The sequence below is a fragment of the Argiope bruennichi genome, chromosome 5, assembly GCF_947563725.1.
Source record: "Argiope bruennichi chromosome 5, qqArgBrue1.1, whole genome shotgun sequence".
NCBI classification, from domain to species: domain Eukaryota; kingdom Metazoa; phylum Arthropoda; class Arachnida; order Araneae; family Araneidae; genus Argiope; species Argiope bruennichi.
Window position 1 is genome coordinate 117,051,254 of NC_079155.1, and position 254,375 is coordinate 117,305,628.

A 254,375-nucleotide genomic window follows, 5' to 3' on the forward strand; every position below is an offset into this window, starting at 1 on the left:
GAAAGGTTGTACCGTGGCCGGTGATGGCCCTTAGGACTCAACCTTAGTTCCCGCCAGTGCTGTTGCGGCACTCAGATCAGTCAGATTAATCCGTGTGCCTTAGTGGCGGATCTGAGTGGCCAAGTTATGGTTACAGCCCGCAGGAGTGAGCGTTTTCCACTCGATTGAATTACTAACACAAATATAAAATAACATGGAGCATTTTAAGTTACTTAATTCATAGAAAAATCTGAGTATGAATTTTGAATGCCTACATTTCTACTAATTGTGTTCCACAGTTTAATACATTTTTATAATGTAGATAAGAAGACAAATACTAAATCTCATTTGTCTATATCGGGATTAGTACCCCTTCCTAATCCCCGATGGCAGCACATTCCGATTGTCTTGAAAATCATTCAGAAAAGATTTCTGGTTATCAAGAAGTCTAAGAAGTCTATCTAAGTTATCAAGAAGTCTATCTAAGTTATCAAGAAGATGAGACTCTCACGTGATGTGAGCGATGAGTAGCTCTCAAGGAAAAGTAGAGCAAATTTATTTTAACGATCACACGGAAACCCAGAGAGTTTCTCGTGAAATTACTAGTTTATGAATAAAATAAATTTTATTGTTCTTTAAGAATATTCGTAACCTTGATATGGAATGGCTTATCCGAAATTATGTAAAAATAAGGTGAGGCTCAAAGTGGAATAAATGGATGACTAGTCAAGAAAACTGTTTCCTGATTTTTCTCCCGTAGAATCTTCTAGTTTTTGCAAACAGGAGCACAGGGTATGTGCTCAAGAACAGTGCAGAAATACTTCGATAGGGAAATGTTCCTTATATTCGACAGTCTAAGACGTTACGTTTCCAAATTATCTTATTCATAAACTCTCAAATATATATATATATAATCTGACAGATAATAAAGCATTTTTTGAATTAGGTTCACATTTTGATAATCATCTGTAATACTTATGGTACATCTATCTACTCAATTTCTTTAATACTTAATTTCTTTACTTAATTTCTTTCATTTCTTAACTACTTGCGCTTTTGAACTATCTCAAACACATAGTAAAGAGCAGACAAGCGGACTTCCCATTAAAAAATTTTGTGCAAAATTTGATAGAAATATGCTTTAAATTTTGTGGAGAAGCCAGATCACAAATATCATGTTTGTAGTTCACTGTCTTTTTGAATTATCTGGGGGCACGGCAGTGCCCCTGCCAAGTCGAGCAAAAACAAGCGGCACGGCCGTACCATCCTTTTCTCGAAGCAGTTCAGGCCATTTTCGACTCCCCCCCATCGTTGTGGATAAAACTAGAAGCCTGAATTTTCAGTAACCAAGTAAGCATTATATAAACAAGGTATATTTCAAATTTCATTAAATTTGAACCAGTAGTTTAAGAATTGTAATTAGTCAAAGTTTGTGAATTTTGTCACTGACTGACTGACTGACCGATCATCAAAACTCTAAGGCACTTCTAGCAGACATAGAAGCTTCAAATTTAAAATACAATTAGTGTTTAGTATATAAATCAAGGAAAAACTAAAATATGCGTGTAATAATGGACGGATCGATAAATTTCTCGAAGTTTCGAGTATTATCCATTTTGTCGGCCAAGTCGTCGCCAAGTCGCCAAATGGTCGCCAAGTTTGTCACAAAGCTCTGGGATCACTGGCTAAGCATCCGACAGCATCCAATACAGATTACTGTTAAACGGTCTTTCTTATGATGACACTATTGGCGGTGGGAAGCAAAATTACAGGTTTGTAACAATATCTAATTTGAAATAGTTCAGTTTGAAGCTGTGGAAGCTGCAAACGCAATGGGTGACTTTCAGAGAATCAATCTGGTAGAAGAAGAACAAACTGATCTTCAAAGTATGATCGCAAAACTTAATGAGATCAAAAAAGAGTCTTCGATATGATCACAAATAAAATGGACACAACTGATAATAACGCTGACGTTTTACGCTGTTTTGTGAGTGAAACTGGTGGCACTGGAAAGAGCTTTTTAATAAAAACTCTGAAATTTTGATTAAAACGTATTTAAACAAAAAAGTGGCAGTTAGTGCTCCAACAGGAATAGATGCATTCAATGTGGACATAGACTATTGCATAGACTATTGCATTATGACTATACATAGACTATTGCAGTTGCCTATTCTATCGGTATAGTACAAGGAGTAAAGGTTGATCCGGAAAATACAAAAATAATTAAGAAAATATACATTACATTTAATAAAGAATATGTTTACGAGCTTAGTCCGGTCAAAACTAAATTTGAAATTATTAATAGAGCTTATGTTCATCGCGAATAGTTTCCTATATATATAGCCTATGCTATAACTACACACAAATGTCAGGGCCTAAGTCTAAATAATGCACTGATGGATATCGGTTCTGCAGTATTCACATCTGGTCAAGCTTACGTGGCACTTTCGAGAGCTACAAGTCTGGACGGCTTACATCTAATTAATGTCGACTTCGGAAGTATTAAAGCGCAGGAATCCTCAATTTGTGAATACAACAGACTAAGAAGCATTTACCGTCCAGACTTGTCAAAAATTGTCACATCAAAGCTTACGAGAAAAACCCATAGAGACAGGGAGTGAGCTTTGAGAAAAACTGTAGCTGAAGCACAAGAAGTAGTACCGGAAAAGAAAAAGAGGAAGACTACATACAAAAATAAGAAAAGGACTATCTACAAAAATAAATGAGATGCCATCAAAAACATAACTTGTAAAAAAAAACCAAATCTCGCAACTCAGTTCTTCTATCGTAAAAAGTCGTGAGATCCATCTAATACCGTCGGTCAATTTATTCAGTCCCTACTTAAGGGTCCTTCTGTCTTTAGTTATTACGTAATTAGCTAACCTAACAACATCTTATCGTGACCATATCAATATTAAAAATCTTTTATGGTTTAAATAAATAGATTGACTTGGCCATCGCATGAAAACACAATGTATCTTTACATTCAATTAGATTACATTAACATATTATATTAAATTAGATTGTTTAGTGCGATTGCCAAGTCAATCTATTTATTTAAACCATAAAAGATTTTTAATATTGATATGGTCACGATAAGATGTTGTTAGGTTAGCTAATTACGTAATAACTAAAGACAGAAGGACCCTTAAGTAGGGACTGATTAAATTGACCGACAGTATTAGATGGATCTCACGACTTTTTACGATAGAAGAACTGAGTTGCGAGATTTGGTTTTTTTTTTACAAGTTATGTTTTTGATGGCATCGTGTTTTCACAGACAGATTGATAAATAGATACAATTTCAAAAATGCGTTTTGCTGACAAAAGAGAATTTGAAACGTGCAGATACATCAACATCATCAACAAAAACAACAACAACGCACATTTTGATGATTGCAACTAGGGATTGCAATACCGGGATACCGAATATAGGTATTTTTAGCCATTTGTACAATTTTGTGATACCGGTATTTACAAGTTTAAATATCGTTTTTTCGGTATTTACTAGAAATTTTTAAAACTGTCTCCACGATATGTTCAGGGATCGCCAACATAACAGAATAGTATACATTTTTGTTTTTATGTCTCCCTAACGGGCGAAATTAATTAGACTGCGAATGCAAAGTTGCATCGTACAATTAAGAGAAGTGATAAAATATGTGAATCATCCAAGGAGGCTGGTCAAAACTATTCCATTACAGCTCCGAGTGATACTGCACATGCGCAGGATTTGTAGGCTGATATTCGTATCTGTGAAAACAAGGTTGTAGTTGTGAAGAAAGTGCGTAATATTTCGATATATCTTAAATTGGTGAGTTTGATATTCACATTGTATTTGCATATCATACTTTAGGGTTCAAAATATTTTTCAGATTTATTATATATATATATACTCATAAATAATAACCCATAATAATGAATAAGAATAACTTTAAAGAGCATAAAAAATCAGTTGATAATACTTCGGTATGGTTTCATTATTTATATGATGAAAAGAATATGGTGGCACAATGCAAAAAAATGTTCAAGAGTTATTAAAGTGAACGTAGGAAGTACAAGTGAACTTCATACACATTTAACATAGAAACATGATACAAATTTGTTAAAGAGGAAAGAATCTAATTTTTGATGAAGATACAAATTTAAGCACAGTTTCTAAGCCCAAGTCATCAGGGATTTTAGATTATTTTGAAAAAAAGAAAAAGATAATGTGGATGAAATTATAAGTAAAATGACAGCATTAGATGGTTTGCCATTTCGAGTGTTTTGCACTTATACTGAATTAAGAAAATCACTATCCGCCAGAGGTTTTAAAAATCTATCAACATCGACTAATACTATAAGGAGAACTATTATAAACTACAGTAACGGGTGTTCGCAATTATTTGAAACACGAGCTAATACAATTAAAAGTAAATGGTGAAAAATTTATCTTACATTTGATGAATGGACAAGTGTAAGAAATAGGCGCTATTTAATTATAAATATTCATTCAGAAAAAAAATTGGAATATAGGACTTACACATGTCTCGGGAAGTATGCCAGCCGAAAAATGTGTGGAAGTGCTTAAATCTAAATTAGTGTAAAAGGGATTATCCTTGAAAGAAGATGTTGTATCCATAACGACTGATGGAGCAACAGTTATGAAAAAAGTTGGAAAGTTGATTGGTGCAAATCAGCAATTGTGCTATGCTCATGGAATTCAGTTAGGAGTAATAGATGTATTATATCAAAAAAATGAAGAACAAAAGAATCCAAATACTATGGATATAGAAACTTCGGATTCTGACTTTGATGAGAGTGAGAGTGATAATGACAATGTAATTGTTGAAGAAGATATTGCTATTGAGGTTGAAACATTAACCCATCAAGAATTGCTTCCTATAATTTATAAAGTTGGAAAATTGTTAAGATATTTAAACTTTCCCCTACAAAAAATGCCATATTACAAAAATATATACTAACTGAAAATAAAACAGAATACATGTTAATATTAGATTCTAAAACACGTTGGAACAGTTTATTCCTAATGATGGAACGATTTTTGAAACTGAGAAATCCATTTCAAAAAGCAATAATCAACTTAATTAATCGACCTGCAAATTAATTTTTCAAATAATGAATTCGACTTAATATCCAGAACTGTATCAGCTCTACTTCCAATGAAACTGGCTGTTGAGGCATTATGTAGAGGATATTCTAATTTTTTAACAACTAATGCAACAATAAAAAAGAACAGCATACATCACTATCTGCAAATTTATATATTACATTGAAAAATCGCACAGAAGAAAGGCATACGGAAATAGAAAATGTCCTACGGTAATTACATAATTATAATGATCTTAAAAATGAAAAAGAAGAAAAGAGACTAACTAATTCAAATCTGATCAATTTTATAGTAAATTTTCTACCCACAAACCTATCCACATTCAGAAGAATTCGGTACAGCTATCGAAGATTATGATGACACTAACGTCGTTAGTGAAAAGGAATTGTCTCTTGAACAAAAATTAGAATTAGCGATAAATAAAAAAATTTCAATAATCCAAAATACAATACAGAATTCAATTATATCCAAAACCATCCGACAAGAAATCGATTTATTTGAAGATGAAGGATTTAGAGGTAAATACTAGGAAAAAGTATTTCGCATTGCTAACATTACCACCATCTAGTGTAGATGCCAAAAGAGCGTTTTCGACAGCCTGTAATTTTTGCACAAATTTACTTTCTAGGCGTAATGACAGTACAATTGATGCATTGTGTTTTTTAACATGACATTTCAAAAATTTACAATAGTACCACAGATTGAATAGTGCTATTTACACTTTTTTGTGATTTAAATAAATAAGATGTTCCTTTACTTTTTTGAGTTTTTTTATATACTGTTTAAGTTACTATTTATTTTTTGTGATATTTACACTCTCTAATAAAACTGATAAATAAAACAAAGAAACACCTGTGTTTTCTTTCTTTTTTTAAAATTTCTACTACCGGTATTAAAACAAGATCTAAAAAATACCGAATACCGGTATTGAACTTTTGATCCGATATTGCAATCCCTAATTGCAACACATCCTCTTTGTGCTCTTGGTAAGTGCGAAAAAAAAATTATGCCCTCGAAAACGAAATATCTAGTTGAATTTTTCCTGCATGTCAACGACATATCACCTTAAAAACAATCCGTTGCAAAAAATTATTATGAGTTTTTTAGAAAATAGTTTCTTACATTATAAAAGAATTTTGTCAATCAGCTGTTCGAAAAGAAAGATAAACAAAGATGTTTTTTTAATTTGGTTTTAAAGAGATTTAAATTCCCTGCATGTTTAAGAGCATTTATCATTGTTTATATTAACAGTAGTGACAAATATTTACAATTTATTTCTGAATTTGTGTATTCATTTACGTGTTATTTTTGATTATTTAATTAAAATAAACTTGATTTCATTAAATCGGAGGAACAGTTCTAACAAAATTTGTCTGCTACTAATTAATTTCTTTATTAGAATACTTTGTATTTTATCAATTTTATACATCAATAATGGATATATTGGAAATTAATTTTACACTACTACGGAAATGCATGTTTCATGACAGGCTTTCAGGATCAAGAAAAATTTAATAGCATTCTTTTCCAATAATATACTAATATATTGTTTTACTAAAATGTTTTTTAAAATTAAATTTGTATCAATGTTTGAGTGGCATGCATTTATGAAAAATAAATGGTGCGCACATATTTTATTTCAATTTCTTAACATTAATCATAAAATTATTTGAAATTTCGAATGTAAAAGTCACATTTAATGAATGTGAACAAATCAAATTAAAAGAGAGAGGAAGGGAAACAAATTTTTAATGCCTGGAAAAAAACATTAATATGAGGCATGTAATGATCATTGCTTAGTAAATTTTTTCCTTTATATAATACTTTTAATAAATTAATATAAAATTAATTTTAATAGCATTCTCGCCAAATAAAAAACGTTCAAGTGTTCGATATGTCCACCATCGCTCCGGCAATAATAGGATACTGCTTGTCCACTCTTTTGATTTGTTATCCAATTCGGTCTCAAATTTTTTAAGTCGTGCTACCGAAATCATGGATGGGCTTTTGATAGCCACAAGTGACTTGTTCTACGTGTGATTTTTGGCTTTGGATATAAATTGCAACTAGAGTAATAACAGATAGGCAAAATCATGAGTAAGTCATTGATTGATTACATCGACCAGCCCGCACATGGGAAAACTTGAATGACCGGATCGCCGCAACAGCAACACTGGCGGGAACTGTGGTTGAGCCCTAAAGACCATCACCGGCCATGGTACAACCCTTTCCTAAGTATTTCTGACTTCCAAAAGAAGGGAGACATTCCATGGAATAAAATCTGGGAGTGTCCTTTATAGTATAGTGAACTATGCCAGTTATTCAACTTAAAGAGCTGTTGGGCGTTTTCTTAAAAATGGAATGTTATGCGCCATAAAAACAACATTGGTAACTCTTATTCAGTGTGATTACTTGGTGAAAACTTGTTGATGACTGACTTTTAATTAAAAAATCTAACTAAACTTTTCAAAGCTATATTATATAAAATCTTTCATATTGAAACTCTTTCACTTAAGAAGTAACAGTGTCAAATTTGGTAACTCTAGATTCACCAGTTTGCCCTGTACAGAATTTTGAAGACTTTTGTACTATGCATGGCAAATGTCTCACCTAATAGATTATATACTAGCCTATAAACTTTATTATATTAAAGAAAAGCAGTAGAGGATATTTCTTTACTTAATAAATGTGTTATAAACGTGGACCACTCTAAACAGCAAAAAGACGTTTTCAAAAAGGCGTATTCGATTTCAAAGATTATAAATATCATTTACCTTTGAGGTAATCAGTTATTAACGATATTATTTAGTGATTAATGAGTTTATTTATCGATTAATAAGTTTATTTATCTTTGAGGATTTTAATCCTTAATTACGAATCTTTTCGGTTCCAGAATCGCTCACTTCTATACATTAACATTTCGAAGACATAGTTCTGATAGGTGTGTCTTCAAAGAAACATAATTATCCTTAGGATTTAATGGCACAGAATACTCAATTATGTTGTTTGATATCTTCATAATATTGCATGGCATTCAGAATATCGACAACATAGTAGAAATATCGTACAATGTCTTTATGTTGTGGTTTTCCCTCTCTGCTGTTTGCTCAAAAGAATTCAATTTACGCTTACGCTAACATCACATGACATGAGCATTATTTGAATCCATTGCTGTCGTTCAGTATAGAACGGTACACTTAAGTGAATGTATATTCGAACCATCTGTTTATATGTTACATCATTCATCATTACCCTTGGAATAGTTGTAAATATTTGTTTCGTTTTATTTATTTTACCGACACAATGCTTTGGAGAAGTTATAAAGCTATAGTTTATTTGAAAAGGAGCAAACCTTTAAACTATGTATGATACTTTTTTATATAATTTCTTGAATTTATTTTGCCGGCTTTGCTAAACACGTGCAATCCCTCTGATATTGATGCCCCAATTTTTTTTCTCAAGACAATTAAAAATTTTCTCTATACAATAGCATCTATTAATTAGTTCCATTAATATGTCACATATTTGTACTTACTAATTACTTAAATAATGCGATTTTATCTCTGTTGATGTTGGTTTTTAATGTTAATGAAATGTGAAGGTCAACATTCTCTGTGTTATTATTTAGAGGATTTATATAGAAATTTTCACTAAAAAAAATTCTGTCGTATTTAACTAGTAACTCTTTACAAGATTTTCTGGCTGCTCATTTTACATCCATAAATTTATTTTAATTTCGAGTATGAACAGATTTATTGAACTGTTTGATTAATTTGAGCATTTATTTAAAGTCTTGTGTTTTGCTTTCAACATCCTCCCAAAAAGATGTGACCTTATATCATTTGGCAATTAGTTGCTCAGTTTTATCATCCAGAGGTCTACAAATTGTCATAGTTTAGCCATTTAATAAGAAATTGAACTTTAGTTTGTAGATCAGAATGAAAGTCCCTCTTGCTGGAATTTAAATTTATTACATATTTTTTTTAATTACATTATTGATTTATTTTTACCTTCATGGAAAACATGAGTTTATTTCCTGTAATTTTTTTTATTTTCTTCAAATGTTGATCCAGTTTAGCATTACATTATCTTTAGCATTACTTATGTATTTAGTAAGAAAAAGTTTTACCTCCATAAAAACTATATTACATCAAAGGTATATTTTATAATAAGCAGAACATTATTAAAAAAGAAGAAAAAAAAAAAAACTAGATTTCTATAGCATCTTGAATCTAGATTTCTCACTCTACTTATCAAATTTCAATTCATATATGGGATGCTTTCAAATTAATTTATATGAAATAATAAATATCTATTTTAAAATATAGAACAGAACTTAATAAATCTAAACTGACCCTAATTAGAAAGTTAAGTAATTTCATTTGGGATCTTAATGCAACTTTATTCTACTGTGATAAATCTTGTCCTTTTATAAAATAATATCTATGAGTACATATGACCTACCATGTTATGTAATACTTAACTATAGGATCTATTATTACAGAGTCAATTGATTATTTTTATTTGAAAATTAACTCTTAAGATTTGAGGAAAATTTTTAATATTGATAAATTTTATTTTATCATGTTGATTGATAAATCCTATTTAAATTAAATATTTAAAATCTTAAAAACATTTCATTTATGGAATTTTAAGAAAATGTACAAATAAGTATGAATTATCTGCTTTAGAGCTGAGCAAGAAAAACAGAACAAATCAATATAGCCTATTTGGGGGATTAATTAAGAACATAATAATTGGTTGTTATTAAATATCTTATTTACCATTCTTTTCTTCAAGTCACAGTATTTTTATCATGTAAATATTGTATAAAGGAAGTAGAAAATAATTTTTTCTACTAAAAGTTTGCACAGGGATAGATATTGTTTCTTTAATGTGCAATTGCTTACAGATTTTTATATGTTCGTTTATAATTAGTGAAATGATATATTTATATGATTTTGCATTTCATGAAATTTTTCTACACGTTACATCAATCTTTGCTTAGTTATTAAATTTTCTGATCTGTGATTAATTCAAAATTATTTGCATTTTAATACATTGGTAAAATTATAGTTTTTCAATTATTAATTGCATTTATAATTTTAAATATGAAAATAAAAGTGTATTATTATTATTATACTAAAAAGTTTCACAACAAAATTTAGAAATCATTAATTCCATTACTCTGTTTTTAGACTGATTTTTTCTGAATACATTGTAGCAGTGTATCTGTTACTGTGACAGAATTTTTTATAATGTTTTCAAATATAGAATTATTAGTTCATATGATGGAAATTTAAATATCAAATATATTAAGAAATATAAATGTATGTTTTAAATTTCAGAAATTACATCTGCTAATATAATGATTTTATTTTAGAATTACTCCCTTCTAAATATTGTAACTTTAAAAAAGTAACTTAATATAGTCTTTAAAAGTTTGATTTTATTTTGGATGTTATAATCAAGTCCATGTATAATTTCTTATCTGATTACACCATTTATATTTTTAATTTATCTATAATTTTTTTTTATGATATGTATATGTATTTGTTATTTTAGGTTTCCTTATATCGTCATGTATCCAAAGTAACAGTAAGTAAATTTATTTAACTCCTTTTTGCTATGAATTGTTGAATGAATAAATCTGTTGACTTCTTGAAAAGTCAACTGTATCAATTCTGAAAACAATTATAAAGTTATTATATTTAAATGATTATTAGAATTATATTTAAATAATGAATATAATAATAAATTGATATATCATGCATTGTTTTTTAAGGTAAGGTAAGGTTTTTTAAGGTACATTATTTAGAAAGTAGTAGTAGTAATGTAGGTATCTATAAAATAATGTACATATCTACAAAAAATATCTACATTATTTTGAAAAATAATTCTGCATTGAATAAAAAATGCTCTTAAATTAATTGATTTAAAATATTGCTACTTACTGTCTCAGTGATTCAATTTTACTTAACATATTGTGATGTAGTGTATTTATCTAAGTGCACTGTTTGATTTCATTATTTTCAATCCTAATTTAAGTAGCTATGTTAAAAAAGAAGTACGAAATACTTATATATAATTTAAATATTTTTAACAGGTCCACAAACCAGTTGAAAAAATTCGAAATATTGGCATTTCAGCTCATATTGATTCTGGCAAGACAACACTGACAGAACGACTTTTATATTATACTGGACGCATTGATGAAATGCATGAGGTAAGTATATTTTTTTTTCTGTTATATGAATTATCTGTTTCAGTTATTAAGATTGTTCTTTTTATTAAAAAGCAGCCAAAATGTAAGTCAAATGTAGCAATTTTATACCAAAGAGTTAATGAAAAATTACATGCTTTTCTAAGTAAGGGTAGGAGAACTTAATGTAAATTTGATATCTCCAATGCTAAATGGTAATTGGCATTTGGTGCCAACTTTTATATTTAATAAATACTGCATTTGAATTTATAAAATTAAATATATATTCATGAAATAGGCAATATTTTTGAATAAACAATTTTTCATATTTTTCTGAGGTGAAAAAACTTTTTATACCAGAATTCAAAATAAATTTTACAAAGCTCTAAATCTATTATAGATCATAATCTAATTCTTCATTCTCGCATTAACAGGAACTGTCACGATCCTTGAAAACTCTTTGAATTTTATTTTTGTATATTTGAAACCACACAAAGTATTTGATTTTGTGTTGGATTCTTAAAAAAAACAAGTGGAATCATCATCCATTACTTTTTGGAGAGTGAAGAGAAATTGGTTTGGTTTTGTCTTGAGAATTTAATCATAGAAAAGGAGTAGTTATATGTTGATGCTGTCAGTCACCAGCAGGATCTCTTTGTGTACTTTAGACCGAAAGAGAAAGCAGGATTACCACCATAATTTCCTTGGAATTCTCAACTCACTCAGCAAGAGGTGGTGTTACTATTTTGGCATTCATTATGCCTTTGTAGATGAAAAATTGAAATGGTATTTGAAATGAGTGATGAGCTATTATTTGCATAATTCTTGCAATGGTTAATATTTCCAGACTGCATGGTTACCAGAAATTTCCTCTGTAGGTCAATGAAGTGCTCTTTCTTAATTTCATATAGCATTACTCAATGTATTCATGATGTTTTATTTAAATGTATGAATCTTGGTGTATGTTTTTAATGCTTGACATAACATTCAACAAATAAACTCATTCCTTCTATTGCAAGAATCATTTTGTTCTTTGGAATTGCAAGCAATTCATAGGTAGAAAAGATTCAGTTTGAATTGATAAGTTTTAACCAAAGTATTTTAAAGGTTAAAAAAAAGTTTAATCATTATTAATAATTAGTTTTTTTAGTGCCTCCTTTTAATATGCTGTTATTTCAAATAATGTTAGATTGTTGTTTCCTTTCCTTGCTTTTCCCACTCCTTAAAACCATATTCACAAGAGTGCTATTCGCACATTTCTTCATATTTTGAATATGTAAACAGAAAAAACATAGGGAATTTTTTTTCAGATTTGGGTGCAACCCTGTGATTTCAAAATCTAAGAATTATTGCACTGTATTGACTCATCAATTTCCAAAGGGAGAATATAATGTCTCCCCCCCCTTTTTTTTTGTATAATAAACCAGTTAAAGATGAGGCTTTCCACAGAAACAATTCTTTGCATTCACAATTTGGCAATAAACACTTATAGCAAAACTTATGTGATTTTTGAATTTCATTCTCATTAACAAGAAATTTTTAAAACAAGGCATGTACTCAAAGAATGGTTATCTTTTGTATCTTAACATAAAATGAATTGATCATCACACTTCACTTTCAACAAATAAATGTTTTGAAACATTTTAAAAATTGGAATTACTGTTATTCTAATAATTTCCTTAATATTTCTTTTTTTTTTTCCAAATGGTTTCATACAAGTTGCACCAGGTTTGGATTTACCCTTAGATGAGAGAATGTTTCATTCCCTCCTTAATTGCTGCGATCTGTCCCAAGTTTTCCCTTGTTTAACAGTAATATGCATTCGAATATATCGCAGATTTTATCCACCGCAATTAAATTTCACACCATTTTATAGCCCTTTACCTCCTGCAATTAGTAGTAATATTCAAAAGTTGTGCTTAATCTCAAAATGAACTGTATATAACTACATTTTGTGATTTATGACAATTGAAATTGGTTGATATAATCTTGAGGAGTTGGTTGGAAATTCCTTTAAAGTAATAGTTTTGATTTTCTCACAATTAGTCGATTCCTCTTCAGCAATTAAACCCATTACATTTATAGTCTTGTTTCCTAATAAATTTAGAAGAATTTTGGATTTTAATTTTTCGTGCATATTAAATTTTTTTTTAGTGACTTATCTGACAATTGAAAGAAGAAGTGAATGATTCTGTCTTAATTAACTTTCCATAACAATTTAGTTTCATATCTCCCATTTACTAATTTTAAATCCTTTTTAAATAAATCTATTAAATTCTAGTCAGTCGCACTCAATTCTCCCTTATCTGTGATTCCTAAAGAATCCATTTCTCACAAAATTTGAACATCTATAGCGAAAACGAACATTGTTCCTGAAGCATCTGGGACTGGGTATTAAGAATTGCAGTGTTGAAGGAGTAGATATTGCTGTGTATATTCACTTTCATTTTTATATATTGCATACTCTTCCTTGTATATTCTTTAAATACCTCATGCAATAAGCATTTATTTGAGAGCTCTAGAGTTTTCTCTTAACAAAGAATAATATGATATGCAGACCAGCTGCAAGAAGTTAGTCCCCTACAGATAAGTTTAGATTTTTTTAAAAATAAAATATGCAATTTTAGATGCATCATAACTGTCCTGTTGCATTATTATTTTTTTATAAAGGATATTTTCTATGCAGGTTAGAGGTAAAGATCGAGTTGGAGCAAAAATGGACTCAATGGAGTTAGAAAGACAACGAGGAATCACCATTCAATCTGCAGCCACATATGTACAGTGGAATGGTGTGAATATAAATATCATTGACACTCCAGGACATGTTGATTTTACTGTTGAAGTAGAACGAGCATTAAGAGTTTTAGATGGAGCAGTTTTAGTTTTGTGTAGTGTTGGTGGAGTTCAATCACAGACAATGACTGTAGTTCGTCAGATGTCTCGGTACAATGTTCCATGTTTAGCTTTTATCAATAAATTAGATAGAATGGGTGGTAATCCATATCGAGTGACAGAACAAGTTAGGTAATTTTGTTCTTTTATTTTATTTTATTTGTTAGTTATTTCTTTCGATGACATATTCTAAATTTTAAGAACAGTCAATTATATGTATTAATATTTAATGCTTTCAGTAATATTAATTATTTCAAGTCATTGTATTTGCAGTCTTTGTTAATCTTTCAAGAGAGTAATTATTTTTATTTGAGAACAAATATTTGATTAATGTTGAGGTCACAAAAGAAGATCTGATTGGAGGTTAGTCTGTTAAGTGTGGTAAATTTGTAGAGAAAGGTAGTGGGCTAAATTGTGTCAAGTAAATTTTTTAATTAGGGACAAGAATGACTAAAATGGAGTGATTACTCTTAAAAAATTTATGGTTATAAAGAATAAGATTTGTGGTATTAAGATACATAGTCCATTTTTTTACTGCAATGTTTCTCTAGTAGTGATTATTAATAATGAATAAATTCTTTTTTATGCTACTTTTAAGTATTAATATTCATATATATATTCTCTTTTATTGTAGATCCAAATTGAATATGCCTTGTGCATTAGTTCAATTACCAATAGGATTAGAAAGCAATTTTACAGCTGTTGTAGATATCATAAGAAAGAAAGCTATCTATTTTGAAGGAGAATGTGGGTAAAGGCATTTTTTACTTTAATTTTTTTTACTTCTTTCTTATATGTAATCTCTTAAATTTTAATTCTAACAATTATCATTCACTTTTCTTCTTAAAAAAATTACCAATATATATATATATATATAATCTACTGTTTTTAGAGTCTGAGTGTCACATAAAACAAATCACATAAATCCTAATACTAGGAACTCGTTTCAAATCAATCATCAAAACAGAAGGCTGAAAGAAAATATTGCAGAGCAGTAGTTGTTGATGGTCAAACTATGTTTTATGCACAGAAGCCAAATACTGATGGCCTTTTTAATTTCTTTATTAAGATATTAGTCGTGCTTTAATTTTTTTCCCATGATATACTCCATTTTGTATAGTTCATAGAATTTTTATTATTTATTGATTCATTGTATTATCATTTATGTATTGAATCATTGTATTATTGTTTATATAGTGAATCATTATTTATTGAATTATTGTACCATAATCATTTAATATTTATTAACCAAAATAAAAATCAAATGAATCTTCTTGTTATTCTAATCATATGTTCATATATCTATTAGCTTCAGTATGTAAAAAAGCAATTGAAGTTCCTATAATTTACTATTCTTGCATTTTAGAGAAATAATCAGAGAAGATGATCCACCTGCTGACATGGCAAATGACATTGAAAAACACAGGAAAAAATTAATTGGTAGGTTAAAAAACAAGAATTTGCCTAGAATATAAATATATTGTTGATGTTATTGTGTAAGAAAAATTACTGAAATGCAACAAATAAATCTATGATAATTTTGTGACATTTGATGCAGATCTATAGTAGGCTAAAGGTAAGTAACTAAAATGATATTTTGAATGAAAAAAGAAAAAAAAAATGCATTTGTTTAAATAGAAATGCTTAATAATAAAGTAACAATTATTAAAGATTTTTTAAAAAAATTATGTTTAATAAAACAAATATTACATTCATAAATTTCAGAACCTTTAATCTATGAATTAATTTATTTTCATAAAACTGAAAATCCATGAAATGAATTTCTAATCCCCCATTATCACATGTTTTTCTGATCTTGCAATTGCTACATAGAAAAGAATTTTGAAAACTATATAATGCTTTATAAAAAAAAAAAAAATTCATGTTTGCATATAAAATTTCAGTCACCTCAGACATTATTGAAGAGAAAGGAATGATCCTAGAGATGAGAATGTTTTATGAACAGAATAAATAGCTAATTAACATAATTAAATCAAACAATGAATCTCAAATTGTGAAGAATTCTGCGAACAAAACAAATCCATTAAATAATTAACATATTAAAAATTAATTTAAATAAACAATAAATGTTTCTTGAACTATATTCAAATGTGTGGCATTTATGAGTAAGCTAATTGTGGCATTTTATTTTAGTGACACTTTAAAGCATGAGCAAATCAAATAAATAAAATTTGCTTGTAGCAGTGGAATGAAATTAATAGTAATTTTTGAATTCCATTGAAATTTAACGTAAAAGTAGTATGTTTTAAAAATATTTTCTTTTCATATTTATTTCCATTGCATCTTTTTGTTTACTCGCTTCTTTTTGTCCTATTTTGTAAAACAGTTTATACTCCATTTGATTTATTTTCTAAAATACATTCTCACACATGTAATATGAAAAAATAGGAATAATGTTTCAAAGGTTCTCCACGAAAGAATGTTTTTCTAATGTAAAATATCCAATACTTTAGGCTAAAAGCTTAAACTCTTGCTTGTCAGGCATTAACTTTTCGGTAATGTTGGTGTTAACGAAAAAAAATTAAGCAATATTATGGATATAAATGAAGCTTTGATTTCAATTTTTGGTTCATTGATTAAAAGTTATTGCATAAAGAAACAATGTGACATTTTTTTAAAGCATGGGGCAATAATACTTGTCATTCTACAAAGATCTGTTGTGATTTTTTGTAAATTTGTTTTTCAAAAATTTTATCAATATTTATATTTCTTGATCCATTCAGATTCCTATCCAGTCTTAGTGAAAGAAAATAATAATAAATGAATTGAAGATATAAAGCAAAAATAAAATAAATTCTTCAGGTATATCTGTGTTAAGAGTTGATAAAGTCCACGGTATTAACTATTTTCATGGTAAAGTAATTAATGCCATTCAGAAAAAGAAACTAAATTCTTACTTTACTAGATTACTCTGTATTGTGTTTTCAGAAATCTCTACTAATAATAAAGGTGAATGAGCTTCTAAGCATTAATTCTCAACATACAGATTATTAAATATACAGCTATCAAATTTTGCAAATATTTGCTTTGGAATTTGAGAATTCGAGGAATTTTTCAGACTTTAAAAAAAAGCCGTGGACAATTTTGGTTCTTTTTTATTATGGCTTTCAAAGTATCATCACATAATTCTTGCTTCATCTGAAAATTAAAATGCACACACACACTTTTTAATGTTAGTTTTATTTGCACAATTTTGGATTTTGACTGGAGAGAGAATATCTTGGCATCAACAGAGTAGTTTGTATGCAGAATAGACATATCTTTAATATCTGTAAAAATCTGGTATCTCTAAAAATTTACTTTGGGAATTATGAATATCAAATTTTTTGATAAGAGATTTTATTGAAATTAAATATGACCGATATTCTTTGTGAATCAGTTAGTAATCAAGTGAGTTAATTATCCATAAAATATTTTTCATTGCTAAAACTGCTGACTTCATTTAATTTTTATTATTATTATTTTTTGTTATTAGAAACTCTAGTTGATGCAGATGAAACAATAGCAGATTTGTATCTTGCAGAAAAGTCAATCAGTGTTGAAGATATTCAGGTAATTTTCATAATTCAATATCATATAAAAAATTTGGAATAAATTTGTAGTAATATGAAATTATGCTGATGACCAAAAGTTATTTATTTTACATATTTTTTTATAGTTTAATTTTTTTTTTTCATATTTAAATTTGTGTGCTTGCAAAAAATTTCATATTTTAAATAATTTTTGCAGAAGTTTTCCCCACATTTAATTTGATTGCAATGCTTGCAATTGCCATTTTTGAGTTGTACATCAAAATAATATTTGAATTTATTTAAATTATAAGAAATATGTGAATTCTTGTATATTCTTTTAAATTCTAAGAAATTAGTAAAACAATAACTTTTGAGTTATTTCAGAATTATTGAAACTGCACTTACCAAAACTCTCATCAGAGTTCTTCTTTCACAAATTCTTCAAAATTAATAAGAAAAAGTCATTTAGAAAGTCATTTGAAATTTTTAATGAAATTTGTTGAATAATTGTTTCTGATTAGTTTTTTCTAAAGTTCCTCTCTCAGTAGTCTTTTGTTTCTCAACTTGGGATCACAGCGTAAATTTTTGTAATTGAAGTGGGTTTGCAACTATATATATATATATATATATATATATATATATATATATATATAGTGTACTAGTTTGATTTGGTAACTAGTTTTTATTTCTTTCTTATTTTATGAAGTTTTAAAAAGAGTTTATCCTCACTTTTCTTTTTGCAGTGTGTTTTAATTGCATAAAAAAAAATAAAAGGATCTAATGAATAATGCATACTTCTTAATCGGCTATTTATATTCTTAAATTGAAAATAAAAATAGAACATTTGTGAATTAAAAGACTGGAGAATCCATAAACAATCAAGTAATTATATTTCAGAGAGGGGAAAATAAAACACTATTTTTCCTATGGCAGATTTTTTTTTGAAAACTTAAGTGATTGTTAATTTTCTAAACCTTGAATAATTTTTCTTTTGTCATTTTTTAAAATTTGAAATATTTTATTTTACTAGAAACAAGACAGATGTATATTAATTTTTGTTTTACCTTTATTTCATAGGATGCTATTAGAAGAGCATGCTTGAAGCGAAAATTTACTCCTGTTTTTCTTGGCTCGGCATTAAAAAACAAAGGTGTTCAACCATTGTTGGATGCCATAAATGCTTATTTGCCTAATCCATCTGAAGTGGAAAATTATGCATTTGAAAATGAAGAGTAAGACATCAGTTGTTAAAACAATTACTTACTAATATAAAAGTATTATTGGGTACTTCATTAGATTTTTATTGTAATTAATTTCTTTTCATATTGATAAAAGGATAAAAATTATTGCTATACATTTTTATTGTCATATCTATTTCAATGAAAATTTAGAGTATTATTGATTCTAAAAATAAAGTAATTACTAAAATATAAAGTAATTACTTACAAATATGATTACTAGTTTGATTCAGTAATTATATTTGTTTTCTTCTTTCTGTCTGTGTCTTCATTTCACAAAAAATAAAATATTATTTAATGTATTAATAAAATATACTTCCAAATCATTTAATTTTATGTCAGTTTATTTATGTTAAATGAAAGAAAAACAATGAAAGTTATGCTTTCAATACTTAAATTTGTTCTCTAAAGTATTTAATGTTTAATACCTTTTAAAAATAAAGTGCAAAAATAATTTTAATTAATAGTACTGGTTAAATCTCAAAATTAAACTTATGTGCATTTAATTAACAGACTATAATATGTTTTCATATTATGGTATATTTTACGTTAGAATTATTGTTGAGTAATATTTGATTAAATTAGCATTTTTATATGAATAATATTTATTTGGTTTTAAGCTGATTTGGTCTTAAACAATTTTTTCTAAACATAATCAAAAGTTGTGAAGCATATATTTGTATATCTTATTTAGTGTATGTTTAATATGTATTGTGAAAAAGTCTTATGTTAATGTTTCATTATTGTTAATAATTTTGTTCAAATTTAATTATAGATAAATATAGTTAGACTTGTTATATTTATTGTACATATAACTGCTTTTTGATTGGCAAAACTGAAATTCTGTTTTTCTAGTGATAGATTGAAAAACTTAGATGAAATAATTAAATGATATATAACAAAAAACTAATATGAAAGGAATTCCTTTTCTCAGTATGCATTTTTATTTACAGAATATAATAAGTTTAATAAAAAGACAATCTTTTTACTGGTATTCATTATTATTATTATTTTTATTAACTTTTATTTTCACCCCATAAGTGATATCTTAAGGCATAATCTGGAGTATATAATGAATTAATTTTTAAATATTTGCAAATTATTTTTAAACAGATTAACAATATTATCAACAGCAGTTTCCCTATGTACTCTTAACCTTCCTTACAGACTCAGATATATGTTTTATTTTTTAAAATTGAAAAAAAAAAAAAAAAGTCCTTCTACTTCTTTATCCTAAAAGAAGTTTTTGTGTGAATTCAGATAGAACAAAACAAAAATCTAATGTTTCTCAACTTCAGAATTTACTTTTTATACTTACTGTATTGATATTAACTGATTTACTGTATAATTATAATTGAATGTTTTTTCGAATGTAATTATTCATCCTAATCATTTTGAAATTTGGAATTGTTTATTGTCTGCAAATAGGACTAGTGCCTATAATTTTGTGAGCATAATTGATTAGCAAGTTATCTGCAATTTTTTTTAAAAGTCTAATCTATTTTTCAAGCATATAATTTTTTTTCTTATACTTTCAAAAAAAGCCTTTCATCCTGTAAGTTAATGATAAAACATAGCATATAGGTTAACAAATGAGTCGGATGTGACGGAAATACGGATTTTAGCTTTTTGGCATAAAATGTTATCATTCTTTTGATGAAATAATTTCCTTTTGCATAATAATTCTGTAATATTGTTCCTATCTCCTGTATTTTTTGTATAAATTGATTCATTTTTTTGTTCAGTTATATTATTACTTTATCCCCTCATGATTATGTTTGGTTTAATTCATTATTTTATGAAATTCAACTTTTTTTTCAAAGTCTGTGTCATGTTTGTTTTTAAAAATTTTTCAAAATAATAATTACTTAAAAAGTTTTTATATTTTAGCAGCGACAATGCAAAGAAAATTCTTATGGATCCTGCAAGGAATGATTCAAAACCATTTGTTTGCTTAGCTTTCAAGCTTGAAGTGAGTTTCCTTTTTGTTACCATTATTTTTGTAAGGAATGTTTTTTTATAGTCTTCAAGGTTGATTTATATAAAAGATAATGAATTGACTCTATCATGTTGTATAATAGTTGTGAAAAAAAAAGCACTCTTAAAATTAGAAGAAAAACAGTTTTCAATATCTTTAATGAAACTGCAGCTGATCTTTATAAAATATTAAAATATTTCACAAATTGTGCTAAATATATAAGAATTCTTTTCAATATCCTTTTCAATTTTTGATGTATTGTAATGTGTAATTATTTTTATTCTAACTTTTTAATATTTTTACTGTAAAAAACCACATTTTAAACTTTCAAATTAATAATTCTAAAATTTGCTTTGCATTTTGACAATCATCAAAGTTTTAAATTAGTCTAATTATGTATATCACTATTCGATTTTCTTTTGTTTCTACATTAAAAAAAACCCTTCTAGATAATGAATATCTTAAATACAATTTTAGGCTGGAAGGTTTGGGCAAGTTACTTACTTAAGAATTTACCAAGGCAAAATTAAAAGAGGAGAGTATATTTATAATGCCAGAACTGGAAAACGACATAAGGCAACTCGTTTAGTTCGAATGCATTCTGATGAAATGGAAGATATTGAAGAAGCATATGCTGGGGATATAATTGCAGCTTTTGGCGTTGATTGTGCCAGTGGTGACTCTTTTGTGACTGACAAAAATTTAAAGATAACAATGGTTTGTATATTTTTAAAAATGCGTGTTTGAAATTATTTTTATTTCTTAGTAATAATCCTAATATTTTGTATGTGTTTTGAAACAAAAATGTTATTTATATTCTGAGATAGTTTAGGTATTTTAATAGTTTAGAGTGCATGAATCTTATATTTTAGCTTATTATCTTATATCTTATTTTTTCATATTTTAGTATACTTTTATTCATCTGATCTTATTTCTAGTTTTGTGTTTCAATTAATCATTCTTCTTATATCAGATGCATGCAAAAGGAAAGAAAATATTTTGATAGTATATATTTTTAACTTTATGTTACATATTTTGAAGATGTGTCCCAAATTAACTTTTAATTTACATCTGCATTCAACAATCAGCATGAATTTTATTTGATAATTGTCTATTTTATGCATGTTTAAGTTGTTAAAATTAAACTGGGAAATTTTATCGAAAATCCAAATTTCCTTTCCAGTTTCCAAAGGAATTAGTGGGAAGAAGAAATACCTTTAAAATATTTGCTTTTACTTCTATAGATAATTTTCTAATTTTGTTTTAGGAACCCATGTATGTTCCAGATCCTGTTGTCTCTATGTCCATTAAGCCAAAGGATAAAAAGAGCACTGACAATTTCTCCAAAGCCATTAATCGTTTTACTAAAGAGGATCCTACTTTTCGAGTGCATTTTGATACCGAAAGCAGAGAAGTAAGAAATGTTACGTAATAATGATGATGGTTTTATTTTTTATATTATATTAATCACACTGTTGATATTAAAATTTTTTAGCAAATTGTAGCTTAAAACTTATAATTCTTGTATGCCACCAAAAAAATCTGTTTTCCTTGTTGCAATAAATACCTGTATCATAATCATTGAGTTATCTTATTCTGGAAGTTCTTTGTCTGGTCTCAAATTTGTAATATGCCTTTTTTTTTTTTTTTAGTTCAGTACTTCTTGTTAATTTGAGCAATAGATTTAAAATTTTGGCACTAATTGTACTTATTTTGTTTCTTGCTAGACTATTGTATCAGGAATGGGTGAATTGCATCTAGAAATATATGCTCAGGTAAAAAATATATTTGTGGAATTTGAAAAAAATATATATAGTATTTTTGAATTTGGCTTGATTATCATTCATATTAATTTCCTCTTTATGTAGAGAATGGAGCGTGAATATAATACACCTGTAATATTAGGAAAGCCAAAAGTAGCCTTTAGGGAGAGTCTAATTGCTGAATGTGAATTTGATTACCTACATAAGAAACAGAGTGGAGGTGCTGGTCAGTATGGTGGTGTAATAGGAAAAATGAGGGTATGTATAGTTTAACTTTTTTTGTTTTTCCAAAATCTGATATTTTTTATTATTTATGAACCATAAATTTAATATTTAATTATTTTTTATAAATTTAATATTATGTATTGCATCTTATTAGTATAATTTATCTTTTTAATGCATTAAAATATAGTTTGGTTTTTATAATGTATATTGTGTGTTATTTATTTTCTGTTTTTTGGGGGGTTGGGAAGAATTCTGTTTTAAATGTAGTATTATTTCTTATCTCATGAATTTATGATGTGTGCCCCCCATCATATATATATATATATATATATATATATATATATTAATCATACTTATTTTTAACTTATATTTTAGCTAGTTTAAGTTTCTAAGTTCCAAACATAAATTGTATATTTATGTGTTTTTTCATACATTGCATGCTGGCTTCAATTTTTTTTAAGGTATAATAATAACAAATAAGAGCTATAGTTTTGAGAGGGAATTAAAATTTTATTTTAGTGAACACATTGATTATTATGCATTTTTTCTGTAGAGGAACTGTGCTTAAAGACTGAAATTTGGTCATATGAAAGAATAATCAATTTTGGCAAAAAGCAATACTGCTAATTCTACAATTTTAGAGAAGCTCAGCTTAAAGTTAATCAACTCAGTTGAATGCTCTTGATCTAAACAACATAAGATGAGCAAAAAGTGCTGATATTAATAATCACGCATATGATATTTATTTCTGTAATAATTCTTCCTGCCAAACTATACAGTGTTTTTGAAATTTACTTTGAGTTTCATATTTTTGAAAAAGCATCTCTATATAATGTACTAAGTTATTCAGATTGAAATTGCATTTGTTTTTTTAAATCTGTATTTATCTATAAAGCATAACATGTAGAGTCTTTCAATATTTTTGTATGTTATTGTGATTTATTTAATGTTAAATAAATTATTCCATTTTTTTTCTGTGCATTTAATTTTCTTCATATTCTTCTAGCCTTTACCTCCTGAGAAGAATACTAAAGTAATATTCACAGATGCAACTATGGGTACAAATATTCCAAGACAATTTATTCCAGCTATAGAAAAAGTAAGTTTTTTTCCCGAATATTTCTAATCTTATAGTTCTCATGTGTTCATTTAATTGGGGGTAGGATAGCAGTGTATCTTTGAAACTGAAATAATGATTGGATATTGAAAATGCTATGTAATTATATAATATAATTAAATATTTAGCAGTTTAATTCAATAATTTAATAAATTTTCAAATATTTTTTTTTTAAATTTTAATGCAAAATTAAATAATTTAAGTTGTACTATATAAATTAAGTAAATTAAATTAAAATATACTTCATTTAAATTCATTGATATTGCATAAAATCCAAAATTCTCGAACAAAAATCTTTTTCATGCTATTCTTTAAACAAGTTTTGTAAGAATAATAGGAAATATTTAATGCTAATATAGGCTAATAATGCTTTATAGGCTAAGTAGAAAGAAATATCAGTTGAATATTATGAATTTTTAAAAACTTTATTATGTTTGGATAATTTTAAAAGTGTTCTTTGATTTTTTTAGACAAGCTCAGTTCTTTACCAGAATATATATATTATATAATGATTCTATTCTATTTTTTTATGCACTTAGATCTTTTAAAAAATAAAGGAGAAAATAAATGAAATGAAACATTTTTCTTTAAAATTGTTTTCTTTTTTTATTGATAATGAAGGATGATTAAAAGATATTTTAAATGCAAATTTAAAAAACTTAATAATGTATTCATGAGAAAAGTTTAAAATTATTTACCTCCAATTTTGTTTCCCTGGTTGTAATTTTGTTAAACTTTTTAAATAATCTACAGGGTTTCCGAATGATGTGTGAAAAAGGTACATTAACTGGGCATAAAGTTTCTGGTGTTGAATTTATACTTATGGATGGTAAGTATATGTGTAGATGGTACAAATATTTCAATATTCCTTTCTTAATTCTTTATTCTTATTTTGTGTTAAGAAATCTTTATTTAAAAATTCATCTAAATCTTGTAAAATATCATCATTTTGATAAATTAAAATTACTTTTTTTTGCTGCGGAAATTGTATACTTAAAAATATAATTGAAATTTTTTTAATAATTATATTGGATTTTGGTATAGGATGATTTCCAAATGCATATTAAACATATGATTTCTTTTGATTGAATTAATATTTCTTCATAATTACTTCTGCATAATTTCTTCAATGCATTTATGTGAATAAATAGATCTAATCTTATAAATGAAACTGCCTTTATACATGAAAAAGATTATTTTAAAAAACATTTACTGTTTTACTAATAAACATCCAAAATTAGATGAAAAATATGTTGATAATCTTGCTTTAGTTTTGATATTCAGTAAATATTTTACAGGTTCTCATCATATTGTGGATTCAAATGAAATTGCATTTATGTCTGCTGCTTGGGGTGCTGTGAGGCAAGGTAAAGTTATATTTGAAATTTCTGAAAATTTTATATTTCCTTAATGGTTTTTGATAATTAAATGTTCATATCCTGGTGTAATTTTTTTTATCCATGTTCTTGAATCTACTGAATTTTACATAACCATTAACTTGATGCAGGATCTCACTTTCATGATTCAATTATTGCAAGCTGAATCCTTGTGTAACCAAATATGTAATAAAACTAAATATGCATGTAAAACCTGGGTACGTGTTGCCTAAAAGTTTCATATTAATCTAACATGGTGGATGATTGTTCATAACTATAAGACCAATCCCTAAAAATATATAAAGTGAAATATTAGATTTTGAAGAAGAAAATATAGTAAATATAAATAATAATCAAAAGTAATTTTTGAATATTATTGAATGAATGAATTTTGATTATTATATTTAGCATTCAACTCCTCAGCTCGTTTCTTCTATAGTTTTGGAATCTGTTAAACTAAGTAGATTTCATTTAAGTATTCATAGATTATATTGGTAATATTACAAATCAAGAATTATAGTTAATTAAAAAAATAAATCTAAACAGTACACAAATAATCATTTATATTGCTCTCTTTTCATATATCTTTAAATAATCAAAGCAAATAAATATTTGTCGATTGGTGCTTTAGTATACAGATCTTTTTATCTAGATTTACCAAATTTAAAAAATATATACTTTGTATAAAAATAATGGATACCTGAGGCTTGTAATTTTGAAATTTTTGTTAAAAATTAAGCAAAATTTTACTATTTCTTGTTTAAAGCTTGCAGGAATATTTTCAAACAAATAGAAATGTTACCCCATTGCAAAATCCAAAACAGTGTCTTTTAAATTTCAGTTTAGCTGTGCAGTATTTTTCATGAGTTTTGATAATTTTTAAAAATATTTTTCGTATAATTTGCAGCAGTATTTTTCATCACTGCAATAAAACAAATTTTTTCATTGTTTTTACAAACATTTCCTAATATTTCCATTGTTGTAATTTAAGGAATGAAATTTACATTTATTTATTTTGTATTATTTGGTAGAGCTTTAATGATTTTTTTTCTTATTTTATTTCATTTTATGTATGGATATGACGTCTGTTAATAAAGCCTTTTAAGATCTTAAATAGCACATTCCATATGAAGAAAGATTATGATTTAATATTTATTAACATGTTGAATATACTTTGAAGAAAATGTTCCCTGCCATTTTGATGTTGAAATCAGTTGAATCGTTTACATTAGGAATATCAAGAAATTTTATTACTATATAAAACATTGTTTTGAGTAATGTAAACTGTTATGCTTTTCATGTAAATGTGACATCATGTGAGTTGTTTCCATTGGGAAGATTTGTGCACTCAAAAAACAGACTTTTGAAGCATCACAATTTGATATTTAAAAATATTTTGTTGTAAGAATTGTGATTACCAAACTATGCATTTACTGAATGATTATGATTTCACTGAACTTAAACATAACCAATGTTTTCAGCAAACCACCAAAGAGGATTATTTCATTAATAATATATGATTCCTTTTTTTATGTTTGTTTACATTAATTTTTTTTTTTTTTTTTTTTTTGATACAGCCATATGTTGTCATACACTGGTAGAAGAAAGTTATGAAAAAAATTGTTTAGTTCTTTAAACATTTGCTTTTTCAATGAAGTTTTAAATTTTAAAAGTTTTAAAAAATGGAAAATTTTAAGTAAATGCCCTTTTTTAAAAATAATATTAGTTTCAAAAATATATTTCGCTCTTTCTAATTGCAAATAATAATATCTTACCCCCGATTGCATTTTACTAAACTAAATCAACAACCTATCATAAATTAATATTTCTTTTTTTTTCCCTATGTAAATATATTTTTATGAAGCTTTCAGTCTTTATTTCTAATCAAATGATATTTTGTTTTGGTAATTTTTTATTTTGATTTTATTAAAAGTATAAAAAAATGCTAGATATTTATGTTTGCTTGATAGTTTTTATACTTATTTAAAATTAATTATTTACGGAACATTATAATGTATATGTTTAAAATAATTTAATACAGGGTAAATACACAATCTGAAAGTATAATTTAAAGAAGAAGAAGAAGAAAAAAAAAAGATATTGGTGATGTTTGTATGAATAAAATACAGTTGGTATGAATTCAGTTCTATATAAAAAAAAAATTAACTGGGTCTCCAATTTTAGTATTTGAATATGGTCAGTGGCATATCTTGGAACCAATCATGTTGGTGGAAGTGACAGTCCCCAGTGAATATCAAGGTGCAGTCATTACACAACTCACTAAACGTAGTGGTGTTGTTATCTCTATGGGTTCTGATAGTCTTTGGGCTCAAGTAGTTGCTGAGGTAAGAGATATTTTTTGTCTTGTATGGAAAAAAATCAACAATTTACTATTTACAAATTCAAGATCATTGTAGACAGATGTTAATAAAGAGTATTTATTTTTAATTCTATAATGCATAATGCTACCATTTGGCAATTTACAATTTTCTTTATTATTGTAAAAAATAAAGAAAATAATATATTAAAATAAATATTGATTAATCTTTTGAATAGCTGGTTTAAATATTTAAAATTTGTTCAAATACTCTCAGTAGGACTTATATAATTTAAACATTTAATTTCTGAATTGTTTACAGTTTTTTAGTATCTTTTCAATGTTTATATGTGAATATTTTTTTTAATTTCCTTAATTCACATAAGGACTTTATTGTATGCTATTCATTCAATTAAAAATAATTTTTTAAAAAAAGTAATTTAAAATTTTATATATGAATTGTACTATTTGTTTTGAAATGTATTATACAATTATTGTATTGAAACACTTATGCATCATCTATTTATTATATTATTTATTTATAAAAATTATTATTTTCAATTTTTAAAAATTTTAATTGCTTTTATTTTTAAAATTACTAAATGAATTATTAAATTTCTTTATTATTATTATAAATATTAAAAATAAATTTTACTGTCAATCAAATTTTTTTTATTTTATTAACTTTTGTACTTTTGTTTTTCATGGAATAAATCAAATTTTGTTTTCCCCTATAAAATCCTTAAGTCTGTTTAATGGACATATTAGAATGATCTGTTAATTTAATTTTTAAGATCATGTTAAAAACATCTTCTTTCCATTGAAATTGCTAGAAAAAGATACATTAATAATAAAAATTCATCTATTTTGTTTTTTATCTTAATACTTTTGCTATGCCACATGCAAAGATTTCATGTTGAAAAATTAATACTCATTTATTCTAAAGTTAATATACATTATTTTTTAAGCTGTTAGCATATTTGATTTATCAGAACCAAAGATAGCTTTAACTGTGCTGTAGATTGGTTATTGTTTTAGATTTATGTATGATCATTTCTAAGTAAAGTCTAACTTTTATGCAAATTTTCAATGCATTAAATATCAGTGATTATTTCTCATCATTATTAATGGATTGTATTGATAAAAACAATTCTTTGCAATTTCATTGCACATTAAATTTTTTAATGTCTTTTGGAAAATAGTTTTATTACATTTGTTTAGTTTTCACTGTTTTATTAAAATATTTTAACATATTACTTTTTAACTATGCATCATTATTTTTGATAAATTGTGTATATACATATGCATACACAATTACATGCCACCTTAGTCATTGAGAAAAAAAATTTGTGTTAGGAAACTTGATTCATATGAAAACATTGATTTTATTTTCTTATAAGTACATTTTTATGGAATACATTATGAGTGAATAATATTGCATTTTTTAAAAATCCTATATCGCTTATTGTTTAAATTTAGATGTGCGATATGTACTGTTTTTAATATAATTTTTTCAATTTCCTTAGGTTCCATTAAATAATATGTTTGGATACACTTCCGAGTTGAGATCAAGCACTCAAGGTAGAGGAGAATTCACAATGGAATATGCAAGATATGCACCTGCTGCAACAGATGTGCAGAATGAACTCATAGAGCAATATCAACAATCTCAAGATCCACAGCAGAAAAAGAAGAAAAATTAAAATAATTTATGTATATTTTGTAAATATGTTCATAATTAAAATGAATTTTTCAGTGATAATTGTTTATTTATGCATATTGCCTTTTTTTTTTATCTTTATTCATATTGTTTCATTTTTATTTTAATAAACAATGTGTCATTTTCTGGAAATTTAATCTGAAACCAATATATAATTTTACAAACCAGTTATACAGTAATACAATTGAAATGCAAAAAAAAAAAAAAAAATTAAAGAAAAGAAAAAAATATTTGAATTATATTCTTTGAAATAATTTATTCATAGAAGCTTTCCTGTAAATTTTCCTGATTCCTTGTTTGTAAATCATTTTTAAATAAAATCAAATCAAGGTTAATATAAGCAGGATTTTAATATTTTATAACTTTATTAACATACGTTAACTGAAAGTGAAATACAGTACATTCTGAGTATCCAGTTCGAGACTATCTGGCCTAGTTTTCTTTTATCGTAATTAAATGAGGATGGCAAGGCGTAGGTAGCATATGTAACATTTCCAAGGCACTGGAAGCGGGTTTCTGCTACGACTCTCCTACGTGTCGTGTGCAAAATATAAGTTGTGACAGAAAAAGAGCAGCGCTCTGTTCGTTGCTCATTGCTTCGTCATTGTCGAAGATAAAACTACAGGTACATATAAACTACTTTACAAGAACTGCGCTAACCCAGACACAATGGTTAGAGGGAATTGCTCAGTTTCGAATATAAATGTTATTTTAAAAGAGGCCGAGAAACTAATCCAGATAATGACAAATTTGATGGCATCGATAAACGATAATTTTCCGAATATAGCGGCAAAGGACAAGATGCAATAAATTTTTGAGTCATACATGATCCTGAAATATACAAAACAGTTTTGATATCTATGCTCACTGATGTGAACTTCTATATGCATTTATTCCACGGACTCCATCTATTGAGAAAATATGGAACTAAAACAAAAGCTTTAAAGAAATTCATTCCTTTTTATTTTGAATTTCTTAGAAAACATTTTACATAAATAAATCAAGTAAAGTGTTTTGAATAAAATAAAATTTAAATAAATAAATTAAGTCAATCCCATTTTACTTAAATTAATAAATTAAATATAATTATTAATAACAGTTTTTATCAATAATAATAAAGATTTTTATATTAAAAGTGTGATTGAAATAACAATTATTTAGGACAAATAATTTTAAAATAACACAAGGGGACTGTGTAATGGAAGAAGCTGTCAATCTTGCCATGCAATTGCAGTAATAAATGAATAATAACGAAGTCTGTGAGATGCCGGATTTGCTTGACAAAGAACTGACAGTCGATGTATTGGAGATGTGCAATTTCATCGTTATTCTGGAAGCTGGTACATCAGTTACAGATCGACTGGTAATGTAAATGACGATTGAATCAATAGTTTAAAGCAGCGAAAAAGTGCAAAAAGTTAAAAGATGTGCAAAGGATTTAAAAAATGATCTATATATAAACACATTGTTAGCTATCACCAACGAGAATGATCTCTTTGCATACTTTCCAGTAAAAGTATTATCGCCTTCCATCTGCTTAAATTTGTGGATTTTGAGCAAGGCCATAAACGTCACATGTACTCAGATTTTTATTTTTGCTGATCTGCTCATAAGCGTATTGTACTTCATAATAGAATAGAGAAAGACGAGATTCCCTTTGGAAGACTTTTCTTTTAATGATTTAAACCAAAATCTGATGTACATCTATGCTTTTAGTATCAAGATCACATACCAAATTCCATGAATTTAAGTCGTTGCATTCATGTATTATCACGTTGGCATGTACTTGAATGCACATACTAAGAAAAAGTCAATTCCTTGATGGAACCTGTAATTAAAATATGATAAAAATCATTTATTACATCAAACTGGTTAACAATTGTTTTATTTATCTAGGCTGTTAAGCTTTGTAGCTATTGTTTATTTGTACCTGGCCAAACAGACAAAGAAACATCACATATGGCGATCAAAATCTGAAAGAAGTTTACAAATTTGAAGAAAATGACTAATTTTTTTAAAAAAATAATCAATTTTAGAGATAATATAAATTCACTAGGAATGTATTCCAGATATAAGACAAGGGGAAAAAAAATAGCATTTGCATCTTATGAAGAAATTTTAAGGGTTAAGACAGTTATTAATTTCTTTAGATTTTATGAAGCTATGAACATTCTAAAAATTCCATCTACTGTATGTAAGAGCAACACTTCTATTCATATAAAAGGCTAATGTTCATGACCCAGAAATTGTTCTTATTTCTGATCTTCGAATGGTAATAGTCAAATGCAAACAGTATAAAGATTTCAAACTGCTTCATTGAACATTTGCAACGCTGTATTTAATTCAACTCTTCGTTTAGTAGATTATTGTAATTGCAATATGTTATTAGAAATAAATTGGGAAAATTTCGCCATTTCATAAAAAAACTCCATTTAGTCAGACGGAGGAAGATGTAAAAGAAGTCAAGTTGCTAGAAACAAACATCATGTATAAAGTTTAATCGAGTTCGAAACTAGACTTCATCGATGTGAGATGGGAAATTGTGAAGAAGTAATTAATTTGAAGCAACTATAACAAAGTATTTTGCAAGAATTGTTAAGTAGAATATATCTTAATCAATAACATGAATAATTTATATTTAGGTGCCTTTCTACTAATAATATATTTTTAATGCATATATGAGGGGAAAAAAGTAATGGAATTTCTAGAAATTAAATTATTTTCTGGTTTGGAAATAAATGCAATTAGTTATTATGACAGAATATCAACTATTTTCAAACAAATATAGCATTGTTTTATAAGATTTGCTAAGACGAATGATAAGGTAATCAATAGCATGAGTAGTTCTTAATCCTTGATTCCAACAAAATCCTACCACTTCAGATATCCTTGAATTCAAAAACACATTTTTGGAATCTGCCTATTAGTATGATACGATAACTTGGTCAGCATTTCTTCATGACTTTAAATAGCGACAAAAAGAACACCTTTTGAATAGTAGATATTTTGCAGGTTCCTTCAATCTTTTCAATATTTGTATATAAATATTGTCCCCCACAAAATCCTTTTGAATATAGAATAATTCATTCATATTTATATACAATATCTTTAATACATCTAATCATATTTTTGAGCAATTATTTCTTCACTTTCTTTTAATATTTATTTTCAAACTTGTCTTATAAAAAAAAAATAAAGAACAATTTCTGACATCATTATATGATGCTTTGCGCACAGTATTTTTCTTAGCTGAAAATTCTACTATGAGAAAAAATTAATGCAAATACATATACTGAATAAAATGAAATTGAGATAAAGATAGAATTCAGTACTCAGAATCCTTTTTCAGTTGAGTGAATGGGAAGCCAGATTTTCCCTAACTTCCGACAAAAGAGTAAAAGGAAAAGTGCTTTTGATTGCTGATCGATTTTGATAATACATGCAAAACCCAATAAATAAGTAATTAAAGTTACTCCCCTTCCTTAAAAGATGGACATGCTGCATTTTAGCAACTTCTGTATATGTGATATTTTCGCTGACATGTTTTTTTATTGATGACTAAACTTCAATTATGCCAAAAAATAAAGTAAAGTTGTTTTTCTGATTGTGGAAGTAACATTTTTGCATCTTCAAGAGTCTGTCATTGATTGCTAAATGAAGCATATTTTCCGAATTGTTCTCATAAAAAAAAAGATGAAATATCCTTAGTTATATTAAAAAAAAAAAAAAAATACTAAGCAACAATAATAAATTTTATAGTTAGGAAAATAAAACATTTTCATAATGGTGAATTCATTTTAAAGAACAATGCAATATAATAGCTTTTATTTTTCTATCTACATTGTTAAAATATACAAATGATCCCCCCCCCAATCAAACAGATTTAAATTTTCATTTCAACCAAGAATTACATTGCTAACTAAAAAAAGTCAATTCCACTTGTTTTTCATAAGCTTTATTTTATAAACTTATTAACAATACATGTTGAGACAGAAACCAATGAAAATTTTTGATGTTGCATACATTTCTTTTTACATTATAGTCCATTACTTAAGAAAGAATTTGTTTCTAATAGGCACGTTGAGGATTTCTGCGATTCCAGTTTCTATCTTGCTGGTTGTAATTACTCTTCTGGAAATTAGAATCTCTGTTTCCAGATTGTTGACCTGTGATTCAGAATGGAAAGAAAACAATAAATATATTCAATAAATAATTTTTATAAATAAAAAAAAAACTTTACTTTAAACAAAACAAATTAGCCTAAAAAATAAACATACCAAGATTTCTACTGAAATAAGATCCTTGTTTCAAATCCAACAGACGTTCGTTTTGTTCAACCAGAGATGAAACTTTATCAGCTAACTGTAGAGACAAAGCTTGAATTCTAGAAGGTTCAGTACGATGCAGAATTACAGACTGAGTTGGCTCATCCAAAGATGCCTATGTAAATAGCAACAACAAATAAATGTATGTTCTAGAATCTTAACAAAATAAACATGAAAGATAGGAAACAAGTACAAGTATGAGCAAATAATTTCAAGGTTATTATCCAGTAACTTAAAAAAGCAGACAAAAATTGTAAAAAATGAGCATATTTCAAAATTCATTAAATAAAATTAAACAAATCCAAACACATACCAACAAAACAAAAATTAATTTCATTTCAAAGCTAAAAATTGACATTCAAGATCAATCAACACATTCATAATTTAAGATTAAATAAAGTTTTATTTATAAAGTATTTATTTTTATTGTAATCTCCACCAAATATCACTGTTAATGCTTCAATACAAACATTCAACAAAACAAATATTTGATTAAGGACTATCAGTCATAATATTTGAAATTTCCTTTTTCAGAACGATGAAAGACTGATCTTAATAAGATAAAATTAATGCACAAAGTTACAACAAATTTGAATATCAGTCAGCTCAGACATTGCACTCAAACAATCTTAATTAAATTAATCAAATTTTAAATCATTAAAAAACACTCATTTTGAAACTTAGTAATGTAATTAAATTGATAATTAAAAAAATTACCATTAATTCTTCATTAATAATCATTTTGCACAGAATACTGTGAACAACACTTTGTTCGAGTTCGAACATTTCGGAAAGTCTAGCAACGGAAAGAGAATCATAGTAGCTACTATAAGTGAAAAGGTAAGTGCGAAGAGCTTCTTCTTGGATCTTTTGAGATATCATCTCTCGTACTTTCTCAGCTTGATGGAATAGATCCCATACTTTAGCATTCATCTTTTCATTGATAATATAGTCCTTGCAAGCTTTCCAGTTACCCACACGCATAGCTTTGGAGGCAGCCACTACATGTTCCCTCATACTTTCAGGCGGTCCTACCAAAGCCTGTCTCTCACTATTCCTCAACTGATGATGGAAAGATTTGCTTATCATTCTTCTTCTTCCTTCTAGTTCATGAGCTGCAAAAATGATAAAAACTTCAATGATATATATATAAAAATAAAGGCAGACATACAAGCATTTAATTTGAAATTATTAAGTTTATCTATATATGATTAAAAAGCAATCACCTTTATCAGAATTCTTATCCTATACCATTAGAAAATGCATAATAAATCTTTTAAATATGAACAATAAATTGCTTTTCAAAAAATGTAAAGACCTGAACATACTGGTTACTTTTAATTCTTTTCATTCATTCTACCAATAAGCAAAAAAATTCATGCATGATAATTTTTTTTAATTATTAAAGCTCCAAAGATGTTATAAACTTGTTAAAAAGAATTCTTAGAGTAAAAATATTGTTTACCTGTTTAAAATAAAAAAGTAAACAATATTTTTATTCTTTAAGAACTCATTTTTTTTCTCAAAGTTTTAGAAAAAAACAATTATTAAATACGGATCTATCTTAAAAGGCCAAAAATATGAACAGAGTGAATTTTTGCAAAATATAAGGGATTTAGAAAATAATATAAATAATGTAGGGAGTAAGTTTTGGCCTGTACTTACATCCTATTAAATACAATTATTGAGATAATTTCAAAAAGAAAATTCATTGACAAACAATTAACTTACATAAAAAAAATCTTGGAAATCTAACAGAAGAACCATTTCATATTACATATTAACTTACTTCCTTTTAGGGGCAGTTTCAAAACTAGAAGGGATAAAAAGTATATTTTCCCAGAGATAATTTTTTTTTTTTTTTTTACACATATATAATTTAATACCCCCCCCCCCTTCCAAACATTGGAGATTGATCAAGTATACTAACAATAAAACTGCAATCTTTTTAACATTCAATACTCAGATAAGGCAATATTATATCATGAAGGTCTTACCTGCCATATATGGGATTTCAAGCAGCATAGCAGAAACTAAGTAAACACATTCTAACAATTCTAGATTTATGTGCTTATGAAAAGGAATTTGTCTTCTTTTTTCAATCTTCTCCTGATCTGGTGTTCTCTCATGCTGACGCTGGGGTAACAATCCCTGGGAAAATGAAATAAAGCTTTAATTAATTGGTAAGGGGAAGTTGACAACTGCATTTTGAAAAATAATTATAGAAACTACAGACTCTAGGATAAATGAAATTATATTTTGAATCAATAAATTACTAGCTATTGACATTGCTGGTTGGGATCATAAGTTTCATTATGAATTCAAGAGCACAGGAAGACTGAAATTAACTGAAGCAGCACCCTTCTTTTAGACACATTTAATATATTCATAAAATCTATTAGAGATTCTTTAATGCGTAGGACAACCACTTGCCTATTATTTCTATAGACTATTGCAATCAAATCATCCACTGTTTATTACCCATTAATTGACTTGTATTTAACTTTAACTGAATTAAACATATATTTCAAATTTATACACTCTAACTGCAATGTTTCTCCTTAAAATATTTCATGTTTTGCGTTATACTAATAGACTTGTTTCTTTATATTTGATTCATGGATATTCACATAAAAATGAAGTAATGATAAAAACTACTTTTCTGAAAATATCAACTTAATATAAGGGGCAAGTGGAACAGTAAATAAGCTCTGAATTTTATTTTTCTCATATAATTTCCAAGCACCATGAACATCAGAATGTATTATTAATAAAAAGAGCTTCACTTGAAAAAAAATTGTACTCTTAATTTTTCCTTATATAAAAAATGTATTTGCATACATTAACTTCTTTGATTTTAATGGCACACACACACGCACACTATATATATATATATACATACATACAGTGTCTCACAAAAGTGATGGGACGCTTGTGTTTTACAAAAGGAATCTGTAATAAAATAAATAAATAAACATGTAAAAAATTTTTTTGGGTGTGTTTCATATTTAAAGTTAGTAACAATTATTACATAATAGACATTTTGTCAAAATATTAAATTAATAAAAATACAATTGTTTAGAACGGAGCAAAAAATGGCTCACATAAGTGAAGGTTCAATTTTCGTGCTGAAGATTTCTAATTTTGCTTTAAAATGTCATTATACTTGTACTGATCCATTATACTGTCAATAAAAACAAGATTACCAACTCCAGCGGACGACATACACCCCCATACCATAACTCCTCCTCCACGATGTTTTACTGTTGGCATCAAGTTCTGTTTGCAAAATTCTTCCCTGGGTTTTCTCCAAGCCAAGATTCTACTGTCAGAACCAAATATATTAAACTATTTACTCTCATCAGCAAATATAATTTTATTCCAGTAATCAAAATTCTTAATTATGTCGGATTTTGCGAAAGCTAGTCTGAGTTTTCTATTCTTTTCACTTACGGAGAATTTTTTTCCTGGCAACTCTACCGTGATATCCAGCAGATCGAAATTACCCTTCTAATAGTCTCAGGATTAACAATTATTCCATATAATGTTTGTAAATCAGCAGCAACTTTAGGGGCACTCTTTCTTGGATTTTTTTTAATATTTCGAACGATAATTCGCTTTATTCCATTGGATAGCATTGATGGTCGGCCAGGTCTTCTTTTACCCTGAATAATATCATTTAATGACATTGAAAACTGTTGAATGACTCAAGTTAACCGTTTCAGCAATTTTTCTAATAGATTTTCCTCGTTCAATATGCAAATTAATAACTCATTTTCGAATTTCAGGCGAAGTTTCTTTTTGTTTAGCATTCATGGCTGCACAGAGCTGAAAAACATAAAAATTCCAAAACAAACTGGAGAGAAAAACTGCAGACGATTTAATAAATTGCCAATTGCTTTTGAGTAAAAATAAAACCACCAAAAATAATTTTATTGCTTATTTCAGATGATTTTTGTTACATATCTAATGGTGTCCCATCACTTATGTGAGCTATTTTTTGTTCTGTTCTAAACATTTGTGTTTTTATTAAATTAATATTTTAATATTTTGACAAAATGTATGTTATGTAATAATTGTTACTAAATTTAAGTATGAAACACACCCACAAAAAATTTGTACATGTTTTTTTAATTTATTGATTGCACTTTTGCAAGACACTGTAGAGAGTGAGAGAGTAATCAGTGAAATATATTTTCGACGAATGTTCCATTTTTCCTGTATTTGAAATAATCTTGCCAGAGAAATGCAAAATATAGATGAAATTCAGATTTCAAAACAACATGCTTATCTGCTCACAGAAATTGTCTAATCATATTTCTCATTTTACACATGAAAAGTTTTCTATCATACAGACTACGCATTTTCTATCATATCAAAATGATTTGTTTGTAAAAATGGTAAGAGAAAATCAATAACATCCAAAGCAATCAAAAGCATATAAAAATTCGACTAGAAATGTCATCAGGTGAACAATAAGAAAATGAAAAGATTTCACCCTTAAAATTTCTTTTAAGGGTAAGACGTATTCAAACGGCATTGCTCAAACATAAGCTCTTATGAATCTGAATATCCCATAGCATTTGTCTATAAATAAATGGTCAGATACCACGTATGAATGTTTAGTAAGCTTATACAGCATCCAGCAGGACATCACATTTTCTAGGATAGATCCTATTTGAATTATAATAAATAATTATTTCTTTCTTTATGCTCTCAATAGCATTTGTCTATAAATAAATGGTCAGATACCACGTATGAATGTTTAGTAAGCTTATACAGCATCCAGCAGGACATCAAATTTTCTAGGATAGATCCTATTTGAATTATAATAAATAATTATTTCTTTCTTTATGCTCCAATATATATGGTTCTATACACTGTGGGATATAATAATATCATTGAATACACAATCAGATTAACAGAAAGATCCTATACTACTAAACTTCCTAATTCAATAATACTTTTGGAAGAATTATTCATAAAAATTTCTTCATAATCAATTTGATTTTTTTTTTCTTTTTTTGCAGAATAAAATTCATCACACACTATCAATTAATAAAAAAGCAACATTATACAGATTTCTTTAGTTAACTTATTAAGGGAAAAAAGTTCATGTAAAATTATTACTCCAAAGAATGATACACATTTCATTTAAAGCTTATACGAATTATAAGCTGAAGATTTTATTTATATTTAGCTAATAAAAATAAATATAAAAACCACTTTGATTAAAAACATTTAATCAAATACCTAAACTATAAACATTACAGTATAGATAGATTCCTTTATAAAATGCTGTGTAATTTTAACATTTATCATAAAGGAGCCAGCAAGAGAGAAATTACATACCTGAGCAAGCAATTCCTTGGCTCTTCCACCACTCTGGATGTCCAAAAGTGCTGAATGAGAATCCTTAATGTAACCATGCCTGAAGGCACACAGTCCAAGCTGTACCAGAGCTCTGTTGTAAATAATCTAAGAGACAAATATTAATTTAAGGACACAAAAATAAATAAATAATCTTATGTGCTATTTTTAAGATTTTAATTTATTTGATATAATGCATTTATTTAAGTTGAAAACAACAGAATATTTTCACCGAAGTACAATGACAGTAGTGTAATAGTTCAAGATTTATATTCTAATCCTAGCTGTTTTATATTGATTAATATGCATACATAAAAAAAATTGCAACACCCAATTTGTTATTTGAGTTTTAGAAGTTGCAAATGACACATCAGCCCAGCCGTATCCAATTATACAAACTTGCAATCTAGATTAAAATGCCTGGTGGCAGCACTTCACGCTCCCAATACACAGGCCTGAGGTTCAATCCTCGGGCTGGGCAAGGTCAACTTAGCCTTTCATATTAGATTGCAGTTTAGTAAATTTCAATAAAATATTGCAAGCTAAGGTGATTTTTTTACTTAAATAATTTTCTTTCACAATGATAAATAGGGGAGGAGAAGAATCTAGATCACATTTTTTTTTTTTAAATTCTCGCTTTCTTTATTAGAAAAATAAATTAAATAAGTCAAAATAGATTAAGAATTTTTATACACTCAATAATTTGTCTATTCACGATATACAGAGGATATTCATAAATTTCAATTTTCTATATTCTTTCAGGTTTCTTAAAAATTATTTATCAAGAGAATTTGAGTACCTATTTCATGAAGGTAGCATGAATATTCAGTGTAAATTTCTTGCATCTTAACAGCATACCTGAAATTTTCTGCAAATCATTCACTGACAAGCATTTCATTCTTTAAAAATTATTATTTGAGCAGTCACTCAATATTTATTTTTTTTTGCCTCTTAAAGATGACCACGAGATATAACCAATATTGATGGTTATTTATTATGACAATTTGAATAAAATAAAACACATGATAGGACAAATGAGATTTTTCTTAGATTTGATAGAATAAAAAAGTAACAATATCAAAAAAACTCAAAATTGAAGTTGTACTTGCAATTCATCTTGTACCACTTTTTTTTAAGAAACATTCCTTATAACAGGAAAAAATAATGTTAAAAAAAGTTGACAGAAAAGTCTAAATAACTCAACAGGAACTTTGAACTTACCATAGTAGACACATCAGAATGTTCAATCGTCAGCTGAAGATGTGACATAAGCATAAGATCTCTGGCTTGAAACCATCGATCATGTAAGGCAAGATGATAAATGCGAAATAATGTAGCTTGTGTTCTAATTCTATCTGTTGTGTCTTTAGCACATATGAATTTGCAAAGTTTAGTTATGATATCTGCACTGGTTTCTTCTTCATCAGATTTCTTTTCAGCTGGCTCTTGCCCAGCAATAATTTTCATGCCATTTAAAATGGATGGTGTTGTTTCCTCAGGTTTCTTCACAAACATACGAGGGTCAAACTGATAATAATAATATTACATAATAAAAAACATGTATTAAATACATTAAGAAAAATTTCAGAAATATAAACAAAATTTGCTAATTTCAAATTTATTTCAAGCAACCGAGTAAATAATTTGAAACAATCTAATATGAATGATGTTTATGTAATTTACAAACTTTCCACAAGGCTTTGAAAGTTAAGGTTATATGAATTAACATAGCAACAATTCAAAGTAGGATCAAATAAACTCTTGCTTATCTGACGAAAAAAATGTTCTCCCATAGGAAAAGAGAAAGAATGTACTTAAATATGGTATAGCAGAGAGTAGCTGCTACAATTTACTTATATACTATGGATCGAGTCAAAGCTTTGCAAGACATGCAAAATTTAAGTCTTTCATTTTAGGCCATTTATTTTACATTAGTTTAATCATCTGTCAATGAACAGTAAAAAACATTTTTATTTAATTAATTAATTTTGAGAATTCAATGTTAAAGGTAATGTATTCTATGTAAAGGTAGGTATTCAATGTAAAGGTATGTTTGTGGCAAATGCCATTTTAAAACTACATATAATAGTCTATTCTTGGACTTAAGTTTCTTTTCTTTCTTTTAAAAAAATATTTTTAAAACATTAACAGTACAGCCAGTAAAGGCTTGAAATAATGGGGCAGAAAATATAGTAAGTTTTGGAATAAAATTTTTTTATTAATAATATGGGTAGTGTAAGAAGTGAGTTTCTATATAACCCTGGTATACTACTTTTTTGTACCAACCCATCTTTTTGTCACTTTAAGGTGAACAATTGCGAGTCTAGTACACTTACTGAAATCCTAAGTTATGGTTAATGGTATAAATCATCAAACATTAAAAAAACACCAAATAGATTGGTCATAAATAAGCTACCAGAGGCCGTATTATGAATAAATCAAAATGGGATAATAATTAATAATATCATATTAATAGATCTAACTGATAGATAAAATACTGAGATTTGACAGTAAACTGTCTAAAAATTAAACACTAACAAATACATGAATTAGGCACACCCAAATTATTTTTCTAGAGATCTAATAAAATTAGTAAATATTTTTCTAAATATGCTTAAATTTTTGAAAGAGCCTTTAAATCCACCAGAATGGAAATTAAAATTGAAAATAAAAAATGTATGATAATTACAAAATGCTGATAAATCTGATAATAATCAGAAATATTTCAAAAACTTCCATTCTCTTAATGACAATTATCTTGATTTTTAAGACTCTTATATTTATCTCAACGCCACTATGTAATACTAATTGTTACACACAAAATAATCCGAAATAAGTAATACCTTTGATTATTATAAAAATTTCTAGAAATACAGAATGTTTAATTTTCAAATTATTTAAAGTAAAAAAAAAAAAAAAAAAAATTAAAATTGTGAAAAGAAATTCAGACTCACCTTGTAATACAAATGCTCAATGCGTCTTAAGTATATGCGACACAATTCTGAAGGTGTACCTCTGTCTTCCAGATACGCTTGGAGTCTTTCAATGATTTCACAGACAACAGTTTCATCTTTTAACCTTTCAACATATTCAGGTGAATGTGCATCACAACCCTGCATAAAGAAAAGATTAGAAAAAAGCCTTTAAAAATTTATATATGTTAATATGACAATAAATAGATATAAATGATTTGAATACTAAAAAAACAAACTATGAATAGTATTCAAAAATACGTGATAAACCAAAGAATTTTCATTTTCTAAATTAATTTCAATAAAAAGCATTCAATGAGGTTGTACTTGACTTTTTAAAATGCTGAATCGGCTAATAATGCCTGTGATCAGTATAGATTTATATCTCAACAGGAAATTCTCTACTTTTTTTCCCAATATATTTTTACTATGATCTTACTTTTGTCCTCATGGACATTTCCTCTGCAGAGGAAGCATGGAGAAATTAATGAGTTGTTTTAATAAATTAATATTTCCACACTAATAAGCACATCAAACTTGATTTTGTTCTTCTCTCCTTTAAAAAGATATGCATTTAAGATTGCTTAATTTTGATGATATAAACATTAAAAAAAAAGTAGTAAAGATCTAAAGCTCAGACATATTAATTTCTAAAAAGACAACTTTTATACTTAATAGCTACAAAAAAAAAAAAAAAAAAAGACATATAGCAAAAAAGTTTAATGCAAATGACAATAAAAAAAAAGATATCACTTGTGTAATTTTTCTTGTAAGTTCAGATCAATTTACAGTTACAATAAAAGTCTGATAAAAATCAGAAATCAGATACCAATTTATACACTACAATTATTACATTACAAGTACATTAATAATTGCATATGATGTAAAATTTTGAGGGCTTTTCATTCTCAGTCTTTATATTTATAATTAAGAATGCAATTAATAAATTAATAGATGGAATGTTCGTTTTAGTTTCATGAGGAAAAAATTATCAGTTTTTATGCCATATTTTAAAAGCTATAATAGATATAACTACAGTAATGTCAATTCGAATTGATGGAATGAGAAAGCAGCAAATTTCATCATTATGTTAAATAATTTCATCAAATATTTTAAAACACAATTTTAAACACTCTTCCTTAATCTTCTGATTCAAAACAGTCTTAGAATATAAACTACTTTGCTATGCAATTCTACTCATGGTTTTTAAGATGCAAAAGCATAAAAAAAGTCACTGGCTATACAGATAAATTGTTTTCTCGCTTTGTATTCCCACCTGCAACATTTTGGTAAATTCTTCATCCATCCTCTCAACAACTGTCAGACAGCAACCTTTAACCTTGTATGGTGGAGTGACAAGCTGTTCCGATTCCTCAAGGATGTGCTCACCCACAACAATGTTGGGATTTTCAATTAAAATACTCAATAGCTGTTTGATGAAGTCCAAGCACCTAAAAGAGACCAATTTAAATGATATAAATGTTAAACCCATAAAAATGAAGATGAGTAGGTCTCACCCAATTGATTTATTTTGTCTTTAATATGGGTGTTGCCAACCTATGATTATTTTTAAGTTAGTAAATAATGAATATACAATAAAATACAATATTAATTTAAATAAAAGTAGTCTGAAAAATATTTGATGAAAACTGTATATTTTAAGGTAGTTTTGAAGCATGCATTTTATTAAAAAATAGCGATGAAATTAGTTGACAATGTGAGTTACTCATTCTGTAGTAAAAAAAAAAAAAATTGTAATCACAAAATTTGTCTAGAAAATCAGTAACAGAATTTCATTAGAAACATATTTCTCTTATTTTTATATGAAGTATATAATATAATTTCATTATTCATAAGATGTAATGTAGAAAGTGCCCTTAATTTCCTTATTATATATAACTATGCAAAAAATTCATAAGCAATGAAATTATATTACTTTTCTGCTTAAGATTTAAATCACCTCAAATACTAGGAAAAATTTAAAAACTTATATCCTCATACCAGAAATGCCATTTAAAAAGTTAGCTTTAAAACATGTTTAGAAAATAAGAATGTGTATGATTTCATTGTGATGAATTAATTGATTGATAACAAAGTTTGTTATGAATTTAACATAAAAATTACTTTCTGATATCAAAATAGTGAGCTAAATTGAAATAAGATTATAAAATTAAATCTAAAAAATGCCTAATATTATAAAACAATCAAGCTTTTCCCATAAGTTTAACTATATAATTTGAAATATTATTAAATTCTTATTTTGGTAAATAATGACCTTAATTCTTTATTTTGGCAAATAATGACCAAAAAAACAGGAGAGTAAAGAAACAAACTTAATTAGTATTATGCAAATTACCAATATTATTGCCATTTTCAAATTGTATAAAAAATATAAAATCCTAACTGTAGCCTAAAAATACTATATGTTTTTGCAGATGCTTAACTTCTAATTTCAAAAAGTTTTATTGAGAAGAAGCTGTAAAATTTTATTATCCATTACATGGAACTACATAATTTATATAGTAAAATAAGGCTTAAAATAGAAAAGTTTGTCACACCCAATTAATATTTGATTGAAATGCAATATTATATATATATATATATATAACAATAACAATGCTCATATGATTGTTTTTACTTACTTCTGCCACATATCAGCCTTCATACAAGTGGCTATGTTAGGATTGTAATCATAAATGGCAGCAATAATAGCAAACATTATCTTCAAGGAAACACCAGAGCCCAAGTTATGAGCTTCACAAACATTTAAAAGTTCAATAAGAAGATCAATCTGTTCACTTCGATCAGTTCCTTTTTTACCTCTGGCAGCTAATATTTCATTGAATTTCTTAAGCACTACTTGATGATTAATTTCAGCATCTTTAGCAAACATTTTGGGTTTCTCCTGGAAAATACCAAAATAGTAATGATAAAAACTTCAGATCACAACTAATTAGAAAAACTATGATATGATAACACAGCAATAAATTTAAAGAAAATATAATTTCAATTTTGCAATATTAGAATTGTAGAGTTATTCATACCATAATAATTGGAGCCCCGCCTTTAACTTCTTCCCATCCTTCATCATCTTCATCCTTCTTACGTTCTTTTCTTTCCTTGTCTCGCTTCTTTTCTCTTCGGGTTACTTCTTTAGTCTCATCTTTTTCACCAGGTCTGTGAAAATATCATACATAATATTTAAATTATAAAATGCTATTGAATAGGCAATGTAAATAGCAATCACTACATTTAGTTTTCTTTCCCTCAGACTATGCCATGAATAAATTATATTAGAAACGGCGCTTTATATTATTTCCAATTACTTTTTAATTAACTTCAAAGAAGTTGTTTATGACAATTTTTTAATTGTGAAGCAATATGAATGACATATGTCTTTTTATTTTAAAATTGTTTTTCTAAAAAAAAAAAAAAAATTATTATGTAACAAAAAGCATATATTTATTATTTTCTTGCTGATTATGCTATTTGCACTATTTCTATACAGAAAGAAGGTAATTTAAAATAAGCAAATACTTCTTTCTTATTAATACGACATCCTAAAAATTTCAAAATAGTCACATCCCTTTAACAAAGTTATAGCAATATCCTTATATAGTAGAGCTCAAAATTATTTTAGTAGAATGTATCATTTCTAAAATTTTAAAATAAAGCATAAAATTATAACACATAAAATTTACCTTGGCTACAAATAATAATAAAAAAAAAAGAATACTTACCATCACATTACAAAAAACATTTGTTCCCCCCTCTAAATAATTGAATGCATAATGCTGATAAAATTAAAATACAATTTGATTTAAATAATAAATGATATGACATATTTTAGAATTTAAAAATTTTATAGCATAGTACAACACTTTTTATTGACCCTTTCACGTTAAGTGATAATCAATGTAAATGTTTGCCCCCAATTCACACCATTTCTCTGGCCCTTTGAAATATACAAGAAAAATAAAAATCTTCTGAAACTAAAATATAAATAGCATAAAAAAAACCCCTAATAAATGAAAAGAACATATACCTACCTCTTCAAGAATTTTGTTGCAAGATTGCCACCATATTTTTCATCATCTGTAGACAAAGAACTCTCCTCATCAGACGATGATCCCCAATCGATAGAATCGTCATCAGATTCCTAAAGATAATCAGATTTCCATTGAAATTAACCCCACTAAAATAATGTTTATTTGTTATTAATGAAAATAAAAGCCAAATGGTTACTATACACAATTTTCAAGTAACTACTCTAAATTAATTAAAATTATGACCCAGATGATAATGGGAATTTAAGTATGATAAAATATTAAACCTTCTTTTCAAAGCTAACTTTCACTAAAATTTTTATTCACTAGAATTTGATAATTAGAGAGCTTACTTCCTCATCAGACCCTTTCATTGGTTTGGCTTTGTGTTCTTCTTTTTCAGCTTTTGCAGTTTTTTTCAAGAAATCACTTGGCTTTTCATCTTCAGATTCTTCATCGGATTCTTTTTCCAAATGAGAGAAAAAAAAAAAAAAAACATTCTTATAAATATTCACAATCTTCCAGTTGTAAATTAAAAAATAGATTGACACAATAAATTAGAATAAAATGAAAAAAAAAAAAAAAAAGTAGCAATTCTAAGTCAATTAGTTATAATAAACATATCTAATTTTCTTTTACAGAGTATTTAACCAAAAAAATTATACCTGGTTCCTCCTCATCTTCCCTGTCTTCATTTTCTGGTGTGGGATTAGCACGATAATTTGCAATATCATTCTCAAAATCCTTGTTATATTTACGAAGCTTTTGACGAAGAGTTGCCAATGACCTTGAATTGTTTTTAGACATATTTTTGCGCCCATCTTTATCTTCCCAGCACTAATGCAATTATAAAATACATTAGTAAAATTTACTTTCTGAATCAAGAAAAAAATAATTAATAAAAATCAAAAATAATTCAAACCTATTACAATGCTGATTGTTCCTTATACAAAACCATTTATACAATAAGTAATAAATACCCCTCTCTGTTCAAGCATTCAAGATAATGCACAGTAGGCAGATGACTTCCAATCTTTTTTCATTTCATGAAATACAATATACATTACTTCCAGCTATTTCAAAGACTTACATTTTTAGTTAAGTTTAAAAGAAAACTCATACTTCATATTTATACACAAGTGTAAAGAAAATACATGTATTTTCACAAAACATTGTTATTTACTGCATTTTAAAAATATAACAGAGTAATATTTCAAATTATAAAAGAAAATGAAAGAATAATAAAAAATATCTTTAATTAAAACAAATGGTTAAAAAAGTAATAGATGTAATTAAGAATTTTTTTTTTAAAGATTTAGCATCAAAAACATTCAAAAGCCGAGTTACTGATTTGTTCATTTTCATTTCTTGTGTGTGGTTTATTTAACAATAATGACATGGATATATATAGATAGAATGATATAGATAAATATTATATAATATTTATCTACATAATTCTTAAAATTGAGATTTTATTTTTTAAATTATACATGTTATTATATATATTTAAAAGTATATAAAAATAAAATATTTTTAATGTTTTTAAAATCATAACCAGCACCAAACTCACAATTTGGCGAGGGAAAAATTACATGAATGTTTATAAAACACTTATAATCACACATGAAAATTTTTTAACAGCATTTTGCTGATGAACCATATTTTGAAGCTTACTTCTGCAATAAAATCTTCTAATTCCACCAGGCAACGTATGTAGAATTTGGGGATGACACCTTTCTCTTCTTTTTCTATTACAGGACGAGCTTTCACAAAAGCACGAGTCAAATTTTCAAAACCTGGAAATCAATAGAATCAAAACATCTTATAGTTGCCATTACAACAAATTATCAAGGAAGTATGCAAAACTATATAATTCAACTTCCCCTTTTTAAGTGTTCACAAATCTTATCTCTATGATTTCTCTCTCTCTTCTTTTTAAATTCAAATAATACTGGGAACTGTTAAATATTCAGCCATTCTATGTGAATTCTAGGTTTTATTTAAAAATGGTTATCAAGGATTATAGCAAAGATAAATGAATAACTCTTACGTGATGGAATTCATATAAAGATTCAAAATGGATAAATCATATTTATCAAAATATATTTGAATTCTTTTAATTAAAAGATTATACATTTTCAAAGATATCTATAAATTGTTATTAGCACTATTAATTATAAAAAACAAATTTTTTTTTGGTCAGCTTTCACTCTTTTTAATGATTTGTTTATTCATTTTAAATCTCACTAAAGCTCCTAAGTTGAAATGAAAGAGAGCAATTACTCTAAGAAAAAACAACAGGATGAAATTACAAATTAACTTTTTAATAAATAATGTCTCAAATTCCATTTATTGCTCATAACATCCACTTTTAATTACTGAACGTTTCATGAGATATGCAACTACAAAATCTGATCTAATTTGAAAATTATATATAACAAATAATTCTGTCAACATATTTAATCTTATTTCTAGAAACTTAAAACAGGCAGGTAACAAAAGAAAATTTATGAGCCTACAATAAATAAACATAAATCCTTGCTAATTAAAATTAGACAAATATAATCTATACTATGTATATAATCCTATAGCAGATGGAACACTGATTCTAGAATTAAATTATAGAACTTATTTAGTAACATAAACATTTTAATCTGTTTTTTTTTTTTTTTTTACCATAGGTTAAAGAGCAATCTAAATTTTGAATTTTTTTAAAAATAATAATTACCAATAATTTTTAGTTTAACATTTTGATTATGACTAAGAGAAATAAATTCAAGACTTTTAAAATAGGATCTCGACAAGAAATAAGAAAAGCTGTATTTTCTTTCTGGTCATCAATAAAATTATTATGATTTAAAAACATAGCCTGGAAACAAAGGTAAAATAAATCCAAATAGGTAATCTGATCTACTTTTCAGGAAAATAATAGAGACAGACGTGTAAAATCAACTGTAGCTATATATATTAATGCATTAAAAAAAGCTCAATCATATTTTAATCAAAAGTGTTAACTAATGTATATTGCATAGTTTTTAATAAATTTTACACACATTTTTTGTTAAGTTGCAACTTAACAAGAAATTGTAAACATAATTTAAAATCTTGTATCTGTAAAATTGTTAAAGTACAAATGAACTTACTTGTCAGTAATTTACTCATATCTTTGATTTTTTTATGGTTTTTGATCAACTTGATAATTTCTGTAAGTTCTTCATACCTAAAAAAATGAAGGATAAATGACATTTTAATTCCATAATGTAAATACAAGTGTTTGCTACAGAATTTAGTAAATATCCTTCATTTTAAAATGTATTCTAATAAATGCTTCGAAATAAAATTTAGTTGTATTTCAAACACAAACATAACAAACCAAATAAACATATAAAATTTAAAAATATAAAAGATTGTAAATCCTTAAACAGAATATTTACAAAATAATTCCATTTTTTTAACCCTTTAAAGGGCCATTTTTTCCTAGTCATATTATGTTAAAATATTTTTAGGCTTGAAATTAGAATAAGAAAAAGGATTCATTAAGCTTATTAGATAAATTTAATTTGATTAATTAATTAATTTGGTTAATTAATAATTAAGTAACAAATCAAGACACATCATTTTGTCTGAGATAAAGAACTGAAGCCTCTAAGTTTCTGATTTACTAAAAAAATTTGTCAAAACTTATGCCAACCTACATAATTTCATACAAAGATTGATTAATTTGGTGGGAAGCATACTTCCCACAGCCCTAGAAAGGGTTAAAAGAGCATTAAGAAAATAGGGGAAAAAATCAATTTTACCAATTATTATTTTGTTCATACCAAAATCAATAGATAGAAATGTTCTTTTATTGATTTAGAAGCTAAAGTACCTGATATATAACTTTTAAACTGCAATTAAGAATGATTTCCTTACCTCTTCTCTCGTGCACTTCGAACAACTCTCTTAACATCTTCTTCCTCATCACTAAATGTAAAAGCACTAGAGGAGAAAAAAAAAAAAAATTAAACAAATAATATTTAAAACATCAAAATAAATGAAACATATTATTCAAATTTTGATTTTTCATACATTAAGTGTTAATGTCTGAATACAATGTTTATTCTTTTAAATTTCATTAACAAATTTTTTCTTTTAACAAACATAGCATTTAATAGCATAACAAACATAGTGTTTGTTATGCTATATAGTGTTAGCATAAAATTTTTTTACTACAATTCTCAAGCAATTAATATATTACAGCTACATATTAATATTAAATTCACTTTTAAGAATATCTAGCAAAGTTACCAATTTAATATTTTAAATAATTCAGATTACCAGCTATGTTATCATTTACATAAATAAAAGAAAAGTTTATTGCAGTATAAACTTACGAAGTGATTCCCTGTGCCTTCTGTGGCACCTGTTCCTCTTCAGAGGATGAAGATTCACTTTCTGTATCAGACCCCGCAAAAAATCTGCTCATCTTTACTTATCTAAAGAAAAAGTAAAAAATTTCCAAATGGTTTCACTTGAAGATTCAATTACAAATAAAATAAAAATGAAGACAATTTAAATATTGCAGCTTTAATTATTATGGTTTATGAAAAACAACAATTTAATATTAATGCAAATATAACATTGGCTTTTTACCACACCTACCAACTCTAATCGCATATAAGAATGTTTATTAAAATATTCCAGAATATAAATTTAGTTTTCAATTGTGAATTCTACATATGTCAGTGTTATCCATTTAAATGCTCATTTAGATAGACTAACATATAGATACTGTAAAACATGATTCAATTGTATCTCCAATCAAAATTGTTAATTATGAATGGGTAATTCAGAAGTAACCAAGACATTTTCCTGTAACTAAAAGTACAGAAAAATATAATAAATTTGAGACTACCGCAGAAAATGAAAATTAAATGCAAAAATTCTAGAAAAACCCAACAGTGATATGCTAGACAATAGGCAACTTTTGCTCACTAAAACTATTTGATCTGATAATTTTTATTATTTGATACACTATACACCCTAATATACAATAAACAAAAAGAAATTTCATATAAAAATAACAATAAATATAGCTTATAATTATTCTTTATTTTCAGCACATTTTTTAAAATAAAGTATATTAAATAATTTGCATCATTTCTATGACTGCAAAAGTTTCGTTACTAACTAATTTTATTATTTCTCTTTCCAAAAAAGCTGCACTGACCCACTTCATATATTTTATAAATTACAAGGAAACAGACATCAAATGTACTCTTCTGACAAAAGAGCTGCTATAGGCCCTAATGCCATTACCTAATGATTATGATGAATGATAATTATCACTGCATTAATTTATGTATTGATATGTTTTTTTTTTAAAAAGCAAACATGAAATAAGAGCTATTAAAAAATCTTTAATAGATTTATAAGATTGGAGATTAGAAAGCAGAATATGCTCCAAGACAAAACAGAGTAAGAGGAAGATAGACTTATTTCTTGGCAGTAAGTTTATTTTTACTATTTGGCTTTGAGATTTGATTTACTTTAAAGGGTGGATATGTGCACCTTGCAGCAATGTTTTTTTTTTTTAAGTTTTAGTTTTTAAATTTATTATTAACTAATTTTTAAGAATATTTTACAATAAAATATTAATTGTTATAAAGAATGTCAAATACTGTCAATGTTGCTATAGATATTTCATACTTTTTCTTCCATTGTTGATGATAAAAGTATAAAATTTTTTATGTCTATCTGTTTAAAATATGCTTTTAATAAAATTTATGTCTATCTGTGAAATAAGTTTAAATTCACAAGTAAGCAATGGTGAATGATATTACTGTCTATTAAATGTTTCCATTTAAAATATTGCTGCTCCTTTTTGTAATTAAAGTGGAATAATAAAAATATTTTTTTTTCTATAGCATGAAAATTGTCTTCTAATTGCAGTACACTAAATTATTATTATTCTTTTTGTTGAGTAATACTCTGAAAAATCACAGAAATGATATAACATATTCTTCTCCACATAATTCTGAATGATTCAACTTTCTTATCCTTCACTACAATTTTAGCAAGAAAATTACTATATTGGCTGACTTTAATCAGGCAGAAACTGATTATCTAATTTTGGATGAAATGGCTGAAAGTGAAATGCATAGCACATGAAATAGAATGGTATAATATTTCTCAAATAGTATAGATTACATATCTATTAAAATTTGAAGTATTATAGAGAGTGGATTATGTACATATGTTTAGTTGTAAACAGTAGTATCACATATTTATTACAATCTGAAATATCATAGAAAATGAATTATGCATATATGAACATATGCTAAGTTGTTAAAACATATTTTAGCTTCAGTAATGCGGCAAATCTTATTCCTTCAAAATTGTTTAAGAAAGGGGGGGGGAGTAATGAAGGAAAAAAATAATTAGAAAACATTATTGTCGGTGTAATCAGCTATGACCAGCAACTGTAACATTTTTGATTACATCACCAATGACACAGAAATAAGATTCTTAATTAAAATATAATAAAAAGAGATTTACACGAAAAACCCACTGAGACATTATTAATAAAAACAACTTACCAAATAATCTCATAAATTTATTTGAAATAATTTGAAATTGCTATAGCAATTGTCACGTTTTAAAACTTTTCTACCACAGAACAGCGACAGAGAATTGTCCGATAGTTACGGTTACGAAGAAAATATTTTCACTTGTATTTATAAAAATAAAAGGACTAAACTTTCAGATAGTCCTTTAATAGACTTTTAGATAGTCCTCTCGTTATAGTAGAAAGACTATAGTTACAAAATAAATATTATCTTTAGATTGAAACCTACATATGATTATACATTTATAAAATGTTAACTTATTTTAATCTCATCAGAAGTCTGTATCTGGCAACACTTTTTACATGTCATGTTGATGTTTGGTTTCGTATCTGAACGCCACGCCACTGGACTTAGTTACCCGTCGGCAGTTTTAGAAAAGTTGATTAGATTTTAATTGTATGGTTAAATTTTGATTTCCATTTTTTCCCCAATAGTCATGGCTGGTGGTCAGTGGGAAGTTGTTGGTGGAAAAGCAAAGAAAGGTAAATCTAAAGGTTCTGGATCAAAAACATCAAAGGAAAAGCCGAAGGAAAATGCAGCATTTGAAGCGTCAGGTATTTCACCATCTTTCCGAATATCTCATTGATATTTGATTATTAGTCAAACTTTTTTGTTCTATTATCTAAGAAATTTGTTCCATTATTTGTTTTTTTTTTCATTAGTGTATGTGAACAATTTTAGAATAAAATAATCTTGAAGATATAGTTTGACATATTTAATTTCTTATGTGGACTAAAAAAATTCCTTTAACATATTATCCTGTTTTAATTACAAAGTTAATTTTTTTTTCGTTTATAAGGAATCTTCATCAGAATTTTCTTTTTTCATCGTTTCAAAGATAATGAAAATTTCGCTTCTTGATACTTATTCTAAAATGTTTAATGCTTTATTTACTGAGTTATATATCTTGAAAAAGATTTATAATGTAATTACAGTTTTTCTCTACGTTTATTTAATGTGAATTTCCAGCTGCTTTTTCCATATATACTTTTAAAATCAATAAATGTTTCAAAACTTTGGGTTTTTTTTTTCGTAATCAGTAACAATCGAAACGAAACACATTTCTGGATTTGTGCATTTTAGAATCAAATTTTACCGTCCTTGATGTTAATTATTTTTTATGTAATAATTATAGAACATTTTTAATATTTCAAGCACCTTTTATATAAATTTGTTTATTTTATTTTTTATCCAATCTTTATTTTTTTATTTCTCAATGTTATATTTAGCACAATTCATAAGGCTCAGTTTTTTTTGTTCGAATCCTATATCATGTCTGACAATCAAAATAAATTTTGTTACTATTTATGAAATACTTATTTACTGCAGAAGACTGCATCTTTTTTATCTGATGACCATAAAATATTAAATATTATCATTAACTGAAAATGATGACGAATAAATCTGCAATAATTTTTTATGTTCATACCTATAAACAAATCTAGAAAGTTATCCATTTAAGGTAGGTGCATAGTAATATCCTGATTTATGTGAATTTAAATGACATTTTTTTCGTCTGGCTTTGATTTCCTTTATAGATCATTTTGTCTATGATTATCAATTATGCACTTGCAAAATGTGCATCATATATTTGTCGATAGTAATGTAAGACCTGTGGTTAAAAAAGAATTTGGTTTTTTAACCTGTGGTTAAAAAAGAATTTGTAATTTTATCTCGTAAGAAAAATGAATGTTAAGGTTGGAATCTGAAACTGTTTAGGTTTTTGTTGATAGAATAATTATTAATTATTAAATTAGTTATTAGAATTTGAAATAAAAAAGTATTTTAAAAATATAACCTAGAAATTTATGTGCCATTTATTTGGAAAACAAATTCTAAAACTTAGATGAAAATTTCTCATTTTTTGAGAACTGGTTTGATCATTACTTTACAGGTGAATTCAGATATTGATATTATTGTCTATATAAATTCAATAATGTTTCATCTCACTTGCATTTGACTACTTTATTATAATTTCAATTAATTTTGACTCAACTGTGAAAGTGCTTTTTTCTTTTAAAACATAACAATGTCCTCAAAATGAATTATAGAAAATGATCATTTATAAATCTTAATAAAATTATAAATGATAAAACAATGAGGTCTATTACAGAATTAAGAAATCATGCCATATTTTAGATAAGGGATGTTATTTGAATGTAATGTTGCAAAAACCCTGAATTAGTGTTAAAATGAAAATTTATTGATTTCTCTTTTCAAAAATATAAAAAAAAAAAAAAAAATGTCGGAACTGATTTGGCTATTCATATAACAGAAGAAGTTTCCAGTTTTGTCTGTTCAAGTTGATAATAATGTATTCAATGAGCTCTTAAACTGAATGTAGTAATGAGTTATGAATTGTGGAGCTTATAGAAATGCATTCAGAGGTGGAGCCTATAGAGATGCATTTGGAGCTGTAAAGAATGACATCCTCATGTATAATTTTATATTTAATTGAAGTCTTTGTTTTTTTCTTGCTTCTAGTTAATTTTGAATCCATTGTTTTAAATATATTTTTCCATATAAAATTAATATTTACTGGAATTTTTAAATTCAGTTTTTTTTAAAGATGAACACATATTGCTTTATAATGAAATAATTTGAAATTTAATTTTATTAAACACGATCATGAAATTATACATAAAAACTTTTAGCGTGTTATTTATTTGTTACAATAATATAATTTTTATCCTTCTAACAAATTTTCTGTGAATAAACAATCATGTTCATTTGTAGATTGTCCTATAGAAATGAAACTTTTATTTGTAAATGACAAACTTTATTATTAAGCTAAACAATTTTAAATTGGAACTTTTTAAAAAATGTTTGCTGAATTATACATATATTTATATAGATTTTGCTGTTTTTGGTAAGTCCCATTTGAAATATCATTTTAACAAATAAATTTGATACATAAAATTAAAATTGATTTATTAACAAATTTTTAAAAAATTGCTTTGTAGTTGCTGGTCCAATAAAAGAAAGTCCAACATCTTTTAGCATTCTTGCTGAAAAGGAAAAAAAAGAGCCTTCAAAGCCTAAGGTGAATGGGAGTGAAGCAACAAAAAATACAGAAAAAAATCAGCAGAAAAAGAAAAAAGGCGAGAAGAAACCTGCTTCTTCAAAAATTACTTTGGAAGATGTATTTGCTTCAGTGAGTCATTAAAATTTTCCTTATATGCTTTTCAAGCTGCACTTATCCTATGGTTACTATGACATTTTAGCAGATCGTTAGCTTTGCTATCAATGAGTTGCAACTTCTAGACTTAATTCCAAGGATGATATGTCATGTATCTTAGTTCTGTGCACATTAAATCTGCCACATTTAAAATTCATCTCATTGGTAAATGTTGAAGTGTGTACAGAATGTGCTGATTTGTTGTATTTGTCATCTGATCATATTTTAAAATTAATATGTCAATTCCAAAATGGTCCTCTAGCTATGAAAAGAGTGTTAATCTAAATAAACTATTTCTTTTTTATCTTGTAGATTTTTCTGTCAAGTTGTTCCAAGAATACAATGATCTTGCATTATTTAAAATATTGATTATTTAAAATATTGATTATTGATTTCGTCCTATATGATGCTGAATAACGTTACAACTTTTATGTATTGCATAAAGATTTTTTTTTCTTTTCTCATATGTTGCACATTAGAGTTTGAATAATATCTATCAAAAATTTATCTTTAGTATTAAGTATTAAAGTAACTGTATCTATATATATATTTATGTATTATATATATATTTATTTTTTATATCCTGCCATTAGTGTAAACTTTTATGTATTTCTATTCAAAGCTGAATTTTAAAGAATAGTTTACATTTTTCAAGGATTTCAGACTTGGTATCTTGCATTTTCTCTTTACTTTTGTAAATAAAATTATATGGATATTTTGTTAGTTTTGTCTAGATTTCCAGCTATTTTAATTCTTGAAATTATATATATTGATTTAATTTTTGAAATAGGAAGTAGATATGGAAATAAAATGAAGATATGTCTAAAGTACAAGTAGCTTATATAATATGAATATTAGCATTGATTATTTTCATTGCTGTTTATAAACTGAAAACTAATTTATAAATATTTTAAAGGCAAGATAATATATTCTAAGTACAAAAATTTGACTGTATGTGGCAAAGGATTATTTGGTTTCATTTCTTCAAGATTTCCTGAAAGGCTTCAGAATCATCTACATATGTTTTTCAGACTATACCTGTAATTGTTAGAATTATTTGTTATGAGAGAAGATAATTAAAATCTTTAATATATTTATTACTTTGACTGTTTGCAGAATGTTATTAAATTTTTATTATAGCTAAAAGTTTTGACATATATTGTTTGCCCTTAGCATAACAGCAAAACATTAAAGAGTATTATTTTATTATGTATTCATAAAAGATAGTAGAGGAGGTAGAACAAATGATTTTTTTTAATTGATATTATTTATTTTTAAGATTTACTTTCTTTTGATGAAACATTCGAGTCTATTCTGTTCAGTATATTATTAAAAAAAATTGAAAACTGGATAACTTCATAAGAGTTTTACCAGTTTGTTTGAATTTCAGATTACTGAAGAAGATGTGAAGAACCACCTTGCAACTTTAGAGGTTTTATGCCCAGATTCACCACTTTTGTGGCTAAAAGATTTGACTTCATACCTGAATGTAAAGTTAGATATTGCTGTTGAAGATCTAACATTTGCATCAAAACCACTTGGTAAGTTTTGAAATATTTAGAATTATATTTTAAAAAAAATAATATGCAGATAAAAAAAGATACATTAATATGCAAAATTATTTATATATATATATTAAAATCACGATCAAGCATATTTATCATTCAAAATCTCTTTCACTAAAAAATTGCTTTGCAATTATAAATTTTTTTTGCCTGTATGCATTCATCAATTAATAGAATGTATTATTTCCAATTTATTAATATTTATTTATTTTTCTTAAATAAATGCCACCTAAATTGAATGTTTAGTAATAGATGGCATAATATATGCCTAATTCCATAAAACTATTTGTTGAATAATAAATATTTTTGCTTTCATAGTATGATAATTAACAAAAAAAGATCTATTATCATTTAGATACTTTTTAATTGGCAAGTATACTCCATAATATTTGTATAATAGTAAAATCCTAAATTATGTCAGCATTGTTGCAATGTAGTTAAGATTTTAAAGTAGCATGAAAATTTAATTGTAAATTGATAAAACAAAATTAATTTCCCAATATCAAGATTGTGTAAATATAGTAAAAAAAGTCTGAGTACTGAGTTTTTAAAAAACAATTTTAAAATAATGGCTTAAGTGTGATTTAAACTATTGTTGAACAGTATCAGATTTAAGTAATGAAGCAATGTTAAGGAATGAGCAACTTGCCTGTTCCCATATTTTGATTTTTTATTAATGATTGAGCTGTGTAGTGATCTGATTTAAAGCAAGGTAACTAAAAATTAATATATTGATTTGAGTGCAACATCCTAAAAAACTGTTTATTTGTGATACGATTTTGTTTAATTAACTAGTAATTACGTAAATTTTTGATCTTTAAATGTTGGAATTGTTGCAAATTTTTGAAGAAAAAAAATTATATCATTTAGATATTCTTTTTTATAGTCTTTCGTGAAAGTGTTTAATTTAGTTTCATTTCATGTACCACATACACAACATATAAACAGATATGTACAGCAGCTTATAAATCTTTTTATTTGTATTGATAGGGAAATTTATTTAAACTAATTTAGTTTTTGTAATTTTATGTCAATAATTTTATCTGTTTCTTTTAGGTTATCCATCTATGCTGTTAAATAAAAAAGTTTATAAGCAAATTATGGGGATTCTAAATAAGTGCACTCCTCAAATGTTGCAACTGTTTTATGATTTTTGTTTACAAAATATGGTTCAAGATATTTTAAAAGGTAAAACAAACTATGCTTTATTTAATTTTTAAGCAATAACTATTACTGCTTTTTATATAATTTTTTAATCAATGTGCATTTATTCTTGTATTCAAGTTTTAATTGCTGGAAATATTTTCTAGTTTAAAAATCTTTGGTGTTAAAATTTTCAACAACTGAACAACTCTGACTAATTATTTCAGAAGTTTATATAAGCTTATATTACAAATTTACATTTTAAAAAATAATCATTTTTAATTCTTGCACATTAATTTTGGAAACACTGTATTTTTAAAAATACATATAAATTATTTTTGTGCCTGTTTGTAAGAAAACTTAATAGTACAACTAAAAATTAAAGTATGTTATTGGTTAGCATTACTTCATTTATTTCTAAATTATTTATTTTTTGAGCTAATTGCAGAACAACATTGCCTTTATTAATATTTGAGAAATAAAGAAAACATCTTTTGAAATAATTGCAAATGTTTTTTATACTTTTTTCAGTAATGATTTTATTCTTATTAAGAAACATTTAATCTTTGTTATAATTGTAGAATTTATCGAGAGAATTTTCAACCAAACAATATGTTCAATTTTTTTAAAACAATAAATCATTATGATAGAAGTTATTTTCTATTTCTCCTTTTGATGAGTCATTTAATTTATGATTTGCTTGTATATTGATTTAAGCAGTTTGAGAAAGTTTTATTTGGTTTCAAAATAAGTACTACATATCAAAGAAATTTATAATCACAAAAGTAATAGCTAGATAACTGTTTGTCTAACAATGCTGAGCTTCAGTGAGTGGACATGATCTTTACTTTGAGCATTTAGATGAAAGAAAGTATACATGCATATTATTAATGAATTAAATGGAAAAAATGGTATGTATGAATGCCTCCATAGTTCTTTGTTCTCATAAGTGTACCTCAAGACAAATGTTTTACTGTATGGTAACAAACACAGAAAAAGTTTTTTTATTTAAAATCAGAAAGCTTCATTAAGTTATTCATGATAAAATTAAATAAGATGACAAAAATAAAAAATAGAATGCACTGTAAAAATTTTAGGATTTTGTGATTCCACTATGCTTACATACTACCTGTTTTTGAATGTGCGAAAATTGTGTACACAAAAGTTACATTTATAAAATTTACTTAAAGCGTTACAAATCTGAAATGTATTTCTATAATGAGTGTAGATACTTTTTTTCTTTCTCATAGAATAATGTGGTTGCTTTTTCTGATCAAAATTGAATAGTTTTTTTTTTTTTAAATATTTTAATCAGAATTATGTGATTTAATACTTGTGTATATATATTGAATTAGCTACACTGAATTTACAATTTTCTATAAAATTACAATTGTATTTATAATTTACCAATACTCTTAGTTTTAGAGATTGCTCTGATTTCAATAAAGAATTTGTCTGAACTACATTTTATGTTTCTGTAATTTGTGTATTGGAATGAAACGCTTACCAGCAAGGCAAATTTTTTCTTTCAAACATTTTCAGGTTTCTACTATTTTGTTTGTTTTATGGAGCTGTTTTAGTCCATCAGTTAAGAATGCTTTTACTGTATAAAGCGAAATCTTAACCATGTCATATGCCCAGCATCAAATGTTATGGTTTAATAACTGAGTTTCTGAATTGAAATTTTAAAATATGTTTCTGAGTCTAAATTTGTTGAGCATAGCATATTTAAATATAAAATACATAATTGTAACATTAAACTTTATCAAACCAATAAACTAAATATCTTTTAATAAAATGCTAAATCTGAAAAATGTGTGCATCTAGACTGAATCTTCAGTTAAACTAGGGTAATCTATTTGATTATTCCAATTATTATTATTATATTTTTGCTGTTCTTTATTGTTTCTATATATAACTCAAAATAAGAATTAATTAAAAAAAACTGTATTATCATTTTCTTATGCACAGTCTGTAAACAGCCATTGCATTATAATTCCAAATTGAATCTTTTATGTTTCAGGTTTGCATACAATGGGCTACAGAATAATGCTTCAAATTATTGCAAATGAAATGCCTTCGGTTGCTTTGGGAAATATTTCTAAAGTGAGCATTCCTCTGCATGTCTTTTTCTTATTTACTTCTCAACTAAAAGAATTATAAATTCTTGTAAATGCATAATTCCAGTCTTATTTTACATGTGCAAAAATGGTATTAATACATTTATTAGGCAATAAGTTATTAAATGTAAGCAATATTTTTGTCTTTTAAAATTACAGAGTTGAACTATTATTAAAATTTTAATTTTTTTTTCATGGGAAATCTTTATTGTTTCATTGAACTGGTAATAGTTTAAAAAAATCTTTGATTAATGTTTAAAGGTTATAATTTTTTTATGACTTTGAAATGAGGTTATAAAATGCAAAATAAAGTATTCAAGAACAGAAATGTTTTTTTTGGTGGATGTTCTTCAGAAAAGTAGTTATTATTTTGGTTGCCTAATATAATATTATTATACTAATTTAACATAAGTAAAGGGTTATATAAGTCTATTGTTTTTGCTATAGTAATCTATACATAGTATAAAATGAAGTCTCCTGAAAGCGTCTATATGTTTGAACCACAAAAACTCGAGAAATAGTTAACTGATATTAGAGATATTTATAATACTTTGTAGAGCATTTATTGGGGAAGGTTTTAGTCCATTAAAGTCATATCAAAATAAAAAAAGGAGTTTATAATTGTGATTTTAATTATTCCGTGCATGTGCAAATAGCAAGAACTGTGGTATGCATATGCAATACATTTCTTTGTTTATGTCTGATTTTAAACAGCAATTCAAATCTCATTATGCCCAAAAAAAGGAAATACAACCTTGGCCGGAACACCTTAAATGCCAAAAAGCTTCGTGTGTTGCGCGATAGAGGAAAATGAAGAGGAAATAAAAGTTCGGTTAGCGAATATCTGAGAAATAATGAACTTAGGGAAGGAGCACTTCTGTTGAACGAAGTAAATGTCTCTCTTTAAAATCTCATGAAAAGTGCAAATTATCATTATATCAAATTATATATACAAAATATATTTTATTTGGAGTTTTATCTTACTTCTATAATAAAGTAGAGCTTTAATTTTTTGCATTTGCTACATTTTGGAGATAGACGATTTTTTATGAACATTTTCAAAGCCTTTTAATTTAAAAATAATTTGAAGAATTAATTATAAATAAAAGCAATATCAATTACAAATTTATTTTTTATTTAATTCTTAAACTTTTATATTTCAGTGTGTTGAATTGTGTACTTCTCATCAAAATCGCCAAAATATTTGTCTCTCTATTTTATGGGCAGCTGGTCAAGCTGGCAACAATAACCTGGAAGCAGGTTTCAGAGGTATGGAAATTTGATAGAAACTTATCTTCTAATTTTGTAAATATTATACAGAATATTTAATTGTATTTGAAAAAAAATATATGTGCATGTCTGTTAAAATAATTTATAATATAGTGTTTAAGTTTGTGATTTTGTTTATATTTATTCCATTTTAAATTCTTTAAATATAATATGTATATTTATTTTTTATTCATATAGTTTGTTTGTTTTTATAAATTTTTGATAATTAATAGAATAATTGAAAATCATACTAAAGTAAATGATCTGTTATCAAAAGTTAAGATCATAAACAAATTTGATAAACATTTTTATGAAAGAATTTTTATGTTTGTACAGTAAAAATCACACAAAACAAACACAAGAAAATGTTATATGTAAGATTTGTAAAATTGCAGTGTACTATTATTTATGGATGCAGTCACTAGAGATATAATTGATTGAAAGACTGTATAAATTGCACTGAATTCTGTGGATGAACTGTGAATAAAGTTGAAATGAGAATTACGTTTTTAAAAAATATTTCTAACTTATGATTCTAATATTTGTGTGCATAACTTTATTGTGTATTACAGAAAAACGTCGATTAGTTGACTTTTTTTTAAAAAAACTTTTTCACTGAAAAGGTATAGATTATACTTAAGGAATTGTATTTGTCATAAATTATAGACTATGTTGTTATTATATATAGATACATTTAATTAAAAGGTATTAAGTTTTCATTATTTTTGGGAGTCTTCAGGATGAATTTACCTAACAAAATCACAGCATTTGATGATTGGTTAACAGACAAATAAGATAATGAACTGATTTTTGAATTAAATACAATGTTAACTAGATGCTCCTAGTTGTAGATTCTGGCTTTGATAATGATTATTTTTTATTGAATTTCTATAAAATTTAGCATGTTGTACAAATGTTATTTGAATACTTTGAAAATTGTTTAAAATAAAAATTTAGAATCAACATACTTCCACTTAGTGACTTTTTAAAATATGTTTACTTTCTCAGATATGAAGTACGTACAACTGAGCCATGTCTGGCTCTTTGATCATTAAATCACAATAAACCAAACAACCAATGAAATTTCATATTGCAAGAAATATACTCAAACGCAAAAAGCTTTCAAAATGCAAGAATAAAAATATTCACATATTATGCCATTCAGTCCAAAAGTAATATTTTTGGAACTATATGAGCCTATGAACATGATAATTCAAAAAATACATTAAGCTGAAGGATGAAATCTGGTATGTGTTTAACCACAAAATTTAGAAAAACTCTTTTTAACTAAACTTAGTTTGATTGTAAATTTTCATTTTACTAAATTTGCATTGCTAATTGTATTATTAGTATTTCTACTTAAACATCAGCTTAATTGTGATTGTAATACAGAATTTTTTTTGCTTTTTACCGCCTTGCTTGCATTTTCTCACACTCGGTGTTTTTCGGCAATTAATTGAAATAAATATTTTGTTGTAGTTAAAATGATGGAAACACAATTTTCTGAAATAGGTTAATTCCTTATTATGAACTAGATTTTAAGAAACTAATGTCTACATTTAGCATCATAAATACTCTGTCTCCTTAGATTTCTATTAAATTTTGGACTAATCCATTGAAGGGAAAGTCTGTCCTTGTGTGTATGAACCCGATAACTCGAAAGTGCAATGACTAGATAGATGAAGTTTAATTCATAATGATGTCATCATACATGTAAATGTGTATTAAATTTTGGACAAAATCTTTCTGAATGGTGATCATTTGTCTGCCTGTTTATTTGCATGTATGTGAACAATGTGGATGTTTAATTGATGCAGCAATTTATTGTTATCATTTGCTAAATAATTTTTTCATAAATCGTTTTAAGCTCCATTTTAATGTCATTATAAATATTTCCTATCTGTAATTTTTTCTAATTGTGATTTATATTTCGTATGAAGAATTATCTGTCATTGCCATCAAATACTTAGTTATTTATATTAATCAAGAAGCATAATATCTGCCTTTAAAAATGTATTATTATTTTGCACTATTTTAGTATGGATTGATCTCATGTTTCCTCTTATTGGAGCAAAGAACTGCACCTCTTATGCTGTTGATTATTTAGAAAAATTGATTAGGTAAATATGTGAATGCAGATATTGATCAATAATTTAAATTGATTATGTAAATACATAGTATAAATCAACCTTCACTGTATATGAAACTTGTCTGTGTTTAGTGTAAACCATATTTACTAATTTCTATGTTGCGAATTCTATGTCTAATTTCAGAATTGAAATCATATTTTTATGATTTAAATTTTTGATATATTAACATTATCTGTCATTTTATAATATATGTTTAAAGCTAGTCTTTAAAAAATTTTTAATATTTTTTGACTATTTTTTATTTAATTTTTTTTCCCTTTCCTTCTAGTGGTGTTGATGTGACCAAGTGTGATAAAAGTCTTCTTGGTGTGAGAGATTTGTTTCCTATATTGGATTTTATTTATTCTAAAGAGTTAGTAAAGAGTGTACAAAAGAGATTAGTTGCAGTTTATCCAACTTTAAAGGTTAGTTAATATTTATTATAGAAGTTAATTTATTGTGCCCCTAAAAATGATCTCAAATTGAGGTTTTGATAAACACTATCTTTACATATTTTTTTAGTTATTCAAAAGTATTGCTTGCATTATTTTTTAGACTCTTAGCTATGGTCCTGATCCCGAAAATGTTTTAAGGAATTATTTTCCGTCTTATTTACGAAGGCTTGAACCACAGTGTCCACAACTATTAAAAGAGGAGGTAACTTTTTTTCCTCAAAAGTTTCTGCTTTGTTTTATAAATTCATAAAAGTACTGAAATGTGTATTAATTTTATATGGAAGTAAACATCACATATTTATTAATCAGCTGCAGCTTCATTTAGAAATGTCACCAATTTTTGAGTAAATCTTTATTCATTACTTTATCAGAAAAAAATCTTAACCAATACTTTTTTTCTCCAATAACTTTAAATTTCTAATAACTACATTCTTGATTTTACCAATTTTTTTTATTTATTCTGATAATGAAAGTATTTATTTGTAATGCTTGGTAAAAAATGAAAAAAAAAATGAAGTTAATTATTTTGAAATGAATATTTGATATGTTCTGATAGTTGCTCTTAAAAATGGATAAAATGCTTATTTATAAGGTCTTGTCTATATGAAAATGGAAAATTGTTCACTTGAAATGTTAGGTGATTTTTTTCTTTTGAAAGTTTTTCCTTTTAAAGCATTTCAGTGTTCATAATTTTATTTTAAAAGTTGATTATTATACATTAAATAGGAGAATCTTTAAAGGAAGTATTGAATTTTCTAAATCTCACTTTAATTTCTAATGTCTAAATCATTTTATCAATATTTATTGATATCATTTTGGCAATTTAGAGAACTGAACCTAAGTAAATTCAAATGAATGAATTTTATTTATCTGCTAAGCATATCAATACATTAAAAAATTTTAATGTATTGAAATTACTCAACAACTGTATTGAATTGCTCAACTGAAATAAAAATGGTCTTGTTAGTTTTATATGTTGTTGATATTGCAAGTGAGTCTATATGGTGAAAACAAATGCAAAATGAAATGCAGATTAAGCTTTTGTTTCTGACAAATGAATGCATATAAAAGAATTAAAATTTATATTTCCCCATGTTATATATTACAATTTTATGAAACTATATGTCAACAATTTTTTTGGAAAGTTTTTTTAATTAATTATGAATGCTTATTATAGAAGCTATTTTTGTAATTAAAGTTTTGAATTTTCAGATTTTGGGCAGCCTTGTTTATTGCTTGGAAAAAGATACTCGTTGCTACAGTATCTGGAGACAACTTTATACTAAACATTTTGTACAATCAAAGTAAGTATTAGAAGTTTTATTTCTTATTTTAAAAGTCTTTATTTCTTATTTTAAAATGTTTATTTGTGCTTTGTATGCTTTTGTATTGCTTATAATATTGAAATTCTTTTTTTTCCTCTTTAAATTTGCAAATTGTGGAAAATTACATATATGTTTAAGATCAATGCAACTTATCAAAAATTGACTTGCAATCCTCTGTTTAGAAACTGTTGAATATTAGGATCAGATTTAACTCACACTGACCAAGTGTTAAATTGTGCTTTCTTGCCCTAACATATCTAATTAGTAATGAAATCATTGTGTTTTCATTTTGCATCTTAGAGAACATTGTGTTCTTATTAATATTATTTCTTGGAGAACATTGTGTTATGGAAAAACCAAATCTGGTATGTGTGTGTGCGTGCGTGCGTACACACAGTGAAAAATTTAATTGGCCAATAAAGAATAATAATGGTTTATTTTATTTAAAAACATTGAAAAAGCATTTGCTAAACAGCATGTGCAATAAACAGCAGCACATAAGTACCAAATTAGTTATAAAACACAACAAAGAACTTGCATAGAATCAACATTACAAAGCGGGAATTAACTTCACTCTTTCTTGAGCTCACACAACTACTATTAACTGCTCTTTATGATTATAGATTTTAATGAATGCAGTAAAATAGTGACATGTCCTCTGATATTTCTAAAACTGCTGTTTACAATGTTCTACTCCTCAGATTGACATTTAAGAGACTATGTTTTAATAAAAAAACAATCATGGTAGAAAAAAAATAGAGCAACTAGAACATGTAAACTCCCTTCATGCCCTTCCAAAGGAAAATGCTGCAAAACAAGATATACTTGCAAAACTTGTTATGCACCATTACATGTTAGTAATTGTTGCACCATTTATCAAACTGAAAACTAACATCAAAAGTTAAATATTAAATGAAATTTAATTCTACTAAACCATAAAAAGGTTATTTTGTTTCACTTCCACATAGAATTACAAAATAATAGCTGATGTTATAAGATAAATTCTGAGTTTAATTGTTTACATTATTGTTTGACAATAATGTGTAAGATAAATTTAATTGGGTATGACAATGCATAATCTCATTGCTAACTTGAGTTATTATGAAATCTTCCGTAGCTTAAGATAGAGATCTTACTTTTTTATCTGTAGAAAGGAAATAAATTGCTAGATCTTTGATCCACATTTAATTTTTTTAATTCAATTTGGCATAAATTGCGGCTGCAATAACAGAAAAGTACCTGAAGACAATTTTCGCTATACTTGTTTAATGTCTGATTTGATATTTTCAGATTGCTCATTTCCCACCTAAATGGCAAGTGGGATAAAATGCCTGCCAAATTTCCAAAGAGGTGCTTGAGAGATACCTTGTCTGTCTTTCAAGTTACCAATGAAGAGCTCCTGAGTAGCAGTAAAAAGAATCTACAAGATATTGAAGAGTGTATTCTTATTAATAAAGTAAGTCAGTTAAAAATATACTTGCCTTTTTTAATTATATCATGGCATTATTTGATTAAATCCCACATTTCTCTAATTAAAATTATTTAAAATTCTCTTCTTGCAAGCATTTTTAATGTTAAAATAACTATAATTGCTTGTTAGACTTTTAAAATCAACATTTAAGTATATCTTTAATACATATTTATTAAGATATTTTTATAGTTAATATTAGATTTTAAAGTATGCTTTCATAATTAGTAAATAAAGATGTAATACATAAAATAAAAAAATGCTTTCCTAAAATGAAAAATTTTATAAAAATTGAAAATTAATTGAAATTTTACCTATTTTATTTGATGCTTTTCTCTTTTTGTATGTTTTCCAGTTTTTTGTAAATTTAGTGCATTAGCTAATTAAGAAGTAAATTAGATGGCATAAGCTAATATTCAATTTATTTATTTTTAATGTAATGTGTTTTTCTTTTAAAATTATAATATATTGTTAATTCCTTCAATATTATTTTACCTGTTTGATGAAATGTTAGAATTTATACCTTCCTTTATCAACTTAGTTACAACTTAAAACCTGTGTTACTATAATTATTTCCACACCTAAATTTTCACAAATGTGCTCATTTATTTTTAACTGAAAATTTTGCAGGAACTTCTTTCCAAGTTGAATGCTGGAGCATTTTCTTGGCCTCGTTTTATCCTGCTTTTAATACTTATGGTCAGTTCCGTATTGACATTTGATACTTTATATCACGGGTCTTTTGCAGGTAACCTGTTTGATTTTGAAATTCTTTAAATAAAACAGCAATTATATGTATCAATTACAATCTCTGAATGATGTTTTGTTACATTTTATACAAAATCTTTGAACGTTTCAGGGTTTTTTTTTCTTTTTTTTTTAAAGATTTTATAATTTTTTTATTTAAAAAATTTAAATTTTATTCTTTGTATGTTGTACATGGAATAGGCTAAAAAATATGAATTAATTTAATAACTAATGTTTCATAATTTAAAAAATATATATCATGGCTGTGCTAATATATATTATATTGCAACTCACTAATGTTCTGTTTTATTTTAATGTATTCTGTGATTGTGAAACTTTGTAATGCATGCATTATTGATTTTTCTTCTTTCCTCTTTTTTTTTTTTTTAGATTCCTTTACAGGGAAATTTATGAAAGATTCTGGCTTATTAGTCATTTGTATTCAAGCGGGTGAAAAGCTCAAATACTTTTATGAAAAAGTTCAGAAGTAAGTATTTCCCTTCTGGACAATCAAAACTGAGAAACCATCTGATTGTTGGATGTATTTTAAACTTAATAAACAACCCTAAATTATTGTTAAAAATAAAGAATTAAATTTAAAACACCGGTTAAAATAATTTTATATATAAAATGATCTCAAATGAGTGAAAATGATATTTAAATAACTGTTTCATTTTAATGCAGTGAGCTAAAATATTTTAAAACCTAAATCAAATAAAATTGATATAAAATCCTTTTATTTAAATACAAACTGATATTCTATTAAATTGATTAACAGATTATCTATTATAAATTTTTTAACATTAACATCTTATGTCCAGTAATATAAAAACAATGTCTCTTTCACGAATGTAAATTTTAATAAGAAATTTTGGTCTTTTATATTATTGATTGAATAAAGTTATCTATATACTTAATTATGAAGCATTTATTGGAATAATATGTGGTTAGAAAAAGTAAATAATTTAGCGAAAATCTATGAAAATTTTTGGCATGAAATTGATAAAATTTCTAATTTTTCCAGGGTCTAATAGACAGACATTATTCATTTTTATTAACAATTAATGTGACAATGATATCTTGTAAAGTTGCTATTTGAAGTTATTTCAAATCACCTCATACTTATTGAAACTTTTAGCTGCTACATTATGATTGCAAAGTTGGAAAACAATGTATTGCTGTCATTCTGTGTGTTCATCATGTATTGTAATAATATTTTATTGAAAAATGCACAAGGCAGTACTTATAATATACATTCATTTGCCTGGCTGAAACTTAGATTTTTGTTGTTATAATACTACTACTACAATTCTATGTTATATAAAGTTTTTAACATATATTACAGCATATTATATGGTATAAAAAAGTTTAAGCATATGCATAAGACTGAAATTATAACCTGATAATTTTTCTCTTCCTGATTCTTAAAATTTTTCATGCAGGTTGTCTGAAAAGTACATTCCAGTCTTTGCCAAATGGTCTCAAGACACATTATTGCCAACTCTCGATCTTGCTGTGAAAAAGCTCTCTACAATTCTTGTTCTTTTGTGGGACAGCACTCAGGGATTAAGATTATGGTGCAGCAAGAAATTGCCATCATTTTTGGAGCTGGTGAGTGCACATAAATAATTCCATTTTTAACTGAATTCAATTCATTAAACTTTTAACTATTTTGAACTCTAAGCATTGAGGTTTGAAAATGTATAATTCATATTTTATTACATTATAATCTTTAGAATTTGAGGAATTAACCTGAAAATTTTAATAGAAATAAATTAATAAATATAAATTAACCATTTTAGAATTTAAAATACAGAATGGAAAGTCATTGATTGGCTGCATAGAAGCTTATAATTATGAGTGAAAATAGCATTTTCCTTGCATGTCATAAGAAAAATGAATTATTTAGAATTATACAAGTTTTTATAAATCATATTGAAGAGAATTTCATTTTTTTGTAGTAAACATAAAAAGCATCTATATACATGTATATGTGAAATGATATGCATATCAAAGATTATGCTATTCAATTTTTCATTTTAATATTCAAAATATTTATATCAAAATTTTTTTCATTAATTTCTTAAATATTTTATTAATTTTGCAGTTTTTAAACACTGATTTAACTTAATAATTCTTGTAAAGATGAAATTTAAAAACCATTTTACTCGCTTTCTGTGCTCTTAATTTTAAAATTTTACATAGTTGTATGTTCTCAATAACAATACTCTATTTTGATATTTTTCATAAATAGTTATTATTTTGATTATTTATCAATCTATTAATTTAAATATGCAAGTAGTGCCACCTAGTAGTGAATTTTAGAAAAATCAGTTTTAAGAATAATTTATTTTGTGATGATAATTATAAATGAAAGACAACTGTAAAAAGTAGTCATATTAAAATGTATACTAATAAAAGCCTGTTTTTGAAAATTGTTTATATTGAATTTGTATTTATTCATTTCATCAACAAATTTATATAAAAAATTTTTGGTTAAATAATTTGTATAAAAATGTATTTAAATTAATTTTATGCTTTTTGAAAATTGTTTATATTGAATTGGTATTTATTCATTTCATCAACAAATTTATATAAAAAAATTTTGGTTAAATAATTTGTATAAAAATGTATTTAGATTAATTTTATGACATGTCAATATTTAAATTTATTGTTAGGGATGGAGGGAAGGAACTATTGCAACCAAAAGTTGCATTTTCGTGATATTGAAAGTTATGTATAACTTTTAATTAGTAACTGAAGTATTTTCTGGATATTTTTTAAAGATCACATTTATTTATCAATGTGTTTGATCTTATAAATTGACAAAAAATTTTTGCAGATGATAGTCTCAAATTTTTTAGGTATTTGTTGAGGAATATGAAAGCAATTATTTCTTATTATTTAGTAAAATAGCACATGTCTCATGAAAAAAAGAAAAACAAATTATATTTTTTTTTTTTTCAGGCTGAGAAGAACTTTATTGTGTATGGTAATGCCTTTTTGGATTTGGTGACAAAAGCATCTATCATCCTATCCAAAATGGCTGTCAATGCTTTTGCATTCTTCCTCAATACAATTGATTCTTTTGCAACATGGATGGAGTCCAGCCCTGAAATGTAAGATTTTTTTTGTTTATTTAATATGATAACTTAAGGGGGGGGGGAATTGTTTTCGAGAAGTTGCCTGAATTCCAGATTTTTAACCAAATTTGCTTTTTGCAGCTTTGTGAATTGTCAATTTGTTATCTCTCTCAGATTTTGTATCAGAATAAATAAATGAAATTGTAGATATTATGATAGAATGTAAAAAGTATTTAAACATTTGTATGCTTTATGACTTCGTATGACTAGATGCATATTGACTGCAAAATATTCATCATAATATACATGAGAATAAAAAATACATATATGTATGCATATACAAATAATAATAATAACACAAAAGAAAAAAAACAAAAACATGTGAAATTTTGGGATCAGAAAATCTTTCTCAAGACTCTGTTAATAAAGGTTTTAAGAATAATTTAATGAATATTTGGATAGTTTAACAAAATTCTCTGCATTCTATGAAACATTTTCTTCCAGTTACTAGTTCATCATCCAACATAATAAACTGTTAGTGGGAGGCACATGTTGTATTCAACTGTTCACACATTATATAACTGTTAATCACAAGAAATGTTAATTTTTTTTCCATTGCCAAAATGAAGCTGTAAATTGTGAATAATAAATATTTTGGTTCTGTTGGTAGGTGACAATTTCAGGCATTTTATAGTCCTAGACGGGGAATATTACCAGACTCCTCTTTTAGTAAACTGACCTGTTTATTTCACATTCAATACATTTTTAACTTAATTTCCATGCTAATGATTTATTTTACTTTTAAGTTTAATAATTTTGTAAAAATGTATGTTTTTTTTATTCATTATATACAATTCATGACTGCATGATGTCCACATTTGCATTCAATATTATTAAAGTTTATCTTGATTAATGCTGGAATAATTAAGTGATGAAAGAGGAGGTGGAAATATTGTCAATTATGGATTGAAAATGTGTTAAAATTTTAATATTTATACAATTTTTTTACAAATTTATTTATTTGGCAATTAGATTAATAATATATTTTTTTTAAAAATAAAACTTCTTATCACCCCCTCCCCCCCACACCTCCAATCCAACTGTCTAGTTTACTTAGTCAGAAATCTGCTACTGCTTGCAAATTAATTTTGAGATGCATTATACTCTGAGATCTGTCATAAGGTTGATAACAATTATTATTTATAATATGATTTAGTAAAGAATTTTTATTATTATTTTCTTTATTAAAGAAATTGTTTTCAGGCATATCATACTAAAAATATTACTAGAAAAGACTAGATTATTATTATTACTAATTATGAAATATAATACTTTTGAATTATTTTATCATAAAAATTTGTAATAACTTTTTACAATATATTGGGATAAAAATTTATGCTCCAGATTCTATTTTGATAATCTTTCCTTTGCATCATCCTTTTGAAAAAACTTGATAAACTTACTATTATTATTTTTGTAACATTAAAAAAACCATAAAGTAATTATAAAATAATATAAGGTATAAAATAATTTGGAATGCATTTTTTTAATTATATTTTTTGATTTGCTTAATATTGGAAAATAAATCTGTATCTACACATATATCAGATAAATATTCTAATTCATTTGAAATTACTTTGGAATTTTACTTTATATTGGCTTTCAAGATGGTGTTTTTTTTAATGGAGCTACAATTATCTCTAAATGTTCTAGTTTATTTTAAACTGATGATAGATAATTATTATTAGGCTTCCAGTCCATGAAAGGTTCATTATATGCTCAGAATTATTTTATGTTAGTTTATTAAGTAATTAATATCTGATTATAAACTATATAACTGACTTTGATTCTTTAAATTGTTATTGAACTATTTATATTTTAAAAAAGTTTTAGTAAAATTAAAATAATGATTATTAAAATCAGAAGGATAAAATTTGGATATTGGTATAAAAGAAATTTTTTTTTTGCATGTCAGTTAAAGTTTATTTTTATAATTTCTGGAGCTTTAAAAATAAATTATTAGTACTGATATGTTGGGAATATTTTTTTTCAATTTTGAGATCTGCCTGTTTCTATCTTTACGAAATTGTAACAGGGGTGTTTGTGCTCCGGGGAAACCCCGGAATTCCGGGGATTTTGAACTTCGATACCCGGAAATTCCGGGGATCGTCGTTCAAAAGGAAGTAGGAATAATAATGAATTATTTATTTTGATCTGGGTAATTTTGTTTGCTTTGAAAGCAGAAAACGCAAGGTCAGTGTGTGTGGTGAAAACTTTTCCTTTCTTTCTCCAAAGGCAGTGATAATGCGTGAAAAGGGGGAAAAACTTCTTTTTTGTTCTTTCCTTATTGAGAGTTATGACTCATTCCCCCGGTTCTCGGACATTCTCTTCTGGATTCTTTTCGGCAAGTAGGCGCGGCAGAAAAAAAAGGGAGAGACTTCGTTCGACCAGATGTGCGATCACGTGACCTGGGTTCAAAGGTCTTAATTTTGCAAAAAAAGTAATTCATTGAACTTTTATAATTAGGTCATTCAATACTTCATAATCGTAATTTTTCATTCCCCCCCCCTTCTCGAAACTCCAAAATGTCGGTAGTAAGTCCGTAAAAGTTTCCGGGGATTTTTTGGGGTCCCACAAACACCCCTGATTGTAATATATAAAATTCACTGAATGAATTTTATGAAGCATGAAGGGATTTCACTTCACTTTAAATTGCATAGTGTTATGAAAAATATAGTAAATGTGTGTAAATGATTTTTTTATGAAAAAAAATTTTTTTTTTTTTCATGCGAGATAGTTGACAAATACTGTGTAGAAATTCTATTAAAAATAAAATATTTTTTGAATATTATTTTATATTTGTGTTATTTTTATTTTGTTGATTTTTTTTGCCAATAATTTACCATGCAGAATAAAATAAAAAAATATTGGAATGAGGATTGTAGAAAGAATTTTAAAAAAATTACTTTATGCAACCAAGTAAACTGTCAATCAATAAAATATATTTTAGATATAAAAATTTTATTATATTTATTTTATAATATAATTTAAATAACATAGGACTCTTTTTCTCTCTTTCAGTATGCAAGCTCTGGGAACGATAAAATCCTTCTCCATGCAGCTTGTGGAAAATCTTCAACAGAATGCCATTTATTTATTTCAAATGCTGAAAAATTATATCCCACTCTCCACCACTTAGAAAAGAACTTTATTTAGAAAAACAGATTATATTTTTCTACTGAAGTTTTAATAAATGAAATATGTACATTGTAGTTTTGTGTGCATTTTCTTGATTTATTTCCACATTATAAACTTGTGACAGATAAAATGAATTTTGAAATCAGGCTTAAGAATTTTGTGATATTAATTTAAATGTTTGTAAAGCTTAAATTCACATTTGAATTTTTGAAATATTCTTTTCTATGTATATTTAAAATTCATTCAATTGATGCTGTGTTGGGTTCTTTCTTTTTATTTATTTATTTTAAAAAAATATTTCTGAAGTTTTTGAACTTTTGTTTGGGGCGGCAGGAATCATTGCATTATTCTTTGGTGAAAAATTTATATGATTTTGATTCTCCTTGTAATGTGGCATTCTTTACAAACAAATGAATACTCTCAAATATTTACAAATTCACTAAACTAATTTAAGACAAAGTTTATAAGTTAATTTTAGTTAATATAACTAAACATCTCGTTTTAAAGCAATACTAGGGCTATTTTTTAACGGTCCTCGTAATTTGAAACCGCAGTCAGATGACGAGGACGGCACCTGAGCTGGCACCCCCTCATCAAACTTCCACACCACACTACGCCAATGGGAGGACGCTTGGCTCCGACGGGTTTAACGTGCACCAGACCCGACGTCGCAATGTTTAAAAGTCTAGGAACTCCTGAAGTAGGAAAGTTTTAATCATTTAAATTGTATGTACCCGTTTAGAACAAAGCATCTTTTAAAAAGTAAATCTAGGCATATTTTTGAAATTATCCATTTAATATATTACATCTAAACATAACACATTGCGTACGAGACACGAGATTTCTCGTTTTTTGCCAGAGGCGGTGGTAGCAGGGGGGAGGGGCAATTGCCTCCCTGTCGGTAGCGTCTTGCCCCCCCCCCCCCCCCTCCATCGGTGAGAGATTCAGAACTTCATTGGTAAAAGTGTTTACCACTTCAGGATGGTTGTAGAGAGATGCGCATTATCGAATATGATTATTTAAAAAGTGCCTTGAAGTTAATATAAAGTAAACAGTCAAAATATCCAAGTAACGATTAAAGTGTTTTGTCTATATTTGGCAAAATAATCGGTAGAGTATTAAACCAGTAATATGACGTATTTTGCGGATAATTTTTGATAGACCAACTAAATGCAATGGATGTCGAAGATGTTAAGTTCGCAGATTTTCAGACATTTGATTGAAATGTCGTTCATTTAACTTATAATTTGCACTAGTTTTGGCAATATATCCGACTGAATAAAATATCGCATTCTGCCGACAATTTCAAGGCGGCCGACTGTGAACGGAATGTGGTGAATGTCGAAGACTATACCTGCAGATTTTCAGACATTTGATTCAAATGTCTGAAAATCAAGCTTTTTAATTTCACTACGTTTGGCAATATATAACCGACAAGGTGACATGTGAATAAGACATAAAATATGTCGCATTTTGCCAAAAAATTTTGATCGGTTGAATAAGACTTCAATGCGATGGATGTCGACGACGTTAAATCCAAATTTTCAGTCATCTGATTTAAATGTTATAATGTTAATAATATAAATATAAAATTAATTATTATGAGTTATTTTGAAGCCTAATTAAAGATATTGTGCTTGCCCCCCTGTCGGCGTTGTCTTGCCTCCCCGTTGGCAAATCTCTGCTGCCGCCTCTGTTTTTTGCAGGCCAAAAGTTGTGACTGGGCCCAAGAGATATTTCGTTTTCATGTTTCTACGGATAAATCGATGCATAACCAACAAGAGACGAATATTTAATACATTAAGGACCGCAAAGAAATCTGTAAGACATACGCCTGGGACAGCATGTTTTGGGGCAAACTTGTACGTTCTAAAATTAAAATCATCCCAACTTTGTTATTTATGAATAAATAACAAATAGAACACGTGAAGGAAAAAACTCGTTTGTGGTCCGTAACAGATGGTACACGACACACGAGAAAACACGTGTGCAGTCCGTAACAGACGGGACGTGAAACACGAGAAAATTCGTTAGCTGTCTTTTATGCCTTAAAACAAGATACTGATGCAAATCTTGTACACCATTGTACAAGGAAATATGCTGTGCCAATTATCACACTCTAAAGCATTATTCAAGCCTGTTTAATAAATAATAGTTAAAATGTAAAAAAATCTTGTATATAAATACATGTATAAAATATATGGTCATATTTAAGAATACTTTATGTAAATATAATACCAAAGGCAAATTAAAAATGCGCATATATGCATCCTATTGCTTGCCAAGCAAGCTTCTAGAGCGGCCCTGGGAGCGCAGAGCGCCGGTCTCAACGTGTTAACATTCGGTTATTGCAGTTCAATAAGGAATCTATAAACATTCCGAGTATTTTATGAACTTAAGCCTTTTGCTATTTGAACTAATTGTTCCAAAGAGAGCTTCAAATTAGAGTGCTTTAAAAAATTTGTTGTCGAAGTCATTTACATTAAAATCAAATATCATTTTAGTTCGAGAACATTATTCCTTTGTTACAATGTTATCCTTTATATATATTGTTACAAACTTGTAATTTGCTTCCCATCACGGCTAGTATCACCGTAAGAAAGACCCTTTGTAAGATCTGTCCTGTGCGTCAATGACCTGTGAGCTTGGTGACCATTTGGCGACTTGGCGACGAATTTGTCGAGTTTGGAGACTAAATGGATACTACTGGAAAGTTCGAGAACTTTCACGATCCATCCACTAAGACCCGAGATACAGCCAGGTACGCCCTGATTGGTCTGAAGACTCTATCCCCGCCTCCCGGAACTATAAAAGACGGGCACTCAGAAGCTACGAAGGGGTCATGTCGTGTGTATCAGAAGAAGTTGTGTGCATCGTCAGAAATAGTGTGTGCGAGTGGTTGGAGTCGCCGACGAGTAAACAGATTTGAGAAGATCAGACAGCAAGCAAGCTGCTGAACTATTAGAGGTTAAATGTGCTGCGTCATTACGATTTACTGGCGATATTTGCAGTAGAAAAATAATTTTGTAACAATATATATATATATATATATATATATATATATATATAGTTTTTTCTGTACTGAGTTTCAGAATTAAGCAACGTCGTACCTTTCTCTATTGTAATAAAATAAATAATGGCAGAGAAAACTACAACTAAACGGGATTAAGTTACTAAGGTTTGCCATTTTAACCTGTGAAGGAACAGATGTGTCATTACTTTAAACAATCAAACGTATATTAACCCTACAATGATGGATTGAGCGTTTTCGGGAGTCAATCACCCATCATTTAATGGCGAGTTTCGTTTAGTTTAATTATATTAACGTCCCGTCATAAAGCAACACTAGGCTATTTTGGGACGGATCTCGTCATTTTGAACCGCGGTCAGATGACGAGGACGACACCTGAGCTTGAAGCCCCCTTCCTCCGAGGACGCGTCGCATAAGCGAGTTTGGTGCACGTTAAATTCGTCGGAGCCAAACGTGATCCTGCTAGTGGAGTGTCAACGTTTGGAGAGGGATGCCAGCTCAGGTGCCGTCTTCATCATCTGACCGTTGTTGAAAATTACGAGGTCAGTCCCAAAATAGCCCTAGTGTTGCTTTAAAACGGGACGTTGATATAACTAAACTAAAGAGGCTGAAATGGAGGTTGAAAGATTTGATGCTTTTCTGCAATAATTTGTGAACAAATCATTTCTCGAAAATTATTTTGACACCATATTAAAAATCTTAAAATTCAGCTTTTCAGCAGTAAATTTTATTTTTCTAAATTTAATAAATTTCTTAAAATTGATTTAAAAAAATTTATAACAATACCTTTTTTCCTTTGAAATATTAACCTCATTTTACTTTTAGTATCTATCACTCGCGTGTTTTTTGCCAAAGTAGAAGTTAAGTTTAGTTTTTGGATTTTTAATGTTACTTTTTTTTTTCTATATTTTTTTATTTAGGTTTTTTGAATTTGAGTTGGATTTGTCATGCAGTTTCTAGTGGTATGTGGGTGCAGTAATGCGTTTTTTAACATTGTTGCAATTTTTTTAGATGCTTCATCTAATATTTAAAATTTTAATGCACCCAAATATAACTGTATAAAAGTTTTGAAATATAAATAATAAAATCTGGATCCAGATAAAAATATTTTCATAATAAATAAGTAAATAAATTCTACGAAAAATATTGTAAAATTATGCTCACATTGTATTCAATTCCCTGAAAATTATTTACTTGCGGGTTATCTAATTTTTTTTAATTGCTGGAATTGTGTTTTAATATCAGTTTAAAAGTCTTATTATTATAATCCTTCGCTTATGGAATCCATTTCATTATTCCAGCTTTAACGATCAATGTGTCAAGCTATTGATAATTTGATGCATAAAATATTTTCTTGATGAAGTCGTTATTATTATTCAAAATAGATTTAATTGAAAGTGAATATAACTAAAATTCCTGGAAATTCCGATTTGTTGCTATTAACAGCTAATAAACTAAGATTTCGCGTTAGGGTTCATTTGTGAGTTTTCTGCATTTAAACAAGACATATCCAATTTTAAACTATTTTTTTAGCCGAAATTTCTATAATTTTTTAACTTCTTCGTATACATGGTATAGCGAAATTATAATAAACGAAATAGCGAAATTATAATAAAATAAATAATTCGAACTCGAGAATTTGATGAATCTGCAAGTTTTAGAGCTCCCTGAGTTAAAAAAAATTTTTTTTTGGAAAATTGTTATTTGTTTTTGACAAAGATAATTAAAACAACCCTCCCAGTGAGCTAGGCAGATGAAATTTGGTATGTGGTCTTTATACCAGATTTGTGGATTTATACCAAAGTTTGAGCAAAATCAGTTAAGTGGAAATCTGATAGTCCGAATGTAAGTTAAAATGACAACGGTAAAACGAAGAGAGCTGAGTAGGTAAGATTTGATACACAGATTTAATATCTATATCGTGGATAGCTGTTAAAATTTAAACCAAATCCAACGACGGGTTGACTGTTTGTTGGTCTATACTTTCAAAAACAAGTAAACGCTATAATTCAAAAACACAATGACTTAATTATGTCAAATTTGGTTCATGATTTTGTGAGTACAAGTGCAGTTTTATGACAAATTTTGTTTCAATCAGTTGTGGAAAACGCGTCTAAAATACAGATTCGATTTTTGAATATTATTAACCACATGTTAGGGATTAAACGCCAAAAAACTTTTACGTAAGTTCTCAACTCGACGAAACTCTCGAAGTGCAGCTGCAGCATTTTCTTTGTTTGCATAAAACAACTTCACAAGTAAAGAGCGAATGTATCGCTGATTAGAGTGACATTTTCCCAATTTTATCTCCTTTTATGCCTAGAACAAGCAGCAAACTAAGAGTGTATGCAAATTTTTCTGCTTACAGTGCGTAGTTGCAATTACAATGACAGGTTCAGTTACTTCACTTTAAAAAAAAATATTTTTTTCATATAGCAATAGAAATTAGAAAAGAAAAATTCCATATCTCATTGTCTTTTTTTGTGATTATTTATGTCTTTTTAGCATGTACAGCGCCATCTATCGATGCTTCTGCTACTAATTTTTTTTCTTCGCATAATCTGTTTTCCCAGATCCAGTCTTGAATAGTTTGGAGCCTTTATCCTGAGTAGTTCGCTGTATAGAGAGCTCAAAATAGGGGTTGACCACCTTGTATCTTAATAGAACAAACAGACGTAGGTGAGATCGTACGGCCAGCAGCTAATACATCAATAAAACACCTTTTCACAATGCTATTAAAATAAACGAGTGCGATGGATCTCCCCGAAGCTATCTTTCATATTCCCTAACAAAGGCACTACCCTTTTCTCTCCCAGCTTAAAGAAGAATAAACCTTAAGAAAACTATGAATACTCAGATTTTTAGTTTTAGAATACCACTCTTAATTATGTCTGTGTATTAAAAAAAACAGGAACTTTAAATGCATTTTTTAAAGCGATTAAAAACAAAATTTGTCACAAAATTAAAATTTTAGTAAAAGATCACATATTAAATTCATATATTTTCAGTTATTGTGTTTTTGAGTTATCACACTTGTATGCTTACAAATGCATAGACTGACAGTGTATGAGCCCGTACAATAAAGTAGTTCAGAATCTGACGCAGATCTATGCTTTCGAAGTTAAAACGGTGAATCAAATTTTATCTCTCTAGCTTTTAAGTTTGTGATTATCATCTTTACGGACGGAGAGATCGACAAACTTCCTTTGAATGTTATTTGTTCAAAATTTGAGAAAAATCTATAAATTTGGTGTAAAAAATCACACTCCACATTTTATACGTCTGTTTCAAAACATTTTTGAATTATCATATTCACAGTCAAACAGATATAATTCTTAAAATATATTTCTCGGACTCAGGCAGATTCTAAAACAAAATAAATTGATCAATTTATTAAAAGATTGGGCTCAAAATGTAAAGTGATTAACTCTGTAGAATGTCTATATCTTTCTCTGCTGAATACTCTCGTTTTCTTCAACAGGATTCTTGGAATCACATATAAAGCAATTGCATGAAATCGATGCAGCTGTTGAATCTCGCAACATAAGAGCAATTTTTGACATAAGATATAAAACTGCTTCATTTTAGCCAGTTGATGAGCCAGTTTCTGACACTTGCATGACGTTTTGAGGCATGCAAATATAACTTTGTTTTTAAATAAAAAAAACATCAATATTATCATCTAACATAAGGTTTTTATATTTCAAAGAATTTAAAGACTAATCACTAATATTGCATTTTCTTTAAATATAAAAAAAACTTACAATTATTTAACAGAGGAATTAAAAATAAAAATGAAAAATGGACATACTACTTAAAATTTTGTTATTTACTGTTTGCTTATTTTGAAAATTGTTTTACTTTTTCAAATTTATGGAAGTTTTATGAATTATTCTAAAATCGTTTTCCCTACATAATATAGAATGCATATAACCATTTAAATTCTCTCAAAATAGAAAATCATCAAAATACTAATATTAGAAATTTGGAGCGATACGATTTAAAAAAACTTTTTTTTGTTGTTGTTTGGTCTATACATCACAATGTCTAAAACAATTTTTTTCCTAAAAATGTTATTTATTTGGTATAAAAATACTATAAGGACTTTTTTCATTATACACCAGAAGAACGAGTATTAACTGTTAAATTTTAATAGTGTTAGAGTTTTTAAATTTATCAAAATTGAACATTTATTTGATTGCGTTGTTAACATTTATTGAAACCAAATAACTAAATTTAAAAATTGTACGTTTTAACTTTTTATTTATTGTAATAATCCGAATCTGTCAATTTCTTTTCTCTCAAATTTTACTAGAAAAAAATTTTTACCAATTTTTTTTTCTTTTCAGAATCCACCTTTATTCCTGACGTTTTCATCTTTTAAAATATGCAAATTTATGACATTGTAGCAGTTGCATTAATTACTCTATCATCTCTTTTCGATAATAGAGGGCGATACCTGATTAGCATCCCAAAGTGCACTGTGATTGTTATTAAAATGAGATGAGACGCTGTTTTGTGAGGTGTCTTGTCTTGTCTTTCGTGTTTGTGTTTGTTTTGTGTGAAATGTGATCATTAAAAAAATGTTTTCGAAAGCATATGTCCTTTTGCTTCATAATCTTCATTCCACCTCAACATGTTAATAATTACATTATTCAAATCATAAATTATTTCAAGAATTTTTAAAACTGCGACAATCTTATGTCGCTGGCGCGAACAATAATCGTAATTATTCTTATTAAAAAAAATTTTTTTTTTCCAAGGAAAAGCTCAGGAACCTGTTATTTTTTTTCTCCACTAAGAATTAATATATCGCTTGGTTTTCAAAGGATTTTTAATTTGGAATATCGCTAATAAAATTCATAAAAAAGGCATCTTTTCTTTTTATAGCATTTTTAAATTCTTGTCTTGAGTATGTTTAAAACTATAAATCAGTTCTTAATTTTAGAAGTTTTTTTTTAATGAAAAATGTCAAAATTTTGATAACTTTGTTCAACAACCTAAAACCCTTTCCCTAACCTGGAAAATTCGCCATGTAAAATCGCTTTCTGATTGGATGGAAGTAAGTAGGCCGTAATAGATTTGGAACCAGAGGAATTAAGTTATTTTTATATCCCAGAAATCTGTAAATTTCAGTTGGATAAATATCTCAAACCGAAGATAAAGACAATAAGCGGATTAGGAAAAATACAGTATTCTTTTCAATCCGAAAAGTTATTTTTTTAGTTAGTTATTTTTTCTTTTATAGTTATTTTTTTCAACGTGATAAATATTTGAAATGCAGCTGTCGATTTAAAAAATTCGTATGGTGTTAAAAATGGTAGATGACACATTCGTTTCATTATTACCTAAGAGCTGAATTGTACAAATTCAAAGTATGAAATAAGAAATTGGAGAAATTCATCATATTCTTCAAGGCTTGTAACTGTTTTATGAATATTCAAAATCAAACGCTGTGAATAAGCATTTCCACACCCACACACATGGAATCTCTTATTTAGGTGGGTATGAAGGCAACGGAGAAAAACTGATGTGAGACAAACGCGCAGACACGCACATGGATTGTTGATGAAATTAACCGCGACGGTGAAAGATACGACTCTGTCCCTTGGTTTTGGCCATCTGAGAGAGTGGGGAGTCAAATCTCAAAGGACTTGACTCCCCACGAATGATAATGACGAGACTGTGCCGTCATTCGCCTAAACCAGCCTACACACAATGGAAAGGAAAAAAAGAGAACGGCTGCCTCTCTCGCTCTCAGCTTCTGTGTTTTCGGTTAGCTTTTTATCTATTGTTTCAGCCAGCTACCATATAATGCGCCCAAATTTTCCAATTCATAACTGAGAATCTGCGCCTCTATATGCGAAATGATATGTGTCTTGGCAAGGCAGCACACTCCTGTCTTAAAAAGGATTAGCGATGAAGATTAATTTGCTTTAGTTTAGTTTCATTAACGTCCCGTTTTAAGGCAACGCTACGGCTATTTTGAGACGGACCTCGTAGTTTTGAACCATGGTCAGATGACGAGGACGGCACTTGAGCTGGTACCCCCTCTTCAAACTTCTACACCACACCAGCGAGAGAATGTTTGGCGGATTTAACGTGCACCAGGTTCGCTTACACGACGGTTCTTCTGTGGAATCGGGTCTCGAACCAGAAGTCCTCCATAGGAAATTAATTAAGTTTAAATTTGATAGGGAAAATATTTTTTCACAATGCCAATATATTATTAAGATTCTGATAAGGCTTTCTGATGCATGTCAATCACAAGTAAGGGAAACACAGGGATCTTTTTAAAAAGTATTTGTTTAGATCATCAGCTTTTCTCTTTTCACTCACATCGTGGGAACTGCTGATTAAAGCATTTTTACAAAGCTCCTCTTGAATTAAGTAGAAAAGGTGGAATCGGATCAGAAAATAAGAGAATATTTTAGATTGAAATTACTATGGGCTAAATTAAGATAAAACTTTGGAAATTAATTAGAATTTAAATTAGAATTTAAAATATCATTATATATATATATATATATATATAATCTTAATTAAACTCATATTAACTTCATATTAAAATGGTCACTTATTTTCTAACCCAATTCCCACTTTTGTTTTTTAATTAATAGTATACGCGCTCTATAAAATTCTTCGCTTTGGAATTTTCTCATGCTCTGAGCGAAAGGATAAAAATTCTTAATATTTACAGTATTTTTAAAGATACCTAAATTACCCTTTCTTAAGACTACACGTTCCAAAGAAACAAATATCATAATCTCATAGTAAAACCATTGAAGGAAAAAATTTATGTCTTTTTAACACATGTGTCGCGATGTAAACGAACATCAGTTTTATCTTTGCTTCTTGTACATAAATGCTTCCTGTAGTGAAATAAATCGAAATTAATTTTTCAAAAGTTTCTTCTTCTCGGTCATGCATCTGCTAAAATCTGTTTACACACACACACACATATTTTAAGATGATATAAAAATCATTATTTGAGCCATAATATTTTTAGAAATTGAGGAATCATAATATGGAAGTAGAATTATTAAGTAAAATAAATAATTTAACTTTTTGCATAGTAAAATTTGAGAAAGAAATCTTATCATAAAACCTTTACATTTTTTAATGAACTATTTTTATAAAAGTTTAAAAAAATGGGACATTTGGGACATTTTATTCGAAATCGGGACAAATGATAAAAACAAGAGACTATCTTTCGGATCACTATAATTTGAAATGCTTCTTTCATTTAGAGTTTTTCTGATTAGTAAATGAGCTGAACCAATTGAGTTTACCACAATAACTATGCTGGGTATGATTTTTTAGCTGCATCAATGCAGGAAGACTCAATTCTCTTATTACAAAATATCATTATCAGCAATCGCGTGAACCAAAAGTACCATTTCCTTGATTTAAATATACATGTCCGGTATAGAAAATAATAAAATAAATAAATAAATAAAAAATACGAAAATAATACGGTGCCAAAGAAAAGTGTGCGAATCATGAAGTTATACATTTTCAGAACGTCAAACAAATCAAAAGACATCATTAAAGATTATACAAGCGTCCATCAATTTCTTTTGTTGATTTATTCACTGTTTCGTCTGAAAAGCAGATGGCAAAGTCGAACTTTAAACCGGTTCGCGCCAGATGGAGAGAAAATCGTCTGCCCGTTAATGTTATTGTGTCAACAAATCTTTATAGAATGTTTATGAAATTATAAAAACAAGAGATTATCTTTCGGAGCACTATAATTTGAAACGCTTCTTTCATTTAGAGTTTTTCTCATAAGTAAATGGGCTGTACCGTATAAGATATTGTTTTGCCCTAATCCTTCTGACTAACATTTGCTGAGGAGGAATCTCGTGAATTCTTTGCCAGAAGAATTTTGTAGTTGAGAGAGGAGTTCAGTTGTTTTGAATAATATCGTAGCACTTGATTACGCTAATTGTTTGAAGGTAAGATTCTTAAATAATTTCAAATTATCATTTTGTAATATTGTCTGGGTTGAGGGAGGGAAATTGTAAGCTTAAATCGATAATCCAAATATGGTATTGTTATCGATTACCAGTGCGGCTCTGGGCAGTCAGAATTCTGAGGCCTATTTTTTAGTAATCTGACCAATTTGGTTTCTCATTTCAGTGCATGCTTAAAAAGGCTAATGATTTGCTATTATATTTTTTTTTTATTTTATTGACATTTGATTCATTGATATAATTTATTTTAATTGACATAAACATGTATTTATGCATTTTTAATAACTCCAGACTACCCGACATCTACTTTGTACATAATATTATGGTAGCAGTTGTTTGTTATTAATATTCTAACTGTGAAGACATAATGAGAGATATATGAATTTGAACACCTATACTGATAATGATTTAATATTATTCTAATTTTTTATCATTCGTATAATTTGTGAGTTTTACAAATTTATTTAACTGGCAAATAAAAAAAATAATTCTTTTAATTAACCTACTTGTGCCCCTCTCTCACCTTAGAGTCCCTAGACCTGTCTAATTAGACATTCTCCATTATGAATTAGATGTTTTAGAATTCAAAAGAAACAGCGGTCATCGCTTCGAAGATGATATGCTTCCAAGTTTGCAGATTAGAGATTGCTGTCTCGTGGTACATCAACAAAACGTTTCAGTCTCGAGCATCAGATTAACAGATAAAATAAATGAGAATCAAACATTAAATTTCAATATAGTTTATGAAAATTATCTTAAAAAATTAAATGCTTTTAATTTATACAAAACCTATTTTATTATCTTTCCTGCACTTTTACTGTGGCGTATTTCGGACTAGGCTGAGACCACTGAGGTACGGGAGTGTCGCAAGCAAGTTCTGTTAAATAAATTTGTAAAAAAATACCAATACTATGAATTATAAAATATTAAGTATGTATTTACAGTGGATTATTACAACTGTTTCTATTTAAAATAAATTGGATTTGTGCATCTCCGTGTGTTTTCTTCAGGTCAGACGTTTGAATTGGAGCTACCAAATTTGGCACAAATTTACTTTGTGGAGGGTGGGAATGTGCACCTCAGAGCAATTTCCTTTTAAAATTTTAATTAATAACAAATTAAGCTGCATTTTATTGTTTTGGGATAATTTCGGAAAATATTCTCGAATAAAAATGAGTTTTACAACATTTTTCATATTCAAAGAATTATCTTTTCATCTATGCCAATTTAATTGATGCAAAATTCTTTTTCTATATTTATTTTCACATAATCTTAAGTACATTACACAGCAATATTTCCATTGGTGTGAATAAAACCGAAATCGTTTTCATTGTTTCATCCAATATTTGCCCGCGTGATTTTCTTTCATTCTTGCAAGCTAAGGAGAGTTTCGATTAATTTAGTTATATTAACAACCCCGGTTTTAAAGCAACACTAGGGCTATGTTAGGACTGATCACATAATTCTGAACTGTGATCAGATGAAGAGGACGACACCTGAGCTTACTACCCCATTTCCAAATTTCCACACCATCCCCGTGGTTGGACGTTTGGTCCCGAGGGATTTAACATGCACCAGCCCGCTTACACGATAGTTCTTCCTTGGAATCTGGTCTCGAACCTGAAACTTCCGGGTTCCAAACCCGAGACTTTACCACCAGGCCACCGCAACCGTGAGCTAAGGTGAGAGGTTTGTGTTTAAGATCTGTTTAGTTTACAAAATGAATAATTTAGTGAAGTTATAATGCAACAAAATTTTGAAGACAGATGAAACAGACATTTAAGTTTTTAAGAACGCTATGATATCATGGAACTGACAACCATTAGAAAAATTCATTTATGCAGTAAATAGATCATTTGGAAGGCAATTAAAATAATACGTCTCTCATGTTTACCAATTTGGCAAAATCATTTACATGAAATTACATCTAAGCAATATAACTGTGATGAAATATAATCAATATATCAAGTGAAATTTTTTAGTTCAATATAAATTATAAATATTGACATGTTTATAATTTATGTTGAACTAAATTTTTTAAAAAAATAAAACATTATTGCACTTGACTTTTTGGTAATTTTAATATTATTTCTGTTTCCAATTTATTATTTCATATAACTTATCATCATAATAAAATGCTTTTATTTGCATAAAAATTATGAAACCCTGTATAAACATAATGCCGCATTCTTCATAAGTAAAAATCCATCGCAGCGAGGTCTTTTGAGTTGCATGAATGTGTATGTTTGAAAGGGGTGGGGAGATACTGCTACTATGTTACCTTAACAATCTATTCTCAAAGTTCTAGTAAGACAGTTTTTAACTTTTTAACTTCAAGACAGTAATGGAAGGGTATCAACCTGTTGGAAATACCATTATTCGTATTCGAAATTTTTCGGAATACATAGAATAACCCATTCTTACCCCAAGTTCATGTAATTATAAACAAACAAGGAATTTTTAAAGAATAAATGTTTATCTAATGTACATCCTGACAAATTAGTTTGCTCAGCTAACATCTTATAAATTCACATACTGCTTGATTGTCAAACGTCGTTTAATCTTTTTGATCGGGTCGTTTTTGATCGCCATTATTTATGAAAAATATTTTCTTGATGATAAAAATTGCAATTTTTTTTAAAGCAATGTTTGGGAATTGGAATCATGAAATTCCAATAGCTAATAATAATAACCAGGGCCGCGGTGGCCTGGTGATAAGGTCTCGGTTTTGAAACTGGAGGGCTTTTTAGGTTCGAGATCCGATTCCACCGAAGAACCGTCGTGTACCCGATTCTGGTGCGCGTTAAATCCCTCGGGGTCAAATGTCCTCCCGTTGGTGTGATGCGGAAGTTTGGAAGGGGGTGCCAGCTCAGGTGTCGTCCTTGTCATCTGACTGCGGTTCAAAATGACGAGGTCCGTTGCAAAATAGCCTTTGTGATGTTTTAAAACGGGACGTTAATATAACTGAACCAAGAGCTGATTAGACCTTCGTCCTTCGCATTTATTAAGTTGAATTAGTTGTATTTTTAATGTATTCTATTAATTATTTACGCAATAATTATTCAATGATTATATAAATCGCTTGGGGTACTTGGTATATTCATACTTGTACCTTGATAGGATTCAATTACTCCGTGAGAAATTTCTCTTTTAAAATTTTAGTGACGCCAAATTACTTGCATGATCCTCGAATGAGGGTTAGTCTAATCTTACGACCAATCAACCTGTTGTTATGAGTCTTCACATCATCCTGGATGATCATTCTTTTCTTCATTTCCGAGAAGTGACTACCCGAAAGACTCTCTTGAAATATTAATAGATCGCAACACCTGCATATCCAGATATGTGCCCATGTTTCCGCGAGTGCAGAGGCGTTAGTTCTTAGAGGCCCGAGTTAATTGCTGAGAGTCCCACAGGGACCATAATTTATTATTAATCAAAGCGGTGGCATTTGACGCTGGGCGTGAAATTAACAATGGAGCTAAGTGACAGCTTTAGCAGCAAGCCTTTCATTTCAGTAGATTTCAGAAGACTATTAACTAATAGGTTGCTAAATATGCACGCAGTGAACATCGGCGATGCGTTTAGAATGAATAGACAGCGATTGATCCTATTATCAGCGATGATAATATTGCATCAAGAATGATGTATTGCCACAAATTAATATATCAAAGACTTTTTCCCTCATTTTTCTTGTTATCTTACTTCCCTAGTATGGTGTACTTCATAATAAGTTTCGTCTTGTAGTAATGGGAATTACATATGAATTTTAGATAATGCTTATTCTTTTGAATGATTTGGTCCAAAATCTGATAAAAATTTTCAACTTATGCTTAAATAACATGTAATGGTATGTCTTAATAGAATTTATACCCTATTCAATTTCTTAATTTTTATCTTAAATTAGTTCATGTTTCTTTATTCTAAAATGTTCTCTTATTTCCTGATCTTGATCCAAAATGAATATATAATAAAAGTATTTTATAGATTAAAAAATCAATTTATAGAATAAAAAAAGAGGAATTGTGATATATTTATTTCATGCAATATTTGAATGACAAAGTAATAAAAGATAGATAAAAAATAATTATTATCTAAACTTAATATTAAATACAAGAAGAATAATTAAAAAAAATTCAATTATTCTCTATTGTGATGCCTATTTGAAAATGAATATTTGAATAATAATTGTAATTAACAAAATAAAGTATTAGTAAACTGCAATTTGCTAGAGTTTCATAGTCAGGAAAATTCTGACCTAAATAAAACCACTTTTAACTGTATGTTTCTTTCCTGGTGAGATTTGTATTGTTTGACTTTGTAGACGCAAAACCATTATTTAAGATATTAAATAATTAAGTAAAATTAAGAAAGCACACATTAAAACTGTTAATATGATTCAAGAAAGAAAAAAAGAATAGATTTCATTTGTCATCTTAATTTTTTTCTTCTCGTGTATGAAGTATAGTAAAAGTACCGTTATCATCAAAAGATTCGAACTCGTCATTTTGATTATCTCCACATTTCAGATCTCCCAGAGTTCGAAAAATACATTTAAAAAATGCCTTCCAGTGTCCGTCTGACTGCGACAAAGATAACTCAAAATCTTTTTGAGCTATATGGATGAAATTATTTCTTAAATGGTGTTTACACAAAATTTGTAGATTTATATCAAATTCTGAGCAAAATTCATTCAGTGAAAACTTTTCTATTCGGCTGTTCGAATTTAAAACAACGCGATAACTACAAAATGATGAGAGGTAGATGGACAAAATTCGGTTTAGTTTTTTTTTTAGTTTAGTTATATTAACGTCCCGTTGTAAAGTAACACTAGGGCTATTTTGGGACGGACCTCGTCATTTTGAACCGCGGTCAGATGACGAAGACGACACCTGAGCTGGCACCCCCCTCTCCACACCCCACCACACTAGCGGGAGGACGTTTGGCATGACGGATTTAACGTGCAACAGACCTCCTTACACGACGGTTCTTCGCTGGAATCGGGTCTCGAACCTGAAACTCTACGGCATCAAAAGCCGAAACCTTGCCACCAGGCCACCGCGGCCTGACAAAATTCGGTGCATAGATGTAACATCTATATTGTAGACATCTAACAAATTTTGAGCGAAATCCGATAAAGGGTTGAACGTCTGTCGGTCTGTACTTTCAGAAATATATAAACGCCATCAATCAAAAACGCAGCGCCGTAAATATATCAGATTTGGTATATTATTTTGTGTCTTTAAATTGCAGTTCTGTATCCAATTTTTGTTTCAGTTGGTCAGGAAAAACGCTTCTAAAATGCTAATATGTTTTTTAGATACTGAATCGCATAACAAAGTCAAATTATCCAAACACACACACACTATGGATTCAGTATCGATTCACAAATAGATCACGTGATATATTCATACCAAATGTTAATATTTCGTAACTACTGTGCGCGAATGCCGGGCATGACGTTCTCTCCGTAACCACGATCTACAATTTTTTCTGGGAGGGTGAGGGGTAGCACTTTTATTAGAGAATATGCGAGAAAGTTTTGGAGAGACCACTTCCGCTGGCTTACTTTCTCATATATGAAGTGCACAAGCAGAAAGTATAAGATTAAAAAAAAAAAAATACATGCCGGGATTTTTAAAAAAATCTTCACATTTCAGACCTCTTTCCAAAAAAAAAAAAAAAAAAAAAAAAAAAAAAAAAATTTGGAATTATTTTCTATTGGTGAATATGCGATCTGTCACGAAATTTGAAAATATTACTTTGATTTCATTATACATAATTGCCCATTGGAAAAAAAAAACATTAAGTTTCTAGGTCCATACCAACCTTTTGAAGGTATGCAATTTTTTTCTAACAAATGAACCTTTTCATCGTCCGTAACGCGTCTAGCGCGTTCAAGTGAAACTTTTGCAGGGAGGCTGTAACGCGATTAAAGCGTACTTCGACATTTTAAAACTTTTTAACGTTTAAAACTCTCTGTCAGCTGTCAGAATTTAACAAACAAAAATGAAGAATACAATACTTTAAATATTATTTTAAGAATATTTCTTTATTTTTCTTGCATTATTCAAATTTAAAGCAGTTTCAGAGACATGGAATCAATGACTCCATATATAGCATCAAAACCTTTGAAAAAGAACAACTGGGTTATACGCACGTGTTCTTACTTTGCCAACATACTTCTGAAAGAACAACTTGAAGGTACTGATTGTATTCAAGAGCAAAATACCACGTGATAATCAGAGTTATGAACAAAGTTGAGTCATTTTGACTGCCGTCTCCAGTATGTAAAGGTCCCAAGGTAATACAAGATTAGGGAAATCCCTTTTCACATCCAAATTCCATATAATTTTCATTGTAATCCATGTATTTATCTAAGAAATGTTTAGATTATAAATACATTAACGAAAATCTGTAATAACCAAACATTTAATGGAGGATGCCTTTCAGTGAGTAAGTTTGAGTATCACGCATTTATAAAAAAAAATTACATTTTTTAAATTTTATTTTTTGAAACAAAAATTTTAAAATTATATTTCTTGGAAACGTAGTCTGAGATTAATGTTTTGAAATTCGAATATGAAAATATCGGAAATCTGTCTTGGGACTCTCTAAAGTAACGGGACTCCTAGACATTTGCCTATACTTCCTATTTAATAATCCGATTCTGTCAAAATACACAATATTATGCAGACCTTGAGGGGGGGGGGTAACATCTTTATTAGAGAGCATGCGTGGAAATTTCGAGGAGATTACTTTTGAGCAAGGGGTTGCTGAAATGTCTGTATTGTTACAAACATTTTTGATTCTGTATCTGTATAATACAATGGATTGGTCAGAAATCCAGAAAAAATATCCAAACAAAAAGGAATCTAAAATCAAAACAGGATTTAGGTAGTTGCTTGGAAAAAAATGAGAAAAAGGATGTGCAAATTTTTTAAAAAAAAACTTTTATTGAGACGAACAAAATACATACTTCATAAGTAACTTCGACCTGCAAAATATAAGGGGAGGGGAGTACGTTACAAATCACTAAATATTTTTATTCGTATTTTTAACTAGTAAATTTTTGCTATTACAAAAGTACAGCTTCAGTACAATGAAATTTATTTTTCACAATTTTAATTAATATTTTTATTTATTTTTTTCAAATGCAATAGCATAAGTACGATTTTTGAGCTCTGTCTCTTATTTCTCTTTACGTATCCTTTCTTTCTCTATTTGCCTTTGATCGGTTAGGAACTAAAAATAAAAAAAATGGCATAAAATTTAAATTAATCATCATTTTATGCGTTATTTATTTAATTTCAGCTATTTATTATTCCTTTTAACGTTCAAAAATAAAATTCCAATAAGCTAGATTCAAAAAATGTTCGAATTTTCGCTTTTTTTCAAAGTATTTTGTAAATAATATTCACAATTGTCGAGAAATAAGGGGGAAAAAAACCGAGACAAAAATCAAAAATTTGTTCAGATTTTTTTTTGCTATTAAAAAAAACTGATATAAGAGGTTGTCAGACAATTACTAATGCGACAAAACGCGGCAATGCCTTTTTCTAAGACCATTCTCGCTCAGAACATTGACTGGTTTCTAAAATGACGGTCCTGTGAAACGTGCTTTTTAGCAGACGCACTCACTCTGCAAGGAAGCATTGAAATCGCATTGCGCTGTCTCGAAGTTAGCTTAGATAATATTGCTTCGGATTTTGTTGTCTGCATTTTGCAGCAGTTAAAATAGTTTACTTATCCCTAAATCCCCAAGGAAAATACAATGTAATTTATATTACTGGAAATGCCGATGAAATTGCTACAAGGCCTGCAATAAATAACAAACTAAAAAGCTAGTATATTGGTGAGGATGACAAAATTTTCTTTTGAATGTAAATTATAGTGCTTGACCTCTCGGAGCAAAAGTATACTATGACTATTTTAAGGTAAAATAGGATAAATAAATAAACAAGTTTAGATTAGTTATATTAACGCCTAGTTTTTAGGGCTACTTTGGGACGGACCTCGTAATTTTGAATCGTGGTCAGATGACGAGGATGACACCTGAGCTGGCACTCTCATCTCCAAACTTCCACACCACACCAGCGTTTGATCGTTTGACCCCGACAAATTTAACGTGCACCAGACCCGCTTGTACAACGGTTCTTCGGTGGAATCGGGTCTCGAATCTGAAACCCTTCGGTTTCGAAGCCGAGACCTTACTACCAGGCCACCGCGGCCCTTAAATAAATAAACAAATAACCGATGTAAATAATAATGCATTTGAGAAAAGGAATCCACAATGTAGGTAAAATAAAGCAGTGAAATCAGCCTTATATATTTATTTATTCCCACACTCGATTATTTATCAGATAATGATTTTTTTTACCATAAATGAATATTATTTAATAATAATTGTTCTACTAATATATTTTAAAAAATTTGGGTAGCAAGTTGAACAATATATCTAAATGAGTGAACTTTGGTATCTAAATTAAAGTGACCGGCTTTTAGTTGTACAACAGACTATCGAAAATTAAATACAAATTTGTAAAAAATGCAGCACGAGATTTTTTCCCCTTCATATTACTTTGAGAATGTATCTAGAAATAACATTTTGGAATGGGTTTCTATATTGCATAACTGCGTTCAATTAAGAATCGGTTGAAGAAAATTATGCATTTATTATGTCCAAGTCTCATTTTTCAAAATTAATATTAAATTATTAAAATATGTCGTAATAAAACCTCAGGCCAAAAAGAAAAATAAATTTAAATTGGTTTACCCTCTTCTTTTTTACCATTCAAAATATTAAGGAAAAGTACCTTGGGACCTTAAAGCCGAACTAGAATTAATTTTGATTTGATTAGAGATGAAGTCAGAGTCGTTTATTGTGATATCTTAGTAACATAATTGGTAAAAACAAAAGAGAGTTTTTTTTTTTAATTCTGACTACTCGCCGCAGATTATCAGATTTATAAGAAAAATAATTATATGATTAATTTTAAAAATAAACCACATCTTGTTTCTTTAATATAATGGCTAAATTTAAAATCATTCGAATGTTTAGTTTTTGGAATGTTTTTTAGAAGTGGGAAAGACGAAAACATCAGATAGATTTGAAGAGAGGCTTTTCTAATCATTTTGAGATAATCCGTTTTCTTTTCTAATCCATTAATTTTTTTAAGTGCCAATAAAATGAATGAGGATCAAATGATAATAAATAATTAGATAAACATATTTAATAGAAAAGAGCAGCTTTTACAATTCGGAATCTGTTCGAATTAAATTTAAACAGATTTAAGAAAATAGTATCATTTTCAATAAAAAGTGGGGGAAAAATTGTAAAATTTTCTTTTTAATGCAATTTTTTTTATGAAAATATATCTTAAAATTAATGTGGTCTGAAATAAAATCGTAGTTTCAACGAATATTTTTTGAATGAGTTTATTACATATTATTTCCGATGTATGTTTTTTTTAATACATTGCATGATTTATGGAAATTAAGAGAAAAAAATGATTAACGCATGATTTCCTTAAATAAGAATAAGTTCACAGAAGTGAGAAAACAAGTACATTAATATGATTTTAATTAGATTATTATTCTTTATTTTATATATTTTAAGAAAATTAATTCAACAGAAATATCAACTTATAGCTTCTATTACAAATGTAAAAAAAAAAAAAAAAAAAAAAAAAAAAATGTTGCGAATTTTTTTTTTGTTTGAAAATCGTTTATATTTTAGCCGAAAAATAATTTAAAGTTCGAATACGAAAAATTCCAAGTATATAATAAAGCATTTTGAAGGCAGAAGCTGTAAGAGAATTCTTTAAAAAATTACAGAAATAACTCTTAATTAAAGGTCAACCAATGGAAAAAGTGGAAAAGTTAATTAGAGCGATGAAAACAATCGCTGTTGTATTGTTTTCGGTGAAAAGATTCGAAACCAAACAATTGTTGAAACAAATAATTGTTCTTTAAAATCTGATTGATTCCGATGTGAGGTATCTTTTTCTTTAAAATATTTAAGCTTCAGAGTTAATTTAGAAGAGACAATTAAGAAGACATTATCGTAATCCCAAGGCCATATGGGGGAGGTCTAATCCTACAATCATTTGCTTTTTCCGACATCCATTCTCAGAAAGTAAAGCGTGAATAATTCAGGAGTTAGCTACCAATCCTCCCCTTCTACGGCGAAATGGATTCGCCCGCGGAAGGGTGGGGAAGCACCCCTCCCCCATTCTCTCTCCGTGTGGCAGACGATCTTTTGCGGACGCATCTCCCATCCATCCAGAAGACCCCCCTCTTTTCTGGCGAGAGGTGTGTCACCGGAAGTCGTCTGTTATGTGTGTTCGATTATCGTGTTTGAAGCAGCCTGTCCAGCATTCCACTGAAGGTCGCCGCTGGACCGCTCATCAGCACGCCGCATCATTTCATCTTCCGATCCACCCCTCTAATATCGTCTGCTGATGGGGTAGGGATGTGAGTGGATTCCGATTTTCCTTTTTTCATGTTACTCACGCAGAAATGCAGCAGCACTCCACCAAATTCCCTGTAGGGGAGCAAGCGGTTCTTGGAATACATCCCGAAGTATTCGATTATTCGGTTCCGCAACGGAAAAAGAGTTGATTATATTTTGCATTTTTAGAGCTACAGGATGGACGCACGGAAGGGCCAGAACAACAGGTATTTTTATGTGATTGCAATCTGAACTCTCTCTCTCTCTTTCTCTATCTCTCAAATGAAGCTGTTCGAATCATGTTTCCTCTGATGTAGAATTAGGGTTAAAAGAAAATAATGAAGCAAACTTCGGACTCGTATAGAAGAAGCTGCTCTGAGCTTAGACAGTCTATTTTAATTTCTCACCGGTCTAAGGCAGTCATGACTTCTTAACGTAGATTATTTAATAAATAGACAATTTTTCCGTTTTTATATGACTGAATTTTTAAGATAAGAAAATTTTTTTGCATAGTAGTATTTTAGCTAATAAAAGAATAAATAAATGAATAAATAAGACACACTATTTGTAGTGGTACCCTGTCATATATTCCTCCACAACCAAAATAAGAAAATGTAAAAGTGCAACGAAGAAAACAAATATCTTCCATTATAGAATGTTATTATTATTATTACTATCTAGAGAACAATGCATTGTGAGCCGAGCAAAACAATGTAGAAAGAATACTATTACAAAGAAACTCCTGCGAAGAAATGAATAAATTTCACTGACGGCGCGAAAACTGCCTTCAGACTAGTGTGGTTTGTGCTTGATTTTGAAAAAGTCGCCACCAAAGTAATACAAACCAAATACACCACTGCCACTTCTTTTTCCATTTTCATTCACTTCCTCCACGTGGGAGACCATAACGCACACATATCCAACGGCATCAATAATTCGTGTGGCATTATCCAGCGGTGCGGATTGCTTATCTATGCTGGTGCGTGCCGTGACATTTCTTCTTGGAGACGTGCCCCAGCCCTCGGCCAATGCTGGTGAAGCCGAAGAAGGCCCCACGGGGCTGAGGAGGGCTGACTCGTGCAGGGGCGAACCATGATCAGGGCGTCTCTGAGCCTTCTGAGAGCTCTGACCCTGATAGCCGCGAGTGTGGCCCTGGCCGCCCAAGCCATAGCCATCTGCTCCAACGCCTGGCTCTACAGTATCGAACTGATGCCCAACCCCCGCTACAACGGCACGGGGGACAGAGAACACCTGTCCAAGCACACCGTCTCGGGACTCTGGAGACTCTGCTACAATGACCGTAAGTAACTCCCTCTTTCCTACTCCTGGCTTTTCCTAGTTCTATAATGTATCGAAATGATTTAATTATCGATAATATTTCGTTACAGAAATTAAATATGTTCTATAAAAATGAATGCTGACGGAAAAATGCATTTGATATAATAACTAGTTATGTAATTTCTTAATGAAATAGTTGATATAAATAATTTCAATAATTGTCTGGTATTTTGATAAACTATCATACCGTTGTATGGCAGTTATGTTCTATGATGGTGGTTCAATCAGAATTTAAATGCATCTTTCAACAATAATTGCGGACGGCAACGTATATTTGATACAACGACTCTTTATTCAACCCTTAATTGGACAATTAATATAAAATATTTCGATAATTACCTGTTATTTTGATAAACTGTCATACCGTTGTATGACAATTTATCAGTTATGTTCTATGATGGTGATTCAATCAGAATTTAAATGTATATTGCAACAATAATTGCGGACAGCAACATGTATTTGATGCGACGACTCTTTATTCAATCCCTTAATTGGACAATTAATATAAAGTATTTCGATAATTACCTGTTATTTTGATAAACTGTCATACCGTTGTATGACAGTTTATCAATTATGATCTATGATGTAGGTTCAACCAGAATGTAAATATATCTTACAACAATAATTGCGGGCGGCAATATGTATTTGATACAACGGCTCTTTATTTAATCCCTTAATTAGACAATTGATATAAAATATTTCGATAATTGCTTGTTATTTTGAGAAATTGTTATATCTTTATATGATCTATGTAGACGATTCAATAATTTGTTAATTTTGATCGAATTATTAAAAAATCGGAACGATCGTTAATTTATTCTTAAATTAGAAATAATTTTAAATTGGTATCGTAAAAAAAGTTTTTAACCACTTATCAGAGGAAAATAACTTTAGAAAAAGTTTTGTAGATATGTTACCAGAAATATAAAACTCGAATGGCTCGATACTATAGTTTTATTTTCTATCGATATATCTAAACAGTCAATTCTAAATCTAATATTCGTTGTACTGCGATCCTCCTTAAACTATTCCTTTTTTCTTGTCGTAAATACAATGACATTTCGAAACATTATATTACGTTTGTGCCGTTTGAGTAAATAATTGTTAGAGAAAATATAATTCCCATTATATTTATTATTTTATAAATATCCATGTTAAAAATCTTTGCTATTTCTGTTTTTAATAGGGGGCCAAGTTTTCACTATCTGATGATACTCCTTAAGAAATAAGAATACTTAATTTTTGTTGAATAAAATTTTCAAATCAAATTAATTTTTTATAAAAATTTAAAAAGAATTAATTCTCTTAAATCAAACCTCCTGGCGAAAATTCTTTAAGGAAGTAATACTAAAACATAATACCCGTGATATAATAGGAGTATTTGGAAGCTGATGTATAACTTTTTTTTGTTTCATCGTTTATCTTTTGGGTTCAAGAGATGAAATAAATGCTCTTGTTACTTTCTCGCATATGAAGTATAGAGAAAGTATTGCAATCGTCAAAAAAAATTCGATCTCGAGATATTAAAAAATCTTCACCTTTTAGCCCTCCCTGAGTTCGGCGCCAATTTTTGAAAAAAAAAAGTATATCTGTCTGTCCGTCTATTTGTCTTTGATTAAGATAACTCAAAAACGCTTTAAGCTAGATGGATGAAGTTTGGTATATGATCTTCCCATCAAATTAGTAGATTTCTATCAAATTTTGAACGAATCCATTCGGAAAAAGTCTATTTATCCAGCTATTTGAACGAAATGCATCCTGAAAAAGTCTATCTATCCAGCTATTTGAATGTAAGTTAACTGCGAAACGAAGGTAGTCAAATGGATCAAATTCAATACGCAGGTTTAACATTTATACTATCAAATTTCGAACCAAATCGAACAAGGGGTTGAGCTATTGTTTCATCTGCACTTTCAGAAGCACGTAAACGTGATAATTCAAAGATGCAATGAATTAAATATATTAAATGTGAATTTGTGACTGTAACTGTATTTCTGCATCATATTTCGGTTTCAATCGGCTGAAAAAAAAAACGCGTCTAAAATACAAATTCACCTTTAATTAGAAAATATACGAGAAAGTTTGGGGGAGACCAATTCTGTTGATTTTGTCTTTACACCCTAAGGCTGCCGCTCATGACTTTTATGCCCCTTCGATTCTTTTCTCCTAGCCGCTAAGAGTGCTCCTTAAAGAGAAAATAACGTGAATCGTTAAGTTCACTTTAACTTAGCTATCTCAGATATGAAAAACTCGTCGATCATAGATTAAGTTTTGGAGGTTTAATGAAACTGAAAAATTGGATTATTAGCCAATGCATTCTATATTACAATAAAAATAAAATCACCTATGCTATATTTTTGAAATTTCTTTTCTTAAAAAAAAAAGAAAAGAAAAGAAATTAGTATATCGCATACTCTCTAATGAAGACGAATTGTATTTTAGACTTTTATGCACCTTCGATTCTTTTTTCCAACCCGAAAATGTGGCACAGAACGACAAATACAGTCACAAAATAATGCAAGAAATTTGATCATGCCATCGGGTTTTTGAGTTATCGCGCTTGCGTTCTTCTGAAAGTACGGATTGACAAACAATCGACCCTTGTTGTATTCGGCTCAGATTTGAGAGGTGTTTACATTCTGAATACTTAACCTGTGTACCGAATTTTATCCATTTAGTTCTCATCGTTTTGAAGTTACCGTGTTAATTTATATTCGGATAGATAAATTTCCTCTGAATAGATTTTGCTCAAAATTTGATAAAAATATACAAATTCGGTGTAAGGACCATATACAAAATTACATCCATCTAGCGCAAAAATGGTTTTGAATTATCTTTGTCAAAGACAGACGAACTGATAGGCAGTTTTTGAACTGAAGAAGGTCTAAAGCGTGAAGATTTGACCGAGTTTCCGGCTCGAATTCTTTGACGATTACACTAATTTCTCTTTACTTCTTATACGGAAAGGTAATAATATAAACAAATTGATTCACCAGATACGAGCTAATGTGTGTCATGTAAAACGGAAGCTATAAAGAAATTTATCTGCGGAGGATGTTTGGCTTAGAGCATATACAAAATGACCATACTAATCGCAGTCTAATAGCTCATTTTTAAATCATTAGAAATAAACACACATTTCTAGTTGGAAAAATGATTTAAATAATTTTATTTTATTATAAATTTTCAAATTAATAAACGGAAATTATAAAAAATTATTATTTTGTAATTTTATAAAATTTTATGATACTTTCAATCATATTTAATAAAATATTCCTACCATTCTAAATTTAGAAATATAAAATCTATGAAACTAAAAAAAAATGTTTCTTTACGTTGTTTATTTATTTATTTAAATTATTATAACAAAATATGATTTTTAAAAAATCATTTAAAGTATTTTTCCTGTTGGAAATATGTGCTTAATTGTAATGGTTTGCAAATTAGAAACTGGGTTAATTTCAGAGTTTAAACGATGATTTAAAAATCTAAGATTATGAAAAGCTTTCGAGCATTTCATTTGAGAATCGTGAGCATTTTATAAAATGCTGAATTTCCTTAATAAATTAGAAACTCTCACGAAACAAAATTATTAAGTGATTATTTGATATTTTATGATTCAGTAGCTAGTCACATAATATTTTTAAGAATTTTTTGTTATTGGAAACTCATAATTATTTTAATTCCATCATTGGCTTGTGTCATTCGGTAATGTCATCTTATTTAAAGGGTAATATTTTCATAGTAATTATAAATAAAAACGAAAAATATTAGTTAAATTACAAAAGAGGCGCCATAACAAAAGAGCATTTTAATTTTAGTTTCACTCTTTCTAAAACAACAAAATATTAATATGATTTTGTATTTTCGAACATAATAACTGTTAAAAGCGAATGGCATAACGAACCTATAAACTTGAATTTAAAGAAAATGAAAGATTCTAATTGTAGCGTGATAACATTTTTAGATTAACTTATCTATTTCTCTATTTTCTTAAAAAGATCTCTCTTAATTATTGAACTTCACATTGGATTCACACACATACACGCACGCACACATACACACGTACATCATACACGCGCGCGAACGCACGCACAAGTTACGTTCATCTGAGTAAACCTAATGTTTAGTATAGTTGAAGTCCTCCGGATATTTATACCCGGATCGTATGAATAGTTCTATAAACTTCTTGCATTAAAGAAATTTATTTCATGTAGCAACTATCATTTATATATTTTATTTTGTAATTTATTCGCCTTTTGCGACATGCTAGTTGTATTTAATTTCAATTAAACATCATGATTCTATCATAAGACCAATTTAAGTTTCAGTCTTTCAGACATCAGAGCCGTATTGTTTCATAGAATTACACATGCTCTGGTTATTTAGTACATGAACCTTTCCAATATAAACCTGTCATATAGCTGTTTAAAACATCGGTTAATCTTTCTTCTATCTTTCGCGGTAATGTAAATTTTTTTATTTGTCTTGTAAACTACACAGATATTAAACAGACAACTTTTTTTTTTAGCTTTCAACAATTGAAAAAAATTATACGATTAAATATTTAATGGAGCAATTAAAAGCAGTTTGAATTTCAATGCATCAATGTAATTTATTTTTGAAAACTAGGCAAAACAAAATACTTTTTAAAAAAATTCCAAAATTCTAGAAAAAAAAATACAGTGACAATTAAATTATATCATTGAAAGGATGTTAAAAAACATTTTTAAATGATGACAAAATAATTTTGGGGCAATAATATTTTTGAAAATGTTTGTTAAAAATTGTGAATTTTGAACATTATTTTTTTTGTGTGTCTTTTATAATATAATTCCATTTTTTAAACCAAATTTTCTTTCATTTATCACAAAGATTTATTATTTACGACATATCTGAAATTTATCACAGTAATTTTTGACAAAAACTGAACCAAATGAATTTTAAACCAACAAAAGCTGAACTCTTTTTTAACTTCTGAGCATCGACTTTAGAAAGACTTACCTGCCATAATTTTTGTCACAGCATAATTTTAAATATTTTGCCTCATGTGATTTAAATATTTATTTTTTATTGATAAATGCGCATTAATAATGTACAGGGCAATTTCTGCATACAAAAATCAATATTTAAGATATATTACAAAAGAGTTTTTTTTCTTATTTTATTAAAAAAATCTACAAGAAAATCTTCTTGCGTCATTTCTTTGAATTCATTGAAATGCTGATTGAAACATCTTTACGAAATTTTAGCATGAAATGTATTATTTTTATGATCTAAAAATTACGACTTTTAGTAACTTTATTATTTAGTTTAGTTACAGAATATTTTAAAAGTATTTAATGGTACTTTTCAAGTTGCGTTTTTTTAATAGCGAGTAAAACATCTGAATTTCCATATAAGAATTCGCTAGCTGTGTAATCTCTCTAACATGCGACGTTTTTTCAAATGTATTCATTTGTTATTTCATTATTTTAATTAAAATAATGTAAGAGGGAAGTCCAATTATAAGATTGAAGTGAAGTTCATTTCTGTTATGTTACTACATAATATTTTTTTTCTGATATTCCATTTATTTGAAGAAGTGTTCTTTCTTAGCACCTATTCTGATTCAAAAGTTCATTTCTCTAACAACATGAGGTAACGTATATCAAAGTCGTAAAAATGCGTCTTGAATAAAAAAAATCATAAAACTAAGGGGAAAAAAATTAGGAATAAATTTAAAAGATCGTCACTATTTTATAAGACAGAAATATAATCTTAATTTATGCTTTAAGTCATTTTTAATACTTGTATAAGAATAATTTTTCAAGAATGCTGATATGCAAGCAAAGTCCATCGCGTATAAAATTAAAATTCTACGAATTCTTAATATAGATTATATAGAATTTGCATCTGTCGTCCTAGCATAGGGGTAGCGCATCTTCTCCGTGATCTGGGCGTCAAGCATACAGCAAGCCGTTTATTAGAAGATAAAAATAATGGTCAATTTCACTACTAGAACAGTTTCACAATTACAGGAGAAATAATTCACCGGGTTTGACGTCATAATGGAATTTTCCAGAAGAATCTCATAATCTTAGTTAACTATATAGGTCATAATTTTTGTATCTTTCCAGAATCATCATTTTTGCTGTTCATGGTTTTCCATTTAACGCATGATATCGTTCAGTAAATTTGTTATGTTAAGTAGCATTTAGGAAAGTTTTGCCAATATTTGCTCATTTTCGTTACTTAGTAAAATCACTCGGCCTTTCCTCTGCGGTTTCATCATATTTAAAAAGAGAGCATTAATTATTTCTCAATAATGAATGAATTTCTTAAAGAAGAATGGAATAAGAATAAGCACATGCAAGTTTACTCAACTATTCTTTCTCCATTAATTAATAAAAAGTGAATAAAAATGCAGTTTTTGCCCTTAAATCTGGAGCTACTCAGGATCAAAATGATTCCATGCCTAATATTTTTAATATAACAATTACATTTGTATAAAATATTATAAAGTAAGAATAATTTTATTGCCTAGAACTTAAAAAGTCATATAATAATGCCGATTGAAAAAGCCGATTAAAAAAAAACTGTTGACAATTGATTTTCTCTGTATCAATAAATCAAGTTAACAGTTCCTGATATAAATTGTAAATCATCGGCGTTTTAACTTTTTTTAGTGTTCTTTCAGAATTCTGCTAATGTGTTCTGCCAATAATGAATTCTTTGTTTATATTCTCGTTCTTGAACAACAACAAAAATATTGCACAAACTACTTTTTAAAGCCAATAAAATATATTTCCAAAATATTTAAAAAATAAAACAGAGATATCGAAAAATAAAAATAAAGTAATTCTAAGTTTCCTCCTTATCTAGGAATGGTACATTTACAAATGTTCTTATATCAAATATTAAAATTTCTTATATCGTTGGCCTTTATTCAATGCTGAATAATACTAGCGAAAATAAAAATTAAAAGAAAATTGTGCGGCATAAAATTTGATATTCGTAAGGTAAAATTTTAAATTTTAAGATATCATAAAATTATTTCTTCTAGAATAATTTCCGCCGAAGTTATCGGGGGTAAATGGCAAAAATTTGAATAATTTCTATTTAACTTAATATTTAATTAAATTTTACACTTCGAAAAATTGGAAATATTCTCTTATCTTACTTTTAAAAAAATTGTGCAAAATTTGATCGAATACATTCCAGTTGCTTAGGAGATGGGGAACATATACACCAGCATGGACACAACGATTTTTATTTATATTAAGATAAGTTTATTCATATGAACACTCATTAAATTAGTATTGAATGAATAATAAAATCCATAGAAAAAGAGCTGTTGTCTAAATATTCTTTAATATTCCCCACGTAACTGTAAATTAAAATGAGTTATTTAAAAGATACATTTTTTAAAATGGTTTGCTTGGTTTTTTTTAAAAACTATTCGAAAAAGGAATTTTAAAGCCTTCAGTTGTAAGTTAAATAAACATATTTAATTAGTTTTAATTTTTGTGAATTTTCTGAAATATATTTACACAACTAGAAAAGCGAATGAAATAAAAGATTAGTTTTTATATAATCAAAATTAAAATGTAGAGTACATGTAATTATTTAAAAAAATCTTTCAATTTTTTTTTTAAATACGTACAAGACAAACTTTTTTTTTTGACAAAAAAAAAGCAAGTTTTGGGCATTTATTTTCTCTTTAAAGGCCATTTGGTAATCGATTATATTATCGGTTGTTAAAATTCAAGTAATCGATTATATTATTTAATTATAAATTTTAATTATTAATCTCATTTTCATTTATTTTTTTAAATTCAAAAGTAGAAGTGTTGAAATCCATGGATTTAGGAAATTTTTGTAGATGATAGCCATTGTTTATCATTTTTAAATTAAATGAATGATGCGAAACATAGAAAATTAAGATACAGAATTCGTAAACATAAAAGAAACAGGAAAAAAAATGAATTTTGAACAATTATGACTTTATTTTTTTATTTAATACATATAAAATTTTTTTAGAAAAACTTTTGTTCTTTTTGTTTTTAATTTTTTTGAATAGCATTTTTAGAGCGGATGTTTCGAATAACGTTTTTTTAACCTGATTTTTTGAATTAAAAAAATCCATTTCAGTATTATGTATAACGTAAAAATGAAATTCGAATACTGATTACAGCGCAGACTAAATACATTTCAGAACTAAATTTTTTTTCCGTAATCACTTTAAATTTTCTTTTCAAAATATTTAAAATTTGGTTCTCTATGTTTGAGTTTAGGCGTTTTCTTATAATACATCGAAAATTAAACTCTGTTATTGATTTTTATGATCAAGTAATAACGCAGCCGCTCCAAATCAAAACCTAAAACATTTATCATTTTCAACTTCTTCTCATTTCATTTTACTTAATCAGCATTAAAGTCTCCGCAGATACCACTTTCGATTATCTAATCGCTCTTTGGTAACTTAACATTTAATCGAAACGATCAGAAGAAAATTATGACGAGAAAAGAAATATCGCCTTTTGTTTTTTTGTTTGCTAATCCAGTAACTTTAACGAGATTCATGTTACATTTAATTCCACTTAACACAGCATATCATTAATTTAAAATTATCTTTAAAGAGTGGGAGATTACTGAAGAGATAATAACCCGAGGCAGAGCAATTCTATTCTTCCGAATGAAAAGAGATAATTTGAGAAATTATTTATTCGCCATTATATTTAAAACGGAATCATTCGGTGCATTTGAGAAAATGCGGCACTTTATAAATGCGTTTGTTGTTTTTAATTGTTACTTAGAACATTTTTTTGTTCCAAAAAAAGTGATGACTTTATTTTAATGTATACAAATATTTGTACCTTGTCTGTAAATTACTTCCGTAGAAAAATAAAAGATAATATTATTTAAATGTAAGAACATAAGATTATTGGTTCACCCACCATATTTATTATTTTAATTTAGTTTAATCAACTCATTTTAAAATTCCTAATTTGAGAAAACTGAACTAAATTAGTAACAATTAAATTTGATCAACTAAATTAATATGATTGTGACAATAAATTTTTAAATTTTAAGATGTGATAAAATTTATTCCAGAGCAAAAACTTAGAAGCTATTTTAAAAAATTTAAAAATTTTGTTTAATTTTGAATGAGTGAAATTTTAAAATATAATAGCTCTAGGATGTTAGTTCTGAATTTCTTTGTAATTTTAAGTTCAATTTTTCGTTCTTTACTATTCCACAGGAAAATATTTGCTTTAAAAAAAATTCGCGATTATAAAAAGGCAGTGATACACAATCTTTTATTACGAAACTACAGTTATATTTTTGATATACACTTCAAGTAATTTGTATTCAACAATTAATGCCGAAATATTTATTGCATTTTTATATGTACTTTTCTTTTCTATCGTAAATGAATAAATGCCCTCAGGAAATGATCATCGTGTATATTTCTAAACATTCATTTATAACTAACTTTTTAACCTCATTATTGCATTGTTCCTGTTATTATGCGCATGAACTCATTTGAACTGTCACATATTATGGCATTATATTTGCTTAGAACTGTCCGCAACATCAAACATCTAAATGCATGTCATCTTACTCGTCAAACACTCGGCTTGGCCACAGTGGTCTGGTGGTAAAGTCTCGGAGTCGGATGGTTTCAGGTTCGAGACCCAATTCTACCGAAAAAACGTCGTGTAAGATGTTGCCGGTAAAATCCGCCGGGGCAAACGTCCTGCCACTGGTGTGGTGAGGAAGTTTGGAGAGAGGGTGCCAACTCAGATGTCGTCTGACCATGATTCAAAGTTACGAGGTCCCTTCCCAAAAAAATTGTAGTATTGCTTTAAAACGGGGCGTTAATATAACTAAACTAAATCTTTCTGCAACTTCAATATCTTAATTTTCTCTTACTATCTATTTTAATTATGTGTAATTGGCTCAATCCTATTTTTGTAAAGAATTTTATTTGCATTATATGAGTATGCGTGATTGCAAAAAACTAAACATGCCAATAAAAGATTAAGACATGGTAAGTGTAATCCTACAGAACTTCATATATATATATATATATATATATATATATATATATATATATATATATATATATATATATATATATATATATATATATATATATATATATATATATATATATATATATATATATATATTGAGACATTTGTCACATTTGGTGTGGATTTTCATTTCAGTTGCTAGACATTTATAGCAAATTTTATCTTGTCTTCTAGTTGCCGTGTTCTCTTTCATACTGCCCAACATACAGACCTTCTGTGATTAGTTTCCATTCAAAACTTTATAGGATTCTACAAAATCGGTATAAAGACCCTATACCAAATTTCATCCTCCTAGCGCTTTTAAACTATCATATTTACAAAAAGTTACAATAAAAAAAATGAGTTTTTCAAACTCAGGGATGTTTGAAATATGTAGAGTAGTCAAAATTTTCTTCCGATTTTTTGATTATTGTAACACTTTCTCATTGTATGGTTCGTTTACGAGAAAGTAAAACAATACGCGATTAAATAAATAAAGAATGAAACAATGAATGTTGCAATAAATTTCAATGTCATTGCAGCAATGGGTAGTATAGCTAGCTGCATTATACATAAATATATATTTATTTTTAAATTATCGAATTTAAGGAAAAGTATCACCACTACTAAGTTAATTTCATTGAAAGATAATTAAAAAAAATTTAAAAGATATTTATTTGTTCTAAGTAAAACCAAATGGGAAAAAAGCCGTACGTCTTAATAACGTCCATTCCCCCTAGAACACTTTATAATGGAATACCGCCATTATAAAGTATTCCTGATTACTATTAGTGTAACGTCCATTAATATTTGCTGTTCAAAAAATTCGAGAGGGTGTTAAAATTATAGTTAAGTTGGTTATATTTTCGGATGCTATCGAAGAAATCTGGTGAAATTTCACTTAATTTTTAAATAATTGAAATTGTTTTGTAATTTTTATAAAGTTGCTTCATAGCTCATACTCCCAGATGTCTGTCAGTATGATTATGAAAATTTGTTAACTTTAGGACCAATAGTTATATACATTAAAAGACGCAAACATTCTCTGTTATTGTTAGTAGAAAATAACAGGATTTTTTTTTTAAATTTTAATTTATCCGGATCTTTTTAAATACATATATTTTTATTTTACGCTCGAATCTGATTTCCATTATTTTAGTCCTTCTTTCTAGATCATTCATTTGACTGACTTTTTTTTTGTAATATTCGCTCGTAAATAATGGATAATTGTCTTCATCTTATGTATAATAAATGCGAATTAGAATAATGATATTTAGTTTAGTATCGGACAGTTATTTCATAGCAATCATATTCGATTGCTATGTTTACTTAGTTATTTAAATAAAGCTTTAAGGACTTGGAAGTTTCCACTTTATTAGAACCATCACAGACAACATAAAAATGATTCCTTTTCCATAGAAAGAAGTAGATTTTTCATTAAAATTTCATTTAATTCAATGATATTCGTGAATTATAAATAACTTTATAGCGCAGTATGACTTTTAAATATAAATTGAAACTTTTTATAGTGAGCTATTTGTTGTACTATTTTACATAGTTTCTATCAAACGATAAAAATGCCTTATTAAAGTTTTTATTTTACGCTCAATTCTTAACTAATTTTAAAGAGATGTTATATCTTAACCGAAATATATATAAAGTGGTTTTAATATATATTTTTAATAAATCATTAAAACATCGAAATGTTTTTAATATCTTTCTTACAAACAAATAATTGTAATCAATTAGTAAATGGTATTTTTCTTAATTTTGCGGTCTTTAGTTATTCGCCTGTTTTTGATTGAAGGCATTAACTCTTGTCTTTTGAAATTTTTTCATGCAATAACTTCTAAAGAAAAATAAGTTTTATTTGATGCTTTGAAACATGAAAAGAATGTAAAGGCACTGGTGAACCTTTTCGTATAACATTGTTCTTTAGAAATATATTTTTTTATTATGCGTTTTAAGAAATAATTAACAAGTAAATTCGTGTGGAAACTTCCGTATATCCAATTTCCTCTTTCCTTAAAATAATTTAGCTATTAATTATAAGGATTCGTACTAAGTGAATTACAAACAGATTAAACTAGCAAATGAAAGTAGAAAATTTGCGAAACTTTCAGAAACTTTAAAAGAAATTAATAAAAGCTAAACAAACATAGAATGCGAATTATATAAATAAAGAGCATAAAATAACACATCTTCCTAAACATAAAAATTGTGAAAATTTAGCATAGCATTTAACGTCACGGACATTCAGATTTTTATTTTCAGGATAAAGAGTATGAGCTTTTTGTGCTTTATAGTATAACAAAGAAAATCGAATATACATTTTACAACTAGTACAAACCAAAATTTCATGCGAAAGTAAATTTTATTTATAAGCTCACATACCAAATTTCATTTGTCTAAACCATTGAGTTTTTGAATGATCGCATTTGCATGTACATAAATGAAGACACCGACAAATCATCAACTCTTTGATGGATTTGGTTCAAAATTTGAAAAGGGGCTACACTATAGATGTAAAAACTTTGGTTCACCGAATTTCATACATAATTTCTCCAACAGGAATGGTCTTCTCAAAATGTTCTCGCATTTTCTCCAATAAAGGTGTTATACTCCACTATCTACAAAAAATTGTGGACCTTGGGTAAGAGAGAGAGAACGTCTTACACAGCATTGGCGTGCAATAGTTATGACATATTAATCACTGATGTGAATTTAGCATCGTATCGTTAGCATCTATCATGTCGTTCTTGGGAAGACTTTTGGCGATTAATCTTTGGCATAAGATTAATAATATACAAAAGCCGAATTCGGATTTTAGATGAGCCACTGAAGCCAAAATTTGGCGCAGAACTGCAATTGTAATTACAAAATCACATGACAAATTTTATATCTTTAAGCCACTGCGTTTTTGAGTGATCGTATTTATATGCTTCTGAAAGAACAAACCGACAGATATCAACTTCTTGTTGGATTTCACCCAAAAATTTGACATGTGTAGGTGTATAGCTATCTACTGTATAGGTGTTAAATATGCGTACCAAATTTTATCCATCTAGCTACCGTCGTTTTGTAATTATCGTGTTAAATTATATTCGAACAGCCGGACAGATAAAATTGAATAAATTTTGCTCCAAATATGACAGAAATCTGCGAATTCGGTATAAGACCGTATACCAAATTTCACCCATCTCATTGAAAGCATTTTTGAGTTACCTTTTTCACAGGCAGACAGACGGATAGAATGAATGCCAAAAATGTGTCTTTCGGACTTAGGGAGGTCGAAAACTTTTAGTTTCATCAAAATCTGGAGTTCGAAATTTTTGATAAATACAATTCTCTCTCTATACTTTGTATACGAAAAAGTAAAAATGTTTTCTCTTGTCAGGAAGATTTGAAATATCAAGATTCATCAAAATATCCCCGTATTAAATTTTCTGATGATGATGATACTTTCTTCGTATCTTATTAAGTAAAAAGAATAGTTGACCATTTAAATAACACATGGGATTATATGATCATGGGCTCTTTACAGTATACCGTCACCAATACAATAAGGGGGGTTATGTCATTTCCGAAATTCGATTCTTTGAAATTCCGTATTATAGAGGAACTCTAATCAATTCAGTTACCCGTATAATTCTTCACAAACCTGTCAGATATTCCTCAACCTAATTCAATTCATAGCTATAGTAATAGTTGATTATACAGACATATTATCGTCTGCCATGTGGTATGTGCTTGTGGGAACAGGCGAGGGTGGGAGGTGTTACCTCTGTGTTGATCCATTACGAATTTCCGGTCTGACAGCTTTACTAATTACGGTGTCTGTCTGTAATTCCAATCAAGTACTGACGTCTGCAGCGATAGAGTGCATTCAGTTTCAGACTGATTGAAAATAAACCAACGGATGTGGTCTCCTCTAAATTTCCTTGCATATCCTCTTATGAAAGTGAATTTGAGTTTTATGAGTTTTTTTCCAACCGATTAAAACCAAACTTTGTCACGAAACTATCATTGCAGAAACAACATCACATACCAAATTTGATATATGTAAGTCATTGCGTTTTTGAGTTATTGCGTTTAGATGCGTGCAAAAGTACAGACAGTAAACCCCTTGTTGGATTTGGTCCAAAATTTGATAGGTGTCTACTATATAGATGCTAAATTTGTGTACAGAATTTTATCCATCTAGCTCCTTTCATTTTGTTGTTATTGTGTTAATTTATATTCAAACTGTCGGACAGATAAAATTTATCTGATTAAATTTTGCTATATATATATATATATATATATATATATATATATATATATATATATATATATATATATATATATATATATATATATATATATATATATATATATATATATATATATATATATATATATTGGTCATCGTTTGTAGTCATTATGGGTTTAATGGTCAATGGATTATACTGATCAAGATAATGAGAAGATTGATCTCTTGTACCTAAATGGGTGGAAAATTCGTCGGTTATAATGATCGATAATTCGCTAAGGTGCACGCACACACAAGAAGATTTTTTTTAAAGTTTTAACTTTAAAAATCCAGTTTTCTCACAGTAGGTCATTAATATATGTTTAAACTCATTTCAGTGAGAAAAAACCCATATTGTACTAATTATTAATTAATTAAATAATATTTAATGAGCTAATTAGCCTATTTTTTGAAACATGATATCTTAAATTGTAATTTGTACAGACACACCATTCTAGTTGGAAATGATGCCTGATATGAGTCTTCATGTTGTCTGCCTCAATAAAGTTATAAAAATATATAGTTTTTTTTTAACAATTTTTTCATCAATGATGAATAGAAAAAGCGAGATTTTTTCTGTCATTTTAACTTTTAAATAGCCATTCAAAATTTATTTCTATAAATATAACTTTGATTGAAGCACAAAACATCCACTGTTTCATACAGATTATTTTGATATATAAATAACTGTATTTGATTCATTTCTTGTTGAGTTACGATTGTTTGAATGAAGCAACAGAGTGGAAAAATATCATTCTTCATAAAATGAGTTTTAAAAAAACTGTAACTAGAGATTTTAATGAAAGCCCCTCAAGAAAAATAACTATAACTCGAGAAATATTTCGAATATTGAAAAATCTTGGTATCGTTTGAAAGCTAAAGGATGAGAGAACATTATTAAGCAATAAAAAAAGTATTCGATATTTTGAACGATTTTCAAAGTTTAAAGTGTGTACATGCACCTTGATCAATTTTAAAGCACAGGTGTTCGGCATGGAAATTTTATTAGTTCCAATCTACATGATGACGCTGAATCATTGAAAAATCAGCATACAAATCACAAATCAGGAAACAACAATAACAAAAAAAAAGACTTACAGAAGAACAATTTATGGTTGGTTAAATCAAAGAGATGACAGCATTCAGCATGAACAAAATGACAATGAAGAGGCGCAAGAAGAGAAACTGCCATTCAGCACGCCTTTCCACCTTTAAGAAGATCAGTCCAGTACAGTGTTGAAACAGTTGCTGAATTCTATTCATATGATAGACGTATCCAGCGATGCTTGAAAATTCATGAGTCTTGCTAACCTTTTAAGAAAATATAAAAAACATTAAATATGTCTGACTATTTTTCCATCTTGCACATTGTATCGACTTTTCTGTTTTTAATTAAAACAAATGATGTGACGCCGTCCGCTTTTTACTTTATCTTATACAAAGTATAGAGGGAAATATCGTAATGGCCAAAAATTAAGATTTTGATGAATTTTCATGTATTAGAACCTCCTCGAGTTCGGAAAACAAATATTTGGAAAATGTCTGCCCGTCTGTGACAGAGATAACTAAAAAGCGTTTTGAGAGGCGTGAAATTTGTTATACGATATTTACATCAAATTTAAACAAAAATACGCTTTGAGGAAATCTGCCTGCATGATATTCCTGAAAATAAGTTATCACGATTATTATAAAACGAAGAGAACTAGATAGGAAAAATTCGGTGCATCTTTTTAACATTCACCTACCAAATTTTAAGCCAAATCCAACGCGGATTGACCATTTGTAAGTCGATCGCATCAATCTTTGGATTTTCTGAGCACTCGAGTACCGTTATCACTTTAGTTTGAAGTTTAGTTTTGTTTGATTTTTTTTACACTCTGTTTTAAAGCTATACTAAGGCTATTTTAGAACAGACCTCGTAATTTTGTTACGCGGTCAGATAACGAGGGCAATACTTGAGTTGTTAACCCTTTCTTCAAACTTTCACACCATGCCAGCATGAGAAAATTTGGTCCAGCAGATCCCCTTACACAACAGTTCTTTGGTGGTATCGGGTCGCGAACCTGAAACCCTCCAATTCTGACATTACCATAAGACAACCGCGGCTCTTACTTTAATCTGGATCCTATTGACTTCTACGTCTCTGTTATACTTACAAGTAAGAAACTGCCAAATAGATCCGAAAATATATTCACTGACATATTGTTTCATTTATTTTAAAACTTATTATTTTATTTTTAAAATATATATATAAATGGAAATATATTATATTTAAATTTATAAAGACTCTAAACGTTTTTAACACTCTGATTGTGGATTTTTAAGAAATCCCACTTTAAATTTGGCATTTGCAAATAATGTTCATCTTCATATTTTAAAATCATTAGCGGAAGCGTCCGGATTTGTTCATTTAATTTAGTTATGAGAACCAGGGCTACTTTGGGACCGACCTCGTCATTTCAAACCGGTGTCAGTTGACGAGGATGATACCTGAGCTGGCACCCCCTTTCCAAGCTTCCACAACACACCAGCGGGAGGAAACTTCACCCAGTGGATTTAACGTACTCCAAACCCGCTAACACGACGGTTCTTCGGTGGAATCGGACCTCTAACCTGCAACGCTCCAGTTTTGAAGTTTAGATCTTACCGCCATGCCACTGCGGCCTAGTTTTGCTAAAGTAAAGGTGAAAGGAAATATGAAAGGAAGAAATGTTTACATCTAATAATTAGAGGAACTCAAATTATTCGTGAACTTTGTTGACGTAAAAAATAGCGGATAGCTCTAATATCGCCGGAAAAAAATACTTATTTGTAATAAAATACTATACAGCGATTTTTGTTTACTGCAAAGGGTCTGAACATTAAATTAGGATGAATGAATAAAAAATTTCTGATTTTTTAATGTCTTTTTCTTTCTTTTTAATATCAATCTGGTAATTGCCTTTTTTTTACAAAAAAAAAAAAAAAAAAAAAAAATGTTAGAACACTTTTTTTTAATTTGTTATTGAATTTTTTATAACATTTTGAAATTAATAATATATATAATCTCAGTCATATTTAATGATATTATATAAAATATTCTTCCACTCCTAAAGGATTTTTTTTTGTCTCTTCTACTAGCTATATAAGCAATCATGGCTTAAATTTTGAATTAAAATAAACTAACACAGTCAGAAATGGCACAGTACTCACATATACGTAAAAAAAAAATTACCAAAAAAGTATCTAATAAGGCGGAAATCAATGCCAAAGAATGACGGAGAATTCTGGAAATGCGATCATCCTTCCGCGTCGCACCCCTTGGTGAGGTAGAACCGTCGAAAAGCGGTAATCTCGGGATATTGAAACGAAGAATAAGTTCAAATATTTTTTTAAGTAAAGCTGGGTGCTATAGTTTGCTGCCGACAATAATATGACATAATAAAAATCTTGAATAATAAAAGATAAACGCGCTAAACCGAGGAAAACGCCAGGTACAACAGAAAATAGACATGTCAAGCCACGGAAATCACGGAGAAAGCAGTTGGAGGGTTAAAAAAAGAGTAAGAAAAAAATGTTAAACTTTACTATATTCTTATAATATATTTGCAGCACATCTTGCTATATTTTTGTAAATTTTGTTACATTTTTACAAGCGCAATTTTTTTTTTTTACCAATTTTTGAATGAAATCCATCACAGGTAGCTGCTCTTTGGTCAGTACATTTCTCATGCATATAAACGTGATAGCTCAAAAGCGTAACGACTCTAAATGCATGAAATTTTTTATGTGATTTTGTTGCTATAATTGATGTAATTCAATGTAAAATATTGTTTTTAATAGTCGAAAAAAAAAGCGTTCAAAATGTGTATTTGGTTTTTATCACTATACTGCATAACACAAAATGCTCACTACTGGGGGGACTTTGAATATAAAAATCTGAGCATTCAGCTCACGGTCGCACAATTTTGAGTCGGCGAGCAATTTATTGGGTAGCATACGAGAAAGTGTCGGTAAGGCCATCGCCATTGGTTACTTTCTCTTATGTGAACGCATTGAAATCGACAGCAGAACATAAGTATTGACTACAGGACATCATAATCAACAACATAATGTTGTAAACGACAGAGAGAAAGCATTGGTAACTGACAGCAGAATATTATTATAGACAAAGAAGGCAATCGACAAAAAAATTTCGAACTCGACATATTGATGAATTATCACAATTCAGACATATGGAAGGCTAAATTTATTACTTTTTTGGAAATTATGTCTTTTCATCTGCGACCCTCATAGAGAGAAAAAACTAGGTAAATGAAATTTAGCTTGTGGATTTTATGTCAAAACTATCGATTTTTATTGAATATTTTTCAAAACTCATCTAAATGATCTCGCTAGAATTTGTATACGCTTACTCAAAACACAAGCATCTTTCATGAATGAAATGTGGCATGTTGCTAAATCCCTAATTCGGTTGTTTTTCTGTGCCAACGTATTTTCAATTACAGGTACTCAAAAAACGCAGTCAGCTAAATGGATGAATTTTAGTATGTACTATTTAAACTCAGTTCGTTTATAAATTGTTTCAATTGTTTGTTTTGAATGAAATGTGCAAGAAGCAATGCCTTGTCACCTTAATAGTTTCAATAGTCAATCCACATAAGGTTTGGTCTTCCTCCTTTTAGGACACCAAATGTTTTACTCAAAAAGATCTTTTTGGTGAATCGATTATCATCCAATCTTATTCATTGTCCTGTATTGTCCATAATTCTGGTATTTAGTCCTGTGAACTGCTATTGATTAATATCTGATTCTTCAAATAGTCTCAAAATTTCCGAATTGATTCTTTTTTCAAATAATTCACATTCAATGCCCCCAAATATACTTACTTTGGCAAGAAATACACAGGTGAGCGTGTCAAAACAATTCACTATAAAGCCCCATTCCGACGGCCCGATACCTTTATGGATATGGTCGCAAAATCTGCCACCTGATCCATTGTAAGACCACTCTCACCCGTGGACGTCGATCAGGAGCTTCCCACAAACTGTCGGTAAAATGAACTGGCATCAAAGAACATTGGAAAACCATAAGTGAGGGGAAAGAGGGAAAAATGCCCCTTACTCAAGGCAACGGGCAGTCGGAAAGGGGGTTTACTCGCAGCGGAGCCACACAGAATAGCCGATACCTTATAGGAAACGGAAAAAGATTTAGATTTTATAATGAGTTCATTTTCGATCTAATGCAGTGTTCCTGTATTAAGTGTTCCGGCAAAAAAGTCTCAGTTGACGGATCGCAAACAACGTCTTTACATCTATGACTATTGCCTGCTGTCGATAAATATGTTCGGAGGAAGTCCGTCTGTCTGGCTGTTCGAATATAAGTTAACACGATAACTACGAAACGAAGAGATCTAGAGACAGATAAGATTCAACTACGCAGATTTAATCTCTATAATGTAGACAGCTGCCAAATTTTGAGCCAAATCTTATTAGAGTTGACCGCTGTCTGTCTGTACTTTCAGAACATGCAAACACGATAATTCAAAAACGCCGTGACTTAAATATGCCAAACCTGGTATGAGAATTGTGTATATATGTACAGTTTTGTGTCAAATTTTTGTTTCTATTTATTGAGAAAGGTATGTCTAAAATGCAAATTCGATTTTCGGATACCATAAATGCCATGCCAAGGCTTAATCGCCAAAAAAACTCGCCAAGGATGACACGAAAGATTCAGTAAAAATGCATAATTCACTTCAAAAGTTAATATTTCGTAACTATTGCAAGCCAAAGCCATGGAAGGCGTTCTCTGGCATGGCAAATTTATTAGAGAGTATACGAGAAAGTTTTGGGAAGACCACTTCCACTAGTAACATAAGTTGATATCCTCTGCCAAATTAAACAAAAAATATATTGCATTGCGTTTTTCTTTTGTACTTATAATACCTGTTACAGAGCATTTTCAGTTTGTTTCGACACGACTCAAATTTATTTATTAACAACTCAAAAAAAATAATCTCTTAACAAAAATCGTAAAAGGAATTAAATAAAAGCCTCAAATAATCCGAATTTTAAGACACAAAACAATAAATAAATGAGAAAACGAAGGCTTCTAAAATGGTGCCTCGTAGCACCAAACAGAGTCACGTAGGGGAATTTTGCGTCCGGGAAAGTTTTTACGGAACGTGCTTCTGCAATAATAGTTTGCTTGGGAAAAATACTAAGGTAAGAGGCTAATTTGATTTAAAACGTTTTATTAAAATTCGTTTTATGTGTTGGATAGATAATGGAGACGATAATACTTCAATTTTAATGAGAGTTCTTCAATTTAAAAAATACAATTTGTTTTGAATGAGTATTTCTGTCTCTACTAATATTAAAGATGAACGTTTGTATGTTGGACAGACAAATTGGCTTTAACCTTCCAAATATACTTTAGAGTCCCAAAATGTGCTTTTCTGAGTAATTTTTTTGAAATTTACTTAGGATTGTAATTATCATATTCTTTTTGCATTCGGGCAGCTGCACTAACAGACTTCCTCTGAATGGATTTCGTTTAAAACTTAATAGAAATCCACAAATTGAGTTCAAGAAAGCATACGAAATTTCATTCGCCTAGCTGATGATTGTGATTTCGATATTATATAGGGTGTTCATTAATTATTGTCGGAGTGTCCGTACCTCATAACTTTCGAATAAAAAATATTACGCAAAAACCGATTACGTATTCGTAAATTCCAACTCAAAAAATTTTATTAATGATATTAAAGTGTAAAGCTTGCACAATTTGCACTTTGTAGGCATTCAGCTGAAAACGATTATGTATTCGTAAATTCGCTGAAAAAATTTTGACTCGAATTGAGGACGATGAAAATTACCTTCGGAAATGGTTCTTCAGTGACGAATCCACTTTTCATGTGTCAGAAAAAGTGAATAAACATAACTGTAGAATATGGGGCTCGGAGAACCCGCACGATTATCAAAAGTCAAAATTTGTTCAGCGAATTTACGAATACATAATCGCCTTCAGCTGAATGCCTACAAAGTGCAAATTGTGCAAGCTTTACACTTTAATATCATTAATAAAATTCTTTGAGTTGTAATTTACGAATACGTAATCGGTTTTTGCGTAATATTTTTTATTCGAAAGTTATGAGGTACGGAAACCCCGACAATAATTAATGAACACCCTATATAATTTTCAGACAAATATAATTCCAAAAATGTGTTTTTTCGAACTCAATGATGTCTGAAATATGGAATTCGATTTATTTTTATGAGTACAATATTTTTCTTTTCTACCTCAAAAAATAGAAACTTTCGTACTGTTCGTTTCAGTATCCTGAGACGGCCACTTTTCGACGATTTTATCTCGCTAATGGATGAGACGCAGTGAGAAGAAACAGCAAGAGGAGTTTTAAATTATGGAATGATACTCATCAAAAGAGCAGCATCGATTTTGGAATCCATTGCATAGATTACAAAGAAACAAAGTTATTACATTCTTGAGCAGGTTAAGACGTATTGTAAGATGGCGACTTTTTCCGAATGGTCTTTATGATACGTAGATTGACCGTAGTAATTATTGAGATATTTTTCAAAATATAACCCTTTATAAATAAACAACTAATCTCCGTGTAAAGAAACACATTTAAGAAATTCGAAACAGTAACACTATGTAATTAAACCCACGAATGATTAAAAATAATTCTTATTCCAAAAGTTAACATGTCGCGTGTTGCAGGTAAATTGAACCAACATTTCCCGCGAATTAACTTTTCAGTTCAGTAGAGCGAGTTAAGAAAATTTTGGTGTCTACCGAAATCCAACCACCGCTTCTAGAAGTCTCGAAATGGTTTGTCGCCAAATGCACGCCAACTTTCATTATCATCCGAGATCTTGGCTCATTAGACACTCTGCCAAGACTGTCTTTAAACGAATGTGATTAGCGGTAGATCATTAGAGCCAAAGATATAATCGTCCTCAAAATTATTTAGGTATTTTATAAATGTCTCGTAATTTTGTGATATTTCCATTTCATTACAAGTGTATAAAAATATCTTTCTCGGATAGAATATTAATTTTTCTATTTTCTTTTTAAATTGAATAAATTTTTAAAGAGAATTCTGGTGCAAAAATTTTGATCAATTGAAAAAAAAAATGCATTCATCATTCTTTTACATTATCAGATGAAATCATCAAAAACTCTTGTCTGAATAAGTGTAAATTTTACATTCATGTACAGTAATGCTGGGTTAACACTCGGCCAGTAGGCAACGCATGCGCAGAAAGGACTAATTTATGTTTGCCACAATTTCATAAGACAGATTCAGGCATTGCCGTTTTGGCGTCCCTGAATTTTTCTTTTTACTGCCTATCGTATTAAAATTATGGATATTTACACAAAGAAACATGGTAAAATAATAAAAAAAGGGGTCAACATAATTAAATTTTGAAAAATATTGAAAAAAATGGCAAATAAAATAATACAGCCTCGCATGAGAAAGAACAAAGAGCAAAAAATGTCGGAATTAATCTATCATAAGTGACAAATTGTTTCGCTCCAAAAAACCCCGCCAAATTCTACCAACGCATGCGCAGTAAGGAAAAAATACAATACAGCTGCATGTTATTTTCCCCTTCGGGACAATTACTTGCCATGCACCGAACAGCATTTACAGCCTTTCTACGCATGCGCTGCCTACTGACCGTCTTATAACTGGCCGAGTGTAAACCTGGCATAACTTATTAACTTAAAAGTTTTTTAAAAGAAGAACTATTAAGTTTTTTTTTTTTTTTTGTTGTTAATGCTTCTAGATTTTTCAATAGCTATCAATTCCAGAATTTGACGATTCATTTTTTAAAAGCGTAAGGGTCATAAATTACAAAAATGAAAATTTAAATTTTTTAAATCAAAAGTACACTTTTTAATACAATAAGACAAGAACATGCTTAATTTTCGAAATGAATAATGTTTATTTAAAATTAAGAATTTTTTTAATGTAGGGAAAAAGAGACAAAAAAAATATATGCTCTACTTTTGCCATTATTTATTTCCGTGTTTCTTTATTATTTAAAATTATTTTTCAGGAATAATCAAAAATTTATCACTTCAAAAATTTTTAAATCTTCAGTCTAAATTATATGTTGTCTAACTGGGAATTAACATTTTCTCAGTGGAAATAATTCATATTCATTCAATGTTGCCAATGTTAAATCCAATTCATTTTCAATAATGTTTCAGTTTATATCTATCTTCAAGCGACGACGATGGGTGTCAACGAACTAAATTAAACTAAAGACTTACTGGATTCTAGTTCATGGCGAAATTTCAATAAATCTTTAATTAATAATCGTCTGGAAATAGATTTTTTAAATAAATTTTTAAACAAACGATTTTCAAATATCGTATAATTAAGAATGATTTACTTAATCGGCTTTTTTAAAATCTGTAAATTTGTCAATTGCATCATGAAATTTCATGCAAAATGTTCTATAATGCACATAGCTTGACGTAGATTAACCAAATCTGACAGGTAGTCATTTCTGGGGTAGTTGATCTTCATTAAAAGAGAATTTTGGTGGTGTCATTAGATATCCATTTAAAAGTCAATAGAAATAATAATGTTTTATCTCATTTATTTCGGAACATATTGCGCAAATGCCACTTTTATATGACTTTAAAATTCCAAAATTTAGCTTTTGATAACAGTTTTATTTTTGTATAATTGTTTTTCTCTAACTTTAATAATTTTTTTTTCAATTTATTTTTAAGGGCGCTTTACAATAAAACTTTTCATTGTTTTAGTAATTGCGTCTATACGCATGCGCATTGCGACTAAATAAAATGCGTTTTTAATGTATCTTCGTTTCTGTAAATGAGAGTTTTCTTTAAAAAATAATAAAGGCGATTAGATAAAAGATATACAAAAGCATTGTTAGGCTGCGTCGTTTCTATCTTTTTTCCTTTGCCTTTTTCTTCTTTCTTTTTCTTTAACCATCTTTCGGATTTTTTTAACTGATTGAAGAATGGTTATAAATAAAATGATTGTCACATTGTAAAAACTAAATATTTCAATTCCTGTTGCTCTTTTTATCAGAAATTTTCAATATCACAAAATAGTAATTTATTACAAAATTAAAATATAAGTTTTATTTTATTCTACAGAAAAAAATGAAAATTAATTAGAACTGTTTTTTGTATTTCTTTCTATCTATATTTAGTCAAAAAAGTTAATGCGAATTTCAGTATGAAAATTATGGAAAAATAAAATAACATTCTAATCCATCTTTTTCATCTAACATTTTTAGATGGAAAAAGATACGAGTTACTTTAAATAATTTTATAAGCAATTTCTCTTCGTATTTAAGTGAGATAGTTTTAGATATTGACGGGGAAAATGATTTTTAAAAACAATTAAATTTACAAAAATAAAACAAAAAATATTTATGATAGAAATAACATATTAACAGTTATAATTAATATTTTGTCAATGAAAGAAGAAAACTTGGAAATATTTGTTACGATCAAAATAATTGAGAAATAACGCAACCCTTTCAAAATGTCAAAAAAAGCTTAGAAGTGACTATAATTTATAATTAATTAGAGACAGTTAAAAGCAAAGAAATAATATATAAATTTAAGCAAGTCAATATCTTTACAAAGTGAGAATGAAATCACAAATTTACATTGAAATATTCTTTAGAATATTTTGATGGCCGCTTCTCTGTTACCTATTTGATCATGTAATTTTAAAATATCTAGGCTCTGTTGATGATAATTGTAAAAACATTTTTCAAAGCCGGCGTCCTGGCATAGGGGTAGCGCGTCTTCCCCGTGATCTGGGCGTCCCGGGTTCGAGTCCCGGTTTGGGCATGGTTGTTCTTCTGTTGTTCTATCTGTGAGATGTGTGAATGTGCCCTCCTGTAAAAAGGGGTTGTGCAAGCGAATGAATGATGCGTGAGTGGCAAAGTCGTACTCTTGGCCCTAGTTGGCGCTGCTATAAAAAATAAGAGACGTTCCCCTCAGGCTTAAATCGCTGTCTTCGTAACAGCGGGCTTGTCAGTGGCAAGTGCCATAAGAAACAAACAACAAACAAAACATTTTTCAAAACATAATTTTGTAGAAAAATGCTTTATCTGATGGCATCAGTTAATAGAATTTTCATGCATTGCGTAAACACGAAAGCTGTATGAGGAAGACCTTACTGTGTATTTTGATGCATTGAGGCTGGATAGAAACAATGTTTACGATTTAAAATGAACTTCATGTTCTCATAAGTATACATATTTTACAAAATTGTAGCGATTTCAAAAGTGGTTATTGTGAAAATGTTTAGAAAGAAATACTTGTATTGGAATCTTTTACAACCTTTTAAACACACTGTTTTAAAAAACTTTTAAAACACACATGCGTACACATACTCACGCACACGCACATTTAAAGGTTTCAAGTGTATTAAGTTAACTATACTTATTAATCTCATAAGTTAATTTAAACTCTTAAATAGACTAAGCTAAGTAAATTTGTTTATTTTTTAACATCGGAATATATATACAGAATTCTTTTATGACATTTTTTAGTATTTTTTCAGCATTTAAGCAATTGTGGTCATACACATCGGATAATTATGATAATTATAATAATTATGATTACTCCATTCTGAGGAAGAGATGTAAATACTTTTTGAAAGATGAAATACGGTAATCGTCCAAAAAATTGTCACGTTTTAGAGTTCACTGTCTCCACAAACTGATTTAGGAATTAAAGTCTTTCTGTGCACATGAATATCGAAAAATGATTGGAATAGAAGCATTATCTCTGGTTTGTGATCTTTTAACAAATTTAAAATTAAATATTAGAAGAATTAAATTTAATTTAGAAGAATTAAATTTAAATATTAGAAGAAAATCTCCTGCGTCAAATCCATCTTTTAATCGATTGATGTCCATGCTATAATTGAAAATTTACTATAGACATGAAATGAAATAATTTATCATTCATGAAATTATTATTACTTGATTTATCATTTTAAATGTAGATCTCTGTGAACTTTTTGGCAAAGTCTGTCAAAAAGTGGAGCCATCTGTGGGATGTTTACGATTTTTCCTAGTATATTAATGCTTCGGTTTGAATAAATGAAATCTACGATGAGATTCTTGTCAAGAATTTTTGCATTCCTTTGAAAACTTTCTTTATTCAGAAACTTTTGTTATAATTTTGCATCCAATTTTGACCAGCGATTACAGATCAATTTTGTCTAGTAATACAGATAAAAAAAATTGTAAAATGAGAATATGGAATGGAGAAAATATCTCCATTCCATATTCAGTATTATTCTGTGTACTCTGAAGCACAAAATAAGTCTCACTGTGCTGATATATAGGAATGAAAAGAAGATAATACCAGGACCATTTTTTTCAGCTCTAATGGACCATTAAAAACGTAAAAGTAAAGAACAAAGTGAATTTATAGCAGTGTCTAGATCGTTACATCAGTGTCAAGGTTTCCAATCTTCTTTTCTAGAACATTCCCGCCAATGATGTGAGATAGACTTTAATATTCCTTTGGAGTCCCCACATTTATTTGTCAGTTTTAGCCTCCGTGCTTGTTATTCAAATCAAGGAAAATATAAAAGAATCAGTAGGCTCTAAGCCGCGTTCTCAATGAAGGAGCACAAATATGTCGTAAAAGAAGATCTAAAGGAGTTGATCAAGTCGTTCGGAAGAAACGAAGAATGCTAGAATCTCAGGCAACGGACTGGCAGTCCAGCGGTTTAAAATTGAGACTTTGGAGAGATTTTTAGACATTCAAGAGAGACAATGTATATACATTAATACATTGTATTATTTCCTTTAATCAGATTTTTTTAAACGAAGAGAAGCTACAAACGAAGGTCAATAGCCATTTCACATCACTGGTGGCAACGTTCTCAACGTTCTTTGAAGAGAACGTTGCCATAGAAAACTTGGTCTACCAATGTGAAAAATGAATTTCCTTATTGACTGTGTTGAAAAGTAACCATGTGTGTTCATAACTTTTGGTAATAAACTCATTTGATTCTCTACTTTAGTCTTTTTATATAGCCCATGGGAACTTGGAAAATAAACCCATCCTTCATAGATTCGTCGGTCTTTTTTTTTTTATGATTGAGGCTTACATTTTGCTTAATACATGTATAGAATTCACGCAGGTAGTGAATGATGGAGGTGGGTGACGGGACTTACGGAAGGTGAGGCAAGTCGTTGAAAATAAAGAAAAGCTAAGGAAATAATTGTGAACATTATTCCTCTAATTTGTGAATAAAGATGTCCATGCGCGCTTACTTCTTTTATAATGAACAATGTTATATGAGTGCTTGGGTTAGATTCTCTTCAGGCCTGAATGCCACGCCCTTACGTTATAACGAATCTTTATCAAAATAACGGTCAACGAATGAAATGGGTTTTTAAAACAAAATTTTTATGAGATATTCCAAATTGGAGAATCGAGTTTGGAAAAGGGTGGTGTGCCAGCTCAGATGTTGTCCGCATCATCTGACCGGGGCTCAAAATTCCATACCAAAATAATAGTGTTGCTTTAAAAACATTAGAATATCTAAACTAATTAATCCTCAACCTCATTCGTAATCCTAACTAATCCTAATTCCTCTGTTATATGACTAATCCTCAACCTTAATAGAATGACGATACTATAAAATTTGATACAAAGATAGATTGTAGACTAATTTGCCTTTCCGTTTAGAGATACTGTTAGCGTGAGCAATATATATATATATATATATATATATATATATATATATATATATATATATATATATATATATATATATATATATATATATATATATATATATATATATATATATATATATATATATATATATATATATATATATATATATATATATATATATATATATATATATATATATATATATATATATATATATATATATATATATATATATATACAGGGTGTTTATAAAGTCCCGGACCCATTTTGATGTTTAATAACTCATAAAATAATAAAGATAGATTTAAATTAATAACATAAATGGTTAAATAGACTCAAAAAGTTTCATGACCCTTGTCAATGAACTTACACGTGTGCCCCCTTCGTCGCACGGAGAATATCAAGTCGATAGTCAATTTTACGCCAGGTAGCGACAAGCATGTCGGCATCCACAGAGCCATTTGCGCACTTTATGGCGATTAACAATGCCAGAAACATGAAAGGATGCTTCATCGGAGAACATTATGCTCTTCAGAAAATCAGCAGCATCTTCTATCCTCCTTAGCATATCTGTTGCAAAGGCCATCCTCCTAGGTCTATCGTTCGGTTCCAAAACTTGAACAATTTGAACTTTGTATGCATGCAGTCTTAATTTTTTCTTAATAACCTTGTACACCGTCGAAATTGGCATATCCAATTCTGTTGCCGCTGATCTCACAGATATTCTAGGATTGTGTAAAAATGTCTCTCTGACACGCTCAACATCAAAATCACTTGTGCAAGGATGTCTGGAACGTTTCTTATCTTCGATACTTCCAATTTCTAGAAAATTCTTTTTCCACCGCAAGATGCTGTTTTTGGATGGAGGATCTTTTTGGTAAATTCTTCTGAAATTTCTCTGTGCTTGCACTATCGATTTCATTTCTATGAACCACCATAAAATCTGTGCTTTCTCTTGTGGTGTATGCATTCTCCTTAATATCCGCTCGAATAAAACATCACATACAAAAGTACTACATAGAACAAACACATCAAAAGTAAACATAACATTGCAATAGTTGACAAAAACAAAAGAGAGAAAAATGCAATTAATAAGCAGACTATATTTAGAAAAGTACAGATATTTAGACTGGAAAATGAAATTATCTGAAATTAACCACACGCGCAGACGATATTTACAAAAGTAAAAATATTCAAACCTGAAAAGGAAAATATATGAGTTATTCCATCAATAAATGTCATAAGTGTGTTTATATCTTTATTATTTTATGAGTTATTAAACATCAAAATGGGTCCGGGACTTTATAAACACCCTGTATATCACTCATGCCAATTGTGAGCTATATATATATATATATATATATATATATATATATATATATATATATATATATATATATATATATATATATATATATATATATATATATATATTCATTCTCAGTTCCATGCAAATGTACAAATACCACTGAAAAAATTTCGCTTAGTCATGTATTAATTATATCAACAAAACCCTTCCTTTCCTCTTCTCACTCACACGTCAATCTCTGTCAGATATAAGCCACGGACACATGCTCATTAATACTTCTTCCGCAGAAGCGAAATTCCAATTTAGAATTATTTTTATATCGACATTACGGCGGGAAAAAAAAGTCGATTATTAGCTATGTGAGGCACAAAAGTATCAAGTAGAAACGAGTATCAGTATCAATCTATTCCTGATACATCAGAAACGAGTATCAATCCCAATTTATTTGATCTAACATAACTCGTCTTGTTTAATAATTAATGACTCAAGAAGGAAAACTATGTACATTTGTGTTGCTGAAAACAACTTTTGGAGTACCTAGCTATCGCCACAAGTAGAAGTCTGTTCTGAAGTTTAGTTCCAACAATTGGGTACTGTTTACTTTGGGGAGGATTTTTAGAGAAAACAGGCCTATATTTATTTTTTAATTGGACAGGAACATCCAAGTTTCCGTACCATGAACTTCCAAACCTACGGCAAAGGACAGAGGCGGAGGGTTCATTGGTATGCAAATTTTTGAATAATGTTGGTAAAGAGAACATCCCAGAAATAGAACTGACACTCCTTGATGATTAAACCCAACACACCATAGATGAAAAAAATAAAGAATTTAGAAAATAAAAACAAAAGAATCTTTAGAATATTTAAAGTTTCTCATTAGAAAATCGAGCGATAGACTGTATTATATCAAATACTGTCGAGTTCCTCTTAATTGTTGGCTAACCAAGATATTTATTTCGCTAAAATAAAATCAGGGAATCATTTTTAGAATCAAACTTCAACATTTAAACAACTCTTGGGTCGCGTGGGGCAAATTAGCAAACGATTCCTTCCAAGCAGAGCGAAGCGACGGCACTGAGTGTCCCTGTCCCCCTCCCCTCGAGAAGCCTTAACCGCTAAGATCGATACTCCTCTTGGGGGAGGGGGAAACAGAAGATAAGATTCTTCCTTCGTTCGATTGGTGTCCACCCCTTGGGGCAGCATTCTGATGGAAAAAAGAAAAGAAAAGAAAAGAGTTTGCATCTGTGAATGTGTGTTCTTGAAGGGTGGAAAAGGCTGGTGCAATACTGGCATAGCGAAGGTAGATGGTGTCCAGAGCATAGCATTTATTTTTCATACACCGGCCCCGTGTCATTTGTCGAATCATGCCTTAAACGCAAAAATATTGCTTAGACAGCTCCCCCTTACCTCCAAAAACTGGAACATAATGTTCATATTCTTTTGCCCATTTCTTGTCATGACACTGATAATAAAGTGTAACGCCATCACCCTTTAGAGAGTTATTTTGACCAATAAGGCACAGAAGTCCCGCATAAGGATTTAATGATTTAACTGAATTATTTAACAAATTTCTCTTTATTATAAAGATCCGAGAAAGACTAAAATCTATTAATCTAGTGACCATCAAATGGATATTATATGGAAATGTGTCTCTTCAAACATCAACAGCCCCATATCAGAACGCCATAAATCTTAAGAGCAATGTTTAGTAGTGTTCCTCTGCTCTTTTTAGACATATCATAAAAAGTCACAATGAACACCATCAACAAACACATATCAGAACATCATGAATAATTGAGAAGAAAATTTAACAGTGTTTATTGCCTCTTTTCAGAAAAATCGTGGAAAAAAAACATGATGAGTAGCTGGCGTTTATCAGAAACTCTATTGTCTGATAAGTTATTGATAAATTGAACTAAACATAAACCGGAGGAAGTTGTCTTCACAAAACCTTTCTCACATACTCTCTAATAAATTTATCATGCCATAGAACGCCGCCATACGTGGCATTGGCGTACAATAGTTAGGAAATATTAACTTTTGGCTTGAATTTAGCATTTGTACTGAATCTGTCGTGCCATCCATTCTTGGCGATTTTTTTTGACGATTAATCCCTATAATAATATAATAATAAATTTAATTTTATAAAATTTCAAAAACATTCTTTCATTAGCATGTTAAACAGCAAAATTATTCTTATTTCTGCTATTTTCCACTTTTTAATCGTAAGACCGATTTGTTATTTCGTATGACGTTGTCCAGATGGCGCCACTAGAATACAATAAAAATTTAATTAATTATCAATTGATAATTGGGGGCTGCGATTATTAAAATTTTGTATTGCCGTTAGAAAGTACATCTATGAAATTTCGTCTCTCTAACCTATTAATAAATCAATAAAAATTCGATTAAAAAATTCTGTACTTAGAAATATGAAATTAGTCAACTAAAATTATTTAAGAATTAAAGTTAAATGAAAGTAATTGATTTTGCCTCAAATTATTTCCTTAGCAGTTTCTCCGATTAAAAATGTTGATATAATTTTTGAATTCCGTGTAACTATACCGAAATAACATCATCACTTACCTGAGCACTAAGTAAATAATGAAATTATTCAGGGAAGTAAATTAAAACCCTGGAAAGTATCAGAATCATTTCTGCTGGTGATGAAGAAAGTTAATTACTTAAATCACGAAGTGGGTAAGTAATTAACTTTCCAGCTTTTGGAGAAGAGTTGTTTAAAATTTTCTCTGCTTTCTAAACTTCTCATTTTGTGCTTTTGTTGGACTAAATAGCATGAATTATGTTTCATGTTTTAGATTGAATGAGAATATTTATTGATTGTAATAAAATAATAGAATTACATTTTTTTTGACGTAGATACATCGTACGTAAATAACAAAAATCTCATAAAGAAAGAAAATTTTGAGATGTTATTATAAAGAGATGCATAACAAAATTATTTCTGTGTCTTACTCTAGTATTCTTAAAAGTATTAAAATAACGTGCTTGAATGCAAGAAAAAAATTGAATAATAATAATTTTGAATAATAAGTTCATAATGCTTGCTTCTTTAGATCTCGAGCGATTGAGCAAAATTTCAGATTTTTTTAAAATATAAATTCACATAATTTCTGTTTCTTTGTTGTTGTTTCTTATGGCACTTACCACGGCCACGCCCGCTGTTACGAAGACAGCGATTTTAAGCCGGTGGGGGAGCGTCTCTTGTTTTTATAGTAGCGCCAACTAGGGCCAAGAGTACGACTTTGCTACTCACGCATCACTCATTCGCTTGCACAACCCCTTTTAACAGGAGGGCACGTTCACACATCTCACAGGTAGAACAACGGAAGAACAACCATACCCAAACCGGGACGCCCAGAACACGGGGAAGACGCGCTACCCCTATGCCAGGACGCTTGTTCTGTTTCTTTTATTGCAAAGATTGGGTTTTTGTACTCTAGTTTTCTTGGAAGCTTTATTATGACGTGCACGAAAACAGAAAGAATCTGAACAATCCTAATGGCTGTTTCTTTAGATTTTGTTCTGAAATAAATTTCAATATCATGCTTTTCAATTTGTTGTACTTTGTTTATCTTTTTTCCATTGCAAAGATTCTACTTTCAATGTCTTCAGATAATTATGATTTGAATTCAACATCATTGTAATTTTCTCTTAAGCAAAATATAAAGAGTGTTATTAAAGTTAATCCAGTGGGTGTGGCGTTCTCAAGACTTTTTCGCATAAAGGTGTTATCCCAGAGAATGCTTTGCATTGCGTTCGCATACAATAATTACGAAATACTAACCTTTGGCGTGAAATTAGCATTTTTACTGAATCCATCAGGTGATCCTTGGAGAGTTTATTGACGATTAAGTGGTTAATAGTATCCAAAGTCGAATTTGTGTCTTAAATGCGTGTTTCCCAACTGATCGAAACAAAAATTTGTCCGCAATCTGCACTTGTAGTCACAAAATGATATACCAAATTTAATATACATAAGCCACTGCATTTTTGAATTATATTCGAACAGTCGAACAGGCAGATTCTACTAAATGGAGTTTGCTCAAATTTTAATAGAAATTTGATATAAAGACTATATGCCAAATTGCAACCGCCTAACTCAACGCGTTTTTGAGCTATCTTTTTCGCAGACAGACAGATATTTTATATTAGAAAGTAAAAAATTATGAAATAAAAAGTGTTAAAAATTAACAGTCATCGCTATCAAAAGCATGGCTTTAGGATTTTTCAGAATCGGTAATTTCTCCGAAAATAAATATAATATATATGTTATAATGTAAATGGGAGATTTTCTTAAATTACCAATGATTATTCACATTCATTAAATTTAATGAATAATAATGAATAATCACTGGTAATCATACATAATACCAGTTCAATGCATTTACCTTAAAATATATATATACTTTTTATGTTAGGAATGATGTCTGTCTGTAAAGTCGATACTTCAAAAAAGGAATGAACAAGTTGACGGAAGTTTAAAAAGGGTTCCCAATGATTAATATCAAAGGTTTGTACGAAATCTCCAGAGGGAAGCTGTGTTAGACATATCATCGACAAATATGAGAAGAAGGTCATTCAAAAACACAATCTTCTGTATAGATAAATTTTGAAAATAATTTTGCCACCACAATTACATCTGTGGGATCTGCATCAAGTTTTAGATCAAAATTCCGCCAAAGGTTTGTCTATCTATCATTCCTGTTTAGTGTATAAAACAAGCAAAGCGGTTTAGTTTAGTTATATTAACGTCCCCTTTTTATAGCAACATTAGGGCTATTTTGGGACGGAGCTTGTAATTTTGATCCTCTGTCAGATAACGAGGACGACACCTGAGCTAGCACCCTCACACCACACCAGCGGCACAAACAAAACGGAAAAAGCTTCAAATAGGAAATTTCATAAATATCCATGACAACGATACTATTGTTCTGTATTAATATTTGGACCCAGACACTCAAAGGAAAAAGTTCCTAAATGTATAACTTTATTGTCTTCAATATATGGCGGAAACTAAATACAAATCTCTCTTTAGTCATAAATCATACAAATAAGTCTGAGAGAAATCACTCCTCTTTTTACTTTCTCATATAAAAGGTATAGAGAAAGTATAGTAAACATAAAAAAAATTCAAACTCGATATTTTAACGAATATCGAGACCTCTCCGAGTTCGAAAAACACAATTTTGCAAAATGTCTGTCGGCCTAGGACAAACCTTAAATAGGTACCCAAACACGCTCTTAGACACATGGAAAAATCTGAGTGATCGTACCGCACCCCAACAGCAACACTGACGAAAACTGTGGTTGAGTCCTAAGGGGCATCACCGACTACCGTATAACACTTCCCTTGGGAAATAAGTCCAGTCATTGATGACAGGAGTCGGCCCCTACCTTTATCTCTATCCAACAGGGTGGCGAGAACTGACCACCATGTCGAAAGTTTCTCATCCTCAATTACGAGGTGCCCCCAGGGGGACACTCTGTCTTTGACAAGTGATCTGGGCTGTTTAAGCTAGACGAGTGAAATTTGGTATAAGGCCTTTCTATCAAATCTGTAAATTTCTTTCGAATTTTGAACAAAATCTGTTTTCAGGAAATCTGTCTGTACGGCTTTACGAATACAAGTACGACAATTGCAAAACGAAAAGATCTAGTCGGATAAAATTCTGTACACAGAATTAACATGTAAGGGTAGATTTTGTAACTACTGTACGTCAAAACTATGCAAGGATTTTTCTCTGTTTTACTGAAAGGTTACACATCACTTACACAAAATTCATAATTGAGGATGATAGGCTTTCGGCATGAGGGTTGGTTCTCGCCACTTTGGTAGGTACAGAAAAAAGTGGGGATCGGCTTCTCTCATCAATGATGGGACGTACTTCCCAAGAAAAAGGTTGTACCGTGGCCGGTGATGGCCCTTAGAATTCAACCACTGTTCCTGCCAGTGTTGCTGTTGTGGAAGACCAGTCCTTCAGATTTTTCCTTGTGCCTCAGGGAAGGTCGGAGTAGTCAGTTTAAAGTTAGCGGGAGTTCATAATTTTTTGTAGGAGAGGGATAGATGAGAAAATGTTTGGGAGAGACCGCTCTCGTTTTATTCCATTTTAGATAATAAACACTTTGGATGCTAAAATTTTGTAAAATTTTATTTCTCCTAACCTCTCGCAGTTCACAGTTATCGTGTTCACTTGCAGATAAATACATTTACACCCAGATCTGTTCATAGATCTGCAGAAAATAAATACAACGTTTTCGTAAGTTAGTATGTTTAAAAGCAACGTATTCTAAATTATTTTTAATTTCTTGTATAAGAAATATAAAAAAAGTATTGTAATCGTCAAAAAATTCGAATTCCAGATTTTGACGTATCTTCACATTTCAGACCTCCCCATGTAAATTTTGGCATTGTATTTGACTAACTATGACAAAGATGACTGAGAAACGCTTTGAGCTACACTGGTGGACAAAATTAAGAGATGGAAAGCATTTTCGCACATTTCTCTAAAATTACCGCACAAAACCTGGACAGTGGATTGCCATATATAGTCACTGTTGCGCTATTGGCCCTGAGACAAGTTTACGTATTCTTGTGGGCGTTGCTAAGCCAGCAGGAGGTATAAAAGTCCGCATCGAGCTGTTCATCTCATTCCACTCTTCAACACAGTTGCAGATTTAAGTGCATTTTTTGAATAATCGTGTTGTTTCTTGCTGGTTTTTAGGTGAAATGAGTGAACATCATCGTTTAGACGATGGTATGAGATGGAGAATTGTGGGTATACTTGAGGCAGGCCAGTCCCAAGCTCAGGTTGCTAGGGAATTGGATGTAACACCAAGCGTTATTTCCAATTTGTGGAGTCAATTTAAAACTAGTGGGACAGTATGCAGACGACCAGGACAAGGTCGTCCGAGGGCTACAACGGCCAATGAAGACCGGTATTTGTTCGTTTCAGCTAAGCGCCAGAGGACGGCTACAGCCACTCAATTGTCTAGGGACTTCGCGGCTGCTACAGGAACATCAATTTCGAGTAAAACAGTTTCGAGAAGACTCCATGAAAGAGGGCTGTATGCCAGGAAGCCCGCTATTTGCATCCCACTCACACCTTCCCACAAAAGAGCGAGTGCAGAATGATGCAGACAACATCAGAATTGGACACAGCTTCAATGGGCTAATGTTCTCTTCACCGATGAGTCCAGAATCAGTCTACAACCTGATTCTGGACGGTTATTGATATGGAGGGAACCTGGAACCCGATACCATCCCAGCAACATTATCGAAGGGGACCATTATGCTGGTGGAGGACTCATGGTTTTGGCAGGGATCATACAAGATACCCGCACACCGCTCCATGTGTTTGACAATGGTTCCGTGAATGCTCAGAGGTACAGGCAGGAGGTCTTAGAGCCCTATGTGCGTCTTTTCAGGAGCGCTGTTGGCCCTGAGTTCATTTTTATGGACGACAATGCGCGACCACATAGGGCTCTCATGGTTGATGAGTATCTGGAAAGAGAGGACATTCAACGAATAGATTGGCCAGCCAAATTCCCTGACCTGAATCCTATTGAAAATGCTTGGGATGCTCTTGGGGGAGCTATTGTGATGCGCCAACCTCCCCCCAGAACCATTCTAGAGTTAAAAATTGCTCTGGTGGAAGAATGGAAGGGTCTTCCACAACCCTTCCTTAACTCCCTTATTAACAGCATGCATACTCGTTGTGCATGCTGTCTGTCTGTCAGGGGTGACCATACACCATACTAGAGGTAACACACACTGTACAAGCCTCACTTTTATTGTCATCTTTTATCCTTAAGTTCAGACTACATTGGATTTATTGGCAATAGGTCTTGCCAGTGAATGGCACTTTCATTTTTGTTTTGCATACTTTATTATCATGGTATAAGCTATATCCATACCAAATTTCATTTATTTATATTCAGTATTTTTTGAGATATTTGGGAAAATGTCTTCCATCTCTTAATTTTGTCCACCAGTGTAGATAGCTAATATTTTGTAAATGGTCTTTACACCATATTCTAGATTTCTATCAAATTTTGAGCAAACTCCAGGCAAATGAATGTCTGTTGGTCTGTTCGTATAAGTTAACATAACTATAGAATGAAGAGCGCTAAATGGATGAAGTTTGATACGTAGGTTTAACATCTATATTGTAGACATCTATCAGAGAGAGAGAGAGAGACAAATCACATTAGGTATTGAGTATTTGTCAATCTGTATTCTCAGGTGCATGTATGTAAGCATATTTTGGTTGAAGCAGACTGCAGGTTCGAAGACATAGAAGATTCATTCATTTTAATCCATCCCAGGAAGGCATAATTATTTACAAGCAGAGACGCGGACAAGGCACGTCGCCACAGCGCGGAACAAAAGCAGAAGTAAGGAAGGGGCGAAACAAATGATCACTAGTCTTATATAACATGGGATTTCCGGCCACGTGGTGATTGAATACTCGTGTTGACCTTGGATAAGGGAACCGAAAGGATCATTTTCACTTGACACATGGAACTGATGGCGCATCAGTTTTACAAAGCCCCAACAGTGGAATGGGATCAGAAAACAAGAGAACACTTTAGAATGACCCCGTCATGGGCCGAATTAGACAAAAATTTAGGAAACTAATTTGGATTAAATTAGATATTAAAACATCATTAAATGTATACGTTGCAACTCAAAAATACATTGACTTAAATATATTGGATTTGATACATGATTTGGTGACTATAATTGTAATTCTGTACCAAATTTTGCTTTCTGTCGGTTGGGAAACTAAAACACAAATTCGTTACTCGGATGCTATTAATCGTGTTGTAGCTAATTAATCACCAGAAAAACTCCTCAAAAATCACGCGATTTATTGAGTAAAAATGCAAATCCAAGATAAAGGTTAATATTTTATGACTATCTCACACCAATGCCACGCAAGCCATTCTTTAAGATAACACCTTTATGAGTTCTTTGAGAAAACACCTTTATGAGTTCTTTGAGATAACACCTTTATGAGTTCTTTGAGATAGCACCTTTTGAGAGTATGTGGGAAAGTTTTGAGGCGACCACTCCGCTACTTATACCTGTAAAATATTCTCCAGATATGAAGTATTATTTTGTATGTGCCAACAGTTTTAATGTTATTCCAATATCATAAGTGAAATATTTCGTGAAAATCTATTGTACCTTCTTGTTGTTTACGCTTGTTCTGCTGAGAATTTTCAACTTCAAACAGACAGGAATTGTCAAAACACTGATCTCGTATTGTCAAGGAGTTTTGGATTCCAGGTCTCGAGAAGGCCAGTGATCGATAGTCGATGCCTCTTCCACTTCGAGAAATGCAATCGATCTTTACTGACCGCCGGTCACAACTCTGGACGAAGTAAGCTATTATCAGATACGACTCTGGGTATTTGCTCCGGCGAGTGACAGGGAAACAACTCAACTCGTTTCGCCCTCCGAATTACATCTTGCATGGCAATTGGATTCTTGCTCATAATGCTAAATATTGGATTCGTTTTATAACATAATCTGAGATGTCAAAATTATTTTAACAAATCGCACGACTGTTAAATTTTGATGTCATATTTTATCGCATAGTTTGTTCTAAAATTCGATTTTGATATTATCATTTGAGGGATGAAAGACAACTGAATTAGGTTGTGATATAGATAAACCAGTATATTTTGTCTCCATTCATAAACACTTCAGGATATAGGAAGTAAATTTAGTAAACTAGCTTTTGAAAAGTTGGATGAATAGACACCGGGAGTGAAAATTTCTTGCACACTCTCTAATAAAGACGTTTTTCCTCTCTTTCTGTATGAAACTGTGCACCATAAACACTGTGAGGGCTCAGATTTTTATTTTCACTCCTGAGAATCATATGCTTCGTAATATAGTATGGAAATTCGGCACTGCGAAACTGCGAATCAAATTTTATTAATTTAATTTTCTTTTAAGTATATTGATCAGTAATGTCTTAACATTCATTTAGAAAGGAGTGATTGTTTCTTCATCTCTGAATGGAAGAATTAACTTAGAGGACAAAACTTTTAAACGAATGAAAAGCTTCAGGGAACGTTAAAGCTTACCTCACATAACTGGCGACAGCGTTCTTCATAGATTAAATCGGTACCGTCATCCACTGATTGGACAAATGCCTGACAATTCACTCGGATTATGACGAAAAATAACCAAGTTTGTTTATAACATTTTTGCATGAAATTCATTTTGTTCTTTACTCTTTTTCTTTTTTTTGAAAGATTGATTGAAGTTTGGGGGAAAAAATAATAGACCCTCAAATATTTTTCTTTTCTAAATAAACGAAAGATTTCTTTATCTTAGATTCAGCTAATTTTTGAATATATCATATTTCGATTCTAGGCATCAAAAACACGCAATTCCAAAGTGAAGCCTTCAACTCATACTGTACAGCTCTTTTTTTGGCATTTTTGAGAAAAATCTCTGACTAAACTAATCGTTATTCATCACAAAACCACCTCCGATGTTTCTCTTGAAAATATAACCGGGAAACGTTAAAGGATAATAAATTTTCGGTCTTTAAGGAAAGGCAAAGTAATTAGCGGAATAATCCCAACCCGATCCCGATTGGGAATGCTTCTCTCTATCAGCCCAAGAGGGAGGGGGTGCAATCGTCTAGGGGAAAGGAAGGAGGCGGGGCTTAAAAAAAGAGACGCGAAACAGAAAACTGGAAGGCATTAGCGAGCTTCGAACAAGAATAATGACCCAGAATGGTAATCCCTGCCCTACAGAAGGAAGCGTTGTGCTAAAGTTATTTTCCGCGTGGGTAACTGGGGTATCTCTTCGGAAGCTGCTGATTTGATGCTTTTGAGAATTTTTGGGGCTGTCAGCAGATTTGCAGGACGAACATCATTCTGAATGGTCAAGCATCATTTGATGCCGGATAAGTGTAATCTGAAGCTGATATCTTTCGCGTGACTTGTAATAAAGAACGGTCTTTTGGTCTGTTTGAAGAAATTCCTATTGAATTGGTTTAATTATGTTAATATCTAATACAAAGAATATTCGAAACAATATACGGAGAATACATAGGAAAATGTTAAAGGAAAAAAATTCTCCATTTTTTTAAAAATTAATTTAAAGGTGGATTTACACTGAACCAGCTACAAACCATCCAGTAAGACACGCATGCGCAGAAACTGTACAGTAGCATTTGTCCCTCGTGACAAGAACTTGCTATTGTCTACTGTCTCAGGGCATGCACAATCTTCCATCTGTGCATGCATGGCATGACTAACTGGACGCAGTATAAACCCCCCTTAAATCTTAATGTGTGTATAAAAATTTGCTAATAATAAGCAGAATAAAAATAAATAAAAGCAAGGCTGACAGAGAATTTCATTTCATTTGAGAAAAAAGGTTAAAAGCATAGCTATGATATAGTTTCCCAAAAACTTTTATTACACGTTCTGTAATAAAGGTGTTATCCACCCCCAACCCCTCACGTAAAATTCTGTACCTTGGATAAAGTCATGAATCCCTTGGATGGCACTGGTGTACCACAGTTACAACATATAGATCTTTGATGTGAATCTAGCGTTTTTATTGCCTCTTACGTGCGATCCTTGGCGATTTCTTTTGCCTATTAATCGTTGGCATATGGTTAATACACAAACACCTGAAAATCGAATGGATGTCTTTGTTTTCCGACCGAATTGTACTTCTATATCAAAATCTGACAAAGAACTACAAAATGTGATTGCAAGATCTCATATCAAATTTATCAAACAATATAATCATTTATTTAAGTCATTGCATTTTTGAGTTATCGCGTTTACATGCGTGCAAAAGTACAGACAGACAGCAACCGGTCAGTTCCGTGGACACCTGTGTCAAAAAGCATTCATTTCGTCAAAAGTGAGAGAAAGGATAGATGGAAGAAGAGGTGTTTACATTTAGCAATAGGGTGAATTAAGGCTACATGCGGAATTAGAAAGTGTAATAACTACTCTTCTTTCAACGTACCACCCCTTAGTGAAATGCAATCTCCCAAAAGTGCTAATATCATGGTCCTGAAACAAACAATATGTTGAAAGATTATTTAATGAGCTTTGTCTCTCGTCTGATGATGATGATGTCGTGTCCGCGTTACCATGGAAAGGGGGTGCAGTAGCTTCTGAGGGTAAAGACCCCTGAGCATCCGAGGGCAGAAGTCTGACTTCTAGCTCATATGAAGATAACACACACACATTCGCTTGCACAACGTCTGTTTACAAGGGGGGCACCTTCACACACCTCACAGATAGACGAAAAACAACCATGCCCGAACCGGGACTCGAACCCGGAACGCCCAGATCACAGGAACGATGCACTACTCCTATGCCAGGACGCAGGTGCTTCTCATCTGATAGAATGTATGATAAAATACGATTCTTCATTATTTTTAAATGCACAAACTTTCATTCGATACTTTCCACTTCCCTGCCTTATAATCACACAATTTTTTATTTATAATTACCAGCTCATTATAGATATGGATTAGCAAAGTAATCGGATATTCATCTTACTTTAAAATCTGCAAAGGTAACTAGAATCTGCGATTTGATGCTTTTGTGTCTCCTAGATTCTGATGGAAGCGAATTTATGAATAAGAACGGAGACATAAGCTTCTATTCTTGCTTATAAATCAGCGGTTACCAACCTATTTACCTGTGCAAACACCTGATGTGTAAAAAAAATTTTTGAAGTCAATTAATAAATATGCAAGTAAAAGAAATAATAATACAAAAACATGTAATAATACACACGCGTGCGAGCTTGTTGTTATAGAAGTTGAAAATATATTACTTATAAAGTCAAAAACTTTACTATTATCATTTAACTGTCAAAATGTCGGGAAATTCAAACACACGCGATAAAGATTCAAAATTCAAAAAATGAATGAATATTTTAGTAGTATATATTTCCCAGACAGAATCAATATATGAATTTTTAAAAATTAACAATTTCAACCTCAAATCACCTTTTATATTCAATTGGTTTAGGCACTTGCGTTTAAAAACAAAAAATGGAGAAAAGCACATTCACGCAGATATGTGGTAGTTAGTACATCTTTATCAAATGCGTCTGAAAAAATTTGGCTATTGCTAAATACTGCTCCGAATCTAGAATGACATCAAATATATTGTTTTAAAACAGCTCAATTAATGGGTCTTCATATGTATTGTTAATTTTACTCTCTTTCCGTTGTCTTTTTCTGGTCGGGTTTGATTTGTTGTGACTTCATTTAATATTCCCTTTTAATTTTTAGCTTGGTCGAGATTGTTTTAGCATAATTTTTTTCTAAAGGACTTATGATCCATTAGTTTACGTATTCAATAGTCGAAAAGCAGTGCCTAACAAGTATTCGCGGATCGTAAGTAGCTGAAAACTGCTTGTCTAGACTTTGGAAAGGTGAAATCTCAAGATATCGTTTTAAAACAGTGATTGTAATGGAGAAGCAAAAAAGTACCCCTTTTCCCCAGGCAATTGCATGGCAGTATCAATACCTTTTTGACTCCTGTGGAGTTATCCATTCTCTTTCTCATTAATAATAAAATTATCATACAAAAGATGAAACAATGTCATAAGTAAACAATACTGTCTACAGAGTGATTAAAGGAGAATTCATGGGAAAATCAAATTCAATTGGTTTCACAAAATAGGTATCTATATCAATCAATACTCAGAGAAACATTCTACTTTTACAAAATTTGTTTCAGCCCGAGTACACGGCAAATATTCTATTGGTACAACACTTGCAATACTCAGAATTAGTAGAGTTGTCAGTTAGTAGCCAGAGTTAGTTGAGTTGTCAGTTAGTACTCAGACTTAGTTAGTTGAGTTGTCAGTTAGTACTCAGACTTAGTTAGTTGAGTTGTCAGTTAGTACTTAGAATTGGTTAGTTTTGTTTTTTGGTACTCAGAGTTAGTTGAGTTATCAGTTAGTCCTCAGAGAAAGTCAGACGAATTGTTAGTTAGTGTTCAGAGTACGTTAGTTGAGTTGTCAGTTAGTGATCAGAGTAAATTAATTGAGTTGTCGGTTAGCGCTTAGAATTAGTTAATTGAGTTGTCTTTTGGTATTCAGAGTTAGTTGAGTTATCAGTTAGTGCTCAGAGTAAGTCAGTTGAGTTGTCAGTTAGTGCTCAGAATTAGTTAGTTGATCTGTCAGTTAGTGTTAATTGATCTGTCAATCAATAAATTTATTATTGCAAAGTATGAATTAATATCTATACCCTGAGAAAAAAATGTCATTGACACAGTACTTGCATCAAGCAATACGTAGTGGGGAGACTATAGGCATAATATCTTTATCAGTTAGTATTCAGAGGAAAAGAATTCTACTGGTATACATTCTCAATACTTCTCCAGAAGATAAAGAATGAATACTTTTTCCTTGAGAAAGATTTTAGCACATGTATCTACATATAGCAGAAAAGAATTCTGAGGAAATATTTCCAATCAAATTTATATGTAAAACATGATTTGAAAAAAAAATATTTGTTATGTTCATTAATTCTTTTTATTCTTCATATCTTATAATGAATTAATTCAATTTTCAGCTTTTGTTAAAAATTCTTGTTCAAGCCATGGCAAGATCACAATATAGCGGATCGGAAAGAATAGCAGAAAGCAGGAGAGATTTTGAGAAAGTTTTTGGATCTTCTCTCTTTTCAGAAAAGAATTTGTCAACTCAGCTTTTTTATTCCGTGGGAAAATTAACAGCCCGCGCAACTCAGAATTTGATTGGATTGAAGCTGGAGTCAGAGCTATTAGGGAATTATTTTTAGAGCAGATTAATTAGAAATTAATGTAATGATGTGCGTATAAAATGTTCTTTGCGTATAAGGAGAAGCAAGCGTGGAGCTCTTTAACAATATCTTTTATTCTTCTAGGTTTTATGGAAAGAGTTCAGTTTTTGTCCTTTAATAATTTTTTTCTAAAAATCCTGTCCACCTGGAAACGCATTACGAGGAGAAAGGCAGAAATAGCGACAGAAAAGATGCCGCTAGACAGTATTAGGAGCTCATGTAATTTTAATAGGGAATTTGAAGAAATGCTGATACAGCATTTTTGTTTTGGCATATAATATTGGGAAATTAAAGATCCAGACAACACAGTATTTAAAATAAAGCATGATTTCGAATCATTAGAAAATAATTACTTTTAGAACATAAATGAATTGAAATTTTTGCATATGTAACAAACTTTTACAAATGAGTAGCCGAGAAGACAAATTCGACATTAACTTCAATTTATTTTTCTACGGGAGTGTATGATTTGTAGACGTCCGTTCACAGCGGGATACAAGCGAAAAATGTGAAGATTCTCTTTAGTGCTTTTGCAAAGATATTCTTATAGGGAATTTTTTTTGACATTGACGATTTTAGGAAAGGTATCTTGGAAGAATGTTGTAAGCGTCAGGGATTTTTATCCGTTTGCTTGTAGAGTGAGAAATACAGTATCAGCTGTACAGACACCCGAGCGGGCATCCCCTCTCAAAACTTCCGCACCACACCTGCGGGAGACTGTTTAGCTCTGACGGATTTAAGGTGCATTAGACGGGCTTACACAATGGTTCTTCGGTGGAATGGGGTCCTAAACCTGAAACTCTCTGGTTCCAAAGCCTAGACCTTATCACTAGATTACCGCGAGTCTACGTGAGTTAGGAACAACTAGATAAAAAAAAAAGTGAGATTTGGATCCGGCAATAAGAGAAAATTTTAGAATAAAGCAATATGGGCTAATTTAATATATAAAATAGGAAATTAATTATGATTTAAATTAGACTAAGAGGTATCATTACATAAACTCATATTGATTTAATCTTAATATTTCTTTGTTGAAAAGTCTGGCCAACATTCATTTGTATCTGATATGATACGATATCTTCAGTAAAAGAAAAATGCTATTTCAGAATTCTGTCTCTCTTGCGTTGAAGCGGCTCTCTTTTAAGGGCCCTACTTTCGTCTGGTCTGTGTGTGAGTCAGGTACTGGAAGTTCGTCTTTTGATTAAGTCCTTCTCTCTGACGATTAGGGCCGGGGCCGTAAACGTCTATTGCACGTTTTCTCTCTGGTCGATAATCGAATTTCCATTCGTTTGAGGCACCGAGCCTCTTCAGAACGAATCGAACTCGCGATAAATAATTCATACACCGCGAAGACAATTGACGTTCCAAAATAGAGAAAGCGGGAGGGCGGACGATTTCTTCGCTTCAATTCAAGTATCTTGTACGAGGGTTTTAGTTCTTTAATTAAGTTAGACAACGTTCGCCTTGATTAACACTAATAATTAAAAACCTGATTAACCCAAGCCCACTTTTGGAGGAGCTTGTTTTAAAAAGAGAAGATTTAAACCAATTTTCTTAGGCAAATCAGTCAAAATGGTTGCCCCTAACGCTGATTTCTTTCATTTCAAAAGTCATGGTGGGGTTTTAATTTTTGTAATGGAGGATTCATGTATTTAGGCCTTATGCTTAGTATAACTGTTATCGACCTGACTCATATACTGATCAGTGGGGAAAGTTCGGAGAGTAGGATGACGGTTCAGAAGCCAATACCGTTATCTGATCTATGTTAAAAAAAACCCAGCGGGGGTGGTCTCTTCAAAACATTATCGCATAAACTCTAATAAGGGTAAATATCTAAAATGCAGCATCAGATTTTGTTTTCAATCCATGAACGGGTTATTCGTTTGTCAATCTACAAATTAACATGAGTGAAAGCAGGATAATTAAGAAACACAGTGGCCTAAATAAATGAAATATGGTACATAATCTTTTTCGAAAGCTGTAGCTCTGTGTAGGATTTTGGTATAAAATGGTCGAAAAATAATATTGGAGATGCATATTCGGTTTTCTTCGGTATATTGCAAAACACTAAACGCTCATTCACAGGGCACTCAAAGTAAAAATGTGAGCTCTTTCGGCTTATATATAAAAAATGGTTTGAAGAAGCTGTTTTTGAAGTAATGCAATTTTTTGTCTTTGTACAAACTATGGCGAAAACAGCATAGCCAGCTGAATAGGATCGCTGAAAGTAAAAGAAACTATCATGAGAAAATGATGTCGTGTCCCCGTTACCACGGAAAGAGGGTGCAGTAGCTTCTGAGGGTAAAGTCCCCTGAGCACCCGAGGGCAGAAGTCTGACTTCTAGTTCGTATGAAGATGAAACTCACACATTCGCTTGCACAACCCCTTTTTACAGGGGGGGGGGGGCTCATTCACACACCTCACAGACAGAACACAGATGAAGAACACCCATGTCCGAACCGGTACTCGAACCCATGACGCCCACGGGGAAGAAGCGCTATCCCTATGCCAGGACGCCGGCATCATGAGTAAATATTCTGAGCTTACACAGTTGCAGAAAGGAATCCATCGACTCAGCACTTGGATTCCGTAGGAAAATGAATGTAACTTATAAATAAAATTAAAATCACTTTTTATAATATTCAGCTACTAATGATGTTACAAATACGTATTTGGTGTATCAATGCTCGATTGGGTATAACTTTTCTTCATCCTTTCCATCGTCTTTCAAAGCTCCGGTATATTTGAAAATGAATTAGAATACTTAAGAGGGATATTTCAAGAATTTCAAATTCTATCCCCGGTAATAATTGCTCTGCTTTCGCTGCAATTATGGACGCAGCGTCTCTTGACCAGAGTCCACTCCCCGTGTGATTGATTCATGCGCCAATTAGACCTGGAAGAGCTTCCCCCGGACTAATTGGGTCAGCGGATACTTGCTCGAGGTGAACAATTAAATTTCATTTTACACGCGTAAGCATCACTTTCCTACGACCGGCGATAACTTATTTTAAAGGAGTCGAGAAATAAAGAGTAAGCATTACAGTTCCATCTCATCATCAGGTTAAAATCTTTTAAGGTATCCGACTTGGTTGTAAAAAAGTTTTTACCCGAAAAATGTGATTTTTTTTTTAATGATCTGAAAATGATTCGTTCAAACTTAATAGATTCTAAAACAGATTTTTTGTTTTTAATATATGTTAGATAGCACTATGGATGCAGTAATTTCAATAATGCACAACGAATAAAAATGAAATCGGAAACAGTGGTATATTTAACCGAAAATGAGAGATTTATTTTATTTTCACCATAAAATTCTCCAAAATAATATTTGATATGTTTATATTAACTCTCTACCTACTCAGCCTTAGTTTGCTTTATTTTGGCATTTCTTTTAAAAAAGCGTGAAAATTACATTTGTTTCCAAAGCATTTGGATGAACTAATTTAATCCTGAAAAATAAATATTTCACCGTGATTGATTCACGGTAAACATGATATCTCAAAATCAATTCAATAAAATTTGATGAAATTTTGTATGCATGTATCCAAAACCTTAGAAAGTGTGTTAGACTATGGAATTTAAGATAGCTTTATTTGGACATATTTTATAGACATTTTAAATTCAAAACATAGACAAATTTTTACAAAAAATCATTAATGCCGACTTCGAATGATCATAAAATTTATATTTATTAAAATAATTTTTATCTTGAGGTCTGTAACATTTTATGTAGTTTCAGCTATATATAGATGAAATAAAAATTAAATATTTCTATTATTTTTAACTTAATCTGTTTTTCCTAACATTGAAAATTTTGCTAAATTTTTATTAAATAAGCCCCTTTTTTCAAAAACTAAAGCAATGAGTGTATTTTTTTCTTCTAATAGTGACTTTTCCCCAAGTCTGTTTTAGTTATGTGGTATAATAAAAAATGTTTATGAATTATTTTTTTAAAAATCGTTTCTGAAAATAATCGGATTCCTTGAGATAAACGTTGACTCATAAAACAAATTATATAAGAAAGAAATATATGGAACGCTAATGGTTGAAAAAAATTTATTCTATTTTCAAGAAAGAATACTTTGTTATCGGATAATTTATTGGAATACCAATAACAGTGATTGTTTTATAAATGTGATCATGAAACGATTTTTCTTAGAAAAAAAAAGTAAAGTCCTTTAAGATATGCGACTAAGTTTGGGATGAATTTTTTGAAAAATTTCTCGAAAATTATTAGATTTTTGAATACTTGCATAAAAGAAAGATTAAAAAAACATCTTTGAAACCAAAATATAATTGTTAAGTGGGAAAGGTTATTTTTAAAATTGGAAAAAAAAAACTTTTTTTTGGCTAAAAACTGGTATGAAACAAAAATCTTATAGTTTAGAAGTGTATCAAAATGATTTGCTTGAAAGTTTGCAGATAAACTTATGAAATGTATCATCTAGTCCCCATATTAAAGATTAAGCTGTACCTCGATCCATTATTTAAATATTGGGGTTCGACTGATAAATGAAATGAAATTTTCAATTTTTTTTTTTCACATTGTGAAGCACTAAAACAACCATAATATATTTCTGATTAAATACATTTTTTCTCATTAATTGCAGAACATATTTAGAAATTATAGCAAATATGAACAAAAAGTATGCATTAGATTTTAATTTATGAGGTTTATGATAAGGAAATTCTCTCAAAGATTAGAATTTTAGAAAATAACATTGAAACGTATGTAATTGCAAAAATAAAAATCAGTGTAACTTCCTAAAAAATAGAAACGGTTTTATAAAGAGGCCTGTTCAAACATTAAGAATATTAAACCAAATAAAATTTCTCGATTTCTAAAAATAAATCGACTTTTAAGGTAGGTGACTACACCTACCTTAAACGGTATATTTTATTCTTTTAAAATGACGGAAAATGTCCAAATTTTAACAGTTTTTAAGATTTCTTTGTTTGAACCATATACACTCCAACAACATATATACTTTATTAACAATATATTTATACTTCATTCTTATACTTTTTTAACGATATACTTAATCGGAAAGTAGGTATAAAGAAGCATTATGAAAAATACTTTTAAAACGGAATTTAATTAAGACAGTATTTTAATTTCAAAATAATGAAATTCAGCATGGGAAAATAAAATTTGTTACGCAGAAATTAAAATTAAAAAGAAATTTGAAAAAAAAATTATTATTAAGAAATGAAATTATAACATACATATGTATAAATATACATTAATTATGCTTAAAATGAATAATTTGATAAGACCCATTCCCAAAACCAACTCAAAGCGAAATCAAAAATAAATTTCTTTGGAATTTTTTATATGCTTACACTCAAGGAAGAATTGAACAACCATTTCCAAGGATGAGATCTGCTAATGGAATCACGACTGAATTTGTAGATTTCTATTTTATTTTGAACGAAATCCATTCAGAGGAAGTCTATCTGCCTGATCTAGTAAGAGTGGACTCAATAGTGGAAAATGAAAAGAGCCAGATAGATAAAATCTGGTGCACACGTTTAGCATCTACTAAAATAGAGATAATTATTAATTTTTGACAAAATTCGTCAAATAATTGACCGTCTGTCTATCTGTGCTTTCGCATGCATTTATAAATTCAATGATTCAAATCAATAAAATTCATCAAGTATGTTATCTTATGACTACAGTTGTAGTTTTGTCACATTTTGGTATCCATTGGCTGACGGAAGGATGCCCAAAATACATATTGTTGAGATAGATTAAATAAAAATACCCAATTCACATCAGAAATATATATAAAGATTTTGTAACAATCGTTCATGAAACTCATGTAAGGTGTTTGCGTCCTTACCCGAGCTCCATAATTTTGTGTGGGGAAAGGAAGTTGAGACTCTCTTGGCTCCAGAAAAAAGTATTAAAAAAATGCTGAGGAAATCGGCGTTGTGCGAACTTCTTTGCTTGAAATAACGAAATGTAAAAATTCTCAGAAATCCGTTTTACCTTCAAGGCGTTTTAATTTTCGGAATCCATACTTAAGGAAGAATCTAATGTTTCGGTGAATTCGCCCATTCAATGGAAGCAACGATAATCGATGCGTTATCGATATTTTGTCTGATATTTCATGCAATCAAAATGGTTGACTTCTTAGTTTCTTTTGAAAAATTTATCAAAATATTTTTCCTGATAATTTAAATGATATCATTTATATTGTTTTTTTTTTGTATTGCAAAACCAGCGGGAGTGCTTTTCCAAAATCTTTCTCACATACTCTCTAATAAAGGTTTTTATTCCAAAGAACGCCTTACATGGCATTGGTGCACAATACTTACGAAATATTAACTTTTGGCGTATATTTAGCATTTTTACGGAATCTATCATGCCGTCTTTGGCGAGTTTTTTTGCCGATTGATCTCTGACATGCCGTTAATAGTATCTGAAAATAGAATTTGTATTTTAGGCGCGTTTTTCACAACGAATTGAAATAAAAAATTGACACAAGATTACACTTGAAGTCACAAAATTCCACACCATATTTAATCTACGCAATGTAGATACATGATCTATATTGCGTTTGTATGTTTCTAAAATTATAGATAGATAGACAGTCAGCGCATAGTTGGATTCAGTTCAAAATTTGACGAGTATTTATATTATAAATTTTAAATCTGCGTATCTAATTCTATTTAGTTCTCTTCGTTTTGTATTTATCGTGTTAATTTATACTCAAGCAGCCGGATAGACGAACTTCATCTGAACAGATTTTTCTCAAAATTTAATAGAAGTCGTCAAATTTGATATAAATATCGTTCAATGGTTTAACTTAATACTTTTTTGAGTTATCATTGACACAAACATAGACATTTTTTTTAAAAAAAAAATATGTATTTCGAACTCAGGAAGGTCTAAAACGTAAAGAATTCGTCAAAATCTCGAGTTCAGAGTTTTTGATGATTACTGTACTTCTCCAATTACACTACGTATACGAGAAAGTAAAAAGAAAATAGAGTATATATAAGCTTTTCCAAAAAAGTGGAACAAGTTTTTACTTCTCTAAATATTACACGCAGATGTAATTCCAATGACAAAGTTTCATTAAATAAAGAGGACAATTGTATGGAAGCATATATTATATTGTATATAAGCATATATTATATAAAAATTATATTTTCGTACTACTCGCTTAGCGAAAAAAATATCAAAGAATAAAATGTTTTCTTACATTCATCTACGCTATACGAAGTTTTACGTTTCTACCAACGAATTTTTTCGAAATATTTTTATTTTTAATTTCAGAGGGACCTCTCACAAATTTCGATGAAAACATTCAATTCAGAAATGCAAATTTATTCAACACTCTTTTGTAAATATTTGTCTAATAGTAAAAAAATCTAATCATCACGGCATAAAAGAAATTTGCTCTAATCAGGCATAATATTGATTAGTCGATAGCTGCAATTTTGATTTTATAAAATAAGGAAAAGAAACTGAAAGTGCGAGCGAGAAAATAAAATTATTTGCTCGCATTTATGTACATTTTAAAAGAATGGCATATTCAACAACAAGGAATATATGGATATTCTGGCAATTTTGTTGTAAGTAATAGGAATGCCAGCTTAGTTGGGGAATAATAATAATAATAAACATTCTCCAATTTCCCGAATCCTTCTACGAAGTGCGTATGGTTTAACAAACTACAGAATTCTGATTTTACCGGAAAGGGAACGGAGAGGATGCTGTGTTGTACATATGATGCAGAAATAGAAATTTTGGCATAATTATCAAATTGCTTTCATGCTTGTGTACAAACTTTCAGCTCAGAACTCAACATTGGACAATTATACGATTGATGTTGGTTATTTTACAATTACGCTTTATCATATGTAAGATCAAACACTTCTTTTCTGAAAATTGCAATTTCGACATATGAATGTAGTTTTAATCGTGACTGAAACTTTAGTCTTCAAAACTATCACTTTTGGAACGATAAAAATGCATTACTCGTGCAAAAAAATTCACAAAAAGAGACTGTTTTCTGTAAACGTATTGTATGACATTTTTAGAAACTCATTAGTTGGTCATTTTGTGCAACTTTAGCTTAGTTTGATTTAGTCTTAGCAACACTAGGGCTATTTTCGGACGGATTTCGTAATCTGGAACCGTGTCAGATGACGAAGACGACACCTAAGCTTGCACCCCCGTCTTTAAAATTCCACACCATTCCAGCTGGAGGACATTTGGCCCTGACGGATTAGCCGTGCATCAGACCTGCTTGCACGACGGTTCTTCGATGGAATCGGGTCTTGAATTAAGAATATATCTGAACTAAGAAATGAATTGTCTCTGACTGCACACTCTGTCGATTTTTACAGATTAATTCAATAAGCCAAGTGATTTCGATCATATAAGCTTAAGTATTGTTAAAATAAAACAACTTTGAGTAGTTACCAAAGGTGTTCACTTTGAACAAATTTTTAAATACTTTAATTAATTTTTTTGTCATATTTTAAAATTTAATGAAAGGTAATGATTGTATTTTTATTTTCTGATTCTACTTTTTGAATTATCTTTCCTGAAATATATATTATCGCTACAAATTTCCACGAAAGCCCCTCTCAAACACTGGTCAGAGGTATAGATAAAAGATCTAAGTAAACAAATTTGCCTTTACATATCTCAGCAAGTTTTATAAACAAAACTTTTTATTCTTATAAATGAGTGTTAAAAAAATTCTTTGATAACAATTTTTTTGCTAGGGGGCCGTATAAAATTTTAATTTTTTAAAAACTTTTTTACTTCTTCAGTAGCCAAAGTATTTTCATAAATTAGGGTACCTTATTTCATTAAACTTTGGAAGTATATGTCTAATTGCAATAATTAAGGAAATAAACGCTTGTTTCACTTTTTTAAAGACATCTTGTATATTAAAGCATTTGGAATATTTATATTATTATCTATCTATGAATTTTCTTGTTAGTAATAATTTTTAAAAAATCTTGAATTCGCAAATCTTATTGGCTACTTATTTGTGTTTCAGATTTAATTTAGTCAAGTTAAATTAAGTTTTGAAATTTGAAGATTGATCTTAAGATTGAATATTTTGACAATTAATATACTTTCTCTTTTGTTTATTTCATGGATTAGAAAGTAGAAGCTTTACAAATTCAGTATTTCAATCTATCTTTAAATAGAAAATCTCAAAACGGCATATGACTCAATTATTGAAAGTTAAACTCTTTTTTTCATAAATAATATTTTGTTTTAATCGATAATTTAATCTTTTCAAAACATACAATTTGAAATCAGCTAATTGATTGATCATCTTTGTTGTTGATAAAGTTTTACAACACCAAAAATCGACATCCTAAATAAAATGGAATAAAATCCGATACACATTACATTGAAATGAAGTGAAAATACTTTGCTTAAAATTATTTCCCGATAGAAATGAATTTTTCCTAGTAAATCTAGTAATACATGATAAAAATTCAGAACCTCGGGACTACCAGTAACTTGTCTTTATCTATATATTAATAGCTATTATACCAATTTTGCTTGTGTATTAAATTATTTACATATTTAATATTTTATTATAAAAACTACTTATGTATGAAATATTATAAAGAAACATTTTCTGTCATTTAAAATGAAAACATCAAATGAAGCAGATAATTTTTAAAATTCTTCGATGACTCATTTTTTTAGCATATTAATATTTACTATAAAAGTATTTGAAATTTAGTTCACAAATATCGAAGAACGATTTTAATTAATATTTGGAGGCAATTAATTCATTAGATAGTGTGTTTTTTATTAGTAAAAAAATATGAAAACAAACCAAATAAATGGTTTTTCTATGTATAAATTGTTAATCACCTGTTTTAAAATTTTTCTTATGGCGTTCCTCCAAAAGCCTGCTAATGTGGCCAAAAGGCTTCGTAAGCATTATTATTTTTTTGATTTCCAAATCTCGTTTATATTTGTTAAATAATTTATAAAATTTTCAAAGAAAAACAAATAATGATAAGAATAAAATTGATGTAATTGAAATTATAAAAACTGATATAATAAGATTAATAAGAATATTCTTGATGGAATAATTTTCTACGAAAATATTATGGAAAAAGGTGTAATTTTGGTTAATTTCTAATTATTAAATATTTAATTAGTTTCTGTACTTTTAAAAGTTGATCGTTTTTTTTAATAATAATATAAGAAGAATGCAAAAAAATTCAGACATTGTTTAGGAGGCAGAAGGCAACGTAGAACATGCATACATGGCCACAAAGGCTTTTATATATCTTAAGATCTGTGCAGGGTTTTCGTAATAGATATAATTTATTTACTTTTTGTTTACTCTATAAAATATTCATTGATTATTTTTTCTGATGTTTCTGTATCAAAATTTTTTCTCGACCATTTATAAACTGAATGTGGTGTACTTTCAGATTCAGATTATCTGTAAATAAATAAATATATATATATATATATATATCTAACGGTTGTCAGATTATAATGAAATAATGGTCTTAGTATTGTGCTGAATTGGTTGAAATTCTGAAATGAAAAATGGAGTAAAGGTTTACCAAAACTTGACCGAACATAAATTTTTATAAAATAAATTCGGCATTTCTTTTTTGGAATTGGAGGCATCGAATAGAGTCCGCTGTCTGCACCAGATCCCTTTCCTGGCCCGGGCCCAACTCTCCCTCTCGAAAAAGAGGACGGATCCAACTGCGGCGATCCTAAAGCCTTCCAACCCCCCGCACTGTGCAGTTGACGCCTCCCTCCTCGTTACCATGACAACCGCATCCATGGTTTTAGATTAACACCCGAGAGAGGGACACTTTCTGTTGTTGTCTTGTGCTGTGGAGGGTGCTGGGGGGTGCACGGAACGCGACGGGGGGGGGAAACACGCTCATCGCTCGTGGCCGGTGTCAATCAGCAGTTAATCCTGCGACCTTTTTGGGCGGGGGTGAAAAATCATTTTGGGAGTACGCGAGATGAGAGATGGGGGAAGGTGGGGAGGTAATTATCGTTTGCAAGGTATTAGGGGAAGAATCGGTCCTCGTCATTCGTCTGAAGACTAATTGGCAGGAATGCGAGGGGAACCGATCTGCTGTCCCGAGAGCTGTTTTGTTTATACCTTGACCGGATTAAAGGTACTTTTCACCATGCAAGGGGTTTTCACACAGGGCTTATTCATTGCTTATTTATCGAGGCTTCGGACGAACACCGAGTTCATGTATAGCAAAGCGATATGATAAATCTAATTTAGAGTAATGTTGAAGATGCTTTTTTTTAAAAAAAATTTAGAAGAAGTATGGTTTATGTTTCACAATACAATTTTTTACTTTCTGATAAACGAAGTATAGAGAAAGTAGATAATTATCTTTTACATTAAAGTAAACTATTATCACAAAATGAAAATCGAACTCTGTATCGAATCTCCACCTTTTAGATCTCTACGAGTTCGAAATACACATTTTTAGAATTATGTCTATCCGTCTGTCTTATCTAATAACTGAAAAACGCTGTGAGCTAGATGGATGAAATTTGACATATGGCCTTTACATCAAATTTTGTGCAAAATGCGTTCAGGAGTCTGTTTGTCTGGATATTTTCAAATATAAACTAACAAGATAACTACAAAACGAAGAGAACTAGATGGATAAAATACGATGCACAGATTTAAGTTTTATAATCAAGTTTTTTTATAATCAGTTAATCAAGTTTTGAGACAAATCCAACAAAGCGTTACCCATCTGTCGGTCTGCGTCAAGCGTTGCCCATATGTTTCAAAAGCATGCAAACGCTCAAAAATGCTATGACTTTAAAGAATCAAAATTGACATGCGATTGTGTAAGTAAAATTGTAGTTCTGTGTGATATTTTGCTTTCATTTCGTTAGGAAGAGACGTGTCTAAAATACATATTAAATTTTCGGACACTATTAACAGCAAACCACAGCTTAATCGTCAAAATACTGTGCAAGGATCACACGATACATTCAGTTAGAATGATAAAATCACGTGCATTCAACTAAAATTAACATTTCGCATTTAACACCAACATCATGCACGGCGTTCTCTGCCTTACCTAAAGTCCTACAATTAGATTTATTAGAAAGTTTTGGAAAAACCACTCTCGATGGTTTGATAAAAGCATTCAATATCTACACGAATAACATAATCCTTCGAATGAGAAATCTTTGATGAAAATTAGCAAAATATCTTTTGGATTATTTTCGTATACTTAACTATTTCTGAAGGTGATATTTTGCTTTAATAAAATTTACTTTTTTATAGTCTTTCAGTAACCAATTTTCTTTAAAATAAAACTTCATTCTATTGTTTCTTCCCAAAGTAGCGCTTTCAATCTAGTTAAGGAAAGCTAAGGGTCTTTACAAAAATAGTTAAATGCGTTAATCACGTTTCAAAAATTGAAATTGTTTTATCTTTATGCTTAAAATTGTTCTATCATCGGAATTCTTACTATAGTATATTGCAGTTGAGTATCCAAAACAAAGAGAATTTGAGAATCTAACTTCAATTCATTTTTCCATGGGAGGGCATGATTTGCTCACGAAGAGGACCGATGGAATGCGTCTGCTTGTATCGAGACAGAAGAGAAAATGAGTGAAAATTTTCCCCGTAATGCTTTTATTAAGAAATTCTCATGGGGCCTTATTTGACGCATGTCAATTTAGTAAATATAATTTTAGATATCTTTGGAAGCTATGTCATGGGCGTTAGGGATTTTTTTCCCCTTCGCTCGAAGCGTGGAAATTACAGAAACATATTTTTTTAGAAAGGGTCTTATAAATAAATATATAAATAAAAGTGGTACTTTAGAAGGAAGTAATATGAGCATCAGTATTTAAAAAATAAAAATTAGGAAATTAATTAGGATATAAATTAAATTAAAGGATATCATCACATATATACTGGGGAAATATTGATAACTATATAGATAACCATTCCATTTCCTTTCACACAGATAAATGGAAGGAAATGGAATTTCTGCGTTTATTGATCTTGCATTTATCTGGTTTACTCTAAAATTTTAAAACACAATGATAATGAATGAATGCTGCCATTTGTTGCTTGTCAGTAGATGCATAACATACTGATATCAATGCGAATGGTATAATGTCATAATAAATTTAATGTTATGAAATTTTCTTGAACTTCTCACATGGTTGTCGAAATTATTATAATTAATGTCGCAATAAGATTATATGAGCAACTACATTTATAATGACATAAAAGTTTGAAATTTTTGATGGCCTATTTCATGTTACTATGATTATAGCGGATCCTGGATTTATTCAGAAATAAACTGTATTAAAGTTCCCCTCGTCTAAATTAAATTATCATTAGTAAGAGAAAAACTAAAAATTGTAAACATTTCTCCTTTTCTTTTGTTTGTTTCAGAACAATAAAAACTGAATTCTATTTACAGAACAGAATTTCTAATGATAATATGACAATGGTTTAAAATTTCCATTAATAATTTATGAGAAGTAATTACGTTTTCTATAATTCAAAATATTCTCATGGCTTAGACAATTATTTTTTATTCATCTATTTGCTTACCTTTATTCGCGTTCGTATTAAATTGTTTCTTGTAGACAAAATCAAAGCTTTAAGAATTCAATAGAATTGATGACTCATTCACGAAATGCAGACGATTTCTTTCACTGGAACTAATGATTATAAAGTTTCATTCTTTTGAAATAATGTTACACGAAGTTGAACTGCGTAAATTTATTCACTCTCAATTTCCCCCAGACATTTGCATTTCCTATTCGTAATTTCAGTCGCCTTTTAATTAATTGAAGGAACAATTTCAATTTAAACCTCTTTTGTGTTTGACATCTCAAGATGTATAAAGTTCTAAAATATTAGGCAATTAAATTGGTCCGATATGTAATATTCTAAGATGTAACAATTAAAAAAAACTTTAAAATGTATTTTATTCAAAACTTTAAAATGAATTTTTATGAAACGATACAGAAATATATTTAATTCATGAATCATTTATACATTTTTTATTTTCACTTCGATATTTATTTATTTATCATTATGAATACAGATGAAAATTGTTTGTATTATTTAACTTACTTTAAACCGTACTTTTTAATTTAAACTTTTCTTTAAGAAAGCGTTTTACAATATTCTGGATATCAAGTCAATAAGTATACTTTTTTTAATGAAGAAAGAATTATGAAAAAATAAATTACCATATGTGTTTTGTGTTTAAAAATTTGATGTTACAATTATTTATTTTTTAAATGTTAAATGATTTCTCATTATCATAAACATTATTTTAAAAAAGAATAAGAAAAAAGAAACAAATTAAAATGAAATGCTGGTGATATTTTTCATAATTCAGAAACCAAACAAAGAAGGGGGAAATATTACGAATGCACTCTTCAAGTCTTGAAAAAAAAAATTCCAGCTATGAAATTTCTATGAAACCTTTGAATAAGCAGCTAACTAACGCATGGTGTAATTTAACGTAAATAACAAACAAATATATATATATATATATATATATATATATATATATATATATATATATATATATATATATATATATATATATATATATATATATAGCATGTAAAACAATGAAATCATTAAATTTCTTTCATTTACTGAAGTATGGATATATAAGTTTATAGCTTTTTTCTCCTATATTTTGCAATTTCATTTATTTTTCGTTTATTTTTTCCGTAATGAAAAATAGACAAAAAGTAATGTACATAGCTAAAATTTTCACTTTTTTAGTTTTTGCTTCAAGCTATTTGATCTGTTTTTAAGAGACACAAAGTAGTAACAGAAGAAACGTGGGCGTATTTTATAGGCAGATCCATAAAATACGCTTATGAGTTTCGTGAGAAAATTTAGACCTGTAAGAGAGCAGTCCGACCGTGTTTTCAAGATAAGAACACGAAATATTTATATTTCTAGCTACTCCAAACAAGAAATATTTTTCATTTTTATGGCGCAAATCCTTTTAACATCGCTTTTAATCACCATAAATAGAAAAAAAAAAAGTTTCAACATATTCACAAATTGTGAAATTGCAGAATTTTTCTGAAATTATCTCATGAAGAGTATTAAATTTGAGTATTTTAAAAATTTCTATCATGTTCCGTAAAATTCATTTTAGAAATGTTTTTGCAAAATTTATGCTAATAAGAAAGCACCGTGTATAGATCATAATCAAGACTTTTGGGATCGAAGGTGTTTTAAAATCGAATTCTCCTTGAAGCTTTCAGATTCGAAAGCCTATTCCACCTGGGATCCACCCTATATGTCATCTGATGGAAGGGATTGGAATGATATGTGTTCATTCTGATTTCAAAATTCAAGCATTCTTCCGTTAGCTTGACTAGTTTAGTTTAATTTAGTTATATTAACGTTCCGTTGTGAAGCAACACAGGGCTATTTTGGGACGGACCTCGTAATTTTGAACCGCGGTCAGATGACGAGGACGACACCTGAGCTGGCACCCCCCTCTCCACACGCATCACACCAGCGGGAGGACATTAGCTTGACTAGAAATCCTGGAGACGGAACGCTAGATCACGTGATGTATTCGTCATCAACCACATTCAAAACTGAGAGTTCTATTCCAAAAGGACTCTATGATGCTAGAAAACGGGATGTTAGTCTAATAAAATTATTCTAACTCCACTGAAAACTCATCTTTATTGACTTGCTAAAAGTTAGTTATGTCAAGTTAAACCCTTTTTACATTAGTAGAAAGCGAATTGTCATTTCATTTGCCTTCCTTGTCATCTGATCATGATTAAAAATTTCCTTTATTACTTGCGTAATTTTAAAATACGATTCTAATATATCAAATTAAATCAAATTATCATCAGTAAGCAAAGAGGAGTATAGAATTCTATTCTCAAATTTATGCCAAAGAAATGAATGCTTAATCTCTTAATCAACGAGAGCTTACGTTGCACAGTCATCAAGTTATCATTTCTCTATCTTATAAAATAAAATGAAATGATTCGAAGCCGATGTCATTTGACACAAATATTGTACATAATTCATATACAGCTCAAGTTATTCTATAGGCTTTTAAATGAATCATAAAAACGACAAATTCCTGACACGAAAGGTGTTATGTAGTTAGGTTATATCTAACGATCAGGTAAAGGGGTAAATTTATCAGGAAGGAATGACTACTTCAGATAAAATCGAATATTGTTATGTCTGAGTTTCCAATGAGGAGAAACTCATTACTTTAAATTACGCCAATTCCAATCAGAAACTCATTGCTTTAAATTTCTTCTTAATTTTACACGCATGCGTTGTTACTAATTCAAAATAATTTTCCCATTTCTTTTTTTTACAATATTTATTTCACTTATCACAAGTGAATTGATTATCAAATGAAACTATTGTGCATTCTGGAATGGGGGAGTGAAAATGATCTATTTTTGCATTGAAAATTGCTGTAACTTTTATTACGTTAATCTATTTCTCAGATATTTTTTTCATCAATTCCAACACCTATTTTTTTTTCAAAAAGCAAAAAGTCTTCGAATTTTGGTTCATGCTTCCGTGACCTTTCTGTTCTCCAAATCCATCAAAGAACTATTTCCTAATAATTTATTTGGGGGATGAAAATTATCTATTTTTACATTATAAACTGCCATAATTTTTATCACTAAGTCTATTCCTCCGATATTCTTTTCGTCTATTCCAGAAACTCATATTTTCCTCTCAAAAAACAAAAAGCCTTCGAATTTCGGTTCATTCTTCGGTGACCTTTTCATCGAAAAATATAACCATCATTTTCCAAGTTATGACTGCGAAATCTTGTCGGAGTCCCTTAAGAACGCTGTGAGTAATGGCAAAAGGCGCCGATGTGGGTCCTCTAATAGAAGATGTGCCGGTGAAACGATCCCCATTTTCACTCCTCTATGGAATCCGAGGATTGTTACACAGAAAATCCGACCCCTCCCTCAAGGAACACCCATTTCGCATCGGGATGGGATGACATTCATATGCGAATGCCTTGCGTCGGCATTCGGTTCTGAAATAGATGCCTGTGATATTTTTACAGCCGTCTGTCTCAACACCTGTTAGTGCCTCTTTTCGAATGCATTCCATTCGTTAAATCTGAGTGTTTGCTATTTTTTTGATACAGAGCATGTTTTTGTGACAGTTTTCAAATTTTGTCTGGAAATATCCTAAAGAAAAGTTAAGTTTTACTATAAAGTTTCAAAAAAAAAAAAAAAATGAAAAGAAAAGGCTAAGGTAGGGGGAATATTCGGGAGTATTGATTTATGTTATAGTGGTACAATCCGAATAGTGTCAGCTGCTGCGCGAGGAAAAAGGAAATTATGCTTACTATTTACTGCATGAAGAGTTTAGTTGTATAATTTTCTTCATTTCGACTGGTCATAGATCTGAAACAGTTTGAAGGCAATGTCGTATAGACTAGAAGTAAAAACAGGAACACTGGTATTTTTTTTTAAATTACACCCAGTCATCCCTTTACCACAGAACTAAGCCGTATAAAGAGGGATTATTGTGACTGACTGTTATGCTCATTAACTATCCAGATTTTGTCATAAAAACAACGGCCAACAGGAGTTCAAAGAATCTTCAAACTGCTGATAAAATGCCAGAAATCTTTCCCATCATTTCTTTTAATTTTTTAAAATTTCCAGAGTATTGTAAAATTGTGTTAAAATTACTCTCCATAATGAGTCTTCCTCTAATTTCTTTAAGTTCGACACATTCTGTTATGTAGTGCAAAACTGAGGTTATGTCCCCACATACACATGCGTTGTCTTGCATCCTTCCGAATCTGTAGAAGTATTCTGGAAATCTTCCATGTCCTGATATAATTTGTACCAAAGATATGTACACCAACTGCTAATTTTTATGGGTGGCTTGAAGGGTAGAAAAAATGAATGCTTTAAGCTGCTTTTTAAATTTAAATATGGTAATAGAGAAAAACACTATCCATATCTTCGAGGAACCCCTTACCAAGCCATCGACAACAATTAGAGATGAAAGTCAATTACACTCGTCAGTCAATCAGTTACACACCACGGCAACCATTTCACTGCCTGGTGGTCATTTCGGTATTGTAGTCATCATTATAAATTTACTCCTAGTATATGTTAACCCACAGAAATTAACGCATCGTGTTACAAGAGTAATCACATATACATGAATGACCAGCCGTTATATACAGTAAAAATAGACAGTGCCCCTGTTGCAGAGCTCCGACGGGATTAGGATAGGGTGATATTGTATTAACCTGTTACTTTGTATCAGGTATATAAAACTGATACAGAGTAAGAGTATCAGGAAGTCGATATCAAATTTTGGATTGATAATATCGACATCATTCTTTCCGATCGAAAGCTACTATACCGATTTGAAACAATTTGACAGATATAGCCTAGTTCACCATCCAGAACCGACAATGTTATTAGTATGCGTAATTTTTTAAATGTATATATTTCATTCTTAGCCATTGATGCCATTTATCCTTGTAGCGGTGCACATACTACTGAAAAATACCCACCTTCTTCTATATATCAACAAAACCCATCCTTTTCTCTTCTTATTCACTTGTCATTCTTTGTCAGAACTGCGACCATTGGCACATCGTCATCAATACTTTTTCCCAAAGAAATTAAGTTCCAATTTGTATCGGTATCAGTTTCAGTATTGTTTAGTATCAATACCAGTCCTAGTGCAAGGGCGAGTATCGATATCCACTGAGCACCGATTCCGTTCCGATGTTAAGAGAATCGGTTGCCTGTTGTGTCAGGTATAATCGGATATATTAACCTGAATTAACCTGCAATTAGCGGGAGAAATCTTCCTAAATCATTCTTACATGCCCTCTAATTCCAGAGAACGCCAGTTATGATATTGCCATACAATGTTAGGAAATATTAACCTTTGACGTTTTAGCATTTTTATTGAACTTATGATGCGATCCTCAGTGAATGTTTTGTAGACTTTGCGGTTTATAGTATCCAAAAATCGAATTTGTGTTTTAGACTAGTTTTTCCCCTACCTATTATAACAAAAAGATGACATAGAACTACACTTGTAATCATAAAATCACATACCAAATTCGATGTATTTGTCATTGCATTTTTGGAGCTATAGAATTTAAATGTTTTTAGAAATTACAGACTGATGGAGATAAATTTCTTGTTGGACTTTTCTCAAAACTTGGTAGGTGTTTGCTCTATAATTGTGTCTCTCTAATTACTCTATCTGTGTGCCCAATTTTATCTATTTTGCTCTTTTTATTTTGTAATTGTCGTGTTAACTTTTATTCGAACAGTCTGATAGACAGACTACTTTTTTTGCTCAAAATTTGATAGGAATCTAGAAATTTTGTGCAATATTTCATATATCAAATTTCATCCCTCTAGTTGCCGTCGTCCTGGCCCAGGGGTAGCGCGTCTTCCCCGTGATCTAGGCGTTCCGGGTTCGAGTCCTGGTTTGGGCATGGCTGTTCCCCTCTTTGTTTTCTCTCTGTGAGGTGCGTGAATAAGCTCTCCTGTAAAAAGGGGTTGTGCAAGCGAATGTGAGTGTGCTATCTTCATTTCAGATAGAAGTCAGACTTCTGCCTTCGGGTGCTCAGGGGTCTTTACCCACAGAAGCTGTTGCGCAGAAGTTGGATTAAAATAGTCCCACTAGTTAGTTTATAGAGTTTTTGACTTACCTTTGTCACAGACAAACATACAGATATAAAATCGTAAAAAGGTTTTTCGAATTCAGAGACTTCTAACATGCGTTGATTCGTCAAAATCTCGAATTCAAATTTTTTGACGATTACAATATTTTTTATGTGCCAGAGTCCTGGCATAGGGGTAGCGCGTCTTCCCCATGATCTGGGCGTCCTGGGTTCGAGTCCCGGTTTGGGCGTGGTTGTTCTTCCGTTGTTCTATATGTGAGATGTTTGAATGTGCCCTTCTGTGAAAAGGGGTTGTGCAAGTGAATAAGTGATGCGTGATTAGCAAAGTCATACTCTTGGCCCTAGTTGGTGCTACTTAAAAAAAAAAAAAAAAAAAAAAAACAAGACGCTCCCCCACCGGCTTAAGTCGCTGTCTTCGTAACAGCGGGATTGTCCATGGCAAGTGCCATAAGAAACAACAACATATTTTTTCTGTACTTCGTATACGAAAAAATAAATGTAAAAAAAGATTGTGGCTAAAATAAACGATGATTCTATTTAGTCGAATTTTGCAGCCACATTTATCCATTCTGTAACTCCTGAGCCTCTTATTTAGCCAGAAGTTTAAACTGAACTCCTAAGTAATATATTGAACAATTTTATCCATGTTAATCAGTGGTTCCCAACCTGTGAGCGCGGTGAGTTTCCGGAAAGGCCTGCCGGAGAATCCGGAAGCACATGTAACGATGTTGTCAAACAATGGGGTTGAACAAGAAAAGTGAGGCTAGATTTGATTTTAAAGATTAAAAACAAGGTTGAAACAAAACTGAGTGATTCTTTTTTTATCTTTTTAGTGAGAACTTATTGTCAGGACTGTCACTATTATTTTTTTGTCTATCTTTTATGAGGTTTAAGCGTTTTAACAGGTAAATGTACTATAAAAGCGTTTGACAGAGCACTTTTTAGCACCATAATTTTCATAAAATTTCGAAAAGGAGTCCCAGAATTCCCCTTTGTTTGGAGATATCCGTTATCTCTCGGAAGCTTCCCCCCCCCCAAGTCGAAGTGGGGTGATCCGAATAAGGTTCGAGATTTCTGATTTAGTGGTCCATAGACTTCTACGGGTTGAGAACCAGTGATGAAACTTACTTCTTCGGAAAGATGGACTTAATAAATATTTCCGACAAATCCAGACAAAATTTTAGTTCAAATATTCATATAATTTAGGGCGCTCACCTCATAAATATAATGTATCCAGTGTTATGCAGTGAGAGTTAAAAAAAGGAAGACAGTAAACACTAGGTTTCATATATAAAATGTTTTATTTCAAATTTTGTGAGTTCATGACAAATTTTTCACCAATATTCCAGAACAGTTTTCTTCAACTCTTCCTTATTTTAATGGTTCCTCAGTAAATAGAGTTATTTGGTTTAGTTATCAAGATATACACAAAAATTTGAAATGAAATTAAGGTTTGGAAATGGCGGAAGACAATCCAAAGTGATTGTTGGAAAGATTTAGTGACTTTCATCATAATTTTTTTATGTATGTTTTAAATCGTTATCATGTTGAAAGATTCAACTTCGCAAGAACACCAGTTTCTTAATATCAGGAACAGCAATTTCGTCCAAAATAGTTAAATAGCCAATTCTTTTCATTATTTAATATAATAATTCGTTTTCTGAAGAGTATTCGACCTTAATTATACTTATTCTGTGAATAAATAAGAATGAACACAAATATCATTGATCTCCAAAGTGTGTACTGTGGCTGCTTGTGAAGTCTCAACTTCCTGTGAATATCATCTACAAATATCTGTGAATCGGAAATATCATAGTGATTTGTGAATATCTTAAATCTCCAAATATCTGTGAATATGAAATATCATAGTAATTTGTGAATGTCACTGATCTCCAAATATTTGTTAATCTGAAATATCACAGTGATCTGTGAATATCACTGGCCTCCAGAGTGGCTGCTTGTGAAGTCTCTATTTCCTCACAGGAAAGCTGCGTGATACAATTTTTATAATTTTATTTACATTTTAATTCAATTTATTTCGTAAGCCTTGACATTTTTGCAAGAGCGTTCTACGTAGCTGGTCATGAGGATTGGGAAATATGCATTCATATCGCTAATGTATTCTAGATCCATTTAATGTTATTAATAATCTGATTATATTAATTTGTTACATCCATTAAAAGGCCTCTTAGAGTTAACTGACTTTTAGTTGTTAGAAAAAGAATGTCAACGTTTAAGTGCAAACTTTCAGATGATTTTAACCGTATTTGCTGTACCTTATTTATTAGAAGCCATGGTTTTTGGTAGTTGCTGTTGTAATGAATAGGTAATTGAAATGTAATTAAATTCCGTGATTAGAGGAAATGGACAGTGATCAACGTTCTTACTCATTCTAATACTTATAATATTTATTAAATATTTTCAGAGCTTTTTAATTTAACCTAAAACTTGTTTTATTTCTTTTAAGTGGACATTTAACATTTCCAAGATAAGTATATTTTAAGTTTTATTAAAGGAAGAGTTTTAAAATTTTTTATTGCATTGGAATTTAATATTAGAAATAATCTTGAAAATAAAAAGAATTATTTCAATTTAAATTTTTAATTGAAATTTAAATTTAAAAAATCACTTTTTTAAAATTCCCTTCCATTTTTTTGAATATGAATATTTTTACAAGAAATTTTATTTGTATATCTATTAAAATATGTTATACAATATCTTTATACATGCGTTCTTTATTTTACCTGAAAGTGAGGACACATCTTGCATTAAAATTAATATAAAAATGTTTGTTGTTATTATAGTGGAAAATGAGAAAATTTACACTCGCTCAATTTATATCTTGCATATAAGAAAATCGTTAAGCATCGGAATGTTTGTTACATGCACCGTTTTAAGATATACATAACGATACAAATAGTACAAACAAATTTGGAAACTTTACCATAAACCGGAAAAAAAAAGGCTTATAATTTTTAAAACATAATGGTGATGAAAAACCTAACAGGATGAAAATGTCGTTTGAAACTCTAATTTGCGTATGTATTTCATTCGTTAACGCAAATAAAAAATCTATATAGCTTCTAAAATTTTAAAGGCACAAACTTAAAATCGTGACCCAAAGACTAGGAAAAAAAAATCTAACAAAACAAAAACCAATATTTTGGTCAATCATTGAGTAATGTTTTACCTTAACCTAAGTTACTTAAAAATTATTGGTTATTTTGTAAAAAATATTTATCATGATTTTACTTAAGTTGTTTTAAAAATGAATTTGTTCACTAAAAGCGTCCATTGTCTAAAAAACTGAGGGCGAATTACATACAATTTAAATATCTTTCAAATCTTATTAAAACTCAAAATGAGTGTTTCGAATCTAAATATTTATTCATTCACATTTTACTTTTATTTCTTTCATGAAATGTTCATGAAACAAAAATTATTGTTGCTAATTATTTTTCGTTAATCTATGCCACTCCTTTGTAGAGAAACACTATCTTTTTTTAAAAAAATTCCTAATAATCTAAATAGTAATTTCCCTCAACTCTTTCTCTCTCTATTAACTATTAGGAAGAACGAGTTGTAAAAGCGGAGAGGAACTCGAGGGCAATTCAAAGCGCTGCTCATAACCGTAACCTGCCTGTGACACAAGTGCTGCCAAATGCAATTACTAAAGTATTCTTCAGCTGCGAATTCGATTTCGGATACTATGACAGGCAGCGCCATCTGCGGCGGAGAACCTATTGTTAATTCTGACGAAGAATTCCCTTTTCCTACAGCAGGTGGAATGGTTAGATAGAATATTCATAAGCACGAAGTCCCTCAAATTTTTGTTTGGTAAATTTTAAATTAAAATTTTCTTTCTTTCTCAGAGTGGAATATTATTTTTTAGCACATGATTTAACAAATTAAATATGGTTTAAATATATTTTATGATATAAATATAGGACATCGTAATTATCAGATGCTGCTTAAAATCAAGTAATGCTTCGGAACAATACAGTAACATGACTATATTTTATAGAATATGGGAAAATAAATAAAGGAAACGATTTTAAAAATTGAACTACAGAAGAAGTTATTCTAGCTGTTCCTTATTATAAACACAGTTCATATCAGTCATCGTCAAATAATAATTTATTCACAGTTTCCATATATAGTAGTCACGGTAGGTGACTATGTTAAATATTCGTTTTGCAGAAATATAAAAATTTTTGACTTTAATTTTTGTAATATTTAAACAGTTTTCTTTATAAAAATATTTGAATTTTTTTTCTTCTGTTTTTTGGGATGTTACACAGATATTTATATTCGCCTTTATGTATGCTTTAATATTATTTTACATTTTTAAATGCTATTTTTTTCAAATTCTGATCTTTGCTAAAATTTTCTTATAGAAACCTCATAAATTAAAATCTAATATATATTTTTTTGTTTACAGTTGATGTACTAATTTTTCAATATGTTTTGAATTCCTGAATTGGATGATGGAATTATTCAATTAGAATTATTCTATTGTTGTTTTTTGAGGGAAAAATTGAAAATTTTATGTCATTTATCTATTGAACATTAATATTTAAAGAATTGATTGAAATATAGCTTATTTTTCAATTCAGTTCTTCTAATTTTTTTTAACTTAGTAATATATTTCTGCTAATTTTTTCAAATCATTTGATAAATCTCTAAACTAAAAGATTTTTAATCGGACCCCCCCCCTCCTTTATTTTAATTTTTCAAAACTTCTGTCATTTAACTAATTAATTTTGGATTTATAGATGTTTTTTCAATAATTTTTAAGCAAAAATTTAAAAATATATTTATTTTAGAGCGTTTTCCAGAAAGAAAAAAGAAAAAAAAATTCATCCCGAACTTAATCGCATTCCTTAAGTGGTACAAAATCGTGTCACCATTTGTCACATATGGACGTCAATTAAATTAATATTTGTAAAATATTATAAAACAGACTTTCAGAATAAACTAATAGAAATGGTCTCTACGAAACTGTCTTGCATATTCTCTATAAAAGTTTATCTCTTCTATATAAAATTGTGGGCCTTAGGCAAGATCGTGATTACCAAGAGTGCTCCAATTTTTATTTTCGGCACATAGCACTTTGTGGTCCGGAGTGTAGTAAAGAAAACCGAATATGCATTTCGGAAACCTATTTTTCTATCGATTGAAACTAAATTGTAATATCGATTGAACTACAATTTTAGTAACAAGATCGGATAATTCATTTCAATAATTTAAATCATTTCATTTCTGTGTTATTGTGTTTACACGCGGACAGACAGACTGATATCCCCTTTACAGATTTGGTGCAAAATCTCTTACAGCCGCTAAAATTTTAACCATCTTGCTTTCTACATTTTGTAATTTCCGTGCTCCCTTAAACTCAAATCTGAATTTAACACTCTTAAAATTATGCATTATCCTATTGAGTACATAAATGAGACAATCACATTATTTATAATTAATCGCCTTTGGTGACCTATTGTTTGGTAGGGCTGAAGGTAGATTATGCTTGACTTCAGTTAATCATGTCCAAGATTCTGTCAAGTTGTAAGACATTAAACCCATGTTATTTTAATTGTCTTACAAATATTTATTCTGACCATTGTGTATATGAATTGTTTTGTGAACACTTGTCCATTAATACCATGGCGCCATTAGAAAAGTAAATAAACGATTCATAGACCAAATTTCATTCGTTCTATGATTTGATTCAAAATTTGAGCCCAGATTCTATTTTAAATGTTAATACTGAGTACCAAATTCTAGCCATCTAACTCTCTTCGTTTTGCACTTATTAGGTCAGCTTATGTTCGGGAACCGGAAAAATGTTGAATGGATTGCCTTCAAAATTTGATAGAAGTTCACAAATTTAATGTGACGACCAGATATCAAATTTGAGTTATACTGCTCACAAACACACAGACAAAATATCAAAGATTAGGTTTTTCTGATTCAGAGAGATCTAAAACGCGAAGTTTCACCAAAACCTTGACTTCAAATTTTTCATGGTTAGAATACTTACTCTTTGTATACTTCGTATTCGTTAAAGTAAAATGGATCAACAATTATTCTCAAGTTTGTATTTTAAGTAAGATGAACAAAAGAACCTTAGAAATAAGGTTAGTTTAGCCCAGAAAATATCAGTGAATCGGTTTTAACAATGACAATGTGTCTATAGTGTTGATCCTATGATTCCTAATCGAGAATAGAAACACAAATCGATTGGAAAATGCAAGCGAAAAAAAAGTGTTTATTGATCTGTTTCAAGGGAGAAAAAAAACCCATTTGAATGGTATTTCCTACCGTATTTATTTGTTTTTATCATGCAAACAGACTTTGGTTTTCAGCTCTCTTATAAGACAAATAACTGCGATGTATCGATCGGAATAAAAATATAGCTTGTTTTGTTTTGTTTCGCTGAAAAATGTCTCAGATTTATGTAATCCGTCGGAGAGATGCGTCTCCATTAGAATTTTCACTGGAGGAAAATGTACGATTTTCTAAAAGAAATGTTTCGCGATTCGATTTTCTAAAAGAAATGTTTTTGGATTCTCATTTTCAACTCTTTCAGAGGTTCTAATATCTTCATTCCAATTAATATCTATAAAATATTGCATGAAATATTTCAGATAAACAACTCTTTTAGTCTCGCCGTTTGAAGTTACCACTCTTGAATATGCAACATATAATTGGCAGCGGAAAAAAGGTCAAAGACTATGTTGATAACTGCAACTGTAACCAGTGGGAGTAGTCTTCCCAAGACTTTCTCAGATATTCTGCAATAAACTTGTCACCAGAGAATATCTTACATGGCATTGGCGTACAACATTTACGAAATATAAACTTTTGACGTGTATTTAGCATTTTTACAGAGTCTATCGTGTCATCCTCGGAGAATGTGTTTGGCGATTAATCCCCGGAATGCGTGAATAGTATCAAAAAACAGAATTTGTGTTTTAGACATGTTTTTCTCAATCGATTGAAACTAAAATTTGACACCAAAATACAATTTTAGTCACCAAATCCCATACCAAATTTGATGCGTTTAAATCATTGCGTTTTTGAATTAGAGCATTTACAAGTTTCTAAAATTACAGATCCACAGACAGCCAACCCATAATCAAATTGAGCACAAAATTTGACTGTTTCACAAATGTTAAATTTGTGTACCAAATTTCATCCATATAGCTCTCTTCGTTTTGTAATTATCATGTTAACTTATATTCGTACTGCCGGAAAGACAGATTTCCTCTGAACAGATTTTACTCAAAATTTGATTGAAATATTCAAATTTGATATAAAGACCGTATACCAAATTTCAATTGTCTAGCTCAAAGCGTTTTTGAGTTATCTTTGTCACTGACAGACAGACGGATATTTTCTAAAATGTGGTTTCGAAGTCAGGCAGGTATAAAACGTGGTGATTCGTCAAAATCTCAAACTCGAATTTTTTAACGACTGCTATATTTTTTGTATTTTACGCATGCGAGAAGGTAAAAAGTATCCTTTTAATTTTATTAATCGTTAGTGCGAAAACGAAACGAACTGGAAACAGAATCTATTGAAACCTAAATGGTATATCACTAGGAATGAAAAAAGTGAAAAAGAAGAGAAAAAAAAATTGGAAATGAAGTTGTAACTTTATTTGGTGATAAATCGCCAAATGTGACAACATTCTGCATCATTTTCTAATATTTTCTAATAACCCTAAAAGCGAAAAACGGATGCCTCAAAAGCGATAAATCGCCAATTTGTTGCCTACACATTTTGAGACTTCAAGAATTTGTTGCCTACGCATTTTGAGCCTTCAAAAACCTCAAACCAAAACAACATCATGTTCTCACATGATAAAAAGTAAAAACTTTACTTTTACTCCTAAGGATAGTGGAATGAATTACGAAGAAATAAATTTCCTGGCGTGTTTTTCCACTTAAAAATTTTGATTGGATCAAAATGACTGAATAACATAATGCATAAACCAACCTTTAGATTGAATGTATTTGTAAGAACTCCAGGTAGTTTAAAAATTTTGTTGGATTATAAACTGCTTTCTCTTCCTCAATCATAATAGCAACAGGCTTTACAAAATTAATTAATGTTTAATAGGATTTCTTGGTATCTCATTAAGGATAATTAATTAATTTTATCAAAACCGTTATTCTTGGATGCTGTAGTCGCGAATTTACAAAGCTGCTGATGTCCTTCTATTTCTTTGAAAATTGTGAGGAAGGCATTTCGTGTTTTATTCTTTCAAAAGAGGTACGGGCAGAACCCGCGGCAGTGGTCTAACATTTTTATTAAATCTATTGTGTCATTCTTGGTGAAATGTTTGATGCCTAATCCCTGACCAAATTTCGTCTGATTTCAACAGTGAGTGTGGATCTGTATTATGTTCAGACAGATAAACAAGCTGTTCATGATTTATACAGATTTATTGTTAATTGATATCAGTTTATGTTTGTTTCAGCGTAATAATCTGCATTTCGACACAACTTCTAATGATAGTTAAGACGAAATTACAAATTTCGTTACAATTTCTTTCCTTAAGTATGCTGAAACAAGCAGAAATTATTCTATACAGGAATATAGTTATTTTGAGTGGCAATAAATGTTGTGGAGAAAATTATATCACATGCTGATTCAAACGATTTCAATGAAAGTCATTAATTCCTTAGTTTTGCTTTTCATATTACATGCTACTTGCTTAATGACGCTTCTAATTATTTTTAATAACTCTATTGCTATTATATCAAGATATTCTTTTTAGGAATATTTACACTTTTGATTAACTTATGTTTTTTTAATGTACTTGTAACAAAACATACATTTTCATAATGTAAACCCCGATCTTGCTCGGCAATAAAATGTGTCTAATATTTTTAAAGTAAATATAATTATTATTTAAAATATTAGAATACGCGAAATTCTTTTATCGTCTGAAATCTTTTTTTAATCAAAATGAGAATATGAATTAACCAAGCGATTTTTAAAAATCGCCGTTAACAAATTTCTTTCATAAATTATTAAATTAATATTTACTATAGAAGTATTTCAAATTTTGTTCATTCTGAAATATAAGGAAAATTTTAATGAACGTTTTGAGGCAGTTATTATCAGAGTTGTGTTTTCATTAAAAAAGCGTGAAAATAAACCATATCAATAGTTGTTCCTGATATTAATCGTCTGCCTTTAAACTTCTTTTTTTAGTATTCTCCAAAAATTCTGCTAATATTTCCTAACAACTATTCTTGCGTATTCTTGTTCTTCAAAAATAAAAAATACTATTACATATTGTGCGTAAAATTTATTTTGAAAAATGGATTAAAATGAAAGAAACAAATTACATGGGAAAAGGAATTTCTGTCATTAAAAAGTTAAAATTTTGAATTCTAATATAAAGTAAAAATAATTTTTGTGTGGAATTTTTTGGAAGATATCCGCGGAAAAAACTGAAATCTTGCTTAATTTTTTAATTAATTGAAATTTTAGACGAAAGAGACTTTAATAACAATTATTTTTATTATAGTTACACAAATTATAGAATTCATTTAAAGTTAATAAAAATCGTTGCCGAAATATTTAAAAAAGATAAAAGGAAATATCAAAAATAAAGACAGAATCCTTTGCTCACCATTGGAGTACCCATAATTTTATTATTTAATGAAACAACTAATTGGTTTGACTTTAATTATTATAAATTACGTTTAAAATGAGTTTTAAAAAGAGAGAAATTATAGAAAATTGTACCTAAATTTAGAGAAAAATTGTATCTCACTGAAATTAATATCGTTAAAAAGATAGTTTATTGCTCTTTAAAATGGCGTAAAAATTTGGTTGCGTGTTATAAATATTTTCAAAGTTATAAGGCAAAAATGGTGAAAATTATCTTGAGTTTCCGTCATTTAATTAAATAAAAAGTAATTAATATTAAAATCAACACAGTCGAGATAGAAATGTATTTCAGAACGTCATCAATTTGTGACTAATCCTCAGATATATGTATTTCATGCTTTATATAATATAGATTTAAATAATTATATTCAATGCTTTAAAACCTTTTCCATCCAAAAAAAGAAGAAATTGTGACGTCTATCGCTATATAATTTCCGTCAAAAAAAAAATCAAATCATATATTTTCCGAACATGGAACTTTTTCTTTCTTTTGATTTCATCGCCATATTTCTGTTTGCAACACTTAAACTGGTTGCGTGAATATATTGAAAGTAATATTTTTTTTAAAAATAACACTTCCAATCAGTAAGTATCTATACTGTGAATTCTATGTAATAAATATACAATTTTAAAGCAACTTTGGTTTGGAGAAATGATTTTTCAAAATATTATAACTGTCAGAATGATTCCACTGTTTTACGGTTACCCAATTTCTATTTCCTATATTTCTACATACAACATATTCAATGTTATAAATGGGCAATTTTAAGACGACGTTGGGTCTTCAGAATTCTATAGTTTCCAGAAGACATCCACTATCCCATGTTTTGCCGATTTCTACCTACTTTATTTCCGCTTTATTTTCGCCTGTAGCTACTTTCCGAGGCTTGGACAAACAGTACGATATGTCATAAAGGTATTAACGTTTTCTAATCTTTGCTTGCAGGACATTACTGGGGGTGGGCTTTGCTGCAGTCGCAATTTCTCTGAACGTGTTGATGTCTTCAATGACGATCTCCCTCTATCAGAACTTCTTTTCCGAATGTTGCTGAAAAGGGGAAAGGGGGAGGGGGAGAGAAGACATCTTTCTGAAATCGTCTGAAGACGTGTGCCTGATTTTAATTCCGCGCCGGTCCGCAGGAAAGAGCACTTTGGCCATCCGATCCTCCCTAGTCTGTATCAAAAATGGATAGGAATGGGACGGATTCCTCGCTCGCTATTTTCTTATTCTTTTTTTCTTTCTTCGCGAATATAGCGTTCGGCGCGAATTTGATTGTAACATCGGAGAGCAGTTCCACTCTCTGGGGAAGCGTTCTTTTTTTCATCCTAGTGGACCTGCCTTTGCAGTGCCAAATTTTTATAAGAAGTGCACTGCAAAAGGAGGACATGTATCTTTTCTAGAAATAAGAGAGAAGTGACCATAAAAAAAATAGAAAGAAAAATGAACATTCGTCGTATGATGGAAAAAAAAACCAAAAAAAAAAAAAAAACCCGTAGGACTTGTTTTTATGATAGCTTGACTCGTAAAATCGACACCACACGAAAATATGCGCTCTTGTAATTGCTAAGGACATAGGCTGAAATGTGTTGTCGATAGGAATTCGCTCAAACTTTTAATATTTGGAGGCCTATCAGCTTCCATCGCAAACTTACATTTGTTTTTAATATTTCTTACATTTTTTATGTGTTTAATTTGATCCATAAAAAGAACTTTCTTAAATTCTTACATGCATACGAATGTTCAGACCAGCAGATAATCAATCCTCGACGGATTAAGGTCAAAATGTAATACCCATCTGTTTTTAAGATGTTTAACTTTGTAGGCCAAATTCCATTCGTCTAGCTCTTTATGCCTTCAACTGATCGTGTTCACTTGTGCTCTGGAAAGCGGTCTTTCCCTGAATGGATTACATTCAAAATTTGATAGAATTCTACGAATTTAGAGCAAAGACCACAAACTAGATTTCCTCCATCTAGCCCAAAGGATTTTTAACTTATCGTGTAGACAGGCAGGAAAATATGTATTTCGAACTTAGGGCAGAAAACGTGGAAATCCTTGAAAGTTCAGAGTTTAAATTTTTCGATGATTACTCTAAATTCTCTTCATATACTTTGTATACGAATAAGTAGTAAACAGTTTATGTATACCAAACGTTACATGAATATTTCGCATAGTTCTTCATAAAGCAGCGTGGGTAATAAGAACGATTCAAGATATGTGAAATATAAGAGAAACAATCGCGTGTGAGTTTGCAGAAAACTAGAAAATTTCTACTAATTGTTGCGAAATATTTTTATTTATTATTTGTAATAATAATTAGTTATGAAATGCGTTTCATTTAATATCATGCCATGAAATAGTTTTAAGTAAATTATAATTGCTGCCATTTGAAATCTAGTGGAAGTTCCATTTGATAAATATTGGGATTATGTTTAGTTAAATATCCCTGTGATAATAATTCCGAATCATAACTAGAATTATTAATAAAAGAATTATTACTAAACATTAAAGAAATTTTGTTGCCGAAATACTTCATGTTTGAAACATCCATACACACACGCATGTTCTTAAAATTCTTAAATTTGTAAATATAAAGATTATTTACAGGTTTGAAATAAGGAATTGCTTCGAAATAGAATTAATTATCAATAATATTTATTTTTAAATCATTCAAAGTTAAATATTTTAACAAAATTCAATGTTTTTATTTCAATGGCTTTCCATTCATTTAATTAACTAAGTATTTGGAAGTAATCAGTACAGTAACTTTAAAGAATTAAAAAAAAGACAAAATAATTTGAGTGGCGTGTAAATTACTGGTTGGAATTTTATTCCCGAATGTTGGGACATGGCTCCTGATCGAAGTGTAACATCCAGATTTTAAAAATTACCAAATAATGCATCTTCTTTTATAATTTTGAAAAGAACAAAATATGAACTTTTTTTCTCTTGAATTATTTTTTTATTGAATCTCTTTATCGGTTTTATATAAACCAAGCTGCTTAATCTGAAGTTTGAAAAAACACATTTCGTTCACGGACAAAATCAGATCAATGAGGTTTCAAAGTATCGTAAGACGATACACAGTTAGATGTCAGATCATGACATGCGCAGACATTGTAACATCCCTGTGATGCTGTGAGAATTGACTTCTCTATGAGTTTCAATTCCTACATCTGAAAATGTACGGAATATCACCATTCCTCAAAATAATATGCAAGAAACTAGATAAATATTTGAACATTTTACGCAAAAAGCAAGTCAAAAGTTTTTTTATGTCATTATAAGGAACCAATGACGGTTTAATTTAATTTTATTTTTTTAAATTTTCAAATAGCAGAAGTGGTCTCTTCGAAATTTGTCGGCATATTCTCTAACAAAAATGTTATCAGGTGTTCCCAACATTTCATTTCGAGAACACCGAATAAGAGCTTTTCATGTTCCTTAGTATAGCGGGATAAAAACCCAAGTATGCATTTTCTACAAATTATTTTTAACCGATTGAAGCCAAAATTTAGCACAATAGTATAGTTTTAGTAGTAAAGCAATTCTAGTTTATCTAAATCATTGCATTTTAGAGTTATCACAATTATATGTATATGAATACGCAGACAGTTAAACTTTTGACTGGCTTGGTACAGAAGTTTTAAAAAAATATCTATACATTAAGTGCTAAAACTGTATACCAAATTTTACTGATCTAGCTTTTTGTGTTTTGTAGCTATTGTATGCATTTACATACGAACAAACAGACAAACTTCATGTGAATTGATTTTATTCAGAATTTGGCAGTAATATACAATTTTGATATAAAGATTGTATTCGATTTTTTTAATATTTCATTTCTATATTTCAAAATGTTTTTTTTAGTTATTGTTTTCATAGTCAGACAAGCCTAATTCCGAAATTTCTGGGTTTTAGGAACATTTTTGAAATTGGAGAAGTTTTAAACGTGGAAACTTTGAAGCCTCGTCAGAATTTTGATTTCAAATTATTTTTGATGATTATAATACTTCATTTTTATATGCTTTACGAATGAAAAAAAATCGTAGTGTCAAACACTTATCTGAATTCATAATTATTTCTATGTAACTGATTGTGCAGGGTGTTCCAAAATGAACGCAAGATTTGAATTTGCCACCATTCGTGCAGTAAAGTTTTAGCAACTCTATTAAAAAACTATTTGGCAGCTGATAGTTTAGGGTTAATAAAAATGGAGCTTTACACGATAGTACAACGTTTTTTCATTGTTGAACAATATTTCAAAAATAACGAATGTCTGGTGGCCACACTTCGAAATTTTGTGAATTGGCCCCATAGATCTTGTGATTTAACACCATTGGATTTCTTTTATGGTGTTATTTGAAGTCAAAGGTCTATGCCAACAAGCCCACACAAACACGCGTGCATTGGAGGAAATTCAACCCTGCATCAGCGAAATTCAGCCTCATTTATCCAAAATTGCAGTGGAAAATTTCGACAAAAGAGTGTACATGTATCAGCAAAGCCATGATGGCCATTTTTCCTATGTGTTGTTCCATACATAACCCTACCCTTTATACTTTATAATTCAATGAAAATGTAATAATTTAAAGAAAAATAATGTGTGTTTTATTTCATTCAAATCTTGTTCTATAGTATAACACTCCAATTTTAATAACCCTAAACTAACAGCTATCAAATGGTTTTTTTTAAAAGGGTTGCCACCACTTTACTGTACGAATGGTGTCAAATATAAATCTTACATTAATTTTGGACAACTCTTTACTTATCTAAATGTTTTATCTTTCACGAAAAAAAGCACTCTTAATCTGAAACATTAATTATCTTATAAAATGATCAATATCACTTAAAACCTCTTGCGTCTGTTAACACCCCATTTCTGAAGTTTCTTGTTAAGCTCCGATCATTTCTTTTTAAGCGACGACATTCGACAATGCCGGGGAGTGTAAGTAATTAGAGAAAACTGCTCAAGAATTCTTCGGACAAATGTCGTTTTCCCTCCCAAATCTGCCGCTTCTGTCAACACGGGCGATCCGTCTCCTATCCTCCCTTGGCCGATTGCCAGAAAATCCCATTCACTACTCACTTCCCGCGCTCATTCTGCCAAATGAAACGCCGAAGGAGTGGCGAACCTTTTGCTTTATTTTCTCAAGAAAAAAAAAACTGAAAATGATTTTTTTTTTCAGATCAATTGTCGGTTTAATGTCTCGCTTTGAAATAATAACTTTTTATAAAGCGTTTCTTTTCCCGTCATTTTTAATAAAATTAGCAGGGAAGATATTTCTTAAACTGCTTTATTTATATTAGTAATAAATATTTCGGCTTTAACTCTTTAATTTGTATTGAATTACTTGTAAATTGCGTTCTTTTTTGCTCCTGGACGTACCAAATTAGTACATACCAATTACTAACCAATTAGAAGAAAAATTAAGAAAAGATAATTTTCAAATGAAAAGAAAAACTAGTTTCATTGATAATTGGCGATATTGTGAAAATAAAATAAAAATAATAATAAAAAAATCCTCTCGGCAAGTTAGAAGGCAAAGACCTTTATATCTAAGTTACTATCTGGCAACATAAATTGTTGATGTTAGAAACAGTCAAAATGAGGGCTTGAAAATCACTTCTCAGCCACAAACTTTTAAAATAATGTAGTTATCAAAAACTTCAAATACAGAAATTGTTCATCTTAATGAGGTGGTAATTTGGTTAATTGAATTTTTCTATCTTCAGTATTAAGAAAATTAAAATGAAAGGAAGCCGGCGTCCTGGCATATGGTTAGCACATCTTCCCCGTGATCTGGGCGTCCGCGGTTCGAATCCCGGTTCGGGCATGGATGTTCTTCATCTGTGTTCTATTTGTGAGGTGTGTGAATGTGCCTCCCCCTCCTGTAAAAAGGGGTTGTGCAAGCGAATGTGTCAGTTTCGTCTTCATATGAGCTAGAAGTCAGACTTCTGCCCTCGGGTGGTCAGGGGTCTTTACCCTCCCAGGACCCAGGTCTGGGAGGGTAAAGGACGGACCCAGGTCTCGAACCAGAAACCCACTGGATCTGAAGCCGAGACCTTACCACCAAGGCTACCCCGACTACTTTTCTGTGAAGGGAACAAAAACAGTTTCGGGAGAATACTCAATATGGTTTGAACACAATTTTTGAAAGAAAAAACTTTTAAATTTGCTTTAAGATTTTTTTTTATTTTTTTTATTTTTCGATTCCATCATTAAAATTCTTATTTATTGAAAAGAACATTTTTTTTTAATAATTTGTTAAAACAAAAATATTATAATTTTTATCGCTTGTGATAATTAAGTGAATAAAATTGGACACTGCATTAAGGTTCTTGCGTTTGCGTTCGTTCGTTGATAATAATAGCAGCTGATGGTAGTTCAAAATGAATGCAAAATAATCGTAATCGAATAATTTGTATTAAGAAAATCAATTGAATCAATGGTTGCATTAGCATGTGCTGTCGACTTCTCATCATCTTCATGAAAATGTTTCCATTACTTTGAAGAGAAAGTAGTTACTTGAAAAAATATCAAGCAGAAATTTAATGAATGCAATCGAATAAATATTATTTGTTTCAACTTCAACATTCGATGAAAATTTAGATTATTTCCTGCTTTTAATTCACCAAAAATAATGATCGTAAGAATCGCGAAAACTAACTTCTTTTTCAATTCCGAAACGGAAACAAGCTGCGTTACAGACGCCACCTGTTTCCAGAAATTAAAATTTTTATTTGACCAAGTTGGAAAGCAGTCATCGCGTTCATTTCTCGCTGAAGTTTGGCAACACGAACGCTGCCTTTGCGTGAATACATGAATGAATGACTGCAGCGTTTCCCGTTATGTTGCGTCACTCACTAAAATATGACAGCCTTCTTCGTAAATGAAAGAGTGCGTCTCCCTGAAGTGAAGTGACACTTGCTGGCAAATTGAACAAGTGGTATACAAAACAGGTTGATTGCTTCTGACTTGAGACAAGGAAAGTTTAAGGAAAGGATTCATAAACTTTGAGCTTCGAAAGAGTTGGAAGTTGCGAATAAAGTTGTTTCAAGACAAAATGACTGAATATTTTTGTAAACGGAAAACATTTATTTAAAACAATTCATTGAAAGCAAAATATGTTATAATTAAAATATTCTCACATATTTTACTTCCAATCAGTATCGATTAATGTACCTCGTGCTCTCTATAATAATGGCATTAAAGTATTAGATTGAAATTTATATTTATTGTAGCGCAAATAAAAGATAGTATAGTAAACGTTAAAAAAAAAATTGATCACCAGAAATTGATGCATTTCTGCAATTTTGATTTTACAAAGCTTAAAAAAATATATAATTATGTTTGCCATTTCGTTTTGTTTGTGAATACCATAACTCAAAGTTGAAACGAGCTAGACAGATGAAATTTTGTACAATGTCTCCACACTGGAATTGCAGGACTGCATTAAATTTTGAAGGAATTCGGTTTTTACGTAATGCAGTTTTTCAATATTGCAGAGGGTATTTTTAAACTAATGACTAATTACTGATAATCTGGCTGTGACATGTTCATTGTTCAAGTTCTTTCACCGAAAAAACTGCATTACAGGGCGAATTCGATGCGTTAAACACATTCGATTGTATTCGACGGTTGTACTAGCATTTTCAACAACCGAAAAGTGAAATAATGTGTTATGAATAAGTTGAAATCAATTCACCTAGTTACTTGCTTTTTAGTTTTTCGTATACAAAACACGCAAATACAAACACACGCACGGACAATAAAACGTATTGTAATGGTCAATAAATACGAATTCGAGATTATGAGGAATTTCCACTCTTCAGACCTTCTTAAGTCCGAAAAAACACGTTTTTAAAATTATAACTGTCTGACTAAGAGCAACTGAACTGAACAGAACTGAAAAAAAATGCGTTGAACCAGGTGAAATTTGAAATGAAATTTGGTAGGTAGTCTTTGCATTAAATATACAGATTTCTGTAAAATTTTTAATCAATTCCATTCAGAGGAAGTTCTGTCTTTCCAAATGAAAGACATAACTTTCAAACAATAACGGTAGTCTTTCCAAACGATAACGGTAGTCTTTCCAAACGATAATTACAAAATACTACGAACTAAATAAATAAAATTCGACACACAATTTTAGCATTTAATTGTAGATTTGTGACCATAAACTGGGTACTCCAACACGCCGGAAGGTACACGATAAATTTGAATGACCGGATTGCCGAAACAGCAACACTGGCGGGTACTGTAGTTGAATCCTAAGGACCATCACCGGCCACGGTACAACCCTTCCCTAAGAAAGTACGTCCCATCATCGATTGGAGAATCCAGACTCCCACATTTCTGTATACCTGTCAGGGTGGCGAGAATCAACCATTCTGCCGGAAGTATCTCATCCTCAATTACGAGATACCTCCCCCGTGGCGCGATTGTAGATTTATATCAAACTTTGAATCAAATTCGTCAAACGAGTGCCCGTCCCTCTGTTTGTCCATTCACATGCTTGTAAGCGCGATAAATCGAATACGGAACGATTTAGTTAAATGAAATTTTGCATATAATCTTTTTACTTAAGTGTTATTTAAATCTTACTAGTAATTTTGCGTCAAAATTTGATTTTAGTCGGCAAGAATAGCAAGTCGGAATTAGAATTTTTGTTTTTCTTTACGGAACTACGAGATAGAAAAGAAGCAGCTAAACTACGAAGTGCAGGACTCTGAAATTAAAATCTAAACATTCCTGACCTTGATAAAAATCCACACTTTTTATGCTATAGGAAGAGAAATAAATCCTTTTTTAGAGCGTATACGAGAAAATTTCGGGATCAAAACTACTTGTTGGCTACTGATTTATTCATAGACGCGAATCAAAGCGAACTTTCTTGTAACGAGTTTCTCTTGAAAAATACGAACTAGAAATATCTCAAACATTAGAAATATAGAACAAAAAATTTATCAAATTTCTGCCAGTTGGGAAATGTTAGATTTGCTTTTAAACTTCCATTTGAAAATAGAATATATATATGCACTTTAGAAAATACAGTTTCTTTTTTTAGTCTTCTTTCTAATTTCGGTTTAACCGCACTTATTTAGAACGATTGTCCCTGAATCAAAATGTAAATGAAAATTAGTTCATTGTAGTACATTCTTTATGTGTTTTTAAAAAATAATTTTTAAAAAAATGATAAAACCAATGTTTCACACGGTCATTGTTGTTGAATCATTAAGAATACTTATATCAAACTACATGGGGAGTATTCTTTTATTTATAAACTTAATTTTTAAGATCATAAATTAAAGGATGCGATATATTTTGTTTTTTTATATGATATCCCTTACTATTACATATAAAATAGGAACTGTTTTAATAAAACAGATAAAATAAGAATGGAATAGTCTTTTTTAAATCACTGTTAGTAGCGTTCACACTTTCCTGCAATAATTTATAAATTTCCAAATTTACCGATTTGTAGTTCAACTTATTACCTAAGATAACAGCTCCCAACCTATGGATTCCCGCTGGTGTGATGTGGAAGTTTGGAGAGGTGGTGATAGCTCAGGTGTCGCCCTCGTCATCAGACCGCGGTTCAAAATTACGAGGTCCGTATCAAAATAGCCCTAGTGTTGCTTTAAAACGGGACATGAATATAATTAAACTAAACTAAACCCAACCTATGAATAGCAGAATGACTGTTTCAGGTGGGTTTTTTTTCCCTTTTTTTTTCTTCTTATTCTTTTTCTTCTTCTTTTTTTTCTTCTTTTTTTTTTAAACATTGAAGGCGGAAACCAATGAATCAAAAGTTTTATTGAAGAAGACTACATTTAAAAAAATAAAAGTCTAAAATCGTCTTTTAGAATAATTGGTCTTATTGTAATTTAGTAATTGCCAAACATACTTTGAGACATCTGACGATGATTTTAGCTCATTTGTCTGCGTGAATGTGCTTTTAAAATCCACTTCAGTCTTTTTTTTATTTACTCGTATACGTAGTATAAGAAAAGTACAGTGTCAAAAAATTTGAACGTGAGAATTTGACAAATCACATTTCCGACCTCCTTAGTTCAAAATTGCATTTTTGGAAAATGACCGTCCGTCTGCCTGCCTATCTGCCTACGAAAGATAACTCGAAAACTCTTTGAAATAGATTTATGAAATTTAGTGTACTGTATTTTTAGTACATTTGTAGATTTCTTTAAAATTTTGGGCAAAATAAATTCAGAGGAAGTCTGTATGTCTGATTGTTTAATGACATAATATAATTAAATTTCACAAATACTAAACAGAAAAAGACAAATGAATAAAATTCAGTACATAAATTTAAAATTTCTAGACATTTGGAAAATTTTGAATCAAATGCAACAAGAGGCGAACCGTTTATCAGTCTGTACTTTCAGAAGCACGTAAGCTCGATAACTGAGAAACGCTATGATTCAAATGCATCATATTTTGTATATGATTTTGTCATTACAATTGTATTTCTGTGTCCAATTTTGGTTTCCCGTGGTAAAAATGTATTTAACCCTTTCTAGGGCCGTGTTAAGTATGCTTCCCACCAAATTTATCAATCTTTGTATGAAATTATGTAGGTTGGCATAAGTTCTGACAAATTTTTTTTAGTAAGTCAGAAACTTAGATGCTTCAGTTCTTTATCTCAGACGAAATGATGTGTCTTGATTTGTTACTTAATTATTAATTAACCAAATTAATTAATGAATCAAATTAAATTTATCTAATAAGCTAAATGATCCCCTTTTCTTATTCTAATTTCAAGCCTAAAAATATTTTAACATGATATGACTAGAAAAAAAATGGCCCTTTAAAGGGTTAAAACACAAATTCGATTTTCGGTTATTATTAACTGCGTGACAAATATTTATCGCCAAAACCACGCCAAGGATCACACGATCAATTCAGTAAAAATGATAAATTCGCCCCAAAGATTGAAAATTCCTAACTATTGTATGCCATTGTCATCCGAAGCGTTCTCTACCTCACCCTAGGTTTAAACAATTTTGTGAAGTGGAAGGGGGGGGGGGGGTTAAGAGTAACACTTTTATTGGAGAGTATGCATGAAAACTTTGGGAAGCTCACTTCCGCTTTTATATTTATACTGATAATATGGAAACCTTGAAATTCTCTGATAAGCATAAGTTATTTGTATGGCCTCTGGTAGTAAAGTTGGGTCTGAATTGAATTTGGCGAGATTTTATGATTGCACAATTAGACTAGTTGCTTGGCTACAGTATTGCTGAGTCGCCTTATATCAGTACTTAGAAATAGAAACATTATAAAAAGTTCTTTTGATGCAAATTTCGTAAAAAAATAAATAAAAAAATAAAAAAAAAGAATTAAACAGTACATATCTTTGAAAAGTGACAGATGAACAAATTTTCAAAGTTAAGTTTTTTCTTGGCAATCATGTGTAAGAAGACAGAAGTTTATTACGATCATTTTTCAGATGATGGGTAGCCAGTAAATCCACACACACACATATACAATCACACACAAAAGAAGCTGTTTATTTTGTGAAATAAACGGAACAGTTGGTTAAAATTTCATTCAGTTTAAAACATTAAAGCCTTGCCTAGAATATAATAATAAGTGGAGAAGGGGAAGGGACAAGGGAAAGAAGCAAAACGATATTCGACGAATCCAATCTACAAAAAAATATAGCAAATTCCAGAAAAACGTCTTTATTGACAAAACAGTTCCCCTCTCCGCACTGAACAAAGAAAAATGGAAAAGTTCAAAAAGTTCTTTAAAAAGGGAGGGAGGGGTGAGGATAAAAATGTCGGAAGTGGCTACACACACATGGAGTAAAAATAAAAGGGCCAGGGAAGAGGTGGCAGTTTTCTTTGAAAATGGAGAAAATATGAGAGGCGTTCAATTTCTAGTGTTCGAAAAAGGCCTCCAATCGAACGGGAGGGAAACTCGATCTATTCGATTGGAGCTTCCCAGGTGTACGCTCTCCATTTCCGGTCGGATGTGACGTTCGCCCACCCGCTAGATGGCGCTTCCGCCGTGTGATGAGATCTCCCTCCCGTTTCTCCCCTTTATCTTTTAATCACCCATCGCCCGAAGAGCTTTGTTTCGATATCGTTTGGTTTCTTTCATTGATCTTTTGGCAGGGGGTCGGAGAGGTTATCAGCCGGTCTTTAAGAGAGTGTTTCTGTAAATGCAGAATAAAAGACTCCGCGTTCTTCTAAACTCGCCTGCTTTATAGATATTCGTCATGATTCTAATTGTACAGACCAGCGCGGAATTATTTATTTATGCAATATTATTAGCCATGAATAAATTGTTTTGGGAATTATAAGATGCATATACTATATATTATGATTAATCGGTTATTTTTAACAAGCCACCTTTGGCGACCAGTTGGTTCGCAGGAACCAGTGGTGATTAAATTTTCAATGAAGCATTTTATGTAATTTGTTCTTTATAGTTTTTGCAGCAGAATATTTTTCAACTTCAAATTTTGATGGACATATCATGCCATTACTATTTTGCCAAAATTATATATTGTGGTCTATGTGATTTATCTGTTATTATTAAGCAGTCGCATTGGGCAACCACTTTGGTCGATCACCATAACCAAAATGGCACATAATTATTTTTATCGAAAAATAGTAGCATCATTTTTAGACTTGATTCGTCTCTCTGTATTTTATTTTTAAAATTTAGTTTTCATTACATACGAAATATGTGAAGACACACAAAAAAATTTACTTAACTTAGACGCACCGCTCGAAAAAATAAAACCATTTATTATAGCAATGAAAAGTAATGTAAAATATATTGTTAAATAATTTTATTAATTTATTATTATCATTATAAAAAATGGAAATAAGTTTTTAAAATTTTAAAGAGATGCATAAATATTTCTGCGTCATAATGCGCTCAGTAATGATCGAGGAAAAACATAGAAATCTTGGATTAATTTTTTGTTAAAAATTCAATTAAAATTTTGTATAGTTTTTTTTTTAGTAAACCCCTATTATTCAAAAAAAAAAAAAAATTGCACATTGCATTCGATAGAAAGTTGCATTCTCTATCTAAAGATTATCGATCTATCTGATCGATATTCTATCGATTCAGGTAAAATATCTATCTAGAAATTCTATCTTGTTAAAATAAAACCCCATCTTTGTAAATATCTTCAATTTAAAATCCTCTTGAGTTCGCTAAAATTTGTTTTTAGTTGAATTATTTTTCTTTAAATATTGATTAATATTTCGTTTTGAGTAATTTCGGAGTTGCTATGAATTCTTTGGGATAAAAGAAGACTTTGAAAAAAAAATTTGAAATGAAAATTTATATAATAATAGTAGCAAGTATTTATTTCCAAATATTATCTCTTCTTAAGTTAAAATTTTATTTCTTTAAAAAAATTAAAAAACTGTTTTGAAAGAAAAAATAAACAAACAAACTATAGAAACGAATATAAACTTTCGCATTAAAAAAAAAAAAAAGCATTTAAGAAGAGAATTCATTCTGAAGGTGACCTAACTCTTTCCGCATATACAAACAATAATAAATAAGTTATTACAGGTTTTGTTTAAAACATACACGAGGCGAAAGTCTGTGATCGATTACACAATATCTGCAATAAAAGCAGTTTCAAATTTATGAACAGGAATTTATCAAAATTATTGATTCTAGGCAGCTGGATATGTTGTTTTACAAAATGTTTTGTGGGACTCATATTTAATCGCATTTCCAATGCAAGTCACGAAGATTAATTCTTCTAATAAAATGCTAAAGTTATACTGATATGTTCTGTATTTTATGGCATATATTCGATTCTCGGTCAAAATCAATGAAAAATCGAAGTAGTAATAAATAGAAAATAGCATGTTCTACAAAATTTTAACTCAAGAAGAAGGATACTTTGAAAAAATAAATGTCTTTATTTCGTTCCCGAGAAAATATTGTTTGTAATTTACAAGAAATTCTGACACTAAATTTATGTTACCAAAAAATCCTATTTATTTTTAATGAATTGATTCTGAGATCAACGAGTATCTCATATTAGAGGTTTTAAAAAACCGATAAATCATTGATAAGACATTAATAAAAACTTTAATTTATATTCTCTTTAATTATTCTCTTATATTATTCTCTTTAATTTATAACAAAAGTAAAAACGCCCGCTCGGTTATGTATAACTACGTACTACAAGTACTATCTCATAATATATGTTTACAATATTCAGTAATTAAAGTTTCAAAATTTATGTTAGAGATTTATATTTAGGGAAACAAATTAAAATGTTGATTTCAAAGTTTTAAGCTTGAGCCACATATAATAAAGCTAATTTTTTATTTATGCAAAACATTTGATTTTACTTAAAGAATTTAGACGATAAATCATTGCGAGTCATTTCTGGTTATAACGAGAAAATTTACGAATTAAATTTTGGTAAAATGTTTTGTATGAAATTTTTATGAAAATCCAAATGAAATATGTTAATACTAAACTGAAATATGTTATGAAATAAGTTAACAAAATCCAAATGAAATATTTTATGAAATATTTTAAAATAATACAATTGAAATATGTTAACATATTTCATCTAAAATGCTTTGCAGCTTCTGTAAACATCAGTTTCCGAAATGTCACGCCGACCTCTACAAAGAATTCTTTGATAACCTTCAGCTTGCTATGAGTTAATGAAAAAAGGGCGTACTCGAATTCAGTATTCCATCGAACAAATTCCTTATGGGTTGCACTGCATAAGAACCCCCTTTTTTTAATTTATCGATAGTGTTATTTCAAAATGGTATAAAAATGTAGATGTGTTACGTGAAAAAATTACTGATATTTTTCTGACGAGTAAGTTATAAATATTTTGTACTGTCCATTCAAATCTGAAATACTGAATTTGGAATCCATGAACAGGAATGTTTTACCCTAAAGCTTTCTTGCATATTTTCTATTAAAGTGTTATCTTTTCTCTCCCTGTATAAAATTTTGTAATTTAGGCTTTGTTTACATTTCACTGTTGCCATTCAGCAATAAGTAATGTGATTTTTGTGCCACGAACGTTAACATTATATATATAGATATTAAATGCTGTTGTGCGTCTTACAGGGGAACCCATAGCGGTTTTTTGTATTCATTTTTTATTCAATAAATATCATGCATATCATTTGAATTGCCGATAGTTCAAATTTTATTTTATTTGGATCAATAGAACAAATGCTGGAACCTCTGAAGTGGAAAATTTATTCCTTGCTACCTTGTATTTAATTCACCAGGTACACTCTATTGATCCTCTATATATGTGTCCCATGGCTCCATGACGTCATCCGAATCTTATTTTTCCGCCTGGCGAGTCCATTAACAAGAGGGTTCTGGCTGCTAATTAACAAAAAGAAAACCGGCGCTGTCGCCCTTCTGGACGTGCTAAATGAAGCCCGTCCCTATCAGCCCAAACCACAACCCGCGCCAAAACGCTATCTGCGAGCCCCAAATGCAAATGGGGCTTCACGAGTGCGAGAACTGCCATTCCTCCACATTCATCAACTGAGGGATTGCGGGGACCTCTTCTTCAACATCATTGTTTGTGGGCTTAGGAAGATAAACGGAAAATCCGAATCAAAGATAGGACCGGTTTAATTTTTTTTTTTTTTTAATCCTTTCTGGTAGTAAAGCTAGAATTTTTATTGTTTTTCCTATACTTTTGCTGTATTATGCTATTTCCTGTTTCTACTTCTTTATTATCTTCTCGCCAGGGCTGGATGAAGGTCTCTAGGGGACCTTTAGGCAATAACAGGGAGATTGGAGGCCCCCTATTTTTCCATCTTATCTCTTTTTTAAAACACTCATTTTTATAATCGATTTTAATGAAATCTCTATATATTAAATAGCAAATTTCGATAAGCTGGAATAGAAAGTACATATTTATATATATATATATATATATATATACGTATTAAATTCTAATTAATTTTCTATCTTAATTTAACCCATATTAACTTCATTCTGAAATGCTCTCTTATTTTCTGATCCAATTCCAGCTTTTTTTTATTTAATTAATAGTATACGAGCTCTGTAAAAATACTTAAATCAGCGGTTCTCACGCTGCGAGTGTAAAGATAAAAATCTGTCAAGCTAAGCGACTTCTTTTAAAAGATACCTATAATTCCCTTACCAAAATCGACACGTGTAAAAAAAATCCCTATCAGAAATGCATAGAATAACATCTCCGGGAAAAATATTACGCTCTTTTCTGCTCTTGTATTACTTGTGTATGGATGTCAGTTCATCATCGCTTCTTAAACACATATTATGCCTCGCGGGATGAAATAAAGCGAAGTTTCAAAATTTCAAATGTGTCTTCTCTCTTCGGCCACGCCTCTGCTTTTATTTGAATATATATATATATATATATATGAAGCTTTGATATATTTGTGTGTGTGTTTGTATAAAATTGTGGATTATTTTCAAAAGAATTTATATCAATACACCATACATAAAAATACATAAAATAAACTAAAATATAATTTGATATAAAATTTTTAAAAAATAGACAAAAAAATTAACTTAATCTAAATGCTATTTAATTATAAGATTTTATTTTTTAAATTATAAAGCTACATAATATAAAATCTACAGAAAAAATAATAAGGGATAAGTTGAAATAGGGCTCCAAAGTTGAAACGATGCTTGGTTTTTACACCGATTGATTTTACGCGCACGATCTTCGTACATTCAATGAAAGTACAAAATTAATTTACTCTGAATATACCGAAAAAAATTTCGAAATCTATGAGTCCCTAGGCAGTTCGCAACATTAAACCGAGCCGACATTGCAACCTTAAATGTTAAAACCGGTGATGATAACGTCACCTGAAACGATTTCCCATTCATCAAATTTTTATACAAGATCAAAGTATAACGTTTTCCCCATGTTATCTTGTAAATAGGATTATTAGAGTAATTTTATTTGGATTTTAACTAGCTTAGACAATATTGTTAGAAATGTGAAAATCTCGGACGAGTTCGTAAATGACCCTTATATGTCAAAGGGGTTGGAAATGGTGAAGGGTTGAAATTTTCCTTTTGCTATTACTTCCTTAATATTGGAGATAGGAAAAAAATTCAATTAGCCAAATTAGCACCTCATTAAGACGAACAACCTTTGTATTTAAAGTGTATCGATAACTGCAATATCTTAGAAGTTCGGGAGTAAAATGAGATTTTCAAACCCTAATTTTGACTATTACGAGCATCAACAATTTATATTGCCATACAGTAACTTAGATGTAAAGGAAATTGCCTTTGCCTTCCAGCTTGCCGAGAGGAATTTTTTTGAATGAGAATTTAAATATTAATTCCGAAATCTTACCACAAATCCTCTATATCGCTCGCGACAGTAAGCAATGGCATCTATCTTGGAACTTTGGTATAATAAGAGTTGAATCTATTATTTCAAGTGTAAATATTCGGTAGAAATACAGCAAAACTCAGTAAGAATCATTTAAATCGGCGCAGAAAGTTTATCAAATTCTTGAAGAGTGAAAATTGCAGAACTAAAGGAAATAAATCTCCCATTCTCGAGTACTCTTTACAATTTAATTCGATCCAAAACTAAAGACAAAAACTCTTTTAAAACCGGAATGCCTTATATAGAAAAGATGCAGAACTCCCAGAAACTTCATTTCATAAAAGAAAAAGTCGCGAAATGTATCCAAAAGCTCCTCCAAAAGCCGCTCTGCTTTCGGTTCTTTTCATTTTTCGCGAGCGGAGAAATTAAGCAAAACGCGGAATGAATTAAGAAAGCCGCCGCCGTGTGCGATTACCTACGAAGAGGAGAAGAGAAACTCTGGGAAGAAGATCAAAAGGACGACTCGGGAGTTGACTCGCGGTTATCCTCACATCTTTTGGAGAGCATTAAGTGTCATATTTATTCATTTATTCATCGTCCGCGTCGTGTTTGTGGAATGTGATTCACTTGGAGACATTAGGGGTGGCGGCGTTGTTGCTACCTGTTTCATTAAATGAAATTATTCTTAAAGACTGCAAGGTCCTTTGGTGCATGAGCGCAATACTTGACTCTTTGATTTAAAGAATATGCAGACAAGGATCGGTGTTATTGATCTCCTGAATCCTTGTAGACGCCTGGAGAAAAATTCCACATGTGCTGCTCCTCTTATGCTAAAGGACATAAAAAAAAGGAAGGGGCTGATCCCGTTTCCCAAGGGCGCCTCTGGAGCTTTCCATAAAAGCAATAGTAGTCCAGAGGTAAATGGGAGAGGTTGTTGAGACAGCAGAAAGAATAATGGAGGATATATAGGAAGTCCTGTATAGGAAGTTAATATAATAACGTTCCTAAACTAGAAGATTTAAGTACAAGCCTAAAGGAAAATTCCCATTCTGTTTCTCCATTTTTGGGCCAGGGTATTCATCAGGGTTGGTCCCGTCACCCGAAGGGTTCCACTGGAGCCTCCCGTGAGGGAAATAACTGCCCAGAAGTAAATGGGAAGGGGTGTTAAAATAGCCAAGAGGGCAGTACAGTATCTACCTATTTAGGATATTAATATAACAACGGGCCTAAACTAGAAGATTTCCATATAAGCCTAAAGGAAAATTCCCATTCTGCTTCTCCATAAGCTTCCATCTGGGTTGTTCTCGTTTCTGGAAGAGCAACTCTGGTTTCATGGCATCCAAGTGGACAGGGAAGTATCTTACTATTTAAGAAATTAATATAAATAAAAATAATTTTTCAATTCTGTTGTTTCCAATCCGCTATAGATTTAAATAGTGCAACCTTATTTTGGCAACAAAATTATTCTACTAAACTACAAGTCACTTCATTAAAATGAAAACGGCATTTTAATGAAATGTGTTCCTTTTTAATCTCATCTTCTATAGTAGCTAATTCCGTTTCTAACCGTATTTTTACTATTTAATTCAACATTAATGGAATTTGAAATTCTTATAATATCTTTCTCAAGTGTAAAATTCGATGATTCTTAAATATTTATTTAACCTTGAAGATCAATGCAGCTATATCATCCAAGATTCTTTAGTTTTATTTTTCTAACTCCTATTTTCTGGCTTTTAACTGAAAACAAGAGTTGGCAACCTTTCCATTTGTTGTTTCGAATCAGATTTTCTTTCGTAAGCCAAAGTTAAGTCATGGGAAAGACAATTTCGTGTACAACAATTGCTGAAACCTTGGGTGAGAAATAGGATTCCAATTTTTTCGAAGTGTCAGTGGTGAGGAAAGGTAATCACCAATTGTTGGTGAGATGTTAATTGTTGATATTATACAAAATTTGCGACACAAACAACTTGGAACTGGTACCTAGCAAATAGCCTTTCATTCTTTTTATTTCTGCGAATAAAATTCCTTAATTTACATTGAATTTATTAAGTGGAAGAAATTAATGATAATTTAGAAATTATGATAAATTGACGATCTGAATTTCAGTTTAAAACTCATTTAGAAGATATAAAATTGCTGATCGTTTTCGAAATTTTTACTAAATTGCTGGTTTTGATGTAAAATATAGTTTTAGATGCACATTGAAAAAAATCAAATCAAATCACTTTTCTTTTATCATTGTAATAGTTACTGGATAGTGTCTTTTTTTCCAACAAAATTTTTCTAATATGAATATTGTCATCAAAAATAATTTTTAATGGCATTAGCGTAATACGTTGTATTCATAGACGATACAAATATACGGACTTCTTTTTGGAGGAGGATGTTTATAAATTAGTAAATATGTTTTTATAATTAGTGGAGCGTAAAAAGATTATATTAATAGAAATAAGCAATTAATTATTTTTCAGTATTTTTAAATGTTTCTATGATAATAAATGTCTATTAAACTCGGGAGTATTAAAATGGAATCTGTAGGATTCTATGTGGACACTTTGCAACTTTTTTGAATTTAAAATATATAATATTTCTAAGGAATTCTAAAATATTCTCTTTCATAATTTTGTCCAAGTAGTATACCTCATACATTAATATAAACTTAAGCCTTTTATATCAAAATTAAGATAATTATATTTTGTGTTCTATGAAATCAAGGCATTAACGAAAGTGTGTTTGTCAGAGCTTATGTGATAAAATGTTTCCAGTTTTGTTTTGCACATTGATTGCTATTCAGAGCTATGAGCTCCAGAAGGAAGTTATAATACAATAATGTCATTATTCTTTAAAGTATTCTTTTATTTATTTGAGTTTTAATGCTTCTTTTATTATTGTTAATATAGTGAGAATTACATTTTGCTTGTTGTAATTAGATTTCAGATACGATATGATGTTATTATTTCATTTTTTGCACAATTTTCTCATTTCTCATCATAAATATCTACTAGGGGGAGTCAAAATAATTTCATAATGGGCTTTTAGTAATACTTTGAATCTAGTACTTCTTTTAAAGTATTTAATTTTCCATAATTCTTATTTATTTAAGCCATACATTTTTATTTTGAGAGCGGAAAAAGGAAAGAAAAGACATAATAGAAGTTAGAATTGACTTTTCACTTATCAATATTAGCCATTTTTATTAGATGGAAATTTTCTTTTAAAATTTTCGATAAGATAATTTTATACATGTGGAATCAAACAAGAAATGGGGCATGGGCAATTCTTTTCAGTTATTTGTGATTCTATCAGTAAGAAGAAAAGTTGGAACTTCTGAAAACATAATAATAATAAAATCCTTCGTTGTAAAGAAATCAGCGGAAATCGTTTTCCTAAACTTTCTCGCAATTTCTTGCAATTTTTGCAACAATTTAAACAAAACTTTGTCACAGAATTAATCACAAAATGACGCCCAATTTCATCTAATTAAGTCATTGCGTTTTTTCCCTTTTACATTCTTTAGAAGTGGAAAGCGATTGATAGATAGATAGGATTCCACATGTATAAATCCATCATTGGATATGGCTTAAGATTTGATAAGCCTTTATAACATAGATGTTAAATCTGTTAATACTAAATGTTATCCATCTAGCTCTCTTCGTTTTGTAGTTATCTTGTTAGCTTATGTTTGAACACCAGGATAGACAGACTTTCTCGGAAAGGAAATTTGTTCAAAATTTGATAAAAATATATAAAGATCGTATACCAAATTTCAATCATCTACCTAAGAAATTTATGTGTTATCTTTATCACAGACAAAATGCCGAAAGTGTGTTTTCGAACTCAATAACATGTGATGAAAACTTATAAGCCAGTTAGCAGCTACGCTATCCGATCAATTGCTTTTGTATCGTGGTCATGTTACTCGGCTGCGAGCCACAAGGTCCCAGGTTCTATCCTCGCTCATTCCAATCCGCCACAGAGATCTGATAAATGGGAACTAGTTTCTCTATACTTCGTATAACATTTAGTAAAAACAGTATCGCGTGTGAGATTTATGAAACAGTTAGCTGATAATTCGGCGTTGATCGGCAATAACAGTTAATTGTAAAATTAAATAGCGCATCTAATATTTTTCATATAAAATCTACTTTTGTATAAAATAATATAATGCACAATCGTCTGAAATGCTTTTTAAATTGAAAGCAATCGAAACAGACAATTTTTGGAAGCCGCCGTTAGTTTATTTCCATATCTGTTATACAAGTAATAATTTAAAAAAGTTTAATTAAATAGATAATTTTTCTGAAGTAAAAAAACCCAAATAAACTGTTCTTTTTTATGTAAAATTGTAAATCGTCTGCATTTAAACTTTTCATTTTCGTCCAGAATCCTGCAAATTTATATTCTTGTTCTTCTATAGATAAAAGTATTCTTGTTCTTCAAAATTCAAAAATACTGTTACAAGTTGTATAGAAAAATAAATTTGGGAAAAAATTTAAAAAAAAAATCGGATTTGTTTGAAGTCTCATTGTTGTCTAGTAATGGATTGCCTAGAAAAATTTATTTCAAAATCATCTTCATTTATTCAATTATTTGATTTTGAAAAATTAATAAGATTTGGAGGAAGCGTTGCATGAAAATGAAACTGGTATCATTGAAAAGGTAATTAATTTTTTGAATTATGATGATGTATAAATATTTCTTGGAAGATATTTTGCACAGAATTTACTTCGGTAAAATAATAAAACTACAATTATTGAATACTTAATTAATTTTTGAAATTTGAAACGATGACAATATTCTTTCTATTGTGTTTAATAACAAATTCGGAATGTTTGGATGAATTCGGCCAGTTGTTTAAGAGAAGATAACATGTATACATACGTAACTATAAGACTTTTATTCACATTAAGATAAAAAACAACAACATAGTTTTAACTTTTAATTTTTGTTCAATGGATGGTTTTTTCCATTTTATTTTTAAGTTCTTGTAAGAAATAACAATAAAAAAAATTCAAGAATTTTATGTTAAGCGTGGATAATTTTATTCGCAACTGCAGTTTAATAAGCATGAAAGTTAAGATTTTAAAACTTTCATCTAATGTGTAACTATAGCAAATTAAAAAAAAAAAAAAACTAAATGGAAATTTATAGTATAAAAATCATTGGATAAATAGAAATATTCTTAATGATACAAAATTTATCTGCCTGCAACATTTTAAATTCTTTAGCGTGAACTTGTAAGATGGACCCCTTTTTTGTGCCCTAAAACGTACAAGCACATGTTTCAAGGGAAAACTTTGTTTTCTTTTAATATTTTTTTTTTTAATTTCCTAATTTTCACATAAAGACCTTCAGTATTTCCTCGTCTTTTATTTTGATAAATGTTTGTTCTATTAATTTTCCGATTTCAAATGAATTATTTATTACATGTTCTATTGCTGTTTTGATACCTTAGATGCTTTAAAGCGGTTCATTTAATATCATTCGATATTCATACTGATTGTTTTTATTTGTTATTTTCTCTTATTATTTTTTTAAAGTGATGAAGCTATATTTGAGACTTTTAAATCCTCATAACTTTGTTGTTAGATTTTTGATGTTCTAAAAAATTTAGATTTGAATGATTTTTTTACTTTTTGTATACATAATACAGAGAAAGTATAGTAATCGTCATAAAGATCGAACTCACGAATTCCACCCTTTAGATCACTCCGAGTTCGACATTTTTAGAAAATGTTCCTCTGTCTGCCTGTCTGTGACACAGATAACTCAGAAACGCTTTGAGCTAGACGGATGAAATTTGGTGTACGGTCTTTACACCAAATTTGTATATTTCTATCAAATTTTGAATAAAATCTGTTCAGATTCTTTGTTCATTTGTCCGGCTGTCCGAATATAAATTAATACGATAATTACAAAAATAAAGAGAGCTAATTGGATAAGATTCGGTACACAAATTTAATATCTATAGTGTTGGCACCTATCAAATTTTGAGACAAATCCAGCGACGGGTTTATTGTCTGTCGGTCTGTACTTTCAGAAGTATGTAAATGAGATAATTCAAACATGCAATGATTTAATTATAACAAATTTTATATGGGATTTTTTGTTACAACTGCGGTTTTGTATCAAAACTTTTTTTTTTGATCAGTTGAGAAAAATATGTCTAAAGCACAATTTGATTTTCGGATTCCATTAAAGGCATGCCAGGGAAACTCGCTAAAGATAATACGTTAGATTCGGTAAAAATGCTAAATTCGTGCCAAAAGTTAATACTTCGTAACTACTGTGTGTCAATGCCATGCAAGGAGTTTTCTCTCATATCAAGTTTAATCAATGAGTATGCGAGAAAGTTTTGGGGAGACTTGGGTCTTCCAAAACTTTCTCGCTTTCTTTTCTTTTTTTCTTTGATTTTTTGATTTTGATCTTTGATTTTTTTTAAAGATTTGAAAAAAAATGGCATATTTAAAGAGGAAACTATTTGAGGTTTGAAAAAGATACTCTGATATACATTATAAAGCAATTAATCTGATAATATATGAGAGATTTTCTCACTAATAGTCAATGGTTTGTACTGCTCTTCTAGTAGAAATTGCATAAATTTATGAATAGAAAATATATAAAACTGCCATCTTTTGGCAGAATTCTTTTTTAAAAAAAAAGATATTTATAGATATAATCTTTTCTTTTTTTTTCTAGCATGGATAGGTTATTTTGAAATGATTAAAATTAAATATTTTATTACATTTTTCAATATCCAGGCTGAAAGTAATATGAAAATAATATCAAATTTTATTATTTTCAATAGTTAAAAAAATTGGAATCCGTAACATTTGGTTATGTTATAAACTCTTTATTAATCAGGAAAACAGAGAAAAGCAATTCACACATTGGATTGCAATGTTCCATTGCTGAATGTAGAGAATAAAAATGTTCCTAATTACATAAGGCATGCCGGAAAGAGTTAATATAATTCCTGCAACAGTTGCAGTTTTGTTCTTTATTCTCTCCCCCCCCCTTCCCTCTATTTACCTACCTTTTATTGGCAAATGATGTACCTGTTCGGCGAGCGAAATTTCTAATCGTTTTCTCCGCTGCCGGCGTAAATGAGTGTTTCGCCGCGAAAACGATGGATTGATTTTTCCGTCGCTCTCCTTTCGTGACGTCACTTCCGTCGGAGAAGTCAATGAACGGACAATCTTCCGGCTAGACTTGCCATTCGGAGGTCGGGATCTTTGGTATATTGTTTATTTCTTACATGCTACTTTTATTCACTTTTTTTACCTGTATCGATTAGAACATATAAACATATATGCAGGAAGTAATTGCCATGCTTAACTCATGGCTGTGTTATGAATGGTCTTAGGGGAAAGTCAAGGGGTAATCAACGAGGAGCAAAGGGGTATGGATGCCCCAGGTGCCAATCTTAAGGGACGCTATGAAGACAAAAACATTGGTGTGTTCATCATCTATTTTGAAATAAAATACGATGGAGAAGCCAAACGATGAAACCATGTCCCAGGTATCGATATTGATGACGATTGAGGATAAAATTTTATATTACACTCCGGACACCACTTACCCTCGTTACGCCACTGAGGATAGTCGAACAAATCGGGGCCTAATAATATATATCAGAAAAAAGAGTTATTTTGTCTTAGTTACGTTGGTTAAGCGTCCTTTTTTGTTTTCTCGTATATAAAGAAAATATCAAATCTATAATCTTCAAAACATTCGATCACTCTATTATGATTTATCGACACGTTGCAAATCTATAGACCCTTAAAATTTTGTTGTCTGTTTTAGAATTTTCTCTATCTCTATTCCTGTGAGTGTTGTAATTCAACAATGAAAGGAGATGGATAGATTAAATTTGGCAAGTAGTTATAACACCTAATTTATAGATTTCTGTCAAATTTTGAGTCAAAATTATCTAAAAGAAGATTGTTTCGTCTTGTTTTATGCTCTTAAATTCATAATTCATGAACCTAAAGAACAAGATATATGAAATTTAGTATAGGAACTTGAGGCTGAACTGAGTGGGAATTTGGCATTTTTACTGAACCCATCCTGTGATCTTTGGTTAGTTTTTTAACAATTAATCTCTGGCATGCACTTAATAGGATTCGTAATTGGAATTTGTGTTTTTGACACTCTTTTCGCAACTGATTGAAACCATAGAATTACACTCACAAGATTTAATGTATTTAAGTTATTGTATATTTGGGCTTTCGTGTTTCTGAAAATACAGGTGAAAGACAGTCATTCTCTTCCTGACTCGAAATTTTATAGGCTGCTCTATAGATGTAAAATATGTATATTGAATTTTATCCAATTAGCTCCCGTCGATTTATAATTATTGCGTTAACTTGTATTCGAAGATTCGGACAGAAAGGATCCTCTGAACGGATTTTGCTCAAAAGTCGGTAGATATCTACCAAATTTCTGTAAAGGCCGGATAAAAATTTCAGTAGTCTAGCTGAATGCTTGTTTAAGTTATCTTTGTCACAGACTAACAGATCTACATACTTTTTTGAATATATTTTTTTTCGAAGTTAAGAAGTTCTACAACATGGAGATTTGTCAAAATCTCCAGTTCGAATTTTTTTTTTCACAATTACTATACTTTCGCTATACTTCTTATGCGAGAAAGTAAAATCAAACCTCTCATTGTAAAATAAACAATGGCTAATAGAAAAAAGGACATTTTTTTTTTCATTTTTCGTCCACGCAGTTAACCAAGATAAAGTATTTAAATCGCCAAATCTTTGAACTTTTGTTGAATCGCCGTGCTTCAGACTTTTCTCAATCCGAAAATCACATTTATGAAGTTTGGTTAGGAATACAGCATCTCAAAATCACTTTGAGTTAGATAGGTGACATTTGGTTTGCTGTCTTTTCGCCAGATTTGCAGATTTCTGTCTGATTTTGAAAGAAATTCGTTTAGAATGTTGTTGTTGTTTCTTATGGCACTTGCCATGGCAAGCCCGCTATTACGAAGACAGCGATTTTAAGCTGGTGGGGGAGCGTCTCTTGTTTTTTTGGTAGCGCCAACTAGGGCCAAGAGTACGACTTTGCTACTTACGCATCACTCATTCGCTTGCACAACCCCTTTTTACAAGAGGGCACATCTCACAGATAGAACATCGGAAGAACAACCATGCCCAAACCGGGACTCGAACCCAGGACGCCCATATCATGGGGAAGACGCGCTACCCCTATGCCAGGACGCCGGCTCCTTTAGAATAATTCTATCAATCTGTCCACCCCAAATGAATAATCACAATAATTTCAAAACATAAAAAGTCCCGTAAATAAAATTTTGTATACAGATTAAACATGTAAAGCATAGATTTGTATTAACATTTGAACCAGATGCGTCTAGAGATTCATTGGCTGTCCATCCTTATTTTACCATCCATGTTAGCATAATATTCAAAGAACGGAAGGGTTCCAAAACTCCCAAAACTTTCTCACAACAAATGTATCTTAGAGAACGTTCCCCATTGACTTTCAATAGTTACGAAATAACAAGCTTTGGCGTGAATTTAGCATTTTTACTGAATCGGTTGTGTCATTCTTGGCGAGTTATTTGGCGATTAATAGCATTTGAAAATCGAATTTAAAAAGAAAATTTACTCCAAAATTGAAACAAAAATTTACTCCAAAATTACACTTGTAGTGTCAAAATTAATTACATATTGTTAATTCCGCGTACCCCAATTTGATTTATTTAGATGTCTTCGTTTGAAGTTATTGTGCTAACTTGTATTCGAAGAGTCAGACAGACAGATTTCCTCTGAACAGATTTTACTCAAAATTGAATAGAAATCTGAAAATTTTGTGTACAGACTTTATGTCAAATTTCAACCGTCTAGCTGTAATCGTTTTTGAGTTATATTTGCCACAGACAGACGGACATTTTTCAGAACTGTGTTTTTTTTTTAAACCAAGGATGTTTAAAACTTGGTGATTAACCAAAATCTCGAGTTCAAATATATTGATGAATTGCTGTACTTTCACTATACTATGTATAATAGAAAATAAATAAAAAAATCGTTGAATTTCCAACTAATAACAATATTAAGGTATTACAGTTGACTAGTTACAGCACTGTTTTGCTTACGAAATCGCTTGAAGTTCATATAAAAGCAACAAGACGAACGAAAAATCATTACACATTATTGCAGTGTATTAACAAAATCAATAGTAAATTGCATTTCTTTATTTCAGTAATTAAACGACCTTTCTGGGATACAAAAACACGCATTTCGCCATATACGCCAAATATTTTCTTATTCGCCGTAATTATTGTTTGGCTAACCAATTTCGGTTCGCCGAAATAACCAATTTCGGTTCGCTGCTATAGCAACCTCATTGCCTTATTTTCTAAACAAAGACCAAATATTTGGCTTAAGTTTAAATGAACGTTGAAGACACTAAGCGGCCATATTAATATAGCTGTCTCATTACTTTTAAACATTTTATTTTAATTCTTAATCTAAAGTTATTTTTATTTTCAATGAAATTTTTTTCCCGATATTCTTTGTGGCTGTTGGTATTCATTTATTATACCGCTTCCAAAGATTCGCGTTTTTAAAATTTACTTTTCATATCTTGTTATTTGATAAAAATTAATAGCTTTAAATTACTAACTAAAGATGATTTTCGTTTAAACATGTTTTAAACTTGTTTGTTCTTTTTAATTTTCAACATATCTCATAATTCCTTATGACATTTATCACTAAATCAGTATTAAACTCATATTGATAATGAAGCTCTGAAACTAAAGATTATTTTTAGCACTGGTAGCCATTTTTAAACATTGGTTTGAAAAATATATTTTTTTTAAATTTTTTTATATATTTCATGATTCTTTATTACATTATCGTAGAATCAATATAAACTTCATAATAAGTGATTAATTGACAATTAAGCTTTGAAAATATTCAAATATTATTCTTCTGCTAGAATTATGGCTAGAATCAAGTACTATACAGTTGTACAAAATTTCATTTCTTAAGAACAACAAAATTAATAAATAAATAAAAAAAACTTAAATTCTCTTTTTTCAAAAATAAAATTCACGAACAAGAAATAAGTCAACTTGAAATAAAGCATTTAATTAAAAGAGAGAGAGAGAGAGAGATTCAATCAAAGAAATTGAACCTACCATTCCTATCGTTTAACCATTTTAAAACTCTTTCGTAACTCTAATAAAGTTAGAAATAAATCCTGAAACACATGTTACAACTCTACATACTCATTCAATTAGAAGTTTTTAAATGCATGCCAAAGCGCCAATGTGCGATTTATTTTCAATAAACACAAGAAACTCTGTCATGCGATATGCATTTGCGTTTCTTTGAGGCAAAAACAAAACTCCAAACTCTTACGAGCCAATTAAGTTGTCGACCCCGATATATTTTTGCCACCTTTAAGCAACGCAATCTGCCTCCTTCGTTTTCTCCGCGAATTGCCTCGATCAGAAAACATGCCTTGAAAGAGGAGAGCTGCCTCATCAAATCTCCGATTAGGTACGAACTTTGCCGAACTCTTCTCGACTAACGAATCGGAGTAACGGGAGATGCGTTGCCAGATGCATTCATCACAAGGAATAAATGACAGAGCACTTCTGACGACATCAGAATCTATTAAGAGAGCTACTTTTGAAAGAAAGTTTTTGTTTTCTTAACGATTCAGATTGGTAGCTCTTTTCCCAAGACTATTTAATTCTAGAAATATAATCAATGAAATTATAATGTTAAGGAAATAACAAATACATATATATATATATATATATATATATATATATATATATATATATATATATATATATATATGATGATTGCATTTTATCCTGTCCTATTTATTGATATCTTAAAAAAAAGACGAAATTTAGTCTATATATATATATATATATATATAAAGCTCCAACGTACATGGCACAGAAATTGCTCTTTACTTATTATTGAATGGCAGCAGTGAAATGTAAATCACTATGCGAATTTTCAGACTTTTTCATTTAAAGATTTGACAGCTATATGTGATTCAATGTTTTGTTAATTAATGAAGCTGCAAAATTTTATTCGAAGCGCTTTGGAGAGTATCGGCTTTCCATTAAGTCAGAGGAAACAAAATGCATAAGACAATAATAAAAAAAAAAAGATTAAACAGAAAATCTAATAAGCGCTGATATAGGCGTAATTATCACTAGATGGATAATCCCTCTGATTTAATTGCTCCATATTAAACGTTTAAAAAGCCAATAATCTGGTCGAACAATCTGATCGCCAAAGGCGGCTAGTATATATTAATCACGAATATATTCTCCATTATTCTGTCTGAAAGATTTCCAACGATATATTCAATTCCATTTTTGAAAAACTATCTTGGGTTTTTTTAAATCTTCCTCAAGATTTAAAATTTTTGCCGCTTAAACTGTTCTTCGGTGATCATAACAGGTGATAATCGGACGGCGCAAAATTGGGAGATGATAGATCCTGAAATTTTTCACAGGACAGAGCGTTTCCCTCGAATCGTTGCATTGGTTCTCGTGAGTTCTTCCCAGTCCATGCCTGACGTTATTATTTCACCACAGTGGGGTAACTCGAAATGAAGGAGTTCCTCTAAACACATAAGAATTATTCTGAAGGGTGCAGCTCAGCCTTTACGACAGGTTCTGCTCTTTTCTTTCATCTGTTTTTTCTCTCTGTTCTTAGCTTTGTTATACAAAGTTCTCATTGCTTGTTGCACATTCCGGTTGAATGCTCTTTATTGGAATGTGCTAGAAGAGAAATGGATGTTGCCAAAAGAGAACTACGTACTCTAGTGTTGAATTTGCAGACGTATTTAAGCTTTTTATTTAATTATATACAAAGTATAGAGAAAATATTCTAAAATAGTCAAAATTTCGAACTCTGGATTTTGACGAATCTCTACTTTTAATCCATACTGAGTCAGAAAAACAATTTTTGGAAAATATCTGTCTGTTCGTCTCTCTTTTTCTGTATCTGTCCGTCCATCTTTTTGCAAAAACGTTTTAAGCTAGATGGATGAAATATGGGTATATGATCTTCATACTAAATTTCTAGATTTCTATCAAATTTTGAACGAAATCCATTCAGAGGAAGTCTGTCTGTCCAACTATTCAAATATTAGTTAACCCGATAACTACAAATTGAAGAGAGCTAGATGAATGAAATTCAGTAGACATTATTTAACATATACAGTGTAGTCACCTATCAAATTCTGTGACAAATCAAACCCGGGGTTGAAAGTTTGTCGCTCTGTACCTTCAAAAGCATACAAAAGGCAGAACTCAAGACGACAATGATTTAAATGTATCATATTTTCTATATGATTTTGTGACTACAGTCGTAGTTCTCTGTCAAATTTCAGTTTCATTCGGTTGGGAAAGAGCGCGTTTAAAACACTAATTTGATTTTCGAGTATTATTAACCACATGCCCCGTATTAGTCGCCGAAAATCTCGCCACGGACACAGGATAGATTCAGTAAAAGATTCTAACTTCACGTTATATGTTAATATTTCGCCAATATTGTACGCACTGCAAGACATTCTCTGCCTTATCCAAGGTAAAATTAAGGTATTTTGTAAGGAATGGATGGTAACAACAGTATTAGGGATTATGCGAGAAAATTTTAGGGAAACCACTTCCATTAATTTAAATGGTGAGACGCGATAGATTGGTCAGCTTCTCTCCAACTTCCTTAGTTGTTAATCTACGACTTTTTGTACTCACAATAATTTCATCAACATCGGGAGACTGTCCCGGTCATGGTTGACCTTCCAGGGTAAAATCAGCATTCTGAAATCCGTCAAACCATTTTGTTTTCATAGTTCGCAGAGTATGAGCGCAGCCTGCATAAACAGCCGAAATATTTTTATGGTGTTCCAATTTTCACGCCTTTCAGAAATGCTTAAGGTTTTAGATTTCAAAAATAAATTTTTTCATTTTAAAAAATTTGTCATACTTAAAAATCGATCTATTTCATCAATATTCAACGCTGTTGGGACACTTTTATCTTTGAAGTACAAGGAATACAATGAAGCAAACCACAAAGTGTTCCCCTGTACTTTACCTGGTTACCTGGCCGCGGTTACCTGGTGGCAAGATCTCGGCTTCGGAACCAAAGGGCTTCAGGTTCGAGACCCGATTCCATCGAAGAACCGTCATGTTGGCATGCATCGAAGAACGCGAGGGACCCTGTGTACGTCAAATCTGGCGAGACCCAATGCGCTCCCGCTGATGTGGTGCTGATATTTGGAGAAGAGAGCGCCAGCTGAGGCGGCCCCTCGCTCTCTGACCGCGATTCGAAATTACGAGGTCCGTCCGAAAATAGCTGTAGCGTTGCTTAAAAACGGGACGCTAATATAACTAAACACTGTAAAGTGCTACGCTACTTATAAGAGTCGAGCACCGACTTCTACAATAGCTTGGTATTAAAAAAAGAATTCAATTAATATAGGGATTGAGTTATTAAAATGCAAAGAGTATAATAAATCCTAGTGCAGTATCCAAAGTATTTTTAAGAATTTAACATATGTGGAATTTCTCTGGTATCTGTTCTAATGATATTTTTTACAAATAATACAGTTAATGGAAACTCAACTTGGGAAAAGTTATACTATGGTGATGAGTGCGTTGCACAAAGGGGTTTGTGCACATTTTTAGAATTTGAGTATACATAGAAAATGAGTATTGAGTTAGGGAAAAGTTTTCTTAATAGTCACCAAAAAGAAAATTGGCGATGCATCGACCCGATAAATTCGCAACAAACTTATTTAAAAATGGCTCCAGAATTTGGCGCCGTTCCGCCGTTTGAGCACATTTGTCTTCATAGCCTATATAATCGATAAATACTGGACATTGTATCATGCATAATAAATATTAGAAAATCTTAGCAGCTGGGTATTTAGATCATTTCAAGGTCATCGCCATCGACGTTCGATGTTTTGTTAGTTCTTAGACGCTGTCTGCTTTTATTCTGAAAATATCACACCATTAGGAGGCCCAGATTGGCGAAATAACTGGCGACTGACTCGATAAAACCTTAGCTTGATGCACTTTTTAAATTGATTTGATCCGAATTATTTGGATGTTTAAGGAATGGGTTAAATTTTTTGAAAGCAAATCATAAATAGCACCATGGTCAAACGGGCTCTGAAATAAAATAAAATTCTGAAAATTTTCTTTCAGAAAAATCATTGAAAAATCTCTTAAATACAATTAAAAATTTATAGTTCGATATTAAAGGATTAAAATATGAAATTTAGTTATCGAATTCTTTTTATTTTCTTTTGAATAAAATCAAAAACTCAGAATGACAATTTTTGGAGTTTAAAATCTTGTAAATAGATGTTTACGCCAGCTGAAAATTACTTAGAAATTTAGAAAAACATATCGAATTCTTATGCTCAGAGAAAGAGAAACCATAGATTGTATTCGGTTTGCAAGTGTAAAGCAATTGCCCTGGGCATTAACGGGTTAAAATCAAGAAACATACTTAATAAATAAAGTATCTTAACTCCTTGAAAGTATTAGGTGCTTGCATGTATTTTAATCAGCGACATCTATTGGTAAAGATGCGAAGTATCTACATAAACGACAATGGTTTTGGATTTTACTAATTTATTCTTACTTTATTTTTATTATTTTGAAAGTTTTCCATTTAATATTATGAATTATTCACTGTATAAAGACCCCAATCATGGAACGCTTCAATTCACATTTTCGACATTCATCGCCTTTTTTATTTGATTTGAAGAAATCTGCTACCGAAGCCCATCGGACACTTTTAGAAACTTATGGTGATCCTGGTCCATCATGTTCCAATTGTCAGTTTTGGTTTCAAGGATTTAAAGGGGTGATTTTGATGTCAATGACAAAGAACGACTTGGAAGACTAAAAAAATTTCAAGATAATTAGTTGCAAGACTTATTAGATGAAAAGTGGAAAAAATTGTAGAAAATGATGGAAAATATTTTGATTGATATTTATTGTACCAATTTTTCTCAATAACTGCCTTTTTAAAGTGAAAAAAAATCCAAATACATTCAAGTACCTAATATATAGTGCTTTTATAGTAAATATGTAGCTCCCCTCTTTTTCTTTTTCTAAATTCAGACAAACTTTAAAAGAAAAACTCCACAAACACACACGTCTTTTTCTTATCATAGAAACGGGAAAGAAAAAAAAAAAAAGAATCACCGTTAATTTTGAAACATGTCTTATTCTTTGCCACCGGAAGCGACGTCATCGGAAAGAAAGTGAAGTTTTAAAAAACCCGCACGCGCCCGGCCAAGATCGCTTTTTAAGGGTCCAATCAGTGCAATGGAGGGGCGCGTACTGACTTTATGGCCTCCATTCCGATATGGCGTTTGTTCGATTGCATGGTGCAGACGTTTTATCGCGGGGACGTGATCCACAGGTTGCGCTTCCCGGCAACACTAATAACGCGCCCATGGAAAGAGAAGCAGGAGACTTTCTGGGGCGGGTTCAAAGGAAAAGGTACCGCAATCAATCTAATTTGGAGAAATTTGGGCCAAAATCTTGCATTTCGTATTGAAGTGTGCTCCAAATAAATAAACGGAACACCATTCTGTGGAAGCGGACTGATTCGAAGATTATTAAGACTACGGATCTCGAAAAGGTTGGCAACATTTATTTAAGCCAGATGTTTCAATGAATCCTCTAAAATGAGTTTTTTTAAAATGATATTTCGGTTATTTATGGGATGTCAAAATGAAATGTGGTCCAGTGAGTTTAGTTTTACTATATTTTGGAGCAATGCTTGAATGAATTAAAAATTCTTATAGAATTGGAAGTGAATACTCAAATTACTTACTGAAGACTACTGAGACTATCTTAATAAAACCAAAAATTAGTTTTAGTAACTAAGCATCTACTGTCAAATATGACGCTTCCCGAAATGGTATCTTTTCTATTGTTTTTGGAAGCGTCATATTGACAGTGGTATTATTTTCTTTTTTTATTAGGTCGATTCTTCATATACAGAAGTAAGAAATATTATAGCTGAATAATTTATATCTTTAGATGAATCAAATAGCATAAAATTAGTGGTTTAGTGCAGTTATATTAACGTCCCGTTTTTAAGCAACACTAAGGCTATTTTGGGATGACCTCTCAATTTTTATCCGAGATCTGATGACGAAGACAATACCTGAGCTGCCATCCTCCTTTCCTAACTCCCACACCAACAAGGGGGAGAATCGTTTGGCTCTGACGGATTTGACGGGCCCCAGACCCGCTTACAAACGGTTCTTCGGTGGAGTGGATCTCGAACTTAAAACCCACCGGTCTCAAGGCCGAAACCTACCCACTAGGCCACCGTGCCTGTGCATTAAAATCTCAGAATGAAACCTGTTTAAATACAATTGATAGTAATAAATAAACAATAGATTTTGACGCATCATCACGCTTCAACTCTCCCCGAGTCCCAAAAGTTTTTATTCACAGTAAGTTTCTTATAAGATATTTTAAGTGGTGTCGTAGTTTGGAAAAGCGTTGCCAGCTCAGGTGTCGTCCTCGTCATCTGGCCGCGGTTCAAAATTACAAGGTCCGTCCCAAAATAGTCCTAGTATTGCTTTAAAGTGGGACATTAATATAACTAAACTAAACTATAAGATATCCTATTCTTTCTTATAGTTTATTCTTTAAAATAAATTTAAAAAATGCCTTGAGACAGGGGAAGGAAATTTGGTATGTGAGCTTTACATTTTTTAGATTTCTGTCAAATTTTGAACCAAATCCATTCATAGAAAAAAAAATTTTCTTTTGTCTATGAAATCTTATACGATAACTATAAAACGTAAAGAACTAGATGGGCAAAAACTAGATATAGGGTTTTAACATTTAAAATGTAAATTCATAAATAATTTAAACGACATATATTACAGAGTTGACCATCCGTTTGTCGGTCATTATATTTATAGATGCATGTGCAAATACAATAACTAAAATGTAATGACTTCAATCTTCTTAAGAAGGTTGTAGTTCTGTCTAAAATTTTAATTTAAGTCGATTAAAAAAATCCGTTCAAAATACAAAGCACAAAACACTCATGTGCAGGCTCTGAAAATAAAAATTTGAGCATTTGTGGCGTTTACAGCATTGTGTAAGGTCCACAATTTTATGCAGAAGGGAGGGAGAGAATACCACCTTTATGAAAGAATATGAGGAAAATTCAGGAAAACTGTTTTAGTGTTCGTTCAACTCGAAAGACCTATTAGAATATAAATGTATCGCCAAATGTAGGAAATTAGATATAAAATTCCAAATTCAAACTCACTTGAAATTTTTATTAAAATTCAAAAAATGAGGAAAAATAACAAAAAAAAGTTTATTATAATGTTGGGCACGATATTCTTTTATAAGCAGTTTAAACAACAAACTTGTATTATTCATTTATTTATTTGGCATTTTTTTTCTGTAACAAAGCAAATGTGCTTAGGCAGTTCACGCGAAAAGCTCATTTATTCTTTTTTTTATCGTTTTATTTATTAGAATAACGTTTTTTCACTTAAGTTTTATTGATTGTTTTTTGTTTTGGTTCATGAAAGATAACATTTTTAACAACGCATTCTAGAACAATCGAATCAAATTCGACTCTAATAATGAATTTAGTTATTATGAAGTTTTAATAACATTTCTTAGTTGAAGCTTAATTTTTTTAATTATTAATAAACAACCTTATAAAATGAGCTTTATTAAGAATGAATTATAACTAGTGAAGTTTTGATAAATTACAGAAATTACAACTATGAAAAACAAACGGAAAATATTTTGAACTTTAAATGAAATTTATAACAAATCAGAAATTTAATTAATTAAAAATTCAGTGACATTTGAGTATTCTTCCTTGATAAGTTCTGAAAATATTACAGCACAAAAAATATTTTTTGCATTGACTTAATATTTTAAAGAATATCTTTCCTTTAATGGAAACTTTTTACCTTATAATTTTTCTATTTTAAACTTTTAACAATAATATACTTCATTTCTAATGGGCACAGATCGTTTTCATTATTGCTATAATGCTCCATCCTGTTTTATTTTCCCATTACTGATGATCAAAATATGAAAATTCATCTAATTTTTTCCATATTGAGCAGGCTTCAGTGTAATCATATTTTTAAAATAAAAGGTTTGCAATTTTGTTATTTTTACCATAAAAGTACAGTTTCCAGCATTGGTGATTTTTTTTTAATTCGACTATTTTTAAACACTGCTTCTATTTCTTGTGTTGTAATTGATTATATAAAAATAATATATGCTGTATGTCTATAAAATTTTGAAATTTAAAAATATTCGTGTGAGAAAGCTGCTAAGATTAAATTATAAAAAATAGTAAATTGAAATTTTTCTTAATCATTAATCCTGACGCTCCAGCTGGTCTCAAAAGACGGCTTGTTATTTTGTTTTAAAAGGTCATATTTTTTTAATAATATCTTGTATTAATACATGCCATAAAAGTATAAAACCTTACTTACTTTTTACATAAGTGTTGCTACTTCAGTTCTTGCTACAGTGAGCATCCTATATGTTACTTTTTCATTCGCACGTAAAGAGAATATTTGTTACATGTTCTTAAATAGAAATATATTCATTTAATCTTAAATGAAATAATTCATTTAATTTTGAAATTAATTTTATAATGATGCTTCATCTATTCAGTAATTTTCTATAATTTTTTGGGGGAAATTTATATAAAAATGGCCAATTGAAGTGAGTATTGAGTGAATATCTGCTTTTGCCAGAAAATGCACGAATTCTTGGAAATCGACAGAACTACCCAAAAGTGAGCATCGAGTGTTTTTTGCTCACATAGATAAAAACACTCGCAATATTAAACTGCAAAAAGGCATCCTGTACCAAAGCTCACGTCTAGTCTCAAGTGGTGTTCATTAGCTTAGTTTCTTTATTAAAGAAATTTCGGTTGATTACTTTATTAGATATTTTGATTAACTATTCAAATAAAAGAGTTAACCTTTTCAATTAAAAATCTTGAAAAAAGTTCTACAGTAAAAGGATTAAAAAATATTTAAAAAAAAACCGAACTCGGCTAACATAAGAGCTCTTTACATTTCTAATTAACCAAACTGTATTGAATTCTTTTTTTTTTTACTTAATGCATTAAGAACGTTTACCAAACACTCCTTGAGAGATTCTTCAATTTAATTAAGTTAATTTATTTTGTTCACTTCTGCGGATTTTGAAATCAAATCATGTTTTGATTTTTTTCTGTTTGAAATAAGTATACGATTATATCTTTATTTTAACTTATTTTATTCACCTTGAGATTTGGCCTTCTTCTGGTTTTGCATATAAAAAAACAGGAATTAGAAACCACTTCTTTCTTTTTAGCACTAAATTATCGTTACATAGAAATAAACAAAAAAAATCTATTGCTTATAAAAATTTATTTCAGAAAATTAAATTAAAGTAATAAGGCAGAAAAGAGGAAAAATTAGAGAATAATGATGAATTTAATAAATGTAAACTTTCAGAATTAATGTGGAATTATGGGATGATAGAAGAACCGTTTGCTATCCAATGAGTAATATTTGAATAAGATAAAAAATAAGAAGAATAATGATAAATGTAATAAATATCAACTTTTAGAATTACTGTGGAATTATGGGATGACAGAAAAATTGTCTGCTGTCTAATCAGTTTCTTTCTTTAAAATAGGATTAATTATTTGTAATGTTTTTCACGCTCATGAGAAAATTAGAGAATAATGATAAATTTAATAAATATCAAATTTTAGAATTACTGTGGAATTATGGGATGACAGAAGAATCGTTTGCCATCCAATCAGTAATGTTAGAATAAGATAAAAATATTAAGAAGAGTGATAAATTTAATAAATATCAACTTTTAGAATTAATGTTGAATTATGGGAACGACAGAAGAATTGTCTGCTGTCTAATCAGCTTCTTTCTTTAAAATAGGATTAATTATTTGTAATGTTTTTCACGCTTATGAGAATATAAAGTACCCCTACCTTCGACTCCGTAATTGATTGCCTAGGAGTTTTCTAGAACTTTTTGCTAAGTGAATGAGTGAATTGAAGTGATGTAAGTGGACACTGATTTTGAAACATCAAATGATCTCGATACACTTTATAAATCATTGGAAATCCCGCCATAAGCAAACTGCTAGGTCATTGTTGTATGATCTGATTAAACTGAGTTTTTTTTATTACACATTTCTGTGTTAGGTTTTCAGAAGATCTATTTTTGCTATTTAATTGCTGAAATGAATGATTGAAACTGGTTTCTTTTTCTTTAGCGGGGAAGATCCTGATGCGCTGCGAGAACATCGATTATTTTCCTAAAGAAGAATACAGCCCGGATCCGAACGATTCCACCATGGCAATACCTTGTAAGTGAAAAAAAATTATTCTTTAATGCAAATGTTAATAAATTAATTCGAAATTAAATGATTTTCAAAATCGGAAAATAAATAAATAATTCTTCAACTCAAAACTAATTTAATGAATATATATTAACATTGTCCACTTCTTAAACATATTACATCTTGTTGATCAGTTTATTTTTCTTTAATTTCAGTTTAATATACAAGTATCTTTTTCATATCATTTTTATATAATCATCTGGAAGATATAATTCTTTAAGCATTTTTTAATATGTTTTACAAAATAAAATAAAGCTAGTAGGGATTTTATTCAGTGCAAAATAATAAAGGCAGTTCCAAAATTAACGCAAGATTTAAATTTGCCATCATTCGTGCGGTAAAGTGTTGGACACCCTATTAAAAAAATTATTTGGCTGTTGATAGTTCAAGATTAGTAAAAATAGAGCGTTACATGATAGAATAATATGGTAACACAAAGTTGAAGTAAATAAAAAACGCATTTTTTTTTATCTTTAAATTGTTATATTTTTATTGAATCTCTAAGTACTCAGTATAGAGTTATGTATGGAATAACACATAAGGTAAATGGCCTCGATGGCTTTACTGGCACATACGCACTCTTTTGTCAAAATTTTCCATGACCATTTTGTATTAACGTGGCCAAATTTAGTTGATGCAAAATTGAATTCCGTCTTCAATGCACGCTTGTTGGCTTGTGAGCTTGTTGGCAAAGATCTTTGACTTCAAATAACTCCATAAAAAGGAATCCAGTGGTGTTAAATGACACGATCCAGGGGGCCAATTCTCAAATTTTCGAACTCTGGCAGTCAGATTTTTACTATTTTTGAAATATTTTTCAACAGTGAAAAAACGTTGTGCATTTTTACTAACCCTAAACTATCAATTATTAAATGTTTTTTTCAATGGGGTTACTGCGCGAATGGTGGCAAATTCAAATCTTGCGCTAATTTTGCGACACCTTTCATAATTTGTATAAATTTTGTAAATAATCTATAAATTTACTTTCCTGTACTATTAATTTCATTGTTGGAAAGAGAGATTTAAGAAAATTCTAAATAGATCCGATGTCATTAACTTTACACTTAGGTAAATATGTAGCAAAAAATGGGGTAGGGAAATGAAGACTGAAAAATGCCAAATAAATGATTGCTGCCCTTGGAGACAAAAATGAGCGAATTTTATCTCTATCTCTATTAGAAACTGAAATTCACTGATTATTCTAGAAAATTCCTTGCGATGTCGGAAAATCAAAATAAACACAAGAGGTTAAATTCTTTATTTGGAGCGTGATCATATTGCCAGCTTATGAGACGAGCGTTATTGTGTTGTTGCTATTGTTTAATTAACGACTAGCTGTTTGCGAGTATGTTGTTGATTGCTGCTTCGGTTTCTGCACGTGAACTGTGTTTTGTGACCTGTCGCTCGTTTCTTTCTTTCTTTTTTCTTTTAGAGAAGGCACATTCCTTTCTTATCGAGCTAGTTAATTCGTTCATCCATAGCTGAATTTTTGTAAAATCATGAATAGCATGTTAGTGATAAAAACAGGTATAGCCAAAAGAAACAATCTGGAAAATAACACCGCCAATAGAAATACGAAATTAGCAACGCATTGATAGACTGGCGTACACAAATAAAAAATGTAAGGAATTTCAGCCGTCATTCCATCAGCAATTGAATTTAATCACATAGTTTTTATCAGATTCTATATCAGTCAGCTCAGGTGTCCTTCTCGTCTTCCGTCCGCGGTTCAAAATTAGGAGGTAAAATATCTCTAGGTAATTATGAGGTAAAATCTGTCCTAAAATATCCCTAGTATTGCTTTAAAAAGGGAGGTTAATATAATTAAACTAAATGAAACTTTTGTTCTAAAATATACACAAACTAAATAAAAATAGGCATTGCTTACTTTTTATAGATCTAGTTATTTTTTAATCTTAATTTTAGATGATGATTTTATGATTTTTGGAGAAATTAAATATTGAAAGAGATTCAACATTAAAATGAAATGTAGACTAGCTAGATTTCCCTGTAATATTTCTTTTCTTAATTCAGGTTTAGGGCCGAACATCTTCTTGTCTATATGCATATAATTTTAAAATAATTGTACAATTGTGATATTATAATGCAATTATATAGTGAATAATTGTGCTACACGATTCTGAGTTCAATTTGGAGCTATTCCAATGAATAGCCAGGATAGAACGAGATCTGAGGTAAGCACCAAATAAACAATAGTTTTTACTGTCATCTTTTGTTGATGTTTCGCATATAAAACCTAATCGCATGTATCGTTGACATATCGTATATAAAACAAAAATGATTTTCAAATTATTTTAACCTCACAGTCTGTTATTAAATGAAGGTTTGATGTGTATTTTTATAATATAAAAAATTCCTTAAAGTGAAAATATCGATCCAAATTTTGAGAATAAAAAGAGTTTTACAAGAAACAGGGAATAGATGAGGATATACAACTCTGGTTCTATTTACTGTGATTCTAAATACACCTAATTTATTACTTTTATACTTTTTTTTACGATAAGAAATCCCATTCTATTACAACATACTTAACTCTTGAATTTTTTCATGTGTGAAAAAGAAAATATTCGAATAGTTGGATTCAAATATTCAAGTAGTCATTTGGGACGTTTCACAACTGACTACATGAAAAGTTCACAACAAGCCATTCGTGAAGTTTGCCACGGATCCACTTCGACAAATCAAACCTTAAGAAAAGGATTTCCGTCAACTACATCATATATTTGGTTCTTTCAACTGAATGCATGTATTTCAACCTTGCTTCGTTTTTGCTCTTTTCTCAGGGGGATTGGCAGCATTTTTTTGGAATGTTGGTGTGACTTCTGAGATTTTTTCTTTATGCGTCTTTCGATTAGTTTTTTCCTTTTATTTATTTTGTCTTATATTCCGCACTTGATTTTATTGCTTAAAAGGGTTAATCTACACATTTGAATTTTTCAAATTTTACAAAAAGAAGAAAACACTAATTTTTTTTGTAATTAATAATGAATATTTCTGATTTTTTTTTCTTTCAAGTGTGGAATAAAGATGAAGTCGCTTATTGTTCTTCTACCTGCTAGTCAGTCGCTTGCGATTCTATCCTCTAATTTTCTTTAATTCAATTAATTTTTATTAATTAATTAACCGAAATTTACTATTGAAGATTCGCCGATAGAAAAACTCAAGCTTAAAACGGATGAATTAAAATTATTTGAATTCTGCTTCGAAAACAAGTAAATATTGCAATTAAATTTCAAAAAGAGCGTACCTGGAAGATATTAGTCTATGCACGATGGATGTAATTGAAAATTCTACATGAGAAATCTTTAGTTGCGAATGGAAAAAACGGATAACACTGGTATGTATAATTGTATAAGCGCAGAGTAAATAAAAGTAAATTCTTAAAATATCTCAGTTTAGAGCATCGGGAAAATAGTTGAGATATGAGAAAAAATACGGAAAGAGGGAAAAAATGGAGGAGTGGGTTCGAACTTCAATCTGTAACTTCTTAGGATGATATTATTTTAATTTGTCAGTCTTGGTTTTATTAGCTGTTTTATACTATTCGTTATTTTTATTTTCTCGTACAGAGGAAGTATTGTAATCGTCAAAGAATTCGAATTCGAAAGTTTGACGAATCTCCACGTTTTAGAACTCCCTTTGTTAGAAAAATACATTTTTGGAAAATATCCATTTATTATCTGTTTGCTTTTGACAAAAAAAAAAAAAAAATAAATAAATAAATAAAAAAAAAAATCCAGATCCGTTTTGATCTAGACAAATGAAATTTGACATATGGTCTTTATACCAAATTTGCAGTTTTCTACCAAATCTTCAGAGGATTTTCAGTTCAGTAATAGTCTGTCTGTCCATCTATATGATTATAATTTAGCGCGATAGTTACAAAACGCAGAGATTTAAATAAAATTCTACATACATTATTAACATCTATAGTTTAGAAACCTATCAAATTTTAAGCCAGATCCAACAAGCGATTGACCGTCTATCGGTCTGTACGTTTAGAATAATGTTAATGTAATAACTCAAAGCTGTAATGGCTTAAATGTATCAAATCTGATATATGATTTTCTGATAACAATTGCAGTTATATGTCAAATTTTTGTTTCAATCGGTTGGAAAAAACGTATTCTAAAAGCACAAATTCGATTTTCAGATATTATTAACCGCATGCCAAGGATTAATCTCTAAATAACTCGCAAAGGTTCATATGATAGATTCAGTAGTAATACTGAAATCCCTCTAAATATTAATATTTCATAATTATTGTACGCCATGTAAGACGTTTCTATCTCACCTTAAGTCGACAATTTTTTGCGGGGAAGGGAGATGATATCTGTATTAGGGAGTATGCGAGAAAGTTTTGGGGTGACCATTTCCACTGGTTATATTTGCATAATGCATGTTTTATATTTATTCTGTAACTTTATACTTTATTTTCTCAAATTCTAAATTTTGTTAAAATCTTGTTACGAAATACTTCCCAAAATAAAATCTAATCTATGAGTTCTGTTTAAATTTTGTATAATAATTTTTCAATATGTTCTGATATTCTTGAACGACAATATCTTCATTTAAAAATATTTTACAATTGTTTTAAAGTTTCATAATGAGAAAAAAACCCCGAAATTTTCGCATTTATTTGTCGAACTACAGAATTCAAAAAAAATTGGATAGAAATACAACCTTTTTTTTTATTATTATTCAAGAACGATGTAATATAGGTCTTGAGTCCTCTGCAAAATTCTGAACAAATCATTTCGTAATCTTTTAAAAATTATTATACCATTTTTCAAAATCCAAAAATGAACATATAAATTCCTTCCGTTTTCAATGCTTTTTCGATTTTATACATGATTTTTACAATCTATTTTATGTAAAAGAAACAAAAATTTTAAGTATTTTATAACAATTAAAAAAACAGCAGGAGTGACCCCACCAAAACTTTCTCGTCTACTTTCTTATAGACTTGTCATGGGAAAGAACGCCTTATTGGCGTACAATAGTTCCGAAATATTACCTTTTGGCGTGAGGTTAGCATTTTAACTGAATTTATCGTGTCATCCTCGGCCAGTTATTTGGCGATGGATCTCTGGCAAATGTTAATAGTAACCAAAAATCGAATTTCTGTTTTAGACACACTTTTTTTACATAAAACTGCACTTGTAATTACAAAAACCCACAACAAATTTCATATATTTGAGCCAATTCATTTTTGAACCATCGTCTTTACATGTTTTTGAAATGACAGACCGACAGACAGTCAACTCATAGTTGGATGTAGTTCAAAATATGACAGGTGTCTGCACTATAGGTGATAAATGTTTATTCCAAATTTTATCAATCTAGTTCTCTTCGTTTTGTAATTGTCATGTTAACTTATATTCGAACAGCCGGACAGATAGACTTCCTCTGAACAGATTTTACTCGAAATTCGACAGGAATCTAAATACCAAATCTATATCAAATTTCAACTGTCTAGCTCAAAGTGTTTTCCAGTTACCTTTTTCAGAAATAGATACAGACAGACAGACAGGTGGATGTTTTCCAAAAATGTGTTTCTGGAACTCAGAGATGCCTAAAACATGGAGATTCATCAAAATCCCGATTTCTATACTTTCTCTATACTGCATATAGGGAAAAAGTAAAAATTCATCCAGAATACAATCGAATGCCTTGATGGCTAACCTACAGAAATATTTCTGTTTATTATTGAATAGGGGTAAACGTAAACTATAAATTTCAAGTTCAGACCCGAAGAAAATTCCAACATGCATCCGCCATTTTGGCCACATTTATGCAACGCATCTCATAATCGGGCGTTTTAAGGTAAAATGGAGACACATTTTCCAGTTCTAAACGCCATTTGCCCCGAATCCACATCTTCATCTCGAATCACTCCAATCTGGTCAATTAGTCTGAGCAACGGAGATAGTTATCAGCGTTTCGGTAATCCCTCCATCTGTCAGGGGGCCTTTCCGATGGAAATAAGGCACAATTTCCATTTTCCCAAAAGACAATTCGAATTCAATTAGGGATTACAATTCCCTTCCTTTGCCATCATTTGAATTTGAGATGGAAATCAACTTGTTCTGTTCGAAATTCCTTCAAGTCTCGGGATCATGTGCGATGATGTGGAGTTAAATGTTACTCCGTAACTTCTAACAGTTCTCCTGTGCTCTAAGGAATGATTTCGTGTTTAATCGGGGATGTTCCACACATCATTCCGGAAATTGTTCCGTTCGAAATGCTGTGGTCTTTGAAATGGAAAACCTGTTTTTTTTTTCCTTCATAATATTTTTTACTAATTTAAACATTTTAGAACGGTTAAATTCTATCTTGCCATTTTTACCACCCATATAATATCTTATATTTTTAAACGAGCAATTCTTGTACATAAATAAATGTATTTATTTCGTGTAAATATCGTATGTCTGAAATAGCTCTAACGTTTTTGATCAAATTTTGTATTTAGATATGGTTTAGTTTATTAAGTTTATCTATATAGGGGAATTTCTAGAAAAAACAATATTTTGCACACAAAACAATTTTTTATAAAAAATTATTAGAACATTTTCTATCTGTTTTCATTCTAGAAATGTCATACAGCTCTAAGTCTTAAAATTTATGTCACTTGCTTTGTTGCCATAGGGTGATAATCTACTGGCACTTCAACATTTTGAGAGATGACGCTATGTGACTTTATTTGAATACGAATATGTTCGGCTCACATCTAATAGCAACAATGTAATTATTGTTTTAACCAATTCGAATAACATGTTAAACTAAAAGCATTCATGATTTTTTTTATTTAAATGACCAGTTCATGTGTAGATAAGACAGAAAATTATTCATATGTAAAGAGTATATGATTCGTATATAAATATTTTCTCCAAAAGCACAAGATTTATTAAACAAACAACCCTGCCTAACTAAGCTCTGACTCCCAGGAATTAAATTTTAAGCAATAACTAGGAATATTAATCTTATTCTTGGAGACCCCCAATTTACTTTAGATATTTAAAGATTCGAGGATATCTAGATTTAGATTTTCGTCATTAAGGGTCAATGAAATATTTTGTATCACTATTTCCTTTGCAATATAAGTTTTAAATAATAGCTAAAAATTTAACATTTTGCTGCCCAATAGTTTATCTTAAATCTTCGACTTGACAGATTTTTGGGTGTCTAGATTTAGTTCTTGATCTAAGCCTGATTGAATTTTTTTTACCCTTTTATATTCTTCTCAACAAAAATTTTAAATATTAATTAAAATTTTTGCATTTTATTTTCAGCTGCCCACCACTTCACTTTAATATTCAACTTAAATTATTCAAGGATATTTAGTTTTAAATATTCGGATAGAGAGTCTGTGAACTTTTTTTTTGTAATTTTTATTTTCTTTGAAATATAAAATCTTTATAATGATTGGAAATTTCAGCATTTTATTTTTGCTGTACACCAGTTTAGCTTAAATACTCAAATAATTTAAGGATATTTAAGTTTAAAGTTTTGGTATTAGAGAAACAATAATTTTTTCTATTTTATCTTCTTTAAAATATAAATTTTAAATAATTAAAAATTTAGTATTTTTTTTTGTGAATTACCAATTTCCTTTAGACACTGGATATTGTTGATTTAAAGGAATTTAATTTTAAATTTCGTTCGTGAGTTTAATTTACTTACATCTGAATAATCACTCACCGCCTTCGGCAACCAGGTATTCGCCATATTTCTTGCGTATTAACTATAAACTCTTATCAATATATATTCCAACCAAATGAAAGTATTATTTCAAATTATTCTTGCACAGTGAACACAAAACATTCTGATTGCGCTCGCAAAGTGGCGAATAAAAATGTTGAAATCTTTATCGTTGCTGAGGCTGATGCCTTTGACTACGATATTGCTCTTTGCTATACCTCTTTAAAATAGAGAGTGGAAGAGGTGCAAGTAACCACTAATGATAAAGCTTATTCTTCATGAGCTTTCAAATGAAGTGAAAATTGGTGAAATCAATTCAACAATCAGGCCTGTGAAATCTGCCGTGGTTTTTTTTCTTCCCACCTCATAGGAAAATTCGGCGAAGTCGAGATTTAGACATGTCTCTCACGAAAATGGAGTGGATCGAGATATAAGTGGCCCTTGATTATAAATCTGGGGGTCATTAGCTTCGGTATGAAATAAATATTAGTGAAATCCGATCAGTGGTTGGAGGATGTTCAATGGCTTTCGTACTTATTTTAAACATATTGGTGAATATAATTGATGAAATCAGACCAATTGCTAAACTCGGAAGTTCAATCAAAGTTTTTTTTTTTTTATATATATATTTCTTGAAATTAGTGGGAGAATAAGGAGGGATATTATATTTAGGACATATATATATATATATATATATATATATATATATATATATATATATATATATATATATATATATATATATATATATATATATATATATATATATATATATATATATATATATATATATATATATATAATTTTACATGAAATAGAAAACGACGAAATTGGTACAGTTTTTAATAATGACGGATGCTATTGTGTTTTTTAGAGTGTTTTTTTTTTGTGTCAAATTATCTGTATTTGAGATTTTTCGCAAAAATGGGGCCAGGTGACTGCTAATGACATATGTAAAATTATGGGTTTTCATATGAATGAAAAACTGGCGAAATCTGATCAGTGGTTGGAATTGGGGAATGGATCCAAAGCTTTCCTGGTCGTTTTAAATACATAGATGATTCTAAAGTCAATTTTAGCAACTATTTAATCATTGAATAACTTAACACCTTTAGCTTTAGTATCATTGTCTACATTATTTCTGCAATTTCCTACTTGTTTGCAATATAGATTTAAGGCAGCGACAAAAAAAATTCATCTTGCATTTAACAAATCACAAATTTACCTTAAATACTTGACATAGTAAACTTGGGAAAATATCAAATTTTAAATTTCAGACACAATTTTATTTAGTTATGTTTAAATAATCGTTTTTAAAACAAATATTTATTCGAAATTTCGCAGATATTGGAAGCACAAGACTAATATTATTTAATTTTAATAATATTATTGCAAATTATTTAAAATGGGACAATTTCTTGAAACATCATAAAATTTCGACGTGAAAAATGATGATAGAAATGAACATTAAAAAAAATCTTAATACTTCTTGTATGTGTCGTGGAATGAATGGCTCCTACACTATACAACCCATATCCACATAACATAATTCACGTAATAATTGTTATTACTTCGAATTCTCCGACTTTACGGGCACGTTATTCTTCCACGTATTAGAAATTTACTGAATTTCTGCTGCAAATTTCTAGCACAATTTTCCTTTCTTTTGGGGACATTTATTAGATTTATTTCTTTGTTCATTGTTTTCATTTACTATCAACTTTATTGTATCAGCTCTTTTTTATTGTCTAACAACCAAACAACCAAAACTGATTGTATAAACCAACTCAAAAGTCACAGAAAAGTACATTATGTGCTCATGTTATGGGTTTTACTCCTCCGAGACTTTTCCCGTTAGAAGCTTTCTTTCTTTTTATTCTTTAATTTGTAAAATTGGTAATAATTTATTTATTTTTCCTTTTGAAATTTATGATCTTTTCTTCCGTGTAACTCAAGAATGCCAACGCCTTATCATCTTTCTTAAATTCTATTTAGAATTTCACCTCGTAGTTTGTGGTTCTGAGGGCAAATATTGTTCACCTTTTCTTTCACAACAAAAGAAAAGAAAATTCTATAACACATTCTCTCATATAACATAGCATAATAATTTCACAGAAAAAAAATAGAAATCGTTCTTGTTTGAATGTGGTAGAAAAACTAATAAAATGATGAAAATATAGGATTTTTTTTCCTTTTTTTCCTAGCTGAGAAACAAACACTATTCTTGCAGGGTTTTTAATTTTTTTAAATTTAATTTATTTATTTTGCTGGTGACTTAGGAAGAAAAAAACAAGAATAACCATTTGGTAACATTTTTAGGAGGAATCAATAATGATGACTTACTTTTTTGTAAAGTTATTCATTATTTGGAAACAATGTTCTAACCATGACAAATCCTGCATCCTGCTTCCAGAGTTCAAAAAAAAAATAATCGTAATTGAAAATGCAAGAACAAAAATGATAAAATATTTATTGAGACACCGATTTCGAAATGCGGATTCTAGATTATTAAAAGACAAAAAAGAAAAATGTATCCTTGTTAAAAAAATATCTTTTTCATTTTGCTATTGTAAAAATTAAGTTTCCAAAGCATTTTATTGATTCCTTAAAATAGTAACTAGAAGTTGATTTTATTATTTTTTAATCTGAAAAAAACAAATTGTACAAGCGTACAGTTTTGATGAATGAAATATAGTTGTGAATAAAATGAAACGTTTTAAAAGTTTTATTATGTGTTGAAAAATATGAAGATATAAACTACAATGTCATTCTGTCACCAATGACTTTGTATTATTAAAATAGCTTTATTTCACATTTCAAAAAAATTATTATATCTTAATAAAAAAAGTAATTATTTGATTATGATTAAAACGTCAAATTATTTTGCATCGAATTCACTTCAACTCAATTTTAATGTTGAATTTCTTCTTAGTTTCTCTCTTTTTGACAAAGTTGGTAATTAGGATTATGTAATCCATTTTAGCATAGGCTATGCTATTCCACCAATTACATTGAATTATTAAAACAATAAATGATTGCACATTTCAGAAATATTTATTACATTTTCATAAAAAAATAGTTAATTAATTGTTAAATTGCAAAAATATAACAACATTTACATCGAATTGACAGTACCTCGGTTTTGATAAAAATTCTTGCCCTACATTCTTTCACAAAGTTATCAGTTCGAAATATCTAAACTATTTTAGCTTGGACTATTCTTGGTAGATGCTTAGAAAGTAACTGAAAGTTAAGACTTCGAAAACTTTTGCGCATTGCTTTAGTCATGTATTAGATGTTGCAAAACTAAATATGTTAGTGCAAGTGTTTTGTCATTTTCGTGTTATATTCGTATTGGGAAACTGGATAGTTTCCATTTGAGTTAATTTTTACTCGCGTAGCACACATCATATAAGAATATATATATTGTTCTTTATTTCTGTATCAAATTGATTACAGAAATAAAGATTTCAGCGAAAAAACAAAACATAATCAAGATATGCATACAGAATAAAACTAACTAACAATACGCAAAACAATAGAAACTTACAATACTCAAGCAGACAGTAAATCGTTCATTAAATCACATATAGTCAACATCGCTCGGAATCACCTGCTCAATATGCGATCAATAGTTCATGAAGCGAATTTGTTCTTCTTGCGAGCTAAGGCCCTGTTATAGTGTATTACGTTTTATCCCATGACATCACAAGAAATTCTCTAGAAGGATCTTCAGATTTCGGTTCCTAATGGAAATATGGCCAGAATTCTATTATTCTAAAGAACCTTTATTTTTATCGCTACGGTTGAGGATCATTGAGGGGACATTTGTTAAAAATATCTGTAAACCTTTCTTCCTTACTCTTAGACTTACTGCGCAGGTAAACGATGTTACACATTTGTAAGCGATACCTCCCTAGAGTGTGTAATTTCCCAATACGAACTCCGTAATAAAATCTATTTATTTTCTGCCATTTTGCTTACCTTCCCCAATAGTTTAGAATTGCCCTGCATATTGAACCGAATTAATTTAAGTCTGAAATGACAAGAACTGACTAAAATTTCAATGGGAATGTTCCTAAGATTAAAAACTCCATAAAATATATCTGGAGAAACTAAGTGCTTATAAACAATATCAATGACGTGATGTTTCCGAAAGGTATCATTTCTCTAAGAGTGTGATCTGTCGTTCTGTTTGTGTTCTATATGTGATAGAGTACTTCTTTTCATTGTGTGTGTTTTTTCTTTTCCTTTGTAGATGCCGTGAAGCGCGCATCCGTGTTCATCTTCTCGAGCTGCCTCACCCTCCTGCTGGGTTACCTGCTGTGCGTGATAGGGAGTCTGTGTCGGCGCAGGCCCGTCATCTCCTTCGCATCGGGGGTCGCCTTCATACTCTCAGGTGAGAAAGTCCCTTCCACTCCGGCCGCAAATGTCTGATCTGTCAAGAAGTGTGCCGCTGTGTTTCGTTTCCCTTCGAAACTTGGAAAGTGCACTCATAGTTTTAGTGGTGGTGGGCGGAAGCAATTCGAATTTGTTACGAGTCCTCAATAAACTTTTAACTTTTCGCTCTCTCGTATACACAAAGTAACTGTCGAAAATTCGACCCCGACATTTTTGATGAATTTCTTCGTTTCAAACCTCAGCGAGTTTCTTGAATGTTGTCAGTGTGGAAGTGAATACCGGAACATAACAATGGAACAAAATACACTGATGAAATTGGTATATCCTTTTTATATAAGACGATATCTCATTTCCATCAGTCCCAACATCCAGTTTGAAACACTTATACCAAAATTGGGCTATCCTCTTTATATAAGACGACATCTCATTTCCATCAGTCCCAACATCCAATTTGAAACACATCTACCAAAATTGGTATATCCTCTTTATATAAGACGATATCTCATTTCCATCAGTCCCAACATCCAATTTGAATCACATATACCGAAATTGGTATATCCTCTTTATATAAGACGATATCTCATTTACATCAGTGCCAACATCCAATTTTATCACATATACCGAAATTGGGATATCCTCTTTATATAAGACGATATCTCATTTCCATCAGTCCCAACATCCAATTTGAAACACATCTACCAAAATTGATATATCCTCTTTATATAAGACGATATCTCATTTCCATCAGTCCCAACATCTAATTTGAAACACATATACCAAAATTGATGATCCATTTCAAATTTTGCGATAACTCTATTAGAGAAAGGTTTTATTTATTTATTTTGTCGAAATATATGTAAACCCACTAACTCAAAATCAAGACACTTGAGATAAATGAAATCTGAATTTCGTTTTACATGGAGATTGCAGAGCTACATCAACTTTGTAATGAAATCCGTTACAGGTAGCATTCTCTGTCTTACATGTCAAAACTACATCTAAATAGACCACTAAAATCTGTTAAAAAGTCTCAACATTTAAAAAGATATAGAAATGTGTCCGATTTCGAGTCATGAAGAAAAGGCATTATTCCTAAATACAAATTTTATTCTCCCCCACCCCCCGGCGTTCTGTATTGCCAGTAAATGTGAAACGGAGAACACCATAGTAATTGCTCTTATAATTTCTTTTTAATCCTATAATGACGATTTTACGATTACAAATATAGAATATAATGTAATATAATGACGGATGTAGGTTTATTAATTTATCCTATCAGTATTATAATAGAATATTGATCAGATTATTATCACTCAACATCGAGCAAGCCTGTTTCGTTTTTTAGAGGGTTGAAATAGATAAAAGCGTTTTGTTATTCAATCATTCATTGCGAAAACGTTTCAGAATCGCAAGTTAAGAGATTCTGTTCTAGAGTATAGAGCAAAAAAAGTTTAATTATCGTTTCGGCTTATGTCTAACCATTATGTCTAAAAGTTACAACTATCTTTCGAATATAATAACTACTTCTTTGATAGTTTTGAAAAGAAGGATCTCTATGTAATTAATTGAGTGAATTGAAAGGAGAATGCTGAGAATTCCTAAAAAAAATCAGAAACTTATTTGGGAAAGCTTTGCTGAAAGACAAATGAGGAAACGTTGGACAAAAATGAAATGCACAAATGAGAATTTAAGTAATAAAATAATTTAAAAAAATAATACTTTACTATAGATTCTCTGTTTAATAAAAAAAAGTAGATCAGTTATCTTATTTTAAATACAATCTTATGCGAAATTTTAATACTCGCAAATAATGAATTTGTCTGAATTATTCCTTGTACAATACATAAGGAAACTTATTTTTGTGTCAATAATTACATTAGAACCTCCATTTCACATCATATTTTAAAAATCAAATGAAAACAGCGACCTTTCGACTACATCTTCCTTGATTTGAGCAGGATGTCTATATAAGCTCATCTGATGCGAAAAGCTGTTATGAGAGGCGAAATTTCACTTAATATCGTTTTACATTTCTATCTATGAAGTAAATACTGACTGCCACATTTACGAGAATATAAAAGCAGGGCTCTAATCTATCAAATATTGGTTCAGCAAGATCACTTTCCATATTGTCGCAAGAAGAATCAACGTTTCTATCACTGTCAGCATATAGCTGTGCTGCCAATTGTTAAAGGTCTTCAGAACTATCTTTTACACTGTATCTTAGGTACTTTTACTTTGTCTTACTTATTAAATTAAAACGAATATTTACTTTCTTGTATACGAAGTATAGAGAAAAGTTATACGAAGTTTGTAAACGTATATCTGTATACAAACTTTATTTGTATATCTCGTATACGAAGTTTGATGAATCTCCACCTTTTAGACATTCCTGAGTTTGAAAAATACATTTCTAGAATTATGACTGTCCATCAGTCCGTCGGCCTATCTGTCGGTGCCAAAGATAGTGAAAAAAAACTCTTTGAGCTTAACGGTACTCCAAATGTGTTGATTTCTAAAAAAAATATGAGCAAAATCCGTTTAGAGGAAATCTGTCTGTCCGGCTATTCGAATGTATGTTAATACGATATCTAATAAACGAAGTGCGCTAGATGAATAAAATTCCGTACACAGTTTTAACATTTATAACGTAGACACCTGTCAAACTTTTAGAGCAATCCAACAAAAGATTGAACGTCTGTCGGTCTGTGCTTTCAAAAATATGTAAACGCGATAACTCAAAAACGTAGTGACTTGAAAATATCAAATTTGGTATGGGATTCTGCGAATACAAGTGCAGTTTGGTTTTCTTTGTCGAATTTTTGTTTCATTCAGTTGGGAAACGGCTTCTAAAACACGAACTCAATTTTGAAATACTACTAACCACAGGATTAATCGCCAAAAAAACTAATGAAGAATCACCCGATAGCTATATTAAAAATGCTAAAATCACACCAAATTTTAATATTTCGTGACTATTAAAATTTGGGATTAATTTTGGGATAACAACTTTATTAGAGAATATGCGAGATAGTTTTGGAGATACCACACCCGCTGATTAATTAAAAATGATAGCAAAATTTATTCCATTCATGCCTGTCTCAGAATATTTGAATGATTTGCCATTGTGTTTCAGGTCTACTGATCCTAACTGGAATGGTGATCTACATCTCAACCTTCAAGTCGGAGGTGGGGAACAAACTCCGACCGAAGTCCTCGTTCCAGGGCCCGATGTTCCGCTACCACTACGGCTACAGCTTCATTCTGGCCGTGTGCGGACTCATGATGTGCGAGCTGGCGGGGGTCTTCACCGTCTTCCTTTTCATCCAGTGGCACAAAGCGGACATCAAGAAGAAGCAGCTGCACCACAGGCACCACCACAAGTACTGCCCGGACCAAGACCAGGTGCAGGGCTGCAGGCGGCACCGCAGAAGGAGTTCCAGGCCGGACAGCGCTGGGGCGCAGGGCGGCGGCGGCAGGAGGCAGACACTGCCCACCTCGGAGTCGATGCGGGACCTCGCCTATTACAACTTCCCGCCCTTCTCCCGGGACACCACCTGTAACACGGTGTCCACCTCGGCGGACATCAACAGGGAGTACTCCAGGGAGTTCTCCTTCGAAATCCTGCGGAGGACAACGCCCGTCTGACTTTTCCTCAGACTTATCTAAGAGTAATAATAAAACAAATAAAAACAATGATAAACAAATTTTATTAGTTCGTCGGTGCGGTTGGCCGCACAGAACTGTCAGTGCCATTGAGTGGTAAAATATGTTCCACACACACACACACATTATAATAAGAAACATTTTGAGATACACACTTTGTTAAAGAAATGAGACATTTTTATACCTCGTTAAACTTAATGCGATTAATAAACTTGATAATGAAACATTTGGAGGCCTGGTAAGATTGAATGACTGGAATTGTTGGAACCGGAAGAGGTAAAATTTACGAATAAAGATCTGGCTTCTGGAATCTGTTGGATTTCTTGAATTTTCATAGCAATTGAAGTTGAATCTAGTCACTAAATGATTGCATGGAATATTTATAAAATAGCCACTCATTAAAATGGGGTATTTTAAATGCTGCCAATAGTTTTCTACTGATTATTGGATAATTGTTTTATTTTCTTGAGAATGGAACGCCCATGTAAGATGTAGGTAGCTGTTTGGTAAATAATTGTCTTTGTAACTGAGTAAGAATTTTAACAAATTTTCGAGAGAAAGATATAGATGAGAGCATATTGACTGAGAAGACACTTCATCGTCTGCAGAGCTTAATTTGAACATAGCAAAACATTGAAAAAAGTTTCGATAAACATTAAATGATTTTTTTTCTTGTTTATGTACAATTTATCATCAGATTACTTGATAATGTTTGAACATTGAGTGTACTGTTTGGGTAGCAGTTTCTGAAGATGCTCAAACTCCTAACGTCCCAGACAATTTGGAGATTGAAATCGCTTAGTTCAATAAACAGTAAAGAATAGGTTACACAAATGGTGATAATAATATGGAATTATTATTTTAGTTTTTTGACTTGTAGAATTTATTTAGGTTTATGTACAGGCTGTATGTTGTAAATTTCTTGGATTTAATTTGTTCTTGTTGAAAACGGGGCATATTCATGATACTCTAAATAAAAATCCTGAGATACAACCGCTCACGTTTATAAAAATCGATATAGATAATAGGCATTCGATTTCAAAATGATTGCAACATAAACGAAGATCTTTCAACTTTTATCGTATTTATTAGTTTATTTTGATTTAAACTGTGTCATTCACTATTCCGCGGACACTTTAAAAAATTTAAGCAAAGACATAAGATGTCCTGGACGTGCAATAGTTTATTTCACTGTAATAAAACATCTGTGTGATTTAACTTTTCTTTAATAAATATCACGAAGTAGAAAAACAATACATGAAAATTGGTGATGAATTTCCTACTTCATATTCATGATATTAAACTTATGTAACTAGAAAACCTTCAAGAGCTTTCAAAGTTTTGTAAAATATGGTCTCGAAGGTTCGATGATAACGTCTAATTCCAAAACATTCTCGAGCATCGTTAGAATAAAAATGAATATGAATTGAAAATTTAGTGAAGCAAAGAATTTAACGAAGGCATTTCTTGAAAACTTTCAGTTCATTCATGTGTATGTAAATTTGATTATGTCAGAAAAAAACTGTTGAGTGTATCCATGCGTATTTAACATGGATGAAAATTCTCCCATACAGATAGTTTTTTTTTGACAATTTTACTTATAAATATTGTCCATGCATGATTTAAATTTTACTGTTCTCATAAATAGACTTTTAGTAGGTCGGGTTGTGTGGGGTGGAATAAGCACGAGGAGAAACTCGAACGATAACCGGCTGTTCTGGTTCCAACAATTCCGCGTTGTTTCTTTCAGCATTAGAACTTGAATCTTTGCAATTTTTTGCAGAGTAGACCGCGCGATAGAAACATTTTTATACTCTTGTTGAAAATTAAAACTCCCTTTTTCCATAGACATCTTGATTGCTGTTTTCGTTTCTTTCAGAGTGACTGTTATTTGCATATCAGCATCGTTATATTTATAGTTTTTTGTCATAGATGCATTAACAGAACTAAGCAATACATTTATCTTCAATGAATTCTTTATTAGGGGAATAGTTTTTCTTACTTTAAAATCATTCGAATGCAGTGGCTAAAAGTTGTTTGGCAAAAACTAAAAGACAGGAGATGGATGATCCAATTAGTTGAAATATGTGTCAAAACAAAATATTCGGCCTTTTAAAAATTCAGATTATACATTTTTTAAAAATAATATTTATAATATAATTAATTTTTAAAAATACAAAGTTTACGATAAATTATGATATCCAAAAATAGACTACAAAATATAATGTGACATAATTATACTGGACAACACGTTTTGTCTTCTATAATAATTACATGAGATACGAAATTGTGATGATTGGGCCATTTGGTTGTCTCTTTACATGTTAATTATGTTGATTTAAATGTATTTTGTCTGTAATAAATCGACTATATCGGCGCAGTTCAAAAAGCAAACAACAAGATAATTTTTAAGATGGAAATATTAAAGTTTATTATTGTATTGAAAATTCTGTCATCAGTTTAATTTAAAACTCATAAATTGTATCACTCGAGTTACGAGATATTGAAGTTTTACTCTAATCCTACTCATCCTAAGTAAATCATTTTTCAGTAATAATACATTAAAAAATACATCCTTAAAAATATTGAGTTGTACTTTTTGAACTGAAGTCTTGTTGAGTGTATTTGTCTTGTAAATGCTAAATCATGAAATGCAATCTAGACTGTGACTTTAAGAATAATATACTTTTATAATAAACTTTTCTCAATTGTTTAAAGAAAAGTTATTGCTATGGTTAGAAGTAAAAGTTTATTGATTCTTGTTCATGCTAAGTGTTCGGGTATTTTCTGTGAAATATACCTCTACAGAAATAATTATTACCGTTTTTCATACTAAGAAATTCATATTTTAAATATATATTTATAGAAAGTATCGAAATAATTGTTCGAATATATAATTATATTTCAAAATATTGCTTTAATTGATTTTTCTTAGCATTTCCACAATCCAGATAGCACAGCCTGTTCCACTATATTGTACAATATTGTGCGATACTGTATGATATGAATCGGTATTCCATAATGTTATACAATGCTGCGAATATTGATCAATGTCATACAATATTGTACAGTACATTATTTGTGTGCTACTAGAGAATATAGGGTAATGAAGGATTTATCGTAATAGAACTTATTTATCATTTCTTTTTCATTTATAATATTTTAAGAAAGAAGATTTCCCCAGAAAATAATATTTATTTGAATTTGAGGTGTCATTTTATAATTAATGAAACATTATTTTAAATCTTATTCTGCATATTTGATTAAATTCATCAAAAGCTTAATTTCTTTTCATAAATATTATTTAGAGAATAGATACCAATTGCCTTTGTATAAATATTGCAATACTGAATTTTAAAATACAGATATCTTTAAAACGTTAAATTATTTGCAAGTAATTAAATAGTATTTGTTATTGAATCTTTAAAAAATAAATTGTTATAAAATTATTTGATTTTTTTATATCCTTTTAATAAAAATTTTTTTGTCTACAAATGAAATATAAAACAGAAGATTGCCAAATGGAAATTAAAACACAATAAATATTTGGATAAACAATAAATTCAAACTACAGACTAATATTTTTCCGCCTCTGGAATCTCAATTTCGTAGATCAGTTCAGCATTTCTGATTGATACATTTTTTTCGCTAAGAATTTGAGTGCCAAATATTCTTTCGAAAGTTGTAAATACTTTATGTAAATAAGAGATATTAAAAAAAAGGGTTCCGTTTCGCTTTCCGGAAAGGCGAATTCTTGTTTAACACTTTTAAGAGACCTGAAAACTACTCACGGAAAATATTAGCATCGTGCGCTCTGCATTCTGATTTCGTTAACATTTACGGTTCTTTGTAAATTCTGTATCTGTATTTGAGTATATTCTTTTAATAAAAGTAAAAGAAAAGAACACATCCTTATATTTTTTCAACAGAAGGTAAAGAAAATTGCAGCGATGATGGTATTCTTGTTGTTATTTCTGTTTCTTTACAAAGAACAGAATTAATAATAAGAATACCACCATTGCTACAATTTTCACCATTTTCTTTTCGTTGTATTTCTTTTTTGGATTAAAAAATTAATTAGATTTAAAATTTACTTTAATCAAATTTATAATTTACTTCATGAAAAATCGGCAAACAATTTAGGTTAAAAACATAAACCTCATAAATTTTTTTTTAAATTATTCAAAAAATTTTTTAATTATTAGTAATTTTTTTAAAGTTATGAAAAGGGAAAGAATTATGACGAGAGAAATTTTAAATTACATTTTTATTAAAATTTTAAAATTGCAAAAATTAATGTAAAAAAATCTAGGCAGTGTCCTGAAATTTTTTTCTATATCCATTGAAAGTTTTTGTACATTTGGTTAGCAACTATTCGTTTTCAATTACAAGAAACGTGGTTATAATTTTCGAAGTTAATAAATATGCATTCGTGTTTAAATTCTTAATGAATTAAAGTCCAATTTTTTTTAAAAAACAGTGGAACAGAATTTGTCTACTTAGAAAGTCCAATTTATGTCCTTGTTAGTTAAAAAAAATTAGGAAACGGTTAAAATTTCGGTTTAGTTGTAACTAAGCGTTATTCTAGTCCTGGTTTTAAAAATTCATCATCCAGTCTTTATATGAACATTGAAAATTTTACCTTTTCCTACTAGCACAATTATTGTACAATATCTACACGATATTATTCGATATTCAGAATGTTGTGAAGATATCGTTGCAATGTTATTAGGCATTAGGAACCTTCAAGATGGTTTTCAAAAGTGCCAGCTTAAATCAAAATGCATTGCGCATGCGTGCCTCCTAGAAGTGAAGAGTGGAGTTTGTTCAGAAATTTTTACACTTCGTATAATAACTGTATTTAGTAGCGGTTAGATAGGTTAAAAATTACTAGCTTAACAAAGTTTAACAGTGCTTGTTAACAGCTTCCTTGAATATTAATAGTTAATCAAATTTAGGCTTATAGTATATTTATAACATTCGAGATCTTATATTGACTTTTTTTATATATCTGCCAGTAGATTCTGTTTATCTGCAATCATTGTCAGTTTTCTTCCCAACTTGTTTCGTTATCTGGTGCTGTGGTATCAATCAAAACATGTTTTAGAATAAATTTTGACAAATGTATTATGCTTGTTCTTTTCCTTGTTTGGTATAAAGCAAAGGAAGCAGAGTGCGTGAAATAAGAACATGAGGTCTGGAACATTTTTCACTGCAAGTCACTTGCCCTTACCCTTCAGTATCCAAAAGGACATTTTATGATTTTGACAAATATTATGCAAAAAGTGCTCTGATGCCAATCTTTTTATTATACTATATTAAAAGATTAATAATTATATAACGAATTTGTAAATTGTAATTATCTTGGCTTCTTGGCAATTTTTTTAATGCCTTGGCGACAGAGTTGGCGATATCTTTGGCCACTGATGGCAAGTGTGATGATATGACGTCGCGAAATTTCATACGACGTCTGCCGTCAAACTTTGCCCCAGAAACATCGCCAAGAAGCCAAAGAAACAGCTGGCAGAATTCGTAACAGTAATATGGCGGCATAATTTTTAAATTACATGTCTACTCTGTTCTTTTATCATTAAATGTAAAATACAAGTGTTTACAAAAAATAAAAAATAACCGCTATATAAATTTAAAAATTCCGCTTACATTTTTTTTTTAAGAAATCCCACCTATCTCGAGTTGATTCAAATGTTCAGATATGTTTACTAGATTTATAAGCGACTTGAAGAGAATGTTTCATTCCTCCATTGCAGTTTCTTCAATGGTATTGGAATCTTGTGCCAAGTTCTATAAGAAAATGAAATTTAATTGGATGCACTATCTGGTCATTGTAATACCACATATTCCAGATATATTTGCAGACAAAAGTTTACGAAAGAAAAACCTTAATAGATCACTCAATACATCCCTTGTTAATGAACTTGATAGAAAACTTCAAAAAAGGGTTCTTGTTATGGCTTTATGTCTGTATATATTTTAAATAAGAAATTAGGAATACATCATTACTTCTTAGTAATTTTATGCTAGTTTGAAGAATTTCGAAATTAAATAATGTTTCATTTTCTAAATGTATGGCTTTTTATGATTTATTTTTTGTTAATGTTTTTATGTGTATGCTAATATAAAATATAATCTTTTCAAAATTTCATTAAGATAAAAATATTTATAAATCAAAAGAAATTTTTTTTATGTAGTTATGAGATTCAATTGGTGCAAATATCTTCTAAAAATGTTTTGGTTCTAAAACTCAGTACAGGTTATGGGTCATACTTATTATCATAGTTCCAAGTAAAACATTAAAAAAATAATAATAATAAGATCAGGATCTCGGCCTTTTGACCGTGGAAAACAGTAATGTTTGATTATTTTAAAAAAATTAATAACATAAATGCAAACTCAACAACAAAATGATACCAATAGTTTGAATGAGCATTCAACTATGATATAATGCAATATTTTAAATTGGGATGCATAGTATATTTTACAGATTATTCAGCGTAACAGTTCTTCTCAATACAGTGAACTCTCATACAAGCCATGGAATATGCTCCACATAATAGAAAATCGAATTATACGAGCTAGGCATATTTGGACAAATGTACGCAAATTCAGACTGATAGATTAAGATTGACTTTCATACAACCTAGGGGATAAGTCATAGATAATAAGAAATCGCGTTATATGAGATAGATATATTTGGATGAATAAATGTAAATTCTAACTGACTCTCATACAGCGCATGAAATACGTTTCACATAATCGAGTTATATAAGCTAGGCTTATTTGCTCAAATGTATACAAATTCAGACTGACTCTCATACAACAAAGGGATTACTTTTCAGATAATAAGAAATCGCGTTATATGAGGCATATTTAAGGGAATGCAGATTCAAACTGGATATCATACAATGCACGGAATACTTTTCACATAATAAAAAAATTGCCTTATTTGAGATGAGCGTATTTGAACAAATATATGCAAATTCAAGAACGTCTGTGATTTTATACTTGAACAAAATGCTAGAGATAATTTATTTTTTTAAGCTATCACTTTCGGTGTTTATATATATATATATATAAATACATAAATATGCATTTCTAGATTTAAAAAAAATATATAAAGATATGAAATTTGTCTTGTACCTATCGGGGGACTGTTTTGAACATTATATGAGAAATAACCACAAAACTTTTTGCCTGTTCATAGGCAAAATCTACTGAACTATTTGAATCCATAAACGATAGACAGATGTAAACCTCCTCTATAAAATATAAAACAGAATGGAACGGTGAAATATAAAATAGAGAGGAGAGGTATACAAAGGAAAATTTTCATTTTTCAATTCCCTACATTAATCGATTGTCACTTTTTGACATAGAATTCGATTTCTCAGCTATAAACAAAAGTGGCGAAATGAGATGCATAAAACTTTTTCAATTGCTATATGCATTCCCCCATAACAAGAACCCCTTTTATATTCTTAGAAGTAATCCTATTTGATGACACACTTGTTTGTTTATTAAAAAATGATGGAATAAAAAAAGAATAAATACCCTGGAGAGCGTTCTGTGTCGATTTCAGTGAATTTTACAGGTTTATTTTCTTCTTGGAACCGTGGAGATGAAGCACACTATCTATTCCTCGGCCGTTGCTCCTTGTTTTTCCGCAGTGATGCAGTTTTTATGTACTTATGATAGATTTAAAGAGATTTTTTGAGCAAATTTATACTTTGAAATGTTGAGAGAAATATGGATATGAAATAAAGTATTGTGGAAAGTTTGAGTGTCCTAGTATTTCTTTCGTTTTTTCACACATTCACTTTTCAACTATAATGTAACAATAATTTTTGTCTTTTTAAAATCGCTATATCACTATAAATCAGTCAAATATATCTTATATCTTATACTTCTTTCATTTCCAGCATCAAAACAGGACATTTATAAAAAACGCTAACGTCACGTGACACAGAGATCCCTCTTATTACTTATTTTAGAATGGCAGCATAAACCGTTATACGAATTTCACACTGCTTCAAAGAACGTCTTTACAGCTGTATTGTATTCAAAGCTTCGCGTAGTTAATTAGTGGAGCCATTAATAGAAATATTATTAGAAATGTTCTGGAGATGATTCGCCGTGTCACGAAAAGAACGTTCAGTCATAGGAAAGAAGATATAAAAGAAATTCAGAAATAGGCTTCAAACAGAAAGTTTAATAGATCCAAAAAGTAAATTTAACCGTCGCAAAAAAGTGCAATAGTTATACTTTGCCTGTAAAAGCTAATGTTCATATCTTTTATATATATATATATATATATATATATATATATATATATAATAAAGTCAATAACATGGACGAAAAAACTGGTTGCCAAAGGCGGCTAGTTACATATAAAAAATTGATTTACCTTTGATATCTCTAAAGCTAGTGACAATTCAAATTCACAACATGAAGAACATTACATTATGTATCATTACGCGTAGTTAAACAGTGCTGATTTTGATTTTTTAAATGTGATTTTGCTTTTAATCAAGAAAGTGTGTCTAGTTGAGTGAATATGATTCCCGATTGCTCAAACTTTTATTTTCAGAATCCCACGCACTGGCATTAATAATAATATAAATTTTTGACACTTTTTATGCTTTGGACGCTTCTCGTAAACGAAGGATAAAAAAAATTCGATCTTGAAATTTTAACGAATGTTTTAGAAGCCCTTGAGTTTGAAAAACACATTTTAGGAAAATGTCTGTTTGCCTGTCTGCTAGACAGAGGAAATTTGATATATGTAATTGTAAATTTATATTAAAATATTGAGATTTCTATCAAATTTTGAGCAAATATATTCAGAGGATGTTTGTTTATCCGACTGTTCGAATATAGGTTAACACGATAACAATTAACTGACGAGAGCTAAACAGTTAAAATTTTGTATACAGATTTAACATCTATCATATTTTGAGTCAAATCCAATAAGGGGTAGACAGTCTATATATCTGAACTTTCATAAACATTTAAACGCGGTAACTAAACAACGCAGTTTCTTAAATATATAAAATTTGGTATGTGACTTTGTGACTACGAGTAGTTTTATGTCAGTTTTGGTTTCAGTTGGTTGGGAAGAATGTGTCTAAAACACAAATTCGATTTTTGGATATTATTAATCATATACCTGGGATTATACATAATATATATAAGCCTGAATGAACAGTATAAGATTTACATAATATCAAGATATTGCCTATTAGGATGATCATATATGCAAAACATGCACATAAATTATATGTATAATATGTGTAGTAAACTTTCCGTGTTATGATGCGTTCTGATTTCAATAATTACTTATCTAAAATTTTATCTCTACAAATATTTTTCGTATAACGGCAAGATTGATTCCATTTCATTGGTTGTTTCAGGCATTCCTTTCAACAAATAATAAAAGAATTCTTTGCCAAAACGCAGGGCCTATTTCTTGTATTCAGTATACTCACATTCATTATTTACTACATCTGTAAAAAATTACAAATTAATCGTAAAATTTATAAAACTTAAAAAGAAAAACTCCCCACAAAATCTTCTATAAAAAATTCTTATTAACTGCGAATCTGTTTATAAAGGGAAAAGCTGTGATACGGCTGGAAAAAATAGACAAAACAGCGTTGATTGAAGTACATTATTTATCCTGTTAAAAGAAAAAGAAAATGACTCTAAATGGCTATAAATTATTCAACTGATAAAAAATTGTTCTAAATATTACTGAATAAGAGATAAGGAAGAATAACTTCCTGAATATTATTTAACAATCCAAAAAGATTTATATTAATACACGTCAACATGAACAACATTAATTATTTGGGGAATATCAGATATGTTCTCAATCTTTTTGAAAACATTGTTAAGCATTTGCAAAGCTACAACAGCTGTATCTGTGATGGCACAATTTCTAAATTTTTCAACGCTACATAACTCTTTAGAATAAATTGGGTACCCAATTTATTCTACACCACCGAGAAGAAGAAATCGAGTGGTGTGGTGGCGGGAGAATTTGGTTACCATGAAATTGGTCCATCTCTATGATTCGAATGTCTAGGAATATTTCATCAAGGAAATCATGCACACGCCTTGATGCAAGACATTTACAGTTTCACGAAACTGTCTTAACCATTGTTAAATAGATAGTTACACGAATGGAAACTTATTAGATTTATTTCTAAATCGGCTCAAATCGCATTTTTTTTCTATAACAGAGCACATTCACCCCCTCTGATGGACATCATTTTGTCAGTAAACAAATAAATTTCCTTGTTGCCATTCATAAAAGTGAGAACAAATGAAATTTCCTGAACTAAAGATTACATCGATATAAACAATTCCCTCATAATCTGTAAAATTTCGTTTCCAAATTATTTATTTTATCCGTTAGATAATTTATGGATATCCTGTATAAAAGCTTAGTCAAAATAAGGCAACCTGCAGTTTAAAGTCAGATGACATTTGCTGCAATGCTTGCCATATGTCTTAATGCGTCAAACGAATTGACATTAACACATTTTATAGATATAATTTTTTGTTCATTCCAGAGCTTTTTTTCGTATAATTATTTTTATTTCCTTTTTTCAGTTAATTCATAATAAATATTTTTTTTCTGGATTCATAAATTCGATTAATATAATTCATATTTTTAAAGCATCTATTCATCAAAATTTAAATTTTGCTAGTTCCAATAAAAGCCCTCTAAGAATAAAAAATTATTTTTTGAATTTTTATTCCTAGTGACATTTCTAAATTCTTTATTTTTTTTGTGCTGACAGAAAAGATTTTAAGCTTAAGTTTTCTCAACAGACGAGTGTAGAAAATCATTTCTTTTTGTTATGTTCTCTGACAGAACTAGAATCGTCACATCCAGCTGTCTTTAAATGAAAGAATTCGGTCTTACATTTCTTCGTATTTATTCTAGATTGTTTTCCTTTAAGTTTTCTTGACATTCGTATAAAAACAGATTATTTACATCTCCAATTGAAAAATGCTGTACGTTTTTCTTAAGAATCAGTCTTACAAAGGCATGATGGGACTCTTGGATCACAAAATTTAAATTTATCGTCACATATTTTTTTAAAAATTTTTCCCATTGTAAATTCTTGATATATTTTATAATAAAAACCTACAATTCCCATCAAGTTTCACGACTATCATCTCAAATCATTTTGTTTGTATTACCATTCATATAAAGAGATAACTTTAATTATCAATCTTCTTATAAGAATCATAAAGAATTTCTTATCAACTTAATAGGTTAGATACTCTGCATTGTTAAAAATTAAAATTCTTTTAAATATATATTTTTACCCAAAAACAACTTGTATATTAAATATTATAATATACAAAATCCTTTTATCGTCTGAAATTCTTTTTAAATTAAAATTAGAATCTCAGTTTAACCAAACGACTTTTAAAACAGCAGCTAATTCTCCAGCAGCTACCTCCAACAGCTAATTTTCACCATAAGTTATTAATTTTTATCATATTAGTTCTGTAAATTTTATTCGCAAATGCTGAATTATAAAAAGGTTTCAGAGACAGTTAATTAAATAATTAATTCTTCATTAATAAGAAATATGAAAATAAACCAAATCAGTAACTGTTCCTAATACAAATTATTAAGTTAGCTTTCGGAATTTTGTTAATGTGCTCAGTCAACAGCTCTCGGTATGTATTCTTGTTCTTCAAGAACAAAAAATATATAATTTGATTGTGAAAGCTTTATTTTACTTCCATTTGTTTACATTCTAACATATTATTTTAATTCTCATCAAATCACTATTTTAAGATTAAATATTGTCAAAAAATACATATGAAAATAAAAGAGAAGTTTAAAAAAATAAAAGTAGATTAGTTCAAAGTGTTGCCGTTTGTCGAGCAAAGGGATACATAAATAGAATTTGTATAATTGAAAAGATAAAATTTTGAATTTTAGGATGCATGGAAATAATTTTATTGAGTTACTTAAAGGAAAGACTAAAATTTTGGTTAATTTCTAATTAATTGAATAGTTAAAAAATTCTTGTGCTTTGAATATTTCTTTCTCTTATCGTATAATAAGAGATTGGAAAATTCGTCTGAATTTCGCCAGTTGTTTAAGAGAAAATGGGGAATATGCTTATATTATAGTTACAATGATTTTTATTCGAGTTAAAATTGCATGCCAATTTGCTGCGTCATATAGTTTCAAAATTCATTTTCAAAACAGATTGGCATAATTTCTAATTTTAGAATCGTTTCTGTTTTCAATAAGCAGACAATCCTTTGCAGGAGATAAGAACTTTTAGAAGATATTATATTCTTTATTGAAAGTTATTTTTTATTTGCTTGCATAGTAAACTTTCTTGAATAATAAAAGGTCGCGCATTTTCTCTTTTTTCAGCCTCTGTATACATAAATATGTTCTACGTAATTTTCCCCCCTTCCTTCCTTTTTTTTTTAAAGGAAAGATAATAATAATTACCGTTGATGATAGTGTAAATTCTTTCTTAATAAAATAAAGATGAAAAAATACATTCTTAGTATTTTTATGATAAATTTTTTTCGTAAACTAATGAGTTTCCCCATTACAGGTGGTTTTACGATGATCGTTATGCCCGAACAAAGCATAAAAGATTGATCAATATCCACACGCCTTTCTCCGAGAAGAATACTTTGAGGAAAATTTAAACTACCTTAACTACTTTTCTTGCACTTTAACTATACATAAGTATTTCGCAATCTTGCGTTTAAGTGTCTGAAGCATCAACAACTAGAGTGGGTAGTTTCATTTTTCGTCTGCATTGTATTACGAAAAATAAAGTGTGCGGGAAAAAGTAATCGATCTTTAAAATGACGTCATTTTGTAATAAAATGAAGAACATTTTTTATAACTAATTTTTTTCACATTTTTTGCTTCATTTTTAAAATTTGCTTCAAGTTCAGATAGATTAAAAAATCTGGAGTAGTACAAAAAAATAGTAATTCTTCGAAGGATGCTTTTTGTACAGAAAGGAGGGAAATGAAGCAAAACAATTAGTGATAAATGTCGTTTTCCTGGGTTTTTTCCCCATCAGATGATGATTCTACATTTGATGGAGGATATGTTTTATAAGATAAGACATTCAGTTTCGTAACAATAAATAGACGCCATTTTCCATTCTGGATTGATTAGAAAAATGAATGATGTTTTGGAAAAGAGCAAGGGATATTTTTTATACAGGACCGTAAAATTAATTATTCATAAGGCTTCAAAGCCGGTTCTATGCTCCAAACGAAACAAAATTTCACTATTATGTAGCACAAGTGATGAACTTCTTCTTGTGTATAGCCGACCACCCCGCCACCACTGAACGTAGCAGTATCAACAAGATTTGTTGTGGACGACTGCTATTACAAGGGATAAATAGTCTGAAAAAAAATTGCCGATATCGATAATATCTAAAACAATTCTGCAGATTTTTTTCGTTTTTTAATTTCTGAATTGAGTAATTTGAGGAGTGTTTTATATTTTTGTATACAAAAAATACAAAGAAAGTGCACTGTAATCGCCAAATAAACAATTAGAATTCAAAAATTTGACAATTCAAAAGTCATTCTCACCAACGGGGTTCAATACACAGATTTTCAGAATTATGCTTGTTTGTCTACCTACGTTTGTGCGTAGCAATCATTTCTTTCTGTATTTTTGTTATTTTTGAATTTTTTCTTGTTCATTTCTTTTAATTTTTTTTATTTAGTAACATTATTTAGTTAATGTGTTATTTTCTGAAATGTTAATTGTTATTTTCTGTCACTATAACTAGATTGCACGTCCGTTTTTGCAGAATAGCATAGGATTTCAGTTTCCCATCGATAGCTTGCTTAGAAAGTCACTACGATACCTCACTGCAATCGCAGCCAGTTTGTTGATCTTGGCTTTTTCTTCCCCAATGTTAAAACCCCTTACTAAATTTTTGTCATTAAATGTCAAACGTCGGGGTGATCACAAGTTGAGGATTGTTTAGCAAAGTCTCTGCCACTTTATATCCACTACATGAAAACATGAACATGAAAAGGAACATGAGGAACATAAAAAGGTGTTATATAGGGTTTATACAAAAACCGACTTTTTGAAAAACCGGTTTTCGAATTCGATATTTCCAAAAAAAACCGGTTTTAACCGGTTTTCGAATTTTTGTCAAAAAAAATTAAATAGGGAAAAATAAAATATTTTTCCCTATTCTATTTTTTTTAAAAATTTTAATGTATATAAAATAACAAAAAACGAAATCAATGTCAAAGTCAAAATATAAAAAACAAAATTAAAGATTACATATACATATTACTTACACAAAATAACGAAAACTCAAACAAAAAGTTCAAATAATATTTATATCATTTTCACTAATTTTAATTTCTCCTAAGAAAATAGGAGTTTAAAAACATAAAATATCCATTGAACAGTGGCTAAGTCTCGTTCTAATTTTGGACACAATATTGCCTGAAATTGAAAATACTCGTTCACTAGTTACTGAGTTTGGCATCAAATTACAAATCTACGTTTTTTGTTCTTTTATTCGTTTGTTCAAATAATGAAAATTCAGCTTTCAGTGTCTTTGTGTCTTCAGTGTCGTTTTTCTTCAGGGTCTTCAAGAAATTAAACAATTATATTATTTCCGACAGTTATTTTATGAACTTGCTTTCAAATGATTATGTAGATGATCCTTTGAAGCTCAACATTTTATTACAATGATTTCAGATTACCTTGTCTATCCCGAACTTTTCGAAACTATGCCAAACTTCCGACTTACTCATTTTAATCTAAAAATGAAATTAAAGTTATTGAATAAATATTTTTGACGTTTATTTTACAATTTTATTATTTTAACTAATAATATTAATGCAATTTAAAATCTAATCTACACATTTTCTAGGAATTTTGAAAAAATAAACACTTCTTAATCTAATTCCGATGCTTGCTGAAGACATAATTTATGTTAAAACGTTGCGAAAGAAAATATGGAATATTTTAACACCCTGTGTTTTATTTAAAATTCCATTAAACAGAAGCCAGAACTTCTCAACAATATCTCAATTTTTGATAGAAGAAATTTATATAATAAAATTTAAATTTTAAAATGTAAAATAGAAAATATAAACATAAAAATTAAACATACTTAATACTTACATTATTTTTACCAAATATAACAACATTATATTTTTGCTTACAGTTTTCACCTTCACAAAATTAAGCAAACCTGTCGTGACTCGAGACGGATCGGATTCTGAGAGCACATTTCGACAATTCCATTTCATTAAGGAGTGAGACGCGGAACGATGAGAATATGAGACCTTGGATTTCTCGCATTAGATACTTTTTTAGTTCTATTTTTTCACGTGTACGTGAATGTTATGTTATGTTATTTCTGACAGCATTTTATTTTAACTGAATACTTCATACTGATATGGCTAGTTCAAGTGGTGTAAAAATGCTTTAAGGAGTGGTACGAAGAAAATTTTATATGATATCATTAAATACTGTGATCAAGAAGCAAAAAACGGGAAATTATTTATTCCTTTCACACGTTCTTCGAAACGAGCCAGTCAAATTGCTGGCGTTTCTATTAGCACCGACTTCATACCGATAGACAAAACATCCGACGAGAAGCAAGAGATGAACTTTATCAAACTTTTGTTTCACCTAGAAAAAAAAGTGAAAAGGGATGTTCAAGAAAAACATAAATTGACGAATTCGAGGCGCAACTGTGCAGTGCACAAGCACTGGCCAACGCAACTTGCAACGTTGAAAAAATGTGTTTGCTGCCCGTTGCATAGAATGAATAGCAAATCAAATAAGTTAAAAATTAATTTTTACATAATAATATGAATTCTTAAAATCGGTTTTCTTAATTTAAAAACCGGTTTTCGAATGTGACAAATTTACTTTAAAAAACCGGGTTTGAAAACCGTCAAACCCTAGTGTTATATTTGCCTGCCTGCGAGCACAATAACTAAAAAAAAGTTTTAAACATACTGATTCAATTTGTACGTGTTATACAGAAATTTTTTAGAATTTTTATCAAATTTTCAACGAACTCTCCAAACGAAATAAAATTTTCGAATGAACTGCAAACGAATCTTCTGAATTATAAAATTTTGATTATGGCAATCCTGTATGTCGACACTAAAGAATTATTTTTATGTACTGTATTTCGTAATCTAAAAACATAACGCAAAATCTGGTTAAATTACGAAGCGCCAAACTAAAAGATCCATAGCCAACGTTAAGCAACCCTTTACTTTGGCAATCATTTCGGTCGCCTTATTTTTTTTCGCCAAACAATTCGTCGATGCTCATTTAAAGAGAAATAAACATTTGGCGAGGAAGAGGTGGGAAAAGGTTCGTTACATCTAAAGACATCTTGATCACTTCGGCTGCTATTCTGGGAGCAGCACAAGAATCAAACTCACGATCGTTGTCAAGAGCAATTGACAACCGTGAAAAGAAAAGACTTATGCCTCAATTATGCCACTTCAGGTGGAGTAATAAAAATTGCGGTTGCTGAAAGAAGATGCATTTCGAACGCGGCAAAACTACTTTGGCTGCGTGCCAAGAATCTTGACTACCGAGAAATACATGACGGTAGGAAAGCTCATCTCCTGTCACTAAGGTTTGTTTATTTCTATAAAACTTGCGCTTACGATGGCCGATACAACATATAAAAGTGGCAGATTTCAGGCGGGTTAGCATTTAGTAGTGGCGGTGCCTCCGAGCGAAACTCATCAAGCTGCTAAAAGGCGCGCAGAGTTAAGATTTGTAGACATGCAGTAACTGTCGTTTTGTTTGTTACATGTGTATTCGTTGTTTCGATAAACATACATTTTTAAATATTTAAAGGAAAGGAAAATCAAGATTTTTAATGGAAATTCATAATGTATGTTAATCTACAACTGGGTTAATTCATTAAGTTAATGGATTAATCTATAATGCATGCAATGAAATTTTATATGTCATTAGCGGTTCCAAACTGCTACTTGTCTTCCACGAACGTTTCGTGATCGTCTAAGTTAATAGAATCGAATATCCCGGAATACCTGGGCATCCGGTTACTGAAATAAAATGAAAACTCTCATTGTTTCTATAACTGTGAATTTTAAATATCTGAAATAAAAGAAAGAAATGTTTAATTTAAAGGAAAATAATAGTTTAAGTTGATTCAAAACTCTGTAATACACACTTGGGATAATCCATTTAATTCAGTGGATTAACTTGGAGTTCATATAATGAAGTTTTAATATGCCATTAGCGGTTCCAAGATGACCATTTGTCTTCCACAAAACATTCATGATCGTCTCAGTTAATGAGACCGAATACCCCGGAATATTCGGGAATCCGGTTATTAAAGTAAAGAGGAAACCGTCATTGTTTCGATAACCCTTCATTTTAAATATATAAAGTAAAAGACAAGAAATGCTTACTTTAATGGAAATTAACAATTTTGCCTGAATCAAAAATCTATAATAAACACAAGAATTAAGTTCTTTAATCCAATGAAATCTCTTAGAACTCATATAATAGGTTTTTAATCTATCATTAAAGGTTCCAACCTGATTATTTGTCTTCCACAAAGTTTTCGCGATCATCTAAAATATTTTAACCGAATATCCCGGAATATCCGGGATAGTTTCAATTTTAGAAAAAAAAAATTCAAATTCATTGTTGGAAAAAAAAAGATGAAAATGATACCTTTTACTTGTAAATAAATAGTTCATATTGGAAAAAAAAAAGATCAAACATGCTTAAATTTTAAGAAGTTTCTTCTAAAGAATTCTTATTCTCCATTTATATTTTTAGAGTACAGATATTCTGTTTTAAAAAGAAATAGCAATTTAGAAATATTTATTCTTTGAATATACGTGATCCCTGTTCTATAAATGATTAGGTTGTCATCAGCATTAGCGAGCTTAGGCATTTTGCCGCCCTAGGCAGTGAACAATATAAAGCACTTCTATTTATAAACTGGTGAATTTAGTTTTATATTTCAATACATTTTTAATTTAATCAACGTGTAAAAGATTTATTTAAGATTGTTTTCTCGTTTTAATAATTTTATTAAGCTGTACATGTTTTTATTTATATAGTGTGACTCGTGACTGCCTGGCATTCACACTTTTATATTATATAATATAAGAAATATTCAGTACTTTTAAATATTGCAGTAAAATAATATATTTAAATATTGTAGTTTAAATATTGTAAAGCAATAGTGTTGATGAACCTATTGAAACAAAAAACAACTGAAGCTTGAATACTACCTTTATATCTTATAATGCATAATATTTACCTTTTTTACATATTTGTTTATTTAGCAAATATTCTAATAGAATCTGTTTCATCGATCTACTAGCATCATTCCAACCCCCTCTCAGCATTGCTGGACTAGTCAGTTTCTATTCTAAAATCCTCTACTGGCTATCAGTATGAATATTAATTCATTGTGAAAGCAGATTTTGTCTAAAAATTTCTATCGGTTGAAAGCTAAGGAGCATTTCCGGTGAAAAGTATTGTTTAACTGTAACTGAGATTATTGATTGCTGATGGAAGTGAAGTGATCAGAAGCTCCTTATGCTGCATTCCAGATATCGAGACTTTGTATCTTTCTCATTGTAATGTGAAAGGAGTTTTTATCCAAGAGCTGTATCCGGGTTAGTATTATGAAGAAAAGAAATATGGCACGAGGATATTGATGCAGGAAAGAAAAAATGGCAAGGCATTTTGGACAGTTCTAGCTTCTGACTGTCTTCTGATTTGAAACTAGCCAGAGTGGTCCCCAACTTTTCGCATACGTTCTAATAAAGATGTTACCCCAGAGAACGCCGTTTTAACATTGGCGTACAATAGCTATAAAATATTAACCTTTGGTTTGAATATAGCATTTTTACCGAATCTATCGTATGACCCTTGTTGAGTTTTATCGATTAATACCTGGCATAAGGTTAATTGTATCCGAAAATCGAATATGCGTTTTAGACGCATTTTTAGACTCACAGAACTACACTTGTAGTCACAAAATCATATACCAAATTTGATATATTTGTCATGGCATTTTTGAATTATCTCGTTTACATGCTTCTGAAATTACAGGCCGACAGAAGTTCAACCTCCAATTGGTTTTGGCACAAACTTGGATAGATGTCTACAATATAAATGTTAAATCTGCTTAATGAATTTTATCCATTAGTTCTCTTCGTTTTCTGTTTATGATGCTAACTTATATTCGGGAAGCCAGACAGACATCCTCTGAACAGATTATACTCAAAATTTAATAGAAAAATACAAATTTAGTTTAAAGACCATATGCCAAATTTCACCCGTCTTGCTCAAAGTGCCTTATCTTTGTCACAGTTAGACATAAATTTTATAAAAATGTGTTTTGCGAAGTTGGGCATGTCTTAAACGTCGAATACTTTGACGATCACAATACTTTCTCTATACTTCACATAAAGTAAAGTAAAAATCAGCTCTTGTACCTTTATACAGATTCTCTGTAAATTTATTAAAATTCACTTTCGGATGTTTTAAGGAATTTTTTGCCTGGATCATAAATTCTCTTGAAAATGGGCTATTCTGATTTTCTTCAGTTGTACACTCAGTGCACAAATTGGAATAAACAGTTCATTATGTCATTGCTCGTAAAACATTTTTTTTTCGGAAATAACAGTGCAGGAACAACAAAATTCTTCCATTTTTTATTTTCATGATGTGCCAACGTGTTGTTGTTTTGGATAAAAGGTCGTTCACATTTCGAAAATGTGTGGGAGCCAAACAAACAACACAAGCCTTAAAAAACAATTTTCAGTTGCATGGGATATTTTGAAAGTTTTTTTTCACTGATTTCAAACCGAAAATATTCTCAGTTCTAAATCCACCTCAATGATGGTGGATTTAGGTACCTTGTGCCCCTAGGCTCTGCTATTATTAGATTCTTCTTTTAATTACTGGTCAGTTTAGTTTCCCATTTCAATATATAGGGTGTTCATTAATTATTGTCGGGGTTTCCGTACCTCATAACTTTCGAATAAAAAATATTACGCAAAAACCGATTACGTATTCGTAAATTACAACTCAAAGAATTTTATTAATGATATTAAAGTGTAAAGCTTGCACAATTTGCACTTTGTAGGCATTCAGCGGAAGACGATTATGTATTCGTAAATTCGCTGAGCAAATTTTGACTTTTGATAATCGTGCGGGTTCTCCGAGCCCCATATTCTACAGTTATGTTTATTCACTTTTTCTGACACATGAAAAGGGGATTCGTCACTGAAGAACCATTTCCGAAGGTAATTTTCATCATCCTCAATTCGAGTCAAAATTTGTTCAGCGAATTTACGAATACATAATCGCCTTCCGCTGAATGCCTACAAAGTGCAAATTGTGCAAGCTTTACACTTTAATATCATTAATAAAATTCTTTGAGTTGTAATTTACGAATACGTAATCGGTTTTTGCGTAATATTTTTTATTCGAAAGTTATGAGGTACGGAAACCCCGACAATAATTAATGAACACCCTATATTATTAACATATCAATAATTTATTTTAGGTGAATCGTTTTGAACTGTATTTCTTTTATTATGATGTCAGATTGACAGTATCCATCTTTGTATTTAATACTATTTAAGTAGATGATTGGTGCTCATAATGAAGTTCCATTATGATCGATAATTATTTTGAAACTTAATAGGATTCAGAAAAATTACATTTCATGAAGCATTAACATGATCTTAATATTTTATAACTCAGAGAATTTGTATTTTTTACAGACATAATTTTTGACAAATAGGGAAATAAATTTTTCTAATAACCTGCTAGGGGTCGCCTTTCGGCCTTAGTGCCCCCAAGAAGATGCCTAGTCGGAGAACCACTCATCATCATCATAAGCAGTGCCCTAACACATTTTGATAAGATTTTTATCAACTAAAACACCAGTGAATAAAAAGGGAGAAATAGGATGCATCTCGACTTTTAAGATTTCAATGATTCTGAAAACATATTTTTAGAATAATTTCATCATCTATTTATATATCTGCCCATCTCAGAAAGTGAATACAAAAATTCAAGAACACAATCATATAGATAAAAATTGGATTTCTATAACTTAAAGGTTATGTATACCAAATTTTGTAATATGGGGGCAAATCATTAGTAGAAAAAAGAAGTTCATCCATAAATATGCCAAACTTCTCTTATACAAATAGGAAATCATTTTTTATTTCTCATATACGAAATAGATAAAGTGAAATTATTATAATCATCAAAATATTCGATTCTCCAAATTTAAGACCTACCCTCTTAAACGTAAAAAGAAAAACATGTTTTGGGAATTTTTTCTGTTGTGAAAAAGATTACTGAAAAACTGAACAAAAAAAAATCTAGCTTTAATCTAGACAGTTGAAATTTGGTATGTAGTCTTTGCACCAATTTTTTAAATTTTTGTCATGTTTTGGACAAAATTCGTGCACAGGAAGTTTACATGTCTTTGCATTCGTGTACACGACATAACGGAAAGAATTTAAATGGATTAAATTTAATTCACAATTTAAAATCTAAAATATGAATGAGTTTCAAAGTTGAGATATGATTGTCTGTTTGTCTGCATATTCTCATAGATGCAAACCCGATAACCCCAAAATAAAAGTAACTGAAGTTCGTTACATGATCTTGTTGATAAAATTGTTATTCTATATCAGATTAGGTTGGAAAAAAAATGCGTATTCACATTTGCTGTATTACGAAGCATAAAACTCTCATATGCGGGATTTTGAAAATAAAAATCTGAGTTCTTATTGTATTCATGGATTTACCCAAAGTCACCAATTTTTATGCAGGATAGCTGGCGAAAAATATTAACTTTAATGTGAAACTTCTATTTTAAGTTTTAAACTTTATAGATTTTATTCTTATAATTGTACAACCATTATAAGTTTTATTTTTATAATTATAGAATTATTAGTTTTATATATGTCGTATTATTGTAATGTTCATTATTATAAAGACCACGGGAACATTGTCTTTCAATCTTTTTTTTTATTTATTCTTTTACATTTGCAATTTATTTGAAAGTAAGTCAGCCATCTAACTCTCATTATAAGTCAGCCATCTAACTCTCCGACCCGCCACGAAGGACACGGATTTAAACCATAAAAACTGAATGACCGGACCGCCGCAACAGCAACATTGGCGGGAACTGTGGTTGAATCCTAAGAGCCGTCACCGGCCACGGTCCAACCCTCCCCCAAAGGAAGTACGTCCCGTCATCGATGGGAGGAGTCAGATCCCCCACCTATTAGTGTACCCTCCAGGGTGGCGAGATCCAACCACCATGCCGGACGCATCTCATACTCATTTCGAGGTGCCCCCCGGGGTTTTTTGGAAGACTATAAATAAGAATTTCTTTCTGTTTCTCCCCCATTATTTAATTATTTTCATTTTTCAAATAATATTTATTATTTTCTTTTCTTATAAATAACAGTAAATGGCATATTTTCTTAAAATCAAAATGTTAACCTTATATGACATATTAATTTCATAAAAACATTATTATTTTTCATTAGCAAACACAGCAAAAGGAGTTGCAATATATAAAAAAATGATAGCGAAGGCTGTGTTTTTACTTTAGAATTTCTTTGATTGGATATACTGTAACATTTTAATGAAGGTTGTTTTTGCATGAAGAGAGAGAGGTACTCAATCATATGGAAGACTTTGGGAATGAATTTGGAAAATTGGAACCTCCGTCCATGGCCTTGCTTGTTTATTCTGGCACCTCTTTTGTTTTCTTCCTTAAATAATTCTTTCTGTCCCCAGCAACCTTGACACCGATTGTTTGTTGCTCTAGAATCATTGCCAGTTCCTTTGAGACTCTTGACAATAAAGGGACGAACAAATTGACTCTCTTTTTTTTTACCTCTTTATTATTTGTTTTCACCATTAACAAAGCTTACAAACAGGACAAAAAGAACTATTCTGGTAATTCTTATTAACTGTTTTTGGAAGTTGCAGCTGACGATTATTGAACAAATTAAATTTCGCAGATAAATGCGTTGATTGTTATCCATGCATGTATTTTTTATCCACCTTTGGTCACAACATTAAAAAAATCTATAAAGAAATAATAAATATCTTCATAGTTATCTAATGCTTGTAAGGATGGAATTTTGGAATAGATTTTTTTTTATTCCCTAATGTATTTGATTTCTGAAATTTTATACAATTGTGTGTTCTCAATTACTTTAATATTTTCAGAATTTAATTATCAGTTAATGGGATAAATTTAATTTTAATTCTATACGAGATAATGCTATCTGATGGTAATCTTGAATTTATTCAGAAATTGTGGATAAAAAATTGAACATATGGGTTCTGAATATTTATAATTGAGAATTATAAATTAAAAACCAAAAATAGGAAAAACCAATATTAAAATATTTTTATTCCTATACTAAACAGTAAAATATAGCTTTTTTAATAAAAAATCTGGAATTCAAAGCAGAAATATAAATGAATTAAGAGCTGAAAATAATACGATTAGCAAATTAAATTCTAGCTAAAATTATTAGAAATTATGTTCTTAAAAATTCATTAAAAATAAAAATATTTTTTTTATTTTTACTGAAATGCGAATTTATTTATGTTAGAATGATTCGAAAAGGATTGCAGTTTTCAAAAATAGTAGAGAGTCAACTATCTTTTCAAATACTTTTTATCAGTGCAGGCGATTTGTTTCCATTAATTTTAGTTATCTGGTACTTTAACCTTGCTTGAAATGCAAATTGCGCATAATATGTTGATGATTACAGAAATTTTCGATTAATCTGAATATGTCTTGTAAACCGTTTTTCCTTATTGTTACCAACAGCGCGAACATTGGCGATATATCGAATATTTCTGATATGTGAAAATGTCTTGAGTGTTCGGCGCTGTTTTGTTTCCTCGGCGCGTTTCATTTCATCGTCTCTATAATCAATAAGCACCATATTTAGTATGGATTTTACTATGAAATGAGGAAAAACAATATCCATATATAAATATTTACTTCGACGAAAGTTATTAATGATTACAAAGAGAAATGAGAGCTTATGATGCGGATGATTAACCTATATCACTAGTCAGAACTGGTTAATCAAATTTCTTTCTGCCATCTTTTATTAAAAGTTGAATAATATTTAGATAGACTGATTGAAGTTGATTAATCGATTCGTACGAATGTAATCGAAGCTTAAGATTCTTTTTTTTTTTTTTTTTTTTGTTATCAACATGAATTTGTAACTTTTTTTAAGTTCGATATTTGAGTATTACATGAAGAATAAATTTCGGAATTACAAAGATAATGTGTATTTTTAATTCTTTAAATATGTAGAGAAAAAAAACTAATGAAATTACATGAAGCAATCAACGAAAAGTGTTTTGAATTGGCAAGTAGTTAGCATGTTTTTCCATTTTAATAAACGATCATGCGATTAGTAAAAAAAAATTATTGTAATAGTTGAGAAGTGATGTAATATTCATCATGATTATCATTTATTTATGTTTACATAAAACCTCAATGATAATGATACGGTAAAATCACGCTTGGTACATTTTTTTATAAGTATTAGAAGTTCTTTGAATGTAGGATACCGAATTTGCAGAAAGAAAAAAAATAGTAAACAGTTATCAGATAAAATGGAAAATATATCATTAAAAAAATTCTTTCATTGTTCAACATTGGTACTTTAATTAGAACAAAACATCAATTATTTTTATATCAATTTAATGGTATTTTTTTAAAGAGAAATAGTTCTGATCTTCTTGAAAATCTCGGAAATTGATAATAAATTCAATATTAAGTGTTCCCAAATAATAAAATTCATAACTTTCGGATCATTCATGTTCCATATTTTTTCATCATGATAGATGTATTTTGATATCATGAAATTAGTATTTCCAACTTTATTGAAACCATAATTTAAACTCAAAACAATAAACACCATTTTTTTTAGCTTCATCAAATACCTTTTGTTTCCTCATCTACTCTCCTTCTCGTTTAGGTTTCATCTATAGTAATTCAGCATGCTATAAAACATGCTTCGCAAAAATAAAAATAATAAAAAATAAAAAAGTGCTTTTTCATTATCGCTGCGAAGTTATGGAAATTTAACTTTTCAAATTGTTTGAAACTTGCCTTATTTTATTGTACTTAATTGCTTTTATCTATTGTTAATAATATTTAATTATAAGTGTTGCATTATTTGTTTTAAATTAAAAGAAGTGACAATTGTAAGGTGAACAATATTTTTATTTTCAAAAAACAGATGTTTTGCTAAATTACCATATGTATTTCTGATATCACTTCAGATCATCACACTTTTGTAAAATGAACAATATCTCATTTATTTGACACACAGTTTATAGTAATCTCACAAAAGCTAACATAATGAAAATGCAAATGGCAGAAGCAATAATTTACTAAAATAATACTAGAAAGGAATTTATTCTTCCAATAATTCAATTCGCAATTTTACAATTTTCGTGAATTTAATTTTTATGATTTCAACAACTTTGTTATTCTGAATCTTAGCTTTTTTATCGTAGATCTTTATGCCAAAATGTATATTCAAATAAAGCCAAAACGCAACAAATTCGTTTTAACCCACTTTTATCCAGCTTTCCATTTATAAGAAAAATAAATTTCACTTCCTTAGCTAAACCTAATCTGTTTAATTATATAGATATATTTAAAGTGAATTCTTAAAACATTTTTAAAAATATGTTTTAATGACGCATTTAGATTAAATCTAGCCATTGCATTTAAATATTCTTGTAAAAAATAAAAGTATTTTTGCTCAAACCTTCTGTATTTAAATCATGTTAGCTTTTTTTACATATAAATGATTATGAAATTCTTTGATATGAACAAGAGATCGTGATTAAATATTTCTGAACAAATCTGAATAAATATTTCTGAAAATTTTATAAAAATAAGTAAAGATATTACAATATAGAATAAATACGAAATCACTTGGAAAAAATATATTTATTAGTTTTCAAAGTTGAATGATTTAAAAATAAAACATGTAAAAAAGAAATTCTGATAGAACTATTCATTGCACCTCTTAAGAAATCTAGCACCTGACAAACAACTAAAGAATTGACTATATCTATGCGAATAGAACAAGAAAATTTTTCCATTAAAGTCAATTTAAGAAAAATTAAATCGTTTGAAAGCATTAGGCAAAAAACAAAAAAAGAACCAAGAAACTAATTTAAAAATAAAATATTTACAACTGAAATATTTGAGTTCCAAAATAAGCAATTATTTAATGCAACAGCCCAAACATAATTATTTGTTTTTAAATAGTACCTACTAAAATATTCTAATTTCAATGCTTTATTCGTGATTGGAATAAATTTTAAAAGATAGTTTAGAAGAAAAAAGTTTGCATAATTGGAATATATTTAAATAATTCTAAATTCTGAAAAACTAATGGTAATTAAAATAATTACTTAAATCATTGAAAATTGCTTAATTTCTAACTTAACAACGCTATATAAAAATTTAATTAGTATTGAATATTTTCTAAATATTCTTATCAGAACAATTATGCTTTAACTATCCACATGTCATGTAACAAGACTTTTATCCTTAAAAAGTTATTATTTACATAATTTTTATTTCTTCACATTAAATATATTTATTTTATTTAATTATTAAGACTATAGATAAGAAAAAATTCGTCATTGGTATGAAAATATTGAAAACAATAACTTTTTTTTTATAAATAAAGTGCAATTCATCATTTGGTGAATTGCACATATTATACGACTCTTTCGGTTATTGTAAGCATTTGTACTTTTTCCAAGAGCAAATACATAGTTATGAACACATATATAAAAGAATATTAAACACAACACAAATAGAAACATTCAACAAAAATAATATAAATAGTAATTATAAACAGGCATCAAAGGAACATATTGAAAAAGGTAATTCAGTCATGTTATTCCATTCCTTTTCGAAAAAAAATAAGACTGATATTAATTCTTAGTTATAATAATGATGAATCATTACATATAATCAAAAATATTACGAAAAAATTAAGAAGAATTTCAGAGATCTATTTAACTATTAGTACAAGAATATGAAAGGTATTGGACATAAAAATAGGTCCAAAATTACTATAACGCGCAAAGCGTTTGTGCATTCATCTCTAAGGTGATATACATGATTCATCTAAACATTAATGATAAAACAGTTTGCTGCAAGATGAATGCATGCAAAGAACAGGAATGCACTGTGGACACAAAAAAGTAAATGTGGCTTGATGAAACCGATGCTTTGGAGCTTCTAACACAAAAATCAGAGCTTATTTTTAATTTTTTGCTGACAAAACCTGGAGAAAAATTCAGCAGTTATTTTTTATTTTTTGTGGATTATTAAAACTATAACAGCAAAAAAATAATTCACATTTACAGAACAAAACAAAAAACAAAAAAGTAAGTTTAAAAATCAAATAAAAAAGGAAAAATATCTTTTAAGGAACTGAAACTGCAAACAAATATTTTTTTATAAAGATCAATAGTCTGCTAATTTTTTCCCACTGCGAACTTTCGTTCGAAAAATTTATTTGTAAAAAAAGGAAATTAATTAATAATGAAATTCGTAATGAAAGAGCGAAAGAAGGATTTTAAAGCGCTATATTCAAGCAAAGATATTGGAGCTGACAGGCAAAAAATAAAATTACATAACCTTTAGAGGTAAGGAGTTGGGGGGAGAAGGAATGACAAAGTGTGTGCAATATATACGATAAAATTCCTCTTCAGAATTAGAAACTATGCTGACAGAAAGCATTTTCTACATGCTTCTAAAAGAACAGTCATTAATAAGAACACTTTTGACATTTTAAATAGAGGGTCTTCAATTATGCATAGTTTGAGCAATGCAAAAATATTTTTTTTTACTTTAGAATATTTCTTTTTATATTTCTCCCCCGAGTTTAAACTGCAGTTTCAATTTTACATACCGAGAATTTTGAAAGCATCAATTGTTTGATATCTATTTCAGTTCATCAAAAAAAAAAACTATTCCTATTTTGATAATTTTGTTTCTAACAAGAAGCATATAATGTCAACTATCTGGATTCGCTGAATTTTTAATCATATTGATTTATTTCAATGCTGCATGCAATTTTTTTAATATGAAAAGGATAACGCAATTATATTAAAAAGAGAATAAAAACTTTCGTCCTTTATTTTCAGTATCCTTTTTTCGGTATGTTTATCGCTTCTATAAATTTGGAATAAACGTATATTAACACAAATTTTTCTAAATCAGATTTAAGGATCAAAGTGGAAAAACATTTCATTGAATTGGCGTCAAAGAAGAGAGATTTGAAAAGCTTTGCATTTCAAGAACATAATTTATTTTTCAATCTAAATTATATTTTATTCATGTTTTGTTTTTAAATTTGTAAATTAAGTTTGCTGAATTAATCGTTTGACGAATACGACTTTATAAAATCGTCTGCAACACATATCGCCCATAAAAGATTTAAATATGTGTTTACTATAGATTGGCAACATTTTCGAGCATTGTTTATATACTTTTTTGTCAATCATTTTGTTGTATTCTTTTTTTTCTTATGTTCCAGTTGAAATTAATTTAAAATGTGGTTTGTTATAACGACGTGTTTTTTGTTAATGCAGTAAATTAGATATAAAAAGATTAACGAAATTTCTACAGTGTTTTAATGAAGCAATTCATTATTATTTACTTGATGTCTAGAATTTCCTTTTATCTGACATATAAATGCGTGTCGTGAAATGTTCTT

At 29.7% G+C, this 254,375-nt stretch overlaps 4 protein-coding genes across 5 annotated transcripts; 3 read left to right on the forward strand and 1 right to left on the reverse strand.

Annotated features, from left to right (window-relative positions):
- The first annotated feature begins 8,275 nt into the window (after positions 1–8,275).
- On the forward strand, positions 8,276–29,495 carry LOC129969592 (elongation factor G, mitochondrial-like). Of its 2 annotated transcripts, none has more exons than XM_056084230.1 (18): positions 8,276–8,455; positions 10,658–10,690; positions 11,199–11,318; positions 13,981–14,318; positions 14,821–14,937; positions 15,553–15,626; positions 17,683–17,759; positions 18,797–18,951; positions 20,851–20,929; positions 21,413–21,652; positions 22,203–22,349; positions 22,663–22,710; positions 22,804–22,956; positions 23,930–24,022; positions 24,794–24,869; positions 25,339–25,407; positions 27,601–27,761; positions 29,260–29,495. In XM_056084230.1, exons 1-18 carry the CDS (start codon positions 8,396–8,398, stop codon positions 29,434–29,436), a joined length of 2,217 nt encoding a protein of 738 aa, XP_055940205.1. In that variant the 5' UTR covers positions 8,276–8,395; the 3' UTR covers positions 29,437–29,495. The 2 variants fall into 2 exon arrangements, with proteins under 2 accessions (XP_055940205.1, XP_055940204.1); XM_056084229.1 differs by having other exon boundaries at positions 8,279–8,455; positions 20,848–20,929.
- A 3,897-nt stretch (positions 29,496–33,392) lies between these two features.
- LOC129969201 (eukaryotic translation initiation factor 3 subunit C-like) lies at positions 33,393–52,867 on the reverse strand. Its single transcript, XM_056083644.1, has 18 exons — positions 52,748–52,867; positions 50,543–50,644; positions 50,082–50,147; positions 49,310–49,386; positions 47,841–47,962; positions 46,832–47,003; positions 46,520–46,629; positions 46,170–46,279; positions 45,165–45,297; positions 44,763–45,025; positions 43,397–43,571; positions 42,103–42,261; positions 40,370–40,675; positions 39,131–39,256; positions 35,776–35,929; positions 34,496–34,893; positions 33,731–33,893; positions 33,393–33,619 (listed from the first exon to the last, which is right to left on the reverse strand). Exons 2-18 carry the CDS (start codon positions 50,632–50,634, stop codon positions 33,522–33,524), a joined length of 2,724 nt encoding a protein of 907 aa, XP_055939619.1. The 5' UTR covers positions 50,635–50,644; positions 52,748–52,867; the 3' UTR covers positions 33,393–33,521.
- A 220-nt stretch (positions 52,868–53,087) lies between these two features.
- LOC129969432 (transmembrane protein 214-A-like) lies at positions 53,088–74,531 on the forward strand. Its single transcript, XM_056084001.1, has 16 exons — positions 53,088–53,331; positions 55,741–55,931; positions 57,346–57,496; positions 58,577–58,708; positions 60,687–60,769; positions 61,947–62,052; positions 64,091–64,172; positions 64,471–64,606; positions 64,737–64,838; positions 65,849–65,940; positions 67,252–67,417; positions 68,060–68,177; positions 68,567–68,663; positions 69,619–69,787; positions 71,144–71,295; positions 74,341–74,531. Exons 1-16 carry the CDS (start codon positions 53,214–53,216, stop codon positions 74,456–74,458), a joined length of 2,013 nt encoding a protein of 670 aa, XP_055939976.1. The 5' UTR covers positions 53,088–53,213; the 3' UTR covers positions 74,459–74,531.
- A 21,177-nt stretch (positions 74,532–95,708) lies between these two features.
- LOC129968166 (voltage-dependent calcium channel gamma-5 subunit-like) lies at positions 95,709–228,297 on the forward strand. Its single transcript, XM_056081987.1, has 4 exons — positions 95,709–97,217; positions 209,577–209,669; positions 221,683–221,823; positions 224,962–228,297. Exons 1-4 carry the CDS (start codon positions 97,010–97,012, stop codon positions 225,471–225,473), a joined length of 954 nt encoding a protein of 317 aa, XP_055937962.1. The 5' UTR covers positions 95,709–97,009; the 3' UTR covers positions 225,474–228,297.
- Positions 228,298–254,375: the final 26,078 nt, after the last annotated feature.

Excerpts from the sequence above, each read along its gene's own strand:
- LOC129968166 (XM_056081987.1), top strand. The coding sequence starts at position 97,010 with ATGATCAGGGCGTCTCTGAGCCTTCTGAGAGCTCTGACCCTGATAGCC. Across the intron at positions 97,218-209,576 it reads GAGACTCTGCTACAATGACC|CGGGGAAGATCCTGATGCGC; the intron begins GTAAGTAACTCC and ends CTTTTTCTTTAG. Across the intron at positions 209,670-221,682 it reads TTCCACCATGGCAATACCTT|ATGCCGTGAAGCGCGCATCC; the intron begins GTAAGTGAAAAA and ends TTTCCTTTGTAG.
- LOC129969592 (XM_056084229.1), top strand. The coding sequence starts at position 8,396 with ATGCTTTGGAGAAGTTATAAAGCTATAGTTTATTTGAAAAGGAGCAAA. Across the intron at positions 11,319-13,980 it reads GCATTGATGAAATGCATGAG|GTTAGAGGTAAAGATCGAGT; the intron begins GTAAGTATATTT and ends TTTTCTATGCAG. Across the intron at positions 14,938-15,552 it reads TATTTTGAAGGAGAATGTGG|AGAAATAATCAGAGAAGATG; the intron begins GTAAAGGCATTT and ends CTTGCATTTTAG.
- LOC129969201 (XM_056083644.1), bottom strand. The coding sequence starts at position 50,634 with ATGAGCAGATTTTTTGCGGGGTCTGATACAGAAAGTGAATCTTCATCC. Across the intron at positions 46,630-46,831 it reads GGAAGATGAGGAGGAACCAG|AATCCGATGAAGAATCTGAA; the intron begins GTATAATTTTTT and ends ATTTGGAAAAAG. Across the intron at positions 42,262-43,396 it reads AATTTACCAAAATGTTGCAG|GGTTGTGATGCACATTCACC; the intron begins GTGGGAATACAA and ends TTCTTTATGCAG.
- LOC129969432 (XM_056084001.1), top strand. The coding sequence starts at position 53,214 with ATGGCTGGTGGTCAGTGGGAAGTTGTTGGTGGAAAAGCAAAGAAAGGT. Across the intron at positions 65,941-67,251 it reads AAACATTTTGTACAATCAAA|ATTGCTCATTTCCCACCTAA; the intron begins GTAAGTATTAGA and ends TGATATTTTCAG. Across the intron at positions 69,788-71,143 it reads TGCCATCATTTTTGGAGCTG|GCTGAGAAGAACTTTATTGT; the intron begins GTGAGTGCACAT and ends TTTTTTTTTCAG.